Consider the following 288358-nt stretch of genomic DNA (forward strand, 5'->3'; position numbering starts at 1 on the left):
CCTTAATTATAAAATAAATTTTCCACTGGTGGGCCACATCCGTTGACCCCACCTTATAGTAAATATATGAGGGGACCTAAAACCTATTTTTTTCAAATTTTTTGAGGCCATTGATCCACCCCATTGGAGGCTCAGATCAGGGTATATCAAAGTTCTGCACTTAGCAAATTTTCTGTATAGTTTGAATTCCTTAAATTAATTAAAATATTTTTGCAAATTCTAAAGTTGTGAGATTTTATAGAGGTGTGTCCCACCCATGGTAGGACCTACCTGCAAATTTTTGGGACCAAAAGTCCCCTGTGTCAATCGTGGTGCGGGTTAGACCGACCCACCGGGCTGAGACACCCAGGCTGGGGCGTCCAGCCATGGTTGGCCATCCACCCCTCCTTGTGGGCCCACCATTGATGTATTTGTTATCACCACCATCCATCCATTTATGGTCCATATGGGTCATGGTCATCTCCCTCAGTGGCATCCATTTTTGGGACCCATTTGGATGAGTTTTAGGCCAATTGCCCAAGCCCATAGGACCTTCCACCTTGGGACGCCCAGGCCCATTGGACTGTTGCTAGACTTCCAGTCCAGCAACATAGTCTACCTGATTTATGTGTGTGATCCATTATGCTCATCTGGTGGGACCCACAGGGACATATGTGAGCCACCAATAAACATAAACTTAATTTATATTTATTATTGCTGGACTCCAGGAAGCCCAGAAATGGGTGGGCTAGAAATTCCAGCAATATGCCCGTATTGGCTGCCCTTAATGGTATGATTTGGGGCAGCATTGCCCACTAGATTTAAGGATGAATTACGCACATAAGCTTACTATTTCCTGATGTGCATTTGGGCTTCATTTGTACACACTAGGAGGCTCACCTCAATTGGATTTTATTTTAGATCTATGTTCATAGTTTTGGTTGGACTTTGTAGGCCCATTTATCTTGGAATCTTCTAGTTAGGTCCCTTGACCTTTGGGCTTGTATCTCACTACTTATTGTGATGGGTTTATGGGCCATAATGTGTAAGTAGTTGGGCCCTTTGTTGCCCACCAAAATAACCTTGTACTTGGGCCAAGTTGTGAGGCCCAACTCACTTGGATAAAGTATAGAAATTGCCCACATGGTTGGATTATCAGGCTGCCCATTAGGCCCACCACAATATGTGGGTTTACGACCTTATGGTTAGGCCCAAACCTTGCTTGAGGGCCCACCATATTGCCTATGTGTTGGGCTTGGTGTATAGCCCACTAGGCCATGGGTTGTTTAGGCACTGGGCCTTGTTTCAAATTTGAGTAGTGGCGGGCTACCTTTGGGACGCAATTGAGGTTGGATGTCCTCCTTGATGGCCTTAAGGTAGGCCCATGGGTTCCTCTATGGATGGTTAAAGGCCCACCATAGATATTAGGCCATTTATTGAGGCTTAATATGAATGTATGTGGAGCCTATCTTAACGTATGTTTGGTCCAGGCCGTCCAAGCCTTAGATCGCCCGATTATGGGGACACTTTCTGCCTTGGGCTACTGTTGGACTCGCAGTCCAGTAACGGGCCCACTTGATCTTTTTATGATGTATACATACCCTCCATTTGGTGGGGCCCCCTATGAGTATTGTTGGCCTTCATGAGATTATTCCCACATAGTTGACCAATTTCTGGGCTTTAGCAGGCCTAGGAAGTTAAGTGGGCCAAAAGTTTATCAAGGGGCCTTAAATGTACATTGTTATTGCTAAAACTCTATTGGATGTAGGGCCTACCATGTTGAGGCATAAAAAAATGAAGAAGGGATTGAAGCAAAAGAAGATTGAGAAATAGAAAGAAAATGGGAAAAGAAGAATAACAAGATAACTTCAGGGTGGTTTGCGCGGGTCTGCGCAAACGATATCACGCAACCGAAATATCAGTTGCGCAGGTTCGCTCAATGGACTTCAGGACTAATTCTGTGTAAAAGATCTCAAGCATTGAAAGGTATGTCACATGGCACCAAAATCGAGGTGCCACACATGTGAGGGCCTATAAATACCCCCTCCCCCTCTTCGTTTACCCCGATTGAAGATTTTGGAGAGGAAGCAGAGCAAGGAGGGAAATTGAAGGTGAGAAAGAGAAGGCTCCAGTGGTTTGTGCGAACCCGTGCAAACTATATCAGTTGCGCAGGTCCGTGCAACCAGACTGCCCTGCAGTCTGTAAAGCTTAAAGGGGTGACATGTTGCTGAAATGGCTACCAGATTTCTTCTGTTCAAGCTTCAAGAGGAGAAACCAGTAGAAAGGATATTCGAGTCATATTCCTCTTAAAGAGATGATCAAATTGCGAGTCGAAGTGCTGCCAGATTTGATATCTAATTTGGACATTTGAACTTTATCAATTGTCAATTTCTGCATTCTAAATAATTATCTTAGAATCAAGGGATGTTTGAGGATGTAAATGAACTCAGCACTAATAAAATATGATAATTGTCTTTAATACTCTGTCTCTCTGTCTCTCTCTCTCTCTGTTATGTTTGAATAAGATAATATCCCAAATCGAATGCATTTGTTTCTTGTTCAAAACAAAATGACGACTCTGCTGGGGACTTTATCTTATTTAAACATTAATATTAAGATAGTTAATAACTTTCATTATAGTTTGGCATCTTTCTGACGCCAAAATGGTGACTCTCAATGAGAACATCCTCTCCTTCATCTCTAAGATAGATTATTGGATTCTTCAAATACTAACTATAGCTATGTTTTATGATCGAAGGTTTCTGAATTTGACTATAAGTTACAACTAATGGCAACTTCTGCAAGAAAAGTGAGCTTTCGTTTCACTCCAACTGGATTCATGATAGAGTACGCACCGAACCAACCTCCGGAGTACATGACTTGATTTCCCACAAGCAAAAATAACCTGACTCGAGCGATAGCTAGGGTTGTATCTGCTTCACCCCAACTGTTGGAAGGAGATAAGGGCTGGACTGTCATAATGTCTCACAGGACGAGAGCATGAAATGTGAGAAGCCCTAGGATGAAGCTGCCTTCGCCAAGAGTTAGAGGGCCGATAATGCGCAATGCAGCTAGAAAGAATCCTAAACTTGCCCCTGCTGTGATATATCCTGAGCGAATAGTCTCGCAGTTAGCATCGCGTGATTTTCTAGCTTTGGTCACCCCGAGGGTCAAATGGACGAAAGAGTAGAAAGGTAAAGCATTAATGGCAACTTCACCAATGTCCGTATCACCCCGAATAGGCTCACCAATGTCTGTATCTCGCCAATTGCTCAATGGCACTGGAAGCATAGCGAAGTCGAATAAAACTCCATCCTCTCTTCTCTTCATGAGTCCTATTACATCAACATATTCTCACCCCACTTCAACTACGGCTTCATCAAAGAGTGGAGAAGCTGCAGTGCATATGGCCCGGACAAATCAGGATAATATGCCAACTACAAAAGATCGTATGAATGCAATGGCAGAAGCACAGAGGACACTAATGGAAGAGTACATAAATCTCAGAGAGGCTTTAGCGGCCCTTACACATAATGTAGCCCAGACAACGGCTACACCAATGATAGGCACGATGAACGAATTAGAAAACCAGCCCGAAGGCTTTCAACTATAGGGGTCAGGATCACAAGGGTCTGTTCCAGCCGCCAGAACCATAACACAAGACGAAGTGAGACAAGTCATTGAAGAAGCTGTCAGAGTAGAAAGAGAACGTGAAAATATTGACCGTTTCAAGTACCGAACGCCGTATTTAATAGAGGTAGAAGATATCCCATTTTCAGCCAACTTCAAGCATCCAGATTTTCAGAAGTTTAATGGAGAGGGATCGCCAGAAGAACACTTAATGCACTTCATTATTAGCAAGGAGAATTTTTCTACAATACCGCAGTATTGCTTATGATTGTTCGGGTCGTCACTGACACACAAAGCATTCTGATGGTATTCCAACTTGACTCCAGGGTCAATACATACTTGGGAACAAATGTAGGACGCTTTTATGTCAAACTTCTTCTCTTCAGAGCGAGATGTTAGTATTACGGAATTGGCCTCCGTGTGACAGAGAGAAAGCGAACCAGTGGAAAAGTTTATAGACAGATGGCAGACATTGGGAGCCTTGTGTAGGTAGCTAATGGAAGAAAAAGAACATGTCAAAATGTGTATAAATTCTATGAAAATGGGAATTGCGTTTGGACTCACCAGTGCTGACATTAGAACTTTCTGTGACCTGACCACTAAGGCTCATGCTTTGGAATCGATAACTCGTAAGATGCCAGTGTTTCACAATGAGACAGCTAGGAGAGTTCCCAGCAGGATGGCTGTAAATACCATCGATCGTGACAAGCGAAGCAAAGATACAAGAGACTCAAGGGAAAATGGGTCGGAATAGAAAGAAGAATGGAACCAATCACGAAACAGATACAGTGGAAAAAGGCCCAGGATGCTCAATTCTCATAAGGGGTTCGCGTTCGACAGGGAAGATGTTGTTCCTATGATGAATCAGCTGCTGAAAGCTGGTACGATAGAATTACCAGAACCCAAATGCCCTGAAGAGGTGACAAGAACCAGAGAGAGAGAGATTTCTGTTGCTATCATCGCCTGGTGGGACATCAAATGGAGAATTTTTATACACTGAAACGTATAATATAGCGAATGATAGACAGAGGTGAAATAGTGATTAGAAAAGAAAAGGAGAGGGGTATAATGGCGACGGTGAATATGCTCACGATTCACGAAAAGGGCCAAGAAGTGAAAGAGAAAGAGGACCGTAAGATGACAAGAAGGTAACAGTGATTACACTACTATCAGGAAAGAAGATAACAAGTCCTGTGAAGCAGAAAGCGAGAATTATAAGAAAGGAAGTCATTGAAAGGCAGAAGCCATTTTCGACAGCTTCAGGAAGATTTCAAGTTAAGGTTAGCGCAAAATACATGGAGCCAATCGAATTTTTACGCCTCAGTGGAAGCAAAGGCAGAAGATGAGACCAAGAATAACGTGCACCACGGTAGGTTGACACCGCAATATAGTCCGACAAGCAAGAAGATCATGAGAAACATGGGTTTTGATTACGAAAAACCCGCCGGCTTAAATCAGGGGAGAGGAATTCAAATTCCTATTAAGGTCGGCCAGGAAAAGAGAAGAAAAATTTCAAGGACTGGGGGTAAATTCATCAGTGAATATGGTTACAACTGAGCAATTATTAGAAGAGGATCCTCAAACAGTTGAGCATCCTAAAATGGTTCCGAAGCAGATGGAAGATGGGGGGCAACCAACAATAGACAGTTTGCGAGAGATAAACCTCGGTACTAAAGAAGAGCTAAGGAACACATTCATCAGCGTCGGTCTTTCTGAGCAAGAGTCTGAGAAATACGTTCAGCTCCTCAAGAAAAATAAAGATGTCTTCGCTTGGACGTATGCAGAGATGCCAGGCTTAGAACTTCCGTAGCACTACACCGATTAAATATCTCTAAAGAGAAAAGGCCAGTTAAGCAAGCGTAAAGGCGATTTCATCTAGACTTGGTTCCCTTGATAAAAGAAGAAGTCAGTGAGTTGATAAAAGTCAGGTTTTTCAGGGAAGTTAAGTATCCCAAGTGGATATCGAACATTGTCACCATGAAAAAGAAGAATGGACAAGTCAAGGTATGCATTGACTTCAGATATCTGAACGAAGCTTGTCCGAAAGATGATTTTCCTCTCCCAATCACTGAATTACTGATTGACAGTATGACTCTATATGCTATTATGTCCTTCATGGATGGCTATGCAGGGTATAATTAGATTCGGATGACACCTGAAGATGAGGAAGCGATGACATTCAGGACATTGCTGGGAATTTATTGTTATAAAGTTATGCCGTTTGGTCTTAAAAATGTCGAGGCGACATATCAAAGGGCAATGTAGAATATCTTCTAAGACATGATGCACAAGCATGTTGAGTGTTATGTTGACAATTTGGTAGTTAGGTCAGGAGATCATCAGGAGCATCGTGAACACCTAACAGCGGTTTTCCATCGACTCAGAAAGAAACATCTAAAGATGAATCTAGCTAAACGTGCATTCGGGGTGTCTTTGGGTAAATTCTTCGGTTTTGTGGTCTGACATAGGGGCATTGAGATCGATCTAGGGAAAGTTAAAGCCATTCAAAATATGCCGCCACCAAAGACATTAAAAGAATTGAAAAGTTTAAAAGGAACGCTGATGTACATTCGCCGTTTCATTTCAAATCTAGCAGGGGGATGTCAGCCATTTTTTCATCTGATAAAGAAAGATGCGGAGTTTGTATGGGATCAAGCCTGTTAAAATGCGTTTGACTCAATAAAAGAATTGTTGAAACAACCACCAGTACTAACAGCTTCAATAAAAGGAAAACCGCTTATTCTGTATATATCTGCTGCCGAGAATTCTTTAGGAGCTTTGTTGGCTTAGGTGAATGAAGCTGGGAAAGAAACTGCTCTTTACTATTTAAGCCAAACTCTGATGTGCGTGGAATGTAATTACTCTCTAATCGAGAAAGAATGTCTGGCGTTAATATTTGTGGTTCAGAAATTGAGACATTATTGTCTCTCCCATGACATAACTCTGATCTCAAGAGCAGATTCGATAAAGTTTCTAATGACAAGGCCGATGTTGTCTGGGAGACTGGCTAATGGATGTTGTTGTGTTCAGAGTATACTATTACGTATGAGTCAGCAAAAGCAATAAAAGGACAAGCCATGGTAGACTTCCTTGCAGCGCACCCTATAGCAGAATGTGAAACCATTAGTGATGACTTTCCAAATGAACAACTTATGTTGGTTGAGTTGCAAAGCCCGTGGCAGATGTATTTTGATGTCACTACTCGAGCATCAAGAGCAGGGGCAGTTGTGATATTCATTACTCCTCAAGGTGATCTGTTACCTTACTCCTTTACATTGGGAACAACATACACAAACAACGAGGCTGAGTACAAAGTACTCATCATTGGAATGGAAATGGCTCAAGAAATGAGGATAAAAACGCTGCACATCTTTGGAGATTCTAAATTGAGTCAATTGACGACTAAATTCGAGATAAGAAAGCAAGAACTTTTACCATATTGCCGAAAAACACAACAGTTGCTAGAGCAGTTCTGTCATGTCGAAATCAAGCACATACCGCGGTCTGAAAATGCAAGAGCGGATGCTTTGGCCAGCTTGGCGGCGGCTCTGTCCTACCCAAATCGAAGCCCTCTCAAAGTAACTATAGAAGAAAGAAGATTTTTACTGTCTTCAGAGGTCATCGATGAAACAGTGAAAACACTTCTTATATCGTGTTTAGAAATAACGATAGATGATTGGCATCAGCCTTTCATCGATTATCTCAAATATAACATCCCGCCAGAAGATCCAGTGCAGAGACAGCGAATCAAGCAACGGTCAAACAGATTTACCATATGCAGTGAAGTATTGTACAGGAAATCTTATAATGGAATGCTACTACGTTGCTTAGACAAACAAGAATCAAGCTAGACATTGTGAGAAGCACACTCAGGGGATTGTGGAGCACATCAGGCTGGTCGAAATCTATTCCATAGAATACATCAAATGGGGTATTATTGGCCTACCATGTTTAAAGATGCGATGATTATGCGAAATGGTGTCATGAATGTCAGATTCACGGAGATGTTATACACGTTCCTCCAGAAGATTTGCATCAGTCGGTCGCCTATTGGCCCTTCTCATCCCGGGAATCCACCTTCGTCTAAAGGAAAGCAGTATCTTGGCAGTAATAGATTATTTCTCTAAGTGGACAGAAGCCGTGGCATTACGCAATGTTAAAGAGAAGGAAGTGGTCAATTTCATCCGACACGTGATAATACACCTCCATAGTATTCTGAAAAAAATTGTTATAGATAATGGCACTCCCTTTAAAAACAGAGGCATGGAAAAGTTATGTCAGAAATTCAGCATTCATCATTCATTTTCAACACCTTATTATCCACTGGGCAATGGATTAGGAGAGGCATTTAATAAAACGATAGTCAAGATACTAAAGAAAATAGTGATAGGAAACAAGAGTGATTGGGATGAAAGTTTACAAGAAGCTTTATGGGCATACAGAACTACCCATCGGACAACAACAAGAGCAACACCATATTCGCTAGTCTATGGTGTAGAAGTAGTAATCTCGATCAAAATACAAGTAGCATCACTCAGAGTGGCAGTACATCAGTCTATTACAGATGATGAAAATGCAAAAATAAGGCTGGAAGAGCTAGATTTGCTTGATGAGAAACACCTGGCAGCCCAATAGTCATTGCAATCGTATCAAGCAAGGATATTGACCGCCTTTGAGAAATGAGTTAAATATCGTTCTTTCAAAAAAGGGGATATGGTGCTAATGTTGAAAAGACCTATAGTGGTCACCTGTCGAACAGGGGACAAATTCGAGCCTAAATGAGATAGGCCATACATAATAAAAGAAGTGTACTCCAATGGAGCATACAGAGTCATGGATCAAGATGGACAAGGTATCAGTATACCAGTCAATGCTCACTTCATTAAAAGATATCGTCCCTGAAGACACTGCTGATTTTGATCCAGAATATCATCAGAATAATGATTCTGTATCAAAAGGGGGAAAGAATCACCAAGACCACGGCTATGTATGATCAGATGAATGAATAAATAAGAAAGTTGCAAGCACATCAAGACTATGTACTAACAAGTATTGTGAAAAGAAAGTGAACATCGTCACATCAAGCGAATTCTACAAAATTCTATTAAAATTGGTATCATCACCAAGCTGATATATTATAAACAACACATGATTATCGTTGAAGATATTAGCAGAAGTGGTGACGCATTATCAATCTCAAGAAGATATGTCTATCATCTTCGCGACAACGATGGCCACCTACTATTATCTTTCAAGGCAGCCTAGCTAAGCCCTAAAGCAGCCAACTACGCTTAAGGCCTATCATTTCTCCATTCAAGCAGCGACAAGAAGCTAGTGGCCTTAAAAAGCCCGTGAAGGCCATCGTACGTATACCTATGCGGGCAGATAACGGAGCCAATAACCAAAAGCTTAAAAGGCCAAAAAGTCCTCAATGGCTAGTCATGCGTAAGGCCAATGTCATCTATATAGCTTTTCGGCAGCGTCACGGGGAATAGAGGAAAATGCCCTCCCGTGAATAGGTTGGACCTTGCAGATGAAGGAAAAGCGGGTCGCAGTATGAGCTCTTTGGCCATGTCCATAGATAGGCCAACCATGCATAAGACCCCCCAGATCTTTGGCTTGATTTCAGTACTAACTCATGAGGAAGGGCTTAAACCTACTCATTGATGGATTGACGGCCCTAGATTTGGTACCCTAAAGGTCTCCTTGTGAGCCCCGTAAACTCTAGAGAGTTACTGCAGCCAACCCTGTGCGTAATTCCAACCGAGTTCACGGCCCCGGTAGCTTCACTCGACCCCTCTGATGGATCGCAGTTTATGAACTCACCAGGCTATGAGAAGTCTAGTGAACTCCTAAGAGTTACAGAGACCATCACGTGAGACCTGACTCCACTACTCAAGAGTCTAAAAAACTGCGTGGGCTCCACTACTCAAGAGCTTAAACTGTGTGTAACTAACTAAATTAAAATTTAACACCACCAATTAAGAAAAAAATCATATAGGAAATCCCGCACTAAAATCATAGTAGGTTAAGGCTTTTGTTTTAATTCTTCATTCAATATCATGTCAAGATAATTGCACAAATGAATATGCTTGAGATGAATCATCTGAAATATGAACAAATATGTCGATTGTTTGATATAATGACATGAATCACAAAATTCTAAATGCAAAAATCACAATTATATCCAATGTTTAGAATCTTTTACTCTAAAGTTAAATGTTTCAAAATATGTTTATTCTTCCGAAGAGGACGAGTCTTCAATGATAATATGCTTATCCTTCCAAGGTGGATGATGATGTCCTAACATTTCCTGCCTTTCTGATGAAGGAGAATTATCACGTAATATCTGCAAAGGTGGAGGAGGGTGGAACTATAAGGAATCGTCATTCTTTGCAGGAAATTCATGAGTATTCGTCAAAGGGGTGTCGAAAGCTATCCATCCTTCATGGGCATCAGCAAGCTTTACTTCATAAATAACATTTTCTAAAGAGATTTTCATACCAAGTTAATCTGAAAAAGGGGGAGGGTTCATTTCTTCAAAATAGCCTATGCCCTAGTCTTTCTGATAATCCCTAAGGCAAGGAGGAGGAATCCACATGGCATGATCTACTGGAAGATAACTGTCTACCAAGTAATGTTGGTGAACCCACCATCGCATCCAGGAGTAAGAAGCGCTAACTGGGTAATTATGGCCAGGAATTATGAAATGCAATCCAGTCTGAACAATCAAAAGCTACTTCCATATCAAGGCCCAATTATACGGCCCAATGCGATAACTTTTAATCACTCTTGTGACAATGTCATGAATCTCAGGTACAGCTTGATCAAAGCCAAACTGGCGAGCAAAACTACTGGGGTAATACGGTTCGCAGCAGAATATGCTACCTTCTCTCTATGGAAGAGTACTGGATCTGATAGAAACAAGGAAGGAACGCTCACTAAATGAGATAGAATCATCATCAATAGCGTCTACATCTTAAGGATAGCTGAATAATGGAAATTGGTGAAAGTCAATGGGATCATTGCTTTTTATTCTTCTAGAAATCCATCCACTTGATTCTTTAATCATATCTCTCAGTTGAAAATGTTGAAGAGGAAGCCGATCGGGGTTTGAGTATGCCCTTCCAGAGTTCAAATGTCCAAGGAAAGTATACTCCTAGCCAAACTACGAAGAAATGCCAAGGAGCACAGACAAGAAAGGTTTCTGGAACATGATCTTTTGAACCAGAAATAACATCTCCAAAGGCGTGATGAGAGAACACAGAATTGGAGGAGCTAGTGAATATTTCTGGCCTTCTGCCATTGCTCCTGCGACTATGAAGAATGAGTGCCTAATAGTATCTGCTTGATCAAGATCAGGGAATATCACTAAGCTTAACTAGTAAGCAAGAAAGGCGGCTAATTCACAAGAAGGATTGTATTCCGTGGAATGTTCTATTTTCTTATGGATGTCCTTGAGTTCTGAATGGTTGTGGCTTGTAAAGCTGTTAAGAGGAAGATGCAATACTTTAGCAAAATTATTTAAGAGTGGGATTACAAAAATAGAAGATAAGAGGAAAGGAGTATACCGCAATTTTTGAGAAAAATAAGCCAACCATTCAAGAGAAGTGATACGATCAGGATGAGGGAAGATGGCCAGTGCACTGAAAAGTTCAAGAGAGGTTTTAGAAATTTTGGATATACCTCCTCCCTCAGACGCAAGGGCAAGCTCTTCATTGGAAGGTATGTACGCGTTAAAGATATCACCCATGATAGGAAGGCCTGCTATACAAAATAGATCCTATAAAGTAATGCTCATTTCACCTAGGGGAAGATGAAATGAGTTGGTGATTGGAGACCAATGATCAAGAAAGCATTTGAGGATAGTAGCATCCACGCGAAAGTGTTCCGATGTGACTATAATTGCGTCAGAAAGTGTAATTTGCTCCAATATGGCAGTATGTCTCTGAACGGCAACGCGAGCCCAAGCACTGTACAAATCACGGATAGACAGCAGGCCTGTGACTGTGAATCTCCCTATACTCCAGGGCAATTTCTTAAGAAAAAAGAGTTGCTGAGCTGTTTCGAAGCAGTGGGAAGGGGAAGGTTGATGAGGATTATAGTGCGGATGCAAAAATCTCATCCTGTGAATTCTACCTACTCTTTGATAGACCCCATTTTCTCCCAAATATCCTGTCAGAATCCTCAGCCCTCTCATGACCTAGTCATTCGCTGAGATAAAGATATTTTGTTGGTTAAAGGTTTCGCTGTGTAAAATTGACAAGTGACGCCGTAAATTAGTAGGGATAATGGTTTGATTACTGGTGAAAGGGTTATAGAGATCCAAAGTTTCTTCATTTATTTCCACATGTCTCCAAGAATGAAGAAGAGGTTGCCTCAGCCAAAAAGAGGATGGACGGTTCTTTCTTCTAGAAGAGGAAGCTGGAGAACGGGTCATGGTGAAAAGAAGTTTCAAGTCTTGAAAGTACTTGAAGAAAAGAAATTCAAATGCTGAAAGATTTTTCTAAGTCCTAGTTATGTGGACTCGCGTAATCAAAGTTGATTGCGTGGATCAGCGCAAAGGCCAAAAGGCTTGCGCGAACGGGAGGACCATTGTGCGGGTTCGCGCAGAGTAAAAGTCATTGCGCGGGTACGCACAAGTGAAGTTTGTTGCGCGGGGTGGAGAATCATCGAGACAAAGGTTCGGCTATAGACTGAAATGAAATATAGAGTAAAGGAAGTTCGGGGTATTTATACACCAAGAGGCCAAGTGCGGTACGTGGGTTTCCGTTGCGCGGATCCGCGCAAACCCTATTATAATGAAGAAATTTGATCCTTTTTCTTTAATTTTGGAGAAACAAAAAAAGGATCAAGGGGGTATCTGTTGAGGCATAAAAAAATGAAGAAGGGATTGAAGCAAAAGAAGATTGAGAAATAGAAAGAAAACAAGAAAAGAAGAACAAGATAATTTCAGGGTGGTTTGCGCGGGTCAACGTAAACGTTATCGGTTGCGCGGGGCCGCGCAATCGAAATATCGGTTGTGCGGGTTCACTCAATGGACTTCAGGATTGATTCTTTGTACAAGATCACAAGCATTAAAAGGTGTATCCCATGGCGACAAAATCGAGGTGTCACATGTGCGAGGGCCTATAAATACCCCCTCCCCCTCTTCATTTACCATGATTGAAGATTTTGGAGTGAGAAAGAGAAGGCTCCAGTGGTTTGCACTGACTCGCGCAAACCATATCGGTTGAGTGGGTCCGCGCAACCAGACTGCCCTGCAGTCTGTAAAGCTTAAAGGGGTGACATGCTGCTAAAATGGCCAAGTTACTAGATTTCTTCTGTTCAAGCTTCAAGAGGAGAAACCAGTAAAAAGGATATTCGAGTCATATTTCTCTTAAAGAGATGATCAAATCGCGAGTCGAAGTGCTGCCGGATTTGATATCTAATTTGGACATTTGAACTTTATTAATTGTCAATTTCTGCATTTTAAATAATTTATCTTATAATTAAGGGATATTTGAGGATGTAAATGAACTCAGTACTAATAAAATATGATGATTATCTTTAATACTCTCTCTCTCTCTCTCTATTATGTTTGAATAAGATAATATCCCAAATCGAATGCATTTGTTCCTTGTTTGAAACATACCATATTGAGAACTTGTGTATGTATTGCATGCTTATATTTTTTATAATCTTTGGGCTTAATTAGTACATTCTTTTAGGTCACCTTTAGTGATCATATGAGGACCCCATCTTAGATCAGATTTTTGGGACATCTAGTGGGTCCAGAGTGGGCAGGGACGTCCCAGCATGGCCCAGCCATATGTTGGGCCAATTCTCACCATTTTGATGGACTTGTGGGCTGAGATAAGGATGGTATTGGGCCCGTGGTTGCCCGCTTAAATTGCTAGTTATTGGGCTGATGTAGTGGGGCCCATTTCATTCAAACTTAAACTTATTTTTGGGCCATACATTGTGTATGCAGGCTACCCACCAAGTTCAGCTTAATGTATGGAATTCTATGGCCATTAGGAATTGGGCCTTGGGACTTAATTCCCCTCTTGGGGCCCATGTTGTTGAATGTAGCATTAGACCCCTCTTTCTTATGGCCCGTTATGAGGGATATATGTATGTGGCCACCTATTTTTTTATCTTGATTGTGGGCCTTAGGCCTTCTATCCATATAGTTCATGGTTCTCATGCCTTTTGGGGAATGATGGTTAAATGTCCCCGTTATAGACCCCTCTAGGCCCGGTTGTATCTAAGTGTGATTGAATACTCATCTTAGACTCTTGCTAGGCTCCTTCTGTATTACTTAGACCCGTAGCTTGTATAATTAGTCTCATGGGCTACCCCAGGTAAATGGGCCCCCACTAGAGCTGGGATTTCTTATGGATACTATCTAAGTACCTAGTCTTTGTTCCTTCTTGATAGGAAGAGTGTAATACATTGTATATCGCCACATAATGTGTCTAGATTCATCCTCATGGCCCATGTACATCATTGTATGCTTGGTTGACACTATGTGTGTGTGGTCATGATTGTGCCATTAGGCATTGCATGTTACCTTCTCCGAGGGACGCAACATCCCCTCTTGAGCACATTGGATGCTTGGAATTTATGCATGGTTGATTATGTGATTCATGCATCTGGCATTGCATAGTATGTGAATATTCGCCCTTTTTTCATCAGGGCTGTAGCCTCTACAGATTCATCCTTGATGGTCATGATTGGACACCAAAAATGTTACCTGAGCATATGGGGTGCATAGGATGCCCTTGGGTGAAAACCCCAAAACTTCCATGATACCAAGGATCTGCCCCAGCATCGTGATCGGGTGGAACCATGAGTGCACGACGGTCTTACACCGTTAGGTCGCAACTCCCACTGTCATGTAGTCAATTGGGTTGGGGTGTGGCCTTACCAGCCTGAGAGAAAGAGGGCAATAGTTAGGCTGAGTTTAACTAGCTCGTGAATGGGTCCGCTACTATTGCACCTTGCTGGTGATTGGCTGATCACGGGCGGTTAGTGAGGTCTCTTACACTGGTTTGACTGTGCGGATATGGAGAGCGGTAGTCATCTTATAGTGTACTTGACCTCGGTGATTTTCTTATGATGGAAATGTACTTGATATGTGGTTTGGATATGAGCACTGACATGTCTTCGCATTGCATTTGTATCTGTTGTATAAGCCTCATATTACATCGCCTTGGCATGACGCCCAGTACTTATTGCATTATATAGTCGTGGTATGGTTTCCTGCATTATTGTAGTGCCTTGGTATAGCTTCTTGCGTTCATGGCAACCTTGGTAAGGCTAGTGGAGTTGGCTTTGATCATATTTCCTTCCTGTATCTCCATTATTCTTTTGCGTACTATTGTCACACACTTTCACCACCCTCTAAGCTTTCTATAAGCTTATGCACGATTGATGCATGCAGGAGATCCTAAGTCGGCATTGTAGCAGTGGAGCTTGGATAGGAATTGAGCCGAGGACCCAGTGTTGTAAATCTTTCCTTCTTTCTTCTGTTACCTTATGTATTTCCTTTCAGCCTTATACTTGAAAAGTTCAAATTCATAGTGAATTTTGTGTTGTGTGCCTTTGTTATTTCTAAGATGTACTTGATATGATCTTGGGTATGCTCTTATTGGAATGGATATATGATTTATGAAAATCCTCCTTGTACGATCCCAGGATCGGAACCTACTTCAGGAGTCGAGAATGGGGTACTATGGAGGCTATTGCGGCCAGAACTAGCTATCAGGTTTCTTGTGAGTCCGGTTACCGAGTTTGAGGCATGACACATGTCACCCCCAGTATTGGCTGATAGCTCAAACACGGTGTCCATACCACCATGCCCCTCTTTCGAGTCTTTGTAGGATCATAGCATACTAATAGTTATGAACAGACTTCATTCACTGGTAATAGTGGTATCCTAGATTTCCTTGAGTATATAACATTTCCAAGCAAGAAAATGATCGAGCCATGCATTAGACTGATCTAATCAACAATGGAGGTTGTAAAAAAAAACTAGCATTAGGTGCAAAGCATCCTATGTAGTTCCAACTACTGTCAATCGTCTTGTTTAACTTTAATTGACCATATAAGTATAGAATAGCTAACACACGGCAATAATCCATTTACTCAAGCGACTAACAAGGCTTGATCCAACATAATGTTAAGTGTGAAATATTACATATTTCCTCCTATTTATACTTTAATTTTATAAATATGGTAGTGCTTAATCGATTTAATTATGCATGTTTTTATATGCGAGGTGATTTCGAGATCTTAAGGTGAAATTGATGTCAAAAAGAAGATTTATACTCAAAAGATTACTAAATGAAGATTTGGAGACTTAGAAGTCATTAATAAAGAATTCACATGATAAAGATTCAAGAAAACTAACTAAGGAATGAAGAGAATCAAAGATTTGAAGTGAAGAAAAGCAATCCTGAAATTGTCCTGAAAACAAACAAATTCCTGAAATTGTACTGAAAAAGCATTTTCTGAAACTTCGAATCTATTTTGGAAAACTACGCAGAGTGCGTAAATTAGAGGCGGTTTAAACTCTAAGTCTATTTTGGAAAACTGCGTAGAGTGCGTAAATTTGAGGCGGTTTCTATATTTTTCCAACTCAGTGCAAAAGTTAGAGTTACACAACTATAAATAGGACTCCCTAGGATGCTCCACAGCATCTTCTAGGGTTTGAAAAGGTCTCAAGGAGCATACACAAGGGTGGAGCAACTGCATTTTTTTTCTTCTTCCTTAATTTATTTTTCATGCTTTGTATAAGAGATTTGGTTTCAATCATGTTTATGATTGGCTAAACCTCTTAGCTAGGGCTAAGAGGTGAAGCTTGTAGAATGTTTGAATGTTTATTTTACTTTGATTCTTGTTCTTATTGAACTTCATTGATTTCTAGTTTGATATTAAGGAAATATTTTCAGTTTTCTATGATTTATTGTGCCTCAAGTTACAATAGATGTTGTCATAGCTTTGGATATCTTCTTTTCCTATTTTGAGATAGTGAGATTGGTAAATTCCGTTATTCACCATTATCTCTTGGGCATAAGAAGGTGATGGAATCCCTTCCAATCATCACAATTCTCTTCCATTGAGAATTAGGATAATGAAAAGTTCAGATTTTATTTAAATTGCTTTATCTTCCAATTGGATAGGATATGACTCTAATTCCAATTATGTTCCTTGAATCAAGTAAGGTAGCATCTTGATAGCTACAAGTGGATCCTTGACACCTTAGTTCTCACCTTTAAATTCATAAGTTTTAACCAATATTATTTACCATTACTCTCAATTATTCAGATTTCAATTTAGATAATTTTCTATTTCTAGTTTTAGTTATTTTCAGAATACATAAAAGTTTAGTCCTTGTGGATTCGACCTTGGTCTTACTGAGTTATTACTATATCGTGACCCTACACTTGGGGTTGTGAACACATAATGACAATTTAACTTATCAAATACATAACAATAGTTATACATCAATTTAATATCACAATCGAATATATTAATTCGATGACAATATGAATCAAGCAATTTAATGTACATCAACACAACCCACAAGTATCAACAATCACATATCTATACCCCACCGGGGAATATCAATAGAATAAATTTACGAAATATTATAATGCAATGTATAACAATACAAGCTAATTCACATCAACAACACTTATCTAATGTCCTAAGAGGGCTCTATACAAAGAAACTTTATATTGATTAAGCATTTCATCAAACATGCTGACTACCAACAACATTAACATTAAGGTTATAATAATAAAGCTAATTAGGCATAATTATCATATGAATTTCTAATCAATCAACTGAAATCATGGTTTATCACTTTCAAGGGTTGATAAAAGGAAATCTACGAGAATATTCCCCACCTGAAGAGGTTTTTGCCCAGCCTAATTGCACTTATAGGGTTAGGGTTTTAGGAAAAAATATTGATTGATATATATATATATATATATATATATATATATATATATATATATATATATAGCAAGAACTATATGAAATTCAATTCATCCTAGAAAGACCTAGATTGGAAAGTAGGTTTCATTTCTTACTTCTGATCATCGACAGAAGGGATTTAACGAAGGATTCGGTAGTGGGTAGGGCTTCAATCAAAGGGAATCAGTAAGATGGAGTACCAAAACCCTCTCTCTCAAGCTTAGGACACAAATTTGTATGGAATGAAAGGGCTGCCTAAAATGGAGCTTATATAGTGTCAGGTGTGGTGTAAATGGCCCTAACTGTTAGGTATTTGATACATCAACCCTATGGGATGTTGTTTCTAAATATCAGGACCCATATGGAGGTGTACAAGTTGATCTACGCCATAAGATAAATGTCTCTACTGGTGATCTATGAATGAGTACGATCGCCTCGACATTCGAATGTGTCAATCAACAGATAAGATTCTAAATTAGTTCAACAAGTATCGATCGTTGATCACGGTCGCAGCTATATAGATATATGTAGGATATTAACCTAATTTATTGTCTATAATTTGATCATAATCTAACAGTCTAAGAGCCATAACTTTGGTAAAGATCGGATATAGACATTTAGCTTTAAGTTCACAGTAGTTCTAAAGGCATTCTCGCACATCTCATGTGCTCATTTTGCGAGCCCAATTCGAGCAACTCAAGGATCAATCTCAGTGGAGTGTCCACGATGGACGTCAAGAGCAACAAGATGAACATCGTTTTATAGTTTCGAGTTTAACAGACCACAAACGAGATGTCTAAAGATAATTTGGTTAATCCAAGCATTTCTGGAATAAGTTAAGCAATGAGATTTCTTGTGCATAATGTTTAGGTTTTGGATTAGCTAAATTCATAGTGTGACCTATTCACAATTAGTGAAAATGATGATTCCGTCCTAATTATGCTAAATCCGTTAACTCTAGGCTAAATAGGGTATTTAATCGGGCATGTACGGTCTTCTAATAGTAATACTCGTGGACGTACTAGGGTTTAATACGGAAATTTTATGGGACATTATAGTTTTTCCTTAAAAATATCATATTTCATCTCTATATGATTCTTTTCTCTTCCATCGATCACAATTGTACAAGATTCCCTTATAAATATTGTATTCATTGTCAATTTCTATAGCTATTGGATCCATCGAACTTCTACACCTCAAATCTAATTGAACTCGATCCGGCCATCTAAAACAATTGCAACACGAACTCCAACACTAATCTTGTACTAAAAGGATTCTCAACCTCATCTTTGATACCAATTATTGTGGAAAAATGCTCTCATACAATAAATAAAAACAAAGAGAAACCACAAAAGAAAATAGTACTCAAAGCAATGGAGTAATATCCAATTTTTCTTATCCTTTGTCAGTAGGGAAGTGTTAGCTTCAATGCAAAATTTGTTGCGCAGCACGCCAACAACGCAGTGAGCCTAGATCCAATCTCAGGCCTCACCCACAAACGATAAACAGGAAGAAATACTAGAAATAGATCAAAGCATTCAAAAAAAACCCCAAGACAAGATATAGGTGGAAAAACTTCAAACTAGGGTAAAAAACCACAGATGCAAACTTCCACTATGAAGAACGAAGATTACAAAGCAATATACTAACCTCTCCCTTGGAAGCACATAGAAAACCCTTTGCCCACACCTAAGAATAATTTTTCCTTACTTTTTTCTCTATATGAAAAACCCTAGGAACCCCTGTTTATAGTTTAGGAAATTCTCCTTTTCGCGTCACAGTTACGAAAGGACTTGCGACACGAAATCCGCACAAAATCGTGGAACGAATCTGCGTAACTTCGACTGGTCGTGCAACTTGCACAATCGGTCGAGAGGACCCCACGACTGGTGGCCACGACCAGTCGAACACTTCGAGATAAAAAACAGTGCTCGTTGGACTTTGAGTTGAGCCGGACCTTACGACCGGTCGAGTATGGCTCACGACTGGTCGAGGATGGTCCCAGATGTGGCTCCACATTTTAACAATCTCCCACTTGGAGACACATCGCCTTAAACCTTCGTCTTCTTCATCCAGAGTTCATCACCTCCTTGTCTTCAAGCTTGAAGATCAATCAAAGCTGAACAGAGCTTCAGCGTCTCCCGTGTGACCGCCTTGGTCAGCATATCTGCAGGATTCTCACTTGTATGATTCTTCTCCAGAACAATCGATCCATCTTCCAGTAATAAACGAATGAAGTGATATCTGATGGCAATATGCTTGGTCCTTGAGTGAAAGGCTAAATTCTTAGCCAAGTGTATTGCACTCTGATTGTCACTGTACATCTTGCAATCTGCTTGCTTCTTACCCAACTCTTCCATGAAACCTTGCATCCACACCATCTCTTTACATGCTTTTGTAACCGCAACATATTTTGCTTCTGTCGTAATAATAGATACTATCTTTTGTAGTCGAGAGATCCAACTGACTGCAGCACTACCTAGAATAAAGACATAACCTATAGTGCTTCTTCTGCTGTTGATGTCTCCTGCCAAATCTGAATCCACATAATCCTGTAGCTTGATTTCTGATCCACCATAGCACAACCCTACATCCTTAGTACCAACCAGGTATCTAAGAATCTACTTCACAGCTTCCCAATGTTCATTCCCGGGGTTGTTCATGAACCTGCTAACAACTCCCACTGCTTGATCAATGTCTGGCCTCGTGCTCACCATAGCATACATGAGACTCCCAATAGCTAACGCATATGGGACTTTAGCCATGTAGTCTCGTTCCTCCTGCATCTTTGTACCTTACTCCTTAGATAGCTTGAAGTGGTTGGCTAATGGAGTGCTAACCGGCTTAACACCTCCCACATCAAATCGATTAAGTACCTTGGCTATGTATTCTACCTGTGACAAAACCAGTTTCTTATTTTCCCTATCACACTTTATCCTCATGCCTAGGATTTGTTTTGTAGCCCCTAAATCCTTCATGGCAAATTCTCTAGACAATTGTCTTTTGAGATCTGAGATGTCCTTTATGCTTGAATCGGCCACAAGCATATCATCAACGTACAGAAGAAGGATGATGTATGACGTATCAAACTTCTTCAAATAGCAACAATGGTCTGCATGACATCTCCTATAACCGTTTCTTGACATGAAACTGTCGAATTTCTTGTACCACTGCCTCGGGGCCTGCTTCAAGCCATATAGACTCTTCTTCAGTCTGCACACTTTGTTCTCCTTTCCTGGTACCACGTATCCTGTCGGCTGATGCATATATATCTTTTCTTCAAGGTTTCCATGAAGGAAGGTTGTCTTAACATCTAACTCCTCTAGATGTAAGTCTTCTGTAGCCACTATACTCAATATCATACGAATCGTAGACATTTTCACCACAGATGAAAATATTTCAGTGAAATCGATACCTGCCTTTTGTTGAAACCCTTTCACAACTAGTTTAGCCTTGTACCGTTTCGAACCATCGTGCTCCTTCAATCTGTAAACTCACTTGTTATGAAGAGCTTTCTTACCCATAGGTAGGGTGACTAGCTCAGATGTATGATTGGACTCAAGAGAGTCCATCTCCTTATCCATGGCCTGCTCCCACTTAACCCGTGTATCTGTCTTTAATGCCTCTTCAAAACGTTCTGGTTCACCATTATCTGTCAGCAGTAAATAATGTAAGGAGGTTGAGTATCGGACCATGGGTCTCCTCTCCCGAGTAGACCTCCTCACAACCGGTGTATGCGGCTCTGCCTCATAATGCTCCTGTACATGATCATCCTGTGGCGCTGCAACACCCGTGTCCTGTAACTCTTCCATCTCTATGAATTCTTTCTCCTCGACCTTATTTTTCTGTACACTGTCCTTATGCATCACTTTTTCATTGAAGATTACATCCTTGCTTCTAATGATTTTCTTATTTTCTGCATCCCAAAACCTATAGCCAAAATCATGCTGCCCGTAGCCTATAAACGTGCACCTCCTTGACTTCGCATCTAGCTTGTTTCTATGCTCTGCATCAATGTGAACATATGAAGTGCAATCGAACAATTTGAGATGTGCAAGGTTCAATTCTTTTCCAGTCTACGTTTCTTCTGGTAGCCCACCATCCAATGGTGTTGAGGGACTTCTATTGATGAGATATGCGGCAGTATTCACAGCATCTGCCCAAAAGGTCTTGGGCAACCCTGCATGTAACCTCATGCTCCTGGCGCGCTCAAGGATGGTCCTGTTAATGCGCTCAGCCACACCATTCTGTTGTGGTGTCCCTGGAATCGTTTTCTGATGTTTGATTCCATTTGTTGCACAATACTCCTCAAATCTCTTATCACAATACTCTCCCCCATTATCAGATCTGAGACATTTTACTATTCTACCTGTCTCGTTTTCTACCATAACTTTCCACTTCTTAAATACGTCAAATACATCAGATTTGTGCTTTAAGAAATAGACTCATATTTTTCTACTAGCATCATCAATAAAGGAAACAAAATAACGTGAGCCACCAAGAGATGATACCTGTGCCGGTCACCACACATCAGTGTGTACAAGCTCCAACAGATGTGTCTTTGGAGTGCGTCCTGTCTTTTTGAAACTTACCCTCTTCTGCATGCCATATACACAGTCCTCGCAGAATTCCAAGTCAATAGACTTTAGCTCTGGTAGCTTCTCTTTTGGCAATAGCACTTTCATCCCTTTCTCACTCAAATATCCCAACCTCTGATGCCATAACTGCCCATTCACTCTAGTTGATGCGACTGAGAGTGAACGATACAATCCTAAAGTCACGTATAAAGTACCTTCCTTTTTCCCTCGAGATATCACCAAGGCACTTTTTGTGATCTTCCAGGAATCACTAGTGAATGTCGTCACATAACCGGTATCGGCCAATTGTCCCACTGAGATCAAGTTACATTTCAAACTCGGTGCATGTCTGACATCCTTCAATTTCAAAACCGTTCCGTCTTTCTGATTGACATGAACGTCTCCTTTTCCAACAATACTGCACGGCTCATCATCACCCAGGTAGACTCTCTCAAAGTCACCTGACACATAATCACGTAGAACTTCTTTACATGAAGTGGCATGAAACGAAGCACCCAAGTCTATGACCCAAGACTCATTCCTTGCATCATGAGACAAGATTAAGGCCTCTATGTCACTCTCCTCAGATAGATTCACTGAATCCTTCCCGCCTTGAGAGCTTCCTTCTTGTTTCTTGAGCGTCCTGCAATCACATTTCATGTGCCCCTTCTTGCCGCAATGTTAACACCCGTCTTTGTCTTTCAGTCCCTTGGACTTCTTCTTCGACTTAGAACGCCCGTGTTTATTGCCTCCTTTGTTCAGCGATCTTCCTTTTTCTTCAACATTTAGAGCATTCCCTGAATCTTCTGAAACTCCTGATGCCTTTCTTCTAGATTCTTCGCTGAGAATTAGACTAGCCACATCATCAAATTTCAACTTTGTCGACCGTGAAGAATTGCTCACAGCAATCACCAAACCATCCCATCTGTCTAATAAACTGGATAAGATCAATAACACCCTTACCTCATCCTCAAAAACAATGCCAACGGATTCCAACTGACTCATGACTGTATTGAACTCGTTTAAATGTTCAGCCACGCTCCCACTATCTGGCATCTTCATGTTGAATAACTGTTTCATAAGATGAACCTTGTTGGATGCGGAGGGTTTTTCATACATGGTGGCTAGGGCTTCCATTAATTCTTTTGTCGTTTTTACCTTGGATATATTGAAGGCGACGTTCTTAGACAAAAAGAGTTGGATCGTTCTTAAAGCCTTCCTATCAAATAAAAACCATTCATCATCTGTCATCTTTTCTGGTTTCTTCTCTTTTCCTTCAGAGGAATATAGAGGTACTTCTGATACAGATAATCTTCCATCTGCATCTTCCAGAAGGCAAAGTTTGAACCATCAAACTTCTCAATTCTAGTTTTCCCTTCTTTCATCATCGCTCCCAATAGAACTAAACCAATAGCTTTGATACCAGTTGTTGCACAGCATGCCAACAACGCAGTGAGCCTAGATCCAATCTCACGCCTCACCCACAAACGATAAACAGGAAGAAATATAAACTAGAAATAGATCAAAGCATTCAAAACAAACCGCAAGAGAAGATATCCGTGAAAAAATTCCAAACTAGGGTAAAAAACCACGGATGCAAACTTCCACTATGAAGAACGAAGATTACAAAGCAATATACTAACCTCTCTCTTGGAAGCACATAGAAAACCCTTTGCCCACACCTTAGAATAATTTTTCCTTATTTTTTTCTCTATATGAAAAACCCTAAGAACCCATGTTTATAGTTTAGGAAACTCCCATTTCCGCATCCCAGTTGCGAAAGGACTTGCGACACAAAATTCGCGCAAAATTGCGGAACGAATCTGCGTAACCTCGACTGGTCGTGCAGCTTGCACAACCAGTCGAGAGGACCCCACAACTGGTTGTGAATGGGCCACGACTGGTCAAACACCTCGGGATAAAAAACAGTGCTCGTTGGACTTTGAGTCGAGCCGGTCCACGACCGGTTGAGCCGGACCCTACGACCGGTCGAGCATGGCTCACGACCGGTCGAGGACGGTCCCAGATGTGGCTCCACATCTTAACAAAATCTAAAGAGAAAAATAAGAGATAAGAAGCACATATTTTTGTAATTTGGAAATGTGCCTACATGCATGAGGAAATAATATGAAGCTTTCTTCTTCACAAAAAAGTATAAGAATTACCACTTTCTCTCACTATTCTACCATACACAAAACTCTCACTAAGGAAGACTGCTAGAGGGAAGGAGAGATTTCCACACTTTTACATACTGATCCAAGTAGATGAAATGGAAGGTGGAAGGGAAGTAGTTTTACGTCCGGAATCCATAATCTTAGTTTCGCCTTCTGTTTCAATTTCCCTCTTCTGGATTCACCGTATACAAATAGCCTATAAAGGACTCCACCACCTCAACGGGTATTTCACACGCTGCATAAAATAGCTGTAAGATTCCGATCCCAACCAAATGAAGGAATGCTGTGGCAACTTGTTGAGAATTATTGCCAAGTCCTAATTTAGTTAGATACTTTTATTAAGAAACCTTTGGTTGATTCAAATTAAGAAAGTGATTAGGAAATTTCGCTCTTAGAATTGTGGTGTTGATAGGATTAAGAAATAATGAGTCTTCTTCTATATAAGAGGTAGCTACTATGTACACAACATATGTAAATATTCTTTCCCCATTCTCTTACTTTCTTTTTCTCTTCTACCCTCTTCTTTTGTCTTTTCTTCCTTTTCCATAGTTGCCAAGACCCTCTTCTCTATAGCCTTACTCATGTGGTTTCTATACACTTCACTCTACTTAAAACATGTGTCCACTTGTAACAAAAGCTTTGGGGTTCCCACTGTAGTGTATGACATCGACCTCACCATCATTTGCTCTGGATCATTTTACAACATGAACACAATTCTAACTAATCTAGAACTCAAAGTGGGCAACACTGCTGGAAACAGCGTGGGTAGGGTGCACACCATTGAAACCTTGGCCCATTGGAGTTTTCTCCATTTTCCCCTTAATTCTAGTTGTACTCATCTTACTGATGAGTTGAATAGTATATAAACCTTATGATAAACTAGCAAACGGTTTTAAGAGTTCTTATTCCCATTATCTATTTTAGTGTGGCCCACATGAGTTTTATATTGACCCGAATTTTAGTCTTGTACGTAAAGATGAGTCGACTCATCTGATGAACGGAGTGGATTTTACACACATTACATTGATCCCCACACAACTTTTTATTACACGACCTACCTACCACTGACCAAAAACGTCTGCAAAAGTTGTTTTACTTAGCGGAGTGGAAATGGATAGGATCAGGTCGGGTGAGTGTCAGTCCACCTAACCCATTTACTAAAAATGCCAAGATTTCAGTCTAAACCCGATCTATGACCCTTACCCTAAAGCCCAATTTGACCACTTGAAATTCATCAAGTCCAAGCTCGACCTAATCCGAGCCATTTAACCATAATCTGGTCAGGGTCGGCCAAGTTTACCCAGCAAGATCACATTTCAGTTTAAGAGTGCAAGATAAGCTAAAGTGACTAGCCCCAGCCAGTTAGTGAATACGTGCAAATATACATACATCATGTGGATGTGTCTATATTTATCACCTATTAATTTCCCTGGGATTGGAGGATGGGGTCAGGTCATTTGGCAAGCCCATTGCTCTAGGTCGAGTTGGGTTGGCTCGACTAACATGAACCATCACGATCACACTCAAGTTTAAGAATATAATATGGGCTAAGCGTATGACCAGTCCATCTAGTTGGTGAATACATGCAAACATACATACCTAATATAGATTTATCTATACTTTTCATCTATTAATTTCCTTTAGATTGAAGGTTCATGTCATTTGGCATCAATGTAGATTGACTCAGGTAGGGTTGAACATGAGCGCGACCCACTTAAACAAGCCACATTTCTGAACCAGGCCCAACCCACTTCTCATTCAACTTAGCCCAAATCTGCCCAAGAAGCTGGTCAGGCCACTTTAACTCACATGCTAATCCAACCCAATGCCCATTACAAATCCTACCTAATTCCTAAAACACCCATGCTATGTGGTGTGCATTATATTTTATATGTAAAATCCACTCTATCCATCAGGTAAGAACTCGTTTTTTTACTGTATATAAAAAAGATTAGGCCAATGAAAACAATCATGGGCAGCACCAATGGGAGCAATGTCATGCCCCAAACTCGGAAAACGGGCTCACAAAATTTTCGATCGCCGAATTCAGCACCGACAGCCTCCGTAGTGCCCCATTTTCGGATCCCGGCACTCGCATGCCAGATTCCGATCCTGGGATCCTACAAGGAGGATTTTCAGTATGATTTTTTTTTTTTTGTAATGGAGCATAACCACAAGCATAATCAAGTCACAAAACAACATCACCACATATCTACTATAACAAAAACTTTAAGTACAATGCGGAAAAGAAAATACAGGGTGATCAAAAAGCTCCAAAATGATCAAATGCGCGCTCTTGCCTCAACGCTGCTGCTGTCCAACGACACCTGCACGCAACAGTCGTGCATAAGCTTACAAAAGCCTAGAGGGTGGTGTAAGTGTGTGCACAAGGCAAGCACCAAGTGTACAATATCAGAGTAATGCAGAAATATGCGGTAAGTCCATAAATGCTATCAGCTGTATTAAAGCTATATGATGCAAGGCATGAATGCTATCGGCCATACCAAGGCCATGCGATGCAAGGCCTATGTAGCTGAATGTCATATGCAAGATGCAAAGCAAGTATGCCAGTCCTCATCAAGTACACATATCAGTACAGTTCCTCTCTGGATATCACCGGGGTCTACTACATCTCACATTGACTGCCTCCTCCCTAGTTGCACAGTCAAGCAAGTGGAAGAGACCATACTATCTGCCTGACCAGTCTGTCAATACCTACCCGACTCGTCGATAGCGGACTCATTTGCGAGCTGGTCAAACTCAGCCTTACTTATACCCCCCTCACTCGGGCGGATAAGGCCACATCCCCTTCCAATCGACCACGACATAGTGGGAGACGCGGCCTGCTAGTATTCAGCACTCAGGCGCTCGTGTATCCACTCGGTCTAGACGTTGGAGTATCTCCTGGTACCAAAAGGTTCTGGGACTTTCACCTAAGGACATCTTAAGTGCCCACAGTGCTAGAACCAAGCATTTTTGGTATCCGATATGGCTATCCACGATGTGTCTGTGGAGCCACGGCCCTGATGTCACTAGGGCGTGCAGTGTTCACGACACAATGCGAAATACATGAGTCACATCGTTAGTCATGCAGCAATTATGCGTGTACCACGCGATCATGTGGGGCACTCCATCTCATAAGGAGTCCTGTAAATGTCTCAGCCCAACGGCTTATGCTATGATCAAATATTCCTCATATCAAGCATACATATGATGTGTATGCGCATGAATCATGAAAGTGTACTAAGCATATTATAAAGTAATGAACTATCCTTATACCGAAGATGGGCCTGGACGACCTACTCATAACCAGTATGGGCCTACCAATGGGCCCAAGGGAGAGTCATAATGCGGACATTTAACCAATATTATTACAATGTGGACGTCAAACCGACATTGCTCCCAAGGCATGGCCCGCCATAAAACATCATTACACAAACCATAGGGGAATCACACATTGCAATAGACCCTAAGGACATCCCGTTGGGCCTCGACCCATGGGCCTTGGATACATCAAATGGGCCGCATCAATGGGCCTTATGTACATTGCAATCAGCCATAACCCCTGGGCCTTGAAATACATCACAATGGGCCTCATAACATGGGCCTTACATTCACATCGAGGTGGGCCTCAACAATGGCCTTATACACATCAAGGTGGGCCTCAACAATGGGCCCTACTACATCACAATGGGCCTTAACCCACGGGCCCTAATACATCACAATGGGCCTCAACACATGGACTCTAATACATCACAATGGGCCTTAACCCATGGGCCCCAAATACATAATTGGTGGGCCCTGCATATGGGCCTAATATACATAACAGGTGGGCCTCGCACCTGGGCCTACACCTTCCAAAATAGGTCCACTAAATGAACGCCATGGATGAACAACACATAACTCATGGTATGGCCCACCATCTAGATCATGGTGGACCACGGCAAATGGATGGACGGAGTAGGTATAATATATACATCACGTGGGGATCCAAGACCGTTTCCATTGGATGGACGGTTTGGATAACAGGTCAGCTGCACCGTCCAGCACTGGACGGTGCAGATAATACCATATAGCATGGTGTGGCCCTCATACTGGCCCACCAATAAAATATTATAAATATATTATATATTATATAATATAATATTATATATTATATATTATGTATCCTCACTGTGGCAGCAAACTCTCTGTACTCACCGTCCAAATGGATCTGGACGATGTATACACTATGATAAAGGTGGGTCCCATGTAGCAGTGGCCCACCACTACAATTATATAATATATAATATAATTTATTATATGTATAATATACATATATATATATACACACGTGTGTGTGTGTGTGAAGTTGTATAGTGGCAGCGTCCAGCGTCCAGAGACGCTGGATGGCCTAAATGAAAGGAAAAATAAATTTCATATTAATCCAAAACTTATGTGGCCCATAAAAAGGTTCCAAGGGTAGACGTTTAATCCCACAGTTTCCTCTGACGTGGGCCATCTGAGACTTGGATTGGCCTGATTTTTGGAGGGGGCCTACTGCTGGAAGTGGCGCACCATATGAACGGATTGGATGACAAATATACATCATGGTGGGGCCCACAGTTGGAGCTGTGGGTCCTACCTACCGTTCGCCCGCCACTGGCGTAGGCGCTGCATGCGACTCTGACAGCAGCAGCAGCAATGCTGCTGTTGTATGTATTTTTTATTTTATTTTTTTGAAAAACTTGAATTTTTATGGTTTTTCAGAGGTAGGGCCCACATCTACTGAATCCGGGTCCACCATGGATTCTACCATCCATAACAAATCCATCAAGTCCAATATTGGGCATTTTTCGGCGTATAGAAAAATAAGGTGAGTTTCAACGGTGAAAATCACTATTTTCAAAGGTGTGGCCTGTCAGAAAGTTGGATCAGCCCCATTTTGTGGCTCAACACCTAAAATAGCCTGAGGAAAGGGATGGACAACGTGGATTAGAATCATACGTCAAGGTGGGGCCTACACAAGCGGTCCACCAAAATTGTTGAATCAAACTGATATTTTTGTTTTCCTCTCACGTCCGACGTCCCTGGACGCTGGGCAGTTTGGGCGCACACGTTGGGCCCTACTCAAGTGGGCCACCAAGGGTGGATGGTGTGGGTACAACACACATAAAGTAGGCCCCACCTATGGATCACTTGGATAAATATATGCCTTATGGTGGGGCCCACCCAGGTGGGTCACACGGCCACATCATCACATGAAAAGAAATGAAAAAAAAAGAGAGGGAGAGAGAGAGAGAGAGAAAGAGAGTGGGACACGTGTGATGGAGGGACCCCAACACTATGGGCGCTCCCTTGCATAATTTAAAACATACATCAAGTGGGTCCCAACACATGTGGGCCCACCAAATTAAGGATTCAACGGTGGAGATCCTTTCTCCACCAAATGTAAGGTCTAGATGACTCTATCCATACATGGAAAATAAACATCATGATGGGGTCCATGGAGAATGGCCCCATCATGGAATGATCATGAGGATCAAAGTGGTCCATCGGCCACATCAAGGGTCCAAAGTGAGATCCACACCATCAATCGGTAGGTCTCACTTGGCCCATCATCAAAATATGAAAATTTATCCTAATAAGCACCCACTGTCAATCTCCTTGGTACGTTGGAAAGCCGATCTCCTTGTGCTTCACTTTGATGGAGGGAGATGAGGTTTAAATGTCTAGGATGAAGGTTAAAGGGATGAAAAAGTGGGCTACACAAATCACATTTTTCTCTCCATGGTAAGGCTTGGACGTGGGATTTTCCTTACTTGGGAATGTGGGTTTGAAAAATGAGTGAGAGAGAGAGAGGGAGAGTTGTAAAGAGAGAGAGAGTAGCTTAGGTAGGCCATGATTACTTGTAAGAGAGGGTGGCTAGCAATAAATGCTTGTAAGAAGGGCTAGGGGTAGGGTGGCTAGCCATAAGTGCTTATAAGAAGGGCTAGGGGTAGGTAGGATGACCATAGCTAAGGTAGGGTGGCTATAGCTAGGGTAGGGTGGCTATAAATAGGGTGATATCATCATTCTCATGATTTTCTAGGGATTGGTGCCACATGGAGTAGGTGGGTCACACAATATGTGATCTACGGCCATTAAAATGCACAGTCCACATTTTATGATCTAAGCGTCGGATTGGCGCACGAGACGCGGTGTTAGAACCGCGGTGACGGTACGATCATAATGGTACATGGCTCGGATTAAGCTGACTCAAATCTATAGGATATGGCTTAGGATCACGTGCAAACGTTGATTATAGGTCGCAGGTTGCCAGAATTTGATGGGAAGGATCGCAGCTGTCGACGGAACAGTACGGACTAGGATACGAGTCTTACAAGCAATGCAAAAATTGTTATACTTTATTTTTGAATTAACAGACTCTCTATACATCAATAAGCTAAATTAAAAATAAGATAAATCATACTTTGGGAAGCCATTAATGTTTGGGTAAGGAATTGGCTTAGTCTTTTCCATCATACATGCATAAGGAAACCATTCTAATGAGACTATAGTTTCATATGTGTGGGTGAGTCTTCACTCCCCAAGTATAGGGTTGTGATGTAGTAATAAACTCGGTAAGACCGAGGTCGAATCCACAAGGACTGATACCTATACGTTATCTGAAACTAAGTAGAACTAGAACTAGACTAAGATGTGTTCTAAACCAAATAGAGTTTAAGGAATAATTGTGGAATAATTATCTAAAACTTTAAGGAATTTAAAGGAAAGAAACTAGGGACTCAGAGGATCCACTTGTAGGGATCAGGGAGATCTTTTGCCTGCATCAAGAATCATGGAAATCAAACTGAACCTACTTGAGCTAGTCTTCACAAGATGAAAGGTATATGAATTAGAATGGATTCCATCATCTAACCATGCCCAGGAGACAAAGCAAACAACAAGATTAAACTAATTACCAACCAATCAATAATGTATGAAGATTAGGAAGGGTATCGCCATCCGACCATGCCCATGAGACGATGGTGAACAACAGGGCTTCCTGACGTCATAAACATTAAAAGGGGAAAAGAAATATTCAAAGCCATTGCAGACCCATTGTAATTTCAGTCACAACAGACCATTAAAGATTAAGAAAAATATTCCTTTAATAATCAACTAAAATCAACATCAGTTCAGTCTAAACAAAAGGCACAAGCAAAAAGGTCCCCCATCACGCTGCAAGCTTCACCTCTTAGCCCTAGCTAAGAGGTTCAGCCCAACATGAATGGGATGGATCCAAAACAAATACAATAGAAAGAAAAGAATAGAAAAAAGAAAAAAAACAAAAATCACTTTCTTAGCTCCCTGTTGAACATCCCACGTTGAAGCCTTCCAAAACGAGCCCTCCTGTTGCCTCTCTCTCTCTATCTAATGTCCCCTATTCAAGCATGACCTCTTCTCCACGTTTGGAACTCTTTTTATAGCTTTTGGAGTGGTGGAAATTGGATTTGGGAAGCTATCACACGCGCAGCGAAAGCCTTTTCGCAGCCAAGTTCGGGGCTTCATAACTCTCGCGTTCCTTGCATTATTTCTATAAAATCAGCGTCTCTTGGAAGTGTTTTGGCTGGCCTACACGATGGACGGTTCAGATCTACCATATGATCAAAGATGGTGGGCCACAACTGCCTGGAAAGTCCGATTTCACGGACGTGCGTAGCCTTTCGCACGTCCGGCGCTGACGTGATCGGTGGGCCCCACAGAGGTATTTTCTGGAAAATCCACCCCGTCCATTGGATTCAGAACGAAATTTTGGTCAAGAATGGGTGGTTTTGAACGTCCATTGACACGGCCCAGAGAAGAAATCACCCAAAAAATCATTTTGAACGTCGCAGGACCGCCTGTTTGTGGCCTTTGTATCGCGCACATGTGCATGCATGGGTGTAAAATCTCAGCAAGGTTTTGTAGTAGTTGAGGCCCTCTACACGATGGACGGTTTGGATTTCCTACTGGGACAATGTGTGGGGCCCACTAGCGTCCGCAAAAACGGACACCATCCGTCCATCTCGCCGCGTGAAACGGCTACTGCCGTATTTGGGAAGGAGATGCGTGTCAGCGCTGCTGACCCGCCTTACACGGTACGGTGCGCAGCTGCACGTGTAACCTCATTGTACACGCGCTGTATGTACGGGGCCCATTGTGATAGTCTATCAAAATCCAAACCATCCATTTGTTTTCTCATCTTATTTAAACCGCCGAGACCAAAGTTGAGACAGTTCCAGATATCAGGTGGGCCCAGAATCAATGGTTTATGGGCTGATCTGTCAGTTGGGGTACTTCCATAGTGATCTGAGGGCTGAAATTTGATAATTTATGGCCCTCAGGCCATGTATGAAGTTTCGAGCCGAGACGATGGTTAGAACCCTGTGATCTTGCATTCTGGCTAATTTTTGGGCTACTTGATCTTCAGTTTCTCGATTTTCGCAGACCCCTGATGTATAATTCTGTCGCTCTTGGTCTCCTAGAGTCCGTTCCTTGCCTTGGTGCTTCTGGAGCGTCAAATCCATGCCTTTACCACCCTTTTTCAGTCCAGGCTTTTAAACACACCCTGCATTACAAACACGATTAAATCAACCATTAAACGGTATTATGTTTGTAGATCCAAGTAATAACTGGGGTCTAATATGCAATATTTGACCCTCAACACAACCCCCAACCAGCATCTTGCTAGTCCCGAGCAAGGTATGCGAAAAATAAGTTGAGAATTACAGGACAATTTCTACAAACTCAAGAGATTTATGAAAACAATTCAGATACTCGAATTCCCAGATTCATGAATGTTGGATATTACTTCCTCCTAGACTCAAGCGCACGGTAAACTTCATAGTCAAGTTCAAAGTATTATTCCATTAATTAGAAAAATTCTAATCATTGAGATCTATGAGCGTACAGTGTAATCTCAGCTTATCATCAGTAAAATTCACTTCTCTATTTCAGGATATCACTGGTAACTAATAAGAAGATTCATGATAACCAAAACTTGCCTCACAGATCATCTTTTCATTCCTTCAGCTTTTGATTTTTTCATTAAAAGTAACGCCAAGAAGGGGAATCAAATCCTCACCTACAGGGAGCAAACCTATGATGAAGACTGTACACCTAAAATTTTCACATATCATTCATAGGGAATTAAATCTACACCTATAGGGAGCAAACCTATGGTGTAGACCATTCGCCCAATCCTTTCAATTTCTCAGGTTGGTTCCCTTCAAGCTTAGTGAGTACCAAGTAAATCCTTCAATATCAAACTGAAACCTTAATGTGAAAGCGAGATGTGACATGTGAGATCATAACTCAATCAATGTTTACAACTTCTAATCAGAGATTAACACTTCAAACTTAACTGTGAAATGTAATATAATAAATAACTGAATCTAAGAGTCATAAATTACCAACATCACTCATCTTGTAATTCCAAGTGCCCTAGATGGCCGTCAAAATCCCTTCGAATTCACAAGAAAATCCAGACAAATTAAAAAAAATTTCACAATTTTTGCTTAAGACCAAGAAAACACTAATTAGGAACCCTAATCTCCCACCCCCAACCTAAAATCTACATTGTCCTCAATGTAAAAGAAATAAGCATGCAATGCACATAGGACAACAAAAATATAAGAGGAGTGATGGAAAGATAGTACCTGGACGAAAGAATCAAAAGGCTTTCCAAAGATATCTACGTAAGATCGGGTCAGCACAAGAGAAAAACCAACAGAAGTAAAATAAAAATAACAAAAATGAAACCCTACCTGTACCACTTTCGCAGGTGCTCTCGATTGCATTTAGCATATACAACAAGCCTTTAAACCCCTAGGTTACCCCTAGTGGACGAGTTGTAGTCTCGTGAGGGTTTGCAGTAATGTTACCCACAAACATTGAACTAACTAATGATAAAAACGAAATGAAATGAAGAGCTGGGTTGCCTCCCAGGAGCGCTAAGTTTACTGTCTTCAGCCAGACAAATAAAGCAACTAACCTAATCCTATGAAAGTAATAAACCTACCTATACCTCCATCAGATTCTTCTTCCGGTCAGTATCGTGATAAGTTTCTCAGTAAGTTTCTCAACAGGATCATCCAAAAGCCCTTTTTGCAATAGGCTTGGATGCCCTGGAGCTTGACTTTCCAGAGAAACTTATGTACCTCATTAAAATTTTGCTGTTGATTCTCTTGAGGTATCCAAAGTATATATGATTCACCTGTGTCAGAAAAAGTTACAAAGTTAGTATCCCATGGTGAATCAGAGACTACAGGTAGATCAAATTGAGAAAAATTTTCAGGAAGTGTTATAGTCTCAACACATTCCGAAGTAGCAAACTTCAGTTCAATTTTCAGCTCCTCCTCCCCTAATGGTAAACATTCAGGGTCTGTGGAAGAAGGGGCTTCAGAGTAAGGGTTCACTCGGTCAGTGATGACTACCGAGATGTCGTCTTGCAAGGCATTCACTATGTCTCTTATTATGGGATCATTTGAATCTGCAAAGTGTGCCAAACAATCATCAAAAGAGTTGGGACATTCAGCTGAGGGTGACTCATTTTCCACATTAAAGCTTGTGATGATCTGCCCAAGGAATCCATTGTCTTTAAAGGTAAACGGAGGTGTGCTCTCTTGCTCCAGCCCTACACAGATAGATTGAAAATTAATAGGGGAAGCATCGATGTGATCTCTTTGTTCATTGAAACTACTCAATCGAGGTGTTGAATTGTCAAATGTGTACAGCTCAGATGGTGGCCTCAACTTAGTGGTTTCAATTTCTAAGGTCGTAGCGAGCAACTCGTCCTTCTCCCGAATCACATCATCATTTAATTCAGAGGAGTGGTCCAAACATGTTTCACAAGAGTTAGAAGGGTCGATTGTAAGGGGCTCATCCTCTACCTTAAAATCAGACATGTCAGGTGAGGGGAGTGGCTCATTATGACCGACCACTTCATGTACATCTTGATCATTGATCTGGACCAAACTTGAGATTGATTCTAGGGGACTTTGGGCTGTATATTCATGATCATCATCACTGTATTTGAAAGATACCCACGCATCTTGACCATTCCTTTGAACAGTCATCGAGATCAACTCATCGGGAAATTGAACCATATGCTCATTGATAGAATCCAACTAATCATTTGTAATTCCAGAGTTCTTCCAAAGCGAGTTAGGATCACTTTTCTCGCATTATATTTCTGGAATGAATTGTGGTTGAGATAACCGAGCCTCCTCTATCTTATCAAGGCGCGAATTAAGCGCTTCCAATGATTTTCTCATTTCCGTGAGATAGGCCAGGCTACGCTGAGCTAAATCCTCTTGGATTGTTTCTGGTTGGATATCAGTGGTAGGGTATCCAAGAGGGTAATCATTATAACATATAGTTGGTTCATCTTCCAAATTTTGATGTTTCCCCTAGTAATAGTCATACTGATCATACATGGGAGAATATGATGGTTGATAATAATCCTCGTTTCCATAATTACGATCGTATACGGCCCTATTAACAGATGGAACATAACGTTTTAGTCGGTTCTCAATGTCTGTTCTTGATGAAGAAAAATCTTGAGGTATACGTTGAATTCCACAACCCTCAGGCATTCCCCAATATCTCTTATCCATCTCGGCATATGCACGTACCCACGCTTCCATGGTAGAACCCTAACTCTGAGTCTAATCCTAGAAAAAAGAAGAATCCTACAGCAATACATAAAGTAAGAGGAGAAGTTAGAAAGAAGGTACCAAATGAGAAGTTCCTATGTTAAGATCCTGTAAAAGAAAACAATAGAAAAGTTAGTTTCTAAAAAGGAGACCTAGAATTAGAAAGTTTCTAAAATAGAAAATCGAAGCCTAAAAATAAAATAAATGAAAGATGAGTTAGTTTCTAAAATTAGAAAGAATTTTTAAAAAGGGCAATAATTAACCTAGTTTCTAAAAACAAAAGATGAAAGTTTAAAAATAAACTAGTTCCTAAAAATAAAAAAATACTAGAAAATAGAAAATTTTCAAAACTCAAATCCTAATTCTAAAAATAGAAAAGTACAGGAATTAGAAAGGGATTACCAGTTTAGAAGTTATTTCAGGATCCTACAAAATAGGAAAACAGGTTAGTTTCTAAAAATAAAATAATAGTTTCTAAAAATAAAATAAAATAAAAACTTTTATCCTAAAGTTAGTAAAATCTTAATCCTAACCTAATTCTAAAACTAATTAATCTCAGAAAAACGTAACCAGTGAACAAGTTTTTGCAAAAACTTGTTCACTCCCCAAGTATAGGGTTGTGATGTAGTAATAAACTCGGTAAGACCGAGGTTGAATCCACAGGGACTGATACCTATACGTTATTTGAAACCAAGTAGAACTAGAACTAGACTAAGATGTGTTCTAAACCAAATAGAGTTTAAGGAATAATTGTGGAATAATTATCTAAAACTTTAAGGAATTTAAAGGAAAGAAACTAGGGATTCAGAGGATCCACTTGTAGGGATCAGGGAGATCTTTTGCCTGCATTAAGAATCATGGAAATCAAACTGAACCTACTTGATCTAGTCTTCACAAGATGAAAGGTATATGAATTAGAATGGATTCTATCATCTAACCATGCCCAGGAGACAAAGCAAACAACAGGATTAAACTAATTACCAACCAATCAATAATGTATGAAGATTAGGAAGGGTATCGCCATCCGACCATGCCCATGAGACGATGGTGAACAACAGGGCTTCCTGACGTCATAAACATTAAAAGGGGAAAAGAAATATTCAAAGCCATTGCAGACCCATTGTAATTTCAGTCACAACAGACCATTAAAGATTAAGAAAAATATTCCTTTAATAATCAACTAAAATCAACATCAGTTCAGTCTAAACAAAAGGCACAAGCAAAAAGGTCCCCCATCACGCTGCAAGCTTCACCTCTTAGCCCTAGCTAAGAGGTTCAGCCCAACATGAATGGGCTGGATCCAAAACAAATATAATAGAAAGAAAAGAATAGAAAAAAGAAAAAAAATAAAAATTACTTTCCTAGCTCCCTGTCGAACATCCCACGTTGAAGCCTTCCAAAACGAGCCCTCCTGTTGCCTCTCTCTCTATCTGACGTCCCCTATTCAAGCATGACCTCTTCTCCACGTTTGGAACTCTTTTTATAGCTTTTGGAGTGGTGGAAATCGGACTTGGGAAGTTATCGCACGCGCAGCGAAAGCCTTTTCGCAGCCAAGTTCGGGGCTTCATAACTCTCGCGTTCCTTGCATTATTTCTGTAAAATCAGCGTCTCTTGGAAGTGTTTTGGCTGGCCTACACGATGGACGGTTCAGATCTACCATATGATCAAAGATGGTGGGCCACAACTGCCTGGAAAGTCCGATTTCGCGGACGTGCGTAGCCTTTCGCACGTCCGGCGCTGACGTGATCGGTGGGCCCCACAGAGGTATTTTCTGGAAAATCCACCCCGTCCATTGGATTCAGGATGAAATTTCGGTCAAGAATGGGTGGTTTTGAACGTCCATTGACGCGGCCCAGAGAAGAAATCACCCCAAAAATCATTTTGAACGTCGCAGGACCGCCTGTTTGTGGCCTTTGTATCGCGCACATGTGCATGCATGGGTGTAAAATCTCAGCAAGGTTTTATAGTAGTCGAGGCCCTCTACACGATGGACAGTTTGGATTTCCTATTGGGATAATGTGTGGGGCCTACTAGCGTCCGCAAAAACGGACACCGTTCGTCCGTCTCGCCATGTGAAACGGCTACTGCCGTATTTGGGAAGGAGATGCCGGTCAGCGCTGCTAACCCGCCTTACACGGTACGGTGCGCAACTGCACGTGTAACCTCATTGTACACGCGCTGTATGTACGGGGCCCATTGTGATAGTCTATCAAAATCCAAACCATCCATTTGTTTCCTCATCTTATTTAAACCGTCAAGACCAAAGTTGAGACAGTTCCAGATATCAGGTGGGCCCAGAATCAATCGTTTATGGGCTGATCTATCAGTTGGGGCACTTCCATAGTGATCTGAGGGCTGAAATTTGATTTGTACGGTTAATTTATGGCCCTCAGGCCATGTATGAAGTTTCGAGCCGAGACGATGGTTAGAACCCTGTGATCTTGCATTCTGGCTAATTTTTGGGCTACTTGATCTTCAGTTTCTCGATTTTCGCGGACCCCTGGTGTATAATTCTGTCGCTCTTGGTCTCCTAAAGTCCGTTCCTTGCCTTGGTGCTTCTGGAGCGTCAAATCCATGCCTTTACCACCCTTTTTCAGTCCAGGCTTTTAAACACACCCTGCATTACAAACACGATTAAATCAGCCATTAAACGGTATTATGTTTGTAGATCCAAGTAATAACTGGGGTCTAATATGCAATATTTGACCCTCAACAGTGAGGGGACTAAGACCATATTTATATAGATGATGGTGGGAAGAAGTTAAGTCTATCATAACTTCTTCCTTTCTCGAGAGTCTCCACATTGCGAAAGAGTTTCATGCCTACCCAAATTGTTGTGGATAGAAAAACAGCACAAGCGTAACTGCCCCAGACCTATTTTACTGATCACGCATATGATGGGGCCCACCGGTATACTCATCGAAGTAATATAATCATACAATCTAGCTCTATGATCATGTGAGGCTCACCAAATAGAGGTCTTACATTTTCTCACTTATGCCACACTGATTAACCAAATGAACTTTTCTAAATGGTTACCCGTTAGATTTCATTATAAGATATGAGCTACGCTCCATAGATCTGGTCCATCAAGACCTCCAATATCGAATCGTGATAATCATCATAACCTTTAGTTTTGTTAAAGTGAGACAAATCATGGTCACAAATACTAGTACCCTTAATGACATAGATCATCATCGACATAAAAAGATGATATGAAGATTACACGTCTTATGTGATCATACATGTCTATTTTTAAGTTATCATACTGTACGTGTCTCCAATCAAACACAAACTAAATTCTGATATATGTAAAATATAACTGAAAGTGCACACTGAAGGAGTAGTAGAAATAATATGAATACGTTGAATAATAAAATCATCAAGATACATAAAAGAGATCTCTAAAATGTATGTATAAATTGGATCATACTCCCACTAATCAAATACACTATTGTAATTTACAGCTCTCATAGACGTCACATGCCTCTTAAACAATATGATAGGAATGCCTTTAATGAGTGGATCTGCTAGCATCTCCTCTGTGCTGATGGGTTCTACGGATACTTGACAATCCTGCACCTTCACATTCACAACAAGATATTTAATGTCAATATATTTTAATCTTGATTAATGCTTGTTGTTATTGGAGAAGTTTGTTGGAACTGAACTATCGCAGAAAATTCTCAATGGTTTCAGGATCATCTGAATACATTGCAAATTAGAGAAAAAACTTTGAAGCCATATCGCCTGGTTTGTGGCTTCATGACAAGACATGAACTCAGCTTCCAATATGGATGAATTTGTGATTGTTTATTTCACTCTCCTCCACGATACAACTCCACCACCCATCATGAAGATGTAGCTTCAGGTGGACTTATTCGTGTCGACACAACTAGCGAAATCCACATCTGTGTATCCAACTAGCTCTAGATGATCAGACCTCCTATATGTGAATGCGAAGTCCTTTGTCCTTTGTAGATAACGTAATACTTTCTTTGCAGTTGTCTAATAGTCCATTATTGGATTATTGGATTATTGATGTACCTGCCCAACATTCCAACCACAAAAGCAATAACTGGACATGTACAGACCTGAGCAAACATAATGCTCCCTGCTGCCGACGAATAAGGGATATTTTCCATCATTTTCTTCTCAAGGTCATTTTTAGGACACTGAAATTGGCCAAACTTATCAGATTTTATTATAGGTGCTTGGTCAGTAGCATAATTTTGCATGCCAAATCTTTTAAGAATCCTATTGATATATACCCTTTGAGACAGGCTAAGTAGTTCACGTGATCTATCACGACGTATCTCAATGACAAAAATAAAAGATGCGTCATCAAGAACCGTTATCTCAAAACTTTGAGATAATAATTTCTTAGTGTTGCGTAGTAATCCAATATCACTACTAGCCAACAAAACGTATCAACATACAAAACTAGTATTATGAATTTACTCTGATTTTTATATAAATACACTCATCTATAGTATTTTTTATGAAACTATACGAGGAAACAACTTCGTGAAACTGTAAGTACCACTGTTGTGATGCCTATTTCAACATATAAATGAACTTCTTAAGCTTACAAATCAGATGTTTCGAGCCTTCGACTTTAAAATCTTTTAGTTGTGGCATGTTCAGGTTCTCCTCTAGATCCCGATTGAGAAATGCAATTTTAACATTTATTTAATGGAGCTTCAAATCTATATGAGCCATAAGACCTATTATTATTTAAAAAGAATCCTTTTTAGACATGGGTGAGAAAATTATTTAAAGTCGATGCATTCACGTTAATTAAAGTCATTGGCAACTAGTCTGGCTTTATACCTTTCGATACTGCCCTTAAAGTCCTATTTGATTTTAAATATCCATTTACAACTAATTGGCTTAATATTTCAGATAATTCAACAAGATCCCAGACTTTTTTGTTCTTCATGCATTTCAATCCATCTTTCATGGCATCTAACTATCTTGAAAAATTAGCACTTTATTTGGCTTGTGAGAATAATACAACATCATTTTCAAACCCTATGTCAAAATCATGTTTGTACAAAAATTGCTCTTAAAATCACTAAGTTGATAGTTGTGGGTCGCTTGAGTTTCAAAATAGGCTGATTTTATTTATTAATTTATTTAATTTTATCTTAGTTTCATTGTTGTGGGTTACTCTAATGAACATGTTTAATGAAAGAGTCACACCATGGTGGCCCCACACACAAACCTATGGCTTGACTCCATCTCATTTTTTCTTATGGTGTGGTCCATATGAATTGTGAATCTTCGTAATTTTTTGCCCTAGGACATACCATCTATGAATGTGGATTGCCTGTGAAAGCCTTTCATAGGAACCTTCCTACAATAGGAAGGTACGTGAGGCCCACCATGATGTTTGTGAGAAATCCACCCTGTCCATCTGTTTTTATAGATCATGTTAGGACATGGGCTAGCCCAATGAATAGAAATCAAGGAGACAAACCACCCAAGACCGAACAGACACAATCCCAACCTTGGGGAAGGTAGCTGCCTAGGAGGCAACACTTACTCCTATAACTATACTAGAATATTCAAAATTATAGCTACCTACCGCCCTGCCGTTTATATTCACGAAAGAGTGTACTGAGTCGCAACTATTGTTATGAAAAAAGAGTTTGTTTTCTATCAAAGAAGCATGCTTAACACAGCTCATAGCATAAAGGCATTCGAACTGTGTTTAGGACGAAAAACTCTAGTGGGTTGTATGATAGAAAAAAGTGAGAAGTGTCTACCATTGAAACCTCTTTAGGGTCCATCACGATTTTTATATGCCACACACACCCTTCATAAGGTCATTTCTACCCGGATGAACTAAAGCAATATATATATATATATAGGGAAAAGGTACTATGCGCTCCACCTCACGATAAGCTCCCGTGAAGTCGAGCTATGTGGGCCCCACCATGATGCGTGTCGACCATCAACACCGTGCATTTGATGGGTCCCCTCTAAATTATGGGATATCCCAAAAAATCAGCCGTATACCGAACTCAGGTGGGCCATACCATCTAAAATCATGTGAAGACACCGTTAAAACATATAAAAGCACTTGGTGGGGCCCACTTGAGTTTTGAATGCTGCTGAAACTTGGTCTGAACCCTCATCCAAGTGGGACACACATAATGGATGGGCTTGATTTGCAAACCACATCTCGATGGGCCCAAAAAATGATTATGAATGTTTTAATGGTGCACGGCCCCTCCCCACTTCCCGTATGTGGTGTGGCCCACACAAGTCACGGATTGACTTGATTTTTGAGACCTAGGCCCACGATGGAATGGTGCATCTGACTGATGGGGTAGATGTTCGAAACGCATCATGGTGGGGCCCACAAAGCTTGACCTCATGGAATGGACTTGCGAGGTCGAGCGCATAGTACCTTTTCCCATATATATATATATATATATATATATATATATATATATATATAACTTGGATAATCGACGGCGCCATGAATGTTTCAACGGTGGACATTCAATTCTTCCCTTTTGGCACAGGGATTGGGTGCTATCCTCACCGGGACATAGCTAGAGACATATGTCCTACAAGGGGCTCCGTGGGCCTATTGTGATATATATGTTTAATCCAGGCCATCTATCCATTTTGAAAGATCATTTTAGGGTAGGAGCCAAAAAATGAGGTAGATTGAATCCTTAAGTGGACCACACCATAGGAAACAGTGAAGATTAAATGTCTGCCACAGTAAACCTTCCGGGGCCACAAAAGCTTTGGATCAAGCTAATAATTATGTTTTCCCTTCATCCAGGCCTATGTGACCTTGGTTGTATGGAAAATAAACATCACTGTGGGCCTAGGAAGGTTTCAATCATGGGGTCATTGTCACCATTACTTCCTGTGGTGTGGTGCACTCGAGCCTGATCTATCTCCTTTTCGGGCTCATGCCCTTAAATGATCTTTCAAAATGGATGGACGGCTCGGGTAAAATACATACATGATGGTGGGCTCCATAGAGCCCCTCTCACAGACTGTCTGTCTCTAGCAAGGTCTTATCGGATGTAGTACCCTCTACGCCCGGCCCCACTTTTTTCTGTCTAACCGCCTTCTTGAGTCTTTATATCTGCCTAATGTTTTGGACATATCCTAACATAATCTGAAAAAGAACGGATTAGGTGAGTCACCGGCCTCACCCATGACGGTGGATTCTCACAAACATCACAGTCAACCCACCTAGCTTCCCAGGCATTCCGCGTCCGCCTTCTAAAGAGCATCAGGTGCTGTATTAGCTGGATTTACGTATACAACACGGTGAGCTTGGGTCTTTTATGCGCTGCATAAAACAAGTGTTATCCGGGATTCCAGTGCTCCTACCGCAACTGTTGCCGGCCCTCACGGTATAATTAATGTGGGAGGATAAATGTCATGACGAGAAGGTGAAATGGTGGGCGAAGCCAGAGCGGATTAGGTGAGTCACCGGCCTCACCCAAGACGGTGCGGCCCTTACCCAAGGGTTACATTTTCAACGCAAGGCATTCAATTCCGACTATTTGACCCCCAAGTAATTTTGAGGTAGAACTAATTCGAGAATGCCTTAGTACCACATATCACACTGTGATTTGGAAGATGAAGCCAACAGAAGTTGGGTTTCCACTGATGATCGTCCATCAATTTCACCATGTGTTAGGGTCTACATGGCGTAGTAAAGGTCTTGGATTCGGTTTAGATGCTTCTTTGTGGATTTTGGTGCGGTTGGTCACTTTGCATCAGGTGAAGTGTGTACACTTGCACATGTGACCAATCTCCAATTATTTCTATTTTTTGTAATTTTTGCTTATAAATCACAATAATTTCTCAATAAAATCAAGAAAATTTAAAAACATAAGAGATTTTGAAAATATCACCATTTCAGTATTTTTTTTTTTAAATAAATTTTGTGCGAAAATAACTCGGACTGAAAATACCAGCAATGTTTATCACAAGGTGGTTCTTTATCGTGCCCTTTACTGCTTGAATCCGGCAGTGACTAGTGTTGGAAAAGGTGTAGGGCCCCACTATAATGTATGTGTTTTATGCATGCGGTTCATCATTTTAGTGCATGAGCCCAAAAATGAGGCAGGTCTAAAGTTGCTGTGGACCATAGCATGGGAAGTAACCTCCGAATAATGACGCCTACATAAGAAACCTTTTTAAGACCATGGTAATGTTTATTAGCCATCGAATCTGTTAATAAACTTACAAAAATATAGATTAAGGGAGAACACAAATGTCATCTTAGCCTAAAAAATTTTGCAGCATTCAAAAAGTTTTTAACGGTTGGTATTCATTCTCCATTCTATTTTTCACCATAGCTAGAGCTGTACACGAGTCAAACCGAGTCAAGCTTGGCATAGCTTGACTCGGCTCTGCCACTAGCTGACCCTAGCTCGAGCTCGGCTTGGCTCGATCCTCGAACCTGACTAGCTAGCTCGACTCGAATCGATTAGCAGCCCAGGTCAGTTCAAGCCAAGTTCAAGCCTGTGCAACATTTTCTCAAACACATGAAGTTCACTTTCAATTTTTCACAGTATGCAAAACAACAACAACAATTTACATATATTTCATCAAACACTCATTAGACAACATCAAAATCAAGATACGAGGGTAGTTTTATCATGTAATTTTTTTTTCTTTTGTCGTAATTTATTTCATATCCATACCTTTCTCACCACCAACCAATCCCACAGAGAATGTATCTACCTAAAACAACACTTTGTTTAGTCATTTCATCGAACACTTGGTGAGAAACGTCAATATATATATCAAAATAACGAGTCACCGAACTGATTCGATCCAAGTTGAGTTCGATCCGAGTCGATTCAAGCTTGGACAAGCCTGAACTTAGCTCGAAATTTTTTCTAAGCTCCAAATATCAGCTCAAACACCGTTTCAAACATGGTCAAATCCAGCTCTTTCGAGCCGAGTCAAGCGAGTTAACCAGCCTAACTCAGTTCGCGTAAAGCTCTAACTATAGCTTTAGATATCCACGTTTCTAGGCTCATGCACAAAAACGGATGGGAAGATATTTGCTGGTGCTGACATCAGCACTGAGGTGTGATTACCGAATCTAGAGTCTTCTCCCGGGAGTGAAAGAGGCGTTCGTCTCTTAGATTGACTCGCAGCCTTCCACGTGTCGTATTAGATAATGAAGTTATTTTCTATTCAATGTGACCCACCGCCAAAGATGGAAAATTCTCATCTCATCCCCGAACAGGAAACGCCGCATACAGGAAGCTTCCCTCCATTTGGAACCTTCAGCTCAATTGGGAAGAAAGACTTTTAAAAAGTTGCTAGTGTATGAATTGTACACCTGCCATGTATGCCGCCCCTCACTCCTAACAATCAAAATCAAGGGTCTCTCTGTAGATGGGCCATATTTAAACTAATTAGACCATTCAACTTCTCACTAATGGACATCTATTGATTCAGTTTGAACTGTTGATTACTTCTCATTTTCAACATCTGTTTGGCAGCCACAAATTAGATAGGCAGTGATAACCTTGAATTATGATTTTTGGGTTATGATGCATCTACATTAGGACCCACGATTTTCACGGGTTGGATTATATAGGCCACATGTAGGGTGGAAAGTCTTTTGCTTTGGGCATGACCGATGACTTGTCATACCTTCTTTTGGAGTTCATGTTCTTACCATTTGACTTTGAAAGAATAATAATAAGAAGAAGATAAAGATGATGCCAATCTAAGTAGATGACTTGTTAAACGGTATACATTTTAGGTGGGCCTCTCTCACTTGTTAGTTGTTACGTAGGTGAATGTACCTCAACTACTACGGTACACCATCTAGATAGTCAGCCACGTAGAGCTGTACATGAGTCGAGCTTGGCATAGCTGGAACTCGAAATTTTTTCGAGCTCCAGAAACCAGCTCAAGTCGGTCAAGCTAACTCGACTCTGTACAGCTCCACGGCCACACCTTACATGGGAAGATCTTGACCTCTTACTGATGGTTGGATTTGATGGGTTTTCTTTAATTAATATCACCCCTCATTTTGTTGCCACTATGGCATGCTCAGTCGGGATCAATTCATTCAGTGTAATTTTTGGGTTATGGTCCATTTAAGGATAAAGCCCACCACTTGGACGGTCTGGATTAACTTATATATTAAAGCTTAAGCCATCCATTGTTTTCTTTTTGCATGTGGCTTCCTTCTATTCAGATGACTAAGTCATTTCGTAAACGTCTTCTCAGGTCTAGTTGATATTTATAACACGTGTGAAAACTGGAAAACGTGTACTTGCAGTGTTTGTCATTGTACGAAATAAAAAGGATAAGTAGGAAGGACCACCAACTTAGGTTGTCCAGGAAAATGTTAGGGACCACCTCCATCGTTGGAAGAGGTATACAGCCAATTTCATTTGATGGGCAGGGCATTTGAATATTTTTGTCACTTGTTCTATAGTCAGCTGCTTCCTTCAATTGGCAACTGTGATAACCATGCCAGCTTGGATCTAGCCTGGCTCGTGGCCTTTGCCAGGCTGAAAATGCCTTAGGCTAGCGCTCGCCTGGATGCCGGCCTTACCTGACTCGGACGTTGATTACGTCCTACCCCCGCCCGTCTCAAGATGGGAACGGATAGGAGCTTTTGATTGGCCACCTTAATGTCTAGGTCTTATCCACACTGTCCTTCCATTTTTTCGTATCATTTTAAGCTATATGCAAAAACATTAGGCAGATACAAGCTCATGGTGGACCACACCACAGGAAGCAGAGGTGATAATGATTCTCACCGTTGAAACTTTTCTAGAGCTCATTGTAATGTTTATTTGCCATCCAACCTATTCATAAACTCACATATACCTGGATGAAGAGAAATATATATATATATATCAGCTCCATCCAAAACTTCTGTGGCCCCTAAAAAGTTTTCAACAGTAAGATTTTAATCCCCATTGTATAATCCACTTAGGGCTTGGATCTTCGTTATTTTTTCGCAGATTATCACCTAAAATGATACGAAAAAAATGAATGGACGGTGTGGATAAGACCCATACATCACGGTGACCACTCAAAGCTCCTGCCCGTTCCCAGCTGGAGACCGGCGGGGGTAGGACGCAATCCGTGTCCGACTGACTCGACTGTTCCCAATATTGAATACATTAAATTAGAGTTTTGCTTGGTGCAGGCGCATGAGCAATAACATTTGTGTGCATGCTACACGTGCCAGCAAGAGATCCGGTCCATCTACTAGGTTCGTCCGAGAAGCGGTTCACTAGACAATGATCCATCCAGGCAGATGCTATGTGGGCCACCGCGATGTATGAGCTTTGTCCGTGTCATCCAACCATATTTTCATATCATTGCAGGGTATAAGTCCAAAAATGAGGTAGATCTCCATAAGCGGTGATGATAATGAAATCCACCGTTTAAATTGTCCTAGGGGCCACCGGGATGTTTATTTGCCATCCAACCTATTCATAAATACAAATATCTACTTGATCCAAAACTTGTGTGGCTCCCGATAAATTTTTTCACGGTGGGAGTTCAATCCCCACCGTGTGGTCAACTTGAATCTTGGATTTGTCTCATTTTTGGGCTCATATCTTAAAATGATATGGAAAAATGGATGCACGGTGTGGATAAAATCCATTCATCATGGTGGGCTCCACAGAGCCTTACCCAGATGGAATATGGTCTATGGCAAGGATGTCCAACATTTGACATGTTTAAAAGAAAAAATAATAATAATAATAATCTGGTCTGCTGAGCATGTTGGCACCAATATCGGATACACGTAGAGGTGTACATGAACTGAGCTAGCTCAGTTAACTCGCTCAACTCGACTCAAAAAAGCTCGATTCAACTCGGTTCGAAGTTAAGTTCTAACCGAGTCGAGCTGATTTTTTTAGCTCGAAAATGAGTTCGAGCTGGCCCCAGCTCGACTTGACTCAGATCGAATCTAGCTCAACTCGGCTTGACTAGGTTTGACTTGGCTCGACTCGGTGTATTGGTATATAAACCCTTTTAAAAACCCTGACATAAGTCTCTTACCCTTCTCAACCCGAATGAACCCACGCCCCTAAACCGTTACCCATCTCAACCCACGCCCGACTACCCAAGCTCTCTCTCTCTCTCTCTCTCTCTCTCTCTCTCTCTCTAGTCTCTCCCTCTCTCGGCCTATCAGCCACCTGCTGCACCGGCACCGCTCGCCCGAGCTCTCCAACCGCCTCTACCTCTCTCCCTCTCCCTCTCAACCTGGCAACCAACTGCGAGGCTACGCCGCTCGCCCGAGGCCCCAACCCCTGAGCTCTCCCTCTCCTTGTCACCTGCTCAGCTCGCCCCTGCTCGACTATCCTATGATTGCGGCCCCTACCCTATCCAGTCGCCCCTGTTTGACTGTCTGGCGGTCCCTACCGTGCCCGGTCGCCCTTGCTTGACTGTCTGGCCGTCCTTGCCTTGCCTGGTGGCCCCTGCCCCTTGTTGATGGTCAAATATTGCATATGAGACCCCAGTTACTGCCTAGATTTACGAACATGATACTGTTTAATGATCCATTTTAATCGTGTTTGTGATGCAAGGTGTAATTACAAGCTTGGACTGAAATAGGTACTTAAAGCACAGATTTAATGCTTAGAATTCACCAAGGCAAGGGACGGACCCCAGGGGAGCAAGATCGACGGATTTACATGCTAGAGATTTGAGAAAATCGAGAAACTGAAGGTTAAGTGGCCTGAAGGGTGTCCAGAATGCGAGATCACAGGGTTTCCACCATCCGTTCGATTCGAAACTTCATATATGGACTGAGGATCACAAATCAACCGTACACGTCAAATTTCAGCCATTGGATCCTTATGAAAGTGGCCCAACGGACAGATCGGACCCTTAAATCCTAATTTGGGGCCCACCTGATATATGGATATACTTCAAAGTTTGCCTCAACACCTTAATTGAGGTGATAAAATGGATGGACAGAGAAGATCACACATAGAAATCACGGTGGGACCCACTTTTCGAAGTGGAGTGCACTCGTTGTGCACCATAGAAAACAAATCGGTCAGCGCTTGCAGCGTCCGCACCGACTCAGACTCCAGCCCACCATCGCTCATCATGTGGTCCATCTGGACTATCCATTCACCCAGGACGTCAAACCGACCGTACACACGGGGGTTTTTCAGAGCCATGCACGAGTATGAATGGAAATAGTGCTAGTGTATTTAATGGACGACATGTTTAAAATTCAATGGGCCACACTTAACTCGATCCAAAACCAGCCATCTCTGAACGGTTTTTCGTTGTGATTCTAATGGATGGCGTGGATTTCCCAACCGACCTCAATCATGGGCCCCACCGAGCGTCCCAACAAAATAACTTTCCAAAAACGCACGTCCAGACACAACCGACTTCCGTGGGCCGTTGTGCAATTGTACTAATGGTCGGATCCATGATCTAGACCGTACACATGTTACAACAGGTGGCCTTAACCCTAGTCAAGATGTCAGAATCAATAGATGAATTGATTTCGCTCCGAAATTCTTCTCCAAAATGTGAGTAGTTTCGCATGATTCTTGCGCACGCTGCTGGGCTGCGTAAGGAAAACTTTTGCATGAAGTTTCTCCACTCCAGCCGACCTACACCTACTATAAGAGGAGAAGAACGTGAGGAGGAGAGAATCATCCAAGCTTAGACGTCTGCACGTGAGAGAGAGAGAAAGATAGTAGTGTTTTTTTTTCCTTTTTCTTTTTATTTTGTTTTCATTTAAGGGATCCAGCCCATTCATGTTGGGTTGAACCTCTTAGATAGGGCTAAGAGGTGAAGCTTGTGGCGTGATGGGACTGATTCCTACGAGGCTGATTTTATGGTTGAATGAATTTGATCTTAGTTGATAATTAAGGAATGCCTTTAGTTTTTAATGGTTTATTGTAACTTACATTACAGTAGATCTGCGATGGTTTGAGTATTTCCTTTTCCTTTCTTGTGATTATAAAGCCAGGACGCCCTGTTGTTCACCATTGCCCCTTGGACATGGTGGAATGACGGAACTCTTCCTGATATTCATACATCACTCAGATTGGCTGTGAATTGGTTTAATTATGTTGTTTGCTTTGTCTCATGGGCATGGTTTTGTGATGGAATCTATTCTAATTTACACCTGTCTGATCTCTTGAAAACTATATTAAATGAAGTTCAGAATTGATTTTCAGGTTATATCTTCCAACTGGATGAAGATGGGATTCGAAGTCCAGTTGAGTTCATGAATCGACCGTAGATCTCACTGATCTCTACAAGTGGATCCTTTGAATCCCTAATTTCCTACCTCTGAATTCTTTAAGTTTTAGATTAATATTTCACCATTATTCCCTCAAATTCATTCGATTTAGATTTCATCTTAGTCTAGTTCTAGTTCTAGTTGCTTTCAGATTACGTACAAGGTTCAGTCCCTGTGGATTCGACCTCGGTCTTACCGAGATTATTACTACATCACAACCCTATACTTGGGGTGTGAACAAGTTTTTGGTGCCGTTGCCGGGGATTAACGGTTACATTTTCTGAGATTAACTAGTTTTAGAATTAGGTTAAGATTATGGTTTTCTAACTCTAGCATTAGGTTTTATTTTTATTTTTATTTTTTTTATTCTAGAATTTTTTTTAATTTTAGAATTTAACTTACTTTCTAATACTAGGTTTAAAATCTTCTTTTAAAAATTTTCTATTTTCTAGTTTTAGAAAATTTTCCCTTTTTAGAAACTAGTTTTCTTTTTAGGATCTTTCTATATTAAGACTTTTTATTTTAGAAACTAACTTGTTTTGTTTTGTTTTACAGGTTTTTAAGTTAGGAACCTCCAATCTGGTAACTTCTTTCTAACTATTCCTCTTACCTTTCATATTACTGTAGGAATGTTTTTCTTTTATTTTTAGAATTAGATTCAAAGTTAGGGTTTTACTATACAAGAGTTGGAACGTGTGTATGCTGAGATAGCCAAGAAATCTTGGGAAAGTTATTTGATGTATGATGATAATGATGGGAAACAGCCTATGCCTCAAATATTTTCTGAAAATTTCTTCAACCAATCGAAATATGATGCTCCACCGATTAAGAAGTCCCTCGGTGATTATCTGCGGTAAAATAATTGCATTCCACGAGTTAAGAAAACAGTATGTGATTATTGGAATGATGACGCATATCAACTCCCGACCTATGACCCGTATGACTATGATCAGTGGAAACATCAACATTGGAGAGATGAACCACCAATTGATTTTAACGACTATTCCCTTGGATTCCCTACTTATGAGACTCAACCAGAAATAATCCAAGAGGAGTCTATTCAAAAATACATAGGTGCCTAAGAACAATTCAACAAATATGTCACACAAGCAATCGCAGATATGACAAAATCATTAAAGGCGATTAAAATCGTCATTCAAGAGTGTCGGTCGCATCTTAATAAGGAGGAAGAGGCTAGTTCAAGCTTCAACCCGATCTAGAAATACAATATGAGGAAAGTGACACTAGCTCGCTTTTGGAAAATTCTGAAATTTGGAATGAAGAGTTGGATTGTGTTAATGAGCATATGGTTCAATTCCTTGATGAGTCGATCTCGATGACAGTTCAAAAGATTGATCAAGAGACGTGGGTGTCTTTCAAATACAATGATATTGACACGCTTCACTCATATGATACACCTGATTTTAATGATGAGGAATAGGTTAATTTATTTGAACCTCAACCCAATCTAAATATATAATGTGAGGAATGTGATCTCATCCCAAGTGTATACTGCACTGAATTGGACGATGATGAGTATATGGATTCAATCTCTAGTTTGGCCCATATCAATGATCAAGAGGTTCAGGAATATGTTAACCATAGTGATCTACTCCACCAATTTAACATGACCAATTTAAAGGTAGAGAATGAACCACTTCCACCTAAACCTTCCAACCTCTGTGATGCATGTTTAAACTACTCCCCTAAATTAAATGATGTTATGATACGGGAGATGGACGAGTCGCCTGATATGACTCTGGGAATTGAAACCATTCAGTTAAGGCCACTATCTGAGCTGTATACTTTTGATGATTCAATGCCTCTATTGAGTAACTTTAATGAATAGAGTCCTTACATCAATACTTCGTCTACTGAACCTCAATCTGTCTGTGCAGGGCTGGAGCAAGAGAGCATACCTCCATCTACTTTTAAAGATGATGGAGTCCTCGAGCGTCTCATTACAGATTCTAATATGGAATTTCTCAACTCTTTGGACGATTGCTTGGCATACTTTTTACATTCAAACAATCCCATGATTAAAGAAATAGTGGATGCCTCGCAAGAGAATATCTCGGTAGTTGTTATTAACCGAGAGAACCTTTACTCTAAAGCCTCTTCTTCCCCAGATTTTGACTGTTTACCCTTAAAGGAGGAGGAGCTGAAAATTAAATCGAAGCTGAAACTTTGGAATATGTCAAGACTACATCACTTTCTGAGAAGTTTTCTGAGTTTTATTTACTTGTAGTCTCTGATTCACTATGGGATAGTAACTTTGAAACTTTTTCTGTCATAGGTGAATCATATATCCTTTGGATACCTTGAACGTTTCAACGACCATTTTTTGATGAGGTTCTTAAATTTCTCTGAATATTCATGCTCGAGGGCATCCAAGCCTATTGCAAAAAGTGCTTTTGGATGATCCTGTTGAGGAACTTACAGAGAAACTTATCAAGATACTGGCCCGAAGAGGAACCTTGCAGCATGATTGAGTAGTTTTCTTTATGTTGTTCTAGGTTATACGGTTTTATGCCATTAGGTTAGTTTGCTTCCTACATTATTTTAGGATAGTTTGATTTAGTTGTTTTCACTCTCTTGCTGACCGACTTTCATGCTATGATCATTGTGGAAACGTCTTTCTCGATTCCTTCATCCAGGTACTATCTTCCCATCACTTCTCATTTACTTTCGTTGTCCCATGTGCATTGCATGCTCATACATCTTTTACATTGAGGATAATATAGATTTTAGGTTGGGGGTGGGAGATTAGGTTTCCTAATAAGTGTTTTCTTGGTTTTGAGAAGAAATTGTGAAAATTTTTAAATTTTTCTGGAATTTTTTGTGAATTCAAAGTGATTTTGATGGCCATCTTGGATTTAAAATTACATGATAAGTGACGTTGATAATTTTTGACTCTTGGATTCCGTTATTTGTTAGATTTCACAGTTAAGTTCGAACTGTTAATCCATGATTAGAGGTTTTAAACATTGATTGAGTCATGATTTCACAAGACACATCTCGCTTGCACATTAAGGTTTCAGTTCGATATTGAATTGTAACTTGGTGATCATTAAGCATGGAATGAACCAACATAGGGAATATGTCCATCATGTTCAATAAGAAGACTGAAAGAAAAAGAAAATACCCAGTTACAAGATAGCTGCCTGCGGAAAAGGTTGGGCGAACGAACTTCACCATAGGTTTGCTCCCTATAGGTGTAGATTCGATTCCCCATGGTTGACATTTGGAAAGAGTTAGGCGACTAGTTTTCACCATAGGTTTGCTCCCTATAGGTGAGGATTTGATTCCCCTCCTCGGCATTTCTTGTAATGGAAAAATCAAAAGCTAGAAGAATGAAAAGATGATCTATGAGGTAAGTTTCGGTTTAAGTCTTGATTATCATGAATTCTCTTGTTGGTTACCAATGATATCCTGAAATAGAGAAGTGAATTTTAATGATGATAAGCCAAGATTATACTATACAATCATGGATCATAATGTTTAGAATTTTTTCTAATTGACGGATTAATACTTTGATCTTGATTATGAAGTCTACCGAGCGCTTGAGTATACGGAATGTAATGCCCAACATTCATGAATCTTAGACTTCTAGTATCTTGATTGTTTTCAAAAATCGCTCGAGTTTTAGAGATTGTCCTGTAGTTCTCAACTTATTTTTGGCATATTTTGCTCGGGACTAACAAAATGCTGGTTGGGGGTTGTCTTGAGGGTCAAATATTGCATATGAGACCCCAGTTATTACCTAGATTTATGAACATGATACTGTTTAATCACCCATTTTAATCGTGTTTGTGATGCAAGGTGTAATTACAAGCTTGGACTGAAATAGGTGCTTAAAGCAATGATTTAACACTTAGAATTCACCAAGGCAAGGGACGGACCACAGGGGACCAAGATCGACGGATTTACACGACAGAGATTCGAGAAAATCGAGAAACTGAAGCTTTAGTGGCCTAAAGGGTGTCCAGAATGAGAGATCACAGGGTTCCCACCATCTGTTCGGCTCGAAACTTCATATATGGACTGAGGACCACAAATCAACCGTACACGTCAAATTTCAGCCATTGGATCCTTGTGAAAGTGGCCTAACGGACAGATCAGACCCTTAAATCTTAATTTGGGGCCCACTTGATATATGGATATACTTCAAAGTTTGCCTCAACCCCTTAATTGAGGTGATAAAATGGATGGACGGAGAAGATCACACATAGAAATCATGGTGGGACCCACTTTTCAAAGTGGAGTGCACTGAAATGGTGGACTTGCTGTGCACCATGGAAAACAAATCGTTCAGCACTTGCTGACCCGACGAGTTTCATGCGAAAACATAAACTGCTGTTTCCGTTTCCGTAGCGTCCGCACCGACTCAGACTCCGACCCACCATCTCTCATCATGTGGTCCATTTGGACCGTCCATTCACCCAGGACGTCAAACCAACCGTACACATGGGGGTTTTTCAGAGCCATGCACGAGTATGAATGGAAACAGCGCCAGTGCATTTAATGGATGGCATGTTTAAAATTCAATGGGCCACACTTAACTCGATCCAAAACCAGCCATTTTTGAATGGTTTTTCATTGTGATTCTAATGGATAGCGTGGATTTCCCAACCGACGTCAATCATGGGCCCCACCGAGTGTCCCAACACAATAACTTTTCAAAAATGCACGTCCGGACGTAACCGGCTTACATGGGCCGTTGTGCGATCATACTGATGGTCCGATCCATGATCTGGACCATACAAATGTTACAACAGGTGGCCATAACCCTAGCCAAGATGTCAGAATCAATAGATGAATTGATTTCACACCGAAATTCTTCTCCAAAATGTGAGTAGTTTCGCATGGTTCTTGCGCACGCTGCTGGGCTACGTAAGGAAAACTTCCGCATGAAGTTTCTCCACTCTAGCCGACCTACACCTACTATAAGAGGAGAAGAATGTGAGGAGGAGAGAATCATCCAAGCTTGGACGTCTGCACGTGAGAGAGAAAGAAAGATAGCAGTGTTTTTTTTTCTTTTTTTTTTCTTTTTATTTTGTTTTCGTTTAAGGGATCCAACCCATTCATGTTGGGCTGAACCTCTTAGCTAGGGCTAAGAGGTGAAGCTTGTGGCGTGATGGGACTGATTCCTATGAGGCTGATCTATGTTTGAATGAATTTGATCTTAGTTGATAATTAAGGAATGCCTTTAATTTTTTATGGTTTATTGTGACTTACATTACAGTAGATCTGCGATGGCTTAAGTATTTCCTTTTTCCTTTCTTGTGATTATAAAGCCAGGACGCCCTGTTGTTCACCATCGCCCCTTGGACATGGTGGAATGACGGAACTCTTCCTGATATTCATACATCACTCAGATTGGCTGTGAATTGGTTTAATTATGTTGTTTGCTTTGTCTCATGGGTATGGTTTTGTGATGGAATCTATTCTAATTTACACCTGTCTGATCTCTTGAAAACTATATTAAATGAAGTTCAGAATTGATTTTCAGGTTATATCTTCCAACTGGATGAAGATGGGATTCGAAGTCCAGTTGAGTTCATGAATCGATTGTAGATCTCCCTGATCTCTACAAGTGGATCCTTTGAATCCCTAGTTTCCTACCTCTGAATTCTTTAAGTTTTAGATTAATATTTCACCATTATTCCCTCAAATTCATTCGATTTAGATTTCATCTTAGTCTAGTTTTAGTTCTAGATGCTTTCAGATTACGTACAAGGTTCAGTCCCTGTAGATTCGACCTCGGTCTTATCGAGATTATTAATTACTACATCACAACCCTCTACTTGGGGTGTGAACACCCCTGCCGCAACTCGCTAGATCGACCGCTGGTAAACCACAACTCGCTGTCCATTGTTTATATGTTTAATCTAATCTCATCTGAGATAATCCACAAATTATTATTATATAATTATAATGTTTTAATTAAAGGACATTTTCTTGTTAAAAGTGATTTTTTTTTTTTAAATCTTGCTACTTTTAGTAGTTTAAGTTGGTAGGCCTCCAATCAGATGATTTGTATTACGCAATTAATGTAGTTTTTTAATTAGGGACACTCAATATTAGGACTCACCGTTCGGATTATGAGTGCTCAAGGAAAAACATATCACATTGGCCAAGTTCACTACATTGACCCTCTCTTTACTAATTCTTTCACCTCTTGCCTCTTGAACTATGGATGGTGCAATATTAGGGCCCACCCCATTATTCCAATGCTCCATCTGTTAGCTAAGGTTGCCAATCATCACCATTTTTTAACTAATAAATTTAATGGTTTCACACCCCTTTAAGAGTTTCAGCTAGTGTGAACATCATAAAAAACTAAAGATAGGTTCAGACTGAATCAGAGTTTACATGACTGACTTAAGTCACTTGTTAAAGAAGTGGATTATTTGGAAACCCTTGGATGATTCCATAATGAATGTGTGTGGACTATTAATTAGGTAAGCTTGATATTTTGACTATAGAAGATAATGAAACTATAGAATGATTGTGGAGTACTATAAAGAAGGATTTTAATGGGTGATATTCAACTTCACAAATCAACCGTTATAATCCTTTCAAGCCAACTTAGGAGTTAAGACAGTAGACAATTTAAAATAGTGCCAAGAATATTGATGGTTCTGATCATTAGACAAGGTTTAATTGTGGTAGGGTACTATGATTTCATAGACCATAAATATTGTGGTTGGTTGGCCTAGATATTAAATGTTTACTTTTTTTTAATATAATCTTTACTTTTCAACTTGCTCTTTTGTTTACCTATATATATTAAATGTTTTATTGTTGTAGTTGTAGTATAGGATAATCAGTTGCCCATTTGAGAATTTCTATGTTACCAGACATAGATTCAGTGTATTTTTAGATGCATAGAAATTATCAAAATGTCCATTTTTAGACAGTTCAATGTTAGATAGATAATAATGTTTTTATTTATTCTAATTTAAATGCATATACTTGTTTCGGTTTGTCTCTCCTAATTCTCACTGGATATATTTCTCGCATTTATTTCCTCATCAAATATCCACACTTTGTGTTGATAGTTGACGTGTGAATCAAATACAAGTTTAATATATTCTGGAGAGATAAGGGGAGAAGTTGCCAAAATTTTGGTGTGGCATTTAAATTAAATAATGAAAGCATTACAATCTTTTTAATATTGAATGGGTGACTGATTTAAATATCTAGAAAATTATTAAAAATTTAAAGGACATTTATACACATATGACATACCACTTAGAAAATTCTTGAAATGTTAGAGAAAATTATTTCATATCTTTATATTTAATCATTTAGAGTTGAACTCCCAACTACCCCTGATGCTGGTGCGTTAGCTACATCTCCTCTTATTGTTGAGGGAGAGGGGTCTTCTACTGCAAGTAAAGGAAAGAAACGGTCAGCTTTCTGGGATGAATTTGAAAAAAATTAGTAGTTAATAATGTCGTTAAGATCAGATGTCTGCACTGCAAAACTCTGTACAGTAAAAATACCAGGGGGCGGACTACTCATTTAAACAGACATAGGCAAAGTTATTCAAGGAAACTTAGAATTCCACCTTTAGGCCAACAATTGCTATCGTTTATAAAGTCTTAAGGTGATGCTTCTGAAGGTAAACTTACCACTCATAAGTTTGAAAAAGAGAAGCTGAATGAGTGATATGTAAGGCTTATGATCGTTGATGAGCAACCATTTAAAATTATAGAAAGTAAATTGTTCATAAGATATAGTAAATTCATTAATCCTCATGTTGAGAAGGTCTCCCGTATTACTGTGAAGAGGGAGTGCATGAAGATGTACACAAGTGAGAAAATGAAGTTGAAAGCAATTTTGGCATCGGTTTTAAGGATAAGTTTTACTTCTGATATATGGATGACGGAAAATCAAAGAGAATGATATATTTCATTGATTGCACATTATGTTGATGAAAATTGAAAACTTTGAAAGAGAATATTGAACTTTTGCCACCTTCCACTTCCTTATTCCGGTTTGATTATTTCAAATTGCATTTACAACTATTTAGAAGATTGAGACATTGAAAATAAAGTCTTTTCATTAACTTTAGATGATGCTTCAATAAATGACAGTGTAATATCATTTTTACATAACTAGTTCAAGGCAACAGACAATTTATGTTTTAAGGGAAAAATATTTCAAGTTCGGTCTTATGCATACATTCTGAACCTAATTATACAAGAACAATTGAAAATAATTGACCAAACTATAGAGAATATGAGGGACAGTGTAAAGTACATAATGAGCTTACCTTCAAGATTGAGTATTTGGAATGACATAGTCCAACATTTGAATATGAAGTCTCTAAAAGCGTTGAAACTAGATGTATGCATACGTTGGAATTCAACTTTTGAGATGTTGCATTTGGCCATGGAATTGGAACTCGCATTTTCAGAATTTGCAGCGCATGATAGAACATATGCTTGGTTGCCTATTGAAGAAGATTGGAGCAAAGCAACACAAGTTTTTAAAAGTTTTTTATGACTGTACGAATATATTTTTTGGCAATAAATTTCCTACAATAAATATGTATCTTTCAGCTGTGTGGAAGATCAAGGAAGCCCTAAGGAAAGGTGCTAGTGAATGTCCAAATTTTCTACAACTTATGATATGTGATATGCAAATGAAGTTCAATAAGTACTGGGATGAATGTCATTTGTTAATGTCTTTAGCTATTGTTCTTGATTATCGATGCAAGATAAGCTATGTTAAGTTCATCTTTATGAAGATTCATTCGTATGAAAAGATAGTAACTGAAACCTTGAAAGTTTGTGACACAATCGAAGCATTGTATAATACGTACACAACCACATAATCCATACCAAGTGTTAATAAAGTTAGATCGCATGTTACTACAAGCTTCAACACTATACTCCACGATGAATACATGTCTTTCTTAGCAAAAGAAAATACAAACACTAAAATGAAAGAATCAAATTTAGACTTATATCTTAAAGAGTTAGTCGTAATGTGGAAAGATTCAGACTTTGATGTTTCGGAGTGGTGAAAAATGAGAGTTAATGAAGGAAAATACCTTACACTATTGGCGGTGGCATGAGATATATTATCAATTTCTATTTCAGTGGTGGCATCAGAATCTGCTATTAGCATAAGGAGTAGGGTCGTGAGCAAGACTCAAAGCTCCTTTGCACTAGATACAATGGAAGCATTAATTTGTACACAAGATTGTTTACATCCGAGTTGGGGCGGTTCTAATATTGATGAGAAAGAGGAGGAGAATGTATTTGAAGCCACGACACATAAAATAACAGCAACATGAATGGAGTTAGGTTAACATTTCTTGTTAGTTTATTGGAACTTGAAAATGATGTAATGTGTATTCTTTTATTTTTATTTTTATGTTATGTTGACGGATGTTATATGTGTAATGCATTAATACTTTTTTTCCCATCATAAATTGCTTTTGTTGAAAACTAATTTTTCCAACACAATATGTAGATACGTTTTTAAGTGAACCATCGACTGACGTTTGAGACTATGGTTCCTTAGTCCATTCTCCAAAGTCTAGAATATTGAAAATTGTGTCATTTTTGTGGAGCTAAGTTTGTTAACAAAACTAATCGGCTTAGGTTACACTTATTCTGTCAGGGTAGAGATGTAAAATCATGTCCTAAAGCCCTAAAGAAAATCTAACTTCTTTTCCAAGCACTTATTGATTCAAACAAAAAACCTTCCATTTCTCCATCCAAACTTTCTAAGGCAGAGGAGGAAGCTAAATTATCATCATTGGAATAAGAACAATTCCAACTCACCTTAAAGCGCAGCATGGAAGAGGCTTCTACATATCAGTAATGTCCTCCAAAACAACATGATGTCGAAGGAGGTTCAAATTGCACAACTAAAAAGAAGAAGAGTAAGAAGTTATCTAAGTTTCTCTCTAGTCTTGGTACGTTTTACAGGGTGTTGGGAACTACATATAAATCTTCTCACAAAGAAAGTTTGAAAAATCTAATTCAAACTATATAACAGGACAATAAAAAGCTATCTCTACCTTCTGATTCGAGAGAGGTGAATGAGTACATATATAAAGATTTGAATAACAGCTCAAGCTTGGTAGATGAACCTCCTCTACAGTAGTAATTAGTCTTCAGTTTGTATTTGATATTTTATTTTTTGCTTTATTGTGTTATTAAATGTATCATATATGTAGTAAAATTATAATTTTAACTCGATACTGCTGACTTCCTAGCTCTGATATCGTATACGAGTCAAACCGAGTTGAGCTTGGCACAGCTTGACTCGGCTCTACCAGTAGCTGACCCTAGCTAGAACTCGGCTTGGCTTGGTCCTCGAACCTGACTGGCCAGCTTGACTCGATTCGGTTAGCAGCCCAGGCCAATTCAAGCCTGTCTGACATTTTCTCAAACACATGAAGTGCACCTTCAATTTCTCACAATATGCAAAGCGACAACAGCATTTTACATGTAGTTCATCAAACACTCAGTAGACAACATCAAAATCAAGATACGAGGGTAGTTTTACCATGTAATTTTTAAAATTTTCTTTTGTCATGATTTATTTTGTATCCATACCTTTCTCACCACCAACCGATCCCACAAAGAATGTATCCACCTGAAACAATACTTCGTTGAGTTATTTTATCAGACACTTGGTGAGAAACGTCAATATATATCAAAATAACGAGTCACCACATTGATTCGATCCGAGTCGATTCAAGCTTGGACAAGCTTGAACTCAGCTCGAAATTTTTTCTAAGCTCCAAATATCAGCTCAAACACCATTTCAAACATAGTCAAATCGAGCTTTTTCGAGTCGAGTCAAGCGAATTAACCAGCCTAACTCAGTTCGTGTAAAGCTCTAACTATAGCTTTAGATATCCACGTTTCTAGGCTCATGCACAAAAACGGATGGGAAGATATTTGCTGGTGATGACATCAGCACTGAGGTGTCATTACCGAATCTAGGGTCCTCTCCTGTGAGTGGATTGGCACGCAGCCTCTTCCACATGTCGTATAAGATAATAAAGTTATTTTCTATTCAATGTGACCGACCGCCAAAGATGGAATTCTCATCTCATTCCCGAACAGGAAACGCCGCATGCAGGAAGCTTCCCTCCATTTGGAACCTTCAGCTCAATTGGGATGAAAGACTTTTAAAAAAGTTGCTAGTGTATGAATTGTACACCTGCCACGTATGCCGCCCCTCACTCCTAACAATCAAAATCAAGGGTCTCTCTGTAGATGGGCCATATTTAAACTAATTAGACCATTCAACTTCTCACTAATGGACATCTATTGATTCAGTTTGAACTGTTGATTACTTCTCATTTTCAACATCTGTTTGGCAGCCACAAATTAGATAGGCAGTGATAACCTTGAATTATGATCTTTGGGTTATGATGCATCCACATTAGGACCCACGATTTTCACGGGTTGGATTATATAGGCCACATGTAGGGTGGAAAGTCTTTTGCTTTGGGAATGACCGATGACTTGTCATACCTTCTTTGGAGTTCATGTTCTTACCATTTGACTTTGAAAGAATAATAATAATAAGAAGATAAAGATGATGCCAATCTAAGTAGATGACTTGTTAAACGGTATACATTTTAGGTGGGCCTCTCTCACTTGTTAATTGTTACGTAGGTGAACGTACCTCAACTACTACGGTACACCATCTAGATAGTCAGCCACGTAGAGCTGTACACGAGTCGAGCTGGGCATATAGCTGGAACTCGAAATTTTTCCGAGCTCCAAAAACCAGCTCAAGTCGGTCAGAATCCAATTTCGAGTGGAGGCGAAGCTAACTCGACTCTGTACAGCTCCACGGCCACACCTTACATGGGAAGATCTTGACCTCTTACTGATGGTTGGATTTGATGGGTTTTCTTTAATATCACCCCCCATTTTGTTGCCACTATGGCATGCTCAGTCGGGATCAATTCATTCAGTGTAATTTTGGGTTATGGTCCATTAAGGATAGAGCTCACCACTTGGACGGTCTGGATTGACTTATATGTTAAAGCTTAAGCCATCCATTGTTTTCTTTTTGCATGTGACTTCCTTCTATTCAGATGACTAAGTCATATCGTAAACGTCTTCTCAGGTCTAGTTGATATTTATAACACGTGTGGAAACTGGAAAGGGTGTACTTGCCGTGTTTGTCATTGTACGAAATAAAAAGGATAAGTAGGAAGGACCACCAACTTAGGTTGTCCAGGAAAATGTTAGGGACCATCTCCATCATTGGTAGAGGTATACAGCGAAATTCATTTAATGGGCAGGGCATTTGAATATTTTTGTCACTTGTTCTATAGTCAGCTGCTTCCTTCAAATGGCAACTGTGATAACCATGCCAGCTTGGATCTAGCCTGGCTCGTGGCCTTTGCCAGGCTGAAAATGCCTTGGGCTAGCGCTAGCCTGGATGCCGACCTAACCTGACTCGAACGTGGATTACGTTCTACCCCCGCCCGTCTCAAGCTGGGAATGGGAAGGAGCTTTTGATTGGCCCCAGTAATGTATAGGTCTTATCCACACCGTCCATACATTTTTTCGTATCATTTTAAATTATATTCAAGATCATTAGGCAGATACAAGCTCAAGTGGACCACACCACTGGAAGCAAAGGTGATAATGATTCTCACCGTTGAAACTTTTCTAGAGCTCATTGTAATGTTTATTTGCGATCCAACCTATTCATCAAGTCACATAGACCTGGATGAAGAGAAAACACAAATATCAGCTCCATCCAAAACTAGACAATGATCCATCCAGGCAAATGCCATGTGGGCCCACTGCAATGTATGAGTTTTGTCCATGCCATCCAACCATATTTTCATATCATTGCAGGGTATAAGTCCAAAAAATGAGGTAGATCTCCGTAAGCCGTGATGATAATGAAATCCACCGTTAAAATTGTCCTAGGGGCCACCGGGATGTTTATTTGCCATCCAACCTATTCATAAATACAAATATCTGCTTAATCCAAAACTTGCGTGGCTCCCAATAATTTTCATGGTGGGAGTTCAATCCCCACCGTGTGGTCAACTTGAATCTTGGATTTGTCTCATTGTTGGGCTCATACCCTAAAATGATATGGAAAAATGGATGCATGGTGTGGATAAAATCCATTCATCATGGTGGGCTCCACAGAGCCCTACCCAGATGGAATATGGTCTATGGCAAGGATGTCCAACATTTGACATGTTTAAAAGGAAAAAAATATATATAATAATAATAATCTGGTCCGCTCAACATGTTGGCACCAATATCGGATACTTGTAGAGGTGCACACGAACCGAGCTAGCTCAATTAACTCGCTCAACTCGACTCAAAAAAGCTCGATTCGACTCGGTTCGAAGTTGAGCTCTACCCGAGTCAAGCTAATTTTTTGAGCTCGAAAATGAGTTCGAGCTGGCCCCAGCTCGACTTGACTTGGATCGAATCTAGCTCAACTTGGCTTAACTCGATTTGACTTGGCTCGACTCGGTGTATTGGTATATAAACCCTTTTAAAAACCCTAACCTAAGTCTCTTACCCTGCTCAACCCGAACGAACCCACACCCCTAAACCCTTACCCATCTCAACCCACGCCCGACTACCCGAGCTCTCCTTCTCTCCCTCTTCTAGTCTTCCTCTCTCTCTAGTCTCTCCCTCTCTCAGCCTATCAGCCACCTGCTGCACCGGCACTGCTCGCCCAAGCTCTCCGACTGCCTCTACCTCTCCCCCTCTCTCTCAACCTGGCAACCAACTGCGAGGCTACACCGCTTGCTCGAGGCCTCAACCCCTAAGCTCTCCCTCTCCTTATCACCTACTCAGCTCACCCCTACTCGACTATCCTACGAGTGCAGCCCCTGTCCTATCCGGTCGCCCCTGTTCGACTGTCCGGCGGTCCCTACCCTACCTGGTCACCCCTGCTTGACTGTCTAGTGGTCCCTGCCTTGCCCGGTCGCCCCTGCCCCTGTCGTAACTCGCCAGTTCAACCACCGGTAAGCCGCAACTCCCTGTCCATTGTTTATATGCTTAATCAAATCCATTGTTTATATGCTTAACCCAATCCCATCTGAGATGATCTAAAAATTATTATTATATAATTATAATGTTTTAATTAATGGACATTTTCTTGTTGAATGTGATTTTTTTTAATCTTGCTACTTTTAGTAGTGTTAGTTGGTAGGCCTCTAATCAGATGATTTGTATTACCCAATCAATGTAATTTTTTAATTAGTAATACTCAATATTAGGACTCACCGTTCGGATTATGAATGCTCAAGGAAAAACATACTACATTGGTCAAGTTCACTACATTGACCCTCTCTTTATTAATTCTTTCACCTCTTACCTCTTGAACTATGGATGATGCAATATTGGGGCCCACCCCATTATTCTAATGCTCCATCTGTTAGCTGAGGTTGCCGATCATCACCATTTTTTAACTAATACATTTAATGGTTTCACACTCCTTTAAGTGTTTCAGCTAGTGTGAACATCATAAAAAACTAAAGATAAGTTCAGACTGAATCAGAGTTCACATGACTGGTTCAAGTCACTTACTAAAGAAGTGGAGTATTTAGAAACTCTTGGATGATTCCATAATGAAGTTGTATGGACTATTAATTGGGTAAGCTTGATATTTTGACTACAAAAGATAATGAAACTATAGAATGATTGTGGAGTGCTATAAAGAAGGATTTTAATGGGTGATATTCAACTTCACAAATCAACTGTCATAATTATCCTTTCAACCCAACTTAGGAGTTAGGACAGCAGTCAATTTAAAATAGTGCCAAGAATATTGATGGTTCTGTTCATTAGACAAGGTTTAATTGTGGTAGGGTACTATGATTTTCATATATCAAAAAGATTGTGGTTGGTTGGCTTAGATATTAAATGTTTACTTTTTTTAATATAATCTTTACTTTTCAGCCTGCTCTTTTGTTTGCCTAGATATTAAATGTTTTATTGTTGTAGTTGTAGTATAGGATAATCAGTTACCCATTTAAGAATTTCTATGTTATCAGACATAGATTCAATATGTTTTTGGATGTATAGAAATTATCAAATTGTCCTTTTTTGGACAGTTCAATGTTAGATAGATAATAATGTTTTCATTTATTCTAATTTAAATGTATATGATTGTTTCGGTTTGTCTCTCCTAATTCTCTCTAGATATATTTCTCATATTTATTTCCTCATCAAATATCCACATTTTGTGTGGATAGTTAACGTGTGAATCAAATACTAGATTAATATATTCTGGAGAGATAAAGGGAGATGTTGCCGAAATTTTGTCGTGGCATTTAAATTAAATAATGAAAGCAATACAATCTATTCAACATTGAATGAGTGACTGATTTAAACACCTAGAAAATTATTAAAATTTTAGAGGACATTTATACACACATGACACACCACTTAGAAAGTTCTTGAAATGTTAGAGGAAATTATTTCATATCTTTATATTTAATCATTTAAAGATGACTAGTGAGGATGAATTTTCCAACTACCCCTAGTGCCAGTGCGTCAGTCACATCTCTTCTTATTGTTGAGAGAGATGGGTTTTCTGCTACAAGTAAAGGAAAGAAACAGTCAGCTATCTGAGATGATTTTGAAAAAAATTAGTAGCTAATAATATCATTAAGATCAGATGTCTGCACTTCAAAACTCTGTACAGTAAAAACACCAGGGGGTCGACTACTCATTTAAACAGACATAGGCAAAGTTGTTCAAGGAGACTTAGAATTCTACCTTTACACCAACAATTGCTATCGTTTATAAAGTCTTAAGGTGATACTTATGAAAGTAAACTTACTGCTCATAAGTTTGAAGAAGAGAAGTTGAATAAGTGATATGCAAGACTTATGATCATTGATGAGCAACCATTTAAAATGATAGAGAGTAAAGTGTTCATGGGGATTCAATAAATTCATTAATCCTCATGTTGAGAAGGTCTCTCATGTTACTGTGAAGAGAGAGTGCATGAAGATGTACACAAGTAAGAAAATGAAGTTGAAAGCAATTTTAGCATCGATTTTAAGGATAAGTTTGACTTCTGATATGTGGACGACGCAAAATCAAAGAGAATAATATATTTCATTGATTACACATTATGTTGATGAAAATTGAAAACTTTGTAAGAGAATATTGAAGTTTCGCCACCTTCCACCTCCTAATTCCGGTTTGGTTATTTCAAATTGCATTTACAACTATTGACGAAATTGAGACATTGAAAATAAAGTCACTTCATTAACTTTAGATAATGCTTCAATAAATGACAGTATAATATCATTTTTACATAATTAGTTCAAGGCAACAAACAATTTATTTTTTAAGGGAAAAATATTTCAAGTTCGATGTTGTGCATACATTCTGAACCTAATTATACAAGAAGAGTTGAAAATAATTGACCAAACTATAGAGAATGTAAGGGAGAGTGTAAAGTATATAATGAGCTCACCTTCAAGATTGAGTATTTGGAATAACATAGTCTAACATTTGAATATAAAGTCTCCAAAAACGTTGAAGCTAGATGTATGCACACGTTGGAATTCGACTTTTGAGATGTTGCTTTTAGCCATGGAATTGGAACTCGCATTTTCAGAATATGCAGTGCAAGATAGAACGTATGCTTGGTTACCTATTGAAGAAGATTGGAGTAAAGCAATACAAGTTTTTAGAAGTTTTTTATGACTGTACGAAGATATTTTTTGGCAATAAATTTCATACAATAAATATGTTTCTTTCAGCTGTGTCGAAGATCAAGGAAACCCTAAAGAAATGTGCCAGTGAAGGTCCAAATTTTCTACAATTTATGGCATGTGGTATATAAATGAAGTTCAATAAGTACTGGGATAAATGTCATTTGTTAATGTCCTTAACTGTTGCTCTTGATCATCGATGCAAGATGAGCTATGTTAAGTTTATCTTTATGAAGATTTATTCGGATGAAAAGACAGTAACTGAAGCCTCGAAAGTTCGTGATGCAATCGAATCATTGTATAATACGTACATAACCACATGATCCACATCAAGTGTTAACAAAGTTAGATTGCATGTTGCTACAAGCTTTAACACTATATTTAACGATGAATACATATCTTTCTTAGCAAAAGAAAATATAAACACTGAAATGAAAGAATCAGAGTTAGACTTGTATCTCAAAGAGTTAGTCGTAATGTGAAAAGATTCAGACTTCGATATTTCGGAGTGGTGGAAATGAGAGTTAGTGAAGGAAAATACCTTACACTATCAGCGGTGGCACGAGATAGTTTATCAATTTCTATTTCAACGATGGCATCAGAATCTACTTTTAGGACAAGGAGTAGGGTCGTGAGCTGTAAGACCCGTGTCCTAGTCCGTACCGTTCCGTTAGCTTTCGCGGTCATTCCGGTCAAATTTCGGCAACCTTCGCACTGTATCCGACGTTTGCACGCGATCCTAAGCCAGGTCCCGCACACCGACGTCGGCTCGATCCGAAACTTGTATCATAGCAACCGCGTCGTCGCCGCGGTTCCAACGCTGTGACTTGCACACCGAACCGATACCCAGGCAAGAAGATGTCGATCTACGTTTATTCCGAAGAAACACCGCGTGTTGCATGCGGATTTCAAGGGAATCTCTATAATTAGTCCCATCAATCAACCATAAATGCAACCATACTTCAAGTACTACAACCCATTCCCTCCTTTTTTAAAAGTCCACCCTCTTTCCACCTCACCATTCCTCTTTTTTCCATTTTCAACAACAACCATACCCCTTTTACAAATTTTCAACCCAACCTATCACCCATCACACCTCACTCATCCATATCATCTCTCTCTCTCTTTCTCATTTCTCAAAATCTCCCAAGCAACCCAAACCTCACACGTCCAAGCTTCCCTCTCCCTCCCAAGTGTGGTCCACCTTCTCATCTCTCATCTACACCCTCTCATCTCTTATCCACACCATTAATCTCCCATCATCCACCATCCAAGGCAAAGGCAAGGAACATTTGAGGCCAAGAGAGCAAGGAGGAGGCTTAAAGGTGAGTGATCCACCGTTGAAATCTTGATCTTTAGGGCCCACTTGTTGTGGGACCTATTTTGATGTATGTGTTGTATCAACGGAGGGCCCATAGTGGCGGGGTCCCTCCTCTCTATCTCACCGTATATTTCTCTCTCTCTCTCTCTCTCTCTCTCTCTCTCTCTCGTTGTGATGGTGTGGATCCCACCAATATGTGTTATATCTACCCCGTCCATCTACATCAGATGGTGTGGCCCACCCTATTGCAGGTGATGATCCAGACCATCCACTGTTTAGATGGGCCCAATGCTTTATATATATATATATGTGTGTTATATTTTATATAATATATATATAATATATAATATAATATGTATTATATATATAATATAATATATGTATTATATTATATATTAGGTGGGCCACGTCCATGTGGGACCCACCACAATGCATGTGTTTATCCACACCGTCCAGCGTCACTGGACGCTGGACGAGCGTGGCCAACATGGAGTGTGTATACTGACAGTGGTGTGTACTCACAAGCTAACAAAACTCTAAAAAGGGGGCCTTTTTGGAGTAGGCTGCCCATGTAGGCCCCACCTTGATGTATGGGACTGATCCACACTGTCTATTCCGTTACCCAGTTCATTTCAGCCGTTGAACCAAAAATTTAGACTAATCTGATAATCAAGCAGGCCATACTAAAGGAAATAGTGGTATTGCCATTAAAATACCTCCCTGTTGCTCCTGTACATAAAAAACCACCAAATATTAAACTCGATGGGATTATATCGAGCCACAGGGACCAATGGATGGGATGGATTCGTCTGTGGTGGGCCCCATCTATCAAAAACCATCAAATCACTGGTTTTTCAAAGCTGTCAGAGGGTGGGTGGACGGACTGAGCAGGCCCTCACGGCCCAACTGTGAGCCCCACCTTGATGCTTTTCGGCCATCAACACCATGCATTTGATGGGTCCCCTCGGACCAGTCGTCCACCCCAAAAATCAGCCGTAAACGGAACTCAGGCGGGCCATACCATCTAAAATCATGTGAAGACATGCCTAAAACATATAGAATCATTTGGTGGGGCCTACCTGAGTTTTGGATGTCACTGATACTTGGTATGGACCGTCAGTCAGGTGGGACTCACACAATGAATGGGCTAGATTTGTGAACCATATTTCAGTGGGCCCCACATCCACCCCCAGGTCCAGGTGACCTTATAAACAGGTTGGACGTCAAATGAACGTCACGGTGGGCTCCCTGCCCACGTAGGTTAGATGAAAAATAAACATTACGGTGGGCCCCTCCCTGACCGCATGGCCCTGTGAACGGGTTGGGTGCACATAAACATTCCAGTGGGCCCTTGGTCCACACCACCCTATCAACAGGTTGTATGGAAAATAAATATTACAGTGGGCCCATTTTGGACGGAAAATAAATATTACAGTGGGCCCTATCCAGGCCCACATGACCTTATGAATAGATTGGATAATAAATAAATATTACAGTGGGCCCTACCCTCGGTCCACATGACCTTATGAACAGTTGGTTAGAAAATAAACATTATGTTGGGCCCTAGGTCGCTTGGAAAATAAACATTACTGTGGGCCCCGGTCTGAATGTCCTTATTAATGGGTTGGATGAGAAATAAACATTATGGTAGGCCCCACATGGGACCCACTTATGTATGTATTGTAAACCATACCCTCCATTAGAGTGGGCTCCATCATGATGCATGTGTTTCATCCAACTATTCAACTACTTTGGAGATAATTTAAGGCCCACCTTGATATGTATATACGAGACCCATGTATGAGGCCCATTTGATGTACTAGAGGCCCACGGGTCAAGGCCCAATAGGACGTACATAAGGCCCAATGTAGTGTAATTCCACTATGGTATATGTATTGATTTTGTAGCGGGCCACGCCTTGGGAGCAATACTGGTTTGACGTCCACATTGAATGGATAATGTTGGTTAAATGTCCGCATTATAACTCTCCCTAAGGCCCACTGATAGGCCCATACTTGTGATAAGTAGGCCGTCTAGGCCCATCTCCGTTATACACAGAGCCCATCTCTTTATATATGTTTAGTATAGATCTATGATTCATGATCATTCGCATCATATGTATGCCTGATGTGAGGAGTGACCGATCATAGCATATGCCTTCGGGCGGACTGTTTATGGGCTCCCTGATAGGCGGAGTTGCCCCATATAAATGCATGGTACACGCAGGACTATTGCATGACTGATAGTGTGATTCATGCACTTGCATTTGTGTGATTGTAGTTACTGTATGCCCTAGCGACATCAGGGCCATAGCCTCCACAGACACATCGTGGATGGCTGGGTTGGATACCGAAAATGTTTGGTTCTAGCATACGGGCACCATAGATGTCCCTGGGTGAAAATCTCTAAACCCGATGGTACCAGAGGATGACTACAACGTCGAGACCGAGTAGATATATGAGGGCACAAGGGCCGAATACCAGGAGGCCGCGTCTCCCACTGTGTCGTGGTCGGTTGGAAAGGAGTGTAGCCTTACTCGCCTGAGGGTAAGGGACAATACTAGGCTGAGTTTGACCAGCTCGCGAATGGGTCCGCTATTAACGTGCCGGATAGGTATTGGTAGACTATTGGCCAGGCGGATAGTGAAGTTTCTTATGCTCACTTGGACTGTGCGGCTAGGAGAGCGGCAGTGCCATTTGGAGTGTATTGAACCCCGGTGATTATCCAGAATGAGAACTATACTGATATATGATGAGGATTGGCATGCTTGAGTTGCATCTCGCATCGTATGGCCGTGTTATGGCCGATGACATTCATATCTTGCACCGCATAGCCTTGGTACGGCTGACTGCATTCATGTACTCATCACCATGATTCCGCATTACTCTGACCTTGCGTTCTGAGCACGCTTATATTGCGCACACACTTACACCACCCTCTAAGCTTCCTATAAGCTTATGCACGATTGATGCGTGCAGGTGACGCCAGGACCCAGCCATAGCATAGTAGCAGCAGGAGCGTGCAGACGAACTTTGGAGTTTCTATCTTTTGCACTATCTTGTATTTTTCCCCTTTCAGACGCATTGTACTCAAAAGTTTTTTATCATAGTAGATTTTGTGGTGGTGTTCTTATGGTTATTGTTCGTGGGTTATGCTTTTGGTTATGCTCATTATGAATCAGACTGATGATTATAAATCCTCCTTGTAGTATCCCAGGATCGGAACTTGGTGAATGGGTGCAGGGAGCCGAGAATGGGGTTCTACGGAGGCTGTCGGCGCCGGATTCGGCGATCAAAAATTTTGTGAGCCTGGTTTCCGAGTTCGGGGCATGACATGAGCAAAACTCGAAGCTCCTTTACACCAAATACAGTGGAAGCATTAATTTGTATACAAGATTGTTTGCATCTAAGTTGGGGAGGTTCTAATATTGATGAGAAAGAGGAGGAGAATGTATTTCAAGCCGTAACACATGAAGTAATAGCAACATGAATGGAGTTAGGTTAACATTTCTTGTTAATTTATTAGAACTTGAAAATGATGTAATGGGTACTCTTTTATTTTTATTTTTATGTTATGTTGATGGATGTTATATGTGCAATGCATTAATAGCTTTTTTTTCCCACCATAAATTACTTTTATTTTATGTCATATTTCATTATTACTGAAATACTAATTTTTCCAACACAATATGTAGATACATTTTTAAGTGAACCATCGACCGACATTTGGGACTATGGTTCCTTAGTCCATTCTCTAAAGTCTAGAAAGTTAAAAATTTTGTGTCATTTGTGTGGAGCCAAGTTTATTAACAAAACTAATCAGCTTAGGTTACACTTATTCTGTCAGGGTAGAGATATAAAACCATGTCCTAAAGCCCTAAAGAAAATCTAACTTCTTTTTCAAGCACTTATTGATTCAAACAAAAAACCTTCCACTCCTCCATCCAAACTTTCGAAGGCAGAGGAGGAAGTTAAATTACCATCATTGGAATAAGAACAATTCCAAGTCACCTTATGTTACGCCCCGAACTCGGAAACCGGGCTCACAAAATTTTCGATCGCCAAATCCGGCGCCGACTGCCTCCGTAGAACCCCATTCTCGGCTCCCGGTACCCATTTACCAGGTTCCGATCCTAAGATCCTACAAGGAGGATTTCTAATATCAATTTAATTTATAATGAGCATAACCATAAGCATAACCTACGAACAATAACCACAAGAACACCATCATAAAATTCACTATGATCAAAAACTTTTAAGTACAATGCATCTGAAGGGAATACAAGATAATGCAAAAGATAGAAACTCCAAAAGCTCGTCTGCACGCTCCTGCTGCTACTATGCTACGGTTGTGTCCTGGTGTCACCTGCACGCATCAATCATGCATAAGCTCATAGAAAGCTTAGAGGGTGGTATAAGTGTGTGCGCAGTATAAGCGTGCTCAGAATGTAAGGTCAAAGTAATGCAGAATCATGCTGATGGATACATGAATGCAATCAACCGTTCCAAGGCTATGCGATCTAAGATATGAATGCCATCGGCCATAACACGGCCATGCGATGCGAGATGTCACTCAAGCATGTTAATCCTCATCATATATCAGTACAGTTCTCATTCTGGATAATCACCGGTGTTTAGTAGACTCCAAGTAGCACTGCCGCTCTCCTAGCAGCACAGTCCAAGTGAGCGTAAGAAAACCTCACTATCCGCCTAACTAATAGTCTGCCAATACCTATTCGACATGTCGATAGTGGACCCATTCACGAGCTGGTCAAACTCAACCTAGTATTGCCCCCTACTCTCGGGCGAGTAAGGCCACACCCCTTTCCAACCGACCACGACACAGTGGGAGACGCGGCCTCCTGGTATTCGGCCCTCATGTGCTCATATATCCACTCGGTCTCGACGTTGGAGTCATCTTTGGTACCATCTGGTTTAAGGATTTTCACCCAGGGACATCTATGGCGCCCCGATGCTTAGTAACAATATTTCTGATATCCAATCCGGCCACCCACGATGTGTCTGTGGAGGCTATGACCCTAATGTCACTAGGGCATACAGTGATCATAATCATACTAATGCAAGTGCATGAATCATACTATCAGACATGTAACAATCCTGCGCGTACTAAGCGCTCATGTGGGGCAACTCCGCCTGTCAGGGAGCCCATAAACGATTTGCCCGAAGGCATATGCTATGATCAGTTACTTCTCATATCAGGCATACATATGATGAGTATGATCATGAATCATGAATCTATACTATACATGTTATGTGGTGATGGGCTCCGATCAAAACGAAGATGGGCCTAGATGGCATATGTGCTACAAGTATGGGCCTATTAAGGGGCCCTAGGGAGAGAGTGACAATGCAGACATTTAACCAACATCATCCTTACAATGTAGACATCAAACCATCATTACTCCCAAGGCACGGCCTGTCATGAATCACACATTGCAATGGGCCTTATATAGATCTTGTTGGGCCTCGACCTAAGGGCCCAAATACATCAAATGGGCCTCAAACCATGGACTCATATATCTCAAGTGGGCCTTAGTGGGCGGGCCACAAATACATTAAGATGGGCCTCATCAATGGCCTTAAAATAATCTCTAAAATGGTTGGACGGTTGGGATGAAACTCATGCATCATGGTAGGTCCCATAGGGATGGAAGGCATAGATAAATCACATACTTCATGGTGGAGTTCTACACTGATGAAAGGTGTGGACACGATACATACATAAGTGGGTTCTAAGTAGGACCCACCATAATGTTTTTTTTTCCACCCAACCTAGGGCTCAACATAATGTTTATTTTCAATCCAACTTTTCATAAGGCCACGTGGACCAAGGTAGGGCCCACTGTAATATTTATTTACAATCCAATCTATTCATAAGGTCACATGGACCTTGGGTAGGGCCCACTGTAATATTTATTTGCAATCCAATCTATTCATAAGGTCACGTGGACCTTGGGTAGGGCCCACTGTAATATTTATTTGCATCCAACCTGTTGATAGGGTCACGTGGACCAGGGGGCCCACTGTAATATTTATTTGCCATCCAAACTAACCAGGGGCCCACAGTGATGTTTATTGCCATCTAAACTTTTCATAAGGTCACGATCAGGGGCCCACCGTAATGTGGTTCGTAAATCTAGCCCACCCATTATGTGTGTCCCACTTGGCTGGGGGTTCAGACCAAGTTTCAGCCGCATCCAAATTTCAGATAGGTCCCACTAAGTGATTTTATATGTTTTAGGCATGTCTTCACATGATTTTAGATGGTGTGGTCCACCTAAGTTCCGCATACGGCTGATTTTTGGAATATCCCATAATTTAAAGGGGACACCTAAAATGCACAGTGTTGATGTTCGAAACGCATCACAGTGAGGCCCACAGCTAGGCCATGAGGGCTAGCCCATCCATCCCTAGGACGTCGTGCGTCTGGAGTGTCAGCAGCAGCAATGCCTACTGCTGCCTAATGTTTAGTTTTTTTAAAAAAAAAACTATTTTTCTGCATTTTTTCAGGGTAGGGCCCACATTAGATCGATCCGACCCAGCCATTGGATTCTACGGACCATGATCGACCAAATGAGACCAATATGTAACGTGTTTTTGGCGAATAGGAGGATCAAAGTGGGTTTCAATGGTAATACCGCTATTTCCTATGGTATGGCCCACTAGAAAATGAGATCAGCTTCATTTTTTGGCTCAAAGCCTAAAATGATCTGGGAGACGGGATAGACGGCTTGGATTAAGTACATACATCAAGGTGGTGCCTATATGGGCGGTCCACCCCAACTTTAAAAAGGAACCCATTTTTTGTTAGCTGTTAGTACACGCCCATGTCAGTACACGAACTCCATGTTAGCCACTGTCCAGCGTCCAGGACGCTGGACGGCATGGATACACAACATTGTGGTGGGTCCCACGTGGACATGGCCCACACATCAAGGTGGGTCCCACATGAACGTGGCCCATCGGTCGGATTAACATGATATTTGTGTCTTCCTTCATCTTGGCCGTCTAACGGACCCACTACAAGGTGGGCCTCACGATCGGGCGGCCAAGATCGCCTTGCACATGGTGGCCACAAGACATCACACCAAAGAAGGAGAAAGAGAGAGAGAGAGAGAGAGAGAGAGAGAGAGAGGGAGAGAGAGAAATGAGCGGTGTAGATGGAGGGACCTCGCCACTATGGGTCCCTCATATGATTGCAACACATACATCAAATTAGGTCCCACATAAATCATGAAATCAACAGTAGAAACTCAAGGATCACCCACCTCTAGGCCTCCTTCTTGCTCCCTTAGCCTCCTTAGCTCCTTGCCTTCTCTTTAGATGGTGGTAGATGATGGATCAACGGTTGAGATGGGAGATGAGAGAGTAGGGAAAGTGGGCCACACTTGGCATTTGGGAGGGAGAAGCTTGGACGTGTGAGAGTTTGTTGCTTGGAGAGATTTTTGAGAAATGAGGAAGAGAGGGAAGTGATGGGTGAAAAGGATGGGTGAGGTGTGATGGGTGATGGGTGGAGTGATGGGTTGTAAGAAAGGTATGGGTGGAGAGAGAGAGAGAGTTGACTATGGGTAACTTGTGTAAGAGAGAGGTAAGGATAAGGTATGGGTTGCTTGTACTTGACTTAATGTGTGATGTGTACTTGATTGATAGGATTGATTGATTGATTGATGGGATAGGTCATAGAGATTCTCTCAGAATTCGTACGCGCGGCGTTTTCTTTGAATTGAACGTGGGCCTACATCTTCTACCCTAGGTATCGGTTTGGTGCGCGAGTCACGGCGTTGGAACCGTGGCGATGGCGTAATCGCCAAGATACAGGTTTCGCTTCGAGTTGACTTCGGTATGCAGGACTCGGCTTAGGATCGCGTGCAAACGTAGAATACGGGTCGAGGATTGCCGGCATTCGACCAGAAGGACTGTAGAAGCTAATGGAATAGTACAGACTACGACACGGGTCTTACACCTTAAAGCGTAGTATGGAAGAGGCTTCTACACATCAGCAATGTCCTCCAAAATAACATGATGTCGAATTAGGTTCAAACTGCACAACTAAAAAGAAGAAGAGTAGGAATTTATCTAAGTTTCTCTCTAGTCTTGGTGCGTTTTATAGGGCGTTGGGAACTACATATAAATCTTCTCACAAAGAAAGTTTGAAAATTCTAATTTAAACTATACAAGAGGACGATAAAAAGTTATCTCCACCTTCTGATTTGAGAGAGGTGAACGAGTACATATATGAAGATTTGAATAGCAGCTCAAGCTTGGCAGATGAACCTCCTCTACAGTAGTAATTAGTCTTCAGTTTGTATTTGATATTTTATTTTCTGCTTTATTGTGTTATTAAATGTATCATGTATGTAGTAAAATTATAATTTTAACTCGATACTGCTGACTTCCTAGTTCCGATATCATATACTTGATCTCATCTCGAAAACTAAACTCAAACTCAAATTCGAAAACTAAACTAGAAAATTAAACTCGAACTCGAACTCGCCTCGAAAAATTGAACTTGAACTTGGCTCGAAAGCTCGAACCTTACTCGAACTTGGCTCGAATTGGTTCGATTGTTGACCGGGTCGAGTCGAGTTGGAGATGCTGGCTTGGTCACTGAGCCAAGCCGAGTTCAAGAGTTTGACTCGATGTACACCCCTAGATACAGGTGGTTGAGTTAGAAATTTCATCCAAGTTTTTCATAGTTGTTCATTCGTTTTGCAAATTTCGACCCACCTAACCAATGGATCACCTAATTTTTTGCTAGGGCACCAATATATAATAGTGCCGTTTAGATGGATTGATTGGATGTTGGACTCATCTTGCCATGTTTGCACATATGTGGCATATCCATGAGCTTCTTTAGTGTACTTGCATGTGGGCCGAGCCAAGCTCCTTAAACTAATAGCATTCGCATTATCAATAAAAGAGTAAAATAGTAGTATTTATTTAAAATAAATGCAATTGCTAATAGGATTAAACCTTTTCCTAAATTTCAAAAGACCAAATTGACTACATCAATGTCCAAGTCTAGCACATTATGGGTACTCGAACCCATGAACTTATGTCGAAACTCTTGTGAATCTACCACCGAGCATGTCACACTCCAAACTTAGAAACTGGGCTCACAAAATTTTTGATTGCTGAATCCGACGCCGACAGCCTTCGTAGTACCCCAGCGTCCATACTCCAGATTCCGATCCTATGATCCTACAAGGAGGATTTTCCAATGTACATTTAACTCGTAATAAGCATAACCACAAGTTTACCCAAATCATAAAAGCAACATCATCAACACATATCCACTAATATAAACATTTGAATACAGTGCTGAAAGGAAAATACATATGACAAAATCAAAGCTCCAGAGGTCCGCTGCATGCTCCAAGCTTAACGCTGCTGCAACCTAACGCTACCTGCACACATCTATCGTGCATAAGCTTATAGAAAGCTTAGTGGGTGGTGAAAGTGTGTGCACAAGGTAAGTGTCAAATAAGGAATATCAGCGTAATCAGAGTAAACGAAAATACTGATAAGCCCAGAAATCGTACAATATCAGAATAATACGAAAACATGCTGATAGGCCCATAAATACCATCAGCCTTATCCAGGCTATGCGATGCAAAAATATAATAAAACAAATATCATATACTAATGAAACAATATAAATCGGCTATGTAATGCGGGGACAGTAAACCAAATATCAGATGCTGATGATGCAATGCAATGTACGGTGCAAATGAAATGATCAAGCTAGAGTATAACAGGCTATGGGGTCCATCATAGGAGACTTCTATCCAAACCAGTCTCATACCTAAATTTAGATAGCCAGACTCAATGTAGTAGATTCCTTATCTCAGGTTAGTCACACTCTCAATCAAAATCCTTGCCATTACGAAGGTACACAATAATTAATTGTGCACCACCAACCCAAGTGGATAGTGAATGAATGAATGAATGAATATGCAACTCCTACTTGATAAGTCCACATATTAGTATGGTTTCTCTCTGGGATCATCACCGGAGTCTAGTACACTTTACATGCAAATCGCCGCCCACTGACATGCGACCACGCAAGTGGAAGAGACCTCACCATCCCCCTAGCCAGTAGTCAGCTAATATCTACCCGACACGTCGGTAGCAGACTCATCCACGAGCTGGTTAAACTCAGCCTAGCAATGCCCCCTACTCTCAGGCGGGTAAGGCCACACCCCCTCCCAACTGACCACGACACAGTGGGAGACGCGGCCTCCTGGTATTCGGCCCTCATGCGCTCATATATATCCACTCGGTCTCGATGTTGGGGCATTTCTTGGCCACGGAGGTTTAGAGATTTTCACCCATGGACATCTATGGCGGTCGTATGCTAGAACCAAACATTTTCGGTGTCCTATCTGGGCCATCCATGATATGCCTGTGGAGGCTACAACCATGATGTCTCTAGGGCGTACAGTAATTAATCACCATCACACAATACAAGATGTATGAGTCATGCAGTCTAATCATGCATCAATCCTACACATACTGTGCGCTCATGTGGGATAACTTCGCCTATCAGGGAGTCCCATAAACCACCTGCACTATGGCATATGCAATGATCAATCACATCTCATAACAAACATGCAGATGATGTATATGGGCATGTATCATGATGCTATGCTATCACATACTCATAATCAATATTAATAACTGGCATCGACAATCGACCTTGTCACTGTGGACATTTAACTAACATTGTCCCAAAGAATGACCCATATAGAGCCTAACATATAGTGGACACATGGCCTCACACAAGGGTCAAATATACAACACCATGGGTCTTACTCAAGAACTTAATACACATCACATGGGCCTCTCACCTGGGCCTAATATACAACACAATGGACTCCATCGCCTGACCCTCAAATGCATCACCATGGGCCTCATCACATAGATCTCATATTCATCATATTAGGCCTTAAACACGGGCTGAATACACATTCCAATGGGTCTCAAATACGAGCCGCATACACATCACATTAGACCTTAAACATAGGACGAATACACATCACAATGGGCCTCAACTACAGGCCACATATATATTACATTGGGCCTCAAACACAGGACGAATACACATCATAATGGGCCTCAATTATGAGCCGCATATACATCACATTGAGCCTCAAACACAGGACGAATACACATCATAATGGGCCTTAACTATGGGCCGCATATACATCATATGGGTCTCGACAATCGGCCTCAGCAATTGAAATCAGCCTCGACAATTTGAATCGGCCTCGTTAATCGGCCTCAACAATCATAATCGGCCTCGACAATCAAAATCGGCCATACAATTAGTCTCGACAATCGGAATCGGCCTCGACAATCAGAATCGGTCTTGACAATCGGGATCGGCCTTGACAATCGGAATTGGCCTCGATAATTAGAATTAGTCTCGACAATTGGGATTGGCCTCGAGAATTAGAATAACCTTTATAATCAGAATCGGCCTCGACAATTGGAATCACCCTCGATAATTGGATTCAGCCTAGACAATCGGAATCGTCCTCAACAATCGGCATCAATAATCAGCATCGACAATCGGCACCGACAATCAGCATCAATAATCGGCACCGATAATCAGCAAATAAACAAGGCGGGATCCATAGATGAATAACTAATCAACTATAATATAAAGATCGGCCCTCGGCTGTGGTTTTATCAAATCCGATAGCGCAAAACCATCCGTCTATGGAGAATGGGGCCCACTTATCTGGGTTAACCCACAAGAGAATTATGAGAATGGACCTAACAAGGCCTAAGGGAAGGTTACAATGTGGACATTTAACCATCATTGGTCATCAATGTAGACATTAAACTATCATTGCTCCCGAGGCATGGCCCGCCTTAATCATCATTAAATACATCATGGAGTAATCACACATCGCAATGGACCTCATATATATCGAGTCGGCCATATCACATGGGCCGCACCAGTGGGCCTCATATACATCAAGTGGGCCGCATCAATGAGCCACACCAATGGGCCTCATGTACACCAAGTGGCCGCATCAATGAGCCGCACCAATGGGCCTTATGTACATCAAGTGGGCCACACCAATGGGCCATAAATATGTAACAAGTGGGCCTCGCTCATGGGCCTCAAATATAAAACAAGTGGGCTCTACACCTGGGCCTCAAATATATATCATGATGGGCCTCATCACACGGGCCTCAAATACACAACAGGTGGGCTCTACACCAGGGCCTCAAATACATCACATGGGCCTCATCACACGGGCCTCAAATACAAATCAGGTGGGCTCTACACCTGGGCCTCAAATATACATCATGATGGGCCTCATCACACGGGCCTTAAATACACAACAGTTGGGCTCTGCACCTGGGCCTCAAATATACATCATGATGGGCCTCATCACACGGACCTTAAATACACATCAGGTGGGCTCTGCACCTAGGCCTCAAATATATATCATGATGGACCTCATCATACGGGCCTCAAATACAAATTAGGTGGGCTCTGCACCTGGGCCTCAAATATACATCATGATGGGCCTCATCAAACGGGCCTCAAATACACAACAGGTGGGCTCTGTACCTGGGCCTCAAATACATCACAAGGGCCTCAAATACACATCTGGTGGGCTTTGCACCTAGGCCTCAAATATACATCATGATGGGCCCATGGATGGGCCTCAGATATATCACAATGGGCCTTACTCATGGGCTTCATATACATCAAAGTGGGCCGCATGACATGGACAACTCAGATCAAACACGTACATCACGTCGGCCACACTAATGGACGTTAAAGATATACGATACATACATCACGATAGGCTGCACAAACAAACGACATAGATATACACATTAAAGTGGGGTCCACAATCTGCCCAGGACGGTGGATATAACCCAACCTCATAATCCGGCCCATCGTCCTGGACAGATGGACGGTGCGGATAGAATAATTGCTTTAAGGTGGGTGAACAGTTTAGATATACACACATCTTAAAGTGGGCCCCACCCATCTGGCATATGGATAAAGAGGATGAAGCCCATACATCGTGGCTGAGGTTCACACGTCCCACGGGCGGTGTGGATGAAATCATACATCAAGACGGACCACACGTCCATCAAAATGGATAGACAGCATGAATATAACACATCATCAAGGTAGGGCCCACCATAATGTTATATTCCACCCAATCTGATCGTAAGGTTGCAAATATCTGAATTACGAGGAAAAAACAGTTTTCATATAGATCCAAAACTTCTGTGACCCAAAAAGAGTTCCAATGGTGGACGTTCAATTCACCACTGTTTCTTCAGTGTGGTCCACCTAATATATGGACCTGCCTCGTTTCTCTTCTCAAGCCTTAAAATGATATCTCAAAATGGTTGGACAGTATGGATACAACACATGCATCATGGTGGGTCCCACAATCCAAGGGCTGGACAGTGAGGATACATCATATACCTCATGGGCATGGCCCACCAAAGATTTGAATCTGCTTCTTGGATGGTGTGGATGCACCACACGTGTCAAGGTAGGCCCCACGTGATTTGGACAGTCTGGATCAGACATGCCAGCAGGTGGATTTTTTTCCACCGTCCGGTGTGGATACCAAACACATATTTCAAGGTGGGTGGGGTCCACGTCCTTAGATGGACTGGACGGCCAGGATAATACGCATACATCAGGTGGTGTCCTCACCACTATCATGCATCACGTGTGGGTCCCATGTGGGACCACCACATGTAATATATATATATATTTATATATATACATATATAATATTATATTATAAAATATAAAATGGTGATGCTGCTACGTCCAAGCCCTGGACGACCTGGACATAAAACACGTACACCACGTGCTATTGTCCCGTATTACCTGCGTGGATTCTTCACACGCGCATGATGGTGGGCCTTATGGATGGGATTCACGTGGATGGACCACCACTGCTATATTATATATATATATATATATCATTATTATATTATTATTTTAAAGAAAGTCGAACGTCCAGATGGTTGGATGTCTGGACGAACTGATGGTGGCATGGAGCCCACAGAACTTGTTGATGGTCCAGCAGCTGCATGCTGCTGGACGTCCAACTAATGGGTGGCCTGGATTTAATGCTCACATGAGGTGGGTCCACACATGTGGGACCCACCAGTGGCTTTAGATAAGCTGATATTTGTGTCTTCCTCCAATCAGGCCCATCCAAACGGTGGGCCCACTCGGAGGACGGCATGGATAAAATACATTTATCATGGTGGGATCTATCCGGGTGGGCCACACGGTCACATCACCTCTAAAGAAATGAAAAGAGGGAGAGAAAGAGAGAATGGTGGAGATGGGAGGGACCCCGCCACTATAGGTCCCTCTTTGATACAAGGCATACATCAAGATGGGTCCCACCATATGTGGGTCCTCAAATCATTAATATCACACAAATCAAATCATAAAATACACCCACCATTCGATCTTCTTGGTCCAATGAAATCCCTAGCTCCTCGGCTTCTAATTTGACGGAGGATGATGAAGAATGAAGGGTGGAGATGAGAGATGGGGAGGTGGGAAGTGGGCCACACAAAGCTCTCTCATGGAGCTCTCATGCCTTGGACGGTTGGGTTGATTGGAGACTGAGAGAGAGAGAGATATGAGAGAGAGAGGTTGTAAGAGACAGAGAGAGAGAGATGGGTGAGTGATGGAAGAGTTGACTTTAGGGATGGGTGTTGTACCTAGGGATGGGTGTGAGTGAAGGGAGTGATGTGTACTTGATTGATGTGACATGTTGTAGAGATTCTCTTGGATTTTGCAATGTGCGGCGTTTTTCTCAAACTGGACATGGGCCCACATCTCCTAGCTTGGGTATCGCCTCGGCGCGTAATACGCGGCATCGGAACCGCGGTAACGGCGCGGTCGTAAGGGTACAAGTCTTGGGTTGAGCCGACTTTAGAATATGGGACATGACTCAAGGTTGCATGCAACTGTGGATAACAGATTGCGAGTCGCCGAAATTCGGCCGGGAGGACCGCGGAAGTCTACGGAACGGTACGGGCTAGGATACGGGTCTTACATAGCATAAGCAGGGACCCTGTTGATAACTAGGTGTAAACACAAAGAAAGGGAGCACTTTGTGGCCTAGTTTCTTTAAGCTTATTTCTAACCACTTATTTATCTCTACCAAACACTATAGTCATCATCCTCCTCTTCCTCTCTAAAATGCACTATAAACTAAAACCACACGATTCAAAGCTGGGACACCCAATTCACAGATTCAATTGAAAATTTAAGGGTGTGCACACCACCTCATAACACATGATAGAAATCTATTTCGAAATGAAAAATAAAATATAAATAAATAAATAGCTACTTGCATTGAAAATATGGTGCATAAACAAGGAATGAATAACTATCTGCATACAATTTTTAAAAAGAAATTAAAAAGAAAAATCAATCAAATTCTGAATAATCTATAATTAATCTTAGTCTTTGTTCAAGTTATTGGGTTGGAGGTGGTGAGATCAATCTCTAAACGACCAACAATCCTTAGTGGGTAGACATTTAGGCTTGAGCCATTGTCGCAAGAGGATCATAAGATCTTTATGCTAAACATCTACATTCAGTGAATGCTCATGATTACAACTTTTGGATGGGAGCTCTTCATTAGTAAAGGTGATGGCTTGCACTGTAATGAGCTACTCGATCATATAGGCCACTACCTCAGATGATGCCTCCCTTGAGATGTGTTTATCATTGAGTGTCTTCACAAATATTTTACAATTTGACTGCGAGGTGCATAGTAGCTCCCCATCCTGTGGGAAGAGAGTGCTCTAGTTAACTTCTTTCTGGAGGCATCGTCCTTTGGTGTTCATGGTCCTCATTTTGACACACTTAAGATAGTTCCACGGGATTACATGCTCATCGTAGGGTGGGATGATTTGCCCTTAGTGAATGATAAGAGCCTGATGGACCAAGGATTTAAGCCCGAGTAGGAAGGTTAAGCTAGCCCTCCCTTCCAAGATAGACTAATGTGGAGGGGTTGTGTGGCCTTGTGAGGGTTTTTCCTTTGGAGGACCACGAATGTTGGGCTAAAATATGGAGTTAGACTCTCCCTTGGAGGATAATCGAATGATTGGAATCTGGCAGATTGGAAATGGACTCTTGATTTCTTCCTTGGAGAACAATTGACTAACTGAGACTGGCCTTAATTTGGCTATAGCATGTGGCATGGTGACTAGTGAAGATGCCCTACCTTGGAGAACAATTAGCTTGACTCCTCCCTTGGAGGATTATTGGACCGAAATTTTGTTGTACTGGTTTGGGGAGTTGTAGTCTTCCTTTAAAGGATGACTGGCCGATTGAAACTAGACCTTGATCTAGCTAGGGCATATGCTGCATTATAAATGGAGAGAGTGCCATCCCATGAAGACCATGATTGGACTAGGCGTCGATGTGACATGTGATGCCCCATATTGGATTATGGTTGTGAATGGTGCCGATGTAGAAATGGAAGCTTATGTGTTTATGGACTGGAATGGAAGATTGATGAAGCAGTCAAACTCAGCCTCAATCATACTAATGGTAGTGCGACTCGATGAGCTTGGGCTGCTTAATACTATGGTAAAAGAGTTACGTACGATAATGTTAGTCATAGTAGGGGCATGATTGTAATTTTATTTTTGTTGACTAGATTTTGGACTACATGACTCATAATGAAGCACCGATCCATCATGTAACCCCAAGATTGGTTGTATGCAAATACTCATTCTCATTCTAATTCAATGGCATATCAATCGCAATAATTTCTCAATAAAATCTAAAAAATTTAAAAAATTGTAAAGATTTTGAAAACATCACAATTGCAATATTTTTTAATCATTCGCGAAAATAATGCCAGGTTGTAAAAAACTAGGTGATGTTTGTTGTTGATGTCTTAAATCTGTAAACAACAGGGTCTATTGATGCCATTGACAGACCGCTCGATACCATCGAGCAAATGTCAATGCCATCGACAGATGTTCGATACCATCAGAATTTTTTTTTAAAATCCATGTTTCTTTTTGCTGGAACATTTTTGTGTTTTTCTCGATGTCATCGAACAATCATCGAAAGTGTTTGATGCCATCGAAAGATCATCAATGCCAATAAAGTCGTATCGAATGTGCTATCAAACGCGTGTGTAAAATTGCATAAGTGTAGGATTTGTTTCCTATTCTAATTGTGATACTATATATATTGGGTGTAATTGGTATTTAAGAAAGAAGAAAGAGGAGTTCTAGGTTTTCTAAATTTGTTCTTAAGGGTTTCAAGGGCATAACGATTGTTAAGTAGATTTGAGGCTTATTTGAATAAGTAACACTATATCTCTTGTATTTTTGTTTTCATAGTGCATACTTGTCGTTTTGTGTTATGGTATTTTCCCGCATGGTTTTCTCCACATAAAATTAAGATTGTTTGTGTTTGGACTTGGTCATGTGATTGGTAGTACTCTGCTTGATTCATCTCTGTGTGCTTCTGCAGTTCCCCAACAAGTGATATTAGAGCTAGTGTTGGGAAGCAGATCGAATATGAAAGAAATGTATCAATGGCATCTAACTTGAAGTTCAACGTAAAAAAATATTTTAGTAAAAATAATTTTGAACTATAAAAAGTTAAGATGACCGGTGTCCTAATTCAACAAGAATTGGACAATGTCCTCATTGAGATGTGACCCGAATCTATAACTGAAGATGATGGAACAAGATGAATAAGAAAGCAAGAACCTCTATCTAATTGTGCTTAATGGATGAGATCCTCTATAATGTCTTGAGAGAGAAAACTACAGCAACTACATGGACAAAAGTAGAGAATATCTATGCAAAGAAATCTTTTGAGAATCATTTGTACTTGAAGCTTCAATTAGTCAATCTGAAGATGGCAGAGGGGGTTGATATTGAGGCATACATTAGTAACTTCAATAGATTGATTTACAAATTATTGGATGTGGAGGAAATAATGAAATATGAAGATCAGGCATGCATTCTACTGAATTCTCTCCTGGCTTCGTATGAGTCGTTTAAGGACTCGTTGTATACCGATAAAACTACCATTAATTTTGAAATGTTATCTCAACCCTTTAGTTGAAGGCGATGAGAAAAAAAAAATGGTGACGTGGGTACTTCTATAATTGCAATGGTTACAAGGGGAAGAAATTATGAGTGGGACAATGGATCTTCACGATCGAGGTACAAATCTAAGGGCAATGGCAAAAGAAAGTTAAAATGCTGTAATTGTGGGCTAATCAAGCACATGAAGAAGGATTGATATAATCCTAAGTCAAGAAAAGAGAATTCAGATGATTCTTCTAGGGAAGCCAACACTGCAGAATCCAGTGAGGAAGTAAACAGTAGTGACGTACTCACCGTATCAAATTTTGGGTACTTCGATGAAGAATGTATTTTGGATACGAGGGCTTCGTAGCACATGACTCGTCGGAGTTGGCTCACCAGTTGCAGTGAGTATGATGGTGGTCAGGTATTTATGGGCAACGATAATGTTGGTAAAGTGTTAGGTATTGGATCAGTAGGCATCAAAATTTTTGATGGCATGGAGCGTATCTTGACTGAGGTGAGACACATTCCTGATCTAAGGAAGAGTCTAATATTTTTGGGAGCACTCGATGCACTAGGGTGCAAATTCAGTGGATTTAATCATGTCCTTAAAGTTTCAAATGTGGCACTTATAGTAATGAAGGCCCATAAGAATGGAAATCTTTATAAGTTGATCAGAAGTACTTTATCGGGTGGAGTTGCAACGTCTGTAGTGGATTCCAAATCTACATGTATATGACATGCACATTTGGGCCACATGAGCAAGCGGGGCATGAAGTGAAAGATGATGGTGGAAAAATAGTCAGGGTGAAAGGTGAAAGTATTGAGGACATACAACAGTGGAAAATTCATTTATGGGGAGTTCAATCGGTATTACAAAGATGAAGGGATCGTGATACACAACACAGTGCGCCACACGCTAAAGTATAACGATGTGCCTGAGCAAATGAATCAGACTCTCTTGGAGAAGGCCTAATGCATGATTAGTAATGCTACGTTGGCTAAGGAATTGTGGACTAAGGCCGTTAACATGACTTGTTACTTGGTGAATTAATCCCCTTCTATAGCCATTAAATGTAAAATTTCAGAGGAAGTGTAGAGTGGTGAGCAGGTAGATTATTAAGAACTGCGTGTATTTGGTTTTGATGCTTGCTCTCATGTACCGTCAGTTGAGAGAGATAAACTAAACCAAAGTGGTTAAAAAGTACATCTTTGATATTTATGGTTGGTAGTGGAAGGGGTATAAGATGTAAGACCGGGTCATACGAAAAATCATCCTTAGTCGTAACTTCAAATTTGACGAGGGATCTTTATTCTGTAAGGAGGAACACAGGGAAGTAGAAAAGTTGGTTGTGGATGTTTAATTAGATATAGATGAGACACAGGCTGATACAGAGATGCAAACACATGCACATGAGCAAGTGGAGCAGCCACCTCTGAGGAGGAATCCTCTAAGAGATCGTAGGTTACATGAGAGATACAAGGATGACTCAAATTTCGCTTTTCCCCTTATTACAGATGAGGAGGACCTGTTTACTCTTCAAGAAGCTCTTGATGAGCCTGATGTAAAAAAGTGGAAAGTATCGATAGATGATGAGATTGACTCCTTATACATGAACAAGACGTGAGAGCTGGTAAAGCTTCCCATCAGCCGTAAAGTAATTGGGTGTAAGTGGATCTTCACGAAAAAATAGGATAGGTACAAGGCAATGTTGTTAGCAAATTGATATGCTCAGAGAGAAGTTGTGGACTTTATTAAGATATTCACACCAGTTGTAAAGAAAGTATCTATTAAATTCGTATTAGCGTTGGTTATCCACTACAATCTCGAGCTAGAACAGATGAATGTAAAGATTGCCTTTCTACATGAGGAATTCGAAGAACATATTTACATGAAGCAACCAAAATATTTCGAAATACAAGGGACAGAGAACAAGATTTGCAAATTAAAGAGGTCGTTATACGACTTGAAACAGTGGCCTACAAAGTGGTACAAGAAATTTGATTCTTTCATAGTGAGTTAGAGTTTTACCAGGAGTGAGTATGATCATTGTGTCTATTACAAGACACTACGTGACGAAAAATTCATTATCCTGATTTTGTATGTCGATGACATGCTTATCACCGGTCATAGTATGTCTCAGATCGACTTACTAAAAATTCAACTATCAGGAATATTCAAGATGAAAGATCTGGGGGTTGCAAAGAAGATTTTCGGCATTGACATACACATAAATAGGAAAATGAGCAAGCTATAATTATCTTAGACAAAATACCTTTTGAAGGTATTAATAAAGCATAGGATGGATAAGGCAAAGTGGGTCAGCGTTTCCCATGTGGCTCATTTTAAGCTTTCTTCAAACAGTGTCCTAAAATCGATGAAGAAAAGCAGGATATGTCTTGCATGCCTTATTCAAGCGCAGTTGGAAGCTTGATGTATGCCATGGTCTGTACAAGATCAGATATTTTACATGCGGTGGGCGTTGTTAACAGATACATGTCTAACCCTGACAAGCAATATTGGAAGACAGTGAAATGGCTACTTCGATATATTCGAGGTATGCAAGACTACGTCTTATCATTTGAGAAATCAAGGGCCAAGTTTAAGATATGTGGATTTTGATTATGTGGGCAGTGTGGATAATAAAAGGTCGATTTCTGGTTACTTATTTATACTAACGGGTGGAGCAATTAGTTGGATGTCAAAGCTTCAGTTTATGGTAGCTTTTTCAACGATCGAAGTGAGTATATCGCAGTGACAAAAGCATTCAAGGAATGTGTTTGGAAAAAGGAGATGATAAACCAATTGAGGATTTAGTAGGAGACCGTGCCAGTCAATTGTGACAGCGAGAGTTCGATCAATTTGGTTAAAAAAATATGTTTATCACTCACATATTAAATATATTGATGTGCGTCATCATTTTATCCGACAGGTACTTGAGGAATGAGGCATGACTCTAAAGAAGATTCACACGAGCATAAATCCGATTGACATGCTTACAAAGGTGGTTCCCACAGAGAAGTTCAAGTTCTATGCAACTTGTCTCGACTTGACAAAAGTGTAAATGAAATATAGAGTTTGCACGAGAAGCAATGGTGGAGCTATGGTGCAAGGCGAAATTAGAGATGATGAAAAGAAGCTATGAATGATGAAAATTAAAGACATAGTGGAGATTGTTGTTGATGTCTTAAATATGTAAACAACACGGCTTGTCGATGTCATCGATAGACCTCTTGATGCTATCGAGCATATGTTGATGCCATCGACAAATGTTTGATGCAATCAGAAAAATTTAGAAAATTCATGTTTTGTTGTTAGAATGTTTTGATGTTTTACTCAATATCATTGAAGGTCTTCAATGCCATCGAAGTGCCATCGAAGGTGCCATCAAGCGTGAGTATAGAATTGCGTAAGTACAGGATTTGTTTTATATTCCAATTATGATACTATATATATCAGGTGTAAACGGGATTTGGGAAAGGAAAAAAAGAGGAGTTCTAGGCTTTCTAAATTTGTTCTTAAAGGTTTCAAGGGCATAGCTTAGGTTTGTAAAGTAGATTTGATACCTGTTTGAATCGGTAACACTCTTATCTCTTGTATTTCTACTTTCATAGTGTATACTCATCTCTTTGTATCATTGTTTTTTTCCGCAAGAATTTTTCTAAGTGAAATTCAGATTGCTTGTGACTGGACATGGTTGTGCAATTGATAATACTTGATTTATCTCCGTGTGCTTCTGCCGCTCACGTTGTAATATTTATTGGGGTGCCTTTCATACTCAAATTCAGTAATGACCCCTCGATATAAACAACAGCGTTGAAAATGCCGTGCTTCCCCTTATAATGTATGTATTTTGTGCATGCCGTTTATATTCATTTTGTAAGATCATTTTAGCCCATGAGCATGAAAATGAGGCACATCAAAAGCCAAAGTGGACCACACGGTAGGAAACGATGAGAATATATAATGACGCCCATAGTTGAGAGCCAATATCGCTATGATTGTTTGCATGTAGCCTGTTAATATAGTCTTATAGACTTGTACGAAAGGAAAACAGAAATATCAGCTTGGTCCAAAACTTTTGCAGCATCCAAGAAATTCAACGGTGGACATTCAATCTCCACACTTCAGCTTTGGTTTGCACAGATTTTACGTCACTGACGTCGGTGGTGAGGTGTCACCACCGACTCCAAAGTCCTCTCTTTCACGAAGAAGAGGCATTTGTTTACTAGATTGACTCCCAGCCATCCACGTGTCAGTATTGGATAATAAATGCTACTTTCCGATTCAGCGCGACGCACCGCCAGGGATGAAATTCTCATCTCATCTTCGAAGAAGATACGCCGCATCCAGGAAGCTTCCGTCCAGTTGGAAGCTTCACCTCAGCCGGTAAGAAAGAGTTTTCAATACGTTGCCAGTGTATGATGACCATATGCTCATATGCTCATATGCTTAGTTATAATATATATATATACGATGTATGCACGTCACTCCCAACAATCAAAATCAAGGATCTTTCTGTAGATGGGCCATATTTAAATTAATTGGATCATCCAACTTCTGACTAATCAAATCTATCGGTTCAATTTGGACCGTTGATTATTTTTCGTTTTAACCATCTGTTTAGCAGCCACAAATTGGATAGACAACGACAACCATGCACTAGAATTTTTGGGTTGTGTTGCATCTACGGTAGGACACAAGATTTTCACGGGTTGATCACAGTAAAAATATGCCACGTGTCGATTGGGAATGTGCAAGAGCGTGGATGATCATACGGCCTATACTCATGGGAAATGAGTGGCTTAAGTCTTTTGCTTTGAGCGTTACCAATTACTTGTGGTACCTTCTTTTAGAGTTCATATTCTCACTATTTGACTTGGAAAGAATAATAATAATAATATTTAGATGATACCATTCTAAGTAGATGACTTGTTAAACGGTAGACATTTTAGATGGGGTCCTCTCACATGTTGGTTGTTACGTAGGTGCATGTACCTCAACTTCTGTAGTACACCGTTGAAATAGTGAATGCGGTTTGGCTGGTGACCCAACACCAGCTCTATGGCCCCACGTTGTCCATCCATTTTACTATCTCATTTTAAGATATGATCCAAAACATAGATAAATCTAAGTTCATGTAAACTAGATCATAGAAAATAACAGGGACAATGATATCCGCATCTACGGTAATTTTTATTTGGCATTCTAATCTATTCACGAGGTCACATAAGGAAAAACATAAATAGCAGCTTCATCTAAATCTTAGGTGGTTTTTAGGACGTTTTCAACCGTAAGAGTTTAATCTGCACTGTTTCTTATGGTGTGGTTTACTTGAGCTTTGGATCTACCTCATTTTTTGACTCATGATCTAAAATGAAATGAAAAAATTGGATGAATGGTGTGGATATAACGAACACATCATAGGGAGGCCCACAGAGCTTAGACACCAGATGGGTGGTTGTCTTGGAGTCATCAGCTAAACCGCGTCCCCAAATAGCCGGCCACTGCTTAGATGGGGGCGATCCTGACCTCTTACTGATGGTCGAATTTGATGGGTATTCTTCAATTTCACCACCCATTTTGTTTCAGTGTAATTTTTGGGTTATAATCCATCAAGGGTGGGCCCCATGAGTTAGACGGTCTGGATTGATGTACTTATATATTGAAAGTTTAAGCCTTCCAATGTTTTCTTTTGGCATGTGGCTTCTTTCTATTTAAATGACCAAGTCATTTCGTAAACGTCTTCTAAGGTCTAGTATATGCTTTCTAACACGTGTGGTCTACTTGATGCTTTTTAATACGTGTGGGAACTGGAAAGCGTGTAGGTGCACCTGTTTACTATTCTACGGATTAGAACAAAGTATGTAGGAATATCTTATTTTTCTTTTTTCGAAAATAAAGATAAGTACGGAGGACCACCGACTCAGCTTGTCCATGTGGTGGCCCACTAGGAAAATGTTGGGCCCATCTCCACCGTTGGAAGAGCTAAACAGCCAAATTAATCTGGTGATCTGGGCGATTGGGAATTTTTGTCACTTTTTCTATTGTTGGCTATTTCCTTCGGTAGCAAGTAACTGCCGTAGCCATGCCAGTTTGGCTCTAGCCTGGCTTGCAGCGTTAGCCGACGCGGATTGCCGACTGACACTGCAAGTAGCCACGTTGCTTCTGGACGGTTCTTATGTGGGCCTGCAATAATATGTGTTTGAAGCTGTTTATTTAGGTTTGGATTATTATTTTATGGCGTGATTCTAAAAATAAGACGGATCCTAATCTTAGGTGGACCATACCACATGAAATACAGTGGTGATAGAATGCACACCATTAAAAATTGTATAGGGCCACTGTAATGTTTATTTGCCTTCCAACCCATTTATTAGGTAATAAAGACCTAGATGAAGGGAAGATACAAATATCAATTAATGTAAAACTTTTGTGGGCCTCAATAAATTTTTAATGGTAGGTATTAAATTACCACTTTTTCTATGGTGTGGTCCACCTGAGATTTTGATTTACCTCACTTTTGGCTCATATTCCAAAATGAGCTTTAAGGATGGATGAGCAGGATAGAACACATGCATTACATTTAAGTAAGCAATCGGCGTCGGAAGTGGATTGGCTGGTTTAAGACACACGTCTAACCTGGCTGGTGTGGGTGTGTGTGGTCAGATGACAAGCGCTGATGGTAGAAACGAATGGTTCAAAGGAGATAAATGTTACATGGGCCTCCCACAATGATGTATTTATTATATCCACATTGTTCATTCATTTGGAGAGATCCGTTTGTATCTTAATCCTAAAAATGAGCCATATCCAAAGCTCAAGTGGACCAAAACATTCATAGGGCCCATTATAATATTTATTTTCCATCCAATCTATTCATAAGGTCAAACAAACTTGAATGAAGAGGAAAAACAAATATCATATTGATCCAAAATGCATATGACCTTAGAAGAGTTTCAATGGTAGACGTTCAGTTCCCCACTCCTTTTTATCGTGTGGTCCACTTGATTTATGGATCTGTCTTATTTTTAGGCTCAAACCTTACTACGAGCTCCCTAAGTGGATGGATGGTTTGAATATAACACATACATCATGATGAGACCCATCGGACTTGTGATGTTAACACACCAGCCAGGTCGGTGGTGTGGCTGAAAATGCGTAGGCTTGGCCCCCCATGCGGACCTGGTAAGCGATGCCGATTAAGAGATAAGCCGTTGCTACTAACATTGCCCTGTGGGCCCATCATAATGTATGTGTCTTATTCATGCTTTCCATTCATTTTTTTCATACTATTTTATAGTATGAGTAAAAAAATGAAGCAAATCCAAATCTGACGTAGATCACACAGTAGGAAAGAGTAGTGATTGAACACTCACCATTAAAAACTTTACCAACTATAGAAGTTTTGGATTAAGCTTATATTTGTATTTTCTCTTCATCCAGGGGAGCTGAGCTAAACAACATATTGGCTAACAAATAAACATCACAACAAACCTTAAGAAGTTTTTAATGGTGGCCATTCAATTGCCACTGTTTTCTCACTGTGTGTTCGACTCAAGAATTGAATCCCCCTTGTTTTTAGATTCATGCTCTATAATGATTTTGAAAAATAGATGGACGGCTTGGATAAAATACACACACACACACATATATATGGGGCCCACAAAACACCCTCCGTAGACACCTTTCTAGTAAGGCTATTGTACACAATTCACATTTCATTAACTAAGATCTTTGTACTGAGAACCGATAGTTAAACTCGGTTGGATATCTAGAGTTGACTCAAGGCTCTGTTGGAGTCTTTTCCTGATTCGACCAGTGGCAATATTAAATAAATTAAACTAGAGTTTTGCTAAGTGCACACGTAGCGAGCAACAAAGGTTTTGTACACGCTGTACCTGTGCAAGCATGACATATAGGTGCATCATCCAATTCATTTATTAGGCTGATTAGACATTTTACTTACTTTTTTTTTTTTTTGAAAAATAATTTTAGTCCACTTTGTGCACCAATTTTGGAAATATTTGATCAAGTTAGAAAGCCAAAATTTTCATAGTCATACATTCCTTTGACCCATGGATCACATTATTCTAGGCTAGGGCATCAATATAGTTGTTTACCTTGAATTTGTTGGATCTAATGATTTAGGAGATGCCACGTAATAGTGAAATCGAAACAAGTGATGGGTGAAAATTTTCTCCAATTGCCTTGATGGCGGAAGAAGATTTAAATCTATAAAGTTATGAGTAGTCTAAAAGAAGTACATTTAGTTGGCTATAATGATGACATGTCATATATCTTACTAATGTGACAAAGCCAGCTAATTACCATAGTGACCTCACAAGTGCTCGCCACCTCAACACATCAAATCTAATAAACAGTGCCACGTTGTTTATCCTTTCATTTTATCTTAGCATTGCTTAATTTAGACTAGGGCAACCTGACTGCATTGTTATTCTGTACGAGCTTTAGCGTAGTAGTGTATTCTTGTCCACCTACATTGCTACATTGGACTGGCCTAGATTATGGGTAATATAATTCCCTTCCATTTACACGGGGTATTGAATTGTAAAGAAGAACTTTTTCTTTTCTTTTCTTATCACTAGGATAATTCCTTTTGCCTACACATTAGATCAAGGAAGACTTAAATTTAAAACCTAGCCATTGGCACCATAGATGTTGCATTATCGAGGAATATTATTGTAAATTTTTATTTTCATTTCAATTCAATATAATTGAATTCTTTTTACACTCACAATATTGTATGATTCAGGTTATTTTCACTATCATGGTGAGAAAATGTTCTTTTGACTTAAAGACAATGAATTCATTAGAAGGTCGAACCCTCCCATTAACTAAGCGTCTGGTTTCATTTATAAGTGGCTTAATAGATCACCAAATTGCCTTAATTCTCAGTCATAAACAACCACTTACCGTCTTTCCGTTTGTCTCAACGTTTTAAGGCTATGAGCGTTTAGTTTAGATTGAACTTTAAAAGACCGGCATGCCCGACACCATATACACGTGAATTTCGAGCCAAATATTAATAGTGCCTTTCAATGGATTAATGGGATGTCAAACCTATCATGCCATGTTTGCATATGTGTGGCGTGTTGAGGAGCTCTATTGCACACGCATGGGCTGAGCAAAGCTCATTGAACTAATAACATTAGATTAGCAATAAATGATTAAAATAGATATTTATTTAAAATAAACACAATTGCTTATGGGCTTAAGTCTTGCCTGAAATATCAAAAGACTAAATTGACTAAGTCAATGGCCGAGTCCGCCACATTATGATTTTACAGGACAACTCACCAAAAACCAAAAATGCATTGAGTTGACTCAACTGAAGCAATGCCGGGCTGGCCCAAGCAAACTCAGTATTTTGAATTGCATTGGCCCAACTTGTTCAAGCTCTCGGCCTGAGCCAAGCCATGCCTTTCTAGGCACTTGTTCCTTCTATCAACTCCAACTGTCTTTATAGATTCTAGACAGGACAGCAATTTACTTTTGGCCCATGAAGTACTTATAAAAGGACTCCAAGTCGGTAGTGACCCTTCCAGTCCCAAGAATCCACTCCGTTCATTTATTTTAGCAGCTCATTTCAGGCGCATGAGCCCAAAATAAGTTATATCTAAATCTCAGGTGGATCACATCACAAGAAACAGTAGTAATTGAACACCCACCATTAAAAACTAAACACAAATATCAACTTGACGCGGCCCCAATAAGTTTTAACCGGTGGGTGTCCAAATCACCATTGTGGTCCTATGGTTAGGTTCACCTGATATTTAGATCTGCCTTTTTTTTTTTTTGGCTCATGCCTTAAAATGAGCTGCAAAAATAAATGAATGGCATACAATAAAACAGGGACAAATATCATGGTGGGCCCACAAAGCTTCTTCAACAAATATCATGTGGGGCCTACTATGATATTTGTTGGTGCTTTATCGTGATGCCGACCAATACCGACCTAGGTATTGAAGAAATCGGATTGCGTACTGAGTTACTCAGTACACTCTTATCTTACTGAGTAAACTCAATTTGGCCCACCGTGAATGTATTTGTCTTATCCATTCCGTTCATCCGTGTTTTCATATCATTTTAGTGGTTGAGCTTAAGATTGATGTATATCTACAGCTCAAGTGGGTGGATCATACCACAGAAACTGTGGGAATAATAATTTCCACCATTAAAACCTTTCTATAGCCCATGGTGATTTTTATTTGTCATCCAACCTGTTCATAATATCACAAAGACATGGTTGAAGTGAAAGCACAAATATCAGATTGATCTAAAACTTCTATGGCCCTCGTGAAATTTTCAATGGTAGATGTCCAATTCACACTATTTCCGATAGTATCGTCCATTTGAGTTTTACATATGCTTCAGTTTTAGGCTAAAGACCTAGACTTATCTGCTAAAATGTATGGATATCTGCTAAAATGTATGAAAGGAGTGGATAAATTGCATGAATGAATGTGGGACTCACAGAGTTTACTCAGTACGCAATTCGCTTCCGGTCTAGAAAGGGCTACCACCGAATCCGAATTTGTATAAATGGACAAACTCAACGTCCTCACTCGATACTTGATGAACACTACCTGATTTTTGGTACACACTAAACTGATTTTTGGTACACTAACCTGATTTTTGGTACACGGCATGTTCACGGTGGGGCCTCCGAATTTGTATAAATGGTCCAACTCAACGTCCTCACTTGATGAACGCTACCTGAATTTTGGTACACACTAACCTGATTTTTAGTACCCGGTATGTTCATAGTGGGGCCTACATAATGAAAGTTGCCGACCCATAACAAACGTGTTGTCTATCTGGACCACTAACACATGTTTTGCCCCTTTATCCAATGGCCATCATTTATTCACCTGCCAAACTGTACAGAACCTTTCCCTCAGATCCTTCTCATATAATGTGAACTTATTTAATTTTCAGGTTAATAGAACCCATGATTCACCATACACGTGTAGAACGTGTTTGTCCAACCTACCTTACTTTTTAATATCTTCCCATGAAAGGAGTTATAACTATAGATAAACACGAAGAAACGGCATTTCTCAGCACTCTATTGGCCCACTTTCTTGAAGAATCTTTCTAACCACTTCCTTATCTATACCAAACACCACTATCATCATCTTCCTCTGCCTTTCTCTAAAATACGCCATGGACTAAATGAACACCCAATTCACAGATTCAAACACAAAATCTCCCAGCATATGATAGAATTCTACTACTAAATGAAAATTAAATTAAATAAATAGCCACTTTCATTGAACACGGTACATTAAACAAATAATGAATAAACTCTCTGTACACAATTTTGAAAAAAAAAGAAGAAGAAAAAAAAAAAGAAAAAGAAAAGAAAATTCCATCAAATTCTGAATAATCAAGAACTAGTCTCAGTCTTCGCCAACAGAACCCGGGGCTTCTTTGCAGCTAAGGGGCTCTCAACCTCCTCCTCGCTCGAAGTTAGATGTTTCCGGTTACTGTCAAATCCAAGATAGAATTCCGGCAACGCTGGCAAGTTTAGATCGAAATCGCGGTGGTGGTTTGAACTGACGCCTTCCGAGCTCGTAACACCGCTGCTACCGTTGCCACCGTCGTAGTGGCACCTTTTGTGCCCACCAAGTGCTTGTCCTGACGCGAACGTCTTGTGGCAGACGGAGCACTCATGTGCTCTGCCGCTAATAACACCACTGCTGCTGCTGACAGTGCCAGCAGCAGCAGTGGTGCTGCCAGAATCGTCGCCAGCAATCGCGACTTTTCTGTGGCTAGCCTTGTGCCCGCCAAGTGCTTGGTAAGAGGCGAAGGCCTTGTTGCAGACCGAGCACTTGTAAGAGAGCTTCAGCTGAGGCGGCGGTGGAGACGGGTCGCGGATGCTGGGAGCTGCAGCGCTGCCGCCCCGAGCAAGCATGATGAGGCAGAAAGCTAGGTACTCCTCCTCGGTGGTTGGGTTGTCGAAGCGCGGACGCTTGGATCGCTTGCGCTTTACCCAGGACTCGAGGTTATGCTGGTCGAGATCATCGTAGGAAAACGGGGCGGCTGGTCCGACTGGGGAATTGATTGCTTCTAAGGCCATTTGATGAAGCAAGAGATGAAGTTAACGGTTGAGATTGAAAGGATTGTGAGAGAGAAAGAGAGAGGGAGAAGGGAAAGGTTGTTTGTTGTGTTTGGGTTGAGTGGAGAGTGTGTGGGGGTGTTTGGGTTTTTATATGGGCAGGGGATGGAAGTTGCGTGAGGGGTGGGAAGAGAGAGAGGAGGCGTCAAAGATGGGGTGCGTAAGTTAAGTGGCGCACGTTTAGTTGAGTTGTTGTGGAGGGAGTGTAGTTGGTCAATGTGGGTGGAGTGGTGGGAAAGGGGTGAGTACTGACTGTTAAGAGGGACCGATTCCAAGTCAAAATAAACTAAGTCATGGCCCACGCGTTTGTTCATGTACATGTACACCTCACTGCTTTTACTATATACTATTTTCAGCCGCCCATCTAGATACGCCAGGTGTATGTGAGGTGGAGTTAGTGGATCTCTACTAAGAGTTATGTCGGTCCACTTATTGGGTAGGCCCCCACATGGAGGTTGAATGTGCACCGTTGGTTAAGCATTGAGGGCCGTCTATTGAATGGTACGGGCTTGGTGACACTTGTCTTGTATTTGGTGGGCGAAGATGGACGCGGATTGTGTACTAAGTAAACTCCGTGGGGCCTTCTATGATTTATATGGCTTATCCACTCCGTCCATACGTTTTATCAGATAATTTTAAGGATTAAGAGTAAAATTTAAGCATATTTAAAGCTCAATTAGACCACACCAACGGAAGCAGTGGAGATAATGACTTAAACCGTTGAAACCTTCCTAGGCCCATATTGATGTTTATTTTTCATCAAACCTTTTCATAAGTTTCAAAAGACATGGATGAAGGTGGAAAAAAACATATCAGCTTCATTAAAAGCTGGTATGGCTCCTAAGAAGTTTTCAACGGTTGATATTCAATTTCCACTGTTTCCTAGGACCACTTGAGTTTTGGATATACTTCAATTTTGGAATCATTACCTAAAATGATATGAAAAAAATGGATGGACGGCGTGGATAACATACATACATGACGGTTGATCCCATAGAGTTTACTCAGTACGGAGTTCCTCAGTACGCAACCCGCGTCCGAAATCATGTGACTGATTCACTGGTTTACTGCAGAGGCTGCTACCGAACTGCGAAGTTTCCTAGGCCTGCGCGCGTGTATAGTCCTGCCCAGAGACACGCAACCTCACGTACCCATGCCGAAAACATGTTCAGATCTGAGCAGTCCATCAGGTAGGATTCCCAATATAGTTACTCTAGACCCAAAATTAGACCGTTTAATTATCAGGTAGGCCAAAATGTATTGAATCAACGGATTGTATAAAACAAATTTTCTTCTAGCTTCAACATATTATTCGACCGTTTGATCTACCAGAGTTTCAGGCTAGAAAATATAAGAGAGGGGCCCACCTAATGTACTGATCAGATATTGAATACGTAGATACATTCGCATGTAAACTGACGTGTAGATGTACAGAACTGCAAGCTTCAGTCGGTTTGAACACGATTGATATTACTTTTGTATCCTTCAAACTCTCCGCCTGGTCTGGAAATTTCAGTTGGCTTTATCGGGTGGGCTTTTCTGAGGAAGTCTTCTAATGTAAGTAGACTTTCTAGAACGAAACGGTTACTTCGTGGAAAACCTCCACGTGCTTCGCACATGATTCTCGCCCTCTTACTCTCCACTCTCACCCTTTTATTCGTGACCAGATCCACTGTCTCTGGAGGCATGGGATGTACGCCTCTACGTCACTAATGCAATTTTGCCTACCATGCACTCGATCTCAACCGTCCATTTGACAGTTCAAATTTTGAGTGGGCCATAATTTTAAAAAATCATATTTTTTGGGAATCATGAAAATATTCAGTAATGGATCATATTCATCGAGAAAAGATCAATTGAAGAGATTTTTCGGTTGGTCCAATTAAAGAAAATCTTCATCAATGACCAATCATCACAGGAGGCGGCAGGATGAACGGTCCTGATCATTACATATACATTGCAAGTGTCTGTTATATGATCTAGAGTCAAGATAAAGCTATGACTCATTAGCAGATAAGCAGTGGATGAGTCTGTTTTCCATGTAAAATGAGGAAATCATTTGACAGAGCTAACCAAGTGGCAAGAGATGCTAATGGGGGAGGAGTGGTGATACGCGGCACGTGTGTCGATATTCAGGATGTGTGACAGATCTGAACCGTGCAACAGGTGTGGATTATACGAATCCGGGCTCGAATACTCATCAAGTGGGCCATATGTGTACTTTGACTATAGGCCATTGGTTAATTTCTTTCTAACCATTCAGTTTTTCCTCATTCTAGAGTGGCCCATCTGATGGCTAGATTGACCTGATTTACAGGAACGGATATTATCTCCACGGCCCAGCCAGTAATTGGCACCTTTAACACACGTGTCCAATTTGGCACGTGTCTACGATCCACTTCTTCATTCTCAATCTCCTTACATTTAATTAAAATAAAAACTGCCCCACGTGACATGCCCTCACACGTGCAATACGTCATGGAACATCTGATCAAGGGGAGCGTGGGCGTTACCCGTACCGTGTGGGCCTACCTTGATGAATGTGTTTCATATCCACGCCGCCCATCAACTTTTCCATCTCATTTAATAATATTATCTAAAAAATTAAGCAGATATAAATATGTGATGGACCACACCATTGGAAAAGGGGGTAAGTGACCATTAAAAGTTTTTTCGAGGTCAAAATTTTTGGATCAAGCTGATATTTGTATTTTACCTTCATCCAGTTCTGTTTGACCCTATCAACGGGTTGGATGGAAAATAAAAATTACAGATCTATTTACAGTGGGCCTTGGGAAGTTTTTACTGTTGAATGTTCAATCATCACTGTTTCTTGTGGTGTGGTCCACCTGAGATTTAGATATGCTTAATTTTTGGGAAAGTTTCTTAAAATGAGCTGTAAAATCAGATGTACGGAGTGGATATACAACATATGATCAAGGTGGACCCTACTGTAAGGGTAACACCCACTAAGCTGTTACCCCGGTAACACCTACTCCGCGCCCTGATCAAGAGCTGAAAATTATCTGGCCCAAAAAATCATGCCCATTAACTCATCGGTCAGGCCAAACGTGTGTGTTGAATGTGGACATTCCTGATTTCTTTTAGAACCGTTCGTGGTTTTAAATTCAGGTGTGGCCCACCTGATCAGTGAATGGCATTATCTTTTGAGCCACCTGTCCTGCACGTTGTGCCCACTCCACATGCGGATCAGACGTCAAACACACGGCGGAATTTGGCACGTGTCTCGCTTAGAAAGGTAGTTGCGGAGAGGATGCGTGTGGAGCTAACAAACGGCTGCGTGTATAGAAGGTCTACCTACAGAAATGCACCATGTGGCACCTCATCCAACAGCTAACAACCAGTCGCTAGCATAGCAGAGAATACTACCAAGTTACTCGAGCGAACGTCTGATCAACGTCCGGCAATTAGACATTTACAAGAAAGTACAACAATGTCGTCACACGATAGAAGAAAGATCCAAGGATTGAATGGACACTTTTTTTTTGGGGGGGTTCAGGGAATGAATGGACATAATCCTCCAATATGGTAGATTTTCAGGGAACGTATCAATCAGGTGGGCCACATCAATGGTGTCTGTTACATGGAAATGTGTATCATTGCTATAAATACAAGACCGGCGGATAATGTGTTTTTATAATCGTTGTGAGGATCTTATATAATTCCTAGCAAGTGAAGGGGGAGCGGATTAGGTGCGACCCTTACCGGAGGGCCATGTTCATGCATACATTCTGTATCCACGCGCATCCACTCCGTCCATCCGTTTTTCCGGATCATTTGAGGGTATTGGCCATTAACAACTTATAATAGGTCACACATTTTTTGATCAAGATAATATTTATTATTATTATTATTTTCCTTCGTGCTGGTTTATGCGAGCTTATCAACCCGTTGGATGACAAATAAACATTACAATTGGTTCTTGAAAGTTTTTAATAGTGGGATAAATGGACAATACAGTTGGCTCTAGGAAGTTTTTAATGGTGGCATATTCAATCATCGCTGTTCCTGTATTATTGTCCACTCGAGATTTGGATCTGCTTAATTTTAGGATCATACTCTGAAATGGTCCGGAAAAACAAATAAATATAAAATACATACATCGAGGTGAGACTTAGGATAAGAGCCGTGTTCACTCTCCAAGTGTAGGGTTGTGATGTAGTAATAAACTCGGTAAGACCGAGGTCGAATCCACAGGGACTGAAACTTGTACGTTATCTGAAACCAAGTAGAACTAGAACTAGAATAGGATGTGATCTAAACCAAATAGAGTTTAAGGAATAATTGTGGAATAATTATCTAAAACTTTAAGGAATTCAGAGGAAGAAACTAGGGATTCAGAGGATCCACTTGTAGGGATCAGGGAGATCTTTTGCCTGCATCAGGAATCATGGAAATCAAACTGAACTTACTTGATCTGGTTTTCAGGAGATGAAAGGTATATGAATTAGAATGGATTCCATCATCTAACCATGCCTAGGAGACAAAGCAAATAACAGGATTAAACTAATTACCAACCAATCAAAAGTACATGAAAGTTAGGAAAGGTACGATCATCCAACCATGCCCAGGAGACGATGGTGAACAACAGGGCTTCCTGACGTCATAAACATCCAAAAAGAAAGAAAAAGAGATATTCAAAGCCGTTGCAGACCCATTGTAATTTTAGTCACAACAGACCATTAAAGACTAAAAAACATTCCATTAATACAAATCAACTTCAGTTCATGAATTTAAATAAAAAGCAGGAAATAGTATCTCCCATCTCGCCACAAGCTTCACCTCTTAGCCCTATCTAAGAGGATTAGTCACACATGAATGGGCTGATCCTTAAAAAATAAAGGAAATATAAAGGAAAAGAAGAGAAAAAAATCAGGCTCTTTCATCTTTTCTTCCTTTCTTTCCTGCTCTAATAGCCAAGCCGATTCTTCTTTTCTTCTCCTTTTCTTCTTCCCTCCACACGCTGCCAGCAGCCTAAGCCAAAAAAAAGATCCAGCCACGTCCAGTCGAAAGCGAAGCTCCACTGTTCCCTCTCCTCTCTTCCCTCTTTATAACTATGAAGGATGGTAGGAAGGTTGGATGCAAGGAACTGACCTTGTTTACGCAGCAACAGGTGGAGAGGCGGTGGCTATGGAAGCTTGCACAGCGAAACGTGAAGTCGGTTGGCTGCCGCCCTACGTTTGACGCTGTGGAAGATCGTACTACAAAATCCGAGCCATTCAGGCTCCTTGGAGTTGGTTGGCTGCCCCAGGGGAAGGATTTGGTCGGCTATGATCGTCGGTCTGATCCTAGCAAGATCATGAAACGACCCGGATCGTCTGGCAACGTGCGGACTGCGTAATGCGTAAGGAATCCGAAACCAGATCCTTCCAGCTCAGTGGGGCCCACGAAAGGAACTATTTTCGAAATCCACTCCGTCCATTGTCATCACCTCGCAATTTATACCGGAGATGGACAGTTTTTGTTTCCCGTTGATGCGGCTCGGGTAAGGAATCCCGCTGTAACAGTAGCAAACAGTCCATTTGTGCTTGCTGTGATCTGCACGTGTGAGTGTATGGCTGAAAATAGTAAGCATGGGTTTGGCTAAATCGAGCCCTTCTACATGATGGACGGCTCGGATTGAGCATTTGGACCATGATGATGGCTCACTGAGATCATCCGCAGTCTCTGTTTCATGACAGAAATAGAGTTCTGTTTTTGAAGAGAGACGTCCTTGTGTTGCCATGCACTCTTAGTGCAAAAAGTGTACTATATACACTGTATGATGATTATGAGAAATCCACACCATCCATCTTGTTCCCCATTTCATTTGAGCCGTGGAGGCCGAAGTTAAAGCATATCTGGACAGCGGGTGGGCCCCAAATCAGGATTTTATGGACTGATCTGTTAGTTCAGCCACTTTCATGAGGATCCAATGGCTGAAATTTGACGTGTACGGTTAATTTTTGGTCCTCGAGCCATGTATAAAGTTTCGAGCCAAACAGATGATGGAAACCCAGTGATCTTGCATTCTGGCTGACTTTCAGGCCGCTTGAGCTTCAGTTTCTCAATTTTCGCGGATCCCTGGCGTGTAATTCCGTCGATCTTGGTCCCTTGGAGTCCGTCCCTTGCCTTGGTGTATTCTGAACGTTAAATCCGTGCTTTTAGCATCCTTTTTCAGTCCATGCTCGTAAATACACCTTGCATCACAAGCACGATTAAACTGGTGCATTAAATAGTATCATGTCCATAAATTCAGGTAATAATTGGGTCTGATATGCAATATTTGACCCTCAACAAGCCGCGCCATCTTAGGTGAGGCTGGGCCGCATCTAATTCACTCCTCAAATGAAGAGGCCGGATTCTAAAGTGCTAAATTATGGCTAGGCATTTATACAAAGGTAAAACTGTTGGAACTTGTGGAAGCGCACAAAGCATAATCAAGCCAAGTAATTACAATAGCACAAACAAACCCAACAAGAAGTAATCCAAATTTTATATGGAAAAAATGTTGCGGGAAAAACCTACGGCACAAAGCGATGAGTAACACACTATGAAAGAAAAATTACAAGAGATAGATGATCTTACCGATTCGAACAACCCTCTAATATCCTTTGAATCCCTAGTTATGCCCTTGAACCTTTTAGAATAACTTAGAAAGCCTTAATCCTCTTAATCCATTACCCTAATCTCGATTACACCTGTTATATATACTACCCAACCAAAATATAAAACAAATCGTACACTTATGCAATTATACGCGTGCCTTCAATGGTTCATTCGATGGCATCGGCACCTATCAAGGACTAGTCAATGATATCAAAGATCCTTTGATGCCATCGAGTAGCAATTTCCAAAATTGTCTAGTAATCAATTAGGATTTTTTTGAATTTTCTCGATAGGATCGAGTGGTCTATCAATGAGATTGACAAACTTTGTTACAGACAGATTGAAGACATTAGACAACAATCTCCACCATGTCTTCAATCTTCATTCTCCATCACTCCTTTGTTATCACTATCTCTAATTGCCTTCCATTACAATTTCATTATCGTTTCTCGTGCACGCTCCGTCCTCATTAAGCCTTCGCCAAGCGCAGAGAAGTTGCATAGAACTTGAACTTCTCTATGGGAACCACATTCGTAAGAATGTTAGTCGGATTCATGCTTATGTGTTTTTTAAGAATCACGCCTCTTTTCTTAAGCACATGTTGGAAAAAATGATGATGCACATCAATATGTTTATTACGTGAGTGATAAATAGAATTTTTCATCAAATTAATCGTGCTTTCGTTGTCACAATTTGTAAGTGCTATGGTTTGTATCCTCCTTTGGTTGTCAAATTTTGTGGTGCCAAAAACATAATTTGTCTTGTGTAGCATGTTGTGTTATATGTTCAAGACACTGCATCACTTTGCTTTAAGTGAAGAACGAAGAACTACTTCAATCCATGCTAGTATAAGCTACATCAAAAGAAGCAACCTTGTTCAAAGACTCAATGTATACAATTCAAGATGAAGAGTAATTCAAGATCTAGAAGATGTCAAGTACAATGCTATATCAAGTACAAAGATCTCAAGCTTTACAATTTTCAAAGGTCAACTATCATCTGAAGAACTGAAGTCTCAATGTTTATACCTCACTTCTAAGGTATGATTGGCCTTAGATTGTCCTTAGGATAGGTCATTCTGGATACATAGTTTAAATTGAATCTATTTACATCTAATTGGTCTGTTCTAAGACTAGTCCTGAGGCCTATTCGACTAGTCCTAGTACTGGCTCGACCAGTACAAGAAATTTCAGGACTAGTCATAAGTTGTTGCAATTTTTTAAAATTTTTTGGTTGAACTACGACCAGTCGTGGAGACTGTTTGACCGGTCGTAGGAACAGTGTCAACTCCAACCTGGACCAGTCGTGGAGATACGACTCAAACTACAACAACCATTTTTGGTGTCTCACGACCGGTCTTAGGGTGTTCACGACCAGTAGTGGGAAGCACACGACCGGTCGTGGACTACCTTCGACCAGTCATGGAACGGTCTGATCCGATCGCGCTTAAAATTTCAAAAATCTGTTTCATCTACGATCAGTTGTGGAGTACTCAGGACCAGTCGTAGACACGATTTCTGCAACTATAAATAGACGACGAATTTCAGAGTTTGATAATCTAATTTCAAGTAAAATCAAGGCATCACTCTGAGATAAGTTTGTGTTCATTTTTATACGACATTGTGCTTATTTAATATTCTCTTTTGTTAGCTTTATTAATTTGATTTTGTTTCTACATTGCAATCTGAATTGAAAAGAGGAATTGTTGTATTACTTCTTCTTGGAATCAAAATCAAATATAGCTAGCTCATCTGGTTTAATTTAAAATCAATTAGAACTTAGAACCATATCAAAGTGAGTATTGGACATTAAACTTCTACATTCAAACTTCTACTCCAATTGGTTCTTCAGGCTACTTCAAACAAAAGGAGAAATTCAGGTATTTTACATTATTGTAATTTACATTCTTTTTGGTTTCTTTTAGGATTCGCCAGAAAAATCTCATTGTGTTGGTTATCTGAGGAGAACTAGAAAACTTAGAAAGAGGGGTTTTTGAATTGTATAAGCCCATTGAAAGACACAATTGTGAAGGTTTTAGGTGAACCTGTGAAACCTATTTTGATAGTGAATGCTGATATCCCCTGTGTAAGGATATTAGGAGTGGAGTAACAAGTTGTGCGGCTGTTTTATAACAGTTGGTGAACACACAGGCGAACCATTATAACTCTTTGTGTTTTGTGGATGTGTGATTTATTTTTCCTATCTTTTATCATTCAAATTTGTGGAATGTATGTGTGGATGTGAATGTTGTAATATTTACATTTCAAGCACAGTGGGGAATGTTGTAATAATTTGGATTTAAATTCTTGCAATTTATTTCAATTCCTTGCTATTTATTCATTCATTTTCAGTTTAAGTTTTTGATACAAAGAACATTCTAGAAATAAGGCTGTCCTGCCATAAACCCTTGGTTTTTATGGTGTAAGGTTATTCTTAGAACAACATTTGTATCAACCTCTCAATACTTGTTTATTGAGGTTGCTTTTTTATTTCAGCATTGTGAATTGATTTTCTTTATTTGGCTATCTTATTATTAAATTCTGCTGTAATTATTTTAAATTTGGCATAGTCCTATTCAACCCCCCCCCTCTAGGACATGTAGCTTGGCCTTTGTAAGTGGTATCAGAGTCTAATAGCTTGTTTTTAATTCTTTACACTTGGATTCATTTCCTAAGCTAACGATCTAAGCTATATAAGATGTCAAATTTTGATAGCCTTTCAGTCACTAAGCCTCCACCATTTGATGGTCCAACTATGTCTATTGGAAAGCCAGGATGAGGATTTTCCTCAAATCAATGGATGAGAGTATGTGGCAAGCCATAGTGACTGAATGGACCCATCCTACCATGGAAGTAACTGGTGTCGATGGTTCAAAATCAATAAAAATTTCACCATATTTCTCATGGACCACTCTTCAGAAAAATGAGAGTAGTGCCAATGCAAAAGCACTAAATGCAATCACTTACGCACTATCACCGGATGAATTTAAAAGAATTATATCCTGTGATACTACAAAGCAAGTTTGGGATATTTTAGAAATGACGCACGAGGGCACAACAATTTTCAAGAAATCTAAAGTCCAACTCCTCACAACCAAATTTGAGGAAATAAATATGGAAGAAAATGAAATGTTTATGGACTTTTATACAAGATTAAATGACATTGTAAACTCTATGTGGGCTCTTGGCGATAAAATCTCAGAAAGTAAAGTGTGTGCAAAGATACTACGCTCACTTCCTGAACGGTTCAATTTTAAGGTAACCGCGATCCAGGAACTTCGTGATACGAACAATATGAGGGTAGAAGAACTAGTTGGGTCTTTACAAACCTATGAATTAAATTTTAAATCTCCTAAAGGCAAATCTATCACTCTTAAATCTTCTAAATGTATTTCTTAAGAAAATTCTGATTTAGAAAATTCTGAAAACGATATGGCACTTTTAGCAAAAAAGTTTTATAAGATTTTCAAAAGTAAAAAGAGGGTTGATTTTCAAAAATCAAATGATAAGAAAAGATCTAAAACTAAAACCTGAAAATCTTTAAAAGATAGTCAATGTTACAACTGCTAAAAATACAGACATTTAGTAAACAAGTGTCCTAAAAAGGATAAACCCAAAAAGAAGAGTATGTTGGCTACTTGGGATGAATCCTTTGATTCTGAAGATTCTGAAATCGAGTCGGGCAATGAAGTTAAAGCCCTTATGATTCTAGCCAAATTCATATTTTTAGATAACAATGATTCAACAAGTGAAGACAATCTGAATAGTGATTATGAAAATGAAGATGGTAAGTAATCACATTTGAAAAGTCTAAATGTGATTTAGAATTTAAAACCTCCCTGGTTGAAAAACTTAAATTTGAAAATGATAAACTTAAGCTTGAAAACTCTTCTCTTTTCAGTTTAAAGGATACATGGAGGTATGCCCAAGGAGATCTAAAGTTTGAAAAACTTCTATCCGGATCTAGAAAATGTGGCGACAAATCTGGGTTAGGCTATGATAAGAATATACCTTCTAAACAGAAGAATACTCCTCCTAAATTTATAAAAGGAGAAACTTCTAACTCAAAAGGGAAAGTATTAATGAAAGCCTTTCTAAAAATGCTAAAACTTTTCAAAAACCTAAAAGAAATTATGTCAACTATTAAACTCAAAACCAAAACCCTTTAGTTGAAATAATAATTGATTTGCTTAAAGAACTCTTAAAATCTAACTCAGTGGGTCACTCATACATCAATTATAAATATAAGAAAACCAACTATACTCGTAAACTCAAAACAGTTATGAAAATGGGTTCCTAAGGTTACTTGTTTGGTTGCCCACACTGCTTTTAAAACTACAAGCGATTCAAAGTGGTACCTTGATAGTGGGTGCTCCAGTCATATTACAGGTGATAAGGCTTTATTCACCGATCTTAAAGATATGACTGATGGGTCAGTCACATTTGGTGATGGTAGCAACTGCAAAATTATTGGCCAAAGTACAGTTCAACTCTATAACCTCCCCTTATTTAAGAATGTTTTATATATTGAGGGGCTAAAATACAACCTGTTAGCATATCTCAAATATGTGATAACAATCATAGCGTGAAATTTTCTAATAAAGGTTGTGAAATCTTAAACAAAAAGGGTTCTGTAATATTAACTGGTCACAAGACTTCTGAAAACTGCTATATTGTAAGCGATGGTAGGTCATCTAATCAATTGTGCTACATTGTCCATACCGATGAAACAGAATTATGGCATAAACGTCTTGGACATGTACACCACCGTAATTTATACAGATTGAGCAAGAGAGAACTAATAAGAGGTCTACCTAAATTACAAAAAGTAGACAAAATATGTGGTGAATGCCAGATTGGCAAATAAACAAGGAACTCTCACAAAAAGGTGAACTCCAATGCCACATCAAGACCACTCGAGCTTCTTCATATAGATCTTATAGGACCAACCAGGACAAAGAGTCGAGTTGGCAAAAAATACATACTGGTAATCGTGGATGATTATACCAGATTCACTTAGGTAGCTTTTTTAAGAGATAAATTAGAAACCCTTGATGAAGTAAAAAGAGTTCTCAAATGAATCCAAACTGAAAAAAGGTTCTCAAGTTTGTAAGATCCGTAGTGATCATGGATCTGAGTTCGAGAATAGCAGTTTTGAGAAATTTTGTAGCGATCAGGAAATATCGCATGAATTCTCTGCACCCAAAACTCCACAACAAAATGGAATTGTGGAGAGGAAAAATAGAGTGTTGTAAGAAATGGAAAATATAATGTTAAATAGTATGAAGCTCCATAAAAACATTTGGGCTGAAGCCGTAAATACTGCCTCCTATATAATCAACCGGGTTTATACTAGTAAATCTAATAATAAAACGGCGTATGAAATGTGGTTCAATAAGAAGCCTACTGTCAAATACTTCGAGTTTTTGGCAGTACGTGTTATATTTTACGTGACCGTGAAAATTTGAGAAAGTTTGACACTAAAAGTGATGAAGGTATCTTTTTAGGATATTCTTTAAATAGTCACGCATATCGCGTACTGAACAGGAGGACTGGTGTGATTCAAGAATCTATTAATGTGGTCATAGATGATCACTTGAATACACCTGCCCCAAGTTCAGATAATGATGAAGTTCTTTTAATCGACAAACCAGATACTTCATCAAATCAAACTAATACTGAACATAGGACTGTTAAAGATCATCCAACTACTCAAATTCTTAGAAACCCTCTCACTAGTGTGTGCACTCGTAGACAACTAGAAGATATGTATAATTACGTGTGCTTTACATCCCATATAGAACCGACTAATATAAAAGAAGTACTTACTGACGAGAACTGGATAGTAGTTATGCAAGAACTTAACTAATTTGTGAGAAACGATGTTTGGTATCTTGTTCCTAGACCCAAAGATAAACATATTATAGGAACTAAATAGATTTTCAAAAATAAGTCTGATGAACTTGGTAATAAAATTTGAAATAAGGCTAGACTGGTTGTACATGGGTACACTCAAATTGAGGGTATTGATTATGATGAAACTTTTGCCCCAGTAGCTCGTCTTGAATCAATCAGACTATTCATATCCATTGCTTGCTATAGAAAATTCAAAATTTATCAAATGGATGTGAAGAGTGCCTTCTTAAATGGTGATCTACATGAAGAAGTGTATATTGAACAACCAATGGGTTTTGAAGACCCTAAGAACACTGATCATGTTTATCACCTTAAAAAGGCTATCTATGGTTTAAAACAAGCTCCCAGGGCATGGTACGAAAAATTGACTAAGTTTTTACTAAGTCATAAATTTCAAATGGGAAGTGTAGATAAGACTCTTTTTGTTAAAAAACATAACAATGATATCTTAATGGTTCAGATCTATGTTGATGATATTATTTATGGATCTACCTGTACTAACATGACTGTTGAGTTTGCAGATTTAATGAAATCTAAGTTCGAAATGAGCATGGTTGGGGAATTAAACTATTTTCTAGGGTTGCAAGTAAAACAACAACCTGATGGCATTTTCATTTCTCAAACCAAATATACTCTGAACTTAATCAAAAAGTTCAGATTTGAGAATGGTAAGAATTTTGATAATCCTATGAGTATAACTTAAAGACTCTCAAAGGACTCTATAAGCAAATGTGTGGATCCTAAATTATATCGCAGTATGATTGATAGTTTACTTTATCTAACTGCAAGTAGACCTGATATTGCTTTTAGTGTTAGTATTTGTGTTAGATATCAATCTGATCCTAAAGAGTCACATCTAACTTCTGTTAAGCGGATTATTCGATATGTCGCAAGTACTGTTAATTTGAGTCTCTGGTATCCATATAATACTAGTGTTCAATTAGCTGGATACTCTGATGCTGATTGGGTTGGGAATATCGATGACAGAAAATCAACCAGTGGTGGTTGTTTTTATATTGAAAATTATTTGGTTTCTTGGTTTAGCAAGAAGCAAAGTTCTATATCGCTCTCAACTGCTGAGGTTGAATACATTGCAGCAGGAAATGCATGTACTCAGCTTGTTTAGATGAAACGTATGTTAAGCGATTATGGAATGACACAGGAATCAATGATATTATATTGTGATAATTCTAGTGCAATAAATTTTTCTAAAAATCTAATCCGGCATTCACATACCAAGCACATTAACATTAAGTATCATTACATTCATGAATTAGTGGAAGAAAAGCTGATTTCTTTAGAATACATTCCTACTGAGACTCAACTTGCTGACATTTTTACTAAACCGCTCGACAAAACAAGGTTTAATAAATTAAAATGTGATCTTGGTATGTGCAATCTAAATTGAATATTCATGCATATGTGTATCAGTATATAAATATATTTGATAATTTATTAGTTTAAATTTTTAATTTTTATGAAAAATGCATATTTATATTGGTACACGACTAGTCGAGGACCTGCTCGACCGGTCGTGGTACGACCAATCGTGGATGGGCCAAGACTGGTCGTGGAGCGCGTTGATCTCTTTTATTTGGGGAAAAAATATTTTCTTCTTCATTTCTTCCTTCTTCTCCAACGGGTGTGGCACGATTAGTCGTACTCAACTACTTCATTCTTCAAGTTAAGTACATCATTTCAATTTTCCTTGTAGATTTTGCTTTATTTACTCCATTTTCTTCCTTGAAGTGGTTGATTTCAAGTTCTCTTGAAGATTTTAGGATTTTCTACTCTCAAATTTAATTTTTGTAAACCCCACTCTATCCTTTTTGCATCTTCTTAATTCTTTAAGTTTCTTCATGCAAATGGATGCTAGAGGAAAAAAGAAAACATCTCATGGTCCATCATCTTCTAGATCAACTCCCATCTCTTGGCGCCATCTTCGATCTCTCGAAGATGATCTCTCACATGTGCGGGATTTGCATATGCGCAATGTCATTGTTGAACGTCCTGTTGATCTTGAGCACATTACTCCTTTTGGTATCCTTCTACTCTTCTAAGTTGTAGGAGGGCTAACATCTTACATTGGGGTGGGCCTGCATACCAATCTATTGCTCAGGCCATGTTTGCATGCATCTCTGAATTTTCATTTGAAAATTTAACATTTAAAATTGTTGCTAGAGAAGGTTCATTTGATGTAGACCGTCATCTAATATCTGACCTTATGGACATACCTGTCAATGATGAGGGTATTCTTATTCATACTTTAACTGAAAAACCCTCAAAATTGGAAAAAATGCATGCTCATTAGAGTTCTCTACAATATGAATGTGCAATGGACACATAAAGGGAATGCGCTCCCCTCAAAGTATTTGTTACCCAAATACAGGGTTCTCCATAGAATTTTTATTTCAAACCTGTATCCTCGTTCAGGTAACAAAACTGAGCTGATTGCGTTTATGGTTCAGATTTTGCATTCATTATCTCTGGTACTAAAGTTTGTCTGCCTTCTTTGATATGTCATTTCATCATTCAGTTTCGTCTCCATCCAGGTCATAGTGATATTCCATTTGATTATCTTATGACTATGTTAGCCATTAACATGCAAGTTGTTATGCCTGTTAGAGATGCTCCTATCCATCATCTTATTATGAACAATTCTAATATAAACAAAATGAAATTGGAATTGGCTCCTGGCCAAGTGGATGTTGGTGTTAGTGGAGCTGAATGTAGATGAGGCTGATGATCTTCCTCCTGATGATGTTAATATAGATGATATCTTTGATGAGCTTGAATCTGATTCTACTAATAATCCAGATTACGTGCTATCTGATTTTGATGCTCGTCTTTGTGCTCTTGAGGAGAAGGTTGAAAATATGAATGTTGCCCATGATCTACGGTTTAAATATATGCGCAAGTATCTTAGGCGCTTAAACAAGGGCCTTCATCGACTTGATCATACTATTCCTGCTCCTTCATCTGGATCTGATTGAATGTTTTATCCTTTGGTCTGTATTAACTTTAATACTATTTTACCTTGTGTTGGTGTGTGAACTCTATTTGGTTTGCTAACGTTGATTTAAACTGGTTAATGGTTTGTGGACTTTTAACTTGACTATATCTTGAGTAAGTTTATCTCTTTATTACTCTTCTGTTTCTGATTCTATTCCATTTATGTGCTTTTTTTGTCATATTGTGACAAAAAAGGGGAGAAGATTTAGTTTGGACTGTTTGGAATGAACATGAGGTAGCATTAGTTTTGTGGATATATATATATGTGTGTGTATGTGTGTGTGTGTGTGCACTATTCAGGGGGAGTAAATAAGGGGTGCTGAATTGTTTGTGCTAATTAATGACAACTGGTGCATGATCCTTTATATAACTAGTGCATAATTCGTTATTGAGCATGTTGTGCTTCTCTTATTTTTATTGAAGTGTGTTTTGTCACAAATTTGACAAAGGGGGAGATTGTAAGTGTTATGGTTTATATCCTCCTTTGTTTGTCAAATTTTGTGGTGCCAAAAACACAATTTGTCTTATGTAGCATGTTGTGTTCTATGTTCAAGACACTGCATCACTTTGCTTCAATTCAAGAATGAAGAATTACTTCAATCCATGCTAAGCTACATCAAAAGAAGCAACCTTGTTCAAAGACTCAATGCATATAATTTAAGATGAAGAGTAATTCAACATCTAGAAGATATCAAGTTCAATGCTACATCAAGTACAAAGATCTTAAGCTTTACAATCTTCAAAGGTTAACTATCATCTGAAGAACTGAAGTCTCAATGTTCATACCTCACTTCCAAGGTATGATTGACCTTAGATTGACCTTAGGGTAGGTCATTCTGGATACATAATTCAAATTGAATCTATTTATATCTAATTGGTCTATTCTAAGACTAGTCCTGAGGCTTGTTTGACTAATCCTAGCAGTGGCTCGACCAGTCCAAGAAATTTCAGGACCAGTCCTAAGTTGTTGCAATTTTTCAAAATTTTTTGGTTGAGCTACGACCAGTCCTAGAGACTGTTCGACCAGTCGTAGGAATAGTGTCGACTCCAATCTGGACCAGTCGTGGAGATACAACTCAAACTAGAGCAACCATTTTTGGTGTCTCACGACCGGTCTTAGGGTGTTCACGACCAGTCATGGGAGGCACATGACCGGTTGTGGACTACCTTCGACCAGTCGTGGAACGGTCTGATCCGATCGCACTTAAAATTTCAAAAATCCGTTTCATCTACGACCAGTTGTGAAGTACTCAGGACCAGTCGTAGACACGATTTCTGCAACTATAAATAGACGACGAATTTCAGAGTTTAATAATCCAATTTCAAGTGAAATCAAGGCATCACTCTGAGATAAGTTTGTGTTCATTTTTAAGCTACATTGTGCTTATTTAATATTATCTTTTGTTAGCTTTATTAATTTGATTTTGTTTCTACATTTCAATCTGAATTGAAAAGAGAAATTGTTGTATTACTTCCTCTTGGAATCAAAATCAAATATAGCTAGCCCATCTAGTTTAATTTAAAATCAATTAGAACTTAGAACCATATCAAAGTGAGTATTGGACATTCTACTTCTACATTCAAACTTCTACTCCGATTGGTTCTTTCGGGCTACTTCAAACAAAAGGAGAAATCCAGGTATTTTACATTATTGTAATTTACATTCTTTTTGGTTTCTTTTAGGATTCGCCAGAAAAATCTCATTGTGTTGGTCATCTGAGGAGAGATAGAAAACTCAAAAAGAGGGATTTTTGAATTGCACAAGCCCATTGAAAGACACAATTGTGAAGGTTTAGGTGAACCTGTGAAACCTATTTTGATAGTGACGCTGATATCCCATGTGTGAGGATATTAGGAGTGGAGTAACAAGCTGTGTGGCTGTTTAATAGCAGTTGGTGAACACACAGGTGAATCACTATAACTCTTTGTGTTTTGTGGATGTGTGATTTATTGTTCTTGTCTTTTATCATTCAAATTTGTGGAATGTATGTGTGGACGTAAATGTTGTAATATTTACATTTCAAGCACAGTGAAGAATGTTGTAATAATTTAAATTTAAATTCTTGTAATTTATTTCAATTCCTTTCTATTTATTCATTCCTTTTTAGTTTGAGTTTTTGATACAAAGAACATTCTAGAAATAAGGTTGTCCTACCAGAAACCCTTGGTTTTTATGGTGTAAGGTTGTCCTTAGAACAACATTTGTATCAACTTCTCAATACTTGTTTATTGAGGTTGCTTTTTATTTCAGCATTGTGAATTGATTTCCTTTATTTGGTTATTTTATTATTAAATTCCACTGTAATTATTTTAAATTTGGTATAGTTCTATTTAACGCCCCCCCCCCCCCCCCCTCTAGGACATATAGCTTGGCCTTTTAATAATTAACTGGCATAGTCTCATGCTGAAGCCCCAATAATTTATCATTTCCCTTAATCAAATCGTTTCCTTGAATGTTTCAATCACTGCCATATACTCAGTTTCAGTTGTGGAAAGAGTTATCATAGACTAAAACTTCGGTATCCAACTGATTGATCCACCCACTAATACAAACAAGTAACCGAAAGTTGAACTTTTATTATCCACACTATTCGCATAATTTAAATCCATATAGCTTACTAAATTGTCCCTTGATTTTTCAAATGTTAAGATGTAGTTCTACATACATCGAATATATCGAAGTATATATTTCATTGTCTCTTAGTGTTTCTTGTCAGGGTTAGACATATATCTAGTAACAACACCCGCCACATATGAAATATTTGGTCTCGTACAGACCATGACATATATCAAACTACCAACTGCATTTGAATAAGGCACACATGACATAACCTGCTTTTCTTTATCTATTTCAGGACACTGTTCAGAAGAAAGTATAAAATGAGTGGCGTGTGGAACGCTAAATGATTTTGCCTTGTGTTGAGTATGAAATATTGTATATTTTTTCATTATTATGCATTGGTTTTATAAGCATAGATATGTTTAATTGATCTATTTACGTATGTTTTACTATACGGGATGATTTGTATAGCTAAGAGAAAATAACGATTAAAAAGAATATTTAATGCTTGAAAAATGACTAAGAAAAAATCTAAAGATTTGGATGTGATTAATGAAGATTTCAAGTTTTAAAGATTCAAGAAAACTAAGTGCAAAATCACAAAGTACATTAACAAAAATAACAAACTATTTGGTCCCACCTGAGGTTGGTTCAATTTGACTGAATGTGCATAGAATAGTCCAACAACAAACTGTGATTTTCAGAAGAAATTCGGCTCGACACTTAGGTGCGACTGCAGCCATGTTGGTTCCATCGAAGGAGAGTTCGGTATGACCTAAGGGAGATAGAGATTTTGGATCTATTTTGGAGAAATTTGACTGTAACCAAGAGAAGGTTCGGTGCAATCGAAGGTATGTTCGGGTGTAACCGAAGGTTGTTCCCAGTGCAACCGAAGCATAATAGAAGTACATGAAATTGAAGTCTATTTCAAGTCGGTGCAAATTTTTCCTATATAAAGAGGTGAACTTAGCCTTTATAAACACGAATTAGGGTAGAAGAGAAAGAGCAATGAGTTGTGGAGCTTCTGAGGTGTCCTTCTCCAATCCTTTGATTCTTCTTTAATTTTTATATTTTCTTTTAAGTTTTAGTTCAATTATGTCGTTGGTTGGCTAAATCTCTTAGATAGGTTTAAGAGGTGAAGCTTGTAGTAATTTTTAATATCTTAGTTTACTTTGATTCATGCTATTGGTTTTATTGTTGATCAATTTATAGATATTGGTTTAAATGAAGATTTATTTTTAGTTTAATTTGATCCATTGTCGAATCTAGGCCCATTGGATGCTTAGTAAATCTAAGGATGATTGCTTATTTATTTTGTAGGGGATTAATCTGTAAAATCTATTAATCTTTCTTAGATTAAGGGCATGATATATGTTTTGAAATTCTTGCAATATATACTTTGATGCTTAATGTGGGAGCTAATTCAATTGAAGTTCAGATTTATTTTGATACATGAAGGAAGATTTGACTACTCTATTATTTGACTCGATAGGATAAAACTTTGATTCTAGTTGAGTTATATGATTGAATTAAGTGAATTAAATATTAAGAATAACTATAATTAGATTCTTGGTGCTCTGATGCTTTATCTGTATTGATTTCCTTTCAATTATATTATTACTTCTTAAATCAAATTTCATAAGTTAGTTTCAATTCTAGTTCTAAAGTGTTTTAGAAATTGCATAATTATAAGTCTCTATGGGTTTGACCTTGGCCTCACCAAGTTATTACTACATCACAACCTTATACTTGGGGTTTGTTTCGATCACCTTGTCCATCTCATACTTCACCAATACATTCTTAAGGTATTTTATGTGAGATAACTATAGCCTGCTTCTCTTCTTGTCTCTGTGTATGTTAGTGCCGAGAACCCTCCTTATAGCCCCCATATATTTCATCTTAAATGTCCCTGATAGCTGAAACTTTAGCGTGTTGATCTTAGACAAGCTATGACTGATGATAAACATCTCATCAACATACAATACCAAGATAATGAACTTCCCATCACTCAATATTTTGTAATAGACACAATGATCATACTCACTCCTAGTAAACTTCTGACTTAGCATGAAAGAATTAAATTTCTTGTACTACTGCGTAGGCAATTATTTCAGGCCGTACAATGACCTCTTCAACCTACAAACTTTGTTATCTATCCCTTGTATTTCGAAACTTTATGGTTGCTTCATGTAAATAGTTGCCGACATGATCGATAGTTTAATGGTTCACATGTTTTATCGCACAAGTAAGGTATAGATGTCCTATATTGACCTTAGGGCATGTTACGTTCATTTCATACTTGGTATCAGTCATTTTATATGTTAATAGATTATTTTTTCGACTAGCCCTAACACTGGCTCGACCAGTCCTAGTATTTTCTCGACCAGTCTAGGATTTGTTACAATTTTTTAAAATGTTTCTGTTAGTCCTCGACCAATCCTAAAAACTACTCGGCCAGTCGAGTGAATAGTGCTCAACCGGTTGTACAGGGCTCGACTCAAATTACAACAAGTATTCTGGCCCCACTTGAACAATCGTGTGTAGTCCATGACTAGTCGAGTAGGCCACTCGACCAGTCATGGGACCTACAAGGCCAGTCGAGCACTTGCCAAATCTTATCGCGCTGGAATTTTTGAAAATCTGTTGGACTTAAGGCCAGTCAAAGAAAACCTAAGGCCAGTCGAGTGAACAGATTTTTCACCTATAAATAGCACTCGAATTTTAGAGTTTTCTATTCAATTCTAATTATTCTTAAGCAATCACTCTGAGATTATTTTGTGTTCATTCTAAGCTATTTTGTGCATATTTTAGATTCTTTATAAGTAGCTCTTGTTATTTGATTTTAGATCTTTATTCCAATCTGATTTTGAAAAGGAACATTTGATTTACCCTTTCTTGAGATTGAAATCAAATCAAGCTAGCCCAGGTTGATTTAAATTAAAAATCATCTAGACTTAGAACCTTATACACTTGTGGGACTGAACGTTGAACGTCTACGTCGTCATCAAGTTAGTTCTACCAGGCTACTTTAGAATCTTCTTACATATAAGTGTTTCCTTTTTTGTAATTCCATTTTGTTTGGTTTATGAGATAAGCTAGAAAATCTCATTTGGTTTTTTCTGAGATCAGCCAGAAAATCTCAGAGTGTGGGGTTGTGATTGTGTGAGCCCACTTAAAATACCATTGTGAAGGTTTTAGGTTAACCTTCAAAAGCCTATTTGATTAGTGAACGCTAATATCCCAAGGGAGTGGATATTAGGAGTAGAGTAGTTGTGTGGCTATTTTCAGATAGTTGGTGTACACAGATGAACCACTATAATTCTCAGGTATTTGGTGGGTATTTGATTTATTTCTTTATCATTTTATAGTTTAAGATCGTGGGATGTATTTTTGGATGTGAATGTTGTAATCTTTAATTTTCAAGTATTGTGTGGTGAATGTTGTAATAGATTAGTTCTTATTTCTTTCACCTCCATTTGAGTTTGAGTTTTTGATTCTCACACATGTTCTAATAAGGTTAGGTTGTCCTGCCAAAAACCATAGGTTTTTGGTGTCAGGTTGTCCTTAGAACCAAGTTTGTATCAACCTCTCAATACTTGATTTTAGAGGTTGCTTTCTATTGTGCTATCAACTGCTTATTAAGTCTTTATTTCTGCACTTTATTTTTAAATTTGGCATTGTCCTATTCACCCCCCCCCAGGACATTTAGCTCGGCCTTTTCAGGAATAACTCAGGGAGATCAATTTTAAGGGCCTTAATTTATTTTATAATTAGTTACAATTCTTGGATTTGGGGCGACCGTAGTTTATTATCTACCATGTTAAAGTCGAAATGCCTAACTATTAAGAACTTGTTGGTATCTTCTTCTTTGACCTTGTATTTGAACTCTGGCAGTTCAAATTTATTTTGCAAATGTACTTTGGGTATACAGATCATACAAACAATCAGATAACGCATTAAGGATGTGTCCATGACACAACAATTCATCTTTAACTCGTTTGTTGCATGCAATAACTTGTACGAGTGTGTCCTTATTAGCTGCTTCAGGTAATGATTATAGGTTCAGATCCAAGATATAGTAAATCTTCAATGCTGTTAGTAGAAACTTTATTTTGTCTTGCTACCTGGTGTAATTGGTTCCATCGAACTGATCGAGTCGAATCAGATCCTGGTTTATCAGTTTAATGGAGGATACACCTTTTTTGAGGCCCGTATCTTAGCCCGTACTATTCTGTAGGCTTCTGTAGTCCTCCCAGTCGAATTCCGACAACCCGCGATCTGTAATCGGCATTAAGCGCAACCCTAAGTCGTATCCTGTATTCCAAAGTCGGCTCGACCCGAGACTTGTACCCTAGCGACCACGCCATTGCCGCGGTTCCAACGTTGCGTCTCAGGCACCGAGGCGATACCCAGGCCAGGAGATGTGGGCCTGCGTTCAGTTTGAGAAAACACCGCGCATTTGCAAACCCAAGAGAAATCACATCATTCATGTCAAGTACATATCCCATCAATCACTTCAAGCAAGTACAACCACCCCTCCCCTAATGTCAACTCGCTCTCTCTTCACCCATCAAGTACACCCATCACTCACTCACCCATCACACCCCATCAATCACCCATCCCTCTCTCTCTTACAACCTCTCGCTCTCATTATCCCAAGCAACCCCATGAGCACCCAACGTCCAAGCTTCCATAACAGAAGCTAGGTATGGCCCACCTCCCTACCACCCAATCCCACCATCTAAAATTCATCACAACCATTCAATCATGTTCCATTAAAGCTCTAGGATGCTGTGATGGAAGAAGTCCAAGAAGATCTATCGATGGGTGTTCATAGTGCTTCTTCTATTGATTTAAGGCCCACATATGGTGGGACCCATCTTGATATATGTGTTATGATCATATGAGGGGCCCATAGTGGCGGGGTCTCTCCGCTACGCCGATCTCTCTCTCTCTCTCTCTCTCTCTCTCTCTCTCTCTCTCTCCTTGTGCAAATGGCCGACCTTGTGGACGGCGCTGAGTGTGGGACGCACCAGACGCATGTGTTGAATCCACACTGTCCAGCAGCCCTAGGACGGCACTGGACCCACTGTCATGCATGTAGACCCACACCGTCCAATGGCTTGTGGATGATGCTGGACCCATAGTGATGTATATCCATGTCGTCCATTACATGGACGTGGGGCCCATGTATGTGTTGTATCCAGACAGTCCAGTTGTCTGGACGTGGCCCACCTGACACATGTGTATTACCCCAAACGTGTGGGGGCCCACCTTGTATTAATATATGTGTGAGATCCAGACCGTCCAGCAGTACAGTCTGCTGGACTGTATGAAGTGAAAACATGAATAACAGCTTGATTTAACACGTGTGGCCCACCCTCGTGGGACCACCGTGATGCATGTGATGTATCCACACTGTCCAGCCTCCTGGACGGTGTGACCCACCCGATGTATGTACCTTACATCCAAGCCGTCTGTCCAGTGCACCTGGATGCTGAATATTTATATAATATTTTATTTTAATATAATATTACGATGGGCCCTTATGTATGTGGGACCCACCTTGGGAAGCAGATTGGCTAGTGTAACTCACACTAGCTATATGGTTGATGTGATAACATCAGCAGTTCTGTGAGGTCCACTGATGTATGCGTCACATCCAAACCGTCCATCTGTTTAATGTCAACAGGCTCTGTGGGTCCCACCTTGATAGTATGTATTTTATATCCTACCGTCCATCCATTCTTGACGTGGGCCCACCTTGATGGCATGTGTGGTCCACACATACGTGGGACCCACCTGCCATGGAGGCGTGCAGTTGTATAGCTGTTGTAAATCTAGATCGTCCATTAAAAGACGTCCAGGGCTGGACATTTGAATGAATGGCAATATAATTAAAATATAATATAATATATGTATATGTATATGTATATATATAGAGAGAGTAGTGGGGTGGCCCACCCATGTGGGAGCCACGTTGATGCATTTATAATAAATATATATATTATATTTATGTGATGGACCCCATGTGGGACCCACGTTGATGTATTTACGTTTGCACTGTCCCTCTGGACGGTGCTTGTGAAACCCACCTGATGTATGGGCATATCCCAACCATCCAAACCACGGATGGTGGGTGCGAACTGGTTAGAGTACCTCACACAGTACCACACGATGTATGTGTTTCATCTATACCGTCCAACCATTTGACGTGGACCTCACTGTGATATATGTGTTTCATCAACACCGTCCATCCAATTGGTGAGCTTGTCTTAAGGCTTGAGACTAAAAATGAGGCAGATCCATGTATCAGGTGGACCACACTGCAGAAAACAATGGAGGATTGAACGCATGTTATTGAAACCTATTTGGGTCATGGAAGTTCTGGATCAATATGGAGTTTATTTTTCCCTCTTAATCTAAGTCTTTATGACCTTATGATCAGATTGGATGGAGAATAAATGTTATGTGGGGCGTGGGAATTTTAAACGGTGGGAAACATTATCACCACTTTTATTTATGGTATGGTCTAGGTGATCTGTCGATATGATTCATTTTTTTGGGAAAGGCTCTAAAACGATCTTTAAAATAGATGTATGGTGTAGATAGTTCACCAAGAACGATGGGCCCGATTAGATGTATTTGAGGCCACCTATTGTGTATTTGATGCCCATTAGTGCGGCCCATTGATGCGGCCCACTTGATGTATATGAGGCCCATTGGTGTGGCCCATTGATGTGGCCCACTTGATGTATATGAGGCCCATTGATGCGGCCCACTTGATGTATATGAGGCACATTGGTGTGGCCCATTGATACGGCCCACTTGATGTATATGAGGCCCATTGGTGTAGCCCATTGATGCGGCCCACTTGATGTATATGAGGCCCATTGGGGCGGCCCACTTGATGTATGTGAGGCCGGATGTGATTTATGAGGGGCCCATGGTTGTGGCCCATTGTGATGTATCTTCGGCCCATACGATTAGGCCCATTGTGATGTATCTCCGACCCATTGTGATGTATTTTCAACCCATTTGGTAAGGCCCAATGAGATGTACTTCTGGCCCATATGTTGTGGCTCGTTGTGATATATTTCTTGGCCATATGTCGTTGCCCATTGTGATATATTTCCAGCCCATAAGGTTAGGCCCATTGTGATGTATTTCCTGCCCATTTGGTCAGGCTCAATGAGATGTACCTCCGGCCTATATGTTGTGGCCCATTGTGATATATTTCCGGGCTATATACCATTGCCCATTGTGATATATTTTCAGCCTATATGATTAGGCCTGTTGTGATGTATCCCTTCCCATATGATGAGGCCCATTGCGATGTATATTAGACCTTTGTGTGAGGCTATGGGCCCACTATATATTTGGCTTTGGCTCTATGTGGGCCATTCCTTGGGAGCAATGTTTGTTGAATGTCCACATTGATGAGCAATAATGGTTAAATTTTCTCATTGTGACCTTCCCTTAGGCCCTTTGTTAGGCCGATTATCAAGACCGATTGTCGAGGCTGATTATCGAGGCCAATTATCGATGCCAATTTCGAGGCCGATTATCAATGTCGATTATCGATGCTGGTTACCGATACCAATTATGAGTATGTAATATCGAGGCCGATTGTCGAGACCGATTGTCGAGGCCGATTATCGATGCCGGTTACCGATGCCGGTTATGAGTATGTGACAACATAGCATCATGATACATGCCCATACGCATCATCTGCATGTTTATTATGAGATATGGTTGGCCATTACATATGCCATAGGGTAGGTTGTTTATGGGACTCCCAGATAGGCAGAGTTGCCCCACATAAGCGTGCGGTACATGCAGTTTTGATGCATGAGTGGATGGTATGGCTCGTGCGTCTTGCAATTTATGACATGATCATTTGACGCCCTAGCGACATCATGGCTGCGGCCTCCATAGGCATAACGTGGATGGTCAGATGAGACACCAGAAATATTTGGTTTGATCATATGGGCACTTTGGATGCCTGTAGGTGAAAGTCCCTAAACTCCTGTAGCTAGGAGATGCTCCGACGTCTAGACCGAGTGGATATACATGAGCGCTCGAGTGCCGAATACCAGTATGCCACATCTCTCACTATGTTGTGCTCGGTTGGAGGGGATGTAACTTTATCCACCCGAGTGAGGGGGATGTAAGATAGACTGAGTTTGACCAGCTCACAAATGGGTCCGCTATCGATGAGCCGGGTAGGCATTGATATACTACTGGCAAACGGGTAGTGAGGTCTTTTCCACTCGCTGGGCTATATTACCAGCAGGGGCGGCAGCCAGCTTAGAGCATACTAGACCCTAGTGATGATCTCAGAGATGTGCAATACCGATATGTGGACTTATTGAGCAGGAGTTGCATACTCATTCATTCATTTATTCACTATCTACTCAGGCTGGTGGTGCGCAACTAATTGCTGTGTACCTTCGCAATGACAAGGATTTCAGTTGGGGCACGCGACCAACCTGAGATCAAGAGTCTACCACATTGAGTCTAGCTATCCAAATTTAGGTATGAGACTGGTTTGGATAGAAGTCTCTTGTGATGGACCCCGTAGCCTACGACATTGCATACTGTCATCCCGACTTCACTCCAGCTTCGTCATTTTATTCGCACCTCATATTGCATTAGATCTACGACATATGGCATTTTGGGTTGCTATGTTTCTGCATTTATATGGCCTAGATATGGCTGACGGTATTCTTGAACTCGTTAGGATTTGCATATTGCATTGTATCCTCAACATCTGATATTTGGCTCACGATGTCTCTGCATTGCATAGCTGATCTACATTGCTTCGTCATATCTAATATTGTCTTATTATGTTTTTGCATCGCATAGCCTTAATAGGGCCGTTAACATTCATGCCTTGCATCGCATACCCTTGGTACGGCTGATAGCATTCATGGACTTATCAGTATGTTTCTGTTTATTTTGATATCGTATGATTCATGACCTTGCCAGTATTTCCGATGTTGTATGATTTATGGCATTATATTTGTGTGCTTGGCACTTATCTTGCACACACAATTTCACCACCCTCTAACCTTTCTATAAGCTTATGCATGATAGATGCATGCAGGTGGCGTTAGGTCGCAGCAGTGTTGAGATTGGAGCGTGCAGCCGTCTTCTGGAGCTTTGATTTCAATATATGTATTTCCCTTTCAGCATTGTATTCAACTGTATATATTAGTGGATATGTGATGATGATGTTGCCTTTGTGATTTGGGTAAAGTTGTGGTTATACTTCTTACAAGATAAATGTACGTTGGAAAAATCCTCCTTGTAGGATCCCAGGATCGGAATCTGGTGTATGCATGCTGAGAGCCGAGAATGGGGTACTACGGAGGCTGTTGGAACCGTATTCGGTGATCAAAAATTTTGTGAGCCCGGATTTCAAGTTTGGGACATGACACCTTTGATTTTCATTACATTAACGCTTTAAAATTGTTGAGATTTATTAATATCAAATTACATATTTATAATTACAATAAAACATGAGGAAATTGAAAATCAAAAATATAAAAGATTAAGGACAGAAGCATGTGTAGTCACGTTTTCCTTAAAGCATTATTCGACCCTTCTCTTAGTAATTGAGACTGCTGGTAGGTTACAGGCAAATAACTTCTAGGATCCAGTAAGCCTATGTGTGGTTCTACATTCTGCAAACATGAAAGAACCGTTGGTGGAACTCTGTAAACACAGTTTTACTAGTAAATGAAAGAAAAATAAATAAAATTTTGAAATGGAAAAAGAGATAGAGAAAGAAGATTAGTTCTGTTGGCTTAGACCACTGCACCAGTATGGTTCTAATGGACCTTTTGGTCCTAGCAGTATTAGGTTTGTAATAAAATTGTTGGCTTAAACGGAGAACACTTGGAGCTTGCTGGTTCAAAGAAGAGAATGAATTGGATTGATGGTGATGATTGAATGAACTAGCCAACCCTTGTTTATATAGGCAAGGGTGGCTGGACATTTTGGTCCAGAGTCATGAACACAATGGACCATTTCTGACTATTGGAGAGAAACTAGTCATTTTTTATTTTTTATTTTCATAATTTCTGACCATTTTGTATGTAGGAGACTAGTTGCATGCTAGTTGTTTAGACACGGCAGCTAATCATTTGTCTGTTGGGCTAGCAATTTTTGCATGGTCTAGGCTGGTAATGTATGAGTAGTTACATCAGTCTTCTTAAACGGCTCAACAACTCTTATATAAGACAAATATGTCTCTCTCAGATATCTTCTCCACAGTAGTCCTCAACTCCAAACCTAGCCACCTAACCCATCTTATTTACCTACTGTTGCACTGTGACTCGCACCTGCCTTATATAAGGATGAGAGAGAGAGACCCATCTCAGTCACGATGCGCACGTGTGAAGTAGAAAGTGCAAACTAACGCCTCTACAACCACACTGCCTCACATGCCCATGCCTTTACACCAAGATCGTGTTCGAGCCCATACCTGTTTGTTTTAGTGCGAATCAAGCCTCAATACTCATCTATCTTACCAAGCAAATATTAAGATACTCAACACCTTACTTATAAAGTAGATTTTTTCTTCTCTTGCATCCGATATAGTGCTATTACCAAAGGTGAAAAAAACCAAGTCTTTTTACAAACATATATATATATATATACATGTGTGTGTGTGTGTGCGCGCGCGCGCGCGTGCCTTTGCACACATATCTTAGGCACAAAATCTGAATGGTCCAAGCAATGATGCACCCCTTGAAACCTTGTAAGCCCAACTTTTAGCCTAAGCCTAAAATTCTAGTGGCCATAGAAATGAAAAATGCAAATCAAGTGAAGAAATTGTTTCCTTTTGTCATGGCCCACCAAAGTTTTGTATCGGATTCAAAGTCAGACTAGTGAGGTTTCAAGGGATCCCGCATCACGTGGACCGTTCAGATTCCGTGCCTAAGACACGTGTGCAAAGGTGCGCTTGGGTGCTCACATAAAAGGGTGCGCAAATGAGCATATATATATATATATATATATATATATATATATATATATATATATATATATATATATATATATATATATATCGAGAAAATGTACTATGCGCTCGACCTCACAATAAGCTCCCATGAGGTCGAGCTGTGTGGGCTCCACTGTGATGCGTGTCGACCCTCAACATTGTACATTTGATGGGTCCCCTCTAAATTATGAGATATCCCAAAAATCAGCCGTATACGGAACTCAGGTGGGCCATACCATCTAAAATCATGTGAAGACACCATTAAAACATATAAAAGCACTTGGTGGGGCCCACCTGAGTTTTGAATGCTGCTGAAACTTGGTCTGAACCCTCATCCAAGTGGGACACACATAATGGATGGGCCGGATTTACAAACCACATCTCGGTGGGCCCAAAAAATGATTATGAATGTTTTAATGGTGCACGGCCCCTCCCTACTTCTTCTGTATGTGGTGTGGCCCACACAAGTCACAGATTGACTTGATTTTTGAAACCTAGGCCCACGATGGAATGGTGCATCTGACTGATGGGGTAGATGTTCGAAACGCATCACGGTGGGGCCCACAAAGCTCGACCTCATGGGACGGACTCGTGAGGCCGAGCGCATGGTACACACACACACAAATACGCCAGCCCAGTAACTAAGATGGCCCATCCATGAGTGGAATGTAAATTGTTGGTCAATTTCTTTTAACTCAGCATCTGTCTGTCCAGAGCAAGTGTACCCAGCTGATGATTTGATGGGCCTGATGACCCCATCTGATGAATGTCCCAAATCTCCCACGTGTGCCACGTTGGAATTGTATTCTATGAGGGCCCCCTCCCCACCTAACTCGCGAGTGCGGCTACTGGATTGGCTTTCTCTCACAAGTGCACCGTACCACCTGTTTGAGATGGTCCATTACATCATGAGCTGCCACGTTGTTTTTTAAATTCCTTCCAATCAAGGCCGTTCCTCCGCAGCGTTTGTAGAATAAGCTTTTTCTTCAACTGTCTGTGTAGGGTCCACTGTGATGCCGGGCTCAAATCCACTCCATCCATAAGGCGAACCGCTTCAATTTCATCCTTTATTCCAAAAATCAGATCGATATAAAACATAAATGGGTCACATCACAGTGAACATCTGGGATGGGATCGTGCATCATTCAAACTATGCAGATTGTGTATTCGGCCCACTGTATTCTATACACCATCCAATCCATTCGTAATATCCAATCCACCAGGATGGATGGAAATCACAAAAATCACGTCATTCCAAAACTTAAGTGATCCATAGCATGTGCTTCTGCAGGTTTTAGGCATGATCATAAATGGTGTGGCCCACCTAATTTTGGATTGAACTATTGTTTTTAGAACATAGAGAAAATAAGGGGGCGAACATCATGTACGGAATGGATGTCACAAACACATCACGCAGGCCCCTCTACACCCAGTCGTAGAATTAGCTTACTCTGCAAACGTGTACCGTTCATATTTGTGGGAATAGGATTGGCTCGTTATTAATGTGACATCGTAAGGTCATATTTTAGTAATAAATAAGTATTTTGTCGGCAGTGATGATTTAGGTAAGTTGTAGCCAGTCACCTAAATCCTACAAGTGGTCGGCACATACGGGAGCGGATCGGCTACTCCCCCTGCCACCAGCCCCGTGGCTGATGGTCGGTGCTCTGTGGGCCCCACCATGATGTATATATTTTCTCCATTCTGTTCATCCATTTTTAAAGATCATTTTAGGGCTTGATCAAAAAAATGAGAGGAATATAAATCTCAGGTGGACCACACCACAGGAAAACAACATTGATTGGATATCCACCATTAAAATCCTCCTAAGGCCCACTGTACTGTTTATTTGACATCCAAACTGTTGATTAGGTCATATAGACCCAGATGAAGGGTAAAAACAAATATCAGCTTGATCCAAAACTTTTATGGCCCCAAAAAAGTTTAAAGGTCGAAATTCATTCAACACTGTTTCCTGTAATGTGGTCCGAGATTGGGATATAACTCATTTTTGGTCTAATATCATAAAATGATCTAGAAAACTAGGTGGACAGCATGGATGAAACACAAACATCATGGTGGGGCCCACGGAGCACCGAACACCAGCCATTGGCTGATGGCAGTGGGAGTAGCCAATCCGTTTCCGACACATACCATGCACGGGGACTCCTAAAGAGAGTGGGTAGTGGCCATCTAGACTGTCTATTAGGGGGGGCCAACATTAGATTGCTAGTGGACAAGAATCTTTTTCTTTCGATAATCACAATTAATCGAATCTATGGATATATAAAAAGTGCAAAAGACAGTTCCTGTTGAGTGATGGAACTCACTAGTTGGACCGTCCAAACCGATGATCGAAACATCCACTTGTAAGGTTGAATGTGTATTGCATAATTCAACGGCTAGGATCATCATATTGGTGGGCCATGATGTGAGAAAGGAGGCGTTGTTCAATTAATCGAGATCATTTTATGAGACCAGTATGAGTAACAACTAACCGCTCCTTTTGAAACAAGTAAAACACTGGTTTTGACTTTTTCGAGGGCGGCTAATAGCCGACGAACAGGAAAGGTTACACGAATTGCGATTTGACATGTGGTAGACGCAGATGAGATCGAGATGACGCGGATTGCCGGCGAAAGCCTTTTGTAAGAATTTCCGTGCACAGGAGTAGGTGGGGCCACCGTGACTGCATAGTGACACTGCAAGTTGCTGATGAGTGATGGTACCCTGTTTGTAAAATATTGATTTTAAATATATTTTAATAATAAAAAATATATATAATATACATTAAAATGGTTTGAAAAAACCTTTTTTTAGGGCCTGCTTGGCCGGGCCGATCCCATGGGATTAGGTGGGATGGAATGGTTTTTAAGGTAACGATGGTGGTGTCAGTGTTTGTCTGTTAATCCCATGGGTTTGGGATAGCCCATGGGATATCCAACAGGGTGTTTAGATGGTCACAAATGGATGAGTTTGCATCTCCACCGATTCTCATGGTGTGCCCCACTCACTGCTTTATAGCTGCCTCAAAACAACTTCATGGTTGAAGGTAAGCAGGTAAAAAATGATGGAGGGAGTAGATATCTCATTGATATTTTGGTGGGCCCTACACAGCGGTGAAAACCTATATCTCGGGATTGGCGGAATTCAGGTGCTATTTACGAGGGTGTGGTGGAATAGTTTTTATCTTGCCATCCCAAACAAAAAAGGGGATGGGATGTAAACAGTATAACCCTCGTAAAACATTTTTATCCCATATCCAGCGCCCGGCCAAACATACCCTTAGTGTTTGGGGAATATTCCCACGTTGAAAAATGAGAAGTTTTTTGGTATAATGAAAGTGGTGGAGTATTGTAATGTTTACCCACTTAGTTCGAGGAGAATTGGACTTGTGTATTCCAATGCAAAGCACTAGAAAACCCGTGCGCATGGGCTCGGACTCGATGCAAGGGCGTGGGCATGTGAGGCAGTGTGGTTGTAGAGGCGCTAGTGGTGCACTTTGCACTTCGCACAACGGCTAGTTTCTCAACAGCTGGAAAATGGTTAGACCAGTGACCAGTGACTCCAGCAATACAGCAAGGTTTATCTGAACCATTGCCTGAAGATCAGACCATCAGCGTGGTATAAGAATGGTTCATCTGAACCAGTAGCTAAAGAACAGACTAGTGCAGTGGTCTAATTTTCAAATTCTCTTCTCTAATTTATGGGATTTTTCCTTTTTTCTTTTTTCCATTCTTTAAAGTTCTGCTAGACCGTGTAACAGAGTTCCATCAGTGGGTGTTTGTGTTTGCTGAACGTAGACCCACACCAAGCTCGTTGTATCCTAGAAGCATTTTGCATGTAACCTTTCAGCATACTCAATTTATTTGAATAGGGGCAAATAACGCTTTAAGGACAACATCCCAGATGTGCTTCAACGTGTCCTTTTATCAGATCATTTTGATCCTTCGGTTTCCATAATTTTACAGAAAATTATTTTATCTGTAATTTTCTCAACATTCTTAAAGCATTATTTAACTGATGGAAGCCGATAGTGTATCATCTATCAAGTTGATGAATCAGGACTTGATTCATCTTGATCGGTTTGATGGAACTAATTTTACTAGATGGCAAGATAAGCTTAAATTTTTTTAACGGCGCTGAAGATCTATTACATTTTAGATCCAACTCTACAACCACTACCTAAAGTATCCGACAAAGACACACGTGAACAAGTGGCTGCCCGCACCAAACGAGCTGAAGACGAACTCTTGTGTCCTGGACACATTCTGAATGCGCTCTCCGACCGATTGTACGATATGTACACGCAAACTTTATCAGCAAATGAAATCTAGATCACTCGGGAGTTCAAGTACAAAGCTGAAGAATAAGGTACCAACAAGTTTCTGATTGTTAGGTATTTCGACTATAACATGGTAGATAACAAATCACTGCTAGCCCAAATCTAAGAACTGCAGCTAATAGTAAATAAAATCAAAATCATTAAGATTGATCTTCCTGAGTCATTTAAGTCGGGACTATCATCGCTAAATTACCACCGATGTGGAAAGACTATAGAAAGAAGTTGCTGCATAAGGCTGAGGACTACACACTGGAATAAATCTCGAAACATTTCAGAATTGAGGAAGAATCCTGAAATCGCGATAAAAAGAATGACAACGGGAATTTCTCATCCAAGGTACATGCAGTTGAAAATACTAATAACAAGAATCTCGAGAAAGACGATTCCCTGAAACCCAATAAAGGAAAATTTAAAAAAAAACACAGAAAAGAAGAGCGAAAAGTTCAAAGGGCCATGTCATGTTTGTGGGAAAAACGGGCATTATGCTCAATTATGCCGATATTGCAAATTTAAAAAAGAGGCAAGTGCAGTAAAAGAAGGTGATATTGTGGCTATGATTACTAAGGTGAATACCATCTAAGGAAAGGTTCCCGGTTGGTGGTATGATACTGCTACTACCATATATGTGTGCTACGACATATCAGCCTTCAAAACCTATGAGGAATTGACCGATGATTAAGAAGTTCAAATGAGTAATGAAGTCTGATCGAATGTTGTTGGCAAAGGAACCGTCGAAACTAATATTCACTTCTGGAAAGAAAGTGATTCTGACAAATGTCTTGCACGTACTAGACATGAGGCGAAACTTAGTTTCTTGGGATCTTCTAGGTAAACTAGGAATAAGGGTGGTGTACAAGTCAGGAAAGCTGATTCTGCTTAAGAATGAAAACTTTGTCGGAAAGGGATATGCTTGTAACGGTATAGTCAAGTTTTCTCTGAATAAAAGTAGCATTTCTGCATATATAGTTGAATTCGTTGGACTGTGGCATAATAGACTAGCCCATATAGGGTATAGTACCTCTAAGTTCATGGCTAAGAATGGTTTAATCTCACACACATAAAATGAAACTGATAAGTGTGAAATGTGCATACGATCCAAAATAACGAAGAAACATTTTCTAAGTGTTAAGAGATCATCTCAAGTATTGGATATTGTGCACAGTGATATCTGTGAGTTAAACATCATTATTACTCATGGAGGTAAAATGTATTTCATAACATTTATATATGATTGCTCTAGATATGTGTATGTATACCTATTAAAGAGCAAAGATGAAGCATTAAACATGTTTAAGGTATACAAAGCAGAAGTAGAAAATCAACTAAATAAGAAGATAAAAGTTCTCCGTAGCGATAGAGAAGGAGAATGCTTCTCTAATGAATTCGATAACTTCTATGAAGAACATGGACTAATACATCAATATACTGCACCATACACACCTCAACAAAATGAAAAAGTAAAAAAGAAGAATAGAATATTAGTATAAATGGTCAACTCAATGCTAATCAGAGCAAAGTTACTACTAAGTCTATGAGGTAAGGCACTGCTTGCAGCATGTCATATACTAAATAAAATTCCGTCTAAAAAATATAAAATATCTCCATATGAAACATGGAAAGGTAGAAAACCTAACCTCGAATATCTAAAAGTGTAGGGGTGTCTTGCGTATTACAGAACCTTTTATCCAAAAAGAACTAGGTTAGGACCCAAAGCTATTAAGTGTACATTCATAGGGTATGCACAAAATAGTAAAACTTATAGACTTCTAGATATAGAGTCTAATACAATAATAGAATCAAGAGACGTTGAGTTATTTGAAAACTCACTATCCTTGGAGTTAAAGGATAATGAAGTCCAAACTCCTGATAAAAAACCAGATAATACAACTGCATAAGTAGTGGAAGCTCCTATTAAACCTCGTAGGAGTCAAAGGACAAGAACAGAGAAGAGTCTAAAAGATGACTATATAGACTCTCAGTGCATCTTTTTCCATCTTGTAGAAGGAGATAGAGAAAATGAATAAAAAATACCTATATTAATGACTATAGAAGATGATCCTAAAACATATAAAGACATTGTATCCTCTAGAGATTCAGCTTTCTAGAAAGAAACTATTAACGATGAAATGGAATCCATAATGTCAAATCAAACATACGAACTAGTAAATTTATCTCCAGGTTCTAAACCCACAGGTTGCAAGTGGGTATTTAGGAAGAAATATCACACTGATGGAACTATCCAAACCTTTAAAGCTCGAATAGTAACTAAGAGTTTTAGACAAAAAGAATGGATAGATTATTTTGACACATATTTTCCTGTAACTAGGATAACATCCATTAGGATATTATTTACGCTAGCTTCCATACATCATCTTCACAACCACTAGATGGATGTAAAGATCACATTTTTGAATGGTGACCTCAATGAGGAGGTATACATGGAACAACCCGAAGGATTTATTCTATCAGAAAATGAAAATAAAGTATGTAAATTAATAGAATATTTGTATGAATTAAAACAAGCACCAAAACAATGGCATGAGAAGTTTGATTCCAAATTACTATCTCATGGTTTCATGCATAATGTAGCTAATAAATGCATATATTCTAAAATAGATGGTAACTATATAATTATTATTTATCTGTATGTTGATAACATGTTAATAATTAGTAATAAAATGGAAGGAGTGATTGAAACGAAAAGGTTTTTATCTTTCGTATTCAAAATGAAGGATCTTAGACAAGTTGATACCATTATAGGTATCAAAGTTAAAAAACATTGCGGGGGTTATGCTTTATGTAAATCTCATTATATTGAGAAGATACTAAACAAGTTTAACCATCTAAATATATATATAAAAAAAAGCAAAAACCCCATTTGATCCAAGTATCAAGCTAAAAGAGAATAACGGAAGAACAATTGCACAATTGGAATATGCAAGTGTTATAGGGAGTCTTATGTATGTTATGCAATGCACTGGACCTAATATCACATATGCTATGAGTAAAGTTAGTAGATTTACTAGTAACCCCAGTACTGAACACTGGAATGCTATCAGTAGAGTCTTTGGTTACTTAAAAGTAACCAAAGACTTACGACTATTTTATTTAGAGTTTCCGACCATATTAGAAGGATATATCGATGCGAGCTGAATATCGAGTGCATGGGACAACAAGTCTACTACTAGGTGGGTATTCACCCTAGGAGGTGCAACTGTATCTTAAAACTTTAAGAAACAGACCTGCATAACGCATTCGACTATGGAGTCTGAATTTATGGCCCTAGCTGCAACAAGCAAAGAGGCTGAGTGGCTAAGGGATCTTCTATTAAAAATCTCTTTTTGTGTAAAGCTTATATTGGTTGTGTCACTACATTGTGATAGTGAGCCACATTAGCTAGATCTTATAGCAGCATATATAATGGTAATTCTGGATATATAAGTCTTCAACATGATTATGTCAGATAGTTTATTTGAGATGGAATCATTATTATTTTCTATGTGAAATCAAGCAATAACCTAGTAGACCCTTTTACTAAACCTCTACCGAGAGATGTAGTAAATGCTACATCTAGAGGGATGGGGTTGAAACTCTTCAATCAAAGTTCCACCATTGATGGAAACCCAGCCTAAAATCAGAAAATCTCTAATTTCGGGTTTAATGGGTAAAAATAAGTTACTGATATGTAGAAAGTTTTCAGTACTAAATTATTTAAGACCTCATCCATAATAGATAAGTGTTGAACGTTACGAAAGAGGGTTGAGTCTTAGAACTCTTAATGAAATCCAGTTTAAAGGACAAGTGTCTTATAGTAATGAAGACACTGAAAGGATTTCACCTATATGAACGTAGAGATGGTGCCGTCTCTCATGAGAGTTAGGAGTTTTCTCTCGGGATCGTTCACCAAATAGGATAAGCACATGGTCATTAATTGTGCTAAGCAAGATTGTGGGAACTCTAATTAATACATAATGAATATGTGTGTGGTTTCTCCAGCTCTGTTATATAGGAATAACTGGTTTAACGTTATGGCTACCAGTCATTTTGATAAAACTTTGAAATATTTATACTAAAGGAAGATTCAAATCGAAAGATATCTTTCTTTATGCATATAAGTTATTTTATTCTAACAGTAATGTTTTTCTAAGAAAATATATTTTAAAAATCGAGTGGGGGAATGTTGTAAAATATTGATTTTAAATATATTTTAATAATAATAGTAATATATATAATATATATTAAAATGGTTTGAAAAAACCTTTTTTAGTGTTTTGGGAATAGTCTCACATTGGAAAATGAGAAGAAGTTTTTAGTGTATAAATGAAAGTGGTGAAGTATTGTAATGTTTACCCACCTAGTCCGAGGAGAATTGGACTTGCGTGTTCTAGTGCAAAGCACTAAAACACCCATGTACGCGCGCCCGTGCTCGGGCACGGGTTCGGGCTTAGTCTTGGTCACGATCACGGGCTCGGTATAAGGGCGTGGGCATGTGAGGTAGTGTGGCTGTAGAAGCGCTAGTGGTGCACTTTGCAATTCGCACGTCCGCATCGTGTTATAGAGGATCGCTCCTTCGCGACCTTATGCGAACCGGAGTGAGACATGTGTGAGTCGCAGTGCTACTAAGTAGCTAAGGCAGATGGCTGGTTGGAAGAGAAACTAGAGGACTGAGAGAGAGGTCTCTCAGTATATATAGAGGCTAGAAAATAGAGTTGTTGCAGAGATGTGTAACTGCTATGCTCTTGATTGTTGGCCATGCAGAAACTGCTGCATGTGGCTAGCCCAACAGCTAGAAATGGCTAGTCCTGTCTCACAACAGCCAACATGCAACAGCTATTATGGCTCATGCATAACATTTAGAAACTATTAATAACAGCTAGTTTCTCAATAGCTAGAAATTGGTTAAATGGCCCCCAGCCACCAATGCCTATATAAGAGAGCCTAGATGGGTTTCTAAACCATCTCAACTCACTCCAGTATAACCATATGAACCATAGCCTCTCTGTTCCATTAGACCAGTGACTCCAGCAATACAGCAAGGTTTATCTGAACCATTGCCTGAAGATCAGACCATCAGTGTGGTCTAAGAACGGTTCATCTGAACCAGCAGCTGAAGAACAGACCAGTGCAGTGGTCTAATTTCCAAATTCTCTTATTTATTTTTTGGGATTTTTACTTTTGTTTAAAAAAATTTTGCCAGATTGTGTAACAGAGTTCCATCCGTGGATCTTCATATTTGCTGAACGCAGACCCACACCAAGCTCATCGTATCCTAGAAGCATTTTTCCTGTAACCTTTCCGCATACTCAATTTACTTGAGTAGGGGAAAATAACGCTTTAAGGACAACGTCCCAGACGTGCTTCAGCCTATCCTTTTATCAGATCATTTTGATCCTTCAGTTTCCATAATTTTACAGAAAATCATTTTATTTGTAATTTTCTCAACATACTCTACGGGGTCCACAATGATATTTTTATTTAATCTACATTGTCCATTCATTTTTTTCCGCTCGGTCCTCGAGGTTGACTGATCAGCTCGGCTCGACTCGGTTCGGTCAGCAGCTCGGGCCAATTCAAGCCGAGTTCGAGCCAAGTTCGCCTATGCCGCATTTTCACAAACACATGGACTAAACATTCATATTCTCACTGTATGTAAAACAACAGCAACAGTTTTACAGGTATTTCATCAAACACCTTGTAGGAAACGTCAAAATCAAGAAAAAAGTATTTCTTTCATATACAAACCTTCCTTACACCAGCCGACACTTCGTTAAGTCATTTCATCAAACACTTGGTGAGCAACATCAATATCAAAGTAACCAAGTTACCGAATTGGTTCGATTCGAGTTGGGATTCGATCCGAGTTCAATTCGAGTTGGGGTTCGATCGAACTCAATTCGAAATTTTTTCGAGCTCAAAAAATCAGCTCGACTCAGCTCGAACTCAATTTTGAACTGAGTCGAATCGAGCTTTTTCGAGTGGAGTCGAGCGAGATAACCGAGCTCGGTTTGTGTACATCCCTACTCAAAACTGAGGTAGATCCAAATCTCAAGTGGATCACACCAATTCTATTCCCCCAATTAACAACTCCTTGGGGTTTACAAAACTTTTGAATTAAGCTAATATTTATGTTTCTGCATCATCGAGGTCTATGTGACCTAACCAATAGGTTGGATGACAAATCAATATTAAAGTGGGCCTTAAGAAGTTTTTAATGGAACATTCAATCAGCATTGTTTTCCTTTGTTGTGGTCCACCAGAGATTTGAATCTGCTTTATTTGTTTTGGCTCATTTCCTAAAATAATGATCCAAAATAGATGGACAACATAAAGAAAACACACATATTATAGTTGGCCTCGCAGAGTACGGTCCAGTAGTAACCTGGCTACTGGCAGTGTCTATATGCAATTGGCATGAGGTCGGACTAGTTTAGAGAGAAAAGGATTAGGTGCAGCCACTATTTATTGTATATCCAATCAATCCATCGATTTTCCATATCAATTTAGGGCACAAGCCCAAAAATTAAGTAGATCCAAATCCTAGGTAGACCATACCGTAAGAAACAACGGTGATTGACCATTAAAACCTTCTTTTGGACCACAAATGTTTTATCTCAAATTGATATTTGTTTTTCCCTTTGTTCAGGTTTGTATGACCTTATCAATAGGTTGGGTGGAAAATAAACATTACTGAAACAATACGGTGGGACCTAAGAAGAAAATAGCTTGGACGGTGGGCATCATCATGTACACTGTATTCAAATATATGATCCACCTAAATACAGATGGATTTGAATTTTTATACTAACTTCTAAAACTAAGTCACACAGTTAGTGATCAGATTAGATTTTTAGAAACACTAGTTAGAACCCACATGGCATTTATTTCTTCATAGCATAATTTATGGGCGGAAAGAGAAGGCTTCCGTACAATGAGAAAAATGTTCTCATAAAGATGTACTAAGAGTAAAAGCATGTTAGGGGAATATCATATACACTCCTGAATTTTAATGTAAACTACCCAAAATATACCTTTATGAAATTATTTCTCAAAATACACTGTTTGTAGACGTTTGTAATTATTTCTCAAAATACATTGTTTGTAGACGTTTGTAATTATTTCTCATAATACACTATTTGTAGACGTTTGTTATGTGACATGTTTGCCTCTCTTTTACATAAATAATATTTAACAAAGATAAAACAGATACACATGTCATACATGTGCCTATAATTTACATGTGTTTGAACCAATCCACTCATCACGCAGGTTTATCAGTTAGGAATCTACATGCGTACATTGCTTTCAGACCACATGTCTCTAAGGGTAGGGGTTTTCGCTCTGTATTGCATCATAAAATGAACTGTTCGAGTCAAAAGTTAAGGTCATCGATGAAACATGGTTATAAGGCTATAACTTGTAGGCGTTAATGAGAATATGAAAGATCCAGATCATCATCCAAAATGTATCTGAGCTGAAAACCGACCCCTGTATGGTATAGGGCATGTGGCAGCCTACTCTATCAAAACCCATGTTTAAGATGATAGACCTTTCCGTGAGTGTTAAGAAGTCTTGATTGACTTGCGTAGGCATGAGGGGGGATGCATACCGCTTTTGTGGGGGTGAACGACTTCGTATGCATAAGATCTACACCATCCGTCAACTCTTTTACCTAATGTTGGCATTGACTAAGAACATCACCACCCATCCAGAACTAATTTGGACCGGAACTATAGGAATAAATGATGGTAAACACACGCCATAAAAAACTATGCAATTGTGCCTCGAAGCCGCTGGAAAGAACTTCCTGCCATGTGAAGCTGGGTAGGGCTACCCTGATGTTTGTGAGAAATTCACTCGGTACATCCGTTTTTCCGGATCATGTTAGGAAACAACGAAGATTGAACTTTCACCGTAGAAACATTCGTACCCAGTTTTGTATCAGGCTAACATTTTTGTGTTTTCAATTCATCACAGTGGTAATGAAACGACCTTATGAAGGGTATGAATGGCATATAAACATCACGGTGGACTCCAGGAAGAGAGGTTTCAATGGTAGGCATTTCCCACCCACATTTTCATATCTTGCAGCACACAGATTTCTGAGAAATATCACGATGGTCCGTAGGAAGTTGCTGGGAAAGCCTTTGCAGGTAATTGGGGCCCAGTCCATATGCACTAGTTGGTCAGGGTATTAATTAAAATAGCCCTTAATTATGACATCATAAAAGTGATGACCTCAGCATACGAAGCCATTATTATTTAAGCCTTCGAACACTATTTACTTTTTCAAAGATAAAAAAGTCTCTCTGTTAGTCGTCCCCTCGTACGGTAGTACATATTTGTGAAAGTTGAGATATCCTTTTGAGAATGGGGGAGTCGGCCCCACTAAATCAACAAGTAGGGCCACCTCTCAGATGATCTGATCTGTTCACTTTGATTGAACAGTTGTAAACTCATAATACGGTTATTTAAATTTATTTTTTAAAAGTTTTTGTGCGCCACAATTGCATGAGTGTTGTGTGCTAATTTTGGACTATTTCCACTGGTGTGGACAACCTGTGTAACACCCTAGGTTTTCAGAGGCCGTGTAGGAACTCAGCTTCCAATTTTTTGGGAATCACTTACAACCAAATTTTACTGTTTTGTGTTTAATCTGGTTTAATGAGCAGTATGAAATTGCTTGGAACATGAATCACAATCACAACTAGTCTATTGAAATGAAAGCAGCTAATGTTCACAAGTCTACAAAATATATCAACGGGTCGCCCAAGGCGTCGCCTGGTAAAATATAAAAAAATGACATGTCCAAAAGAATAGCACGCTGAGTCCCCTACTCAGCAATCCAAGTCCGTCAGTGAAATCTACGGCGAACCACCCATCAGCTGGAAATAGGACCACTCATCCTCTTCATCAATGCTCGCGCCGCACAGCTCATCGAACTCAGCATCACCTGCGGTTATTGAAGAGTCTGGTTGGTGTTATAAAACATCATCCTAGAGTGGGATTGAGTGATTAACTCAGTGGGTGCTATTAGCCTTAAGTTATAACAACAATCAATTGTATGATGAATTTAATGAAAAACAAACATTCATAAATTTCTAACTAATCTTGTTAATGCATATGCATGAAATATGATATGATGTATGACCTCGCAACAACACTCCCTCAAGCGACTTCGCCTAAAGATTACGCATGACCAACACTCCATCATTGCGACCTCAACTGTCGAGTCGCCAACTTAACTAATGCGATGCGATCGTGATTATGTTAGCCGATTCTTTAATTAATTCCGTTCATCCAGTAGATTGGGGAAATTAGTTCGCCCCATGGTATTAATGCTCTCAACTAGTTGCGAGGCCAAGGCCCTCGGCATGCGAGGCTAGGACCCCGCGATCCTTGATCCCATTGGGTTCCTTATCTCTGATTTCAAGCACATGGGGAGTGCTGGGAAGTCGGACCATTCGCGATCACCATGGGAGGCTCGTCACCCTAGCGTAGGCCGACAACACGGTCATAGTGTCCCATTCCACCATGCTCGGCTCTCGAGACAATGGATCGGTTTCAAATGGTTATCAATGGGCTTCTGTCACACCCCAAACTCATAAACTGGGCTCACAAAATTTTTGATCACCGAATCAAGCGCCGATAGCCTCCATAGTACCCCATTCTCGGCTCACGGCACCCATACACTAGGTTCCGATCCTGGGATCCTACAAGGAGGATTTTTATCATCAATTTGATTCGTAATGAGCATAACCATGAGCATAACCCACGAACAATAACCATAAAAACACCATCACAAAACCTACTATGATAAAAAACTTTGAGTACAATACATATAAAGGAAAATACAAGATAATGATAATAACAGAAACTCCAAAAGCTCAACTGAACGCTCTAACTGTGACTAGGCTATGGCTGCGTCCGGACGTTATCTGCACGCATCAATCATGCATAAGCTTATAGAAAGTTTAGAGGGTGGTGTAAGTGTATACGCAATATGAGTGTACTTAGAATGCAAGGTCAGAGTAATGTGGAATCATGTTGATGAGTACATGAATGCAATCAGTCGCACCAAGGCTATGCGGTGTAGGATATGAATGCTATCGGCCATATCAAGACTATGAGATGCGAGATGTAAATCAAGCATGTCAATCCTCATCCAAATCCACATATCAACACAGCTCATCAAATATCAGTACAGTTCTAATTCTGGATAATCACGGGGTCTAGTACACTCTTTGTCAACTTGTCGTCCCTATTCGAACGCACAACTGGGTGAGTGGAAGAGACCTCACTATCCGTCTGCTAGTATTGGGCCCGACTCATCGGTAACGGACTTATTCGTCAAGCTGGTCAAACTCAACCTAGAAATTGCCCCCTCACTCACGCAGTTAAGGTCACACCCCTTTCCAACTGACCATGACACAATGGGAGACGCGGCCTACTGGTATATGGCCCTAGCGCGCTCATGCATCCACTCCGTCTCAATGTTGGAGTCATCATCTGGTACCATCAGGTTTAGAAATTTTCATCCAGGGACATCTATGGTGCCCTTATGCTAGAGCCAATATTTTCCGTATCCATTCCGGCCATCCACGATGTGCCCGTGGAGGCCACGCCCCTGATGTCGCTAGGTCATACAATGATCATGTCACACATATGTAAGATGCATGAGTGATACTGTCCAGTCACGCAGCAATCCTACGCGTACCGAGCACTCATGTAGGTAACTCCTATGAATGAGTCCCATGAATAATCTGCCCAATGGCATATGTGAAAAGGCCAAGCTATATGTCCTAGAGGGGGGGTGAATAGGACAATGCCAAAAAACAGCGGAATAAAAAAGAATATGATAGCCAAAGTAAATCACAATGCAGGAAAGTAAAATAAACTCAAAATTTAGATCTTGAGAGGTTGATACAAATGTTGTTCTAAGGACAACCTTACACCAAAAAACAGAGTTTATGGTAGGACAACCTTATTTTTAGAAAGATCTTTGTATCAAATCTCAAATTGAAGAGGAATACAGAATTAAATACAAACTGAATTGAAATAACTTGAATCACAAATGTATTGTTCTAGGGACAGCCATACACCATAAAAATGGCAGGGCAACCTTGCTGGAACAACTTTCAAAAGAAATTAAAATATCAAGCGATAAAGGAATAACAGAAAATAAATTCTAAACTATTACAACATTCTCACAAAGCTTGAATTAAATAATTACAACATTCACCACCATACATACATCCCACAAAAGAATAATTAAAAATCAGAAGTATAAATCAATCAACCACAACACAAGGGATTATAGTGGTTCGCCTGTGTGTTCACCAACTGTTAAACAACAGCCACACAAAATGCTACTCCACTCCTAATATCCTCACACATGGGATATTAGCGTTCACTAACCAAATAGGTTTTCCCAGGTTCACTCAAAACCTTTACAATTGTGTCTTTGTCTATGGGCTTACACAATTAAAAAACCCCACTTCTGAGTTTTTTTGGCTCTCCTCAGATAACCAATACAACAAGATTTTTCTGGCAAATCTTGAAAGAAACCAAAACAAAAAGGAATTTACAATTAAATATAAAATACCTGATTATCTCCTTCGTTGTAGCAGCCCGGTAGAACCAAATCAGAGTAGATGATTGAATGTCCAAGTTCAATGTAAAGTACTCAATTACAATGGTTCTAATTCTAATAGATTTTAAATTAAACCGAATAGGGCTTGCCTTAATTGATTTTGATTCCAAAGAAAGGGAATAATAATTCCTCTTATCAAATCAGATTGGAATAGCAGAAACAAAATCAATTAAAATAAAGCTAAGGAAAGAGAATATTAAATATGCACACTTAGCTTAGATGGAGCACAGAATTATCTCTCAGAAGTTCGACGAAGATTGGCTTGAATAGATTAATTAATTCGATAATTTCTTCTGAGATTCGTGCACTATTTATAGGTGAGCAGATCGTGTCTTCGACTGGTCTAGGGAGCTCTTCGACTAGTCGAAGTACTAACAGATATTTGAAAGATCCGGCGGGATAAGCTCTGACTGTTCTACGACTGGTCGAAGGTCTCCTTCGACTGGTCGTAGGTCACCTACGACTGGTTGTAGGTTTCCTTCGACTGGTCAAAGAACCTATAACACATCGCTGGATTTCGAGTCGAAGATTTACGACAGGTCGAAGATGCAGTCGACACTGTTCCTACGACTGGTCGAACATTAGCCTGGACTAGTCGAAGCCTAACAGATTTCATCCGAAAGTTGTAACAAACTCACGACTGATCGAAGAATTTCTTAGATTGGTCGAAGCAACTCTAGGACTAGTCAAAGAAGGCCTAAGACTAGTCGAAGAACAAACCAAACTCATGTAAAATAAACATTCGGTTTATGTATCCGAAATGACCTACTTCTAAGGTCAACCTATGGTCAGTCAAACCTCAACTATGAAGTATGGACATTGAAACATTAGGAACAAGTGACCTTGAAGTATGAGCCTTGAAGTCTTGAGATCTTTACAAATTGCCTTGTACTCTTCTTGAAGTCTTGCAGCTTGAGTCTTGTCTTGTGAGCAGTTCTTGCATTCAAGATTGATCCTTGTACTTGTGAGCTTTGCTTGATGAATGTTGATCCTTGAGAGAGCTTCACTTATGTAAGTTGAATGTTGATCTAGCTTCACTTATGCAAGTTGAATGTTGATCCTTGAGAGAGCTTCACTTATGCAAGTTTATATATAACAGTGATTTTGGCACCACAAAGTTGACAACAAACAGGGATATAAACTCTTGAGAGAGCTTCACTTATGCAAGTTGAATGTTGATCCTTGAGAGAGCTTCACTTATGCAAGTTGAATGTTGATCCTTGAGAGAGCTTCACTTATGCAAGTTTATATATAACAGTGATTTTGGCACCACAAATTTGACAACAAACAGGGATATAAACTATAGCACTTACAATATGTTATGATCAGTCACTACTCATATCAAGCATACATATGATGCGTATGGGTATGAGTCATGGAATTATATTAAACATGTTATAAGGTGATGAACTATCCTCACAACGAAGATGGACCTAGATGGCCTACACACAACAAGTATGGGCCTATCAATGGGCCCTAAGGAGAGTAATAGTGAGGACATTTAGCCAACATTATTCTTACAATGTGGACGTCAAACCATCATTGCTCCCAAGGCATGGCCCGCCATAGACATCATTACGTAAACCATGGTGGAATCACATATTGTAATGGACCTTATGTACATCCGGTTGGGCCTCGACCCAAGGGCCCCAAATACATCAAAAGGGCCGCATCACATGGGCCTCATATATATCCAGGTGGGCCTCAACATCGGGATTTATATATCACATCGGGCCTAATCAAATGGACCAAAACAATGGGCCGAATCATCTGGGCCAAGTCGAATGGGCCGAGTTGAATGGGCTGAGTTCAAATAGGCCGAGCCCAATTCATCTATTTTTAGAAATCAATATATATATATATATATATATATATATATATATATATATATAATGAATCATATCAAAAGATCAACTGGACCATATCATATATAACCGTGGTGATAATGATTTCCATGGTTAAATCCCAATGGGCCCCATCATAGGGTTTATTTCTCATCCAGTCTATTTATAAGGTTATAAAGACCTATATTTAAAGGAAAAACAAATATCATAATGGTCCAAACTTGGTAGCCCAAGGGTTTAATGGTGGATGTTCAACCCATTGTTTTCTATAATGTGGTCCACCTGATCCTAGATCTGTCTCATTTTTTTGTTAGTCTCAAGCCTTAATATTATCTTTCAAAATGGTTGGACGATTTGGATGCAATACATGCATCATGGTGGGTCCCATAGGGATGGACGACATAGATAAAGCACATACCTCAAGGTGGGGTCCACATGTGTGGAATACCATACATACATCAGTGGATCCCACGTGGGGCCCACCATAATGTTTATCTGTCATCCAAGCTGTTAATAAGGTCACACAGACCCATATACATAAAAAAAAATTGTATATTTATCCAAAACGTTTGGAACCAGGGAGGTTCCAATGGCAGACGTTCAACCCACACCGTTTCTTATGACGTGGACCACCTGAGCTTTGATTTACAGGTGATTTTTAGGGTGGCCCATTGCCGTAAGGGCCTACCAAATGCATGGTGTTGATGCCAACACACATCATGGTGGGGCCCACGGCTGGGACCCACGTCCCTGCCCGTCCTCTTGTCCACACGCAGCAGCAAGACGTTGTTGCAGCATCCTCTGAAAGAGCAACAACAGCGCCTGCTGCACCCTTATTTTTTTATTTTTTTTATTTTTATGTTTTCTCGTAGTTTTTCGGTGGTAGGGCCCGTATTAGGTGGATTCGCTCCATCCATTGGATTCTACGGCTCATGATCGACCAAATGAGTCCAATATGCGATGTATTTTGGTGTATAGAAATATTAGAGTGGGTCCTAGCAGTCTTGAACGGTAGAAATCACAGTTTTCTATGGTATGGCCCGCTTGATTATCTGATTGGCCTCATTTTTCAGTTCAATGCTTAAAATGGGCTAAGAAAGGGAATGGAAAGCATGGATTTGATTTGTACATCAAGGTGGGGCCTACATGAGTGGTCCACCCAAAAGCTTTGAACCAAAGCTAATATTTTTGTTTTGCCATCAGTACACCACACTGTCTAGTTCATACTTCATTATAAAGCCATGTCCAGCGGCCTTGGACGCTGGACGGTGTGAAAAAACACAGGTGGTCCCACACGGACGTGGCCCACCTATTTGGATCGACATGTTATTTGTGTTTTCCTTCCATCTAGGCCCGCTAATGGGCTGAACAGTGTAGATCCAACACTTCCATCAGGTGGGTCCCATGAAGATGGATGGCGTGGATAGGTTACATACTTCATGGTGGGGGTCTATCCAAGTGGGCCACACAGCCACATCATCTCAAAGAAATAAGGAAAGAGAGAGAGAGAAAGACGAGAGAGACGGCAATGGAGGGGCCCCGCCACTATGGGCCCCTCATGATTACAACACACATCATAATGGGTCCCACCTATAAGTGGGCCCTCAAATGCAAATTGACGGTAGATCACCCACCTATTGGCCTCCTTCTTGCTCCCTTAGGCTTGTATACTCCTTGCCTTCAACTTTGATGGAGGTTGATGGTGATTGGAAGGTTGAGATGGGAGATAAGGTGGAAAAGTGGGCCACACTTGTTATTTTGGAAGAGAGCTTGGGGAGGCTTAGACGTGGGATATTTTGTTGCTTGGGAGTAAAGAGAGGGAATGAGAGAGAGAGAGAGGAAAGTGATGGGTGAAAAGGGATGGGATGATGTGTGATGGGTGATGGGTGGAGTGATGGGGTTGTAAGAATGGGATAGGTGGGGAGAGAGAGAGTTAACTTTGGGAATGAGAAGGGATGGGTTGTTTGTACTTATGGTATGGAGTGTACTTGATTGATTGATGGGACATGTTGTAGAGATTCTTTCGAAATTCGCAATATGCGGCGTTTTCCTTGAGATTAATATGGGCCCACATCTCTTGACCTAGGTATCGGATCTATGCACAAGTCGCGGCGTTGGAACCGCGGCGACGGCGCGGTCGTAGGGGTATAAGTTTTGAGTCGACTCTAATATGCGGAACTCGGCTTAGGATCGTATGCAAACATCGGATATGGGTCGAGAGTTGCTAGAATTCAGCTGAAAAGACTGCAGAAGCCTACAAAACGGTATGGTATATGATACGGGCCTTACAACTCTCCCCTCCAAATAAAAATTTCATCTTCAAAATTTATACAATCATTACAAGTAAACATAACTCTTAATAGAAGAGAAAATAAGGCAACGTTATATAAAATCGGAGACAATATACAAGATACAACATATCATCAATCATCAAAGAGATGGGAATAGCGCTCTCGAATCTCAGCCTCACGCTCCTAAGACCCCTCATCGATAGAATGGTGACCCCACTGAACCTTTACCAAGGGAATGACCTTGGTCTGGAGGACCTGCTCCTTCCGATCAAGGATACCAACTGGCTGCTCATTGTAAGAAGCGTCCTCATGAACCTCCAGCGGCTGCCAATCAATAACAGGAACTATGTTTGACCTACACTTCCTCAGCATAGAGACATGAAAAACATTGTGGATGCCAGACAACTGAGATGGTAAGGCAAGCCGATAGGCCACAACGCCAATGCACTTACTGATCTTGAAAGGTCCAATGAATCTCGGGGCAAGCTTGCCCTTCACTCCAAATCGAATTACACCCTTCATGGGCGAGACCTTGAGATACACATGGTCCCCTACATCAAACTCCAAGGGGTGACGCCGGCGATCAGCGAAACTCTTCTGCCGACTCTGAGCTGTGTGCACCCTCTGCCTGATGATATCAATAATCTCTGATGTCTTCTACACAAGCTCGGGACCTAGGAGACGCTACCTCTGACCTCGATCCAACAACTTCGAGATCTGCACGGTCTGCCATATAATGTCTCAAAAGGAGTCATGCCAATGGTCACCTAATAGTTGTTATTGTATGCGAACTCAGCCAATCGCAGGTGCTCATCCCAACTACCCTTGAAATCAATCGCGCAAGTCCGAAGTATATTCTCAAGGACCTGGTTGACCCCCTCGGTCTGGTCATCGGTTTGTGGATAGTACGCAGTGCTAAGCTGCAAAACAGACCCCATCGCTCTCTGAAAGCTCCTCCAAAACTGAAACGTGAACCTCGGGTCTTGGTCAGAAATGATTGAGACTAGAGCGTCGTGCAGTCTCACAATCTCCTCAATGAATAACCTCGTAAGCTGGTCCAAAGACCAAGTCGCACGAATCGCAAGAAAATATGCCGAGTTCGTCAGACGATCAATGACGACCTAGATGGCATCATGACCGCGCTGAGTCCTCGGCAAGCCCATAATAAAATATGTCAACACGTGCTTCCACTTCCACGTCGGGATGCTCAATGGCTGCAATGGACCAAGGGGTCTCTGATGATCAGGCTTGACATGCTGGCATGTGTCACACTCGGCCACAAAACTGGTGATCTGGCGCTTCATCCCTGCCCAAAAATACTGTCATCTCATATCACTGTACATCTTCGTCGAGCTAGGGTGGATAAAAAACTGCGATCAATGTGCCTCGATCATAAGATCTCTGTGCAACTCAGGAATATCTGGGACACAATCGGCCTCTAAAGCGAAGTCCACCATCAAAACCAATCTGCCAATCTGTCTGACTCTCAGATGCTGCCTCTGCTCGGTAATCATATAATGACTCGTCTACCTGCTGAGCCTCGATCACACCTACGACTCTCGTTCCACCCCCTGAGATCCCTGTTCTCCAGCCTGAGGATGTCGTTCCTCCACCTGAGACCGGTGTGGATTCGACCGTACCTATGAGTGCCTCTCAGTTACAGCAAATGTTGTAGGCTGTGACGGCTGTGCTTCGGGGACAGGTGACGCAGGGATGAACGTGATGAGGATAACTACTCCGAATCCATGGAGCTTCTCTGGACTCCTCACAGAGACTTCTCGAATCCACGAGGAAAGAAAGCAGAAAATAGAAATAATTCTAAGAAATTTAAAATTGATTAATTGATGACTAAAAATGAGTTCACAACCCTTTAAATAGGGGTACCAAGCAATGGGAAAGAAATCAGAATCAAACTACAATTAAAACTCTTAGAATCTGCGACTTATTATAAACAGTAAACTTACTATTTATAGACAGTCGTGATGTTTACTAGTGTGCAAGGTTTTCGCCCAAAAATAGTAAGTGTCCTATTTGGCTTCACCAAACCGTTCCCCTAATTATTCTAAGCTCTTTTCACGTTGGACACAACTCCTAAAGCCCGACGGATGAAGAGTTATAATCAAACTAAAACTTACTATTTATAGTAAAAACGAAATTAAAGTAGGGAAACGACCGTCGATCCAGGGGTTTTTCACAATTCCGGGCTTGCAACCCAGCATAGCTGGGTTAGTTGGCTAAAGTAGCTCGTTCTACTCCAAAATCATATATTTTACGTCAGGTAACTCATTCCGGATTCGAGATACATCAACAGGGCCACTTCTGTCGTCGACCGGGCCTTTTTTGATCCATCTTGGCCATGAAACTGTCCCCGACCAGCTCTACATCAACAGGGCAGGCAACCAGTTATTTCGCCAGCTTAGGCAGAGCAGGAGGGTGTGAGTGTCATTCTTCGAGAGTTCAGACAGCTCGATCCTTTATGTTTCTAGGGCGAGGCAGATTCAACTACAGCTGAGAGGTGGTGCTCGGATGTGGAGAAGATTTTTGATACGATGACATGTACGACCCAGTCTGGTTAGAAGTATTTCTTCTCCAGTGTGTGGCCGAGCATTGGTGGACCTCTGTTACCCTCGTTGTAGGGCCTAATTATGTCTAGATATGGGAGGATTTTATTGATCGATTCAAGCAGCAGTACTTCCCCGACCATATTCGTCATCAGAGAGTGTTACAGTTTGAAACTCTAGTACAGGGGGACATGTCTGTGGCACAGTACGCATCCTGTTTTGTGGCGCTATTGAGATTCGCACTATATTTGGTTAATGACGAGGAGCAGAAGGCCCGCCGTTTCAAGAACGGCTTATATTGCAGTCTTCGAGGCCGTGTTATTGGGCATGAGCTCCCGACCTTTCAGGCAGTAGTACGAAGGGCCCAGATTTATGAGACTGAGTGGGTCAACACATAGAACGATTAAGATAAGAGGAGAGGTTGGAAGAGGCAAGCTCCCTCCAATAGCTCCCAACAGCTCCCAGCAGCATTGATGACCACAGAGGTACATGACTCACCCATCCGTCAGAGCATCAGCAGCACCATCAGCACCCTCAGCGGCACCACCTCAGAGGCTTTCTGATACCTGCTATGAATGTGGTGGGATAGGACATCATAGGTGGGAGTGTCCCCGACCTCATCAGCAGCAGCTGAGAGCACCACAGCAGCCTTCACAGTAGTAGCGACAGCAGATCCCACCACCGAGGCCCCCACAGTAGCAGCATCAGCACCAGCCTCCGAGGCCACAGCAGTAGAGGCAGAAGTTTCGGCCGCCTAAGCGATAGCAGCAGCTGCAGCATCCTCCAAGGGGACAGGCACCTCCCTAGCCAGCTCAGGCTAGATTCTATGCGGCTCAGCAGGACCCGCAATCATCTGAAGGAGTCGTTGAGGGTATACTTCTAGTCTCTGCATGCATCGCCCCTGTACTATTTGATTCCGGTGCTTCGCACTCATTCATGTCTGAGAATTTTCACCAATCAACTGGATTGCTAATAGAGTCTGCTAGTGAGGGATTGACCGTATCAATGCCCTTGGGGAAGACTATAGTATTACGCCGCTTCTATTCATCTTGCCCTGTTTTAGTAGGAGAGATTTTCTTGCCCTTCGACTTATACATGCTCCCGATGACAGATTTTGACATTATCTTGGGCATGAATTGGCTTGCCAAGTACTACGCCATCTTGGACTATTCCATGAGGACAGTCACATTCTACATACCAGTCTTGCCGCAATTTCAGTTTGTTACCGAGATCAGAGGAGAGTCGTTGTCATGTTTGATGTCCTACGCCGTTGAGGAGCCTGCTGCCGCATATATTGATCAGTTGCCGATTTTCTGTGATTTCCCCAACATGTTCCAGCAGATTTTGGGATTGCCACCTCACCGGCATATTGAGTTCCAGATTGATCTCGTGCCCGGTACCACACCTATTTCGAAGGCCCCATATCGCATGGCACCAATGGAGTTGAGGGAGCTACAGCGTCAGTTGGACAAGTTACGTGAGTTGGGATTCATTCGTCCGAGCAGTTCGCCCTGCGGAGTGCTGGTACTCTTCGTCAGGAAGAAGGATTGCTCATTGAGGCTCTACGTGGATTATCACGAGCTCGACCGAGTCACAATCAAGAACAAGTACCCACTCTCGAGGATAGATGATTTGTTTGATCAGCTGCAGGGTGCACAGTTCTTTTTGAAGATTGACCTGCATTCCGATTATCATCAGATTCGGGTTCGAGAGGAGGACATCCCGAAGACGGCTTTCAGGACATGTTATAGTCATTTTGAGTTTCAGGTCATGTTCTTTGGACTGACCAATGCACCTGCGGTCTTCATGCAGTTGATGAACGAGGTCTTCTATTCATACCTCTATCAGTTTGTTTCGGTATTCATCGACGACATCTTGATATATTCGAGGACCCGTGAGGAGCATATACAGCATCTGGAGATCACATTGCAGACCCTCCGTGCCCACTAACTGTATGCGAAGCTAGAGAAGTGTGAGTTTTGACAGGAGGAGGTGAAGATCTTCTGTCACGTGGTAACGAGGGAGGGTGTCGTAGTGGACCCCTCAAAGGTTGAGGCAGTGCATCAGTGGGGCCAGCCCACAATTGTATCCGAGATCCATAGTTTCCTTGATTTGGTGTGATATTATCGACGTTTCATTGAAGGTTTCTCCCGTATCGCAGCCTGTTGACCAGGTTGACTCGAAAGGGCGTAGATTTTTTTGGACTGACACTTGTGAGCAGGCATTCGTGGAGCTGAAGGACCATCTGATGTCTGCTCCTGTCCTCACTCTTCCGTCTAGAAGTGATGGATTTATTGTATTTACCGATGCCTCACATATTGGTTTAGGTGTTGTCCTGATGCAGCATGGCAGGCCTATAACTTTCTCGTCTCGTCAGGTCAAGGTCCATGAGCTGAATACCCCATGCATGATTTGGAGCTGGCAGTAGTCGTCTTCGCACTGAAGGTGTGGAAGCACTATCTCTAAGGGGTCAGGTTCGAGATCTTCTCCGACCACAAGAGCTTGAAGTACTTATTATCTCAATCCGAGCTGAACATAAGGCAGAGGCGTTGGATGGAGCTCCTGAATGACTATGATTTTGATCTCCAGTATCACCCAGGCAAGGTGAATGTGATGGCAGATGCCCTCAGCCATCAGCCACGAGGCCTAGTGGCACACATGATGATTCAGGAGTGGAGGATGCTCGAGGATATAGCAGAGTATGACTTCGATTTTGGTCTGCAGTCTTCTATCGTTCAGCTATCAAGCCTGTCAATTTAACCCTCTCAACAATAACCACAAGAACACCATCACAAAATCCACTATGATAAAAAAACTTTAAGTACAATGCGTATGAAGGGAAATATAAGATAATGATAATAATAGAAACTCTAAAAGCTCGACTGCACGCTCCAACTGTGACGAGGCTACGGCTGCGACCGGTGCATAAGCTTATAGAAAGCTTAGAGGGAGGTGTAAGTGTGTGCACAATATGAGCGTGCTCAGAATGCAATGTTAGAGTAATGCGGAATCATGCTGATGAGTACATGAATGCAATCAGCCGTACCAAGGTTATGCGGTGCAGGATATGAATGATATCGGCTATATCAAAACCATGCGATGCGAGATGCAAATCAAGCATGCCAATCCTCATCCAAATCCACATATCAGCATAGCTTATCAAATATCAGTATAGTTCTCATTTTGGATAATCATTGGGGTTTAGTACACTCTGCGCCAACTTGTCGTCCCTATCCGAACGCACAACTGGATGAGTGAAGGAGACCTCACTATCCGCCTGCCAATATCGGGCCTGGCTCATCGATAGTGGACCTATTCCTCAAGCTGGTTAAACTCAACCTAAAAATTACCCCCTCACTCAGGCGGGTAAGGTCACACCCCTTTCCAATCGACCACGACACAATGGGAGATGCGGCCTACTGGTATATGGGCCTAGTGCACTCATGCATCCACTCGGTCTCGACGTTAAAGTCATCCTCTGGTACCATCGGGTTTAGGAATTTTCACCCAGGGACATCTATGGCGCCCTGATGTTAGAGCCAATATTTTTAGTATCCATTCTGGCCATCCACAATGTGCTTGTGGAGGCCACACCCCTGATGTCGCTAGGGCATACAATGATTATGTGAGACATATGCAAGATGTATGAGTCACACCGTCCAGTCATGCAACAATCCTGCGCGTACCACGCGCTCATGTGGGTAACTCCTATGAATGAGTCCCATGAATAATCTGCCCAATGGCATATGCTATGATCTGTCACTACTCATATCAAGCATACATATGATGCGTGTGGGTATGAGTCATGGAATTATACTAAACATGTTATAAGGTGATGAATTATCCTCACAACGAAGATGGGCCTATCAATGAGCCCTAGGGAGAGTTATAATACGGACATTTAACCAACATTATTGTTACAATGTGGACGTCAAACCATCATTGCTCCCAAGGCATGGCACGCCATAGACATCATTACGTAAACCATGGTAGAATCACACATTGCAATGGACCTTATGTACATCCCGTTGGGCCTCGACCCAAGGGCCCCAAATACATCAATTGGGCTGCATCACATGGGCCTCATATATATCCAGGTGGGCCTCAATATCGGGCCTCATATATCACATCGGGCCTAATTAAATGGACCGAAACAATGGGCCAAATCATCTGGGCCAAGTCGAATGGGCCGAGTTGAATGGGCTGAGTTGAATGGACCTAGTTGAATAGGCCGAGTTGGGATAGGCCGAACCCAACTCATCTATTTTTAGAAATCAATATATATAAAAAATGAATCATATCAAAATATCAACTGGACCGTACAATATCTAACCGTGGTGATAATGATTTCCATGGTTAAATCTCAATGGGCCCCATCATAGGGTTTATTTTCGAACCAATCTATTTATAAGGTTACAAAGACCTGGATTTAGAGAAAAAATAAATATCATAATGGTCTAAACTTAGTAGCACAAGGGTTTAATGGTGGACGTTCAACCCACTATTTTCTATAATGTGGTCCACCTAATCCTAGATCTGTCTCATTTTTCTGTTAATCTCAAGCCTTAATATTATCTTTCAAAATGGTTAGACAGTTTGGATGCAACACATGCATCATGGTGGGTCCCATAGGGATGGACGGCATAGATAAAGCACATACCTCAAGGTGGGGTCCACACGTGTGGAATATCATACATACATCATAGCTCCCATGTGGGGCCCACCATAACATTTATCTACCATCCAAACTGTTAATAAGGTCACACAGACCCATATACATTAAAAAAATTGTATATTTATCCAAAACGTCAAGAACCAGGGAGGTTCCAATGGCAGACGTTCAACCCACACCGTTTCCTATGGCGTGGACCACCTGAGCTCTGATTTACAGGTGATTTTTGGGGTGGCCCATTGCCCTAAGGGGCCTACCAAATGCACAGTGTTGATGCCAACACACATCACGGTGGGGCCCACGGATGGGACCCACGTCCCTGCCCGTCCTCCCATCCACGCCTAGCAGCAGGACACTGCTGCAGCATCCTCTAGACGAGTAGCAGCAGCGCCTGCTGCACCCTTTTTTTGTTGTTTTTATGTTTTCTCGTGGTTTTTCCGTGGTAGGGCCCGCATCAGGTGGATCCACTCCATCCATTGGATTCTACGACTCATCATCGACCAAATGAACCCAATATGCGATGTGTTTTGGTGTATAGAAACATCAGAGTGGGCCCTAGCAGTCTTGAATGGTAGAAATCATAGTTTTCTATAGTATGGCCCGCTTGATTATCAGATTGGCCTCATTTTTCAGCTCAACGCCTAAAATGGGCTGAGAAATGGAATGGACGGCGTGGATTTGATTTGTACATCAAGGTGGGGCCTACATGAGTGGTCCACCCAAAAGCTTTAAACCAAAGCTAATATTTTTGTTTTGCCGTCAATATACCACACTGTCTAATTCACACTTCACTGTAAAGCCATGTCCAGCGTCCTTGGACGCTGGACAGTGTGGAAACAACACAGGTGGTCCCACATGGATGTGGCTCACCTATTTGGATCGACATGATATTTGTGTTTTTCTTTCCATCCAGGCCCGTTAACGGGCTGGACAGTGTAGATCCAACACTTCCATCAGGTGGGCCCATGAAGACGGATGGTGTGGATAGGTTACATACTTCATGGTGGGGGTCCATCCGAGTGGGCCACACGGCCACATCATCACAAAGAAACAAGGAATGAGAGAGAGAGAGAGAGAGAAAGAAAGATGAGAGAGACGGTGATGGAGGGGCCCCGCCACTATGGGCCCCTCATGATTACAACACACATCATAATGGGTCCCACCTATAAGTGGGCCCTCAAATGCAAATTGACGGTAGATCACCCACCTATTGGCCTCCTTCTTTCTCCCTTAGGCTTGTATGCTCCTTGCCTTCAACTTTGATGGAGGTTGATGGTGATTGGAAGGTTGAGATGGGAGATGAGAAGGTGGGAAAGTGGGCCACACTTGTTGTTTTGGAAGAGAGCTTGGGGAGGCTTGGACGTGGGATATTTTATTGCTTAGGAGTGAAGAGAGGGAATGAGAGAGAGATGGAAGTGATGGGTGAAAAGGGATGGGATGATGTGTGATGGGTGATGGGTGATGGGTGAAGTGATGGGGTTGTAAGAAAGGGATGGGTGGAGAGAGAGAGAGAGTTGACTTTGGGAATGGGAAGGGATGGGTTGCTTGTACTTGTGGTATGGAGTGTACTTGATTGATTGATTGATTGATTAATGGGACATGTTGTAGAGATTCTCTCGGAATTCACAACACGTGGTGTTTTCCTCGAGATGAACGTGGGCTCACATCTCCAGTCCTGGCTATCGGATCTGTGTGCAAGTCACGGTGTTGGAACCGTGGCGACGGCGCAGTCGCAGGGGTATAAGTTCGAGTCAAGTCGACTCTAATATGCAGAACTTGACTTAGGATCGTGCACAAACGTCAGATACGGGTCGAGGGTTGCCGAAATTCGATCGGAAGGACCGCGAAAGCCTACGGAACGGTACGTTCTATGATACAGGTCTTACAGCTTCAGTGGGCGAAGCGTGTTCCAGGTTCCATATAGGCGTGAGCAAGCATGGTTAACAAATATGGTTGGTCAGTAATTGGACTAGACCATGCAAGTTCAGGCAAGTACATAATGGACAACATCGGGTACAAGCGACCCATTTAGTCCAACTACTATCGCCCATTCGCATCCGCCCAAATTCACTGGTCTAGCCACAAGATGGTCCTACTAACGGGACTACCTCCTCCCACCTCAGTTCCCAGACAACTTAGGGATTTGATGTTACTCAATACACTTCAACAATTCAGGATTCATCTTCCAACACAAGTGAAGTGATACATACAATACATCAAGCATAAAAATTTAGATTTTTCTATAAATGCAACTACTCTCAATAATGTGAAATTAATGTCTGTAGTGTTGAGTTATTAAAGGGATCAAGAACTATATATATCACTCATAGCGCAAAAACATAACAAGGATTAAAGCAAACATGCATGCCACAAGGAAGGTTATACGAGAATCATGTATGAGATGAATATGCTACAACAAATTTAAGCCCAATCATGTTAAAGAATAAACAAACAACACTTATTCATTTCATGAAATTTGGGAAGACCTATCATGTAGGTTCTTGGCTAGGTTCTCTCTAAATTACTCAAGCACATCACCCTAACATTCATAATCATTAATTTCACCCTAGAATTGGTAAAAGGCCACCTAAAGATAATAGTTTGCACCTTGTGAAGCTTCGCCCAACTCATGGCACTCCTTCAGTTAGAAAATTGGAGAAAATGATTCCTATACCAATTTAAAAGCAATTAGGTAAGATTCATGAAATTCATTTAAGAAAAACCTAGGTTAGGAAGTAGGTTTTGTTTCTTACCTTCCAATCGCGAATGAGGCAGATTCGGCGGAGGAAAATGATCGATGCTAGGGCTTTGATTGGAAGAAACCGATGAAGGGAAACACTAAAGCCTCCCCCACCCTACTCTCTCTTCTTCTTTCTCTTCCTCTTTCTCTCTTTCTCTCCTTTGAGAATGCAAATTCGTATGGGAAGAGGGGGTGCCCAAATGAATCCCTTATATAATGTCAGATTTGGTGTAAATGGATTTTTACTATACTAGCCCTATGGGAGGGTTTTTCTAACCTTTAAGGTCCATTATGGGGTGTATAAGTCAATATACACCATAGGATAGTTAGTCCTAATGATGATCTACATATGAATATAATTAGCCCGTCATTTGGATGTGTCAGTCAACGGATAAGATTAGAAGCTTGTTTAACGGTCACTAATGGTCGATCGAAGCCATGGCTATATGTATATGAGCAGGGAAATATCCTTACTCTATGTGTAAAGTTTGGTCGTAAACCGACGGTATAAAATCCTCAACTTTGCATAAGAGTGGACGACTCAATTCACTTAAGTTTCAGTTTCTTCCTTTAGGGTATCTGCACTTCTCATGCACTTATCCTTTGGACGTCGAGCCCAAGAAGACAGACATTATTCTATAGTTTTGGAACTAGTGGCTCACTAACGAGCGGTCTAAAGCTTATTCGAAAAATCAGAACATTTTTAGAATGAATTAGGTATTGAGATTTCTCGTGGGCAATTATTAGGGTTTGGATTTACTATATTCATGGTATAGCCTATTTATAGCTAATAAAATTGGATATTTGGTCATGATTACTCTAAATCATCAGTTTTAGGCTAAAAGAGTAACGGGGTTGATTTAGTCTCTTAGTCAAGATCCGAGCCTTATCCGACTCGGCTTCGGTTAGATCTTTAATTTAGTTATGATTGTCTTGATTAGTTAGTGATGGGTCGATTAAATTTGGGCCCTCTGTGAGTAAATCATGGGGCTAAACTTGATATTCAAGTGATCGAGCAGATTCGTTGGCTTCCTACGGTTGATTAATCGGACTTGTACGGTTCTTTACTGGTACCACCCATGTATAACTGACATTGAGTGCTAATGGTCAGTATGTGATAATATAAATTAATTATATTAAAAAGAATTCAAGGATTTTTGGAAATCCAAAACAGTGAAAATTCAGGACATTACAACATGTCATGAGTTTTGCACTCAAACTTCGCCCTATGACATGAAATTAAAACTCATTTCATGTGAATGGCTTAGATTTGTTCTGAGACAAGCCAATGGGACCCACATAAGACATGAAATGGGTTCAATAGGTGAGGCCCTTGAGTGAGAAAGGTCATTTTGGCCTTTTTCTTCTCTCTCTCTCTCTCATTCTTGCTTAATGTAATGGCTTGCCTCGAAAGTTGAACGAAAGAGGTGATTATGGGTCCCACTCCTTGCTTGATCTGATCTGTTTAGTTGTTTTGGGGAATCATGGGACATCGATGGGTGTTAATTTTATCTTCATCCAAGCCGTCTTTGACGTTGTAATAAAGATATTAGTGGACTTTCGGTCAGAGTTGTTTCGTCTATTGTGGTACACTCCTAATGTCTTCTTCCCTCAATCATCGGACCATGCCTTGAAATTATTTTTACAAGATAATGGTTGGTCTGGATTTAAATGGAGATCCACGGTGTACCCCACAAAAATGATCTCAAAAGGTGCATGTAAGACAAGAAATCCCCATTTGAGTTATTACGAAAGTTATTTTAGAGAGTGGGGACAACTACCTTAGAAGGCAGTTAGGACCATTGGTGCCACCTCTATGGAATCTACTCTTGTAAGCCAATGGCGTGCTTCCAGCGTCATTAGTTCCATTCCGACGAGTTTCCAGCGACTCTTTCAATACATTTTTACAGGATTGGGGTAACATGAATTTCATGTTTTTTTAATATTCCTGTTTGAAATGTAAAATGGAGATGCATATTGAATATGAAGATATTGTAATTCCAATGCTAATAGGTGTAGCAATTTTCCTCACAGGTATAGCAAAGTTTAACCATCATGGCTATCCGGCCCATATGATGCTATTATGATGGGGAGCTAGTATATAAATAAGGAAAACTGGATTATAAAGATAACAAGAATAAGATGGTCCTTGTAAGCAACAAAATTAAATATGAGAACCTACTATCTACAGTGCACAAGATTACGAATACAACACCTAAGAGATACGACGTTAGAATGAAGGTTACTTACCCTACTCATGTCACCGTCTTAGTTGATCCACAAATTATGATAGATGATGATGATATCACAGTGCATATGATTATTTCTAGCCAGTACCTCAGAATTCAAACACATGTTTTTGTGGAGAAAGTCAGACGTACAAAAGAGCCCGTGTGTCACACCCCAAATTTAAAGGGTTGAGCACTCACTCAATCCCTGATATTTTGGGTGTGAACTTTTACTTTGCAGAAGTGTGATTGATCTGTACAATTATATCAATATTTAAATAATCATAAGAGCTAAACTACACAATGTGTAAAAGTCTAAAAACAAGACTAGCCGAGTCAATAATGCAAAATATGCATACATGCATCCAATCAACGAAGTCCACTCAGCTGGGAACTCCAACATACAAGTCCAAAATGAATAAGGTGTAAAGTGTAGAGTCCCCGCCCAAAACTCCAAATCATTACAACGATGAAACATATCGATCTACACCTGCCTGTCTAAGACCTTGGTGGTACCTGCATCAATAATATCGGTGGTTTAAAACACCATCCCAGGTGGGAGTGAGTGATCAACTCAATTATTCCATTTTCATAAGTTACACATGTAATCAACATAATCAAACACAATTAACGATAAAATATCAAACCAAACAATTTCCTAATTTGTTTTGTTAACTACATGTATGACATGATATGTGAATGCATGTCCCAGGAATAATAACAACTGTAATGTCCCATCAATACAATCATCTACAAAATATCTATCCTATTGTTATGTAGCCCGACACCGTCAATACCATCATCCATAAAATATATATATATATAATTATTATTATAATGTGGCCGATGATCACCATTACGAACAGATGCCTGATTTGTATGATTCACTAATTCTTTATTAATCAAAATTCACATAGAAAATTAGCAAAGCCGAAATACCGCCATTATATCACAAGTTGTTAATCTGGATCGCGTGGCTCATTGCGGCATGTAGCAGCTCCTCGTAAGTGGCCCTTGATCTCATTTATGGTTCATCACCGATTGATCCATAAGAATGATAACCCCAAGTGTAAGGCTGCGATGTAATTTTAACTCAGTGAGACCGAGATCGAATCTTAGGGGACTTATATTGGTACATTCTCAAAACACTTTAGAACTAGAACTAATTATGAAATTTGAATTAGAGTAGAGCAATAATGGAAATCTAAGTATTGTAAAGAGAAGATCAATAAAATAAAATAATACAGCAACAATGATCTTCTTCTAGCCATTCTCAATGCATAATTTACTTGATTGAATTACATAAAACAACTGGAATCGAAGTCCTATCCTATCCAGCTGAATAATAGAGTTGTTGATTCAAAATTCACAAACCAAAACAAATATGAATTAATTGATTCAATTCCAACATGAAGCACCAAGTTATTAATCGAATGGAATCCAAAGTATCTATCGTCCCTATAGTCTACGGTATATCCATGAATTTTATAGATCAATCAATTGCAAAATAGATAAGCAAACAATCTTAGTCTTCGTAAGAATCCAACGTACCTAGAGTTGATAAGGGTTCAAATTAAACTAAAACCAAAGCATTATTAAAACTAAAATCAATGAATTATTCAACATTCAAACCATAAAACTTAAATCAAAGTAAACTAGAACATTAAAAACAATTAAAATATTCACTTTTTAACCCTGGCTAAGAGATTTAGCCAACCATTGTCATTGTTGAACTAAACATAAATAAAAACATAAAAGATAAACTAGAACCGAAAGATTAAGGAAGAAGAATGGCTCCATAGAAGCTCTTCCACCTCTCTCTCTCTCTCTCTCCCTCTCTCCCTCCCTCCCTCCCTCAAACCCTAATTCATGTTTAGAATGGCCTAAATCGTCTCTTTAAATTGGAAAATCCAGCATGGACTTCAAAATCATGCACTTTATTACGCTTCGGTCTTACCGACAAGTACATTCAGTCGGACTAAATTCAACTGAATATTCCTTTAGTTGGTATCAAATTTCTCCAAAAAATCTCTGAACTATTTATCTCCTTTAAGTTGAGTCGAACCACCTTTCGATCATACCAAATACAACTTTGGTCACACTAAATAGACATTTATTCAAACCGAATTATTCTTGAAATTCACTGTTTGTTGTTGGATTGTTTTTGGCACTTTTGGTTGAACCGAACTTACCTTCAATTGGACCAAATAGTCTATTATTTATGTTATTTGACTGTGTGATTTTCTAAACTTATTCTTCATCTTTAGCACTTGGTTTTCTTCTATCTTTGATACTTAAATTCTTTAATACTATCCTCCAAACATTGAATCATTCACTTGATTATTTCTTCAACTTTAAATCAGTACTTTATTCACCTTTTTCATCTTAGCTCTCCAAATCACCTCGTATAGTAAAATGCATGTAATTAGATCAACTTAGTACATCTATGCATATAAAACCAATGCACAATTATGGATAAATATGCAATATTTCACATTCAACATACCCCTGAACCAATGTTTTGCTAGTCCCGAACAAAATATTCGAAAACTAGAGTGCTCGGTGAATTCGAACTCGTCATCCATAAAAGTCAACCTTTCACCATAATATTAACTGTGATGACTACCCAAAAGTGGTCATATCAACACAAGTCACTAATTTTGAACCTAGTTCCTTATGTTTCAAGCTTTTGATTTTTCATCGATAGCTTTCACACTATAGCCTTTCTTCTTATCTTATTATTATTATTATTTTCATTTAATCATATGCAATTAGTAGTGCTTTTCGATTCCACTATTTTTTTTAGTTAGTTCCATTTCCATTTTTTGATACTTCTCTTCTTTTTATAGCAAAGTAGACAGGGACCTCCAAGCTTTATTATTAACACTTTTGAGTAATCATAAAGCTAAGCACTACGAGGTTCAAGTTTGCCTTAAAGGTTATGAGTCATATGTGAATTGTGAACTAGACTCAATTGATGTTTAAAACTTCCTATCAATAATTTCATTAAAGGAACTTGTTCCAAAATCTACTAATCAACTAGACTCTAGGCTTTCAAAAATCATATTACATTGCATCTCATCATCCCATACCTAAAAAAACTCAAGTACTTTTTAAAAAAAAAATTGCATTTAAAAAGAGTTTTAAAATTTAAAAATTAAAAATTTTGCAAGAATTTACTCAAAGACCACAAAAGCACTTATAATTCCATAGGAATCTCACCCCCTAAACTAAAATCTACATTGTCGACAATGTAAAGAAATATGCAATGCATCATAACATGAGACAAATGAAAATAAAAGATGAGTGAGTAAGAGAGAGTACCAGAGAAGTATTAAAGCGAATGCATGAATTCTCCATCAACTAAGAGGGATTTTCAGGTCGTTAAACAAATAAAAATAAACTAATAAAAGAAAACCTAAATTACTCTAACATGACCTAAGAAAGGAGTAAACAGGGAGAGGGACCTCCATCAGACTAGAAGGTTAGTCCTCATAAACATGATCTTTAAGATAAATGGATATATCCTCTAAATCAAAGTTTTCTGCAAATGGCTTAAGGCACTAACCGTTCACATTAAAGATGTTGGCATTTGCTAGATTCTCTATCTAGAAAGCCACATGAGGATAAACCATTTTGATTACAAAAGGGTCGGTCCAAGGAGATCTAAATTTTCTGAGAAAAAGATGATGTCTTGAATTATACAGAATTACTTTTTAAATGAGGGAGTTATCACCATTTTCATGGGACTGACGATCTAAAGTACTAGCGAACCACATTAACTTTATACCCACTTTTAGGAAATCATCTAGTATTCAAATGAAGTGATTCATTTGAAATTTCATCAAATTACCTTTCCATCAAGTACAAGATCACCCTAATCGAACATTTAATAAAGGAGTTATGATCGTTTTTGAGGGATCAGCGATCCACAATGAGTATCAGTGAACCACAGTAACTTTGGGTCTAATTTTGGGCAATCAAATGGCTTCTGAATGATATAAATCTAAATTCATTTGAAATTTTATCAAATTACATTTTCAAAGAGTACAAGATCACCTAAATCAGATAGATAACGAGGGAGTTATGATCATTTTCGTGGGACTGACAATCCATAGTTGAGTACCGACGAACCTCAATAACTTTGGGCTCACTTTTTGGACAATCAAATGGTGTCCAAATGAGGTGATTCTAAAGTCATGTAAAATTTAATTAAATTACCTTTACAACTATTATAAGATAACCGAAGTCGGACATGTAATAAGGGAGTTATGATAGTTTTGTAAGACTACAATCCATAGTGAGTATTAGCGAACCATGGTAACTTTGGGCCCACTTTTGAGAAATCAAATGGTATCAAAATAAGGTGATTTAAAATCCATTTAAAATTTCATCAAATTTCCTTTGTAACAAGTATAAGATCACCCAAATCGGACATGTAAGAAGGAATTATGACCGTTTTCGTGGGATCTGTGTCCCATGGGGAGTTATAATAGTATGACAGTTCATCCATTTCAACATTCTCCCACTAGAACATTCATTCATTACAACATTCATCACATTACAATATTCTTCCATTTCAAAATTCATTCATTATAATATTCTTCCATCATAAAATTTATCCCTTTTACAAACTCCTGTCATTCATACCCATTAAAAAATAAAAATAAAAATAAAAATTTATAAAAGGAACCCCCACACCCTCATTCCTTTAATAAACTCTTATCATTGATACTCACAAATAATAATAAAAAACATAGAAAAACCATTATTATCCTAACCTAAACCTACCTTTGACAGTCATAGTTTCTATGTTAGAGAGTGTGGCCGGAATTTTTATTTTTTATTTTTTATTTTAAAAAAAAAAAAAAAAAAACACTCCGAAGAAGCTGGCTGGAATAGATGGAATGGCATTGGGTGCAAGCTGGAAGCTCGCCGGAGTCAGACTCATAGAGGTGAAAACGATCCTAATGGTCAAATGGTGTCCTCCAGTGAAAAATAAAAAAACAAAGAAAAAATAGAAAGAAAATGCTAAATAGTCTTCCTGTGCAAGGGACCCACCTACTGAACCCATCCCATATCTTGTCTGGAGCCTACTAGAAGGTCTTATAGCAAATCCAAGCCATTTACATGAAAAAGGTTTTAATTTCATGACATTTGTCCAAGTTTGAGGGCAAAACTCATCACAAATAGACTACACCAAATGAAATAGTTCAGAATTAATTCACAACGTTAATGTAGTTGTGGTATACAAATAACTCCATTTTTTTAAAAAAAAATAACCCTATTACGGGTTTATAACTATCCAATTAAATTAAAAATATCAGATCAATTGGGATGGCCCCAATCGTTGATTTAGTGGGGCCCACACTTCTATTCTTAAAAAGCTCCCTCAACTTCTGTGAAAAACTACCACACCATAGTACGAGGGGATAGCTTGTAAAGGAGAATTTTCGTTTTTCAAATAGTGTCAAAAGTAATAAACAAGTTATACCTTGAATTTATCACATAAGCACCAAATCATAATTTAGGGCTATTTTAATTAATATCCTCGAGAGATTTCCCGAATGATTTGAGAAGGGTGCTGCTTCCATGAATCGCTGATTGTGTGGCTCTCCGTGATGTACGTGTCTTGTATCCATGATGTCCATCCGTTTCATTGGATCATTTAGGTTTTGATCCCAAAATTGCAACCGATCAAATTTAAGGTGGACCGCACCATACGAAGTAGTGTTGATTGACCATTAAAAACTTCTCAGGCCACAAAAGTTTTGGATCAAGCTGACATTTGTGTGATACTTTCATCCAGGTCCTTATGACCTTATCAACATATTGAATGGCAAAACATTCTGATAGCTTCCATGAACTTTTTAATGAGGGGCATTCAATCAACACTGTTTCTTGTAGTCATGTGGTCCACCTGAGATATGAATGTACTGTATTTTTAGGTTCATACTCTAAAATTATCCGGTGAAGCGTATGGATGGTGTGGATATAAGAAACATACGTAATGGTTGGAGGTTTAAAGCACATATTTACATATCTTTTCTTGTGACCCGCCTCAGATTTGGATCAGATTGATTTCTAGAGTGTACCATCGTGATGGTGGGCCACATATGATGCACGGTTTAGATGTCACAAGTACATTAAGAGGGCCCCACAAGTACATTCGATGTGGTCACGTGTACAGATGTTGTGGTTTTATTTTTGGGACAACTGTACCAGAGCTGCTGCTTCATGCGAGAGTTTTAATTAATCTGATAGTCGCATCTTTTTTGAACAAACCATGCATGCTATGGGCCTGCATAGAGGTGGACCTTATTTTCCCATTACTCTGCCACGTGTACTGTCAATAGAGCTCTTCGAGCTCCACGGATCACCACCCATGAAATGGACCAGAGCAACAAAGGCCCACTAGCCAAAATTTGAGGCCAGCAGTTTGAGATGAGTTGGGTTGGGCTGTCCAATGTACTGGGACCTTAGCAGAATCCAACTAAGCACAGAATCAAGCACGGCTACAAGTTCCAGCTCAAATCCGTATCGAAAGGGCTGGACCTGTTGTGGACCCAGTAGAGTGGACTAGCTGCAATCTTATGGGGTAGGTTCGAAAATGTTTGGGGCTGTCCCAAGGCAGGACTAGGACCAGGCCACCTTGAGATGAGGCCCACTACGTGTTCAGTCATAAATTTTTACTCTTCACAACTATTTGGGCCGGGCCTGATATTTATAACATAAGAGCCCGTTAACAGCTCACTCTGGCCTGCTTAAAACAATGATTTGAATACCTGTCAGCTGATTGGATCAGTCCTGGGCTTACTCCACTGCCAGGCTGATCTGATCATCATGTGTGTCAAACATGTACAATGAACATGGTCGGTTGATCAACTCCTCTCAACCATCCGTTTCTTTCGTCCGCACATAGCCCCACGTAATTATCTAATCATCCTGATCATCTAAGAGAATATCTCGCACATGTGTGCTGCGTGAGAAGCGAGTACTCAAAAAAAGTGTACTCGCTTGAGTGCGATAGAGAGAGAAAAATGCATACAAGAAAGAAGCAATGATCCTCTGACAATACGACCCACCGAAGCTTAGGAATTGTCCACGTATAAACATGAAACTCAAACTAAACCATCCAAACTGTTTCCCACTTCAGATGGCTCTATTAATTGAACATGGAATCAAACTGGCTAGTGTTCTAACTAGCTGATTGATTCACGTGTATTGATATTTAATAAGAGTATAGTCAACAGTCCAGTTCAAACAAACAAAAGTCCATGATTATTCATCGGTTCTTATATATTTAGAATGAGTCCCGGGATTTGAATGTATAATCTTGTAGTGCATGCGTATGAACCACCAAACCCGTAGAGCCTCGTATAAATGAGTAAGGTATGATAAGTGGACGGTTTTCAACCGTTGCTAAATAAGGATTTTGGTATAGTGCCTTTGATCCTAGCAACATGAAGTTGCTATCCTCGGAAGCTATGTGGAGCCCACAAAGATGCCCGTGACAAATCCATGTCGTCCATTAGTTTCTAAAGATCCCAGTAGGACAAAAGTCCACAAATCAGGCACATACAAAACTCACAGAAAGAAAAGCTTTCACCATCGAAACATCTCTTGAGCCGACCCTGATGCTTATATGCCATCCAAACCGTTCATAGGGTTAGTGCCACTCAGAAAAACTTAACGTAATGCAAAACTTTTATGGCCTCACAATTTCTAATGATGGGTGTTCAATCCTCGATATTTCTGAATGGTGTAGCTCACATGAGTTTTGGATATGCCTGGGTTTTTTAAATCCTGTCCTACAATTATCTTGAGAAACTGGTGGACGAAGTAGATTGGCCTAATCTGTCCTCTCTCACATCACTCAAGCCAGAGCAACTTGAGAAAATGGTCAGTGAACAATGTGATATAACGGGCAAGTACGGCTAGGATAATCCGATGGGAAGATGGTAGGATTTCTTGCATCCAACGTAACAGAGAACTTGACATTTGTGGTGAAAGCGTTAGCTTAATACTGATATGTGGAACCCTCAAATAGGACTCACCTCTCGTGATCTGAAAAATTCATTTGTTTGGTATACCATGGCCTGCAAATGGACTGTCATAATGAAAGGTACAACAGTCTGGATAGAAATCGGTGAATTTTTTAACCATCATTGCCCACTCAGAATAGGTCACATCTGTTGTAGTTCAATCGGACAGGAGACGTGCGATGAAGATGATGATGCTAGGGGTACCAATGTAGCATTCAACTCAAGTTAATTTAACTTACAATTTTAGCCACTAAATCATTTGTAAGATCAGACCTATAAAGATTAACCTGATAGTTCAGCCACCAATATAATATACGGTTATCAAGTGATTTGAAAGGAAAGGGTCTGAATGAGCTCTTTTTTTTTCCTTGAGTTAAGGACTTTTCTTTTAATGGTGCTCGCAGTTCTTGGGTTTCTCAGTACTACAATGATGGGCATATAAAATTAAAAATAAAGGATGGATCACTGATTTTATTGATTTGAATTTAACATCAATACAATTCCCAACAAAATAAAAAAAAAATAAAAAAAGATAAATACATACTATTGTCTATGCGAACAAACAATTGAGGCGAATGGTCAGCAGAATGTGACCAATGTGATCTTCCTTGTGTGGACTCAGTTGATGAGGGATCTGATGACAGAGGTTGTTGATATTTACACTACTCTAAGGCGTTAGACTCATGTCCACTATGGACATTAGATGTGTATTATGATGTTAGGCCCATATCAAAATAATAATAATAATAATAATAATAATAATAATAGTAATAATAAAAAATCAAGTTGACTCATGATTCAAATGGGCCATGCCAAAGGTAACATTTAGGAGAGATGTCTAACGTCGAGTTTTTATAGGCCCCACAATGACGATTGTAAGAAATCCACTCCAACCATTGGATTCCACAAATATGTTTGGGCATAGGGCCCAAGAATTAGGACAATCTATGATTTAGGTGGGCCACATCGAGGGAAACAGTTTGGAGGGACATCATCATTGTGTACACTATTTCCAATTGTATGGTCCACCTGAGTCATGAATGAGGCTGATTTTTATACCGAATTCTAAAATTAGGTCACACAACTAGTGATCAGATTGAATTTTTAAAAACACAATAAGTTAGGACCAATATAACATCTGGATTTTTGTAACATAATTTCAAGTGGAAATGAGGGCTTTTAGTTAGCATAAATCTCCCATTGAATGTAAATTTGACTTTTCATTCTCCATATGAGAAGAATGTTTTGGTAAATATGGAGAGTCAAAAGCGTGTTATGGGAACATCATATACTCTTAGAAATTTTCACATAAAAAATAATAATAATAATAAAACCTCAAAATATGTTAGCTTCATAAAAATATTTCCCAAGTGATATATTTGCCTCTCTTTTACATATATAATATTTAACAAAGATAAAGAGGTACATAGTTCATACATGTGTCTCTTACTCTTAACACCATATTTGCATGTGTTTGATCCAATCCCCTCATCATGTTGTTGGGATTTCCCTCCCATATAGAGGTGTCCCACATGTGAGCCTTAGCAAGGGCATTTTGGCCTTTACAATAGAACCATTTGTTTAAGATAGAAGAAAAAAAAATAGCAGGGGATTTTTTTTATACACAATATGACAACAACACATGGGGGATTTTCTTCTGCTCTCTTAGAGAGAAAAAAAAAAGAGGTTTGGGAGAAGAAGAAGGGCTAGGCTCTCTTTAGAACCCTAAAGTCAAGCCACTTGTCCATTTCACCGGAAGATTCAACTCTAAGATAGCGAGGTCTCTATCTACTTTTCTGGATTTGTCAAAAATCGTCTCCAAAGGTTGGTTTGTGAGTTTTTCTTTCTTTTCTACAAACTTAGTTGATAAGAAACTCCTCTTTCTTTCCTGTTGATGCTTGCATTCCACTTGTTGTGTGGTGTATAATTTTGGTTATTCAAGAGAGGGTGCTCTCTTGAAGATTATGGAAGGTTGTTATATGGTGTAGTTGGGGATCCAAGAGAAGCCATTCTCTTAATGATTTTAATTCTATTTTGATTATAGTGGATTTTATTGTTGGATGTGGTCCTGTAGTTTTTTCCCTCATTTTAGAGAGGGTTTTTCCATGTTAAAAATCTTGGTGCCTCCATTTGCACTTTACATGTTCGATGAAATGCTTGCCTTGGTTGGTTTGATCATCCTTCATTAAATCCCCCCTACAAGTTAATCTCACTAGTTTACACAATTGGAGGGGTTGTTTTCCCTACAAGCGGTATCATAGGCAACGTTCGAAGCTTGGTCCTTTGGGGGGGAGTTCATTGTTCGTCATCGTCGTGTGTGTGTGTGTGTGTGTGTGAAATGAAGGCAAGCCCCATAAATATAATGGTCAGCCTTAATGGTTCCAATTAGATGATTTGGAAAGCCAAGATGGAGGACATTTTATATTGCAAAGATTTATATGCACTGGTTGAAGGTGATGAAGCCAAGCCAAATGACATGTTAGATGAGGAATGGAAGAAGCTAAACAGGAAAACCATTGGTCATATTCGACAATAGTTGGATGATAGTATTTTTCACCATGTGCCAAATGAATCTTCCACTAAGGCCTTGTGGTAAATTTTAGAAGCATTGTACGAAAGAAAATCTGCCGGGAACAAGGATTTCTTAATTACACAGCTCATAAATTTGAAGTATAAAGAAGGGGGGTCTATCGTGGAGCACTTGAACAAGATGCAGGGCATTGTGAATTAGTTAACCACTATGAAGATGGTGTTGGATAATGAGCTATAATCATTGTTATTGCTTAGCTCTTTGTCTGACAGTTGGAAAACTTCGGTAGTGTCACTTAGCTACTCGACCTCGAATGGTGTGGTAACAATGAGTCAAGTTACAAGCAGTTTACTCAATGAAGAAACAAGAAGAAAGTCAGTTGACTTCACTCACTCACAAGCACTTGCTACCGAAGCAAGGGGAAGAAGCAAAAATAAAAGGCCTCATTATCATGAGAAGTCACGAGGTAAATCAAGTCCACGAAGGATGTCGATTGCTATAATTGTGGTAAGTTGGTCCACTTCTAGAATGAATGTTGAAAATCCAAGAAAGAGAAAAAGAATGAAAAAGGAAAGAAAAAGAAAGAAGAGAAAGATACTATCACCATTGTATCTAATGGTGAAGTTGTAATATTCACATCTAGTGAAGTTGCGTGTCTCCATGGCGAGTATCAAGATAATGAATGGGTAGTTGATACAGGTGCTTCATTTCATGCTCCATAATCACCTAATTTTTGCAACATACAAATTAGGTGATTATGATGTTATCAAGATGGGCAATGATAGTGTGTAAGACCCGTACCTTAGTTCGTACCATTCCGTAGATTCATGTGATCCTCCCTGTCGAATTCCAGCAACCTGCAACCTATAACCGACATTTACGCGTGACCCTGAGTCACACGCTGTCGACTCGAGTCGACTCAACCCAAGACTTGTATCCTAAAGACCGCGTCGTCGCCGTGGTTCCGATGCCGCGTCTCATGCACCGATCAGATACTCAGGCCAGGAGATGTGGGCCCGCATTCAGTTTGAGGGAAACGTCGGGCATTGCAAAACCCAAGATAATCTCTACCTAAATGTCACATCAATCCCATCAATCCCATTATTGGTCAAGTACATGTCAAGTACACATCACCTCACACCCCATCCCAAGCAACCCCATAAATCAACAATCCCTTACACAACCTATACCACTCTTACACAAGCTACCGCAAAAGTCAACAAATCTCTTATACACCCATCACTCACTTCACCCATCACTCCATCACCCATCCCTCTTTCTCTTTACAACCCTCTCTCTCATTTCTCAAGCTCATTTTCCTAGCAACAAAAAAAATCCCACGTCCAAGCTCTCCTAACATCCATGACAGAGTTTTTTGTGTGGCCCACTTCCTAACCTTCTCATCTCTCATCTTAACCATCAAAACGTCATCATCTTCCGTTGAGATTAAAGCTAAGGAGACTACCTTTCCAAAGAGCCAAGAAGAAGAGGACGGTGGGTGATCTTGGACCCACATTTTTACCTTTTTTGTGATTTAAGGGCCCACTTGTTGTGGGACCCACTTGATAGATGTATAGTTCAAGGGAGGGCCCAATAGTGGCGGAGTCCCTCCCCTGCACGTTCCCTTTCCTCTCTCTCTCTCTCTCTCTCTCTATGTGATGGCTTGCGGCCCACCTATGATGTGTGTATCTTATCCATGCCGTCCAACAAGCGGGCCACCTTGATCCCGAATTGGGGCCTGCATGACCAAACGATCACATGGGCCTGGATGAAAGGGAAAATACATATCAGCTTGATCCAAATCTGGTGGCCCACTACGTGGGACCACCAAGTTGTATGTACATCGTCCAGCTTGCTGGACGGTGGGCTGGGCTGAACACTGTTAGATATATAATATAAATATATATATATATGGTATAAATATATTAAAATATTATATTATATCATAATATTATAATATGAAATAATATTATATTATATCTATATACATTTAGGTGGTTGTCCGTACGTGTGGGCCCCATGTGGGACCCACCTGTTTTGGGAAAGGAGAGTGGCTGGTGTACGTTTACAGCAGCTGTATAACTGCTGTATTGACGTCACCTAGCAACTTGCGGTCCGCCTTTATATATGTTGCATATCCCCACCATCCATGGGCTGGGATGGTGGGTCTAACCCTGAAGCGTGTGTTACATACACACCGTCCATCAGTTTTATATCCGAACCATCCAGGGACGTGGGTCCCACTACCATTTAACATCAACAAGTTTTGTGGGTCCCACATGTGGATGTGTTCCATCCAAACCGTCCATTCATTTGGCAAGCCCGTTTTAAGGCTTGGGACTAAACTTAGGCAGATTTAAATCTCTGGTGGGCCACTACGTGGACACCACCATGATGTATTATTTCATCCACACCATCCAAATAATGTTAGACAGTGCTGGACGATGTTTGGACGGTGTTATCCAAATGTTTGGACGTGCTGGGAAATGTTTGGATGGTGCTAACTTACATGGAAAATGTTTGGATGGTGCTGACTTACATGGAAAATGTTTGGATGGTGCTAATTATATGGGAAATGTTTGGATGGTGTTGATCTACTTGGACAATGTTTGGACAGTGCTGATCATCATTAGTGGGCTATATGCCCCATGGAATGATAGTGTACAGTGATACACATGTTACACCTACAGCTATTGAAATGATTTTGGTGTGGCCCAAGCCCACTTGAGGGCCATTGGTGCGGCCCATCCATGAGGCCCATCATGGTTTGTATTTGGCTCATGTGTGGGGCCCACCTATTTGTATTGTTAGGCCCAGACACGCGGCCCATTTGATGAAGCCTATTGCGATAGATTGGAGGCCCATGAGACGAGGCCCATTGTGATGTACCCGTGGCCCATGGGCGCGCCCATTGAGATGCATTTACGGCCCATGGGTGAGGCCTAATATGATGTATTCAAGGCCCATGGGCGAGGCCCATTGTGATGTATTCGAGGTCTATGGGCGTGGCCCATTATGATACATTCGAGGCCCTTGAATGAAGCCCAACGCGATATATGAAAGGCCCATAAATGAGGCCCAATATGATGTATGTGTGGCCGTTACGTTGTGTATGAATCCCTTAGGTGGGCCACTCCTTGGGAGTAATGTTGGTTAGACGTCCACATTGATGGGCAATGATGGTTAGATGTCTTCATTGTGACTTTCCCTTAGGCCTTGTTAAGCCCATTCACACCATTCTCTAAGTGGGTTGACCCTAATTGTTGGGCCCCATTTACATGTTCCATCTATTCTCATTGGGCTATCCCAAAATGTTGGGCCCCCATTAGTTGTTAGTGGGGTTACTCCTTTTACTTTTGGAGTCCATCTAGGACTCATTTGGGCCTCCTAGGGCATCTAGATGGGCCATGCAATAGTATGGTGAAAGAACCCTTTTCGAATCCCTAGGTTTGTGGGTAGGCCGCTTAGGCCCAACCTTGATATAAGGGGGGATACATGATCATCATATAATATGCTTAATATAGCTCCATGATACATGTCCATACGCATCATCTGCATGCTTGTGATGAGATGAGTGATTGATCATAGCACATGCCTTTGGGCAAATTGTTATGGGACTCCCTGGTAAAGGGAGTTGCCCACATGAGCGCGTGGTTCGCGCATGATTGCTATATGACCGGATTGCGTGATTCATGCATCTCGCATCGTGTGGCATGCATATTGTACACCCTAGCAACATCAGGGCCTTAGCCTCTACAGGCATATTGTGGTTGGAAGGATTAGACACCAGAAATCTTGTTCTGTATGAGCTGCTATCGATATCCCTGGGTGAAATTTTCTAAATTCTTATGGTACCAGGAGGTTGCTCCAACATCTAGACTGAGTGGATGCATGAGCACTGAGTACCAATTACCAGAAGGTCGAGCTTTCCACTGTGTCGTGGTCGATTGGAAAGGGCTGCAACCTTACCCACCCTAGAGGAGGGGGCAAAGCTAGGCTAAGTTTAACCAGCTCGAGGAATGGGTCCGCTATTGACGAGCTGAGCCCGATATTAGCAAACGGATAGTGAGGTCTCTTCCACTCACCTGTTGCGCGCGATGGGGCGGCAGTCTAGTTTGGAGTGCAATAGACCCCAGTGATATTCCAGAGTTAAACTGTATTGGTATGTGGACTCAGATGAGGATTGGTAAACTTGAGCTGCATCTCGCATCGCATGACCTTGGTATAGCCAACATCATTCATACCTTACATCGCATGACCTTGGTATGACCGACATCATTCATGCCTTGCATTGCATGGCCTTGGTATGGCCAATAATATTTATGGATTCATCAGCATATTCTGCATTACTCTGATTTTACATAATTATATTACTACATTACGCATACACTTTCACCACCCTCTAAGCTTTCCGTAAGCTTATGCATGACCGTTGCGTGCAGGTGACGTTGGATCGCAGTAGCGCTGAGGCAAGAGCGTGTAGCGGATCATCTCGGAGCTTTTTATCTATCATCATTGGATTTCCCTTTATACGCATTGTACTTATAAGTTTTTGATCATAGTGGAAATGTGATGGAGTTTTTTGTTGTTGTTTGTGGGTTATGCATTTGGTTATGCTTGTTACGAATCGAACCGATGTTGAAAATCCTCCTTGTAGGATTATAGGATCGGAACCTGGTAAATGGGTGCTAGGAATCGAGAATGGTGTACTACGGAGGCTATCGTTGCCGGATTAGGCGATCAGGAATTTTGTGAGCTCGATTTTCGAGTTTGAGGCATGACATAGTATGTAAAAAATAGTGGGAGTAGGTGATGTGTGCATTGAAATAAATGTGGGTTGCACGTTGACTTTGAAAGATTTAAGACGTATTCCTGACATTTAGCTCAATTTAATTTCTGGACATGAGGTAGTTTAGCTACTTTGGCAAAGATGGTTGGAAGCTTGTCAAAGAATCCTTGTTATAGCAAGAAGAAAGGCATGTTGTATACTCTATAAGACTCAAGGAAAGGTGTGCAAGAATGGCATGAGTACTGTAGAAGATACCTCTTCACCATACTTATGGTACAAGCGGCTTGGCCATATGAGCGAAAAAGGCATGTGGATTCTAGAAAAAAAAAATAGCTTCTTCCAAGCATTAAAGGTACATCTCTTAATCCTTGCGATCATTGTTTAGTAGGCAAGTAACGAAGAGTTTCTTTTCAGAAATCTTCATAGAAGAAAGTTATGCATTCTAGATTTGGTTCATTATAATGTGTGTGGTCCCATGAAATATAATTCTCTTGGTGGTACATCATATTTTCTCACATTTATTAATGATGCCTGTAGGCAGGTTTGGGATATGCTATGAAAACCAAAGACCAGGTGTATGAAAATTTTTAGCATTTTCATGCTAAGGTTGAAAGAGAAACAAGAAAGAAGTTAAAATGCATTTGAACAAACAATGGTTGGAAATATACATCAAAGTTATTTGAAAGGTATTGCATGAAGAACGGCATCAAGCATTAGAAGACAGTTCCCATGAATCTTCAGCAAAACAGTGTGGCCGAGAGGATGAATAGAACCATTGTTGAAAGAATCAAGAGCATGATATCTTTAGCTAAACTTCCAAAATCATTTTAAGGTGAGGCTATGCGTATGGCCTGCTACCTGATTAAAAGGTCCCCTTCAACTCCTTTGTAGGGAGATATTTCAGAAAGAGTGCAAACTGAGAAAGAGGTTTCACTCTCATTTAAAGGTGTTTGGATGTAAATCCTATGTTCATGTGCCAAAGGTACATAGAACAAAGCTTGATGATAATGTGATTCCCTGCATATTCTTAGGCTATGTGGAAGAAGAATTCGACTATAGGCTATAGGATCCAAAAAGAAAGAAAATTCAAAGAAGCCGACATGTGGTCTTTTACAAAGATCAAACTATTGAAAACCTTGAGAAGATTGAAAAGCAGGTGATGTAATTGATGATGTCCTTGATCTGACTCTAGTTCATCCTCTTGTGATGCATGATGATGGGGGAGAGATGCAAGAAGATGGAGTGGTCGATGATGATGTTCCTATAGTTAATACAAACGATGGTGAATGAGAAGAACATGGGGAGCAACCCTCTTAAGAGCCACTAGTTGAGTCTCAGCTAAGAAGGTCTATAAGAGACGAAAACCCTCAATGAAGTATTATAAGTGCTTATATTTGTAGCACATATAAAGTTGTTAAATTTCATAGACAAATATACCAGTCAGACCATAAGTACACTACAACATTTTATGGCATCTCGAGTAGATTGGCTTAAGATTAGCTCAACATCTCAAGACTTACATGACGTTGCTCGGTTTCAAGTTTATCAAGATTAGAAGATCTATGTATAGGTCAACCACAAGGTAGAATGACCCTAAAAAGATCCTAGGTTAGGCGCTTTCGAAAAATTCTTAAATGGGTTAACTTCTGTATAAATTCATTGAAGTTCAGCTAGCCTAACTTACTTCGACTAACCTAACTTCAGGTTTGGGCAATTTTTCAGATTTGAAAATTTTAAAAATCTATTGCAAATTTGACTGGCCTAACTAGAAATTCAACCAGCCCAAGGAAAGTTTGGGTCATTTTCCAACAAAGGATTCTCGGAATTTAGAGGGAATTCAACCAGTTGAATTTTGGCTTGGGCCAACTAAATTTTGGATAAATCTTATTCTGCGTAATCCAGTAGCCGTTGGAATAGAATCGCTGGAATCCAGCCAGCTGAACCTATTCTTAAACTAACCGAATTTTTAAATCCTTTGGGTATAAATAGGGACCTTCTCTCATTCTATTTTATAATGAAATTCACATAAAAACCTTCTGCAAGTAAGAGAGAAGCTCAAGTTGTAACACCCCAAACTTTTCAATACCCGAGTATTGAAAGTTCTTAAGTGCTACCATGAAATTTAACTTATTATGTATATGTGTACGATACCAATCTAGCTATCTTAACCTTACATCTATTCTTCAACATGAATCTGACCATTGGGAATAATCTTCATCCATATATCAAGTCATCTGACCATTGATTTTGAGATAGGATCATCATATACCCAAATACTCTCACTTGTACATCATAAGTAACCATTCAGTCAACTATTTACTACTAGGTAAAGATATTTGACTATCTGTTCTAAGTTTAAACCACCTGATCATAGTAAACTAGCTACTTGATTTCTACATCCGTTTGTACACATATCAAATAAAGATTATAGTCTGTTCATCTTATTCACCACCTATGAATATTCTTAACCCATTATCAGAACTACAATCCAAGGAACTTACACATGTGAACAAGTTACTTTAATCTAACGGTATACATGTTCTATCTCTCGATCACTCCAAAAACCCACTTTGTATTCATCTATTTATGAAACTGACAGTACATCCACCTGCATATATGGTCAAAGTACTAACCATCAAGTTCTACTATTTTTAACATGTCATCTGACAATCTATTATATGGTTTGATACAAGTAAATTTCCTAATTAATTTGGTGAATAACTCTTTATTCATAATGATATAGATATAAGTCCTTATGTAAGAATTACTTAGAAACGTGCCTACAACCATCTAAAACCATTAGATTTTCTAAAACTCTTATATCGATAATAATTACCAAAATGACATTAACCTAGACCCTTGAATTCTAGGCCACATAGTTCTCATAATCCATTTCATATAAAATTTTATACCATGCCTATTTATCATAAATTAACCATAAACATCAAATTTCAACCCTTAGATCACTGTAAAAGTGGCCTAATTGACAAATCAACCCCATAACCATTGATTTTGGTGTCCATCGAGTGAAGAAACCTCGTGGGTACTCGTATTAAAATATTTCCCTGCATATGAATGACTTGGATTGCCTATATTCTTGACCAAGTGTGAAGTATGAAGACCCCACTTTGGTAGGCTAGGCCTTTCCTTAGGCGCGAAGTTATCCTTTCGAGGCTTACCAAATCCTTATAAAAATGGGTCTTCCTATTTAACTACTTCATGTCGTATATCACAACTAAAATTTGGACCACACTTTGGTCACATATGACTACAAGGTTATACAAAATTTAGACCCCGATCTATGATCTTACACCGTTGAATGTTGAAGTCAGTTCCTTCCTTTTGGTACAAAAGATGATATTTTATATTTGAAAATTTTCCACCATCGATCAATTACTAAATTTTTTTCAACCATTTGCCTATCCTGACTACACATTTTTTCCAAATTTGGGCCATAATTATTAAGTGTGGACCGTTAATTAAAATCAAATTCGCTTTGGCATCCGTTAGGAGAATTTTCAAGATATGCCAATCTAAATTTAGGATCACTAAGAAAATCATATACCCCAGCTTTATTCGATGACCCTGAAATAATGGATGAATTAGATTTAAAGAAAGATTATCAGAAAATGGCAAATTGTAGAAACCCACTCCAAGTGAGATGTGAAACGCACCTGTCTCACACACCCACTCCTTTTTATAAAAGGGGTGTGCGTTCCCCTCTCCACTCCCATGCACAATCTTTTAATGCCCAAGGAAGAGAGAGAAAGAGAGGGAGATAGAAAAAGAGAAAGCCTAGACGCCATCTTCTTCCTTCTCCACACATGTGGTGTCTCCCTCTTACTCAAGCGATATTGTAATTCATGTAGAAGCTTTTCTATATGGATATCTACGTAAGGTTTACATCTAAGGCTAAGGTAAGGGATTCTTTTAAAGCTAATTTGAATTGATATGATTTATCTTGTTTTTGTATACTTTCATATTCCTGTAATTTTTCATGTAATTAATTGATTTACCACTATCAATTATTTATCCTTTTGGAAATTATGGTTAATAAATAATTTTAATTATGCGTGATCTTTATGAATTTATATGGGGTGATGGATACAAGTCTTGCCCTTTGGCAATTTTGAAAGTGACGCATGCTTCCACTTTATATTGAGTTGGCCTTTTACCCCTCTCTTATTTCTATTGAGTTAGCCTATTTGTTACCTTTCTCTTTTATTGAGATAGTTTAACGCTACTTTTCTCCTTTATTAGGTTAGCCTTGTGCTACTTCCCTTTAGTTTTATTTATTTTTGCTGTAAACTTTGAATGGTTACCTTCGTGAATGTTAACTGGATGTGATCTAAATGGAAAGAAAATGAAGGTAAGATTTCGAAGCATTCAAAATTATACATTATTAACACCCAAAATTCTCGGGCATGAGTATATATTTGGGCTACAAAAATTCAGGATGTTACACAAGTCCTCATCAAGCTATTTGTATGGTATTTATAAATTTCATTTAGCTTATTCAATTCCCTTTCTTAAGATGATCCCAAATACATTTTAGAGAGTAATCTATACTATACTTGAGAAACAGATAATCGAATCTGCGACATTAAGGTTTATATTCCTCGAAATACATTAGATCCCCATATTCTTTCTAGTTAAGCATATACTACCTCCTCGACACTCAAGAAAGAAGATCGCTGCTTCAAACTTCAACTATATTTTTGAATTGTCGATTGGAGATAAGTACAATTGTTTATTATATTCTTTATTTGGATTTTTTTGAGATAACCTTAAAATCTTTGTAAGTTGTTTTGTGATAGCCCGTGAAAATCACAAAAGGGTTGATTTGTAATAGCCCATGAAATTCACGAAGGAATTTTGTTGTGATAACCCGTGAAAATCAAATGAACTATAAGGTTGTTAAGGTGAACTTGTGAAAACTTTGGTATAGTGAAAGCCAAAATTTATGAGGTAGTAATTTTGAGAGTAGAGTAGGCGTGGGTTTAAATATTGAACCATTGTAAAACCCTGTGCCTATGGGGTGATTGTTTATTTCATTATTTGTGATAAATGTTATATTTATTTTATTCTTTGTGGTGAATATTGTATTTATTTTATCTTCTCTTTCTAGTTTGAAAGATTGATTTCAAAGGCATCATGTTATAAGGTTGTCCTACCTAAAATATTAAGTGAAGGTTATCCTATGAATTGTTTGGAATCAAAGTTTCAATAATTTAGACAATTGAAATTATTTATTCCACTTTATTTTAAAGAATTTGGTATTGTTCTATTCATCTCTCTCTCTCTCTCTCTCTCTCTCTCTCTCTCTCTCTCTCTCTCTCCCCCCCCCCCCTGTAACACCCCGTACTTTCCAGTTCTCGGGGTTACCATACAACCAAACTTAGTATACATACAAGTTAGGCTTAAGTACACATTCATGTTCATTCTAGCCAAAACCCAACCATTGAAAACAGTCCCAATCCATACATCAAGCTATCTATCCGTCGATTCCCAAGATGGATCATCATACCACTAAAGAGAACTAATTTCTTAGGATCCCAACTTCACTGATGGACAAATCTAGCCGAATTATAGATATACAACCTTGAATTACGAAATCCACCATTCACTGAGTTTACAACATCTCATAGGGCGATCCATCATTTAAAAGCACAAATCGAGTTGTCCAATCCCACATCCCACTCCTGGATCATACCTAGACATTCTTTAGGGTTGTTGATAATTAAATAATAGTCAATCCCATCATTGAAGTGTTAGAACGCTCAACAAATCATGATTTAGTAAGTAAAGGTTCATGAGTTGTAACTCACTTTAATGCAAGTGACCCTAACAATAAGGCATGTAGCTAAATGATGCATAATGAGTAGCCCACATCTTACATATAGGTATGATAAATGATAATACATATTAACCTTCATTCTTTCTCGCTGATATTCATATAAATTAAATATATTAACAATCTGTGATAACGTAAATTATATATAACAAATTTCATTCTTACTTGTTTAATGCATTTTTATTAATATGAAACAATGACGGTAATAAAATCAATATTAATATTAGTAACTAGTTAGTAATATGTTATGAAATAGGCCTTAAGACCGTTTTTAGCCATTAAGTTCAAAGGTGGAGTGATCTGACTATTAGATTAATGAAATCCCATGGGTAAAGACCTAAAATAAAGAAGAGTGGCCCACATAAGTCTTGGATCTGCCTGACCTTCGACCTGATGGCCCAATAGTTCCATTCAAGATGAATGGATGGTATGGATTTCATCTAAACAGTGTGTGGACCCCACATTACATAGGGCATGTACCACAGTAAGTATGCACCTACAGTGCACTGCTCATGGTAGCTCGGTCAAACTCCCTTGACCCACTACTTCCTTAAAAGAGGAAGCATTTCTCTCTCCCACCTGCGGGCAGTTTCAAAAATGCTGGGTGTTTGTTGCTGTGAACATGGCCCACCATCGTGCCCATGTGCACAATCTGAACTGTCCATCGGGTTCGGACAATCCCTTTGACCAAAACCTAGTGGGCAGGCATACACAAACACCGGTGCAAACAGGTCCTACTAGCACATTTTTTTTTAAATGGAAATTATCTCCGTGCGACAGGTTGGTGATCCGCGTGAGGGGTGTCTGGCGTGATCTGGAGCATCTAAAAAGATGAGATGTCAGCCGTCCCATTTTCTTAGGGCTTTCCCAAGCTAAACCACATCCGGTTTCAGTTCCTTCCCATGGTTTTGAGAAAACCAAATAGCAGTATCCCATTCGAACCATCTGTTGTAGATCTAACGGCCTAAAAAGGCCAGGGAAACATTAAAGAGGGGGAAAAATCCGGCAGCAGCAGTAGGATCTCCTCTGGTTTCTTGTGGCGGCCTGAAAATAGGCATTTTCTCCCTCCATCCGAACCCACTGGTCAAATGACGTTGGAGCTTCATCCCTTTTGTTCCTGAAGCTTCCAGGGACCAATCTAAATTACCCCACGAAGTCAGAACGAAGAAGGAAACCTTCATTCAAGATCCGTCATTGCAGCTCGGGCATCTTCCTCGTTCAAACAGCACTGAATCGCGGTCCGAGTTGGGCCAGTTTGTGCCACGCTTAGTCTCCAGCATGGTAAGAAGAAAGAAAATGGAAAGAGAGAAGGTAGGCCCGTTTGGACTGGGCCGCACTACACCACTACATCAGGTGGCCCGTACTGAGCTGAGTCGGGGCTGAGCCAAGTTCGAGCTGGACCTGTTCCAACCAGGTTGAGCCTAGTTCGTGTCTGATTCATATAGACCCACTGCTGGGTGTTGCAAAGAAGAAGATGAAGAAATAGACAAAGAGGAGAGTGAGTCAGTCAGGTGGTGGCACACTCCGAGTTGACCTGACTCGCTGCTGACTCGAACCAAGTCGAGCTGCGTTGGGTAAGGCCGAGCCTGGTTTGGTCCAGTAAGCTTGCTGGTACAGGTTTGAGTGGGGTAGAAGAGAAAGAAAATAAGAAGGGAAAGAAAAGGGAAACAGAGAGTAGAGAAGGAAAGAGAGAGTTGGGTCCGAGTTATGATCTGACTCGCTGAGTCAGCTGGGGCGAGTTGACCATGGGACTGGCTAGGTCTAGTTGGTTCTAGTAGGGAGAGAGAAGAAGAAAGTAAAGGAGGGAATGAGGAGGATAAAAGAATAAGAAAGGGAGAAGGAGGATCGACTCGATCGGCTCTAACTGAGTCGACCCACCGAGTCAAATCGCCAAGTCGACTGGGTGAGTCCACATCTTCCACCATTTTGAAATTCTCTTAATTACCATTAGCATTGTTATTATTGATATCATTGTTAGGATTATTAGTAGTAGATATGAATAGCCATTGGTAAATTGTCCATACTAATAATAGTTATTGTAGATAAATAATAATAATTATACCACTATTAAATCCTAGTGCTTTATTTTGCCACTCTTGAACGTTATCATTAATAGTAGGTCATAATATTAGATAACATCATAGCGATTATTGTTATGTTAGCCAACATGAATAATAACCGTCATGCCCCAAACTTGGAAAACAAGCTCACAAAATTTCTAATTACCGAGTCTGGCGCCGACAGCCTTCGTAGTGCCCTATTCTCGGATTCCGGCACTCATATGCCAAATTCTGATCCTGGGATCCTACAAGGAGGATTTTTAGTATGATTTTTTTTGTAATGGAGCATAACCGCAAGCATAACCAAGTCACAAAACAACATCACCACATAACCACTATATCAAAAACTTTAAGTACAATGCGGAAAGGGAAATACAGGGTGATTAAAAAGCTCCAAAATAATCCGATGCGCGCTCTTGCCTCAGCGCTACTGCGATCCAACGACACTTGCAGGCAACAATCATGCATAAGCTTACAAAAGCTTAGAGGGTGGTGTAAGTGTGTGCACAAGGCAAGTGTCAAGTATATAATATCATAGTGATGCGGAAATATGTGGGTAAGTCCATGAATGCTACCAACTGTACCAAAGCTATGTGATGCAAGGCATGAATGCTATGGGTCATACCAAGTCCATGCGATGGAGGCCTATGTAGCCAAATGTCATATGCGAAATGCAATGCAAGCATACCAGTCCTCATCAAGTACACATCAGTATAGTTCCTCTCTGGGATATCATCGGGGTCTAGTACACTCCACACTGACTGCCGCCTCCCTAGCCGCACAGCCCAATGAGTGAAAAAGACCTCACTATCCGCCTAACCAGTAGTCTGCCAATACCTACCCGGCTCGTCAATAGTAAACTCATTTGCGAGCTGGTCAAACGCAGCCTAGCTTATAGCCCCGTCACTCGGGTGGATAAGGCCACACCCCCTTCCAACCAAATACGATATAGTGAAAGATGCGGCCTACTAGTATTCGGCACTCGGGTGCTCTTGTATCCACTCGGTCTAGACGTTGAAGCATCTCCTGGTACCAAAAAGGTTCTGAGACTCTCACCCAAGGACATCCTAAGTGCCCACAGTGCTAGAACCAAATATTTTTGGTATCTGATATGGCCATCACGATGTGCCTGTGGAGCCACGGCCCTGATGTCACTAGGACGTACAATGATCAAGTCATACAAATGCAAGATGCATGAAGCACACTGTCCAGTCATGGAACAATCTTGCGCATACCACGCGCTCATGTGGGGTACTCTGTCTCATGAGGAGTCCCATAAATATCTCAGCCTATCGGCTTATGCTATGATCAAACATTTCTCATATCAAGCATATATATGATGTATATGGGCATGAATCATGGAGTTATACTAAACATATTATATGGTGATGAACTATCCTTCCAACGAGGATGGACCTATATGGCCTACATGCAACAAGTATGGGCCTATCAACGGGCCTTAGGGAGAATTATAATGAGGACATTTAACTAACATTAATCTTACAATGTGAACGTCAAACCATCATTGCTCCCAAGGCACGATCCGTTATAAACATCATTATATACACCATTACACATTGCAATAGACCTATATACATCCCATTGGGCCTTAAATACATAAAATGAGCCGTATCACATGGGCCTTATATTCATCAAGTGGGCCACACCAATGGGCCTTATGTACATTACAATGGGCCATAACCCATGGACCTTGAATACATCACAATGGGCCCTCATATGGTAAATGGACCACATCACCTGGGCCATATGTACATTAAATGGGCCATATTAATGGGCCCCATATGTACATCAAATGGGCGACACCCAAATATAAGTGGTGATAATGATTTCCACCATTAAAATTCCTAAGGCCCACCATAACATATATTTCTCATCCAACCTGTTCATAAATTAACATAATAATAGATGAAGTGGAAACAAATATCAGCTTAATAGGAAACTACTATGGCCCCTTAGAAATTTTGAACGGTGGACGTCGTTGTCCACTACTTTAAATGGTGGGGTCCACTTGAACTTTAAATCTGACTTATTTTTGTACTCAAGCCTTAAAATGAGCTTTCCAAATGGTTGGACGGTTTTGGATGCAACACATGCATCATGGTGGGTCCCATAAGGATGGACGGTGTAGAGAGAACACATACATCATTGGGGGTCCCACCGTCAAGTGGTGTGGATGGTGTGGAAAGAACACGTACACCATTTGGGTCCCACCGTCCAGTGGAGTGCATGGTGTGGGAAGAACACATACATCATTGGGTCCCACGTGGGGCCCACCACAATGTTTATCTTCCATCCAAACTGTTGATACAGTCACACGTACCTAGATGAAAAGAAAAAAAAACAAATATCATAACGCTTCAAAACTTCTGTGATACCCAAAAGGGTTTCAATAGAAGACGTTCAATCAATGTTGTTCCCTATGTTGTGGGCCACCTGGGCACCACATGGGGCTTATTTTTAGGGGGGCCACTGTCTAAATGGAGCCCACCAAATACACTATTGATGTTCCCACACATCACGGTGGACCCACGGCTGGGACCCGTGGTCCCTGCCCATTAAAGTAAGGAAGATATATATATATATATATATACATACATACATACATATATATATATATATATATATATATATATATATATATATATATATATATATATATATATATTCAAAACCTTACCCGTCCCTTTCCCCTTTACCCTTTTGGGATAGTTCACCAACCATTGGTGTCTATGGCCCAAGACAGACCCATCAAGCCCAATATTTGATATATTTTGGGGTACAGAAATATCATGGTGGATTTCAACGGTAGAAAATATTATTTTCTAAACCATAGCCTGCCAGAAAGTCGTATTTACTTCATTTTTTGACTCAATACCTAAAATGATCTAAGAAATAGGATGGACGGCGTGGATCAGATCAATACATCAAGGTGGGGCCTACATGCGCGTCTCACCCTAAAAACTTAACCCAAGCTAATATTTATATTTTTTTGTCTTTCTATTGCCGTTAGTACACCCCTGCTCACTATTCACTGGACCACGTCCAACGTCCCTAGACGCTGGACTGTTTGAATATAACACACATTTGAGGTGGGCCCCACCCACAGACATGCTACCAGGGTGGGCCACCAAATGGTTGGATGGTGTGGATAAGGTACACATTAAGGTGGGGTCGATCCAGGTGGGCCACACGGCCACATCATCACATATAATTAAAAAATGAAAGGGAGAGGGAGAGTGAGAGAGAGAGAGAGACACACACGTGTGATGGAGGGACCTGACACTATGAGCCCTCCTTTTCCATGCATTCAATCATACATCAAGTGGGTCCCAAGACATGTGGGCCCACCAAATCTGAAATCAACGGTGGAGATTCCTTCTCCACCAAAATGAAAGGTGTAGATGACCCTATTCATACAAGGAAATAAGCACCATGATGGGGTCCATGGAAAATGGCCCCATCATGGAATGATCATGAGGATCAAGGTGGGCAATCGGCCACATCAAGGTCCAAAGTGAGATCCATACCCCATCATCAAAACATGAAAATCTAGCCTATAGAAGCATCCACCGTTCGATCTTCTTGGTCCGATGGAACGTCGATCTCCTTGTGTCTCACTTTGATGGAAGATGATGAGAGATGAAGGGCTAGGATGAAGGATTTTTGAAGAGGAGGTGGGCCACACACAACACTTTTCTCTCTTGGAAAAGCTTGGACGTCCACCACTTTTCCTTGCTTGGAAAATCTGTTTGAGAAATGGGAGAGAGGGTTGTAAGGAGAGAGAGTAATGGGTGATGGATGTGAGGTGAGTGATGGATGTGAGGTGATGGTGTACTTGACAAATATGGGTGTGTAAGAGAGAGGATGAGAAAGAGTTGACTTTGGGATTGCTTGACTTGAGGAAAAGAAAGCAGTGATTGATTGATTGATTGATGAGACATGATGTAGAGATTCTCTTGGGATTGCAAGCGCGGTGTTTTTCCTCGAACTGAACGCGGGCCCATATCTTCTGACCTGGGTATTGGATCAGTATGCAAGACACGACGTTGGAACCGCGACGACGATGCAGTCGTAATAGTATGAGTCTTGGATTAAGTCGACTCAAATCTATGGGATATGACTTAGGATCGCGCGCAAACATCGATTATAGGTCGCGGGTTACCGGAATTCGACAGGAAAGATCGTCAGAGTCGACGAAACGATACGGACTAAGATAGGGTTTTATAATAAAACTAATGCTAATAATTATTTTGTAATTATTAAATTTACATCATAGTTAATGGTACCCTAAGTAGAGTTCAAAATCCTAAATCTAAGCCTAGAACTGAACCTAAGGACAAAACCCTAAGACCTAGGTAATCTAAATCCTAAGTTAAGACCTTAACCCTAAATAGTGTATTAGGTTTGAGCTAATTGTAGAATTTCATAATTTAGGGTAGGTCATGGTATCTATTATCATGACTAGATTCATTATTAATAATTAGGATTAGTATCATTAAGAAACACTATCAACTTTAGGGATCAGTAAAATTCTTATAATATGGTTATTATCATTTTACTGTCAGTAAATATTCCATTTCTATTACCTCTATTATTTAATATATTATTAATTAATATAAGAACATTAGATATTACATATATAATTGAATATAAACTTGTGAATTATCATTTGATGGATTAATACTCCTATTGTGAGTATTATTTGGTCCATTGCATGATAATAATATTAATAATAACTTGGGATTTAAATCCTAAAATCTAAGCACCAAACTAAAAGATAAAACCCTAATCCTACAGCAAAACCCTAAAGATAAATAACTAAAACTATAGGCTATTGTCTTAAACCCTAGGTAGTGTGTAGAACTTGAATCTAATTGTTCAAGTTCCTGATTTATGATAGGGATTGATTCTAAGGAAACACACATTCTCTAGCAACACTGTTAGGCGATTCAAAGTATAAGGTGATGATTCTTCCCTTTGAGCTTTCCATTTTCCCATTAGCTTAAGTTATAGTTTTTATTTTAATTTATATTCCATTTTATAATCACATCTGTTAATTGTTGGAATTGAATTGTTATATTGCATGCTTAATAATTATCCTGCATATTTATCTCATGCTTATGGATTATTTGTGAATTTATTATGGGATTTAAACTAGTACATTAGTGGGAAACCCCCACCTATAAATGTACACCTATACTTGGGATGTAACCTGACTGGTTGTGATTGAAATGGACCTTCAGCTTAGTAGTTATGGAGTGGTGGTCTAAATGGATCATTGATGTGGGCCTACCATCCAAGGTTGTTGTGTCTAAGTGGTTTTCAAGGATGGTATTTTATCGCATGGTCTTGATACTCGCCCTATGTGGCTTATTTTGATATTTGCCTTATATGGCTTGTTTTGATATTGGCCCTACGTGGCTTTGTTTTGATATTTTTCCTATATGGGTTTGACGTTTTATCCTATGCAACCATGCGATGATAAGCCCCATATATTAGATTATGATTGGCTACTAGTTAACAGGTTTCCATTAAACATCCTAAGGTGGTAGTCTCATGAGACAAGGATGGTGGTATAGGACCTATGCCTGAGCTGTCGGCCTACGATGGGCTCTGAGCTCCCCGTAGTGACCTTTGAGCTTATTAAACCTGTTGGTTATAAACGGATTAATAATGGTTGGGCTAATCATGCATTCATAGCATTCAGGCGATGACGGGTGGCTAATTCTGGATGTTGTAGCACGTGCCCAATAGGATTTAGTTGGGGTATCATTTCGCTAGCTCCCAGACCATCGACTATCGACCCACTTTTGGTGAGTTTGGCACTACACATGTACTATGTATTTTCGCTGGTGACCGGCCACATTGCATGGGCTTTACCCAAAAACCAACTGGATGAACATCCCCAATTAATGTGCACTCATACATCTATGCATTTAATAAGATTGCATCATGTATTGTTTTACATGCTTGGTATGTTTCATAACTATGCTTACCTAATGCGGTGGTATGTAATCTTGAGGAAAATTCACACTGACTTGGCCACTCATCCATCAAATATATAACCGTACAGGTAGTACAGGTGGCTTAAGTGATATGCAAGTTCAGACTGAGGAGGAGCCATTATGATAGTCAAGGATGCGTGGTTGCGCTTGTTCAGGAAGATGCGTGATCTTGTAGCTTTCAATTATATATTTTCTTTTATATTTCTCATGTATGTAAATCTTGTAGCTGTTAACATTTAGACATTGGTTTATATAAGTCATTACGGGTAACCTTTGTACGTTCTAAATTTAAATGCAAATTTTTCTTTATACTTACTTGTCCATTCTACGCTAATTTGCTTACTCTGATAGGTGAATATATATATATATATATATATATATATATATATATATATATATATATATATATATATATATATATATACACACACACACACACACACACTCGAATTTGACCGTCCTTTAAGGTTAGCACTCAAGTTTTTGGAAAACGAGTCATATACTCGGATTCTGAAAAGTCGGGGCGTTATACGGCGCTACGCCCCTCCCTCTAAGACATCGATAGCTCACATTTTCAAGTTGTTTCAGAGCGAGGTTGCACTTTTTTTTGGGATTTACCTCCTAAAGTTAGATCTAGAGCTATAAGATGTAAAATTTCGAAAGTTTATCCATTACCTAGCCAACTCCCTTTAATGGCTCAAACTATTCATAATGGAAAGTCAAGATGAGGATCTTCCTCAAATCCATTTATGAAAGTGTGTGGCAAGCCACTGTGACTCAATGGATCCCTTCTATGATGGAAGTAGTAACTAAGAATGGTACCATGTCCATGAAGGAAATTGCCTATACTTTTTGGACAGCTGTTCAGAAAAGTGAAAGTAATATTAATGCTAAAGCCTTAAATGGAATAACTTGTGCTCTTCACTAGCTGAATTCAAAAGAATTATTTCATGTGATATACCTAAGCAAGCATAGGATATTCTTGAAATGACATATGAAGGAATTGATATTGTCAAAAAAATTTAAGATTCAAATCCTCACAACCAAATTTGGAGTAATTTGTATGGAAGAAAATGAGTCTTTTATGAACTTCTATATGAAATTAAATGACATGGTCAATTCCATGTGGAGTCTTGGAGATAGAATCCCTGAAAGAAAGGTTTGTACAAAAATACTCCGATCACTTCCTAATAGGATTAATTTAAAAGTTACTGTTATACTGGAAGGGATACTGATACTATGAAGGTTGAGGAGTTAGTTGGATCTCTTCAAACTTACGAGCTGAATTTCAAAGCATAAGATCAAGTCCATTACCCTTAAATCTTCTAAATCTAAATCAAATGATTCTAATGTAAATTCATAGATTAAGGAAAATGAGGACAATATGGCTATGTTGGTAAAGAAATTCTATATAAATTTAAAAAATAAGAAAAGACAGATTTTCAAAAACCATTTGACAAAAGAAAAGAAAATTCAAACTATTGGAAATTTAAAACAAAAGACACCCAATGCTTCAAATTGTTCTGAATATAAGCGTCTTGCCTCTAAATGTCCTAAAAAGGATAAATCAAGAAGAAAATGCATGATAGCTACTTGGGATCAATCATCAGAATCTGAAACTAATTTAGAAACTAACGAATCAGACCAAAAAACTGCAAATGATCTGAAAGCCTTTATGACTATAGCCATAATCACTTCCTCAGATGATTACGAAACACCGGATTATGAAACTCCTGAAAAGTGACTCTAAATATGAAGATTATCTTCCAGTTGTATATGAGAAGGCTAAGCCATATGTCCTGGGGGGGGGGGGGGGGGTTGAATAGGACTATGCCAAATTTAGACTATAATAACGGAAAAATGATAACTAAATAAAATAAATCAATTCACAAAGCTTAAAAAGCAGCCTCAATAATCAAGTATTGAGAGATTGAAACAAATGCAGTTCTAAGGACAATCTTACACCATAAAAAACCAAGGGTTTATAGCAAGATAACCTTATTTCTAGAACATTCTTTATATCAAAAACTCAAACTAAAGAGGAATAAATAAATAGCAAAGAATTAAAAATTTGCAAGAATTTAAATCTAAATTATTAAAACATTCCCCACTGTGCTTGAAATGCAAATATTACAATATTCACATCCACACATACATTCCACAACTTGAATGATAAAAGATAGGAAATTAAGCAAACATTCAAACTACAATACACAAGGAGTTGTAGTGGTTTGCCTATGTATTCACCAACTGTTAAACAACAGCCACACAGAATGCTACTCCACTCCTAATATCTTCACACAGGGGATATTAGCGTTCACTATCAAAATAGGTTTCACATGTTCACCTAAAACCTTCACAGTTGTGTATTTTTAACTTGAGCTTACACAATCCAAAAACCCACACTTTCTGAGTTTTCTGACTCTCCTCAGATAACCAAACACAATGAGATTTTTCTGGCTTAATCTCAAAAGAAACCAAAAACAAAATGTAAATTACAATAATGTAAAATACCTGGATTTCTCCTTTGTAGCAGCCCAAAAGAACCAAGTCGGAGTAGAGGTTCGAATGCCAAAGTTCAATGTCCAATACTCACTTTATAATGGTTCTAGATTCTAATAGATTTTAAATTAAACCAAAATGGGCTAGCTTTAATTGATTTTGATTCTAGAAAAAAAGAAAATAACACTTCCTCTTTTCAGATCAGATTGGAATACAAGAAACAAAATTACTTTAAAAAGCTAAAGAAAGAGAATATTAAATGTGCACACTTAGCTTGAAATGGAGCACAGACTTATCTCTTAGAAGGCCAGATTACAATTACTTCATATGTCCTCAATATTCAGAGATTCGTACTCTATTTATAGGTGAGCAAATCGCATCTTCGACTGGTCCAAAGATTGCTACGACTAGTCTTAGAACCAACGGATATTTGAAAATTTGAGCACGATAAGATAAGGTAGTTTCATGACTGGTCATAGGTAGTCTACGACTGGTCGAAGGATACCTTCGGCTGGTCTTAGGTTGATCATGACTAGTCGAAGCCAAGCAAAATACATCATTGTAGTTTGAGTCATAGGTTCACAACTGGTCGAAGGAACAGTCGACAATGTTCATACGACTGGTCGAACAGACCCCAGGATTGGTCGAAGCTTAACAAAAAATTTCAAATTTTTGTAACAAACTTACGACTGGTCTAGGAAAATCTCAGACAGGTCTAAGCAGTGCTAGGACTAGTCGAGAAAGATCCAGGACTAGTCTTAGAGCAGACCAGATTTTCAAATATAAAACATTTGCATTATGTATCCGAAATGACCTACTCTAAAGTTCAACCTAAGGTCAAACATACCTTAATAGTGAAGTAAGGACATTGAACCCTTAAGATATGTAACCTTTAAAGAAAGTGAAGCTTGAAATCTTAATGTAGCTTTTCCTTAAAAGCTTCAATTAGGCAATCTTGAATCTTGACTTGTAACTTGTAAATTCAGTTCAACATTCTCGAGTCTTAACTTGTAAACATGTCTTGCCTTTCAAAGTCGATCTTACGAGACAATGTCATGGCTTGACATATCTTGAGTTGAGTATTGTGCTTCACTAATGTAGTCAACATCCATACACTGAGACTTGCTTCATCCATACATGCTTCATCCATACTATGTCTCGAACATTTGTATTTATGTAATTTCACAAAGTACAAGCAGTGTTTTTAGCACCACAAATTTGACAACATAAAGGGGCTTTCAACCATAGCACTTACAATCTCCCCCTTTGTCAAATTAGTGACAAAACACACTTTCAAGATATATTACATAAAACAGAATATATGATTAAAGAGTCATGCACTAGTTATTATTAACTGACCCACATTCATAATCAATTCAACATATAGTCCACCTCTGCACATATCTGCACATACTCCCCCTGAGTAACATACATCATATAAATCCAATACCATAGACATCCATTCTCCCCCTTTTCGTCACAATAGGACAAAGGAAGTAATGATCAAATGGTGGAGGAGTTAAAATGAAAGAGAGAAAAAAAATCCATAAATGGAGATAAGTCAAAAGCAGTAACAATCTCACAAACAGAGAGAGCAGAAGAGTAATAATGTTATTACAGTCCAGTAGAATAAAAAGAACTAATCTGAGCTAGATGAAGGAACAGGGATGGAAGGATCAAGTTGATGCATGCCCTTGTTCAAACGCCTAAGATATTTGCGCATATATTTGAACTACGTGACATTAAAAACATGCATATTCTCAACCTTCTCCTCCAATGCACGTAAATGCGCATCAAACTCAGAAGGCTCATAATCTGGATCATTAGCAGAATTAGATTCAAGTTCTTCAAAAATATCATCCATGTTAATATCATCATGAGGAAGATCACCAGCATCCTCCTCATTTCCAGCTTCAGCACCACCATTACCATCACCTTGGCCAGGAAGAAAATCCAGCTTCATCTTATTAAGGTTAGAATTGTTAAATATCAGATGATGGATCGGGGCCTCTCCAATAGGCATATCAACCAACATATATATAGCCAACACAGTTATCAAATAAGCAAAAGAAATGTCACCATGACCTGGATGGAGTTGAAACTAAATAATGGAGTGACAAATCAAGGATTGTAAACAAACATGAACACCTCTGGCAACAGAATGAAGAACACAAACCATGAAGGACGTCAATTCAGATTTATTACCCGATCGATGATACAAGTTAGAGACAAAGATTTTGTGAAGAACTCTATATTTGGGTAACAAAACTTTGAGGCGAGCACATTCCCTTTATGTGTCCAATGGATGTCCAAATTGCATAAGGCTCTAGCAAGCATACGTTTTTCAGTTTCTGAGGGTTTTTTAGTTGAGATATGGATGGGAATGACCTCATCAATCACAAGAATTTTCATAAGAGCTGAAATCAAATGACGATCAACGTCAAATGGTCCTTCTCTTGTGGCTATTTTAAAAGTTAAATTTTCCAATGAAAACTCACTTATGCAAGCGAACATGGACTGGGCAATGGACCGGTATGTTGGCCCACCCTAATGCAATTAGTTATCCCAACCTACAGTTTGAAGAATAGGAAGGATATCATACGGTGCAACATGATCTACAGAAACAGGACGTTTTACAATAACATTCCTCAATCTAATGTCCTGTACATAAGATGGATCTTCTTCGTAGAACCGAAGATGACGCTTGGTAATAGGAGTAGATTTGGAAGAAGATGGACCACGGGATGTTGTCTTTCTACCTCTAAATGTCATATGCAACAAAGATATGAAGGAAACAAAGTGTTGTAATGGATTGAGAAATGGATTTTCTCAAATCAAATTTAGGTGAAGAAAAACCCCAAATCTCAACAAAATTAGAAATACACAACTTCAAGTAAGAGATAGAAGAAAGCTTGGCACAAATCCATAAGAAATAAGCAAATGGAATACTAACCTTGACGGATTTGGAAGGTGGGTTCGACTAGTCGGGCGTCGGCTTGTTAGAGAAGGAAGTTGAAATAAGGAAGAAATAAAATTTTCCCCAATTTAAATCAAATAGCGCGATTTACGACTGAACTTGGGCTTTCTTCGACCGGTCGTGTCACGACAGGTCAAGGAAATCCTCGACTGGTCGAGTACCACCAAAAATCTGATTTCCAGCATATTTTACAAAATTTGAAATCTAAATGAAATAAATACAATATGATACAAATAGGCATAAATAAATATTTTAAAATGCACATACCAAGATCAAATTTCAATTTGTTAAACCTACTTTTGTCGAGTGGTTTAGTGAAAATCTCAACACGTTGATTCTCAGTAGGGATATATTCCAAAGATATAACTTTTTCTTCTACTAATTCACGAATATAATAAAATCTAATGTTAATGTGCTTGGTACGAGAATGCTGAATTGGATTTTTTGAAATATTTATGGCACTGGAATTATCACAATATAATAACATAGAATCCTATTTAATTTCATAATCACTTAGCATACGTTTCATCCAAACAAGCTGCGTACATGCATTACCAACTGCAATATATTCAGCTTTCAGTAGTTGAAAGTGATATAGAACTTTGTTTCTTGCTAAACTAAGAAACTAAATAATTTCTGATATAAAAGCAACCACCACTGGTTGATTTTCTATCATCAAGATTACTAGCACAGTCAGCATTCGAGTACCCAGCTAATTGAACACTAGTCTCGAGTGGATACCAGAGACCGAGATTAACAGTACTTGCGACATATCTCATAATTCGCTTGACAACAATCAAGTGCGATTCTTTAGGATCAGACTGATATCTAGCACAAATACCATCACTTAGAGCGATATCAGGTCTACTAGCAGTTAAATACAATAAACTACCAATCATACTTCGATATAATTTCGGATCTACATTTTTACCTGCAAAATCTTTTGAGAGTTTCAAAGTTGTACTCATAGGAGTATCAAAATTCTTACATTTCTCAAATCCGAACCTTTTAATCAAGTTTAAGGCTACTTGGTTTGAGAAATAAAAATATCATCAAATTGTTGTTTTACTTGTAACCCTAGGAAATAATTTAATTTCGCAACCATGCTCATTTCAAATTTAGATTTCATTAAATCTGCAAACTCAATAGTCATGTTAGTATATGTTGATCCATAAATAATATCATCAACACAGATTTGAACCATTAAGATATCATCGTTATGTTTCTTAACAAAGAGCGCCTTATCGACACTCTCCATTTGAAAATTACGACTTAGTAAAAACTTGGTTAATTTTTCGTACCATGCTCTGGGAGCTTGTTTTAGACTAATAAAGCCTTTTTAAGATGGTGTACATGATCAGTAAGCTTAGGGTCTTCAAACCCTATAGGTTGTTCAACATATACTTCTTCATGTAAATTGTCATTCAAAAAGGCACTCTTTACATCCATTTGATAAATTTTAAATTTTTTAAAACATGCAATGGATATGAAAATTCTGATTGATTCAAGGCGAGCAACTGGGGCAAAGGTTTCATCGTAATCAATGCCTTCTATTTGAGTGTACCCTTAAACAACCAGTCTTGCCTTGTTTCGAATAATATTACCAAGTTCGTCAAACTTATTTTTGAAAATCCACTTTGTTCCAATAATATGTTTATCTTTAGGTCTAGGAACAAGATACTAAACATCATTTCGAATAAATTAATTAAGTTCTTCCTGCATAGCTACTATCCAGTTTTCATTAGAAAGCACTTCTTTTACATTTACCGGTTCAATCTGGGATGTAAAACACACGTGGTTACATATGTCTTCTAATTATCTACGAGTGTGCACACCAATGAGAGGGTTTCTAAGTATCTAATTGGTTGGATGATCTTTGACAGTCCTTAGTTCAAAATTAACTTGATTTAATGAAGTATCTGGTTTGTCAATCAAAAGAACTTCATCATTATCTGAACTTGGGGCAGGTGTATTCAAGTGATCATCAATGACTACATTGATGGACTCTTAAATCACACCAGTCCTATTGTTCAGAACACGATATGCCCAACTGTCTAAAGAGTATCCTAAGAAGACCCCTTCATCACTTTTTGTATCAAACTTTTCCAGATTTTCATGGTCACGTAAAATACAGCACTTGCTACCAAAAACTCGAAAGTATTTGACAATAGGCTTCTTATCAAACCAAAGTTCATAAGCAGTTTTATTATCATACTTACATGTATACACTCGGTTGATAATATAGTATTCAGTATTTACGGCTTCAGCTCAAAGAATTCTAGGGAGCTTCGTACTATTCAACATTACGTTTCCCATTTCTTGAAGCACTCTATTTTTCCTTTCCATAATTCCATTTTGTTGTGGTGTTTTGGTCGCAGAGAATTCATATGATATTCCCTGATCATTACAAAATTTCTCAAAACTGTTATTCTCGAACTCAGATCCATGATCACTATGGATCTTACAGACTTGAGAGTTTTTTTCAGTTTGGATCCATTTGAGAATCTTTTTTACTTCATCAAGGGTTTCTAATTTGTCCCTTAAGAAGACTACCCAAGTGAATCTGGTAAAATCATCCATGATTACCAGTATGTATTTTTTACCTCCTCGACTCTCTATCCCGGTAGGTCCTATAAGGTCCATATGGAGAAGCTCGAGTGGTCTTGATGTGGCATTGGAGTTCACCTTTTTGTGAGAGCTTCTTGTTTGCTTGCCATACTGGCATTCACCACATATTTTATCTACTTTTTGTAATTTTGGTAGACCTCATATTAGTGTTCTCTTGCTCAATCTGTATAAATTATGGTAGTGTACATGTCCAAGGCGTTTATGCCATAATTCAGTCTCATCAGTATGGACCATGTAATACAATTGTTTAGATGAGCTACCATCGCCTACAATATAGCAGTTTTCAGAAGTCCTGTGACCAGTTAATATTATAGAACCCTTTTTGTTTAAAATTTCACAACCTTTATTAGAAAATTTCACATTATGATTGTTATCACATATTTGAGATATGCTTAAGTGGTTGCGTTTTAGTCCCTCAACATATAAAACTTTTTTTAATAAGGGGAGGTTATAGAGTTGAACCGTACCTTGACCAATAATCTTGTAGTTGCTACCATAACCAAATGTGACTAATCTATTAGTCATATCTTTAAGATCGATGAATAAAGCCTTGTTACCTGTCATATACCTAGAGCATCCACTATCAAGGTACCACTTCGAATGACTTATAGCTTTGAAAGCGGTGTGGACAACCAAGCAAGTAACCTTAGGAACCCATTTCATAACTGTTTTGGGTTTAGAAGTATAGTTGGTCTTCTTGTATTTGTAATGACCCACTGAGTTAGATTTTAAGAGCTCCTTAAGCAAATCAACTATCTTTCAACTAAAAGATTTTGGTTCTGATTTTTATAGTTGACATAGTTGCTTTTAGATTTTTGAAAAGATTTAACATTTTTAGAAAAACTTTGATTAGTACTTTTCCCTTTTGAGTTTGAGGTTTCTCCTCTTACAAACTTAGGAGGAGTATTCTTCTGTTTAGAAGGTATATTCTTATCATAGCCCAACCCGGATCTGTCACCATATTTTCTAGATTTGGATATAAGTTTTTCTAACTTCGGATCACATTGAGCATACCTCCATGTATCTTTCAAACTCAAAAGAAAAGATACTTCATTTTTAAGTTTCTCATTTTCAGATTTCATATTATTAATTAGGTAGGTTTTGAATTCTAAATCGCATTTAGTCTTTTCAAAACAGTTAGAAATATGGGATTTTTCTAAAACAAGAGACTCAAAATTTTCTTTAAGTTTTAAAAACTTTTCTTTTTGAAGTTTTAGTTTTACGGCAATTTTACAACTCTTCTTGTATAGGGCATTATAAGCATCTTGAAGATCTTCTTCATTTTCATTTTCACTATTCAGATTTTCTTCACTAGTTGAATCATCATGATCTGAAAAAGTGAACTTGACTAGAGTCATAAGAGCTTTAACTTCATTGCCCGACTCGGTTTCAGAATCTTCTAATTCAAAAGAGGCTTCAGAATCAGACTATTCATCCCAAGTAGCCAACATTCCCTTCTTTTTGAGTTTGTCCTTTTTAAGACATTTGTTTGCTAAATACCCATATTCTTGGCAGTTGTAACATTGACTATATTTCAAAGATTTTCAAGTTTTTGATTTAGATATAAGTCATTTCTTATCATTTGATTTTTAAAAATCAACTCTCTTTTTACTTTTGAAGATCTTATAAAACTTTTTTGCTAAAAGCGCCATATCATCTTCAGAATTTTCTAAATCAGAATTTTCTTGAGTAATACATTTAGAAGATTTAAGAGTGATAGATTTTCCTTTAGGAGCTTTAAAATTTAATTCATAGGTTTGTAAAGACCCAACTAGTTCTTCTACCCTCATATTGTCCGTATCACGAAGCTCCTGGATCACGGTTACCTTAGAGTTGAGCTGTTCAGGAAGTGAGCGTAGTATCTTTGCACATACTTTACTTCCTGGAATTTTATCGCCAAGACCCCACATAAAGTTTACAATGTCATTTAATCTTGTATAAAAGTCTATAAACATTTCATTTTCCTCCATATGAATTTCTTCAAATTTGGTTGTGAGGAGTTGGACTTTAGATTTCTTGACAATTGAAGTACCTTCGTGTGTCATTTCTAAAATATCCCAAGCTTGCTTTGTAGTATCACAGGATATAATTCTTTTGAACTCATCCGGTGATAGTGCGAAAGTGATTACAATTAGTGCTTTTGCATTGGCACTACTCTCATTTTTCTGAAGAGTGGTCCATGAGAAATACGGTGCTACTCTCATTGATTTTGAACCATTGATCCCAGTCACTTTAGTGGTAGGTGGATTCCATTCAGTCACTATGGCTTGCCACACACTCTCATCCATTGATTTGAGAAAAATCCTCATCCTGGCTTTCCAATAGGCATAGTTGGAGCCCTCAAATGGTGGAGGCCTAATGACTGAAAGGCTATCAAAATTTGACATCTTATATATATAGCTTCGATCATTAGCTCAGGAAATGAATCCAAGAATAAAGAATTAAAAATGAGCTATTAAGCTCTGATACCACTTGAAAAGGCTAAGCTATATGTTCTAGAGGGGGGGTAAATAAGACTATGCAAAATTTAGACTATAACAGTGGAAAAATGATAACCAAATAAAATAAATCAATTCACAATGCTTAAAATGAAAAGCAGCCTCAATAATCAAGTATTGAGATGTTGAAACAAATGCAGTTCTAAGGACAACCTTACACCATAAAAATCAAGGGTTTATGGCAGGACAACCTTATTTCTAGAATGTTCTTTATATTAAAAACTCAAACTAAAGAGGAATAAATAAATAGCAAAGAATTGATAATTTGCAAGAATTTAAATCTAAATTATTACAACATTCTCCATTGTGCTTGAAATATAATATTACAACATTCACATCCACACATACATTCCACAACTTGAATGATAAAAGATATGAAATTAAGCAAACATTCAAACTACAATACATAAGGAGTTATAGTGGTTCACTTGTGTGTTCACCAACTGTTAAACAACAGCCACACAGAATGCTACTCCACTCCTAATATCCTCACACATGGGATATTAGCATTCATATCAAAATAGGTTTCACAGGTTCACCTAAAACCTTCACAGTTGTGTCTTTTTAACTTGGGCTTACACAATCCAAAAACCCATACTTTTTGAGTTTTCTGGCTCTCCTCAGATAACTAAACACAATGAGATTTTTCTGGCTTAATCTCAAAAAAAACCAAAAACAGAATGTAAATTATAATAATGTAAAATACCTGGATTTCTCCTTTGTAGTAGCCCGGAAGAACCAAGTCGGAGTAGAGGTTCGAATGTCAAAGTTCAATGTCCAATACTCACTTTATAATGGTTCTAGATTCTAATAGATTTTAAATTAAACCAAAATGGGCTAGCTTTAATTAATTTTGATTTCAGAAAAAGGAAAATAACACTTCCTCTTTTCAGATCAGATTAGAATACAAGAAACAAAATCAATTTAAAAAGCTAAAGAAAGAGAATATTAAATATGCAACTGAGCTGAAAATGGAGCACAAACTTATCTCTCAGAAAGCCGGATTACAATTACTTCAGATGTCCTCAATATTCAGAGATTCGTCTATTTATAGGTGAGCAAATCGCATCTTCGACTGCTCCAGAGACTGCTACGACTGGTCTTATAACCAACGGATATTTGAAAATTTAAGCGCAATAAGATAAGGCAGTTTCACGACTGGTCATAGGTACTCTACGGCTGGTCGAAGGACACCTTCGACTGGTCTTAGGTTGATCACGACTAGTTGAAGCCAAGCAAAATACATCATTGTAGTTTGAGTCGTAAGTTCACGATTGTTTGAAGGAACAGTCGACACTGTTCATATGACTGGTCGAATAGACCCTAGGACTAGTCAAAGCTTAATAAAAAGATTCTGAATTTTTGCAACAAACTTACGACTGGTCCAGGAAAATCTTAGACAGGTCAAAACAGTGCTAGGACTAGTTGAGAAAGATCCAGGACTAGTCTTAGAGCAGACCAGATTCTCAAATATAAAACATTTACATTATGTATCCGAAATGATCTACTCTACAGGTCAACCTAAGGTCAAACATACCTTAATAGTGAAGTAAGGATATTGAACCCTTAAGATATGTAACCTTTAAAGAAAGTGAAGCTTGAAATCTTGATGTAGCTTTTCCTTAAAAGCTTCAATTAGGCAATCTTGAATCTTGACTTGTAACTTGAAAATTCAGTTGAACATTCTCGAGTCTTGACTTGTAAACATGTCTTGTCTTTCAAAGTCGTTCTTGCGAGACAATGTCATGGCTTGACATATCTTGAGTTGAGCATTATGCTTCACTAATGTAGTCAACATCCATACACTAAGACTTGCTTCATCCATACTGTGTCTCGAACATTTGCATTTATGTAATTTCACAAAGTACAAGCAGTGTTTTTGGCACCACAAATTTGACAACATAAAAGGGCTTTCAACCATAGCACTTACAGCATATGATGCCCTAAACAGAGAAAGTTACAAGATTGTGGCCAAACTGAAAATTCAAAATGAAAATTGTCGAAATTTTCAATAAGAACTTGGAAAGGTTGTTTTAGAAAAATATCATTTTTCTGATTGTTTTGAAGAAGCTAAGTTAGATTTAAGTGTAAACATCTCTAAATTGCAAAAACATAAATATGAAAATGTGATATTAAAACTTGAAGTTTCCTACCTTCAGAGTTTAAAGAATACTTGGAAATATATCTAAGGTGACCACAAACTTGAAAAGTTGTTAACCTTATCTCGGCGATGTGGTGACAAATCTAATTGGGTTATATTAAAAATAACACATTAAAATCTAAAGATTCTTCTCATACTTTTGTAAAAGTATGAGTCCTTAAACTCTAAAAGAGTTAAAGACATGAATTATACCCAGCCATATCCACAAATATCCAAAAGCATATATATATATATATATATATATATATATATATATATATATATATATATATATATATATATATATATTGCCAAATGCCATTTTGCTATCTATGGGAAAATAAAAATCCTCATTTAATTGATTAAATTGTGGACTTGTTAAAAGAGCCATTGAAATCCAACTCAGGTAACAATGGACTAAACAGAAACATGAGAAATTCTAACTCCTAAACATAGTGAAAGATAAGAGACTCTCCTGAACCTAGAACCGTAATGAAATGGGTTCCAAAGGTTAAGTGTCTTGTAATTCACACAACCTTCAAAGCAAATAGCCATTCAAGATGGTACCTGGATAGTAAATATTCTAGACATATGACAAGTGATAAACTTATTCTATCAAACATGAACAAAATCGATGGCGACTCAGTTACATTTGGAGATGGTAGTAATTGCCAGATTATTGGTAAAGGTAATGTACAACTTCCCAACTTACCTATCTTCGAGAATGTTTTATCTGTTGAAGGCTTAAAACATACTCTTCTGAGCTTTTCTCAAATATGAGATAATAAACATAGTGTGAAATTTTCGGATCACAGATGTGAAATAATTAATAATAAAGGTCATGTGATATTAAATGGTCGTAAAACATCTAAAAATTGTTATATAATTGATGAGTCTTGCTCAATAAATCATTCATGCTACATGGTCCAAACAGACGAAACTGGACTATGGCATCAATGTCTTGAACATATAAACTATATATATATATATATATTGAGCAAAAGAGATCACTTACATGGCTTACCCAAATTGAAAAAGATAGAAAACAAAGTATGTACTGCCAGTCAAATAGGCAAGCAAATTAGTAGTCACAAGAAAGTGAACTCCTTAGCAACTATAAGACCTATTGAACTACTCCATATAGATTTAGTCGGACCAACTAGAACGAAGAGTAGAGATGGAAAGAAATATTTTCTAGTTGTAGTTAATGACTATACTAGATATTCATAAGTGACCTTTTTAAGATAAAAATTGAATGCTCTTGATGAAGTAAAAAAAAAAAACTTATAAAACCCATCCAAATTGAAAAGGAATTGTTCGTGATCAGAATTAGAAGTGATTATGGAATTGAATTTGAATTTTGAGATATACTGTAATGACCATGGAAAGTTGCATGAATTTTCTGCTCAAAAAACACCTCAACAAAATGGGGTTGTTGAAAGAAAAAATATAATTTTACAATAAATGGCTAGTGTAATGCTAAATAATATGAATTTACTTAAATATTTATGGGCTGAAGCTGTTAATACTGCATGTTATATAATTAATCATGTTTACATTAGAACAGTTAAAAATAAAACAAGTTATAATTATGGTTTAACAAAAAACCTACTATCAAATATTTCTAAACTTTTAGAAGCAAATTTTTTATTTTACATGACCGAGAAAATTTGGGCAAATTTGAAACTAAAAGCAATGAGGGAATATTCTTATGTTATGTTTTAAACAGTTAAGCATACCGGGTTCTAAATAAAATAACTAGGGTTATTCAAGAATCTATAAACATAGTAATTGATGATCAACTGATTATTCCCAGTCTTGATCAAAATAATGACAATAATGATATCAGTTTGGTTAATTGACCAGAATCATCATCTAAATCAGATTATATTGAGTTAAGGTTAGTCAAAGACTATCCGACTAATCAAATACTTAGTGACCCTCACACTGGTGTTCAGACCAGAAGACAACTCGAAAATATATGCAATCATGTTTGCTTCACTTACCAGATTGAACCGGCTAATGTAAATGAGGCACTAACATGTGAAAGTTGGATCTTGGCCATGCAAGATGAATTGAACCAATTTGTAAGAAACAATATATGATATCTTGTTTCGAGATCAACTGATAAACATGTGATTGGAACAAAATGGATTTTCAAAAATAAATATGATGAATTGGGCAACATCATTAGAAACAAGGCACAACTGGTTGTGTAAGGTTAATACTCAAATTGAAAGTATTGATTGTGATAAAACCTTTGCACTAGTTGTGCATTTTGAATCTATCAGACTATTTATTTTCATTGTCCATTAGAAAAAGTTCAAAATATCAAATGGATGTTAAAAGTACTTTTCTAAATGGTGACTTAAGTGAGGAAGCTTACAATGAACAACCAAAGGGTTTTGAAGATCCCAAACTTCTTGATCATATATATCGTCTTAAGAAGGTAATGTATGATTTAAAACAAGCCCCTAGAGCATAGTATAAAAAAATGACTAAATTTATACATAGTCATAATTTTCTGATGGGTAGTGTTGACAAAATGCTATTTGTCAAAAAATATAATGATGATATCTTGATTGTTTAAATTTATGTCGATGACATTATCTATGGATCTACTTGTACTAATCTTTCTTATAATTTTGTAGATATTATGAAATTTAAATTTGAAATAAGTATGGTCAGCGAACTAAACTACTTTTTCGGACTACAAATAACTCAAAGATGAAATATTCATCTCTCAGACCAAATATGCAATAAACTTGGTGTCACGCCCCAGACTCGGTAACCGGACTCACAAGGAACCCGATGGCCGGTTTTGGCCGCAATAGCCTCCGTAGTACCCCATTCTCGACTCTTGAGGCAAATTCTGATCCTGGAATAATACAAGGAGGATTTCCATAACAGTATAATCATTCCAATATGAGCATACATAAGATCACAGCAAGTATATCTGAGAATAACAAAGGGTACACATCATAAAATCCACTAAGAATTTGAACTTTTACAAGTTTACATCAGGCCCAAAAGGATATACATCAGATAATAGGAAAAGAGAGAGAAATTAGCAGCACTGGAGTCCTCAAGCTCAACTCTACTCCACGCTCTGCCTCTACGACGCCTGTTTAGGATCACCTGCACGCATCTATCGTGCATAAGCTTATAGAAGCTTAGAGGGTGGTGAAAGTGTGTGTCAATGGTGCATAGAAGAATAGCAGGAGGTATAAAGAAAGAACATGCTCAATGAGAATATCAATAGCCTTACCAAGGTTTATCATGAATACTATGCAATGAGTACTAGACGTCATACTAAGGCAACGCATGAAGGGGCTTACACAGCCAGTGCTAATGCAATGCAAGTAATGCCATTGCTCATATCCAAACCACATATCAAGTACATTTTCAATCATAAGGAAATCACCATGGTCCAATACACTACTAAATGACTGCTGCTCTACAGACCCCGCATAGTCAAACGAGCGTAAGAGACCTCACTACCCGCATGTGGACAGCCAATCACCAGCAAGGCCCGATAGTAGCGGACCCATTTATGAGCTGGTCAGACTCAGCCTAGCAATGCCTCCTCATACCAGACAGGTAAGGCCACACCCCTATCTAACCAACTATACGATAGTGGGAGTTGCGGCCTAACGGTATAAGGCCCTCATGCGCTCATATATTCCACCTGGTCACGGCGTTGGAGCAAATACTTAGTACCATGGAAGTTTTGAGAATTTCACCCATGGGCATCCTATGCACCCGGTATGCTCAAATAATATTTCCAGTGTCCACACATACGGCCATCCACGAACGTCCCTGTAGAGGCAAGGCCCTGATGAAGAAAGGGCAGTATCATCATGAAATAGGATGGCAATGCATGAGTCACACACACAAATCATGCACTAGTTACAGGAACATAATGTGCATGAGGGGAGAAACTCCATCCCTCAATGACCACCACATAATGCAATCAATTCATACAGATGATGCATGTGAGTCACGAAATGTAAGTGGGCTACTTGTGAAAATTATAGAATCCTCCATCCTAAGGAGGGTCAAGGTCTAGGCACATATGCAGGTATTCTAAGAAGAAGAGAAATCCTCTAATGGAGGCCCAGTAATTTGGGATGGCCCACATGCTAAGAGAGAGTCATAGCCCTAAAGATAGATGGTCCTAACCAACCTAACGTGGGCCTTTAACCACCTATAAAGGCCTCTATGGGCCTAGCTTAGGGCTACCAAGGAGGACATCCAACCTCAACTGGGTCCCAAAAAGGTAGCCCGCTACGCATATGATAAGAGATCTAAAGTCTAAGCAATGTATAATCTAGTGGGCCATATCCCAAGCCCAAATCATAGGCAATGAAGTGGGCCCTCAAGTGAAGTTTGGGCCCAACCATAAGGATCATGGGTTCACTCCTTGTGGTGGGCCCAATGGATAGCCTATTTTCCTAACATATGGGAAATCCTTATATTTAACACAAGTAAGTTGGACCTCACATCTCGACCCAAGTACGGATTTGTTACAATGGGCAAGCAAGGGCCCAACTACTTAAGTATTTGGCCCATAAGACCCATCACAATGGCGAGGTAAATATAGGACCCAAGGGCCCAATGAGCCTATCCAAAGTTCCAGCCCAACCAAGGTTATAAGGCCCATTAACTACAAGACTAGCCCAGGAAGAATCCAATTGGAATGGGCCTTTAATCATGCACTAATTAAGCCCAAAAATAAAATTAAAATTATAAGATAACTGACTTAAATCTTCCCCAAATCTAGTGGGTCATACTTCCCCAAAACAAATATTTATGGGGTGGCAACAATGGGCCCATTGTTGAATTTTCAGCCCACCTGCTTTCTGGGTTTGTTGGAGTCCAACAAATAAATTGATTTATAGTATTTATTTTCTGATGACCCATACACATCACTGTGAGTCCCACCAGATGAGAGGGAATGCATAACACATACTAGAAGTGGGCCATGCTGCTGGAATACAGGCCTAGCAACAGTCCAAGGTAGGGGCATCCCATGGTGGTTAGTCATATGGGCCTGGGTATTTGGCCCAAAACTGACCTAAATTTCAAGCCGCACCAAGGTCAGTACAGGGGCCCGTTGGTCCAAAAAAATTGTAAGATAGTCTTTCCATAGGTGACCCACACTTTCAAAAATTTCATAATTTTTGGATAACTAGAAGTATTTTAATTAATTTAAATAAGACAGTTTATCCAGAAAATCAGACAGACCTGAACGTCCCAACGTAGTGGACCAGTCCGGCCCTTTTCACGGTGTGCATAGGAATCCATTAGCCCCAAAAATTGGTAGGTAAGTCCCACCATGGGTATACCACCTTCTTGTAAATTTTCATAATTTTATAATACTCAAAAGTATTTTAATTAATTTAAAGAATACAATCTATCTAGGGTGGAATATTACTGGAATATAACTGTGCTGAATTTGGGTCATCCAATGGGTGGGTTCTGGGCCTCCAAAATTCCTGAAATTTGGACCCAAGGTCCCTCATCAAGACTAAAACAAATTAAGGCCATAAATATTTCCCACCTTCTTTGAAAGTATATTTAAAACATTTTTTTCATGGGACTATGTTGTTGGACTGCACAGCAGAAATTTCTGGCGGTCTAGTATGTTGGCCCACCCTTTTGGATACCCCAATGGGGTCCATTGGCTTTAAAAATTTTCAGGCAAGTCCTAACATGAGTGGGACACTCTTATAAAAATTTTTAGAATTTTTGGGACAGTAAAAATATTTTATTTAACTCTTGCAATTTATGGACAGATAGGTATTCCTGAAGAAATCTACTACTAAAAAAATGTTACTGGAAATGAAACTGTCCCTATGTTTGGGACCACATGGGGTGGGCCTGGACCCACCCAAACCCTTGGAAAATTGGGAAAAAGGTGGCCCTACATCTAGAAAATAAGTGGGATCCACTGGGGTGGCCCACTTATTCCAGAAACTCAAGTAAAAATGCTCATTTCTAACTTATAGTGTTGCTGAACTGTCCAGAAATTTCTGGACAGTTAGCCCACTTTGGCCCATCCCATGGGTCTCAATCATTGGAGAAATGGTGTGGGCCCCATTCCACATCAAAGTGGGGTCCATGCACTACAAAATCCCCAAGAAAATTTGGGAGAAAAGGGCATGCAAACAGATCCAAACATTAGCTCAAAGGTCATGTTCCAACTGGGTCTGAATTATGTACCGCAACATATGTTGTCCATATTTCGGCCCATATAAATAAATCCAAGGGTTTAATACCCTGATCCATCAAGTGAGGTCCACCTTGATGAGTTAGAAAATTTTCAGATCTATTAGTGCATTAAAATCTCCATGAAAAATCAAGTTTGGAGGCCACACAAGCCTGGACGTCCAACAAGGTGGGCTTGGACGTCCCATCTCCCTGATGGATCTGAGATGTTGCTGACCTTCTTAGTGGGCTATACTACATCAGAAATAAATAGAAGAAAAAGGAGAGAAGGAGAGAGAGAAGGAGAAAGATCTGGCTATTGGTGGAAGATCCCGCCACTAATGGACCTTCTATACTACAATCTATGCCATCCACATGTACATATGTTACATGCAAGCTATTATTCATCAAAAAAAGTTGCTGGAGGGTGGGGACACCTTTCCCTACTATGCATGCAAAGACCTAAATGGCTTATGAGATACTAGAATGAAGAGAAAGTACATCATGGTGAGTCTACAGAGAATGGCCCACCATGGAAGGAATGAGTAAGATCTAGGCCCATGGCCTCCATCCTAGGATCCATGTAGGACCTCCACCATGGATTAGTGGGTCCTACATGCTTCCATGCATGTAGCAAAAGGAAAGGGAGAAAGGGAAGAGAAGAAGCACCCACCTTAATGGATCCTCTCCAAAGTTACATGAATCTACTCTTCATGCTCCAAGGGACATGTTTCAATGGGTGAGATGGATTGTTAAAGGTTAAATAGGAGGGGATTAGAGGAAGAAGGGGCTAGATAGAAGGAGAAGGTGGGGACATGTGGAGGTGTTTCTAGGAGAAGAGAGAGAAGAGAGTAGAGAAAAATGAGAGGGAGAGAAGAGAAATTGCTAGAAAAGAGAGAGAAAGAGAGAGAGAGAGAGAGAGAGAGAGTCATCATGAGTTCTCTCTCCTAGGATAGGCAAATCCATCATGAAACTAGGGTAATATAAACAATGCTCATAGACTCATAGGCTTGGGGTAGGGATGGGTAGTGTGTGGGGAGTGGGTGGTGTAGAGGATGGGGTTTAGGTAGTGTGTGGGTGGTGTGTGTTGGAATTTACATAAAATTGGGTGACTATCTTGAAAAATGTGCCCTCCACACTAGGTGGGCCACATGATCATGATCAAGGGCTAGAAATGAAAAGCCTACATATTATGATCTACACGTCGGATGGACGCACAAGACGCGGCGTTAGAACGCAACGATGAAGCGAACAAGATGGCATAGGTCTCGGCTCGATCCAAATTGGGTCTACATGACCGGACTCAAGGATGACTGCAAACACAATCCGATGGTCGCAGGTCACCGAAATTCAACCAGTAGGACCGCAGGACCACAAGAAATGAAATACATACTCACACACACATGCATATATGTGAACTTGGGTCGGGTCTTACACTTGGTAAAGAAGTTTGGTTTTGAAAGTGGTAGGAATTTTAATACTCTTATAAGTACAATATTTAGATTATCAAAGGATGAATTAAGTAAGATTGTTAACTCTCGACTTTATCGCAGCATGATTGGTAGTCTACCTTACTTAATTGCTAGCAGACATGATATTTTTTCAGTGTCGACATTTATGACAGATATCAATCTAATCCTAAGGAATCCCATTTATCAGTTGTTAAACGGATAATCAGATATATTGCAAGTACTACTAACTTAGGTTTGTGGTATCAACATGACAAGTCTACAAATTGCAGAATATACTAATGCAGACTAGGCAAGTAATGTGGATGATAGAAAATCTACAAGTGGTGGATGTTTCTATATTGGAAACTGCCTTGTATCATGGCTAAGCAAGAAACAAAATTCTACTATCACACCCCAAACTTAGAAACCAAGCTCATAAAATTTTCGATCACCGAATCCAGTGCCGACAGCCTCCATAGTACCCCATTCTCGACTCCCAGCGTCCATATGCCAAATTCCGATCCTGGGATCTTACAAGGAGAATTTTTCAATGTACATTTAACTCATAATAAGCATAACCACAAGTTTACCCAAATCACAAAGGCAACATCATCATCACATATCCACTCATATAAGCATTTGAATACATTGCTGAAAGGAAAATACATATGTCAAAAATCAAAGCTCTAGAAGACCGCTGCACGCTCCATGCTCAACTCTGCTACAACCTAACGTCACCTGCACGCATCTATCGTGCATAAGCTTATAGAAAGCTTAGAGGGTGGTGTAAGTGTGTGCACAAGATAAATGCCAAGTATTCAATGCAATGTCATAATCGTACAATGTTGAAAATATTGGCAAGATCATGAATCATACGATAACTGAGTAAGCGAAAATACTGAGAAGTCCATGAGTCATACGATATCAAAGTACGCAATACAAATCATCTATACAAATAAGGAATCATAGAGAGCCAAATATCAGATGCCGAGGGTAAAATACAATATGTAAATCCTGTTAAGTCTGTCTAGGCCATATAATTACAAAAAATATAACAACCCAAAATGTCATATGCCTGCGGATGGAATATGTGATGCGAATGAAATAACCAAGCTAGAGTGTGAGGTCGGGATGATAATACGTAGTATCGCAGGCTATAGGGTCCATCATAAGAGACTTCTATCCAAACCAATATCATACTTAAATTTAGATAGTCAGACTCAATATGGTAAACTCCTGATCTCAGGTTAGTCACGTGAACCGAAATCCTGGTCATGCGAAGGTACACATAACAAATAGTTGTGCACCACCAGCCCAAGTGGATAGTGAATGAATGAGTATGCAATTCCTACTCGATAAGTCCATATATCAATACAGTTCCTCTTTGGAAAATCACCGGGGTCTATTACACTCCAAACCAGATTATCGCCCCATTGCACGCAACAAGGTGAGTGAAAGAGACCTCATTATCTGTCTGCCAATATCGGGCCCATCTCATCAATAGCAGACCCATTCCTCGAGCTGGTCAGACTAAGCCTAGCATTGCCCCCTCCTCTTGGGCAGGTAAGGCCGTACCCCCTTCCAACCGACCATGACATAGTGAGAGACCCGTCCTAATGGTATATGGCCCTCATGCGCTCATGCATCCACTCGGTCTAGACGTTGGAGCAACCTTTGGAACCAAGAGGGTTATGGGAGTTTCACCCAAGGATATCTATAACACCCCATGTAGAACAGATTTTCGGTGTCCCATCTGGTCATCCATGATATGCCTGTGGAGGCTACGGCCTTGATATCGCTAGGGCATATAGTAATCACAGCACATAATTCAAGATGCATGAGTCATACAATCCAGTCATGCATCAATCCTGCGCATACCATGCGCTTATGTGAGACAATCTCTACCTATCAAGGAGTCTCATAACAACCGGCACTATGGCATATGCAATGGTCAATCATATCTCATAACGAACATGTAGATGATGCGTATGGGCATGTATCATGATGCTATGTTGTCACATACTCATAATCGGTATCAATAACCGGCATTGACAATCGACCTCGACAATGTCGACATTTAACTAACATTGCCCCTAAGGAATGACTCACATAGAGCCTAACATATAGTGGACCCATAGCCTCACACAAGGGCCAAATATACAATACCATGGGCCTCACTCAGGAGGTTAATACACATCACAATGGGCCTTTCACATGGGCCTAACATACATTACAATGAGCTCTATCGCCTGGCCCTCAATTGCATCATAATGGGCCTCATCACATAGGCCTCATATACATCACATTGGGCCTTAAAAACAGGCTGAATACACATCACAACGGGCCTCAAATACAGGCCGCATATACATCACATTGGGCCTCAAACATGGGCTGAATGCACATCACAATAGGCCTCAAATACGGGCAGCATATGCATCACATTGGGCATCGAAAATCAGAATCGGCCTCGACAATCGAAATCGGTATCGACAATCGGAATCGACCTCGATAATCATCCTCGACAAGCAGAATTGGAATCGGCCTCAAAAATCAGCCTCAACAATCAGAATCAGCCTCGATAATTAGACTGGACAATCAGAATCAGTATCAACAATCAAAATTGAAATTGGCCTCAACAATTAGCCTCGATAATTGGAATTGGAATCATCCTCAACAATCACCTCGATAATCGAAATCGGTATCGACAATTGGAATCAGAATCAGCCTTAACAATCGACCTCGACAATCAAAATCAAAATCGGCCTCGATAATCGGAATCAGAATCGGCCTCGACAATCGGAATCGGCCTCAACAATCGGCTTCAAAAATTGAAATCAGAATCAGCCTAAACAATTGGCCTCGACAATTGAAATTAGAATTGACCTCAACAATCAGCCAATTAGCCTCGACAATTGAAATCAAAATCGGCCCCATCAATCGGCCTCTACAATCGAGATCAGAATCGGCCTCAACAATTGGCCTCGATAATCGAAATCGGTACTGACAATCAGAATTAGCCTCGATAACTAGCCTTGACAATCGAAATCGGCCACGATAATCGGTCTCGACAATCGAAATCGGAATTGACCTCAACAATCAGCCTCGACAATCGAAATCAGAATCAGCCTCAACAATCGGCCTTAACAATCGGCGTCGACAATCGGAATTGGCCTCGACAATCGGCCTCGACAATAAGAATAGGAATCAACCTAAACAATCAGCATCGACAATCGGCCTAAGGGAAGGTCACAAGGAGGATATCCAACCATCATTGCCCATCAATGTGGACATCTAACTAACATTGCTCCCAAGGAGTGGCACACACAGAGCCAAGCGTACAGTGGGCCGTGGCCTCGTACAAAGGCCTAATATACAACGCAATTGCCTTACAACAATGGGCCTAACCAAATGGGCCAGAAATACATCACAATGGTCCTCAACGCATGGCCCGGATCTCGTACGAGTCTAATATACATCACCATGGGCCTCGTGTACATCCAGACCGGCATCATCATATGGGCTTCAAATACAAAACAGGTGGGTCCCATCGCATGGGCTAAAAATATAAACAAGTGGGCCCCGCATATGGGCTAAAAATACATCATGATGGGCCTTGCCCATAGGCCACGAATACATCACAACGGGCCTCAACGCATGGGCTTTGAATACAACTCAATGGATCACGTCAAAAGGTTCATAAATACACAACAGGTGGGCCCCATCGCATAGGAAAAAATACAAAAAGGTGGGCCCTGCACATGGGTAAAAAATACATCATGATGAGGCCCACATCCTAGCTAAATTGGACGGCGTGGGTAAAATACGTGTATCAAGGTGGGCCATACATCCATCAAAATCGACAGACAGCATGGCTATAGAATACATACAATTAAGGTGAGCCAGTCCTTAAAATGATCTGGAAAACTGAATGGACGGCATAGATATACAATACATGCACCACGACGGATCTCACAGATGGCTGGCATGGATGCAAAACAGGTGGATGGCATTGATGAATTCAAAATTCATCGTGGGTCCCACAGATCTAGATAGATGGACAGAGTGGATATAAAGTAAATACATCAAGGTGGGACCCACCTGCTGCCAAAACAAATGAATGGCTTAGATCAAAACACAACTCAAGGTGGGTATCCACCATCCAGCTCTTCTGGTCGATGCAAGTAAGACCCATGCATTAGGTGGATTTCCACTAGATGTATGGTGAATGACACACATACATTAAAGAGGCCCCACCATCCAGATGAATGGACGGTGGATAATACACATACATTAAAGGGGGCCCACCGTCTTGATGAATGGACAGTGGATATTACACCCACGTCAGTGGGTCCCACCATCTTGATGAATGGACAGTGGATATTACACCCACGTCAGTGGGTCACACCGTCATTGATGGACGGTTTGGATATAACAAATACAACACGGTGTGGCCCACCGTCCAAATGTTGGACGCGTGGACACAACACATACCTCATGTCAGGGCCCCCACATGGCACCTATCCAAATAGATCTAGCACTGTCCAGCACTGTTTGGACGGTGTGGATTCGTACATACATGTGGGCCCTGCTCATCCAGAACGGACCAAAGGATAGGATATAGAACATGTACATCCTTGTATGTGGGTCCCACCTATCCCATGTGGGAAACAGATGGACAGCTTAGATAAAATACTTACATTAGGTGGGATCCAAGTGACCTGGACGGTCTAAATGGCCCACATCTTCAAGTAGGCCCCACTGTCCCATGTGGGCGGTGGGTGAAATACATACATTTAAGGTGGTTTCCCACTATTGGATGGTCTAACGAGTCCCACCGTCCAAACTGGACGGTGGATGAAACAAATACATCATGGTGTGGTCCACTGCACGGATGGTGCAGATGGCCCTACCTCCCAAATAGATACATCCATCGAGGTGGGGTCACGTACACGTGGCTCACAGCCACATACGTTGAGGTGGCCCCAAGCACACGTGGCCAATTGCACGGATGGTGTTGATATATAACACATACCCCATGATCAGCGCCCACTGATGGATGGTTTGGATCAACATACCTCATGTGGGTCCCATGAGATGGACGAGCAGTGTGGATGAAATCCACACTCAGGTGGATCCCACGGCATGTACGGCGTGGATCAAGCATCAAGGTGGGTGACAAAAAAGAAAGAGAGAGAGATAGAGAGACGTGAGTAGCGGAGGGACCCCACCACTATGGGTCTCTCTTTGAACAATGAATACATCAAGATGGGTCCCACCATATGTGGGCCCTTAAATCACAAAATCACAACATAAAATCACCCACCTTTGATCTTCTTGGACTTCTTCTTCCATCAACGCATCCTAGAGCTCCAAGGGATGCATTTCAACGGTGGAGATGGTCTTTGGATGGTGGGATTGAGTGGTAGGGAGGTGGGCCACATTAGCTTCTCCTCTCCCATGGAAATGTTGCATGTGGGTTGCTTGGAAAATGAGGGAGAGAGATGAGAGAGAGGGTTGTAAGAGAGAGAGAGAGAGAGAGAGAGAGAGAGAGATGGGTGAGTGATGGGGAGTGATGGGTGGAGAGAGAGAATTAACTTTGAGGTTGCTTGGGGATAGGGCATGTACTTGACATGTGAGGTGTAGTACTTGATTGATCGGATTGATGTGATTGATTTGAAAGATTGTCTTGGGTTTGCAAATGTGCGATGTTTTCCTCAAACTGAATGCAGGCCTGTATCTTCTGGCCTGGGTATTGCCTTGGTGTGTAATACGCGACGTTGGAACCGCGGCGACGCCGCGGTCGCTAAGGTACAAGTCTCGGGTTGAGCCGACTCTGGAATACGAGACACGACTCAAGGTTGCGCGCAATTGGCGATAACAGATCACGGGTCATCGAAATTCGACCAAGAAGACCTCGGAAATATATGAAATGGGACGGGCTAGGATACATGTCTTACATTCTATATCATTGTCCATTGCAGAAGTAGAATACATCGCTACAGGAAATGTTTGCACTCATCTTATGTGAATGAAACAATTGTTAGTTTATTATGAAATTACTCAAAGTATGATGGATTTATATTGTGATAACACTAGCGTGATAAATATATCGAAATACCCAATTCAACATTCTTGTACAAAACATATTAACTTAAGATATCATTACATATAAGAATTAGTTGAAGATGAGACCATCATGATGGAATACATTCAAAATGAGAAGCATCTTGCAGATATCCTGACTAAGCCGCTTGATAGTGTCAAGTTCTTAAATTTAAAGCATGATATTAGATTATGTGTTGTTAAATAATTATTCTGTTTTTACTTCTTCTTCTTTTTGTATTTATTTCATATTGCTTATTTGTAAATAAAAATAATAATTTTTAGAATAAAAAGAAAATAAAAATGAAAAATAAAGATAAAATAATTTTTTTAAAGATTTTTAGCCAGTCGAGTTCATGCTCAGGTTAGCCGAACCACGCATGAATGCACAAAAAGAAAAAAAAAATCATTTACTCATTTCACTATTTTTCTTCTTCGGTCCACCGGTGCTTCATTCGACCAACCCATCTTCTCATCTCTCTTGTAAGTCGATTTTAAGAATTTTTCTTCTAGATTTAAGTTGTTAGTTGCTTGATTAATTACATTTTGAGGTTTTTTTTAATCTAGAAACCCTTTTCTTGGTGGGTTTCTTCCAAAATCTGATCTTCATTATTCTTGATATCTATTTGGGATTTTTCTTTGTTTTAAAGCATGGAACTAAGATCTAAACTTGTTATTTGTAAGGTTTAAGCGGATTCCTCATCTCGTTCGGGTCCTCGCGATGTGCGAACGCTACTCACACTGGAGGATGACCCAAAAAATGTGCGGAAATTTAGAACAAGGAGTATAATTATAGAAATATCAGTTAATGTTGACCATATTGCTCATTTTGGTCTAGTTGAACTCCTTTCTGAGGTTAGATGAAGAAAATTTTACAATGGGGCGAGACAACATACCGGTCCATTGTTCAAGGCATGTATGCCTCTATTACTGAAGTTTCTTTGGATGATTTATTCTTTAAAATTAAATTTTTAGAAGAAACTGTCACCATATCTTCACTGATGGAAATTGAAATGGCAGTAGAAGGGATACCTATTTCCATTATTTCAGATAAAATGAACAATTCTGATAAAGAGTTCTTTACCCATGCGTTATGTGGCTTTAATGCTAAATGGAGGTCCGGTAACACCCTACCCACTAATAAATTATTTTTCAAATGCCATGTCCTTTATCACATCTTCACTTTCAACGTCTATCAAAGACAAGGAATAAGACTAATCTTACTCCCTTTATCCTTAGAGTTGTTCATGCTGTCACCATAGGCGTTCATATTTGTTTACCTTCCTTGATCTATTATATGATCATTCAGTATAGACTGCATCCTAAGCATGGCTCTATTCCATTTGGACACCTCATGTCTTCTCTAACATTACAATATTGTGTTCAAATTCCTTCATTTGGAGCACCGGAATCCAAACTACTATTCAATAATGCAAATCTTAACATATTGCAACTAACTTATGAATATACTTGGGAATATATCTGGATGGCATAGTACTTGATATATTTCTTAGGGGAAGCTACAGGTGGAGTACAGATGATTGTTGAATCTACATTTGAACCAAGGCTTCATTTTTTATGATTGAGATCATGAGTTGGGATTGTTTGATATGTATGTATAGTATGATGTAATGTGTATGAGGTATATGTGTTTTTATCACGAAATTGAAAATTGGGGAGATTATAAGTGCTTATATTTGTAGTACATATAAAGTTGTCAAATTTCGTAGACAAAGATATTGGTTAGATCGCAAGTACACTACAACAGTTTATGGCATCTCGAGTAGATTGACTCAAGATCGGCTCAACATCTCGAGACTTAAATGACGTCGCTCGGTTTCAAGTATATCAAGATTAGAAGATCTTTGTATAGGCCAACCACTAGGTAGAATGACCCTATAAAGACCCTAGGTTAGGTGCTTTCAAAAAATGATTAAAATGAATTCATTTTTGTATAAGTTCATTGAAGTTCGGCCAGCCTAACTTCAGGTTTGGGCAAGTTTTCATATTTGAAATTTTAAAAAATCTATTACAAATTCGGTCAGCCTAACTTTAGGTTCGGCCAGCCTAACTTGAAGTTCGGCCAACCCGGGGAAAGTTTGGGTCATTTTCACCTAGAAGTGTCTTCTAGATAATTTAGACAAATATTTGACTATAAGTTCAAGTCTATCTCTATAGAATGGTGGATTTCAAACTCATCTTCAAGGTAGAGGTTGGAATCCTCATTAAAGTGTTAATCTCAATGAATATGACTTACAACTCATTAGTTTAGAGGATAAGGATAAGGGATATGATCATGGAATCACCTAAGCTTCTAATGCACCAAAAACACATACAAATTTTCAAAAATCGAATGCCCCTTTATAAGGAGTTTAAGCTCTAACGATCAAAAAATGGGTAGATAACGGATCTATCGATGGCATCAAATGTGCCTATAATAGCATTGGGAAAATTAGATTTCTAGCTGAATTGTTGTTAAACAGTTTTTACACTGCTATACGATGTCATCAAGTGGAATTCGATGTCATCGAGGGGACATTGATGCTATCGAGGGGACATTGATGCCATCGAGTAACTTAGATAAAAGATCACTCCGCCTGATAGATCTAAGTTACCTACTCAATTCTATCGACTGGTCTTCGATGCCATCAAAGACCCCTCAAGGACTATTCGATGGGATCAAGTACCATTTGAAAATTTGTTGTTTTGAGCATATGATTTCATAACAGCTTTATGCCTCTTATAGCCTTACTTATCATGTTCCAATTAAGCTTTTAAGGCTAAGGGATGATCAACAAGGTTTACCTATAAGGTCAGGATCATCTAGAGGTTCAAATGGTTGTTTTGAATTAAGTACTAGAGTCACCAAGGAACCGCATTTACCTATTTTTTGCTCCTTGATGCTCCTGTCATCTTTTGTCTTTAGTATTTAGCTTTTAAGGGCCCAACCGACTACATAACACATAGACTCACATGATTGACAAACAAGGTGCACAAATCAGTGCACTAATAGATTTTTCTCTTTCTTGAGGAGGATAATGTGTCTGCCATTAATGTCGGCAATGGGAGCTCATTGAAAACCATAAAAGCGACGAAATCTTCCGTCTCTAACCATGTCTTTATAATGGGAAACAATACCTAAAAGTTGATGTATAGTTGGGGACTGAGCGTGCGTTATATATTCGTCTCTATATCTACGATGAGTCCTACCCATTGTTCAACTTGCCGTCCTTATGGTGAGATAATCATGGCTATTGGGATTCGTAAAAGAGAGTGGTTATAGTATTTCATAGGACCATATTACATGGTATACACCACACCAACATGGGCCCCACTTGCAACTTAGTAACTGATCCAAGTCATCCATTCTTTTGTCCAGTAATTAATGACACAAGTGGACCATAAACTCCAATATTCTCCCACTTGGTTGACTAACGGCTTTAAGTTATATATGCAATAGATTGGTATATCTAGTATATCCTTATGAGCTCGAAAACTTACCAGATATTTTCTATAAATCAAGAGTAGCATACTAAATAATTTGATCCACTAAGAGTACTATTATAGAACCATGGCAGTCGTCACTACATTTATCACAATAAGATCGGGCATGATTATACAAAACAACATTCTCAATGACATGGATTCTAGAAAGTAAGAATTGAGGTATGAAAATCTCATATTAAGTGTAGCCTTCCAGTCACTTAAAACATTTTGTTCACTTATTTAATCTTATTACCTAGAAACTTTAAAGCATTTTGTTCACTTATTTAATCTTGTGCATGAAAACTTTACTTTAAGCAATAGAAATCATGGTGTCATAAAAGAAATGAACTGAATTGTCTATTGTACTGAATAAAATAAAATAACACATAACTTAAGTATCTGTATCTCCTACTAATTAAATATATCTTTAATTTTAACCGGTCTCATATCATTTTAAAAAAATCCTTAAATGCATTGGGAGGCAAGCCCTTATTGGGTCTGCAACAACCAGCTTCATGCTAATGTGTTCTACAAACACTAAACAATCACAAATTATATCCATCACAACCAGAAACTTTAAGTCTATGTGCTTCGACTTAGACAAACTTTTTTGGTTGTTGGAAAACAATACTATTGTAGTGTTTTGTAGTAGATTCTTAAAAGCTTTGGAGGTGAATTGATAACATGAAGCCCTGAGATAAAGTTCTGTAACTAGATCGTCTGACATGTGGATTCATAACATGCGATAATCCTTTGTCCTTTGTAAATTCCGCATCACTTTCTTTACAGCTTTCCAATGATCCATTCTTAAACTCGACATGTATCTCCCAAGCATTCCAACTAGAAATGCTACATCAAATTGAGTGCAAACCTGTGTATATATAATGCTTCCCACTATAGATGCATATGGAATATCATGCATTCTCTTCCTTTGGAGATCATTCTTTGAACACTATAAGAGACTGAGCTTGTCTCCCTTGATGACAGGAGCCTTTCCTAGCGCACAACTCTATATATCATATATATTAAGAATCCTTTCAACATATATTTTTTAGGATAATCACAAAACACCTCTTTCTCTGTCACAGTATATTTCTATACCTGTGATAAATGATGCAGCACCAAGATCTTTCATTTCAAATTTATGTGATATAAATCCCTTAACATCGCGCATTATTCCTTTATCATTGCATGCTAACATAAGACCATCGACATATAACACTACCAACACGAACTTACTCTCACTGATCTTTATGTATATATATTGATTAGCAGTGTTTTCTTTAAAATCTTATGAAGAAATCACCTCATGAAATTTTAAGTACTACTGACATGATACTTACTTTAAACCGTAAATTGACTTCTTTGACTTACAAACCAAATATTCACATCCATGAACCTTGAAACCTTCTAATTGTAATATATACACATTCTCCTTTAGTTTTCCATTGAGAAATGCAGTCATTACATCCATCTGTTGTAGCTCAAGATTGTATTGAGCCACCAGTTTCATAATAATCCAAAATGAGTCCTTAGATACTAGTGAATATGTCTATTCAAAATCAATGCCTTTCATTTAAGTGAACCCCTTAGTGACTAACTAGGCTTTATATCTTTCAATCTTCACTTTGACGTCTAGTTTAGTTTTATAAACACATTTACAACCAATCGGTACTATCCATTTGAGTATATCGACTAAATCACAAATGTCATTACTTTTCATAAACTTTATTTTATCTTCCATGGCATCGATCTATTGAAAGGAGTTAGCACATTGTTTAGCTTATGTGTAATATTCGGGGTCATCTTCCATACCAATGTCAAACTCATGCTCCTAAAAATATACAACATAATCTTCAGGTACCACTGATTTGCTCTCCCTTACGGATGTTTTTAATGGCAATTCTTCCTAATTAGGTGATTCTTTTATTGTGAGAGTGTCTTTGTGGAGCTTATGATCGATCTTCCACTAAATCCTCATTTGTTAAATGAGGAACATGTCAATCATCTCCTAGAACTGATACCAGGTCAATCACCATTTACTCCTCAAAGACAAAGTTATTACGTTACGCACCACCATCGTTGTCCTCAAGAAATTTTGCAGACCATGATTCAACTATCCTGAGGGTATGGGAGGGACAATAAAACCCAAATCCCTTTCGACATTTTAGGATAGCTGAGAAAATACCCGCTGACAGTTCTTGGGTCCAATTTTTATTCTTGTGGGCTATAAATCCTTACTTCAAAGGTGCCACCCCATATATGCAACTAATTAACACTAAGTTTTATTTTTTCCTTGTCTACATCTCAAATGGAATTTTACTAACATCCTAAGTCAGAATATGATTAAGAATGTAAATCAATGTCTTTAAAGCATCACCCTACAATGATTTTAAAATAGTGTAATTAATAATCATAGACATGACCATGTCTTTTAGGATCCCTTTTTGTCTCTCAGCTACACTATTTTGATCTAATGTACCAGGCATGGTATATTGAATGACGATGCCATGTTCTTTTAGAAATCTAGCAAATGGCCCTGCGTTTTGTCCCGACCTTTCATATCTTTCATAGTATTCACCCAAATCTGACGACTTTAATCCTTTTGTCAAGTTGGTTCTCAATCTCAGCCTTAAAGGTTTTAAATAAACTATGGGTATCTAACTTATTATGAATTAAGTATAGGTACCCATAATAAGAATAGTCATTTATAAAGGTGATAAAGAACTTTTGTCCATTGCAAAAAGCCACGAGAAATTGACCACATATATCTATACATATCACCTCTAAGAGACCAATACTCCCGGTGGCACCCAACTTCCTTATTCTCGCTTACTTTCCCTTGATGTAATGTACATAGACTGTAAATCAATGAAGTCCAATGCACCTAGAATTCCTTCTTTAATAAGCCTTCAATCTCTCACAGGAAATGTGACCGAACCACTAATGCCATAACATGAAGGAAATCTCTTTAATAAATTTTCTTTTTACATCAACATTTATGTTCTCATTCACATGCACAAACCTTGATTAGAGGTACAAAATGTCAAGGTGTAACTGATATACGTTATTTACTAATGAGCCAAGACCAACAATATATAAACCATGCAATAACAACAAAAATTTTATTTCCAAATGAGAATGTATATCAACTAGTATCAAGATATGATATGAAAACCAAATTGTGACATAAAGATGGCATGTAAAAAGTGTTATTCAAGTCTAAATAATTCATTGACTTCAGCCTCAACCTATAGACCCCTACAACATTAACTTCCGCTTGAGTGCCATTAGCCATGAGAACAAAGCATTCTCCATCAATTGGTCGACAACTCCTAATGAATCCATGCATGGAATTGGAAACATGAGTTGTGGTGCCTGAATCAATCCACCATGAATTTTCTAGTGCATCAATTAAATTTGACTCCAAGCAAGTAAGAATTTTCTGTATTGGTTTCGCTAAAAGTTATTCTTTTTTGTTAGTGACCCTAAAAACTTTTCTAGAGCTAGATTGCACTAATATCTCACTAGAACCAAGATCTAAAAACCTTGGGAGATAACATGCATATCTATATACAAAATGATTAAAAAACTCACATGAGAAAACATCTCGTGTCCAAACTTTATCTAATCGACCAGATAGTTAATCAGATTATCCAAGATGAAAGGCCTAGAGATCAACCTAGGTGTGAAACCTAGTGCATCATTGTAATCCCTCCTTTAGATCGATAGTGTAATATGTTGATGGTTCTATCAACATGAGTCTAGGTGAGTGCCAATATGTGAGCCTAAATTGTTCAACACCTTTGTGACAAGATGGTTAATCTGATCCCATGATATTAACATCATCCACCCCATCCCATTTGTATCCCTCCAAACTATAAACTTCTTTAAGTTCAAAGCAAATTGTTTAAAGACAAACGTCACCTAAAATGATCCTCTAATGTATGACACATACGTCATACCCTTGATTCTAATAACCAATTCACATTTCTAGTTGTTGCCGATTTAGAAGAACACACAACTGGATATGCTCACCAATCCTTCGAAACTAGGATCCTACCCAATCCAATGCCCCAAATGGATATCCTCAAAGCCTAGAGGATAAGAAATGAGTAACTAGGTTGTTATGGTCACAATCTGAATATCAACTAGTTTCTTTATTGATCTTGGACCTATCAGAACTGGACAGGTGTAGACTCTTATTTTAATTTAGTCACTGACTAGAATGGGAATTAAGCCTTAGTGACCACCATGACTGGAATTTTATTGTTTAGGAACAATCTTTAATATCAACCAGTCAAAATATTAATTGAATCAAAATTATTACATTATCAAAACGTGTAAAGCAAATATGTATATACCATCCATGTTATAGAAACATCCACACTAATACCAAATATGCCATGAGTAAAACCAGCATTGCACTGGAATCCTATCACTTGCTAACCAAGGGTGGAGATTGATGGTAAGAGGATCAAATCCACTTGGGTCCTGCTTTCTATGTCTAACTAATCTAGTAACTTTTACATGACTAAATCACAATACATAGAGCTTAGGTGTTTTAAGTCTCTGCATCCTTATAAACACCAATCAATATCTGACCCGTCAATTAGGTGACTCTCCATATGGACCCAACATCAATCCAGACAGACAACCTTAACCATCTGACAAACCACATCCAACATGGACTGTCCTAATTCATTAATTCAATGGTGCCGAGAGATAGTAAGATTGGGTAATAGCGCTGACAATAATGTTTGGGTCTAGATCAAACACCAATGAATATTATATGACCCTACCCCGAGTGTGCATGTCATTCCTTTAGGTCTCGTGGTCCTACCAGTCGAATCCTGGCAACCCACGACCAATGGAGAGTATTTTTGGTCATTGTTAAGTCCGATCATGTAGACCCGACTCAGATCGACTCGAAACCTATCCCATTGCGACTGCATTAGCTCTGCGGTTCCAAAGCCGCGTCTCATGTGTGAATCCGACGTGTACATCATAAGTTATGGGCCACGTTCTATTTGGACCATTGATGTGTGATTTGGTAAGACCCACCCTAGCATTTCATGTTTCTTTATGCATGATGATGCCATCCCTATTCATAGCTTTCTAGAAAGCCTACATTATAGCCTAGCCCCTAGCAAGCATGGGTTGCTTCTCCCATGCCCATTATCGCATTTCTCTTATCTAGGCCATTATGACTAGCCTCTTTTAGAGAGACAAATAATTGCCTTCAAGCTACATCTCCCAAGCCTCTCTTTCCCTTCTCATTTCTTCTCTATTCCCTCTTGCTAGAACCCCTCCAACGTCCCCACCTTCTCCATTGCTCTAGCCCCTTTCTCTCTAATTCCCTCCAATCTAACCATTCCCAACCCATCTCCACCATAGAAATCCCTTCCTTAGAGCTAGAAGATTATATTGGTGAAGGATTAAAGATTGATCTTGAGGTGGGTGTTCTTTAGATAGAGATAGATTTCTGATTTCTTTTGTTTCATAGTTGTTCTTCCTTTTTTCTTTCATCTTGGAGCATGTGGGGCCCATCAAATGATGATGATGGGCCCCATGTCTTCATGGATGTAGCTCATAGCCCATCCTTTGTGCATGTACGATCCATGCAAGGGACCATCCTTCATGGACCCCTACATAGCTTTCTTTCTTATGTTCAAGGTTCCTTGGGTCATTTAGACCCTAGATCCTTGGTGAAGATTGCATCTCTACCGTAGATCTTGAGTAGGAAGCATTATACTCTTATAGATCCTTTTAAATCATGTAATAGTGGATGTGTGTGATTGTGTAATGAAGGGAAGGGCCTCAATTTGGCGGGGCCCCTTCCCTTGTGGCCAGATCTTTTATTTTTTCTTTGTACATACCTCTGATCATGATGTGTGTGGTCCACCTTGTGGCTCAGAAATATCCAAACCGTCCCAAGGGACTGGTCGTCCTTAACAATCCACTCCATGGACGTTGTGGCCCCAAATGCACTAAAAAGGGGCACATGCAAAGGAGTTTTGAAGGTGGAAATGGTATGGATGTTTGTGGGGCCCAGTGAGGTGGTCCATACCACAATTTTTTTATGGGATGATTTTCTCTTTTAATGGTGGTTATAATTATTTTATTTTAGCAATATGTTGCTATCTAGAAAATTTTTGGACTGACTTGAGCTCAGATTTTGGGGTGTTTGGGGGTGTTTGGCCCTATTTGATATGTTATTCTTGAAGGTGTGGACCCCACCTATATGCATGCCAATTTTCACCTTCATCTGACCTCATTTAGGCATCTAAAAGAGTGGACCAAGATGGTTGGATAGCAAGATATCTGTCTGACAGTCCAGCAATACAGTCTGCTGGAATCTGAAATTCATAAATCTTTCTAGTAAAGGTGGGCCACTTTTCTGAACTCCATCTTGATGTATACATGTTAGGGGATCTTCGCCCCCTATTTTCTAAATTTTTAGAGGCCCTGGACCCACTCTAATAGAGTGCTCAAGTTGAGGACAACAACATGTAGTAGAAGTTTTTTTTTTTTTCAAAGCCTGCTGTCCTCTTTGTTTTTGTAGAAATTTTTTGGTCCAAACACATTGCACCTTGTGGATGATTTTTTTCTAGCCCACCTCTGATGTTTATAGGGTCTATAGGGCCATGATTTTTGAGGACCACAGGGCTAGGACAACAGCCCTGTTGGACGTCCAGCTGGGTTGACGTCCAGCATGGGCTGGCCATCCCCAGCGTGCGGGCCCACAATGATGGTGTGTTTCATCCATGCCATTCCCCCATTTGGGTGGCCCACATGGGAGGGTCCACCCTTGGTGGACGTCCCCTGTGGGGCCCACCTTAGGACATGTGGAGCCCACCTTGATGTATGTATTAGTTCAGGCCGTCCAGGCCTTAGACCACCCAACCCATGAGACGCCCAACTGTTCTTGGGTTGCTGCTATACTTGCAGTCCAATAGCAAACCCACTTGATTTCTTTGGTGTTGACCCACTCTCCATTTGGTGAGGGGCCCTCCTTGATTATTGCTGGCCTTTATGAGATAAATTTCCACATATTTTAACAAGTTTCTGGACCTCAGCAGGCCTAGGAAGTTGGGTGGGCTGAAAGTCCAGCAAGGGCCCCAAATGAACATTGTTGTGGCTGAAATTTTATTGGATGTGGGGCACACCATATTGAGAATTTTGGGTATTTGTTGCTCCCTTATATTTTAAAATTCTCGGGCTAAATTAATGCATTATGGGCCACCTTTAGTGATAATTTGTGGACCCAAACATAGATCAGATTTTTGGAACTTCTAATGGACCCAGATTGGGCTGGGACATCCCAGCTTGGCCCAACCATGTGTATGGGCTATTTTCCACCATTTTACTGGACTTGTAGGCTGTAGTAAGGGTGAAATTGGGCCCTTAATTGCCCACTTAAATTACCAGTTATTGGGCTGATATTGTGAGGCCCATTTTACCCAGCTTAGACTTGATTTTGGGTCATGTACTTGTGCTCATGGGTTACCCACCAAGTCCAACTTAATGCATGGATTCCATTGAGACTTGGGCCTTGAATTCCCTTCTTTTGGCCCATATTGTTATAGGTGGATTGGGCGATTTTTTTCTGCCTTTATGTGAGATTCATGTATGTGGCATGGATGTGGGCCTTGGGCTTTGTATCTATATGGCTTGTTGTTGGTTATGCCTTTTAAGGAAATGGTGGTTGAATGTCCCCATTATGGACCCCTCTATGCCCATTTCCTTCTAAGTGTGGTTGAATGCCCACCTTAGACTCTTGTTATGCCCATCTGTGTCTTTTAGGCTCATAGCTTTATATGCTTAAGTTTATGGGTTACAGCTGTAAGGCCCGTATCCTAGTCCGTACTGTTCCGTCGATTCCCACGATCCTTCCTGTCGAAGGGCGGCAATCAGCGACCTATAATTGATGTTTACACGTAACCCTAAGTCACATCCTATAGATTTGAGTCAGCTTAATCCGAGACTTGTACTAATGCGACCGCACCGTCGCCGCGGTTCCAACGTCGCGACTCGCGCACCGACCCGATACCCTGGCCGAGAGATGTGGGCCTGCGTTCAGTTCGAGGAAAAACACCACGCGTTTGCAATCCCAAGAGAATCTCTACATCATGTCCCATCAATCAATCACTTAAATTAATCAATCAATCACCTCATGTCAAGTATAAGAGCAACTCATGCTTTCTTTCTCCACAAGTCAAGCAAATCCTAAAAGTCAACAAGTCTCTCACCTCACCCATCACTCACCTCACATCTATCACCCATCACTCTCTCCCCCTTACAACCCTCTCTCTCTCTCATTTCACAAACAAATTTCCAAGAAACAAAAAAAATACACGTCCAAGCTCTCCCAAGTGTGAGAAAAGGTGTTTTGTGTGGCCCACTTTCTCTCCCAAAAACCTTCATCCTAGCCATTCATTTCTCATCTTCCACCATCAAAGTGAGACACAAGGAGATCGGCTTTCCTACGAACCAAGAAGATCGAACGGTGGGTTCTTGATAGGATAGATTTTTCATGTTTTGATGATGGGCCAAGTGAGGCTTACCGATTGATGGTATGGATCTCACTTTGGACCCTAGATGTGGCCGATGGCCTACCTTGATTCTCATGATCATTCCATGATGGGGCCATTCTCCATGGACCCCATCATGATGTTTATTTTCCTTACATGAAAGAGGTCATCTAAACTGTCCATTTTGGGTGGAGTAGGAATCTCCACAGTTGATCTTTGATTTGGTGGGCCCACATGTATTGGGACTCATTTGATGTATGATTGAATGCAAGGGAGGGCTCATAGTGGCGGAGCCCTCCATCATCACGTCTCTCTCTCTCTCTCTCTCTCTCTCTCTCTCTCTCTCTCTCTCCTTCCTTTATTTTGTGGCCCATTTAGTGAGTGTATGTGGTGTCCAAACCATCCATCAAATGGACCCCATTGTCATCCAAGCCATGTGGGCCCTACCCTTTGGATAATGGGAAAACACAAATATCAATTGACCAAGTGGGCCACATTCACGTGGGACCCACCTGGAATATGTGTTGTATCCCAAACCGTCCAGCGTCCCTGGACGCTAGACATGGCCTTTGTGAAGTGTGAACATACAGTGAGTTGCACTCACAGCAACAAACAAATAATAATAATAATAATAATAATAATAATAATAATAAGATTGGTTTGTGCTTTTTGGGTGGGCCACCCATACAGGCCCCACCTTGATATATCAATCCAATCCACGCTGTCCATTCCATTCCCCATGTCATTTTAGGCGTTGAGCCGAACAATGAAGTCAATCTGACAATCTAGCGGGCCATAGCTAAGAAAACAGTGGTTTTCACCGTTAAAATGCACTCTGATCTTTCTACACCTCTAAAATATATTGAATATTGGGCTTGTATGGTCTGTATTGAGACATGGAATGCAATGGCTGGGTTGGATTCACCTGATGTGGGCCCCACGTACAAAAAAACCCAGAAATTCCATTTTTCAAAGAAAAGAAAAAAAATAATATAGGCAACGCCTACTGCTGCTGACGTTGCAACAAGATGCTACTGCGTCTGGGCCAGGGACCATGGGTCCCAACCATGGGCCCCACCATAATGTGGTAGAACATCCACACTGTGCATGTGGTAGGCCCCTTAGGGCAATAGGCCCCATCCAAAAATCAGCCCTATCTGGAACTCAGGTGGCCCACACGGTAGGAAACAGTGTGATTGATCGGCTGCCATTGAAACCCTTTCTGGGTCACAGAAGTTTTGGATCCATTATGAAATTTCTTTTTTACTATTCATCCCGGTCCGTGTAACTTTATCAACAGATTGGATGGCATACAAACGTTATGGTGGGCCCACGTGGGACCCGCAATGATGTATGTGTTTTATTCACACCGCCAGTGGACGGTGGAACCCACCATGGTGTATGTGTTTTGTCCACACCGTCCCCAACTGGACGGTAGGACCCCCCAAGGATGTATGTATTCTCTTCACACCGTCCATCCTTATGGGATCCACCATGATGCATGTGTTGCATCCAAACCATCCAACCTTTTGGCAAGCTCATATTAAGGCTTGAAACTTATAAAATAATAATAATAAGAATAATAATAAAAGACAGATCTATTTATCAAGTGGACCACACTGCATAGTGAGGATTGAACGTCTACCATTAAAATCCCGTAGGAGTGCAGAAGTTTTGGGTCAGTAGGAAATTTATCTTCCTCTTAATTCAGGTCTGTGTGACCTTATGATCAGATTGGATGGGAAATATATATTATGATGAGCCTTGGAAATTTTAATGGTGGAAATCATTATCACCACTTATATTTGGGTGTGGCCCATTTGATGTAAATATGGGGCTCATTGGTGTGGCCCATTAGATACACATATGGCCCAGGTGATGTGGCCCACTTGCCATATGAGAGCCCATTGTGATATATTTATGGTTGTCCATTGAGGCCCACCTTGGTACATATGTGAGGCCCATATGATTAGGCCCATCTTGATGTAGTTATGGCCCATCCATTGAGGCCCACTTTGATATATATGAGGCCCATGTTATGAGGCCCATTTGATGTATTTGAGGCCCATGGGTCGAGGCCCAATGGGATGTGCATAAGGCCCATTGTAATGTGATTCCACCGTGGTTTATGCGATGATCCTGATGGCGGGCTATGCCTTGGGAGTAATGATGGTTTAACGCCCACATTGTAAGCACAATGTTGGTTAAATGTCCGCATTGTAAATCTCCTTAGGGCCCATTAATAGGCTCATACTTGTTGTGTGTAGGCCGTCTAGGCCCATCTACGTTGTAAGAATAGTTCATTACTTTATAACATGCTTAGTATAATCACATGCCCATACACATCATATGTATGCTTGATATGAGGAATGTTTGATCATTGCATAAGTCAGTTGGGCTGAGACATTTACAGGACTCTTTATGAAACGGAGTGGCCCACATGATCGCACTGTATGCGTTGGATTGCTGCATGATTTGATGTTGTGATTCATGCATCTCGCATTTGTGTGACATGATCATTGTACGCCCTAGCGACATCAGGGTCGTGGCTCCACAAGCACATCATGGATGGCTGTATCAAATACCGAAAATACTTAGTTCTAGCACTCAACATCTTGACCGAGTGGATACACGAGCGCCCGAGTGCCGAATACCAGTAGGTCGCGTCTCCCATTATGTCGTGGTCGGTTGGAAGGAGGTGTGACCTTATCCGCCTGAGAGTGAGGGGGTTATAAGCTAGGCTGAGTTTGACCAGCTTGCAAATGAGTCCGCTATCAATGAGCCGGATAGGTATTGGCAGACTACCAGTCAGGCGGATAGTGAGGTCTATTCCGCTAGCTGGGTTGTGTGGCTAGGGAGGCGGCAGTCAGTGTGAAGTGTACTAGACCCCGATGATATCCCAAAGAGGAACTGTACTGATATATGTACTTGATGAGTACTAGCATGCTTGCTTTGCATCTCGCATATGACATTTAGCTATATAGGCCTCGCATCGCATGGCCTTGGTATGGTCGATAGCATTCATGGACTTACCGCATATTTCATCATTACTCTGATATTGTACACTTGACGCTTGCCTTGCGCATATACTTACACCACCCTCTAAGCTTTTGTAAGCTTATGCACGACCGTTGCGTGCAGGTAGCGTTGGACAGCAGCAGCGCTGAGGTAGGAGTGCGCATCTGACTATTTTGGAGCTTTTTGATCACCTTGTATTTCTCTTTCCGCATTGTATTTAAAGTTTTTGATGTAGTGGATACGTGGTGATGTTGTTTTGTGACTTGGTTATGCTTGTGGTTATGCTCCATTACAAAAAAAAAATCATACTGAAAATCCTCCTTGTAGGTTCTCAGGATCGAAATCTGGCATATGAGTACCAGGATCTGAAAATGAGGCACTACGGAGGCTATCGGCACCAGATTCGGCGATTAAAAATTTTGTAAGCCCAGTTTTTGAGTTTGGGGCGTAATAACCCCAAGTTATTGGGCCCCCACTTGAGTTGTATTCCTTATGGGGATTGTCTAAGTACTTAGACCCTACTTGGGTAGGTAGAGAGTACATCTCACTGCATTGGCACCCTTATTCATCTTCATGACCCACTCCCATACACATCATATGCATGCTTAGTTGAGATGTGATTGGTCACGGTTGTGCCATTGGACAGAACGTTTGGTATTTCCCTAAGGGATGGAGTTTTCCCCTCTTGAACACGTTGGATGCTTGGGAGTGATGCATGGTTGATTGTGTGATTCATGCATCTGGCATTGTATAACATGTGGATATTCGCCCTTACTTCATCAAGGTTGTAGCCTCCACAGGTATATCATGGATGGCTGTGTGTGGACACTGGAAATGTTGCTTGAGCATTTGATGCACATAGGATGTCCCTGGGTGAAAGCCCCTAAACCTTCATGATACCAAGAAGACACTTCAACGCCAAGACCGAGTGAAAATCATAAGCACCCGAGTGCCTTAAACCGTTAGGCCGCGTCTCCCACTGTAGCGTGGTCGGTTGAGATGGGGTGTGGCTTTACCCGCCTAATTCAGGAGGCAATAGCTAGGCTGAGTTTGACCAGCTCGTGAATGGGTCCACTACTATTGAACCTTACTGGTAATTGGCGGTCCACAAGAGGGTAGTATGGTCTCTTACGCTCGTTAGACTGTGTGGGACTTGGAGAGCGACAGTCAACCAGTAGTGTACTTAACCCCAATGGATTCCCTATAGTGAAATTGTATATGATGTGTGGACTTAATATAAGGACTGGCATAATTGCATTGTGTTCACGCCCCAAGTATAGGGTTGTGATACAATAATAAACTCGGTAAGACCGAGGTCGAATCCACAGGGACTGAAACCTGTACGTAATCTAAAAATAACCAGAACTAGAACTAGAACTAGAATGAGATGAAATCTAAATCGAGTGAATATGAGGGAATAATGGTAAAAATATTAATCTAAAATTTATAGAAATCAAGGGTAGGAAACTAGGGTGCCAAGGATCCACTTGTAGATATTAGAAAAATCTGCGCTTGATTCATGAACTCAACTGAACTTCGAGTCCCATCTTCATCCAGTTGGAAGATATACCATGAAAACCAACCTGAACTTCTTTTGATCTAGTCTTTAAGAGATAAGATGAATGCAAATTAGAATGGATTCCATCACAAAATCATGCCCATGAGACGAAGCAAACAACAGAATTAAACAAATCTGAGTGATGTATGAATGTTAGGAAGGGTTTGGTCATCCAACCATGTCCAAGGGGCGATGATGAACAATAGGGCTTCTAACTGCATACTCACAATAATGAAAAAGGAATTACTCAAAGCCATCGCAGATCTATTGTAATTTCAGTCATAACGAACCGTTAAAAACTAAAGGCATTCCTTATAATCAAACTAGAATCAACATCAGTTCATAAACATAAATCCAAGCCGTAGAATACTACCCATCACGCCACAAGCTTCACCTCTTAGCCCTAGCTAAGAGGTTTAGCCCATGCTAAAACCAGGAAAAACATGAAAGGAAAGAAATAAACAAAAAGAAAAAGAAAGAAAAGAACTTCTGGAAACCGGCTTCAAATTTTGCCTCCACGGCTGCCCTCCACGTCTCAGATAATCCTTTCACGTCCTTATTTCCCTCTCTTCGATAGGCAGCAGGGAAGTCGAAGTGCATGGCGAGAAGAGTCGGCAGCTGGCGTCTTACGCAGCAATCCGAATGTGCAGAAGAAAACGCGATGGTCATCTTGCGTTTGATTGTGTTTTTGGGACGGCTGAACGTCTCAACTCTTGTTTAGCTTGAAAGATATGATCGTCCCCACCTTCTTCAGCCTGTGAACGGTCCAGATCGTCCATCCGATCGTCGATAGTGGGCCACAAGATCTCACGGTCGCCGGATCTCTCGGACGTGCGTAACGCATGCGGTTTCCGTTTTCTGCTGAGGTCGGTGGGGTCCACTTAGGCTGTCCTTTCCGAAATCCACGACGTCCACCGGATTCTTCTCGAAAATCCAGTCAGTATGGTCTGTTTTGTCTCATATTCGGTGTGGCCCACGGACTCTTTCTTGTTACCGTTTATCGTCCCTGTTGTAGCTTTAGGAGCAGTTATCGCCGCTACTTTGCAAGATTTCTTCTAGGTTATGATCAGCCAGACCGTTGGAATCTAATGGACGGTCCAGATTAATCGTTTGGGCCGAGATGACTGCCCATCTAAAATCAAACGCAAGACTCTGTTTTGCATTATGCAGCGGGAGAAGATGGAATTTTAAATTCCTTTTCAAATTCATCGGTCAACAGGCGGTTTGACCAGTTTGGCTGGTTCAATGCACAGCGCCTTCGCGTGTGCTGCATGCACACATGACCTAAGGAGGGGTCCTCTGTAATGTTCATGAGACATCCATTCCATCCATTCACTTTTTCACCTATTTTAAAGGGTTGAGACCAAATTTAAAGCATAGCCAGGTATCAGGCAGGCCCTAAATCGGAGTTTTATGGGCTGATCTGTCTTTTGGGACACTTTCACAAGGATCCAATGGGTAAAATTTTAGGTGTATGGTTAATCTATAGTCTTCAAGCCATACATGAAGTTTTGATCTGATCAGATGATGAGAACCTTCTGATCTTGCATTCTAGGCACTTTTCAGGGCCGTGTAACGTGAAAGCCTGATTTCCTCGCATTTTTGGCATGTGCTTTCTTCGATCTCGGTCCCCCAGAGTCCTTCCCTTGCCTTAGTTATTTCAAAGCATTAATTTTATGCTTTTAATACCCTTTTGCAGTCTAAGCTCCTAAATTCACCTTGCAATATAAACATGATTAAAATATATCATTAAACAGTATCATGTTTGTAAAAGCAGGTAATAAATGGGGTCTAATATGCAATATTCAATCCTCAACACATTGCACCTTGCATACAGCATTGGCTATGTAGGCCTTTTGTGCATCACCTTGGGATGGCACCCAGTACTCATGAATTGCTTAGCTTAGCCTTGGTATGACTAGTGGCATTGGTATCGTTCATGGTTCATCCCGCATTCTTTATATTTCTTTCTCAGCACTAGTATTACACACCTACACCACCCTCTAAGCTTCTATAAGCTTATACACAATTGATGCGTTCAAGAGATCCTAGGTCATTGCAGTAGCTGAGGAGCTTGTTGGAGCGTGCCGAGGACTTGTTGCAGTTTTTCCATCTTTACAGCTTATGTAAATGTATAAAGTTTTAAATCCCTAGTGGATTGTGTAATGCGTTCCTATGGTTAGTTTCTGTGGTTACTATGTTATGATCTTGGGTATAGTCTATTGGATTAGATTTATGATATGGAAATCTTCCTTATAGAATTCCAGGATCGAAACCTGGTGTTAGGAGCTGAGAATAGAGTTCCACGGAGGTTGTTGCATCCGGAACCAGCTATCAGGTTCCTTGTGAGTCCGGTCACCGAGTTTAGAGCGTGACAAATATATATTAGGCTAGCAAAGTAGTTGTGGTTTGTCCTTCTTCCTCAATCGATAGGTAGCCATGGAAGGAAAGAAATTGAGGTTTCTATGTTTCTTAATGCAAACTAGAATCGTAGAAAAATCAAGAAAATACAATCATAGTGAAAGTGTTACATTAATATACCTTGAGTATTGTCAAATTTTTGTGTGCCAAACCATTTCAAGTTTGTATCTTGATGTGTATCAAGCTTATGTATCTGTTTACATTGAATCTTCGACGTTCATTCTATTCGTGCTGAATTTATCTTGCCAATATCTACGACGAACTTGTCGACATCTTCAAGCTGAAAGAAAGTGAAGACTTAGTGTTTAAGAACATTGCGATTCAAGATCTGAAACCAGAAAAGTCCAAGAACTCAAGTCCTAGTTGAAGACTGTGTTCAGTATGTTGAGTTTAAGCACAAAAATTTATAGCTGCTGAAGCGATTAATAGTTTGATGGTGCATATGTTCTATCTCACAAGTAAGGTATGATTGACCTAGATTGACCTTAGATCATGATTAGATCATTTTATACTTTCGATCAGTTATTTTGGTCATTTTATAAGTGAAAAATTTTGTTCTTTTGACTAGCCCTAACATTGGCTTGGCCAGTCCTAGAATTTTCTCGACCAGTTCAGGATTTGTTATGAATTTTTGAAAATTTTCTGTTGGTCTTCGACCAGTCTTGGAAACTGCTCGACCAGTCATGTGAATAGTGCTCGACCAGTCGTGCAGTACTCGACTCATTTTCCAACGAGTAATCTGAACTCACATGACCAGTCGTGTGGTGTCCATGACCAGTCGAGTAGGCCACTCGACCAGTCGTGGGACCCACAAGGCTAATCGTGCAACTGAAAAATCTTATCGCACTAGAATTTTTTGAAAATCTGTTTGGATAAGGCCAGTCTTAGCTAACCTAAGGCCGGTCGTGCGAACCGATTTTTCACCTATAAATAGTGCTCAAATTTTAGAGGTTTCCATTCAACTCTTATCATTCTTAAGCAATCACTCTGAGTTAATTTTGAGTACATTCTAAGCTATTTTGTGCATATTTTAGATTCTTTAACCTAGCTCTTGTAATTTGATTTTGAATCTCCATTCCATTCTTATATTAAAAAGGGATATTCGATTTACTCTTTCTTGAGATCAAAATCAATACAAAGCCCTTACTGAATTAATTAAAAATCATCTAGATTTAGAACCCTATATACTTGTAAGACTAAACGTTGAATATCTACGTCATCATCAAGTTGGTTCTAACGGGTTGCTTCAGAATCGTCATACAGATAAGTATTTTACTTTTTCTGTAATTTAAATCTATTTATTTAGTTTGTGAGATTGTTCCAGAAAATCTCTATTTGTGATTTGTCTGAAGTGATCTAGAAAACTTAGAGTGTGGGGTTTTTGAATTGTGTAAGCCCACTCGAAAGACACAATTGTGAAGGTTTTGGGTAAACCTTGAAAACCTATGTTGAATTAGTGAACGCTAATATCCCGAGGGAGTGGATATTAGGAGTGGAGTAGTTGTGTGATTGTTGTTTAATAGTTGGTGTACACACAAGTGAACCACTATAATTCTTTGTGTTTTGTGGATGTGTAGTTTATTTCTTTATCTTTTATGGTTTAAGATTATGGGATGTATTTGTGGATATAAATGTTGTAATCTTTACATTTCAGCATTATGTAGTGAATGTTATAATAGATTAGTTTCTATTTCTTTTATATCCTCTTCAGTTTGAGTTTTTGATTCTCACCCACGTTCTAGTAAAATTGTCCTGCCATAAACCATTGGTTTTTGGTGTTAGGTTGTCCTTAGAACCAAGTTTGTATCAACCTCTCAATACTTGACTATTGAGGTTGTTATTTCCTTTAGTTATTTGCATTTAGTTGGCTATCTTGTTGTTATTATTCCACTTATTATCCCCTCTAGGACTTTTGGCTCTTTTCACATAGCAACAGAAATAAAATGCCGGAAGACATGGCTGATGCACAAATAGGAAGGTGCTTTGATACCACATGGTAACCTTCCATCTATTGCATTGCCAAAAATCTAATCTAAGAAAGATTTCAATCTTACCTGAGGAGGGTGGCTTGTCTACTATTAACGCCGACAATAAAAGCTCGCCAGAAACCATAAAAGCATCGGAATCTTCTCTAATTTCATCTCTTTAATGGGAAACAAGACGTGAAAACCAAGGTAGAGTTAGGGACCAAGTGTGTGGTATATATTCGTCTTTATGTTGGTGGCGAGTCCTACCCATTGTTGTACTCGCCACCAAAAATTACTATAGTACTCTGAAGGACCATATTACTTGGTATATGCCACACTAATATCGGCCCCACCTACAACTCAAGTAACTGATCCATGCCATCCATTTTATTATCTGGTAACTAATAACACAGTGGACCACAAACGCCAACAATTCAAAGATCGGAATGGTAGAGATCTCCTGTCAAATGTCTATAAGCTCCGCCAAGGGAGTGGAAAATAAGTTCCAAAATCCATTGAAGATAAGTTCATAGACATGAGCATTAACATAAATTTATTGTAGGCGAAAACTATGTAAGGCCCACTGGGATGTCAGTGAGAAATCCACTCTGTTCATACATTTAGTAAGCTTACAATATGACACTGGCCAAAAAAGAGGAAAATGTAATGCTTAGATGGATCATACAACAGGAAACAATGAGTATTGAACGCCCATAGTTCAAATCTTTGTGCGCCCACAAAAGCTTCGGATCTGGGTAATATTTGTCATTTCAGTTTCTTCTAATTCCAAGAATTTTATGAACGGTTTGAATGACATTATTTATTCTTACCATTTCCTATTGTGTGGCCTACCCAAGTTTTGGATCTACCTCATTTTTAAGGCCTTTATCTTGCTAGGAGCTCGTGAAATTGATTGATAGAGTGGATTTTCCACTAATATCACAGTAGATCCCACACGGAGTTAAAATCATCTCCGATATTATTGAAATATCTCTGATATTATCTTTATCTCCAGCTCAACGATACCGATAATACTAATAGCGATACCGATAATGTCGGTAGTATAAGAAATTTCAGGTATTAGCAATGTATTGCTAAATATCACTAACATATCAATATTGCTAATGTAATGGTCAATATTTTCAACTATATAAATTCTTAGTATAGCTTGTATTGCCAATGCATCAATATCGCCAATATTTTCAACTATATAAATTTTAGGTAATGCTTGTATCATAAATGTATCAACAATATTTCAATAATATCACAAGCGTACGTATTGATATCATTAAAATTTTATTTATTAGAAAAAATGTTATTTCAATTTTTTTCATGGGCACATGATTTTTTGTAGTGTTTAATGTGTCATTGATAATATTGTCGCAACATGCGCGATATTTAAACCGTAATCTTTTATTTCCCTTTCAATTGTTGATAATTTTTTGGTGAAATATCATGTGTTGTTGATATTTTGCAATATCAATGGATGTTTGAATGGAATGTTGGATGGTTAAATAAGTTAAACGGGATGATTGGACTGATTTCTTACAATAACACATGCCTATAAAGCCATTTTTGTAATTTTTATTTCTAAATATATAAGCACATACATTTTATCCTCTCCTAAATTTTCATTAAAAAATTTCAAGATTTTTTTTCATATTTCTCTACATTTCTATTTATTAACAATATTATTGGCAATATTATCGGCAATATCAATATTATTTCCGTACACCTGGCTAGCAAAACTTGTTGCAATACCGGTAATCGGAACAGAGGTCCCACGTAGATTCCGCGTGACCTTTCTACCGGGGAGGGGCGCGGGCAATTCACCTCCTACTAGAACTGTACAACTAAAGGTTTCGATGGGCAAGCCCTTTTTGGTTGATACAAAAATCAAATGGACCCCACAGGAAGGGAACAGTGAGTATGAGTACAACGAGGATTAAGGAAAAAATAAACAAATATGGGCCTGATCCAAAACATATGGGCGGTTCCCGATGGTGTGTTCCACTTGAGTTATGGATTAATCTGAATTTAAGGCTCAAGTCCAAACCTGATCCATCGGAAATGATGGACGGACTAGATGTCACACAGCATCCCGTTAGGAGCATTTTGTTTCACGCCTCGTAATGCCAGCGGCACACGTCTCATGAGTAGACGGCACTACCGTGGGCGAGGCCCCGTCCTCACCCAACACGGTGCGGCCCTGACCATGTGGCCCACTTGGATACATATTTTTATACCTCGCCGTACATCCGTTTTGAAAGCTCATTTTTTAAGTAAATATCCCAAAAACGAAGAATATCAAAATCTCACGTGGACCATATGACAGGAAACAGTGATGATTGATCATTAAAAACTTCTTGTGGGCCACGGAGTTTTGTATCAAGATTATATTTATTTTTTCCATTCATCCCTGTCTCCGTGACCTTACGAACAGGTTGGATGGAAAATAACCATTACGTTGTGAATTTCTGTGGGCCCTAGGGAGTTTTTTTTACTGTTTCCTATGGTGCGGTCCACTCGGTTTTCGATCTGCTTCATTACGGGTCTCATTTCCTAAAATAAGATGGAAAAGCTGATGGACGGCGTGGATATACAAAGCATACATCAAGGTGGGCCCCACGATCAGCATCGCACTGTGTTGGGTGAGGCCCGGGCCTTAACTAATCCCTCCCTCTACTATTGAATCCTCAACCGGAGGATTTACACGCTATACTCGGGTTTTCAATTTAACAATTGGTGACGTATTTCGATAATCCAGACCGTTAGTCCGTTCCTCCCTACCACGAGCGAACCATACCCCTCAAATCTCCCAGATTGGACAGTCCTACCCATCAATCTTCAGATTTTCTAAGCCATATTTCAAAAGTTTCAGACTGTTCTTGTCGAGGGGTTTTGTGGGTCACAGTCAATCCACGATGGGACACCAGAAGAACGGTTTGGATTACGTCAAACGTGCCCTGTTTGACAGGGTAGAGCCTTGGACCCAGAGCCTATAACTTTTATTGGAGCACATACCATTTATGGTATGTACGAAGATGAGGCACCAAAATCAGAACATTGCTGGACCCAGCAAAACCCACTACACGTAGCCCCAAGGAATTGTCTGTCAAATGCCCGGCACGTGAACCCCATTTCCAAGAACTCGACCACTGCATGTCTCACTACTTCCATGTTGTGAATACGTAGGCAGTCTCTAATATTGTGATCCAAGCAAGGTATCTTTGCCTATAGAAAATAGAGCTTTCTTGAGCCTACATCTCGTGCATAGAGCGTCTCATGCACATACTACACGTGTGCCAGCATGGCACATGTATTCTAAGCAGTATGATTATTTATATCCTCTGGCCTGGTAATGGTCAGTCTAGGTGGGTCACACTTCATTTGATACTATTGTTTGGCTGAAAAAAAAAAAAACATATTTTCTTACCCATTCATGTGTTTCTCACAAAATGGCCCACCATTTTTGTGTGTTTCTCATATCATGGCCCACCACCTGCTTTACTTTTGGACAAGCTTCGAAGGTCGGATTCACTTGATGAAGGCTCATGAACATGTTACACGTGTGCCAGCATGGCACATAAGTTATGATCAGTATGACTTTCTAGATCCTCTACCTTATTCATTAATGTGGTTAGCCTATTCATTGATGGAATTGTTCCACTAAAAAATCTTAGACCATGTTTTCTAACTCTATGTATGTGTTTCTAATTAACATCATGGCCCACCACTTTCTTTACTTTTGAGCAAGTATTGATGGTCGGATCCACTTGCTGCACGCTCACGAACATGCTACACGTGTGCCAGCATGGTATATGGGTTCTGAGCAGTATGATTATGTAGATCTTCTGCCCTGGTAATGGGGTCAATCTATTAGTCAGGTGAGCCATACTTCATTTGTTGTTCTACTGAAAAAACTCAGACCATGTTTTCTAGCCCATCCATGTCTTTCTAACACCATGGCCCACCACTGGCTTTAGTTTTCGGCGAGTATCCAAGGTCAAATCCCTTTAATAGAGGTTCATGAACATGCTACACGTATGCTAGCATGGCACATGGATTCTGAGCCGTATGACTAGGTAATGGGGACAGTCTATTAGTAGTCAGGAGGGGCCATACTTCATTTGGTACTGTTGTTCAGCTAAAAAAGCTTAGACCATGTTTTATTACCCATCCATCTGTTTCTAACATCATGGCCCACTAGTATTGAAGCTTGGATCCACTTGATGAAGGCCCATGAACATGTGACACATGTGCCAGCATGGCACATATGGATGCTGGCACATATGGATTATGAGCAGGATGACTATATATGTAGATCCTCAGACATGATAATGGAATCAGTCTATTAGTTAGGTGGGCCATATTTCATTTGATTCTATTATTCCACAGATGCCAGCCTCTTTTATCTGTGGAAGAAAGGGCCCCACTTGCCAAAATAAGAAAAAAAAAAAAACTTCCAACATATTTGGTATGACCTAACAAATATATCAAATGCCTAAAAACACCCAGATCCATAGCTCAACTGGCAGACTGAGTGGAGATACCTTCGTTTCAACCCTTGAGGTCTTGGTATCAATCCCTAGCCGGAAATAAATAAACAAAATATATACAATTGAAATTATCCTATAAACTAGGAAAGAAAAAAAAAAAAAACATATATATATATATATAAAATATATATATATATATATATATATATATATATATATAATGCTGGATACCCTTAAAGCAAAAGGGGCATTAAAGGAACAGGTGGAGAACTGACTCCTCTATGGTTATATATATAATTAGTATTCTTTTTCCTTGTCCATCAACTATGTGAAAAGAGCCACCTTGGTAGGGGCATGATATGTCCGTAAGGGCCCGTTTGGCCGGGTGGATTGGAAGGGATTGAATGGTATTAGGGTGGATGGCATGGATTTCTAGGTAATGATGGTGTTGTCAGTGGAATGTCTGGAGATCCATGGGATTGATATATCCCTTGATTGCTATATCCAGTCTGTTTGGCGCGCCCGGCCAATCCCGGTATTAAACCTTCTCATCCTTTCTAATCCCTCAAACCAAACACGTCCCAGGCAAATTTGAAGGATTAGGGTGGATTGGACGGGATTTAAACGTAATGATGGTGTTGTCAGCGGATTGTCTTGAGATACATGGGATTGGGATCAGATCACCGACTCTGTTTGGCACGCCAGGCCAATCCCGGGATTTGACTTCCAATCCCTTCCAATACCATCCAATCCCTTCCAATCCGACCGGCCAAACGGGCCCTAAAGGAGACGAGATAATGTAATCCGACTTTTGAATCACGACAAGTAAGGATCCACTTAAAAAGCCACCAAATTTATCCAGAAGTCAAAATAACCCATCATTCACATTCGGGTTAGGACAAATACCTTTCATATGACTAAATCTTCAAGATCAACATTGGAGAACCTGTTTCTCTGAATTAACATGGAAAGTTTTGATCATACATGTGTTATATATTGACATGTATGGCTGCATATTAAATTAACAAACCCCTTAAAAGAAGGAGAATTTGTTTTTAAAAAAATAAAAAAACTCCACCTCCATTTGGTCAAATATTGACCCCTAAGTTGAGTTGTCACACGGATGCAGATTGGGTATTGGTGGTGTTTCTGCCAATATATATAGATGTTAGTGAAGACAAGTTTGATTAGTTAAGCCCATCGTCATCTTCTACATACTCTGATATCTGTATTATTACTATATGCATTGCGCATGCACATGCACACTCTACTGAGCTTCGTAGGAAGTTCATGCGCATTTGTTTACGCTACAGGTGATGTGATTGTTTGCCTTCAAGTGCAAACGTTTGTAAGTAGTATCACGTGAATACAAGGTCGATCCTACAGGGAGATGAATTGTGAGAAGGAAAAAATTAAATGCAAAACAAACTAAGTAATAAAAATTAAACTAATTATTTGATTTTGAAATTTTTGAATGGATGTGATACAACTGAATAAAATAACATACAAGCTTCAAAGTTCCACACATAGGTTAATGTTCCAAAATCATGATAACTTGGATAACACAGCTAGGATTTGAGTACTATGGTCAGCATAATCGAAAAATAAAACAGTTTAAATATTTTAATAAGTGATATAAAATAGTAGAAAATCATGGATTTGCACCATTGATATATATTCTCAAGCGTCAGTGATTTTAAGAATTCAATATCAATGAGATAATGAAAATCAAAGAAATATAACGGGTTGAGAACCTCTCCTATCTAGGAAATCTAATTGATCTAGGGTAAACCTATCCATCAATGTAAACCTCATATGATGGAAACATATGAATCTCACAAGAGGATAAAAAAAATAAAACCTAAATAATAGATAACATGCATGCACCATTCTTATTATCATTAAAACAATCAATCATCATAATCTTAAAGAATTATTAAACCCATGTGCTTCCGTTCTAGCATGGGCTAGAAGAAACTTAGAAAAACATAATTAAAATACGAAAGAAAAAAATAAGAAAAAAGAAATAAATGCAAATAGAAAAGATCTTTTAAAAAAATAACTTATAAAACTTTAATAAAATAAAAACTCTTTAAAAACTCTAAATTTTACTTTGGAATGCCTTGAATGATGCCTACGAATGCCCTAGGAAGCCCTATTTATAAATAGGGAACTCCAATTTTCGTACAAAGTTGAAAAACCCTAGAAACCGCCTCAAATATATGCAGTTTTTCAAAATAGACTTATTGCTACATAGTTTGTTTAAAATAGATTTCCTGCTGCACAGTTTTTCAAAATAGACCTCAAAGCTTCAGAATACACTTTTTCATGATGATTTCAAGATTCTTTACTTTAAATTTTTGATTTTCTTCATTCTTCACTTGGTTTTCTTGGATCTTTGGCAAGTGAATTCTTCAATCTTGGTCTCCTAAAATCTATCCCTTGCCTTGGTGATTTTTTAGCATCAAATCTATGCTTTTTAGCACCCTTTTTCAATCCAAGCTCTTAAATTCACCTTACAACACATGAGTAAAATAGAACATTAAGTTGATTCATGTTCATAAAATCAAGATGTAAATGGAAAAAATTATGTAATATTTGAGTCTTAACACACCCCCCCAACCAACATTTTGCTAGTCTCGAGCAAAATAAGTGAAGAAGAATAAAAATAAAAATTAATTCTATAAACAAAATTAAAATAAAAATAAAATTCTAACTACACCACTTTCGCATGTAATCTTGATTACATTTAGTATATGCAACAAGCCTTTAAACCTCTAGGTTTCCCCTAGTGGACGAATTATAGTCTTGTGAGAGTTTTCATAAATGTTACCCACAAACATTGAAAACATGAAAAATAGTTCAACACTAAGAAATTTATACAATTATGCATCCATTCATCATATGAATTTCAAAACAAAACAATACTTACCCTAAGTCTGAAGTTAGTTAGAATCTCAATTTTCTAATCTATTACATCCTTGAGTTCAGAGACCTAATCAAAATTTAGAATAGTTATGATCCAATATACCTAGGTGCTCATGACACTAGTCTAACTTTGAGAAATATGCATGTTCCCTATCCTAACTCCTTCTAATCACCCCAAGAATATAAAATCTCTAGTTATCTCATTTTCTTCATGACATTTCTTCTTTTATCATCATATCCTCATTATTATAGATCACCCTTAGATGAAGATTTTCATCGGGTTTGCTTCATAACATATGGTATCGTACTTGTAATGGTAACAATAATGGAAACTTAGGTATCCTTACTTCGTATTCCTGACACAATTGTTATGGTCATTGCATTCATGCTCTATACTAAAATTTTCTTTTTCCATCACTCTTTTTTTTCTTCAATATTCTCTCTTTTAAGCATATATCAATGGTACTAGTTCATTCAACCTTGTTTGAATCAAAAGTTGTTATTCTAGTTAACATATCATATTCCTCACTTAGTTAGGTAGGGTGTATTGTGAATTTAGTACATCAAATTACAACTCACTTTAAACTAGTGATTAAATAATTGAACTCAAGTCTATAATTTTCAGTTATCAGAATTCTGACTACTATCAACCTAGAATAAGTATTAACTTTGCCTTTGGAATTCGCATAATATCATATTCACATAAAAATATTATTTTGAAAATGTTGAAAAAAAATTTCATAAACCTAAACCTAAAAAAATAATAATAATAAAATAAAATAAAATAAACTCACATGGATGACTATCCACACCCCCTAACCTAAAATCTACATTGTCCCCAATGTAATGAAAATGTAATGCAGAGAACAATAAAAATAAAAGAAAGAGTGGATAGTACCTACCATGAAGAACTCACCTGCTAGGTGACACTAAAAAAAAAAATTAAATATGATACAAATCTAACACAAATGCTCCGTCAAACTAGGAGCATCAATCTGAATATTCTGGCTCATGAAGAAGGACGGACTCCTCTCCCAAATGAAAGTTTTTCACATAAAGCTTTAGTTTCTGACCATTAACCTTGTACACATTATCATTACATGGATTATCAATTTCAACAACCCCATAAGTATAAACATTCTTCACAATAAAGGGGCCTGTCCATCTTAATCTTAACTTTTCTAGAAAGAACTGGAGACAGGAATTGTACAATAGGACCTTTTGCTGAGGTTTAAAATTCTTCCTCAGGATATTTTTGTCATGAAAAGCTTTGGTCCTCTCTTTATAGATTTTAGAATTTTCATAAGAGTCTCTCCTGAGCTCCTCTAATTCATTCAACTCTAATTTCCTTTGTCCACTTTCTTGGTCCATATCAAAGTTTAATTTCTTTATTGCCTAGTAGGCTCTATGTTCCAATTCTACAGACAAGTGGCAAGCCTTCCCATACACCAATCTTTATGGAGACATTCCAATCGGGGTCTTATAAGCAGTCCTATAAGCCCATAAAGCGTCGGATAGTCTGAGGGACCAATCCTTCCTATCTGGCCTTATAGTTTTCTCTAAAATGTGTTCGATTTTTCGATTAGAAATCTCAGCTTGCCCACTCGTTTGTGGGTGGTATGGGGTGCTCACTTTATGCTTGATGTCAAATTTCTTCATTAAAGCCTCAAATATCTTATTGCAAAAGTGAGACCCGCCATCACTAATGATGGCCTTTGGAGTTTCAAATCTAGAAAAAATATTTTCCTTGAGGAATCGTATGACCACTTTGTTGTCATTGGTCCTACTTGGAACTGCCTCAATCCACTTTGAAACATAGTTCACACCAACCAATATATAAAGAAATCCAAAAGAAGATGGAAATCGGCCCATAAAATCAATACCCCAACAATCAAAAATCTCCAATGGTAAAATTAGGGATAAAGGCATCATGTTGCGCCAGGAAACTCTTCCCAACCTTTGACATCTATCACAAGCAACACAAAAAGTATGGGTGTCTTTAAACATGGTGGGCCAGTAAAAACCACACTGAAGGATTTTTGCAGTGGTTTTCTTAGTAGAAAAATTGTCACCACATGCTTCCATGTGACAAAAGTAAATAACACTCTGAACTTCATCCTCTAGGACACAACGTCTAAAAATCTAATCAGTCCCATATTTATATAAATATGGGTCATCCCAGAAGAAGTTCCTAACCTCGGTTTCAAAACACTTCCTATCTTGTGATTTCCAATGACATGACATTTTTCCCATTACAAGATAGTTCACTATATCCGCATACCAAGGCAATTTGGAGATCGCAAATAATTGTTCATCAGGGAAAGTGTCCTGGATATGCATTTCCTTAGTGGAATCATCTAACACCAATCTAGAAAGGTGATCGGCCACTATGTTTTCTACTCCTTTCTTATCTTTTATCTCTAAGTCAAATTCTTGGAGTAGGAGAATCCATCTCAAAAGTTTCGGCTTTGCATCCTTCTTAGATTGAAAATATTTCAAAGCCGAGTGGTCCATGAAAATGACCACTTTGGATCCCAGCAAGTAGGACCTAAACTTATACAAAGCAAAAACTACTGCAGTAACTCTTTTTCAGTTGTTGAGTAGTTCACTTGGGCCAAGTTTAGAATTTTACTCGCATAATGAAAACGTAGAGCCGTTTATCTTTCCTTTGGCCCAAAACAGCCCTTATGGCATAATCACTTGCATTGCAAATTAGTTCAAAAGGAAGTGTCTAATCTGGTGGATGCATGATAGGTGCAGTGGTAAGGGATGATTTAATTTTATTAAAGGCACTTGCACACTCATCTGTCCACTTAAATGGAACATTGTTTTGAAGAAGATTAGTCAAGGGTCTAGTAATGGCACTAAAGTCTTTGATGAATCTTCTATAAAAATCAGCATGCCCTATAAGTGATCTAATATCTCTAACAGTTCGAGGGATAGGTAGATTAACTATAATGTCGAGTTTTGAGCGATCTACCTCGATTCCATTTTTGAAGATAATATGGCCCAAAACAATTTCCTTTTGAACCATGAAATGATATTTCTTCAAATTTAAGACAAGGTGTTTCTCTTCACACCTAGACAAGACAAGAGATAAATCGTTGAGGCATTCCTCAAAACTACTCCCAAATACAGAGAAGTCGTCCATGAAAACCTCAAGAAACTTCCCAACCATATTTGAAAAAATACTTAACATACACCATTGGAAAGTTGCTGGGGTGTTACACAATCCAAATGGCATCCGTTTAAAAGCAAAAGTGTCAAATGGACAAGTGAACGTGGTTTTCTCTTAGTCTTCCAAGGCTATCTCTATTTGGTTATATTTAGAATATACATCAAGAAAACTATAGAAGGAGTGACCTGCTACCCTCTCTAAAACTTGATCAATGAATGGTAGAGGAAAATGGTCCTTCTTTGTGACCTGATTCAATTTTCTATAGTCAATGCAAACACGCCAACCAACGGTGACACGTGTTGGTATGAGTTCATTATTAGAATTCTGCACAATAGCTATTCCGAATTTCTTTGGGACTACTTGAGTTGGACTCACCCAAACACTATTAGATATTGGGTAGATGATTCCCACGTCCAATAATTTGATCACCTCATTTTTCACAACTTCCATCATGTTTGGATTGAGACACCTTTAAGGTTGTCTAATTAGTTTGACGTCCTCATCGAGGTGGATCCGATGGGTGCATATGAAAGGGCTTATACCCTTAATGTCAGAAATGGTCCAGCCCAAGGCTCCTTTGTGGTCCCTTAGACTTTCAACAATTTAATCTCTTAATCCTTTTCTAAAAATGAAGAGATCACCACAGGATAAGTTTTATTTTCACCTAAGTATACATACTTAAGCTCATTTAGTAGTAGTTTTAAATCAAGCTTTGGAACATTGGTTGGTGATGGCAGAGGTTGCGAGTCCTCGATAGATAGGATTTGAGTGCGTGGTCTCCATTGGTACATACCAATGTCCTGGGTGGTAGTACTCTCATTATCATCACAAATTTTAATAAACACTTTTTCTAAATCAGAATTTTTCTAGTCCCCAATGACTTGAATCAATTCCTCAGTCAGAATAGGTTCCAATTCCTCTTCTTCTATCAAGCAGTCCATGAAATTCAGCTCATGGATCTCATTATTATCAAGGGGTTGCTTACATATATTGAAAATATTTAGCTATAGAGTCATATTACTAAAAGACAAGTTCATTATTCCATTCCTGCAATTTATGATTGCATTTGAAATTGTTAGAAATATGCGGCGTAAAATGATGGAAACTTGAGCGCTAGCATTTACACATGGTTCAGTGTCTAGTACAATAAAATCTATGGGGAAATGGAATTTCTCCACTTGGACTATCACGTTCTCTAAAATTCCCCTTGGTACCTTAATAGAGCGGTCAGTGAGTTGAAGTTTAATCGTGGTTGGTTTAAGCTCGCCTAACCCCATTTATTTGTAAACTAAATAAGGTATTAAGTTGACACTTACACCCAAATCTAGCAAAGCATGCTCAATTTGAAAATTCTCAATAATACAAGGAATAGTGGGACTTCCCGGGTCTTTGTATTTGGGTACAACCCTTTATTGAATGATAGTGCTCACTTTCTCAGTAAGGAAGGTCTTTTTGTGTACATTTAATTTCCTCTTTACAGTGTACAAGTCCTTAAGATATTTAGCATATGATGAAATTTGTCTAATGGCATCAAGCAGAGAAATATTGACAATAACCTTTTAGAGTACATCCAACACCTCTTGATATTTCATGGGAACAGTTGAATTCCGAAGTGTAGATGGGAACGAAACTAGAGGCTCATATGACTTAATCTCTTTATTATTTTGCTGTTACAGCTCTTGAACCATAGCCGGTTCATCATTTTCTTGAGACAGTGGCTCATCCTCCGGTATTTCTACCAGTTGCATTATCTTGTTATCGACCTCTTTTCCACTTTTCAAGGTAATGATGGCCTTAGCTTGTTCATGATGTAGATCACTTGAATTTGAGTCTCCAATAAAATGTGTGTTTCTAAGGTTTGGCACAGGTTGAGAAGGAATTGTGCCTTTTTTCCTAGCATTTAGTTGAGTCTTAATCCTAGCCACAGCTATCTTTAATTCCTGATTTGATTGGATTAGAGACTGATTCAATTGAGCTTAAGAGTTCATGAATGCGGTCAATTCATCCTGTCACGCCCCAAACTCGGAAACCGGGCTCACAAATTTCCCGATCGCCGAATCTGGCGCCGACAGCCTCCATAGAACCCCATTCTCGGCTCCCAGCGCCCATTCGCCAGGTTCCGATCCTGGGATGCTACAAGGAGGATTTTTAACATCAGTTTGATTCGTAATAAGCATAACCAAAGGCATAACCCACAAACAACAACCAAAAACCCCATCACATTTCCACTATAATCAAAAACTTTACAGGTACAATGAGCATAAGGGAAATACAATGAAGATAGACCAAAACTCCAAAAGAAGATCAACCACGCGTCCAAGCCTCAGCGCTGCTGCGATCCAACGTCACCTGCACGCAACGGTCGTGCATAAGCTTATAGAAAGCTTAGAGAGTGGTGAAAGTGTATGCTCAAGGTGATAATGTAGTTATGCAGTATCAGAGTAATGCGGAACATGCTGATGAATGCTAAGAATCCCATTAGCCGTACCAAGGCCATGCGGTGCAAAGAATGATGTCGAGCATACCAAGGCCATGCAATGAAAAATGCAAGTCAAGCATACAAATCCTCAACTAAGTCCACATGTCAATACGGCTCAAATCTGGGATATCACCGGGGTCTAGTACACTCCAAGCCAGATTGCCGCCCCATCGCGCGTAATAAGGTGAGTGGAAAAGACCTCACTATCCGCCTGCCAATATCGGGCTCGGCTCGTCAATAGCGGACCCATTCCTCGAGCTGGTCAGACTCAGCCTAGCATTGCCCCCTACTCTCGGGCGGGTAAGGCCGCACCCCCTTCCAACCGACCACGACACAGTGGAAAGCGCAACCGTCTGGTAATCGGCACCCAGCGCTCATGCACCCACTCGGTCTAGACGTTGGAGCAACCTCCTGGTACCATAAGGGTTTAGGGACTTTCACCCAGGGATATCTATCGCACCCCATGTAGAACAAGATTTTCGGTATCCAATCTGTCAACCATGATATGCATGTGGAGGCTACGACCCTGATGTCGCTAGGGCATATAGTAACCATGTCACACAATGCAAAATGCATGAATCACACTATCCAGTCATGCAGCAATCCTGCACGTATCGTGCGCTCATGTAGGGCAACACCCCCTGTACGGGAGCCCCTAAACATCTGCCCGAAGGCTATGCTATGATCAGTCATTTCTCATATCAAGCATACGTATGATGCATATGATCATGAATCATGGAATTAAATATGTTATATGGGGTGGATGATGCTCATAATGAAGACGGGCCTAGACGGCCTACATATTACACATATGGGCCTATCAGTGGGCCCAAGGGAAAGTCATAATGCGGACATTTAACCACACTACACTTACAATGTGGACGTCAAACCAACATTGCTCCCAAGGCACGACTGCCACAAATATCATTTCATAAGTGATTTTGGGATCACACATTGCAATGGACCTTAGGTACATCCATTGGGCCCTTAAATACATCAAATTAGCCAAGTCATATGGGCCTTACATTCATTAAGTGGGCCACACCAATGGGCCTTATGTACATTGCAATGGCTATAACCCGGGGGCTTCAGAACATATCAAATAGGCCTAAGCTTATGGGCCTTACACGTGTCAAATGGGCCTCGACAGTTGGGCTCCATATGAACATCAAATGGGTCTACTCACCTGGGCCTTATATGTATCAAATGGGCCTCACCAATTGGGCCCCATGTGCACATCAAATGGGCCTCAACTCATTGGCCCCATTACCTCAAATGGGCCTCGACCCATGGGCCCCTAATACATTAAATGGGCCTCGACCCATGGGCCTTTTATATACATCAAAGTGGGCTTCAACCATGGGTCACAAGTACTGAGGTGGGCCTCAATCACGGGCCTCAACATTAGTAAAAATATATACATATAATATAGTATATAATATGTATATAGTATATAATATATATACATAATGCATATATATAATATTATATGAAATAATATATATATATATATATATATATATATATACACACACACACGCACACATCATAGTGGGCCCACACACTCATCACAGTGGGCCCACACATTCATCATAGTGGCTCCACGTCCACCGTCCAGGCGGACGGTGAGACTAAAGCACTTACATCACTTGTGGGCTCCATGTGGGGCCCACCATAATGTTTGTATTCCATCCAGCCGTTGATAAGGTCACACGGCCCAGGTGAAGGGTGGACACAAATTTCACCTTGATCCCAAACTTCGGTGGCCCAAAAAAGGCTTCTAGGGTGGAGTTCAATACACACTTTCCTACGGTGTGGGCCACCCGAGTCTTGGATCGAGCTGATTTTGGGGTGGGCCCACGTTAGGTAGGGGCCCACCATATGAACGGAGTTTAGATAGCATATAGACATCAAGGTGGGGCCCACTACCGCAGCTCTTTGCACGCCCGTCCGCCGGAGGCGTCGCGCGCACTGCACCTACAGCAGGCGGCCGTTTTTTTTATATTTTATTTTTTTTTTGATTTTTAAGGATTTTGCAGTGGGATCCACCTCTTGCAGATCTGCTCCGTCCAATGGTTCTTCTTACCTCACGACCAAAACAAGCCCAATATTGGGCCTGTTTGGTGTATAGAAGTGTTAGAGGGTGTTTTAATGGTGAACGCATTGTTTGCAGTGCTATGGCCCGCCTGGAAGTCTGATCGGTCCCATCTTTGGGCTCAACGCCTAAAAAGAGCTTGGGAAGGGAATGGATGGTGTGGATTTAATACATACATCAAAGTGGGGCCTACATAAGTGGACCACCTCATTGGCTTGAAACCAAGGTAACCATTTTGCATCCTCCAACAGAAACGTCCAGCGTCAGTGGACGCTGGACTTTGTAAATACATTAGAGGTGGGCCCTGCTTAGGTGGGCCACCAAGTGATGTTAATGGATGGCACGAGTACTACACATATAAGGTGGGCCCCACTTATAAACGGGCCGAATAAAATACCTACTTCATGGTGGGGTCCAACCTGATGGCCCACACAGCTTCACCATCAAGACCACAAAGAAAATAGAAATAAATAATAGAAAAAGTAAATAAAAGAAAAAAGGGAGAGAGATAGAGAGTGAGACCGTGTGATGGAGGGACCCCGGCACTATGGGCCCTCCCTTGCACTAAATCATACATCAAGTGGGTCCCATTTTATGTGGCCCATTAAAATTAAATCCAACGGTGGAGATCCCTTCTCCACCGAATTAAACGGTCTAGATGACCCTAAACATACAAGAAAATAAACATCATGATGGGGTCCATGGAGAATGGCCCCATCATGGAATGATCATGATGATCCAAGTGGGCCATCGGCCACATCTTAGTGTCCAAAGTGAGATCCAAACCATTGATCGGTTGGCCTCACTTGGCCCATCTTAAAAATATGAAAATCTACCCTATCAAGGCACCCACCACTTGATCTTCTTGCTCCCTTGGCTTCCTTAGTTCCTTGAGCTCCTCTTTGATGGTGGAAGATGAGAAATGGATGGTTGAGATGAGAGATGAAGGGGTGGGAAAGGTGGACCTCACAAATGAAGTTTTCTCACCATGGGGGACTCATACGTATGGTGCTCTCTCTTGGATTTGGATTTTTTGAAAAAATGAATAAGAGAGATAGTTGTAAAGGGAGGGAGAGAGAGAGAAAGAGATGGGTGATGGAGTGATGGGGGATGGTTTGGGTTGAAAATTGTGAAAAGGTGTATGGTTGTTGTTGAAATTTGGAAAAGAGGAGTGGTGAGGTGGAAAGAATGGTGGACTTTTGAAAAAGGTGGGGATGGGTTGATGTACTTGAGGTATGGGATGCTTTAATGGTTGATTGATGGGACTAATTGTAGAGATTCCCTCGAAATCCGCAACGCGCGGTGTTTCTTCGGAATAAACGCTGATCGGCATCTTCTTGCCTGGGTATCGGTTCAGTGCGCAAGTCACGGCGTTGGAACCGCGGCGACGACGCGGTCGCTATGATATAACTTTCGGACCAAGCCGACGTCGGTGCGCAGGACCTGGCTTAGGATCGTGCGCAAACACCGAATACTGTGCGAAGGTTGCCGGAATTTGACCGGAAGGACCGCGGAAGCTAACGGAACAGTACGGATTAGGACACGGGTCTTACACATCCTCCACAGATGATCACTTTGGTGGGGGCACATAGGGTGCATTGTTAGGTGCCCTAAAAAAGTTATTTTGTGGAGGCATTTGAGGTGCATTGGGTGGGTTAATATGTGGTCCATTCCTCCAACTAAGATTAGGATGGTTACGCCAATTTGGATTATATATGTTTTCCATTGGTTGCATAACTGACCTTTGGTAGTTATTTATAGCATTTGCTTGATCATGCTCATGCGTGATATTTTGTACAACTGAGATTATCGGACAATCCTTTGTGTCATGGTCTGTATCACCACAAATGCTACAAAAATTATCTAAGGAAGTGTTCACTTTAACCATATCAACCTTCCTAATTTCCAAGGCTTCGACCTTTCTAGCTAATACAGCGAATTTTACATTAAGGTCATCTTCCTCTCTTAGGACATACATCCTTGCTTTCTCTCTAGGAATGGGTCTAGTTTGGTTTGATTTAGCAGAGGCATCCCATGTCTGTGTATTCTCTGCTAACATATCTAAAAAATCTCAAGCCTCATTATGATCTTTGTCAAGAAAGGTTGCACCACACATCATCTCTATGAACTGACGGGTATCCATGGTGAGCCCTTTTTGAAAAGCATCAATCATGTGTCATGGTTCATAACCATGATGTGGACAAGTAATTAGAATGTCTTTGAAACTCTCCCAAGCTTGAAAAAATAGTTCATTCCCCTTTTGGGAGAATGACATGATTTCTTGTTTTAGTGCATTTATTTTGTGCTCAGGAAAGAACTTTTTCAAAAATTCTCTACTTAAGGCTTGCCATGAAGTGATGGTATTAGGTCTTAGAGAGTTGAGCCATGCTTTAGCCCGATCCTTTAGAGAAAATGAGAATAACCTAAGCTTAAGTACATCCCTATTGCTATTATTTACTTGTAACGTTGCAATAACAACATCAAAGTCCTTGAGGTGCAAGTAAGGGCTTTCAGAATCCAAGCCATGAAATTTAATAATTAATTGAATCATACCTGGTTTAAAATCAATGTTTCCTGTGTGAGCAGGGAACACTATGTAAGATGGTAAAGTTGATCTCTCAGGGTATAAATGTTTACATAAAGTCCATGGTTGGTTTAACTCATTCCTATGAACTTCATTTTCATCCTCAAAGGGGGATTAGGTTGATTTTCTCTGTTTTGATTTATAGTTGGATCTGGCAGATTTGGATTTGGATTATCAACTGGGTTTGCCATGGAATCCACGTGATGTTGAATGCCTCTTCTAAGTGAATAATCAAGGCCTGGAACTAGTCCGCCTTAGGAAGAGAGTCGATTGTTTTGATCCCTACTCCAATAGGACATAAACCATCCACACCATACAACAAATACCATTAATTCAAATAGCAAGTATGATACTTAAAATAAAAATAAAAACTTAACCAACAACCCAAACGGCAGGGCCCACCATGAGGGTTCAATCCACAAAGCAAAATAAATCAACAACCTAGGAGGCAAGGCCGACCATGAGGGTTTAATCCACAAAGTAAAACAAATCAACAACCCAGGCGGTAGGGCCGACCATGAGGGTTCAGTCCACAAAGTAAAAATAAATCAGCAACCCAGGTGACAGGATTGACCATGAGTGTTCAGTCCACAAAGCAAAAATAAATCAACAACTAAAGTGGCAGGGCTAACCATGAGGATTTAGTCCATGAAAAAAAATAAAATAAAATAAATCAACAAAAGTAAAACTAATGTAGAAATTAAACTATGCTAATCTGAAAAATAAATTCAGCGGATGATCTTTGTAATCAAACAGCAACTGTAAGACAACCATAACACTTGGGTGATAAAATTCCAAGCAAGGCAACCTTATATAATAGTTAGTGTATGAAAGACCCAACTGAATTTACTTTCAAAGAAGAAAAAAAAAATCTACAAAAAATTTGGATGGTTTAGAAGAGAACTTACCTTATAAGAAAACTTGCCTTAACTATCTTGCACAGATCTAATCTATCTCAGTCTCTCCCCGACAACAGCGTCAAAAACTTAATTGCTTGCCTCCAAGTGCAAAGGTTCATAAGTAGTATCCAGTGAATACAGGGTCGATCCTACAGGGAGATGAATTATAAGAAGGAAAAAATCAAATGCAAAACAAACTAAGTAATAAAAACTAAACTGATGATTTGATTTTGGGATTTTTGAATGGATGTAATACAATTGAATACAATAACACCCAAGCTTCAAAGTTAATGTTCCAAAATCATGATGACTTAGATAACACAACTAGAATCTGAGCACTATGGTCAGCCTAATCGAAAAATAAAACAATTTAAATATTTTAATAAGTGATATAAAATATTATAAAATCATGAATTTGCACCATTGATATATATTCTCAAGCGTCAGTGATTTTAAGAATTCAATATCAATGAGATAATGAAAATAAAAGAAATATAACAGGTTGAGAACCTCTCCTATCTAGAAAATCTAATTGATTTAAGTTAAGCCTATCCATCAATGTGGATCTCATATGATGGAAATATATGGATCTCACAAGATGATAAAAAATAAAAAACAAAACATAAATAATAGATAACATGCATACACTATTCTTCTCATCATTAAAACAATCAATCATCATAATCTTAAAGAATTATTAAACCCATGTGCATCCCTTCTAGCTTAGGCTAGAAGAAACTTAGAAAAACATAATTAAAATAAGAAAGAAATAAATAAAAAGAAATAAATAAATGTAAATAAAAAAAATCTTTTAAAAAAATAACTTATAAAACTCTAATAAAATTAAAAACTCTTTAAAAACCCTAAATTTTGCTTTGGAATGCCTTGAATGATACTTAGGAATGACTTAGAAAGCCCTATTTATAAGTAGGGAACTCCAATTTTCGTACAAAGTTGAAAAACCCTAGAAACTGCCTCAAATATACGCAGTTTTCCAAAATAGACTTATCACTGCACAGTTTGTTTAAAATAGATTTCCTGCTGCGCAGTTTTTCAAAATAGACCTCAAAGCTTTAGATACACTTTTCAGGATAATTTCAGGATTCTTCATTTCAAATCTTTGATTTTCTTCATTCTTCACTTGGTTTTCTTGGATCTTTGGCATGTAAATTCTTCAATCTTGGTTTCCTAAGATCCATCCCTTGCCTTGGTGATTTTTGAGCATCAAATCCATGCTTTTTAGCACCCTTTTTCAATCCAAACTCTTAAATTCACTTTGCAACACATACACAAGTAAAATAGAATATTAAGTTAATTCATGTTCATAAAACCAAGATATAAATGGGAAAAATTATGCAATATTTGAGTCTTAACATGATGTTAGGGCGTATCAGCAGCATTGAGCTCGGATCATGAGCATGTTCTTTTGAGCTCTAATTACATCTTGTATTTCCCTTTCCAACATTATATTCAAATATTATATTAGTGGATATGTGATAATGATGTTATTTTGTGACTTGAGTACACTTGTGGTTATGATCCTTTACAAAAAATTAAAATAAATAAATAAATAAATAATCACCTTAAAAATCCTCCTTGTAGGATCCCATGATCGGAATTTAGTGTATGAGAGTTGGGATCTGAAAATAAAGTACTATGGAGGTTGTCAACACTGATTTAGTGACCGAAAATTTTATGAGCCCAGTTCCTGAGTTCAGGGCATGACAAAAATTGACTATGCATGGCCCTATCTTTGATAGCAGATCGTCATCCAATCAAATCCAACTATATCTTGCCAGTACTTGATCCGGATCTGCATAGCGCACACTCTATGTAAAGAGACTCGATCATGTATTAGGTGGGACCTGCATAAAATGTGGTGCAAAATCATGCCAGTCAACTTTGAGGTAGGACGCCTCACATTGGTAGTCACGTAGACAAATGGTGGACCACCCTGATTTATTAGCCAAGTTATCTATATAGAGTGAGACCCTTCTGTTACATGGGTTGGATTTCCTACACATTGTGGTTAATTGAAGGAAGCTTGTGCACCTAACCTAGGATTACATGTTACCTGGAAGTAAGCCCTGGCCTGACGTGATATGCCGTCTTCCCCACCAATGATCCACCTGTGCAGCACATCTGTGCCATTGATATGATCACCATCTCAAATGATGTGGCCCATCTGATGGACGGACCCGCCTAATCTTTTGTGCCAAGTAACCATTATGCTGGGCCCACCATTTTCATGGAATGGATGTCCCACAGAAGTGGCATTTTAGGATACATTGTGTGGCAGCGCAGGTTGTGGTGCCATTTCCTTGCATAAGCTGAGTGTCTGAGAACAGGGCTGTTTGTATTTTCAGTTTGTGCAAGCGGGTCTCACGATTCAGTGATCCAGACCGTTGATCTTGATTTATTGGCCACAAAGTTGATGGTCCATGCACGAAAAATCTCTAAGATGCGTGTTACCAGTTATATCAATCATTAAACCATAGCCCCACAAAGTTTGGCCCCAGAATCCTGTAATTCCTATAAACCAATTGTGTTAGGATATTTAGAGCTAACATGACTTAGAAGAGTATTTATGTCATTTTAGTGAATAATGTGCGAGGCTATCACAGCCAACCTGCACTAGAGATCAGATCCGTCAATAATGTGAACCTTATGGTATGACCGTCAAGATTAGGTGTTGTTTGATTTACTTTTTCAACTGGTAAATGCCAACAAAGGAGTCATCGTTATTAACCTTTTCCTTCTGAATATGCTTGTCAGTTAAAATTGTACTGGAATGGGAGTGTTTGTGACGCAGGGATGAACGTGATGAGGATAACTACTCCGAATCCACGGAGCTTCTCTGGACTCGTCACAGAGACTTCTCGAATCCACGAGAAAAGAAAGCAGAAAATAGAAATAAATTCTAAGAAATTTGAAATTGATTAATTGATGACTAAAAATGAGTTCACAACCCTTTAAATAGGGGTACCAAGCAATGGGAAAGAAATCAGAATCAAACTACAACTAAAACTCCTAGAATCCGCGACTTACAATAAATAGTAAACTTACTATTTATAGACGGTTGTGATGTCTACTAGTGCGCAAGGTTTTCGGCCAAAAAAAGTAAGTGTCCTACTTGGCTTCACCAAACCATTCCCCTAATTATTCTAAGCTCTTTTCACGTTGGACGCAACTCATAAAGCCCGACGGATGAAGAGTTATAATCAAACTAAAACTTACTATTTATAGTAAAAACGAAATTAAAGCAGGGAAATGACCGTCGATCCAGGGGTTTTTTGCAATTTCGGATTGCGCAACCCGGTGTCGCGGGGTTGGTTGGCTAAAGTAGCTCGTTCTACCCCAAAATCATATATTTTACGTCAGGTAACTCATTCCGGATTGCGAGATACGCCCGATCTAAGGTCCGACTGTCTGGATCACTTCTGTCGTCGACTAGGCCTTTTCTGATCCATCTTGGCCATGAAACTGTCTGCGACCCGCTCTACATCAGTTTGGTAAGCATGTTTTGACTATTATAAATAGTCATCATTATTTCAATATACCTGATTGGTTTTTCTGTAAAATGTTTCATCACAGGACATTGGCCCCATCTACTCCAGTTGGGCACGCGGACACCTCAGCTGAGCTTGCAAACACAAGAGCTCCTGACGGGTACAGATTGGATATTACCCCCGGCCAGGACCTAGCTAGGGACAGGCGGTCATGTTAGGGGCTCTGTGGGGCCAACTGTGATTTATTTGTTTAATCCATGTTGTTCATCTATTTTCGTAAATCACTTTATAGCCTGAGCCCAAAAAAGAAGAAGATCCAAGGCTCAAGTGGACCACACCACATGTAGCAATGACAATTGAAATCTTACCCTTCAAAATTTCCAACAGCCCACTGTGATGTTTATTTCTACCAAACCTCTTAATAAGGTCACGTAGACAGTTATGACCTGGTTGATTTTCTAAATATATCAGCTTCATACAAAACTTCTGTGCTCCCAAGAAGTTTTCACCAGTATGCTTCAATTCCCCACTGCTTGATATGATGTGGTCGATTTCAACCTTCCATCTGCCTCCTCCTTTGGCTCAAGCCCTAAAATGATATATCAAAATAGATGAATGGCTCATTGTGGGCCCCACACCTTATCTGACATGACCGTTAGTCTTTGTGTAGGTTCTAGTGGGGGTGCTACACAATCCCTGCTTGTTATAATACCAGTATGCATATGAGCTTTTAGGAGTAAACAATTATGTGATATAGCACGACAATATTTAAACCATGGGATCACAACTTCCTATGTCCATCGATCTAAAAATAACTGTATTTACAAATGAAAGAGAATACGCGAACCACTACAAAACATTCCAACCCACTTTTATAAAAAGCAAGAAAACAAGCCCCCAACTAGATGATAATAGACATAGGTCCAAATATCTACACCAAAAGGCTAACCAATGTTGAACATCCACCACTATAACTTCAACAGGTCATGCAAATGAGCTGGACTGCCATAATGACAAGCAATATGCCTAGTATGAATAGCACTGTACTACTGTCACCTTTGTTTCCAGTGATCTCCACCATCATACATGAGAGTGATAAAGTTGACGCTTCATATCTTGCCGGAATCTGGTGGCTAGCATGGTGTATATGGACTTCGTGGCTTTGAAGCACCTGATATACATCCAAAGGGTTATCATCATTGTCTCCGTTTAAAAGTTTACCCATTGGCATGTTCGGATGTTGGGGTATCGCAGAGAATGCCTCCCAGGTGTGAATTGATTTGTCTTACAACTTGTATGACTTGAAGAGCGCCTTGTGGAACCCGTCTACATCGGCATTACGCTCCCTGGTGATGTCTCTTAGTGTTGGGCCCACTTGGGCATTAGGATTGCCTCATTTAGATGGGTCCAAGGCCACCCATATCTTAAGACAAAAACTGGGCAACAAGATCTATCCACTGTACATTTCATAAGTTAGATCATACCAATTTACTAAAACATGCCAGGTGGGCCTTAGGCCCATACAAGAGAGGCCACACTAGATGGCCCACCTAAGGTTTTGAGCCCACCAGCACTTGGGAGTTCTTTTCCTTAGTTTAGATGTTGCATTAAATGTCGTGGGAAGGTGGTGGACCCCACCAATGTGGCCCCACATCAATTTTACATCAAACAGATTTTTGATGAAATGTTGATTTCTAGGCATCTTCGATTCAAATTTATGATCATGTGGTGCCCACATATAGTGAAAGGAAGGATCCATCTATTAGTTCTATGTGTGGGCTTTAAAAATTATAAGGCACGCATCATTGCTTGATTATATGCAATTTACGGTGATGGCCTAAACGTGGGTACTTAAAGAAAATGTGCAGGAAACACAGTGCGGAATTAGTTTTGGCCTAATTTGGAGTATGTGCCATGATCGCAGGGGACTACCTTTCAGGTTTCGTCAGGTTCCCTTGATATTCTTATATATGGACTTCAAAAAATAAAAGATGCAACCAACTAGTTATGCACAAATAATATTTAGTGTAGGACATAGCTATTTTAATTTTCTGCACAGTATTTTCTAGACAACCATGCCTAGACCCATTTTGGAACCCACTCTCCAATCATGTGAGGCCTAATTTGGTATAAGTAAAATATAATTTCTCTATTCATTGGTATAGATTAAAAGTTTCGAGTGATGGCCCACTCATATCTTGTGCATGGGATCCACTACAGAGGCCCAAAGTTGGTACAAAACGCAAAAATAATCAGATAGTTCTCAGCAATGAGGTCTATAACAACTTTGGGCCTACTTTTCCAACACTTGGGGATCATTCCCAATAAAAAGGTGGGATATACCAGCACCATGATATGTTGATTAAACATACCCCATGGTGGGACTCTTAAACACAGAGCGTGAAGCCCACCACGAGGTGTCAAAGAGACCTATAGGCAACACAGCTAGGTAATTGAAAAAATTTTTAGCAAACAGAAAAGGTGCAAAGGAAATGAAATAGGTTCAATGGAAAGTGGGGCCCACATGCTGGAAAGGCATAGGTAAGACACACATTAGTACACATGTTTATATAGATTGAATGAACTAATAAAACACATATATCACAAGTGGTGCCACTACCAAATGTTTCCATAATAAGAGGATGAATGTTGTGGACAACATATATACAATAAGTATCACATGAAATATGTTGATCAAATATCTATGATCACATTACCTATTGGAAAATCTAAGCCAATGGATGGTTTGAAAATACATCATTTATACTATATATAGGTTTCCAACCATACAGGGTCTTAGATCCATTTAGACCACACAACAATTCAAGATTTACCCTTACAAAGGCATTTGTCGGTCCAGAATTTTCTAAATTCTATCAGCAATGAATCTGACCACAAGGATAGTAGATATGATTACTAACTAACTCAAGTAAGCTAAGAAAAAATATAAAATATATCCGACCATTGGAATCACAAATATGGCCCATACAATATGTAGCCACAAAAAGCCTCCAAATACATTTTTGTACAAGGCCAAGATCTCAGTCATCTGAACCCGATCGATGCATATTATATACCTTTAGAAAGCTAGTTTGATTTACTATGAACCCAATGGAATATATATTTCTAATGGGTTCATTAAAGGAACAAAAATTGGTCCATTTTTGGTAAATCGGGATAATCTGTGCAATACTAGACATTATCTAAGTAAATTTGATGATACAAAAAATTGGACCATCAATTAGCCACAAGATTTGGTCCAGAGTTACCTAATAGTGTGATACATATTACCATTAAGTTGTAGTTCGGATCTTAACATGGTTGATTTTATACAATTTTTACAAGTTTTATCTTGATAGGAAAATGGGATTACATGTGAAAGATGTGGATATAATATTCATCATGGCGGGTCACACCGACTTGGGCCACCTTACTGACCACCATGACCAGTCATACATGACATAGGGGCCATACACACATCACAAAAATACAAAAGAAAGAAAGAAGAAAGATGAAGAGAATAAGGGGATGAGGGGGCATAGACTCACCTTAAATGGATAGACGGTTGGATGATGATAAGTGATCCACTCCCTCTAGGTTTAATGGTGGGCTACACCTTGACCCCACTATTTGTCACACACTCTCTCAAAATTTCAGAAATTTCTAAGTGCAGCAAAAGTATGAGTGTAAGAGAGCTCCTACTCTTTTATAAAAATAATAAAAAAATAAAATGGGGGGATAGAGGTGGCAAGATAATATGAAAATTTTATGAGGTCTTATTGGTGTTAAAAGTGAGGTGAAAGTGGTATATGCTATGAGTAGTGGATGGTACTCAACATTCATTGGGTAAGGTGGAAGAAATTTAGGCATGCATTAGGACGGATAAAGATTATGGGTTGTAGGTGATGCATGACAGATGATGAAGTGGAGTATTTTCAATTAGTTGTTTGAAGTGATTTGGCACAAAATAAGATATACATTGGATGCATGTATAGAATAAGGTGACCATGTGCCATGATTAGTTTCTAAGGCATGAGGAGAGAGCTAAAGATGGATTTTGGGGTAGAACCCATTTTTGTCTCATGACACATTTTCTCATATGCGCTAGCTCTTCCTTTGTCATGTAGTGATTGTCATATCTTATGATAATTTCTATGTTCTAGAAGTGGGCTTTAGGCCCATATAAGTCCAAGTCCAATGGGCCTAGCACAATAAAAGTTACTTGTGTTACAAGATATGTAATTTGGGTTGTCGATTTGATGGGTAGCATCTCACTAACTGAGCGTCGGATTAATGCACGGTTTCACCTTTGTGACACAGTGACGATGTAGTCTACATAACGGAAGTTTCAAGGTCATCCAGTAGATATCACTTAAGTGGAGTTGTTGGGTGCACTTAGGTACATTGTATGCTCTATCAACGGTGCGGGTTGGGACACGTGTGTGCCCGATCGATGTTATAAATGACTGGGATCCCACATAAAGCCTTGGTTTTTCACTTTTTAGCTACAATTTTTGAATCAAGGTTAAAAGCCTTTTTTTTCCTGTAGTGCATAGGGGCCCTCCAGAAAGATTATGTGTATATAAACCGTCACACTCTACTATATAAAATGCGTTAGCATGTATAATCTATTCACCAATAACAATAGTTTATGAAATTGCACAGAAGCTTTGGGAGCTTAGAATTATAGCTAAGTCCTATAGGGGGGGTGAATAGGACCTTTTAAAATTATTTATTAATTAATAAAATTTAAGTCACAGTACTAAATAGGTTCAAGATCATAAACTATAAAGAATACAAATATATGTGTAAAGTAATCTCTGACGTGAGATGTGAATATCAAGTGTGTGCACACTAAACTAAATACCTAACATACATCTATTCATGCATCCATATATAATAAACAAATCGAATCACAAACATAAATAAACTTGCATACACATTACGAATTGTAACACAATAATGTATAGTGGTTTCACTAAATCCCTACTCCATTCCTGGATGACAAACTCAAACTTGAGTTTTCTGAATTTCACTATCTCAATGGTTTTATATAGGTTCACTAATAACATTTACAATAGTTTTGTATATGTTCACCACTAACTTTTATGGTCCTACACAAGGACCTACATACATTCCCCCGGAGGCTCACACAGAAATTATGTACACTCGCACTGAAGGCTCACACAAAGACTACACATTTAAATCCATTGGTGGCTCACACAAAGACTACACATTTAAATCCATTGGTGGCTCACACAAAGACTCTCATAAGGTTTTTTATAGGCTTATTAGTAACTTTTAAATACACATCCACTGGTAGCTCACACAGAGATTTACAAGTACACACCGTGTCAATGGCTCACACAAAGACTTAATTTTGATTTTGGGCTTCAAATTCTATACTGAAATCTACACATGAATTGAGTATATATTAATGGATTCTAAAATAAACTCTTACTAATTTGCATGAGTCCCAATGATAGCGCCTTTTTTAAGATGCTCGATCAATCTTTATGGGGCTTTTCTTCAGCTCCACCATTCTTTAAAGTGAATCTTCTTGAGTTCCTACGATTGACTACCTTGCAATGATCTTCCTATGAGGATACCAAGTTAATGGGATGGTGGTTGAATCTCCTCCAACCAATGGGATAGTTGGTTCCAAATGAGGATTCACCTAAATGAGCATTTTAGAGGATGATAGACAATGAATTTACCTAAAGATTAGTGTCCACTTTTAAAGAATGCAGGAGAACATATATATTTGCAAGGCGAGCTTGGAATGCTCATATAGAGTAATGAATCACAAGGAAGATGACATGAACTCTTTTATTTAAAGTCTAAATGTATATAATAAGATTTTTATGCATGGAGACTCTAAAACCATTAAATGCTAAGATCTTAATGTCATATTTATAAGAAAAAAGCTCCAACGGATCTCTTAAAGGCTAGTTGTTCGGTCGGACATAAAAATGTTCAGTTCAACTGAAAATAGCCAAAGTGAGGCCCTGTTTATTAAATCTGAAGTCTAAAGACTAAATATGAAATTTGAAGCTTGAATCTGAAATCTAAAGTCAAAAAACTTGTTTGATAATTCTCGCTAAAGTATGAAAATTAAGTACTGAATTTGAAACAACTTGCTTGTTAACAAACATTTGAAATGTCTGAAATATGTTAATTTGACGAATTTGCCCCTATCTCCCGTTTGGAAATGTTTTACATTATAAAGAATTTATTTTTTATTAAATGAAAATAAAATCATTATATTTAATTCAAATAAACTAAAATACTTAATAGAAAACTAAAATATCATTATTCATAAGGCCCTCAGTTCCTCTTAACAGGAAGATTGTCACTGTGTCGTGTAGGCTTGAGCACCAGTAGCAACAAAACCTTCAACTAAGGCCCATTGAGCTGGTGAGACAATGGTGCCCACCTCGGGTGCATCCGGATGCGGATTGGGTAGGACACGGATTTCATGGGAAAGGCTTTCACAAGAAGCTCCTGCGTTGAGAACCTATGTGGGGCCCACCACGATGTTTTTGATAAATCCACCACATCCATCCATTTTGTGAGTTCATTTTAGGAGAAGAGGCCAAAAATGAGCCGCATCCAATACTCAACTGGGCCAAAAATGTGAGATCCAGTGGATCATACCAAAGGAAACAGTGGGGATAATGATTTCCACCGTTGAAACCTTGCTAGGCCCCACAATGATGTTTATTTGTCATCTAACTTGTTCATAAGATCATAAAGACATGGATGAATGGAAAACACAAATATAAGATTGATACAAAACTTCTGTAGCCGCTAAGAAATTTTCAATGGTAAAAGTTCAAGGTTTCCTATGGTGTGGTCCATTTGAAAAAAATTTATCCTTCATTTTGGCGCTCAAGCCCTAAAATTAGCTGGGAAAAGGGATGGACGGAGTGGATAAAATACATAAATCATGGTGGACCCCACAGAGTTTACTCAGTACGCTAAGCGTAATGAGTAACGCATAGTGAGTTACTCACTCACTACGCAATCCACTTCCGCTACTGACAGGTTGAGTAGGGAGGTTCGCTACTAAAAGTGACGTCACCAAGTTCTATGTGCCCACTATGATGTATGTGCTTTATCTACACAGTCCATCTATTTGTAGATATAATTTTAGGTCATGAGTTAAAGAATGAGGCAGATCTAAATATGTAGTTGACCCACCATAAAAAACAATGGGGAGATTGATGCCTACGGTTGAAACCTTCCTAAGGCTCACCATGATTTTTATTTGAAATCCAACCTGTTCACAAGTTAATACAGACTTGAAAGAAGGGAAAAAACAAATATCAGCTTGATCAAAAACTTTTATGGCCTATTTAAGTTTTTAATGGTGGGCGTCACTCTCCTCCCTATTTTCTGTGATGAGGTCCACCTGAGCTTTGGATTTGACTCATTCTTTGGATCTTTAGCTAAAATTATCTTTTCAAATGAATGGATGAATTGGATACAAAACATACATCATGATGGGCCCACAGAACTTGGTGACGTCACTTCAGTAGCGAGTCTCGCTACTCAACCTATCAGTATTCAAGCCGCGTCCGCGAAAACGAATTGGCTACTCCCTGCCACTAACCAATGGCTGGTGGTCAATGATATGTGGGCCCCACCATGATGTATGTGTTTCATCCATGCCGTCCATCTATGTTTCTAGATCATCTTATGGTATGAGACTAAAAATGAGGCAAGTGGACCACATTACAGGAAAACAATGTTGAATGAACGTTGACCATTAAAAACTTTTTGAGGGCCATAAAAGTTTTGGATAAAGCTGATCTTTGTTTTTCCCATTCATCTGGGTCTATATGACCTAATCAACAAATTGGATGTCAAATAAACAGTACATTGGGCCTTAGGAGAATTTTTACGGTGGATATCCAATCACTATAGTTTTCCTGTGGTGTGGTCCACCTGAGATTTATACTCCTCTCATTTTTGGTATCAAGCCCTAAAATGATCTTTAAAAATGGATGAAACACATACATCATGGTGGGCACAGATAAGTGCTCCATGTTAAAAGTTGGGATGTGTATAAGGACAATTTTGGGTTTTAAAAATATAATAATAATAATCACAGAGCGCATTCTTCATTCCTCATTAAGCTGGACTCCCATCACGGAAAAATTTCAACATAAAGGATTCCCATCACAGAAAATTTTCAACATAAAATGGTGGAGCGCTTTCATTCTTTTGCGTTAACAAACACAACTAAACATGGAACATTTTCCAAATTCCGCATTAAGTACAAAAATTCAGCATTAACAAACAGGCCCTGAGTCTAGTAAATTGCTAACAAAAATTAACCGTTTCAGTTGGATCAAATCGAGAGGAAGATAACCAAGTTGGACCAAATTTTGCTAAATTTCTTAATTGCTTGTTGGACTGTTTTGGTCATTTTCAGTTTAAGTAAAACTAAAAATCCCAGGAATACCTTTAAAGCATAGTTAAACTTGTTTAAGTTAATTCTTAATGGCTTTACTAGCCAATCAAGTGGTTTTCTATTAAATCGAATCATCTAGAGGTAGGTTGTTTTGGAACTAAAAGAGTCTAAGGCTATATTCACTAAGGCACCCTAATTTACCTGTCTTCACACATTAATGTTGCAAATCTTCAAGTCTTCGATTGTCTGTCTTCCAATACAGGTTCAATCAACTCAAGACACACTAGCACACGTTATTGACAAATTGAGGCACTTTCAATTTCGTCCATGAATAAAAGCATTTTTAACGGTCAAGTATTTACAATTTGTAAATCATTTATATTTAAATATTTCCATCTAAACACTACTTGCAAACCCTTCATCTACACATCCCTTGCAAATAAGGGATTGTATAGACATCCAAACAATTCCTTACATAATCATGTATCATAAAATATCATGAAATATTATGATATTTAGTACATAGCATTTAATTAGAATGAGGTGAACTTATTTTAAGCACAACTTGACTTAAGTGATGTCAATTTTTCATATTCTTTTGTAATTGGTCGTAACCAGTGTCAAATAAACCACAACTAATAGCTTTTAATGCTAAAATCGAGAGTTAAGAAATAAAATCTATATGGCTACCATGATATATGCGTCTAATCCATGCCATCCAACCATTTACCTGCTGATTTTAGGGCATGAGCCCAAAATTTGAGAAGAATGAAAAGTGCAAGTGGACCACACTGTTGCATTTAATGTCTTAAATCTAATTAGATTCTACGCAGATTTTTTCGCAAAACTACGAAAGTGCAGGATTTGTTTCTGATTTCATTTATGATTCTTTCTATGTGTGTGTGTGTGTGTGTGTGTGTGTGTGTATGTGTGTGTGTGTGTAAACGAGATTAGGAGGTATTCTAAGGAATTTTAAGGCTTTCTAAAAGGATTCTAAGGTTTTTAAAAGGGTGGAGCAAGGGAGAGATTTGAGGATTGCTCAAGTCTGGTAAGTTCTTTCTCTTTGTAATTTCTTCTTTCATAGTGAAGATCTGTCGCTTTGTGTCACAGTTTTTTCTCGAAAGTGTTTTCCACGTTAACTCTTTATATTCTCGTGTTTGCTTGGTGCTCTTAAATTGCTATCCTAAATCCATCTTTGTGTGATTCCGCAGCACAATTCCCAACAAGTGGTATCAGAGAAATCATTGGGGCACAGATTTAAATCTGCATGATTAGCATTAATGGGAAATGTCAAGTTTGATATTAAGAAGTACTCAGGAAAAAATAATTTTGAGTTATGAAATATCAAGATAATTAGTCTATTAACCAAGCAAGGCAAAGTTAAGGCTCTTGAGAAGTGGAAATTAACTATGAATGATGAAGACTGGAATACTCTTGACATGAATGCTTTAGCTTCCATCCGTTTATATCTCACGGATGAGGTTCTCTACAATGTTTTGAGGGAGAAAATTGCAATTAATTTATGGGCGAAGTTAGAGGATATTTATGCGAAAAAATCCTCTGAAAATCGCCTACACTTAAAGCTATGGTGGTATACCTTTAAAATGGCAGAGGATGGAAATCTAGAAGCCCACATCAGCAACTTTAATAAATTGATTTGCAAACTGCTAGATATGAAGGAAGTGATCAAAGATGAGGAACGAGCATGTATGTTATTGAATTCTCTTTCGATATCGTATGAGTTATTCAAAGAGACAATGTGTATCGCAAATAAAACCCTGAGTGTCAACACCGTTATCTCAGCCCTTCAAGGGAAGGCCATGAGAAAGGTAAACGGTGCATGGGTGTCATGCCCAAACCTGGAAATCGGATTCACAGGAATCCTGATCGCCGAACCCAGTGCCGACAGCCTCCGTAGTACCCCATTATTGGCCCCCGGCGTACATACGCCAATTCGGATCCTCGGATCCTACAAGGAGGATTTTCCAATGTACATTTGTCTCATAAGTAGCACAACCACACGTATACCCAAATCATAAAGGCAACATCATCATCACATATCCACTAATATAACATTTGACTACAATGCTGAAAAGAAAATACATCAATCGAAAATCATGCTCCAAAAGACTGCTGCACGCTCCAAGCTCAACACTGCTGCAACCTAACATCACCTGCACACATCTATCGTGCATAAGCTTATAGAAAGCTTAGAGGGTAGTGTAAGTGTGTGCACAAGGTAAGTGTCAAGTATTCAATACAATGTCGTCATCATACAATACCAAAAATACTATTAATCCATAAATCGTACAATATCGGAATAAGCAGAACTATTGACAAGATCATGAATTATTAGGGTAAACAGAAATATTGACAAAATCATAAATCATACGATAACAGAGTAAGCGGAAATACGGATAATTTCATGAGTCAATCAATATCAGAATATGCAATATAGAACAGTTATGCAAATGATGAGTTATAAAGAGCCAGGTATCAGATGCCGAGGATGCGATGCAATATGCAATTCCTGATGAGTCCACGAATAGCATCAGTCGTATCTAAACCATATAATGTAGAAACACAGTAACCCAAAATGTCATATGTCACAGATGTAATGCAATATGCGGTGCAAATGGAATGACCATACTGCAGTGTGAAGTCGGGACGATAGTACGTACTATCGCAGGCTACTATGAGGTCCATCACAAGGGACTTCTATCCAAACCAGTCCTATACCTAAATTTGGATAGTCAGACTCAATGTGGTAAACTCCTGATCTCAGGTTAGTTGCGCGCCCAACTGAAATGCTGACCATACGAAGGTACACAATAATTAGTTGTTCACCACCAGCCCAAGTGGATAATGAATGAATGAATGAATGAGTATGCAACTCATGCTCAATAAGTCCACATATCAGTACGGTTCCTCTCTGAAATCATCACCGGGGTTTAGTACACTCCAAATGGCACTGCCGCTCTCCTAACCGCATAGTCCAAGTGAGCGTAAGAAACCTCACTATCCGCCTGGCCAATAGTCTGCCAATACCTATCCGGCACGTCGATAGCGAACCCATTCACGAGCTAGTCAAACTCAGCCTAGCAATGCCCCCTGCTCTCGGGCGGGTAAGGCCATACCCCCTCCCAACCGACCACGATACAGTGGAAGACGCGTCCTCCTGGTATTCGGCACTCGGGCGCTCATGTATTCACTAAGTCTCGACGTTAGGGCGTCCTCTGGTACCAAGAGGGTTTAGGAATTTTCACCCAAGACCATCTATGGCAGCCCGATATTAGAACAAATTTTCGGTGTCCCATCTGGCCATCCGCGATATGCCTGTGGAGGCTACGATCCTGATGTCGCTAGGGCATATAGTAATCACGATGCAAGATGCATGAGTCATACAATCCAGTCGTGCATTAATCCTGCACATACCATGCGCTCATGTGAAATAGCCTCCGCCTATCAGGGAGTCTCATAACAATCTGCCCACTAACATATGCAATGGTCAACCACATCTCATAACAAACATGCAGATGATGCATATGGGCATGTATAATGATGTTATGCTGTCACATACTCATAATCGGTGTCAACGATCGGCCTCGACAATGTGGACATTTAACCAACACTGCCCCCAAGGAATGGCTCACATAAAGCCAAACATATAATGGGCCCACGGCCCCACATAAAGGCCTAATATACAACACAATGGGCCTTACTCAAGGGCCACATATACACAACAGGTGGGCCCTGCTCACGGGCCTCAAATACATGACATGTGGGCCCTACACATGGGTCTCGAATACATCAAATGGGTCATGCATCATGGGCCTAATACATATCACAATGGGCCTTGCCTATAGGCCACGAATACATCACAATGGGCCTTGCCCATGGGCCTTAAATACATCACAATGGGCCTTGCCCATACGCCTTAAATACATTACAATGGGCCTTGCCCATACCCTCAAATACATCACAATGGGCCTCAACTACGGGTCGCATATACATTATATAAGTATCAACAATAGACCTTGGCAATCGAAATCGGCCTTAACAATTGGATTCGACACTGAGAACCGGCCTCGATACTCGACCTCGGTAATCAAAATCGGCCTATACAATCGGTATAAACAAGAATGGGCCTAACTAGGCCTAAGGGAAGGTCACCATACAGGCGTTTAACCATCATTACCCAAAAATGTGGACATTCAACCAATATTATTCCCAAGCAGTGGTCCACATAGAATCAAACATAAGGTGGGCCCAAATTCCAACAAGTGGCCTTAAATAGTCATTGTCACGCTCCAAACTCAGAAATCGGGCTCACAAAATTCCCAATCACCGAATCTGGTGCTGACAGCCTCCGCAATACCCCATTCTCAGCTCCTAGCATTCATACACCAAATTCCGATCATGGGATGTTACAAGGAGGATTTTTTTTATACATTTAACTTGTAATAAGCATAACCATAAGCATACCCAAATCACAAAGGCAACATCATTATCACATATCCACTAATATAAACATTTGAATACAATGCTGAATACATAAATCGAAAATCAAGCTCCAGAAGACCGCTGCATGCTCCAAACTCAACACTGCTGCAACCTAACATCACCTGCACGCATCTATCGTGCATAAGCTTATAGAAAGCTTAGAGGGTGGTGTAAGTGTGTGCACAAGGTAAGTGCCAAGTATTCAATGTAATGTCATAGTCTTACAATACCGAAAATACTGGTAATCCATAAATCGTACTATATCGGAATAAGAAGAAATATTGACAAGATCATGAATTATCAGGGTAAATAAAAATACTGACAAGATCATAACAAGATCATAAATCATACAATAATAAAGTAAGCGAAAATACAGACAATTCCATGAGTCAATCAATATCTGAATACACAATATAGAACAGCTATGCAAATGAGGAGTCATAAAGAGCCAGGTATCAGATGCCGAGGATGCGATGCAATATGCAATTCCTGATGAGTCCATGAATAGCATCAGTCGTATCTAGACCGTATAATGCAGAAACACAGTAACTCAAAATGTCATATGCCATGAATGTAATGCAATATTGGGTGCAAATGGAACGACCATGCTGGAGTGTGAAGTCGGGATGATAGTACGTAGTATCGCAGGCTATGATGTCCATCACAAGGGACTTCTATCCAAACCAGTCTCATACCTAAATTTGGATAGTCAGACTTAATGTGGTAAACTCTTGATCTCAGGTTAGTCACACGTCCAACCAAAATCCTGGCCATGCGAAGGTATACAACAATTAGTTGTGCACCACCAGCCCGAGTGGATGGTGAATAAAATGAATGCATGAGTATGCAACTCCTACTCAATAAGTCCACATATCAGTACGGTTCCTCTCTAGGATCATCACCGGGGTATAGTACACTCCAAATGGTACTGTCGCTCTCCTAGCCGCACAGTCCAAGTGAGCGTACGAAACCTCACTATCCACCTGGCCAATAGTCTACCAATACCTATCTAGCACATTGATAGCGAACCCATTCACGAGCCAGTCAAACTCAACCTAGTATTGCCCCCTACCCTCGGGCGGGTAAGGCCACACCCCCTCTCAACCGACCACGACACAGTGGGAGACGCGGCCTCCTAGTATTCGGCACTTGGGCGCTCATGTATCCATTCGATCTCGACGTTGGGGCGTCTCGTGGCCACAGAAGTTTAGAAATTTTCACTCAAGGACATCTATGGCCCCCATATGCTAGAACCAAATATTTTTGGTGTCCCATTTGGCCATCCACGATTTACTTATGGAGGCTACGGCCCTGATGTCGCTAGGGCGTACAGTAATCATAATGCGAGATGCATGAGTCATACAATCCAGTCATGCATCAATCCTGCGCATACCGCGTGCTCATGTGAGATAACCTCTGCCTATCAGGGAGTCTCATAACAACATGCTCAATGACATATGCAATGATCAACCACATCTCATAACAAACATACAGATGATGCGTATGGGCATGTATCATGATGCTATGTTGTCACATACTCATAACCAATATCAACAGCTGGCATCGACAATCGACCTCGACAATGTGGACATTTAACCAACATTGCCCCCAAGGAATGGCCCACATAGAGCCAAACATATAATGGACCCACGGCCTCACATAAAGGCCTGATATATAACACAGTGGGCCTTACTCAAGGGACACATAACACAGCAGGCGGGCCCTACTCATGGGCTTCAAATACATGACATGTGGGCCCTACACATGAGTCTCGAATACATAGAATGGGCCATGCATCATGGGCCATGAATACATCATAATGGGCCTTTCTCATGGGCCTAACATACATCATAATGGGCTCCATAGCCTGGTCCTCAAATGTATCCCAATGGGCCTCATCGCATAGGCCTCATATATATCATATTAGGCCTTAACACGGCCTGAATGCACATCACAACGGTCCTCAAATATGAGCCGCATATACATCGCGTTGGGTCTCAACAATCGGCCTTGATATTCGGCCTCAATACTCGGAATTGACACTCGGGATCGGCCTCGATAATCGGTACCGATAATCAACATGTATAAACAAGGCGGGGTCCATAGATGGACAACTAATCAACAATAATGTAAAGATCGGCTCTCGGCTGTGGTTATATCAATCCGATAGCACGGAGCCATCTGTCTATGGCAAATGAGGCCCACTTATTTGGGTTAACCCACGAAGAGAATGGGCCTAACAAGGCCTAATGGAAGGTTAAAATGAGGACATCTAACCGTCATTGCCCATCAATATGGATATTCAACCAACATTGCTCCCAAGTAGTGGCCCATGTAGAGTCAAACATAAGGTGGGCCCAAATATCCAACAGGTGGCCTCAAATAGTCATCACAGGTGGGCTTTACACATGCAGCAGATGGGCCTACACATCACGGTGGGTCGATACGTTGGGCCGTACCATTAGCCTAATATTCACCTCACGGTGGGTCGCATCATTGGGCCGCATCAATGGGCGTCAATCTAATAAGTGGGCCACATCAATGAGCCGCACTAATGGGCCTTATACACATCAAGTCAGACCTCGATAACTAGGCTAGAAACATGTCATAATGGGACACGACATACGGGCCGAAAATACGTCGTAATGGGCCTCGACCCATGGGCCAAAAATACATCTCTGTGGGCCTTACCAAATGGGCCATAAACACATCCTAATGGGCCTCAACCATAGGCTTCTAACATATCATAACAGGCCTTGCATCAATGAGTCGCACTAATGGGGCTCATGCACATCAAGTGGGTTGCATCAATGGGCCGCACAAATGTACAATAGGTAGGCCCTACACATGCAACAGATGGGCCCCACCAGATGGTTAGTGTGGATATAGAATGCATACATCTAGTGGGTCACACATCCCACGGACAATGTGAGTAAAACATACATCGAGGCTGGCCCCATATGACCTAGACGGTTAGGGTGGAACATATGAGGTGGGCTCTGCTCATGGGTTCTAAAGACATTACAATGGGCCTTACCAAATGGGTTTTGAATACATCTCAATGGGCCTTAACCCATGGGCCCTGATATATATCATAATGGGGTACCTACCCTGGATGGCGTGGATAAAAATACATCATGGTGCATCCCATCCAAATAGTTGGACAGTATGGATATAAAAGCATTTATATCATGTGGGATCCATGTGTACAACGGATGCATCAAGGTGAGCCTCACACAGATGGGCTGCATGGAACGAAATACATATGTCACATGGGTTCCACAGTCCACGGCCAGAGATTGGGCGGTGAGGATAAATAAATACATCATGTTGGCCCACACTGCATGTGGACTGTATGCTTATTCAACACATATAATATCATATAGTAAGGAGGGCCTCACCGTCCAATAGCTGCTGGACGATGTGAATAAGAAGTGTATGCATTAAGATGGGCACCTCGAATGGACCACAAAATACATCAAAGTGGGCACGACAAATGGGCCACAAAATACATCAAAGTGGGCATCCTCACATGGTCATATGTATATCAAATGGGCCACACCAATGGGCCCCACGTATATCAAACGGGCCACACCCAAATAAAAGTAGTGATAATGATTTCCACCATTTAAGTTCCTAATATCCACCATAACATATGTTTCTCATCCAACATGTTCATAAATTAACGTAATGATAGATGAAGTGGAACAAAATATGAGCTTAATAGGGAAACTCCCATGGCCCATAGAACTTTTGAACAGTGGACATCATTGTCCACTACCTTGAATGGTGGGGTCCACTTGAACTTTAGATCTGACTTATTTTTAGTCTCAAGCCTGTTAAGACAAGCTTGCCAAATGGTTGGACGGCTTGGATGCAACACATGCATCAAGGGCGGGGTCCGCATGAGCTATGGATCTGACCCATTCTTTAGCTCACGCCGTGAAATGAGCTTTCAAAATGGATGGACAGCTTGGATGCAACACATGCATTATGGTGGGTCCCATGAAGGCCCACAATCATGTACATTTAATATAATATAATATAAAATCTATATATAATATATACAATATAATATATATATATATACACACACACACGCATGCACACACATCAGCCCTACACGTGGGGTGATCCCACCGTCCAGGTGTGGACGGTGTAAGTAAAACACATACATCACTGGTGGGTTCCACGTGGGGCCCACCATAATGTTTGAATGTCGTCCAACCTGTTGGTAAGGTCACGCTGACCTGGATGGAAGGAAAAACAAATTTCCTATTGACCCAAAATGTCTGTGGTGACCCAAAAAGGGGGGTTCCAAAGGCAGCCGTTAAACCCCACTGTTTCCTGGGATGTGGGCCACCTGAGTCCTAGATCAGACTGATTTTTGGAGTGGGTCCACTTGGGGAAGTGGCCCACCCGATGAACGGTGTGGATATCGAATATACATCATGGTGGGGCCCACAGCAGGGGTCATGGGTCCTTGCCTTCTGTCCGCCATAATGATGCTGTAGTGTCCTGCTGCAGTAGCAGCAGGCGCTGCCTAATGTTTGTATTTTTTTTTGAAAAAAATAGAATTTTTGGGTTTTTTGTACATGGGGCCCACATCAGGTGAATCTAACCCATCCATTGCATTCCATGTCTCAAGACAGACCAAACAAGCCCAATTTTCAATATGTTTTGGAGGTGTATAAAGATCAAAGTGCATTTTAATGGTGAAAACTACTGTTTTCTAAGCTATGGCCCGCCAGATAGTCGGATTGACTTCATTTTTCGGCTCAACGCCTAAAATGACATGGGGAATAGAATGGACGGCGTGGATTGGATTGATACATCAAGTTGGGGCTTGTAGGAGTGGTCCATCCAAAGTTGAAAAATCAAACTGACACTTTGTTTACTTATCAGTACACAACACTGTCAGTTCACTCTTCACCTTGTGGCATCGTCCAGGGTCCCTGGACGCTGGACGGTTGGATCACACATATATTTAAGGTGGGCCCCACCACAGATATGCTATCAGGGTGGGCCACTAATGGTTGGATGGTGTGGATAATACACACATGACTGTTGGGTCCCACGTCCAGCACCATCTTTCAAGGTGGGTCCACGTTCCAACACCAAAAGAGAAGGAGAGGGAGAAATAGAGAAAAGAAGGAAAGATTGGTGGAAATAGGAGGGACCCCACTACTATGAGCCCCTCTATACAACACATATATCAAGATGGGTCCCACATATGTGGCTCTCAAATCACAAATCAAGTAATAAAATCACCCACCTCAAGATCTCTCCTTCCTTCTACCGTCAATGCATGATAGAGTCCCAAATGGACAATTTCAATGGTTGAGATGGGCTTAGGATGGTAGGATCGGGTGGTAGAAAGGTGGGCCACACTACTCTCTCCCATGGAAGCCATGGACGTGAGTTACTCCCATGGAGCTTGGGAGAGATGAGAGAGAGAGAGAGATGAGAGAGAGAGATGATGGGAGAGAAGTGATGGTGAGTGATGTAAGTAGGTACTTTCTTATAAGAAAATATTGACTTTTGGAGAGGGTGGTTGTACTTGGGGATGGGTGTAAGTGATGGTGAGTGATGGGAGTGTACTTGACATTTGATGTAATGGATTCTCTTAGGATTTGCAACGCGCGGTGTTTTCTTCGAACTGAACGCGGGTCCACATCCCCCTGCCAAGGTACCGGATCGGTATGCATGACGCGGTGTTGGAACCGCGGTGACGGTGCGGTCGTAATGGTACAAGTTTCGGTTCGAACCGACTCCAGTATGTGGGACCCGATTTAGGATCGCGCGCAAACGTCGGATACGGGTCGAGGGTTGCCAGAATTCGACCGAAAGGACCGCGGAAGCTAATGGAACGGTATGGACTAGGACACGGGTCTTACAGTCATCATAGGTGAGCCTTACACATGCAGTACATGGGCCTACACATCACGGTGGGTCGATACATTGGGTCACACCATTGGCCTAATATACACATCACGATGGGTCGCATCATTGAGCTGCACCAATGGGCCTCATATCCAACAAGTGGGCCGCATCAATGAGCCGCACTAATGGGCCTCAACTACGAGTCGCATCCACACCATATAGGTCTCGACAATCAACCTCGACAAATCAAAATCGGCCTCGATGATCGGAGTCGGCAATCGGCCACAACAATCAAAATTGATTAATAATCATAGTCGACAAATCAGTCACGATAATCGACCTTGATGATCAACCTCGGCGCAAGGCTGGGTCCATAGATGGGCGACCGATGATGAACCCAGCAATATCAGTAAGGCCCATTCATTTGGGTTAACCCACTAAAGAATGATGAGATGGGCCTAACCAGGCCTAAGGGAAGGTCACAATGTGGACATTCAACCATCATTGTCCATCAATGTGGACATCTAACCAACATTGCTCCCAAGGAGTAGCCCACATAAGGGATTCATACATAATGTATCGGCCACACATACATCACGTTCGGTCCCTTTTATGGGCCTCTCATATATTGTGTTGGGCGTTGTACAAGGGCCTTAAACGAATCACAATGGGCCACGCCCATGGGCCTCGAATATATCATAATGGGCCTCGCCCATGGGCTTCAAATACATCGCAATGGGCCACAACCTATAGGCTTCAAACACATAATAGGTGGGCCCTACACATGGGTCTAATACCGTTAAGTGGGCCTCATACCTGGGCCTTAATTATATCTCAATGGGTCTCAAATACATAATAGGTGGGCCCTGCACATGGGCTTAATATACGTAACAGGTGGGCTCTGCACATGGGCCTCATCATATCAAGTCAGGCCGTGTTAATGGGCCGCACCAATGGGCCTCATATACATCAAATGGGCCGCATCACACGGTTCGCACCAAAGGGCCTCATGACAACAAGTGGGCTACATCATTGGGCCGTATTAATGAGCCCCATAAATATATCAAGATAGGCCTCGCAGATGGGCCACATGTATATCAAGGTGAGCACCTCGAATGGACCATAAAATACATTAAAGTGGGCTTGACGAATGGGCCACAAAGTACATCAAAGTGGGCCCAATAAATGGGCCACAAAATACATTAAAGTGGGCCCGACAAATGGGCCACAAGATACATCAAAGTGGGCCCAATAAATGGGCCACAAAATACATCAAAGTGGGCCCAACAAATGGACCACAAGATACATTAAAGTGGGCCCAATAAATGGGCCACGAAATACATCAAAGTGGGCCCGACAAATGGGCCACAAGATACATCAAAGTGGGCTACACCAATGGGCCCCATGTATATCAAATGGGCCACACCCAAATATAAGTAGTGATAATAATTTCCACCATTCAAATTTCCAAGGCCCGCCATAACATTTATTTCCCATCCAGTCTGATCATAAGGTCACACAGACCTGAATTTAGAGGAAAAACAATTTCTTACTAATCCAAAACTTCTACATTCCTAAAGGATTTCAATGGTATACATTCAATCCTCACCGTGCACTGTGGTCCACTTGATAAATAGATCTGTCTTATTTTTATCTCAAGCTTTAAAAATTATCTTTCAAAGTGGTTGGACGGTTTAAATGCAACACGTGCATCATGGTGGAGCCGTAAGTACGTCAGATGAATGGACGGCAGGGATAGAACACGTCCATTAGGGTGGGGTCCACGAAAATGGATGACGGTTTGTATGCCATACATATATCAAGAAGGGCCGACCGTAAAATGAATGGATGGCGGGGGTTAACCCATATATCAAAGGTGTGCCACATATGTCCAGATGGACAACGTGGATGTAACACATACACCACAGTGACTACTCAAGGCTCCTACCCATCCCAGTTTGAGATGGACGGACGGCGTGGGTGTACACATACACCACAGCCATGGGTGGGTCCCATGTGGGGCCCACCATAATGTTTATCTGCCGTCTAACCTGTTGATACGGGCATGCAGACCTGGATGCACAGATTTCTTAATGATTCAAAACTCCAGTGGCCCAAAAGGGTTCCAATGGCAGACGTTGATCCACACTATTCCCTGTGATGTGGGCCACCTGAGATGCGGATGAGGCTGATTTTGGTGTGGGGCCCACTGCCCTAAGGGACCAGCAAATGCACGGTGTGGATATTCGACACACATCTTGGTGGGACCCATGCATGGGACCATGGTCCCATCCCTGTCCGCCCGCCCAAACGCAGCAGGCGCTGCCTGCGCCCTCTTGCAGCAGCAGTGCTGCTGCTTACACTAGTTTTTTTTTTTTGAAAACGGGTATTTCTGAGGTTTTTCTGTGGTAGGGCCTGCATCAACAAAATCCACCCCACCCATTGGTCTTTACTGCTCAAGATAGACTAGACGAGCCCAATATTCGCTATATTTTAACGCATCAAAACATCAGGGTGGATCTCAATGGTAGACACACTGTTTACTATGCTATGGCCCACCTGAGAGTCAGATTAACCTCATTTTTCGGCTCAACGCCTAAAATGGTCTAGGGAAAGGAATGGACGGCTTGGATTAAAAACATAGATCGAGGTGGGGCCTACATGGAAAGCCCTTCCCAAAAAGTGAACTTTTTTTTTTCTGTCGTGGGTACACCCACTGTCAGCTCACCCTTCACTGACGTCCAGCGTCCTTAGATGCTGGACGATTTTGGATACAACATATATATTAAGGTGGGCGCCACCTTCAGACATGCTATCCAGGTGGGCCACCATAGGCATGGATGGTGTGGATAAAACATACACCAAGGTGGGGTTCATTTGGGTGGGCCACACGGCCACATCATCATACAACAAAACGAAAGAGGGAGGGAGAGAGAGAAAGAAGCACCCACCATGATCCAAAGGTCAAGATCCACACAAAAAAATCAGCCACTTCGAGATCTCTTTTTCCTTCTTCCGCCAATGCATGATAGAGTCCCAAATAGACAATTTCAATAGTGGAGATGATCATTGGATGGTGGAGATGGGAGATAGGGAGGTGGGCCACACTAGCTCTCTCATGCGAGCCATAGTTGTGGGTTGCTCCATGGAGGGATTGCTTGGAGAAAAAGAGATGAGAGAGGAAGTGATGTAAGAGAAGTGATGGGAGAGAGAGATGGTGAGGTGATGGGAAAGTTGACTTTAGGTAAGGGTGATGTAAGAGGGGGATGGTTGCTTGTACTTGACTTGATGGGATGGTGTAACGCCCTGAAATTTGGGGGTCGAGCATAACTCAGCTCCCGAGTTCCAAAACATCACTTATGCAACATATTTAATGATGGATGTATGTTGTCTGTATTAGTGCATAAAACATGGAATAGATAAAGCCAAAGTGCATATATAAATCAGGGATAAGTGAAGAAAGCAAGCGGAAGACTTAAAGAAATATATGTGTGTACATGTGCGAATCCCTGAAATACAAACACATACCAGGTCGTAATGTAAGTGTTGCTATCAAAATTATAAGTATCAAATTACATCATTTAATTCCCAAAAGAAATCCCAGCATCCCGCGCATCAGAACAAGGCTCACTAGAACCCGTCTGAAAAGTGCATAAAAGAGAAAGCAGCCTCATCATCATCAATCTCCCACTCTGCCGCGTGGGTCACATCATCATCTACATCTAAGACAGAGTCTGGTTGGTGTGTACAACACCGTCCCGTAACGTGGGAGTGAGTGATCAACTCAGTGGAACAATAAAGCAAAGGTTAACATGTTATCAGTTCAATCAAGCAGTAATGATAAAGCAGAATAATTAAACATATCCTAAGTACTCTTGTTAATGCAAGGATGTATGTAGAATGAAGCGTGCCCTCACGCGTACACCCTCAGCATCTTCATCTTACGTTACGCATGACACCACCTCAAAGTGCGCCACGTCTACAAAGCACATGCAAATGCGGTGCATGAACATGATTACCAAGTTGTTATTAGTCCTTTTCATACAGCAGGATTGGGAAGCTAAGATACCTTCCTCATATCACCATCCAAACAGTGATCCATTCTAGGGTCGTCAGTCCTAGACATCTCATACGATCATATGGTTGTAGGTCGTTGCAAAGGGCTCGTCACCAATCAATGCACGCCTATCACACCTTTGTTACTACACTAAGGCTCGTCACCTCAATGCGGTATCCAGGTATGCTCGAGGTCACTACAAAGGGCTCGTCACCAATCAATGTAGGCCGACAGCACGAATATAGTGTCTCATACCACCATAATAGGCACACGAGTTTGGTTGCTCACTGGTCACTACGGGGAAGCTCGTCACCCCAGCGTAGGCCGACAGCTCGACCACGGTGTCCCATACCACTATGTCCGGCTCATGAGTCTTAGCGGATCAAGGTACTATGGTAATTAGGATTTCATTGGTAAGTTCGGTACCCTAGATTCAATCAGTAGCGTCCATACATGGTGAACATACATCGGACAATCGGGTTACTTGACGAACTCGACTAGCACGAGCGCACGTTGGGTTGAACGACATAGAGTGCGCAAACACTCCGCATGGCCAAACCACTACCGACAACTCTAATACGACTTGGGTTCGTCTAATCACGTCCTACGTGGCAAAAGCAACCTCAGCCACGAACTTAAGGCTGATTACCGATTTCCTGGACTATTCATAGTCCCAAACACAATCCATTATAACAGATATTGATATCGACAATTTAAAATAGTAATGGAACAACAACTCAAATCATATGGTACGCAAGCATTTAAAGAATATCAACTTAACTTGGATTTAAGCATAAGTAAGACTTGAAATTAAACAACAAGGAATGTAACTTGCATGAAGGAAATCATACACACTAGTGGGAGAGTTGAGAATCGTTTCTCAACGCCCATACTAGATCGATATATCACACTTTAGATCATTCAGACATTTCTACAAACACTTAGAATACATAATACAACATACATGACGTATGTTGAAAATACACACATTTGGACAGTTCCTTTTACCAAGGAGTTGCCGCACATACAATAAGCATAAGTACATGACAATTAATCATGGCAATCACATGTTCATATTTTATACGCATACGGTACTTTATACATACACATAGAATACACAAATCTCAATGTAACACATGTATATCAGGAACGCAAAATAAACATAACGTTTGGCATGTGAAATCTCATCCATAACAAGAATAAAGCATTCACCGGCATTGAAAGCCTTGAAAACCATAACCTATACGATTAAAGTCCGCACCTTAATCCAGAAAAGAACACTAAACTGATTTCAGACGATATGTCTTCGTCAATGGCGACAGGATAACCTAAAGCAAGAATAGAAATGAGCTACAACAACACAAAGACTATTCTAAGCTGTAACACAGATTAGGGTTAGGTTAACTTACCTAAGAATGAACTCAGAATCGCTGGAATAACGATTCAAAAGTGAAGGTTCAAGGAAGAAGAAGAACAGGAAAGAATCTAAGATGATTCACCAACTTCTCTCTCACTTTCTCTTTCTTTTCCCTCTCTCTTCTAAGCTAGGGTTAGGAAATTCGTATGGAAAAGAGAACTAGGGTTTTAAGGACTATAAATAGGCCTAATATTGATGAAAATAACCTCAGGGCCAAGGTATACTTAGGGTATAACCAAAACAAGCCTCTCTCGATCCAACGAAGCACTTCCGGTGGGCCTATTACCACGAAAGGTCGGACTTAAGTTCTTTAACCATGGATCTAGGTCAAGCTGAGTTTTCGTACCGACCGGATCTTCAGATCAGCCGTGGCGGACCACTTTCACTTCAACGGTCATCGAATCTCGATCGGGTCCACAAGCACAAGGACATGCCTGGGCCACCTTCCCAGATCAGAGGGTGAAATTGGGTCAAAATCCAACAGTCAGATTGCTTAAAATCGTCGCGCAAGCGACACGACTCAGATTTCATAAAATCTTATTAAATTTTCAACTGTTCTCACACTCTTCACTCCGAACTCAATCAAATCGACCCAGGACATCACATGGACTTGATTTTTGAGGTGATGGTCAAGTCCAACATGGTGACCGCAACAACCTAAGATCATCACTATCGGACTTTCGACGCGCGGTCCAGGTCCGATCCAGATCTTCCAAAAATTCCCCAGAACAACTGGATTTAGCGATGAATCCCAGATTTCAGAGTAACATAGCGCTAACCATTCTACAGGTTTAGAGTCATGCAGATCAAATTTAAAGTGATTGATGCAAATTTCACAAGCAATAGAGTTAAGCGCTAATTACCCCAAAAAGCTTCTAAGGAAACTAGAGGTAGTACTCGGGTCTTGGCACAAAATTTTCCAGGTCATTACAGATAGAGTACTTGACTCTTGATATGATTGATGAGACATTCTCTTGGGATTGCAACGCGCATTAGTTTTCCTCGAACTGAACGCAGGTCCACATCCCCCTGCCAGGGTACCGGATCGGTATGTAAGACGCGGCGTTGAAACTGCGGCAACGGTGCGGTCGTAATGGTACAGGTTTCAATTCGAACCGACTTCGGTATGCGGGACCCGGTTTAAGATCGCGCGCAAACATCAGATACTGGTCGAGGGTTGTCGGAATTCGACCGAAAGGACCGCGGAAGCCAACGAAACGGTACGGACTAGGACATGAGTCTTACAATAGGGACATCTTCTGATGCACTGTTTACAAGGGAAAGAAATACTAAGCGAGGTACATGATCTTCAAGACCTAGATCCAAATCCAAGGGTACGGGTAAAGGGAACTAAAGTGCTAAAACTGTGGAATAAATAGACACATGAGGAAGGATTGCACAAATCATAAAGTGAAGAATGAAAACTCAGAGGCTTCTTCCAAGGAGACAAATGTTGTCACATTTGATAAAGAAACAAGTGGAGGTGATGTTCTGTCTATGTCTATAGTTGGACACTTGCATGACAATCTTAGAGATGAGTGGATCCTTAACATATGAGCATCATATCACATGACTCATCATCGGAGTTGGTTCGCCAGTTATAAGGAATGCGATGGTGGACAGGTCTTTATGGGCAATGACAATGCATGTAATGTTATAGCTATTAGTATTGTTAGCATCAAGATGTTTGATGAGATGGAACGTATCTTGACTGATGTCAGGCACGTTCCTGATATGAAGAAAAGTTTGATTTCTCTCGGTGCACTCGAGACTATAGGGTGCAAGTTCGCTGGTATTGATGGTGTCCTTAAAGTTTCAAAAGGGGCACTCGTGATTATGTGTAATACCCTGATTCTCATAACCTGAGGATGGTCGTTTGAGTACGAAAATCCTGTGGGTTACGTCATATAAGGTAACTACCATCCATCTAATGTCTAACATATTTCATAATATCGAAATATAACTACTATATAAACTTGTTAAAAAGAGTTCAACACATGTGCATGGAAATAAAAGAGTAAGGCAGGATCTTACAGCAGGGAATTTTTAATTACAATTCTCAAACTAAGCAAACGAAGATAATAACTGAAACATGAAAGTAAATCTATAGCCTATATTGTCAGTTGAGCCCCAACGGCTCAACCATATCAGCATACGGTTCCTTCTCTCCATACTCTTCCTCAGTTACGCCAGGAGTATCATCATAGGCGCTATCTTCCTCCGTCATACCTGTGTCTATTTGGTGCAACCGCACAATTGGGTGAGTGAAAACTCAGTGGAAATTTCCTGTAAGAATTCATATATATCATGTAATTCCAAAACAATTTAAACCAGATGTATTCAATTATAATGAGAATAATATGAAGTTATATGTATATGTATGCTCAAGTCACAGATCTGAGGATGCACATTCAACTGTCAAAACAAAGGGTCGCCCAAGGAGAACTAGCCACCTGGAAAAATACCCAAAGGTACACCTAAAGAGAACTAGTCACTCGGAAAAGACCATGCGGGTGAGTGCGCCCAAAGATATCTCTTGAAAAAATATACGGGGTACTCCCGAGGAGTGTCTAATCCCAAAAAAGCCTCATGTAAAAGAAGAGCGTCCAAAGTGACTCAAATGCACATGTTTTGTGAGTTAAACTGAAGTAATGGAACTCTCAGTAAATTGACAATGTGTGGCTTACATTGATCACTCGAAAAAGCTCATCATGCGTGGATGTCATGCACCACGATACTCATGTACATTCCATAGGATTAACAAGATTGCTCTCATAAACATAGTCAAGGCTTGCGGTCTTTTAATAGGGTATCAAGCATACAAACATGAGCTCAATATACACTCTTTTACTTTCTCAAGATCCAAATGAGGGTCCACAAACATGACATTCAAGCACATTAGAATAGTAACAAGTTTACTACACGTCTTAAGAGAAGAGATATCCCGCTCTTAGTATTCATTGTACATCTTATAAGGTGGAAGGATTGTATGCATCATGACTCTTTTACGTACAAATGGAGCAAGTACTAGGATAACATAAAGAATGCAATTCTAAATCATAGTTACATAGTTATTAATCATAGGACTTGAGCAAGTTAACGACATAACTCATGTTCACCACACCCAAATAGGAACTAGAGGGCCAAGTTCTTATTTGTAATATTCTAAGACTTCATCAGGTTTAATTTATAACTATCTAACATATATAAGGAGTTAATGGGGTAAATCCATCATGAGAACAAGATCTATCACCTCCTAGTGCAACTATTATAAGTATGCATGTACATAAGCAATTCTAAATATGGCATAATGATTGTGAGACAATCCTTATAAGATAAGTTAGAGCAATGCAATTTTAAGACATTCCTACTTGATCATCAATGTTAATTCAAGACTAAAGGAACCACAATCAACATTTTCTCAATTACAATACATTTATATTCTTAGGCTTAAATTATCTTAGAATTCATGGAAATGAGGAAGCCAAGTGGGATGTCCCTCACCTTGAATGAGTGTTCTTCTTGCCGAAATGTTTTTATGGTTGAATGCAAGGATCCTAAAATCCAAGTATGTGTAAGTCTAGAATCCCCACACATATATAGCCTACTATTAATATGAATTTTAGCTCCCACTCACCTGTTGAGACTTGTCGAAGGGAGGAGGGTCTTTCCAAATAGATGATTTCAGTTAGTACCTGAATAGATGTTTACAAGATAGAGGTGAGTCGTGACTAAGTTGACTCAGTTAGACACCTCAACCCACATCTAGTTGAGTCTCCAAGCTAGGAAATCATTTTCCGTAGCAATAGGCTACTGGTTTCTGGATCAGTGTTGATATTTCAGATCCCTAGTAAACATCCAATTAGAACTAGATTAGATTCAACTCATAAGAGATCGAGTGAGTCGACTCAGTTGGAAAAACGGTCGAGTCAACCCCTAAATGGGCAGATCTGAGATGCCCATGGTTGGGCTACTGGCTGACTAGGGCGAGTTACTTCCCAAGCCCAACTGAGTCAGTCCTTTTTAAGCCTGTAACTGCCCTGAGTCACTGACTCAGTGGTGACTCGACTCAATTGAGTTTCTTTTTTACTAGTAGCGTGCAACCTGGTGAACATATCTAAGATCAGTTTGCTGCACTGAACATTGTGCAAGGTAGACTGATCACAGCTGTGAATTCAAATTAGGGGTTTTGCACTCTGAAACATTGATTAGTGTCACTCAACTCATGACTGAGTTGAGCCGACAGTGAAAATAATCAGTCGGGTGGGTGGAATCCGTTAATAACAGAGGGAAAATGGGTATGGGTACTTGACCAGGGATGGTTTCTAGTTGTTGCAAGGGCCTGGACACGGCGTACTCTGCTCTGGATCTGATGAAACTCGAACCTACGTCTCCCTGACTCAATCCTGAATGTCATTTCGAGGTGGAACAGCTTGATATAGCAGAGGATTTGGGTCAGTTTACTAACTAGCTGGTAAGAAGTTGAGACAGGAATGGGTTTTGATTTCATTACCTGAGCTAAGGATAGGGATTAGAGCTGCGTGAAACAGGGCCTGCGGCGAGACTGAGAAGTCTTAGACGGCCAGCTGGAAGCTCGTTCCAGCGGCTGTCCTCCCCTAACACTGCTTCACCCTACTTCCTTCTCCACTCTATCTTCTCTCTCTTTCTTCTCTTTATCACTCTCATTTCTCTCTCTCTCTCTCTCTGCTCTCTTCACGGCAGACGGACCACTCAGCCGAGTCGGGTTACAACAAGACATGTAACTTGCTCCAATGGCGGTATTTCTCTCTCTCTCTCTCTCTCTCTCTCTCTCTCTCTCTCTCTCTCTCTAATCTCTTTCTACTTCCTTCTTTAGTTGTCCTTGGGAGTCACCCTAACATCCGGGGCTTTATAATCGCATCCATTTCTTGGTCCTTCTACGGCTAATCTCAAGGATTAACATGTTGTTAATGTAAGGTGGCCGAAAAACTCATCATCAGGGTCCTCCCGATTCACTAATCGTGAACAAGGGCCTTAGACTTAATCTCCGATGGACATTAGCGAGGGTGGTCTACACGATGAGCGGCTTCGATCAGGGAAAAGAGCACCCGCTCGAAATGCATTGCATATGGGTCGATCGGGGAGGATGACCT

The 288358-nt window shown here is 39.9% G+C and overlaps 1 protein-coding gene and 1 non-coding gene across 2 annotated transcripts; one reads left to right on the plus strand and one right to left on the minus strand.

The window, feature by feature from the left end:
- Positions 1–97668: 97668 nt before the first annotated feature.
- On the minus strand, positions 97669–98814 carry LOC131218982 (zinc finger protein ZAT10-like). Its single transcript, XM_058213901.1, has one exon. The coding sequence runs from the start codon at positions 98501–98503 to the stop codon at positions 97811–97813; it is 693 nt and encodes a 230-aa protein (XP_058069884.1). The 5' UTR covers positions 98504–98814; the 3' UTR covers positions 97669–97810.
- A 155327-nt stretch (positions 98815–254141) lies between these two features.
- Positions 254142–254248, plus strand: LOC131219739 (small nucleolar RNA R71). The gene has a single exon (XR_009158384.1). It is a non-coding gene; the product is annotated as a small nucleolar RNA R71 (small nucleolar RNA).
- The last annotated feature ends 34110 nt before the right edge of the window (positions 254249–288358 follow it).

The sequence above is a fragment of the Magnolia sinica genome, chromosome 11, assembly GCF_029962835.1.
Source record: "Magnolia sinica isolate HGM2019 chromosome 11, MsV1, whole genome shotgun sequence".
NCBI lineage: Eukaryota > Viridiplantae > Streptophyta > Magnoliopsida > Magnoliales > Magnoliaceae > Magnolia > Magnolia sinica.

Coding starts and splice junctions, on each gene's coding strand:
- LOC131218982 (XM_058213901.1), bottom strand. CDS start 98,503: ATGGCCTTAGAAGCAATCAATTCCCCAGTCGGACCAGCCGCCCCGTTT.